This window comes from Myotis daubentonii, chromosome 18 (genome assembly GCF_963259705.1).
Source record: "Myotis daubentonii chromosome 18, mMyoDau2.1, whole genome shotgun sequence".
Taxonomy (NCBI): Eukaryota; Metazoa; Chordata; class Mammalia; order Chiroptera; family Vespertilionidae; genus Myotis; species Myotis daubentonii.
Genome location: NC_081857.1, coordinates 11,775,868 through 12,032,920, shown reverse-complemented (window position 1 = coordinate 12,032,920; position 257,053 = coordinate 11,775,868). Strand labels below are relative to the sequence as shown.

At 47.7% G+C, this 257,053-nt stretch overlaps 5 protein-coding genes and 1 non-coding gene across 21 annotated transcripts; 3 read left to right on the top strand and 3 right to left on the bottom strand.

Moving 5' to 3' along the window:
* The first annotated feature begins 72,699 nt into the window (after positions 1-72,699).
* On the top strand, positions 72,700-96,403 carry CD34 (CD34 molecule). Of its 2 annotated transcripts, none has more exons than XM_059675498.1 (8): positions 72,700-72,948; positions 83,005-83,187; positions 83,854-84,107; positions 85,637-85,717; positions 93,200-93,350; positions 93,601-93,653; positions 93,970-94,134; positions 94,839-94,980. In XM_059675498.1, exons 1-8 carry the CDS (start codon positions 72,870-72,872, stop codon positions 94,851-94,853), a joined length of 981 nt encoding a protein of 326 aa, XP_059531481.1. In that variant the 5' UTR covers positions 72,700-72,869; the 3' UTR covers positions 94,854-94,980. The 2 variants fall into 2 exon arrangements, with proteins under 2 accessions (XP_059531481.1, XP_059531480.1); XM_059675497.1 differs by having other exon boundaries at positions 72,702-72,948; positions 94,965-96,403.
* On the bottom strand, positions 82,519-82,624 carry LOC132221504 (U6 spliceosomal RNA). The gene has a single exon (XR_009450033.1). It is a non-coding gene; the product is annotated as a U6 spliceosomal RNA (small nuclear RNA).
* Positions 96,404-97,806: 1,403 nt separating the features above from the next.
* On the bottom strand, positions 97,807-243,465 carry CD46 (CD46 molecule). Of its 15 annotated transcripts, XM_059675400.1 has the most exons (13): positions 243,258-243,464; positions 233,100-233,294; positions 232,687-232,780; positions 217,394-217,485; positions 216,408-216,605; positions 210,134-210,316; positions 209,740-209,787; positions 209,586-209,630; positions 206,621-206,668; positions 202,906-202,944; positions 201,474-201,509; positions 200,787-200,841; positions 190,247-190,455 (listed from the first exon to the last, which is right to left on the bottom strand). In XM_059675400.1, the coding sequence occupies exons 1-13, from the start codon at positions 243,367-243,369 to the stop codon at positions 190,392-190,394; spliced, it is 1,209 nt and encodes a 402-aa protein (XP_059531383.1). In that variant the 5' UTR covers positions 243,370-243,464; the 3' UTR covers positions 190,247-190,391. The 15 variants fall into 15 exon arrangements, with proteins under 15 accessions (XP_059531387.1, XP_059531375.1, XP_059531377.1 ...); XM_059675392.1 differs by lacking the exons at positions 200,787-200,841; positions 201,474-201,509 and having other exon boundaries at positions 187,976-190,455; positions 243,258-243,461; XM_059675403.1 differs by lacking the exons at positions 206,621-206,668; positions 209,740-209,787 and having other exon boundaries at positions 200,787-200,844.
* LOC132221048 (uncharacterized) lies at positions 98,563-135,938 on the top strand. Its single transcript, XM_059674977.1, has 5 exons — positions 98,563-98,642; positions 98,975-99,131; positions 111,748-112,019; positions 113,097-113,362; positions 135,099-135,938. Exons 1-5 carry the CDS (start codon positions 98,563-98,565, stop codon positions 135,152-135,154), a joined length of 831 nt encoding a protein of 276 aa, XP_059530960.1. The 3' UTR covers positions 135,155-135,938.
* On the top strand, positions 155,282-163,904 carry LOC132221047 (uncharacterized). Its single transcript, XM_059674976.1, has 5 exons — positions 155,282-155,432; positions 159,691-159,911; positions 161,217-161,319; positions 162,053-162,105; positions 162,613-163,904. The coding sequence occupies exons 1-5, from the start codon at positions 155,282-155,284 to the stop codon at positions 162,814-162,816; spliced, it is 732 nt and encodes a 243-aa protein (XP_059530959.1). The 3' UTR covers positions 162,817-163,904.
* On the bottom strand, positions 167,057-173,548 carry LOC132221046 (uncharacterized). The gene is made up of 4 exons (XM_059674975.1): positions 173,452-173,548; positions 172,757-172,881; positions 169,649-170,064; positions 167,057-167,448 (listed from the first exon to the last, which is right to left on the bottom strand). Exons 1-4 carry the CDS (start codon positions 173,546-173,548, stop codon positions 167,274-167,276), a joined length of 813 nt encoding a protein of 270 aa, XP_059530958.1. The 3' UTR covers positions 167,057-167,273.
* Positions 243,466-257,053: the final 13,588 nt, after the last annotated feature.

Here is a 257,053-nt window from a genome sequence, read left to right as displayed (position 1 = left end):
AGAGAGGAATAAACTGGAATGACCTCCTCTGCTTTTCCTCCTGAGCTCACGAATGTCCGTACAATCCTAGTCCACCAAGAGTCCCAGCTAAGGAGCACACACCAGAAGCTGGTGAAACAAACACACAAAACCATGTTTAGTTGTCTCATCTCCGAGACTCCTTCAGAACTCTGGCCTCCCCACTCTCATCTTCCCTTGCTCCTCCCACCTGCAGGTGGCTTGATGCCCCAGCTCCTGGATGTCACTTCAAGTGCCCCTAACGCTGGGCTCCCTTAAGAGAGCACATAATCTTGCTAGCCATCCCGTCGTCTTATCCCCACCTTGCTTTGTCCCACCTGCAGGTAATCGCCCTTAAATTCCCTCCTTACTTTCAAATGCCTAAAAGAAGCATCAAAATGTCACTTTCAGGAGCGTTTCAGATCTTGCAGCCTAGCATAGGTTGTCAGTTTGGCTCTAGTAAACTCTTAGAAAAATTCTCTACCTGTTGGGGTGTTTCTTAGCTCGGCAAATGTCACGAACTCTGGGGGTACTTGTTTTTTCACCTAGAGAGGACCAACCAGAGTCTCTCCGTGGCTGAGCATGGCGAGGATGCTCAGGTGCGCCCACTAGCCTAAGGGTGGGGGGGAGGTGAGCACCAAGCCCTGGCTCAGGTGACCAGCTTCAAACACCTGGGCCTCATATCACCAGATTCTGTTAGCCAGGAGAGCTGGAGCTAGAGGCCTCTCAAAGCTCAAGGAACCTCAAACATTTCTCCGGATGATAAATTCCCAGTCAGAAGAGTCCCTGGTGGAGGGGCCACTGGATCAGCCACCGCACAGCAGTGAGAATCATAGAATTTGGGCGATATGAGGTATTTCTCACCCCCTCCGAGCCTGTCTTCTAGTGTGTCAAATGTCGTGTGGGCTCAGGGCTTTGGTGAAAATTAGACTAATATATGCAATGGCCTTCGCACAGGCCTGGCACAGAGCAGGCCTTGAGAAACGAGGAGGTTTCCAGTACAGCGGTATTACTACCTTGCACCACCTCCCTGGAATGTTCAGGCCACTCATTCTCCCTCGTTCTTCCCTGGGGGAGTCTGGAGATTGGAGGCCCCAGGGCCAGCATCTGAACTAAAAATAAAGGGGGGAGGGGTGGGTAAGGATCAGTCTTCAGTCTCCATCAGCCTTAGTGTTTGTGCAACTAAAAACCAAAACGTGCCCAGCTGGTGTGGTTCAGTTGGTTGAGTGTCATTCCATGCACCAGGAGGTCACCGGTTCAATTCCAGTCAGGGCACCTGCCTGGGTTGCAGGCTGGATTCCCAGAAGGGGACGTGCAGAAGGCAGCTGATGGATGTTTCTCTGTCATCGAGGTTTCTATCTCTCTGCCTCTCTTCCTTCCCCTCTCATATTAAAAAACAAACACAAAACAAACAAAACCTGGCATCAAACTGCTCTGTCCCTCGGGCCACTGAAAAGCTTCCGACCAGAAGCTCTGGTCAAGGGCTGGCTCTGTATTCAGGACATGAATCCTGGTTTGGGAAAAGCAGGCAGCGACTCCAAGAGCCATCTGGAGGGGGTGTCGTTTCCAAGGGAAAGACCAGACAATAACCCAAATAGCGTGGCATTAGCACAAGAAAAGGCAGATCTGTGGGATTAGACAGCCTGGAAACAGACTCTAATACAGACATAAGGACTTAATAAATTTTCTAGATCGTGGGGAAGGTGTGAGTTATGCAAAAACCGGGATCTGGGGAAATTGGCTATTTGAAAAGGAATCCATTTTGATCCTTGTCTCACAGTATGCACTAAGATTTCATTTAGACTAGAGTTAAACCTGGAAAAAACAAAGGAAAGGGAGGGAAAGCCAGAAGGTGTCATTTTCCTGAATGGTGAGACTGCACAGGATAAAGATGCAAACGGTTCATGAATTAAGATATATGTTGAATCCAATCCTTTTCAAAGTCCCAAGTGAGATTTTTTTTTTTTTCCTGAAGCTAGACAGCATGATTCTAAAATTCATCTGGAAAATGAGCAGAAGTTGCCAATTTTTTTAAACCAAGTAATTGTAGAAGATTTGTTCTACCAGATAATAAAATGCTACATTTCATATACAACAATGTCTGAATCTATAAAGATACAATAATTATAACAGTGTGATTATAATACAAGAACCAACTGAACAGAATAACAGCTCAAATAGTCTGTATTTATGAAAAAGTTAGCATGTGATAAAGGTGGCATCAGAGCCAGTGAGGAAACAAAACATTCTCTAATACATGATGCTGGGTTAAATGATTGCCTATTTAAAGGCTTATCCCTCAACATAGAACAAAATACACCTCGGATGAATTAAAGAGTTAAGTGTAAAAAAATGCAATCATAAAATACTTAGACTAAAATATAGATTATTATTTCTATCTCAGTGTGGAGATAAAATTTCTAAGCATAAAAGCAATTGGGGAAATCACAAAGAAAAATACATATATTTGGCTGCATAAAAATTCAAACCGTCTCCATAAAAAACATCAAAGGGAATAAAATAAACAGCAAAATCAACCCGAGAAAAATGCCTGCAACAAAAACATCAAAAATTAATGTTCTTGAAATATAAAATAGTCTTTATACATAACAAAACCCACTAAACCCAAAAGAAGAATGTGTAAGGAACAACAACAGAATAGCAGAAGAAATACAAATAATGGGTTTAAACGTACAAAGAAATGTTGAACCTCACTAGCAATCAATATATGTGAAACAAACACAATAATGAAATACATCTGTTGCCCTAACGAATTAGCAAATACTTGGGGAAGTCAATGCAGAATATTGATGAAAGCACGGTGTACTGATGAGCCCACTCTCACGCTGCTCACACCATAGAAATCTGAACCATATTTCCCGAGTGCAATAGGGCAATAAACCTCAAGAGTCTTTAAAATATTCATTCTCTCTGTTGCAATAATTCCACTTCAATTTTAAGCAAGTACAAATAAGGACAAACATACATGTTTGTATCGCTTATCTTTAGTAAGTCGACACGAATTAAGTCTCCACTATGGGGTTGGAGATCCCCCACGATTTGCAAAGTTAAGTAGATTATAGTATAGCCACAAGATGGGGTGTTATATTATCATTTAAAATTATGCTCAGAAAGAATTGTTAATGTTTGAGAAAATGTTCCACAAGATGTTACAGTGTGATCTGAGCAGGGCAGTGGGATCGTGGGTGAATTTTACTTTATCTCTTACTTATTCTGTTTCCCACCTTCCCACACCCCGAATTTCTTACAAGTGTAATGATGACTGTATTTTTTCTTTTTAAGAAAGTAACTTTCTTTTTAGGCTTGTAACCCTGAGCTCCTCATCTTCCACAATCACTTGTGGAAGTGACTGCTTGTGTAGCAAAAATCACTTGCTTGTGTAGCAAAAATCCTCTCCCCTGAGTTCATCTCAGCAGACCCTCCTCTTCCAGGTCCTAAACTACACCGTGCTGTGCTGGGGAGGTAGATGGGCCCTCACATATATGCTTTGTAGGGGGCCATGCCACCCACAGAACCCGACACCCTACATTTTGCTGTTTCCTTTTATTCTCTCTGATGTTTTTTAAGTAAAGAATGCTGTAGGTAGCATATACTGGTATTGTCCGTTTGGCTCCAGTAAACTCTTAGAGAAATTCTCTACCTGTTGGGGAGTTTCTTACCTCGACAAATGCAGTTAGAGGCTCCTCAAAGCTCAAGGAACCTCAAACATTTCTCCGGATGATAAATTCCCCAGTCAGAAGAGTCCCTGGTGGAGTGGCCACTGGGTCCACTACCGCACAGCAGTGAGAGTCATAGAATTTGGGTGATATTAAGTATTTAATATCGCAGGTTTGAATTTTTATGACACCCAATATCTGGAGAAGGAAGGCAGAGCGGTTCGCCAGACTTTGGCCTTGGCAGAACCTACCAGTGTTCATAGCTTCGTCTTGCCAAGTATGAGTGCTGGCTGATGACCTTGGGCAAGTGTCTCCATCTGAGTCAGAAGGTATGCCCCTGGTGGGTAGTCTCTTTCTAGTCCATTATTGTCTCTCCAAGGGGGATTCAACAAATTGAATGGATGGATGAATGAATGAATGATGTCTCTTCTAGGAAGTGGGTGAAATAAGCCCATTTGACAGGGGTTGTATGAACCAAATGCAATAATGTGTACAAATAGGCCCACGGTAGATGGTCAGTAGATGCTCGAAGCACTTGGCTGACCGTGAACGGGGCCTTTGACTCCTTGCTCCCCACGGTGGGACAGCTTTGATGAAGGTATAAATGGTTTAGCCTCGTCTCTTTGAGTTTTCCCAGGTGGTCAGAACATGTGGGGTTTTTTCTCCTTCTTCCTCTTTTTTTCCTTCTGGCTTCCTCCGAATCGATTCTGCCACTGGTGAAGGGCAGTAAATTAATAACTAGATTCCCCCCCACGACAACAAGCCCAACAACTAATTGGCTCGATATCTCCCCGTTGCTGTCTCACTTTGGGATTTTCTGGGTGAGATATAAATAAGCCAATTCTATTAATAAGCCATTTGGCCGAGGGAAGAAAATACACTCCTGAGATTCCCGGGGAAGACACTCAGTGGCCCAGGGAGCGACAGACTTGATTACAGCAACGGAGTGAGCAGCCCACCTCTGCCTTCCTCCCCGCAAATCGGTCCTCCCGGCAGTCCTCTCGGTCCTGGGGGCCAGGAAGGCGAGCTTTGGGAAGTTTAAAAATTACAATTTAGATAAATCTGCGCCCTCGTTGGCCTGAGTGTGTCTCTGGAAAATAAGAGCCAGCAGGGTAGGACCTGCCGCATTTCAGGGGCTTTATTGTCTCCTTATAATTAAGTCCCGCACAGAATCCAATTACAAACGTTCCCCATCGCCCTCCAGCTAAGTGCGAGCCGAGGAGGGGAGGAAGGCCCTCCGACTTAAATAACTCTGGATGAAAATTAATATCGTGGCTGTGTGGGCTAATTAAAAGTGCCGCCTCTATTAGAGGGCCTTTATATTAATAAATGAGACTATTATTATCATATCCGACAACCTGGCCCTTATCGAGTGTGCTCTGTCAACCTTGCTCCTGACAGCCCAAGTTCATTGTCCTGGGCACAGGCTCCCGTGGGCGTAGAGGGGACGGCTCTCTCCCAGCCACGATTTCCTGAGATGGGCACCTTAGCTGCCCTGTGTGCTCCTCACACCAAGTCTGTCTGGTATGTGCTGTGGTTCCTGCTTTGCAGCTGAGCCAGCAGAGGCTGAGATGTTCAGTAACTTCTCCCAATAAGAGGCAGAGTCAGGATTCAGACCTGCAGCCTCAGGACCCCGGGTCTAGCACTCATCGCGTTATAGCACCAGCCAGTGTTCCTTGCTGGATCGATGGGGCAGGGCAGGCTTTTACTATGTCCTGGTACCTAGAAGGTGGAAAACCTCCTGCCGTAGCTTTGGCACCTTCCTCTGTTGCCCAGTGATTTGCTTGCTCATCTGCTCCTGGGGACCAGGCTCTGTCCCTGCTCTCGAAGGGGCAAGCAGGTATTTGCAATGGCAGAGCAAACCCTGGCTGCTGTGGGAGCAACCCGGGAACTAGCCACCCAGACTTGGAAGGCAGGAAAGATTCCTCAGAGGAGGTGGAGCCTCGCTGAGTTTGGAAGGACAAAGAGGAGAACCCCAGGCCACGTGGAGAGCCACAGGGGAGGGGATCCCCATGCTATTCCCCCAGGAAAGCCTGTGTACAAAGGCATGAGAGTCGCCAAAAGGTGTTTCCCCTGCCTGACACCTAGCATTTGAGGTGTGCTATGGAAATGCTAAGGCCACAGAAGGAAGCGGGGCCAGATCAGACCAGCTAGGAGGGCCTTACCACCCGTGCTCACAGATCGGGCAGGTAACCCAAGGGCAATAAAAAGTCTGAGTAGTTTTAAACAGGAAATGATATAAATCAAACTATATTTTGTGCTCACCTCTCTGCTAGGAATGTGGAGAGGGACTGGCCACAGGCCACCCAGGAAGCGAAAGGCCAGCGAGGAGACATGGGGGTGACCGTGGAGATGGAGAGATGTGGTCTCACTCGAGAGAGAGAATGAACCGAACTCAGTGACTGACCCCAAGAACAGTGTGAGGGAGAAGGAGCCACACCTGACCCCAGTTGTCTGCCTTGAGCAAAGTGCAGGGATTCCAGGAGATGGGAAAGACAGGACTGGAGCAGCTTTGGGTGAAAGCAAATCAATGTTGGACATGAGGAGCTTTTGTGTCTTAGGGACACTCAAGGGCAGTCATCTAGTGAGCTGCTAGAGACATGGGTCTGGAGCTAAAGAGAGATAACGGCCTGGCGCTGATGCTTTGGGAGTTGTCGGGTCACTGGTGATGACTGCAGGATGGTCACAGATAAAGTCATCCAGGAAGAGCAGGTGGAGTGGCCACACGGGTCCTCAGTGGGCCTTCATCTTTGTTCATCATTTCAGCAAACATTGACATGCATCTAGGCAAGGCAGTCATGGCTTCTACCAAGCATTTCCATCTACTGGTATATCATTTCTCTGGTGACAGAGACGAGGAATATCATGTCCTATTTCTAACGTAGTCTAGATGCCCCCAACCCACCCAGGAACTTTGAACTTAACGTGAGAGTATCTGCTGGCAATCCAGTGAGCAAGAATCGAATTCCAGTTCTATGACCACCCTTAGGTTTGCCTCTGATTTTACTCTGAGGCCCAAACTAGCATGAGACCTGAATGACTGAGAAAAAGTAGCCATATACTCTCCCAGACTCAGAGATTGTTTACCCTAAGTCACCAGGCCATGTAACGGAACCCAGGCCCGATCATTTCAATCTAAATTCCAAAAACAATCATTATAATGAATGAAATACTGACTAGACTTAAAGAATGAAAGCTTTTAAGTGAGGCAGGGTGGGAGGGAGAAGGAGGAAAGAAAAACATCCAAAAAACAACATCTTGTTTTTACAAAGTCATGAGCCAACCAGTTGCCATCCATCAGCTAACAAATGCAGGAAAGTTCAGATTGATAGGAACACTAAGAATGGGGGGAAGGGCTACAATGCGAGGGATTTTCTCATGATAAGGAGGTGGTTTCAGCTTTCATTAAAAATCTTCCCAGAGCTGCTGGTTACGCTTTCCTGCTGGAGTCAGTCAGCTGCTTTTCTGATCCTTTTCCTGGGTCAGACCTGGAGCAGGTGAAAGGCAGGTCTGGCCAGGGTGGAGTTCAGGAAGTTGTTTCTTACATAAGATTATGACATGTGAAGTCAGAAGGCAGACTCTAACATTTGTGTCTGGAGAGATACCAAGGTCACAGCCACATGTTAAGATCCAAGACATGATCATCAAACCAAGCAGCTAGAGAAGGAGCTAATGATATGATGGAATAGCGGGGATAGAGTCAGGACGCTAAAGAATAGTAAGTAGGGACAGTGGTAAACAGAGGGAGTCTGAAGGAATCCCAGAGATCAAGAACTCGTGATAAATGGGTATATTAGTTATCTGTGGCTGTGTAACACATCACCCCGAAATTTAGTGGCTGATAACAACTGATGTTTACTATCTCGCCACCATGCCCAGCTCTGGGCCCAGTGGGTAAATTCATTGATCCAACTCTGTTGAATCCCTACTAAGTTCTAGACCCGGAGGATACCACAGTGAAGAAAATAGGCATCATTGCTGTTCAGTCAGAGTTCCCTACAGATGGGGAACAGAAGTGGAGCCAGTGCAATGAGGCTTCCAGAGAGATGTCAGGTTGTTAAGATGAAAGTGTAGGGGACAACGATGTTGAGGTCCCCTGTTGGCAGAGTCCTTCTGGCTTTCAGCTCATCCACGGGAGCCCCTCCAAATCTTCCTCACCCCAAAATGTAGCCACAGCCCAAAGGCCTAGTGTTCAACCCTAAACCCACTTCTCTCTTGGTCTCTCGCCGCATTGGCCATCTCTTAGGATCTGGGTGTCTTATCCTTTCCCTGCCTCTTCCTCTGTCCATTCAGACCCTTTGGGAATGGCAAGGGAAGGAGAAAAATCCAAAGGCTGCCATTTACCAAGGCACACACTCTAGGCTTGCTCAGGAGAAGGAAGGAAGGGTGTCCCATGGAACTCTACCTGGGAGAGGCGGGGGTCATTTGCCTAAAGCAGGCCGAGGCCAGTATCCGCTCCCACCTCGTCTCCCAGTGGCTCTGTGCTCCCTGTGGCACTGAGAGGGCTGACCCTCTGGCCACACAACAAGGAGACCACACAGCCACGGAAGAAAACGGGAGTTGGTGCGTCTCAGCTCCCAGGTGTGCATCTGGCCTTAAGTCTGCGCACAGAACCCTCCGTGTCTCTGGTCGGTGGGCTCTGCCCCAGCCTCCAGAGAGATCGGCTATCAGCAGGACCCCTTTGCCTGTCTAGACTGTTGAGACAACCCGCAGGCATGATTTTCTGGTCCTCGCCTATTTTTATGAGTACGAGTATCTTCCTGATGTCTGCCCTAAACCCTTCCTGCGATTATTCCCTCCTGCAATTAAAGGCAAAGAACTAAAGTCAGCAAGCGTCAGATTCTGGACACTCTTGAGCACACAGAGGTCACCCAGCATTCACACTGGGGAGCTGAGAAGGGGCATCTCAGGCAGGACCTGAGAGGGACAGGGGAGAGCCAGGGTGGCCCCAGAGCGCCCGGGGAGGCTGTGGGATGGCCACCGTGTACGTCATAGATCCCACAGCCGTGGCACCATGACAGGCCTGGAATGTGCTTCAGATCAAAGTGCTGTGCTCCCCATGGCAATAGGCCCCCAGCCCCATCCTGCCTGCGGGTGACACGGAGCCCCTCCCAGTAGGCCCAAGGCCCCCCACTTTTCTGACTCTTGCCTCCCCTTTTCCCACTCAGAGCTCCTTTGTGAATTTCTCGTTGTCTTGGCCAGTGGCAGATGCGGGCCCCGCACAGCTCCATTGCCACGTGGCTGCAATGCTCCCTTCTCCCTGCTGTCCCTGCTCAGCGAGCCCCACACCCAGCCTCTCCCATGAGCCTCCAAGCCACTCAGAGGCTGTGCCACCCCTTCTCCTCTGCCCTCCTCATCCCCGGCCGCCCTCCCTTCCCAGCTCCCACCCAGACTCAGAAAATGGGGGAGCGTTCCACAGACCAAAACAGATGGGAGGAAAGGCTGGGCGCTCAGAGCCCCGTCCCTCCACATCCGCTGCTACAATCTTGCCCCAACCCCCCAGCTGACAAAGGCCCATGTCAGAGCCAGTGGAAGTGGTGCTGGCCCAGGCCCTTGGAGCAACGACAGCGTGTGCTGCGTGTGCCCAACTCTGCAGCTGTGCTAATTACTGTGGTTTCCGAGCTTGGGGTCCAGCCCCAAACCAAACAAATTAGGACAAAACCCACAAGCTTCCTCATTCCTCTTATTCCCAGCCAGCAACTGCTGAAGGACCCCTATAATTGATAACAACGCAATAAAATCCCACCACCTGTCCCTCATCCTAAGGGCTTGGGAGCCCAGCCAACAGCTCAGCCCACCCCTCCCTGGCCACGGCAGCATGGAGTTGAGCAACACTACCTCTCCAAGTGCCAGCATTGCCCCAGGAACAACCTGGGACCTGTCTATGCCAGTACCTGGCCCAGCCTGCAGGAAAGGCTGCAGCTGGTGGGCTCCTGGAGGGAGGACTTGGAGCCAGGACTGCCACCGGGTGGGCCAGCCCCTCGAGGACCGGGGCTGGGGCTGCTGCAGACACATGGTGTGGAAGGAAGGGCAGCAGGGGTGGCCTGGCCCTCAGGATGCACTGAGGGTGGAACTCACAGGTGCATGGCTCAGGGGCGAGGCATTGCTCAGAGCCGTGGTCGGCAAACTGCAGCTCGCGAGCCACATGCGGCTCTTTGGCCCCTTGAGTGTGGCTCTTCCTAAGCCTTAGGAGTACCCTAATTAAGTTAATAACAATGTACCTACCTATATAGTTTAAGTTTAAAAAATTTGGCTCTCAAAAGAAATTTCAATCGCTTTACTGTTGATATTTTGCTCTGTTGACTAAGGAGTTTGCCGCCCACTGGCTCAGAGCATACCACAGTCAGAAAACCAGGGAAGCAGTGAAAGGGGTCAATAAAGTCTGGTCTTGGTAGCAGGGCCCTGGCTACAGCATCCAGGGTCCGAGCAGAAACGAAAACAAGGATCCAATCATATAGCAGACGTGGAGCTGGGGGAAGAGCAAGGCGCGGTGAAAACGAGGCCTCGCCAGAGGCAGGGGCCAGGCTGAGAGCAGCTGCCAGTCCCCCCGACAGAGGCCTGGCCAGGGCAGAACCAGCTGTGACACTCGCCTACGGGGCCTCTTCCCCACCTCCAGTGAGAGCCTGAAATGAGAGGCAGCAGGTGCGTGGACAGAGATCGGGCCTGGGCGCGGCAGGCACCAGCTGCCAATGGGGGCTGAGCAACAGCCCAAGGCAGTGTAACCTGGGGGAGTTGGGGTTGGCCACGTCAGGAGTGAAGGAGACAGAACACTTGGAACTGGGGCCACAGGGAAGGGCCTCCCGCGGCCAGAAGAGCAGCTTCCTGAGAAAGGGCTCAGAAAGGGCAGCAGCGGCACCTGGGAACTGGTGGGAAATGCAGTTCTCCAGTTTCATCCGCGGACCCTGCGCCCCAAACTCTGCCGGTGGGCCAGACTGTTTTTCTACGCACCGGTGATCCTGACACGAAAGCTTGAGAATCTCAAAACCACGGTTCCCAGGGGAGACACTCTGTCTTCACAGTCATTGTTCTCCAACGCCAGGAGCCCCAGGGGTCAGCCGGGCAGAGGAGGACCAGGCCAGCCAGTGAGCTGGTGCGGAGACGGCAGCCCCAGGGCAGGCAGGCCCGAGGAAGATTTACTGGCCACTGAACTTGACCTCCCCATGTGGGTAGGAAGGCAGAGGCAGAGCTTCATCAAAGGGATGCTTTATGCCGCTCCATCTCAGGCAAATAATCGCTCCACTGGACCATCATTACATGGCCATTTGTCTGCTCCTGTGCCACTTACAAGGAAATAGAAACTCACTTTCTTCTTCATAATAAGCTGCAATTTCAATAACTCAGAAGGCTTCACCTGAGATGAAGCCATTCCCCTAATGACGTGGGGGGAGAGGGGCCTCTCCTCCAGACTCTCAGCTCGCCCCTGAGGACACAGGGCCTTCCTGATGCCCTTCTAGGCTGTCACTTGGGTGACCAGCAGTCCCCACTGGCCGGAAACTCGGGGATTTCCCAAGATGCTGGACTTTCAGTGCTAAAGCCAGGTCGGTCTGAGCAAACCAGGACAGCTGGTCACCCTACCTGTCACCAACTGGGGACAAGGACCAGCACTGTGTATTTAACAAGTATTGGCTAAGTACCTCTAATGCGCCAGGCACTCTTCCAGATTCCTGGGAAGCCGGCAGTGTCCAGAGCAGATGCAAACTTGCCCTCAGGGGCTTACATTCTAGTGGGGGAGACAACAAACCTACTAAAGAAGTATGTTGTATAACATACCAGGAAGTGATACGTGCTGTGGTGAAAAGCAAAACAGGGAAGGAAGATTGACAATGAGGGGAGTGGGTTGTAATTTTAAATAGGTGGTCAGGGCAGGCCTCACTGAGAAGGTGGCATTCTAGAAGTTCCAAGGAGGTGAGGGAGTAGATTATGAGAATATCTGGAGGAAGGGCATTCCAGACAGAGGGATCAGCCAGTGCAAAGGCTCAGAGGCAGAGCTTGACTTGCCTATTCAAAGAATTCCAAGCAGGTGGAACAGAGTGAGCAAATAGTGAGAAAATGAGAGAGAAGTGTAGGCAGAGTGGCCAGGTGTAGGCAGAGTGGCCAAATTTTATAATGTCCTATAGATCAGTGTAAGACCACTTGGCTTTTCCCCAGAATGAGACGGAAGAAGAGACACAATTCAGTATACGTTCTCATAGACTCTCTCTGACCACGGTGTTTAGAACAGACAGCACAGGGACAGAAGGAGAGTGTAGAAGCAGGAAGGCCAGGAAGAGGAGACTAGAGCAATATCACAAATACACAGGGACAGCGCCTCAGACCAAGATGGTCATAGTGGAGATGGCACAAAGAAGCCAGATTCTGGGTATATTCTGAAGGTACAGCTGACAGATCTCCCTGATGGGGCTTGGGTATGAGGAGAGAGAGTACAAGAGAAATCAGCAAGACTTCCAGTATTTGCGTACCAGATCTCAGAATAAAGAATATTATGTCAAAGACCCATTTGAGATATTGCTGAATTTAAGGTGGAGGCTAAGACGCACTTCCAATAGGGTTACTAAGACTCTCGATTATGGCCTACAACTGCAGCCTAGATTTGCATCCATCTGTGGGCCTGGAGCTAGATAACAGGGCTAGCTACTAAGGTCAGCTCTCTCGCCGGCTGACTCAGTATAGTCCAACAGTTCAGAGGTTGGACCTGCACTTCAAACTCTCTGAGGCTCAGTTTTCTCATCCAATCACTTCTGTGAGAATGGAACAAGATCACGTTTATAAAACACTAGGCCGCGGAAAGCACTTCGTTCCTGGTGGACCTTAACACCCTGGAAGGAGTGATGCTGAAATTCTGACAGTGACCAGCAGAGGGCACCACCAGCAGAAGACTGAAGCTGAACTGCCAGGGAGATGGGCTGATTTGCTTTGGATCCACTAACCTGTCTAAAAAAAAAGAAACTAAACTAACCAGCTTCTCACAAACAACAGACTGGGATTTATGTTTTTCCTTTCTCCCTACCCTTGTTTCCCAATTTTCACATTTCTCCTGGATTCTCCCCCTTATTGCAGAGACCTGTGCGAAATGGATCTTCTATTTTGGCGTGTCCTTGGCTCAAGGCAGCCCCAAAGCCAGGGCATTAGAGGGGGAAAACATAACAGTCTCCACCATCCGTCAGTTCTGAACCCCTCCTCCAGCCCTGCAGGAGATCTCCCAGATCAGCTGAGTCAGGGGAACCTGGGCATGGGAAGGTGGAGACCAGGAAGATAAGGTTTGTCCAATTTGTTCTGGTCCCTGGAGATTCTGCTTCTTATCTGCTCTCCCATTGCTTCGTCACATTGCCAAAATGACCTCGATAATATATATTTTAATGTAAGCGTTCATTTTCACTTCAAGAAAGAGGAACAACGCTGCCGCCAGATAAGAAACTGCATCTGTCTTCGAGAGAAAGGGTCGTGGCTGCGGGTGTCACGAAGCCCGTAATGTCTTAAATTAAGGTGCCACTTCTGAATGCTTTCTTCATATTTATGAAATGATTATTCTTCGGAGGTGCATTTAATATTGTTGAAATAATGGCTGCGCATGTTTAATACATCAATTTAAGTTATTACCGCCATGCTATAAAATGCAGGATAATTTCATAAATAATTATAAAGCATTTACAAATGATGCCCTAATGCAAAGCATTCTTGCTTATCCTTTATCTTTCACAAACACAGAAGTAACAATTAGATTCCGGGAATGAAAAAGGGAGGTGATGTTCTAGAATGTGTCACCTCCTCGCCGAATGCAAATAATGCAGTAAGGGGAAAAAAATAAAAGGCCTGGGTAGAACCAGCCTGTCCATGGTATCAATCATACTCCAGGTACCAGGCCCTTTCTCCACAGGGCTGGCGGCCAGGGGAACCTCAGTGTAGAGAGCCTTTGAATCTCTTGGCATAAGTCTCATTCTGCTGCCTGCTCATTTCTTTGGGGAAATGGGGAACCTACAGTACAGAGGCCTGGCCGTAGGCTTAGAATAAGAGGCACTTTCCCCACCCACCCCCACTCCCGCACCCATCTACACGGTAGGATAATAAACAGGATAACCCCAGATTCCTGGAAGGTTGATCCAGTCTTCAACCATTCCAGAGGATGAATTGAGTCGCAAGTCACTGGGGACCAGACCTTCCGTTTTTATGCTGTAGTGCGCATGGCACTATACAGACGTAAGGAGGTAAGAGTAGCTAATTGCTGCTACTTGCACACCAGCAGAGCTCAAGTGAGTCCCCTATGTTCACGATCCCCCAAATCTGGGGAGGAGATGGCGGTGGAGGGGAGGTTGACCAGGAACAGACCACAGTCAGTGGGCCAGCATCTGTGCTGTCAGGTTGCAGCCCTAACCAGGAGGCCGCCGACAGCTCCCGAGTGCACGGGGAGCAGGCTCCTGCCACAGCTGAGAAGTAAGGCTTTCAAAGAAGCATCTTCCCCATTTGGCCCGTCCCAGGGCCAGGCAGGGAAGCCAGGGGACAAGGCAGAATCCTTTACAGCCGAATGACTGATGAGCTCTCCGCTGGAAAAGATGGCCACGAATTGCGAGCTAGGAACCCATGTTAATTGTGCTTCTCCTCCAGCTCCTCCACCTCCTCCACTTCTCTCAGCACCACAACCACGTCCGCAGAGGCCCTGGCCAGGTTCTCAACACTCGGTCAGTCCCAGCCCTGGCACAAGTCACTGGGTGACTGGCCACAGGCAAAGAAAGAACTTCTCCGGCTGTTACCAATCTCTAATCCTGGGGACCCCAGAGCCATCACCCTGTGTCTCAATCTCCCACATGTGTCCTCTGTCCCAAGGTTAAAGCAAAATCCACTTACCCAACAATGAACTCATCAAAATAGGATTTTTGTGTAGCTTCAAAGCATTTCCACCCAAATATGACTTATTTCTTGGTGGTTTTAATGTTTCTCCATAAATGCTGTCCTCCATCCCCTTAAGTGTGGGCAGGACTAAGTGACTGGCCTCTAACACAGAGAATATGAAAAGGGAAAAGTCGTGACTTTTCTTTTTTAATATATTGGTTTCAGAGAGTAAGGGAGAGGGAGAAAGAGACAGAAACATCAATGATGAGAGAGAATCATTGGTTGGCTGCCTCCTGCACGCCCCACACTGGGGATCAAGCCCACAATCAGGTATGTGCCCTGACCAGGAATCAAACCGATGGAACCGTGACCTCTGGTTCATAGGTTGACACTCAACCACTGAGCCACACCGGTCAGGCATAACAGTGACTTTTCCATGTGGAATCCTGAAGAGCAAGCGCTTCTCCAGAGCAGGAGACCTCCCCTAGTTTGTCTGGGCAGTAAGGGACCTGGAGGCAGGAATGCTGGGTATTCGGGGAACCTTGGCTGAATGGCCGGTAGAGAGGGCCTTGAAATGCTTACTTCCCAGGAATGAGTCATGTTGAGGTCATGTGATTCCTGAGATAATTCAATGAGAAGGGTACCTCACCTCTGTGTCCTAAAAACCCCAAACCTCACTCAAACCGTGAGAAAGTATCAACCAAACCCAACTGAGGGACAATCTACAAAATGCCTGACAAAAATACTCGGAACTGTCGAGATCATGAAAAACAAGGGAAGGCTGAGAAACTGCCTCAGATTAGAGGGGATGAAGGCTGACTGAGTGTAACGTTTGTCCTGAGTGGGATCCCGGACGAGAAAAAATGCACATCAATTGGACAATGGGTGAAACCAGAGTGAAGTCTACAGTTTACTTACTAGCACTGTACTGATGTTAATTTCCTCGTATTAGTCAAAGTACTGTGATTACATGGGATGTTAACATTAGGGGAAGCTGGGTGAAGAGTACATGAAACTCTGGACTCTCTGCAACTCTTCTGTAAACCTTAAATCATTTCAAAATAGAACGCTTTTATTTACTCCTTTTAAAAAGACCTCATTGTCTTGCTCCCCCCCCCCCGCCCCCAACCCTGAGAAACACTCCCCAATCAAACGTCCCATTTATGTTGCATTACTTCACAGTGTCAATACCTCGGACTCATCTCCCCTCCCGGAACTCCCCAGGCTCCTCTGGCCGCAGGAACTTGCTCACACTGGCCCTTTGGTCATGGAGCCCGCCCCCTGCCTTCCTGGGGCCCCACTCGGCTGGCCTTCCAAGGCGGGTCCCAGGCTCACCTTATCTGTGGTTCACTCACTGTCCACACTCCCGCCTTTGGCTCTTAGGGCAGCAGTTCTCAACCTGTGGGTCGCGACCCCTTTGGGGGTCGAACGACCCTTTCACAGGGGCCGCCTAAGACCATCGGAAAACACATATATAATTACATATTGTTTTTGTGATTAATCACTATGCTTTAATTATGTTCAATTTGTAACAATGAAAATACATCCTGCATATCAGATATTTACATTATGATTCATGACAGTAGCAAAATTACAGTTATGAAGTAGCAACGAAAATAATTTTATGATTGGGGGTCACCACAACATGAGGAACTGTATGAAAGGGTCGCGGCCTTAGGAAGGTTGAGGACCACTGTCTTAGGGTATTTATAGTCCACAACACATTCTTTGGATCTCTATAACCTCAGAGTGGCTTTGCAGGAGTAACTCCCAGCTTGGAAATGTCCTTCACACCCCCTCCCTCCCGCTTATCCCAACAACTCCTCAAAGGCTGCCCACCCCAGGATGAGACAACAGCGCCTCCTGGTGATTGGTGGGGGAACTGATGGCGGGCAGCTCTCCACTTCCCCTCCATGCCCCTGGGAGTCTGGGTATCTGCTCCAGCCTGCCTTCCTTCCAGTGCATCATGCCTCCTGGCCCGCGGACTTCATCTCTGACACTCTCATGCCCACACAGCCATTCCCCGTCATCAGTTCTGTGCTGTTTTCTCTAACTCTCGCCCAAGCACCGGAGGATTACGTATCTCCCATGTTGTTACATTTGTGAACAAAATAATGACTTTAATTTAGACCAATAACTGGCCTCCTTATAAAACAATTTTAATAATGCCATATAATGAGGGGGAGGACCAGCTTCGAGTTTTGCAGAAAAATGAAATCAAATAGAGACTTGGTCTCATTGACTTCTAAAACCCTGGAAAAGATTTAGAAATTCCATTCAGACTTTCCGTGAGTCCTCTCTACTGCTCATGCACGTTCCTCAAACTCGAATATGCAAAATAAAAAATTACCCATTTTATTCAATACTATCACATTTCTCTCTTAATTACTAGCCTTGCAAGAGTATTGTTTTCTACCATTTTTCATGGCAAATGCGCAGTACTTAATCTATACTGTGGGTTAAATAGGTTTTTGGCAGCCAGCCCGGGAGCCTTGCCAGCGCTGATATCCTTGTTGTTATGGGAAAAGGCTTTAGACAACTGACTCAAATGAATTTTTGGAACTCAATCCATTTGTAAGGCAGGAACGGCCTGTGCTGCGTTGGATGGTGATTTGATTGGTTTCAGGGATGTAGGTCTTTCTTGTTTCCCAAATAACTCATTCCATGGGCAATAAATACATATTAAGGCCTATTACAGTCGGATCCTCTGCTGGAGCCAGGGGGTGTTACACGACCCCGTTTAGCTTCTGCTCTCACAGACTAAGGCTGGAGACGACCAGGTTGCAGGTAAGGGTTGAAATGGTATGAATTAGTCACCAGAGAAACAGAGCAAATGATAGGTATCTATTTATATCTATATACCTATAGATAGATTTATTTTAAGGAACTGGCTCATGTAGTTGGGGGAACTGGCGAATCTGAAATTTGTCGGTGGGTGAGCAGGAACATAAGGTAAAAGTTGACCCAGTCTTTTTTTTTTTTTTTTTTTAATGTTATTGATTTCAGAGAGGAAGGGAGAGATAGAAACATCAATGATGAGAGAGAATTACTGATCGGCTGCCTCTTGTACTAGTATGACCCACACTGGGGATTGAGCTGGCCACCCGGGCATGTGCCCTGACTGGGAATCGAACCATGACCTCCTGGTTCATAGGTCGACTCTCAACCACTGAGCCACACTAGCGGGGCCAAGTTGACAGAGTCTTGGGTCTGAAACCTGTGGGGCAGCTGGAAGGCGACAGGCCCAGGGAAGATCTAGGTGGCAGCTGGAGGGAGAAGCGCGGCTTGCTCAGGAAGCCTGGGTCTTTGCTCTGAAGTCCGTCAGCGATTGCATGAGGCTCCCCCACACTGGGGTGGGCAGTCTGCCTCCCTCCGAGTGCCTGCTTGTAAATATTACTCACACCTAAAAATAGGTTTGTAGCAACATCTAGGCTGGTGTTTGAGCAAACAACTGGGCACTGTAGCCTAGCCAAATTGACACGCAATTCATCATCTCGAAGCTCGGGGAGGCGGGGCTCCTACTGGGTCTAAGGCTATGAAGTAGAACCGAGACCCAGGAGCGACCTGAGCCAGGTGAGCGGAGTTAGAGAGAGCTAGGGCGACCTTCCACAGCCCCTGGTGGTCCATTCGATGACGAGCTCGTGGAGTATGCCACCGTATATGCTCACCACCCCCTCTCCAGATGCACATGCCCCCCTACTTCCTCAAGACCTTAGGAGGCACCGCACACCGCCTGTCCGCTCTGATTGCTGACAGCAACTTCAGCCTCCATCCGCTGGGCATTAGCCGAAGGCCACCAACCCAGACTGGACAGCGCAGGAGCGTCTCCCCCTCCCAGCCCAGGCAGACCCCACACCCACATCTGCCCTGTCACCCCTGCAGGCCCCCTGGTCCCATGAACCCCTCCCCGCCTCTCAAGGACCAGGAGGAGGTGTGAGCAGCTGGTGCTGCCACCGGAGCCGTCCATCAGCCTTCCACCGCTGTCACCGCTGTCACCGCGAGACGTGGTGGAACGAAAACAAAAGACGTGACAAATTTGTCCTTTTCTCTTTCATAATTAACCAAAATATCTCAGCATGTGGCAAAGCTCAGCTCCTCATTAAGAGACAGGCGAGAGGCGATTAAGAAAAAAGCCACAGCCCCCACTCCACCCCCCTCCCACGCACTCTCCCTCCCCCTCCCTCCCTTGCAGCCCCCTTCCCTCTCCCATCCACCCTCCCTCCCCGCCCCGCTACGTAATTATATTTGCAGGAGAGAATGGTATTCTGGTCAGACACGACAGACAGAAAGAGCCCAGTCCCCAGTGAGGCAATTAATATTTCACACCTGCCAAGGCAAAGTGGCCAGGGGAGGGGGAGGTGCCAGGAAGGCGACCGCATTGTCACCAGGCCAGAGCCTGCAAAAGCCACGCGGGGACGGTCCTTCTGCTGGGCTGCGGGAAGGGGAGGCCAGGCTGGCACAGAAAGCAACTCTGTAGGGTGTGTACGGAGTGGGGGTAGGGGAATGGTTCCACAGAACAAAGGATCTGCAATGGCAAGTGCTCCGTGGGCGCCCTGCCACTCTGCTCCCCAGCTCCCAGCTCACTTACGCGCCGCGCCACACACTCCCACCCTCCCGAGAGAGAAGCGTGGAGAGCCGGGAGGGCGGGGCAAGCACGTGCAGAATAAGTGGGCACAGCGCCTTCACCTGCACTGCCCCCCGGGCCCACAGATGTATATGCTGTCAGCAGGGGCAATATTTCTATGCCAACCCTGCCTACCACAAGCACACACCCTCACCCAGTGTGCTGCTCCTGAGGGAGCCTGTGTGCTCGCACACACATGTATGCCCACACGCACTCACACTCACACTCGTGCTTTTACGTAGTCACACACACACAGCCCTCCCCAAGTCAAACAATCAACAAAGAGTCAGTGACTGTTTATTATGTTCAAGTTCATGCCCCCTGAGATTTCTAGCATGAGATATGGGGATAGAGCGACTGCAGATTAACGAAGACAGGGAACTGACTACAGAGCAGCACTGGCAAGTGACACTGTGTGATTCAAGTAGCTTCCTAGCGTGCACGACGCACTTCCTAGTTGTCAGGCGTGCTCGCCACCAACCACTGCACGTCCCTTCTCTCCTTCATGGCCTGCACACATCCTACAAGGTGCACAAAACCATTGCATTGTTCATATAAGACGTCCGAGACTCCTGAAAGTTAAACATCTGATCCAAGTTAGAAAGTTAACAAAGCTAAGATTTAAACTCTTCTGTCTCACGGAAAACTCAGTTGCCTATTTGTAATAGTTGAAAGGTAGTAAGAACCCAAGTGTACTGATGAATGGAAAAACATAATGGGATATATAAATATATATGGAAATATTATTTAGCCTTAACAAGGAAGGAAATTCTGACACATGCTACAATATAGATGAACTTTGAGGATGTTATACTCAATGAAATAAACCAGTCACAAAAGAACAAATACTATATGATTCTTATATGAGTGACTTAGAGCAAATTCACAGAGACAAAAAATGGAATGGTTGCCAGGACTAGGGGGGATTGGGGAGTTAGTGTGTAATCAGGACAGAGTTTCAGATGAGTGGAAAGTTCTGGAGAGGGATGGGGTGATGGTTGCATAACAATGCAAATGTACTAATGCTACTGAATTGTGCACTTAAAACGATTAAAATGGTAAATTTTATGCCATGTGTATTTTACCACAATTACGAAAACAAAAAAACTTATGTTGTTAACAACCACATCAAGGAAGAGGAGAAGGAAGAAAGATGGCTGTGGGCTTGGTGGGCAGGACAAGCTGCCTGGAGCAGTGGGACCTGAATGGGGCCTGGAGGAAGCTAGGACCTGAGGGGAGGAGCTAGGGTGCAGGAAGGGACAAAACACCAAATAAAATTTACTGGACAAAGTGGTGCCTCCTGGGAGGAGCGGACATGTAGAGGCCATTCCAATCCAGGGAAACCCTTTAATGGAGATGATTCTAGAAGGGACACCTGAACTGAGTGAGATGTTAGATTCGCTGTCACCCAGGTCCCTTCCGGAGTGAAGAGTGTAAGATGTGCAAGGACAACAAAGGCCCTTTGGGAGGTGTGAGTGTCGGGGTCAGCGTAGGGGCCTGAGGAGGAAAGGCCACTCAGGCCGGACCGGAGACGAGGAGGAGGGAGGCGGAGGCGGAGGCCAGGCTGAGGCGCTTGCATATCCGCAGGCCATGGGGGGGGCCTTGTCCTCTGAGCAGAGGGAGGCGTGGGGACCCTGGGGCTTGCAGGGACCTATCCCACAGAGATGGAGGCCCATTCATTAGGGAGCTGAGAGAACAAGGAGGCGGTGGCTCACACAGGAAGAAGCCATAGCTCTTGTGGAATTCACTGGGTGAGAGGAAGGGCCTTCTCTACTCAGGACAAAAGGTGACTTCAAGGCCTTGCTGATGGAAAGGCAGGCGAGTGGCCGCATCAAGGGACATGCAACCTTGAAATGGGACAGAGTATGGGAAGGGAAAGGAGTGTGGAAAGGGCATTTCATCCTGGCCTGGGTGCGAATGAGAACCGCCACCCTTTATGCTGGAGAGCCTTGTTGGTTCAGCCCCTGGAACACATCTAGGTTCCACTGGCTTCCCTCCAAGTCCATTGCCGCCGCCCCCGCCCAAGGCATAGTCCCCGGCCTTCCCGTGGCTTCCCGAGTGATACATAAGTACATTATCATCCCCAATATACTGATTTAGGAAACGAAGTCCGTGAGGTGGAGTTCCTTGTTTAAAGATGAGCTGATACTGATAGGCCCTATTTAGGAACCTGGGTCTCCTAACTCAAAGTCAGGCCAATTCTAGGGTATAGGGACCTGGGAGAACATGTGCCCTCATTCTCTTCCCTGGGGATTTTACAATCAATGTCAATGTCAGCTGTTTGAAAATGCACGCAAGTGAGATGGATAGTCCATATCTGACTCCAGTGTGAAATGGGTTTGGACCAAGACAGGTGGGGGAGTAGAGAAGGCACAAGCTTGAGTGACCCCCACACACGTGGCTGCCATCTCATGGTGGTGAGGCCATGAGATCACAGGCACATCTATATATATAACGCAGAAGCTGCCCCCTAGTGGTCAGTGCGCTCCCACAGCCAACCTCCCAAAGTCCCTCCCCCTCCCACCATCACCCCCCTCCCCCCTCCATCGCTGTCCAGGCCTAGGGACCACACCTGTGCACAAATTCATGTACTGGGCCTCTAGTTATTTAATAAGCCTCAATATTGTCATCTGAAAAATGTCTTTCATTTCTTCATTTATTTACTCCTTCCATTCATCCATCCATTCATTCATTCAAAAGTTAATATTGAGCAGAGAATATTTCGTGTCCCCTAGATGGTCTGTGTGGGCAGCAAAGGCCTAGAGCCTCTGAAGAGAGTGGGGCAGGGGCTGGGCAGTTCCTCGGGCAGATGGGGCCACGCCAGCCAGTCCTCATGACCATCTATACCTGATTCTCCAGCTCAGCACTACTCAAGGGGTGTCCACAGACCCCTAGGCTCCCCGAGACACTCTCTGGGGTCCACAAGGTCAAAATATGTTTGTAATACTATGATGGCATTTTTTGTCTTTTTCACTGTGTTGTTATTTGTACAAATGAGCTCTCACCCTGGTGGACAAACTGCTGACACCACAGGAACCAAAGTAATGGCACCAGATTGAACTATTTTTATGTTTTCCTCACCACACACTCACGGTTGTTGTTTTTAAAACCGCTTTTGCTTCTGAATATCCTTTATGACGCAGTAGAAATAATCAACTTTATTAAAGCTCAACCCTGAGCACATGTCTCTTTAACATTCTGTGAGACTGAGAAACACACACAATGCCGTTCTGCTGCCTGTGAGACCACGATCCTCCTCTCAAGTAGAAGCACGTGTGAGTCTGAGCTGTGAGCTGAACTAGTTACCCCTTCAGGGGGCGCCACTATTATTTGAAAGAACAACGAGCAAGCTATGGTCATTCAGACTTACGTTTTGGGTACAAATTTTCTCAAAAATGAACAAAGCCTGTCACTTTAAGGAAAACAATGAGCAGAGTTGTGGCCAATGATAAAAGTTGACTTTCTTTTTGAGAATTAGAGTTATGGAAAATTTGTACTCACCGCCATGAACTTGATAGCTTCCCAGGACTTAAAATCTTTCCTGATGAGGTCAGTAACAAAGCTGGGATAGTTTCATCTTGTGTAATGAAATGTGTCAGCATTTGGAAGATCTACATAACTCAGTGAAATCATGTTTTTTTTCAAATGTCCAATGCATGATTCTACAAGGTCATGCATGAATGAAAGAGCCATTGGAAGTAGAAGAATCACCCATGTATTTTCATACACATATGCAATAGAGTATGAAATAGAGGTTTGTTGATTTTAAATTTCATATTGCAAATAACCTTTAAGAAACTACCATTTAGCCCTGGCTGGAGTGACTCAGTTGGTTGGGTGTCCTCGCATGCACTGAAAGTTTACCGGTTCGATTCCTGGTCAGGACACATGCCTGGATTGCTGGCTCAACCCCTAGTAGCCAGTCAATGTTTTGCTCTCACATTGATGTTTTTCTCTCATTCGCTCCCTCTCCCATCCTCTCTCTAAAAAATCAATTAAAAATCTTTAGAAAAAAAACAGAAAAGAAAAAGAAACTACCATTTATTGAGTTTTCGTGTGGCATCAAAGATGAATATTCACAATTATCAGAAGAGAGTATTAAAAATCCCCACCTTTTCCAACTACATATTCGAATGAGGCCAAATTATCTTCACATATTTCAACCAAAACAACATATCCCAACAGATTGTTTGCAGAAGCAGATGGGATCCACTCAGGCTTAAAGAGATTTGCAACAATGTAAAACAACGCCACTTTTCTCAGAAGTCTTTTTGTTTTGGAAAACATTTTTTATAAAAATATGTTATTGATATTAACATGAAGTACCTCTATTGCTGTTATTTTTAAATAAATTGAAAATAAATATTTTTAAATTCTAATTTTAATTTCCAATACAGAAAATATTGTATTCGAAATACAACCCACAAAAACAATGCTCTTCGGAGTCCTCAAAAAAAATTTCTTAAGAATAGTTTATTGATTTTTAGAGAGACAGGGATTTTTTTAGAAGTTTAGTTTTAATTTTTAAATTGCAATTTACTTACAATATTATTTTGTATTAGTTTGAGGTGTACAGCATAGTGGTCAGATAATCATATCCTTTTACATAGCACCCTCTCCCTCATAGATCCAGTACCCAATAGCACCATACATAGTCACTGCATTATTATTGACTATATTCCCTACGCTGTACTTCACATCCCCATGACTTATTCTGTAATTCCGGTATGTACTTCTTTTTGTTAAAATATATTTTTATTGATTTCAGAGAGGAACAGACAGGGAGAGAGAGATAGAAACATCAATAATGAGAGAGAATCACTGATCAGCTGCCTCCTGCACGCCCCACACTGGGGATTGAGCCTGCAACCCGGGCATGTGCCCTGAGAGGGAATTGAACCATAACGTCCTGGTTCATAGGTCAACACACAACCATTGAGCCACTCTGGCCAGGCCCGATATGTACTTCTTTATCCCTTCCCCTGTTCTCTCGGTCCCTCAACCCTCCTCCTTTCTGGCAACTCCAGTCCTCTCTCTGTCTATGAGTCTGTTTCCATTTGCTTGTTCATTTGTTTCGTTCATTAGATTCCACATGTAAGTGAAATCATATGGTGCTCGTCTTTCTCTGACTGACTTATTTCACTGAGCATAATACCCTCTAGGTCAGCCGTGGGCCCGTTTGAAATGAATAAAACTATTGAAAAAAAAAGACCGTACCCTTTTATGTAATGATGTTTACTTTGAACTTATATTAGTTCACACAAACACTCCATCCATGCTTTTGTTCCGGCCCTCCGGTCCAGTTTAAGAACCCATTGTGGCCCTCGAGTCAAAAAGTTTGCCCACCCCTGCTCTAGGTCCATCCATGCTGTGGCAAATGGTAAGATTTCATTCTCTTTTTTTTTTTATGGCCAAGTAATATTCATTATATAATAAAAGCGTAATATGCTAATTAGACCGGACAGCCAAACAACCTTCCGGACAAAGCCCGGGCTGCGAGGGCTGAGCCCCTTACACAGATTTCGTGCACTGGGCCTCTAGTTTTCATTATATATATTTCCAGTTTTTTACTCACTTGTGTATTTATGGGCACTTGGGCTGCTTCCATATTCCACTCAATGCAGTTTAGTCTCAACACCCCTTATGTCCAAAGCGCAAGGGGCTTGCAAAGAAGCTCCGGAGAAGAAACAAACGCCCTGCCCTTGCCCATCTTGTATGCCTTTGTCCTGCTGCTGCCTCTGGATCTGAGGGCTCTTCCCTTCCCATCACTCAGAACCCTCAGATGGTGGCTTCTTACGAAAACTCTCCACACCCCCAACCGTAAATAATGTCCTTCTCCCCCAAACACCTCTTTTAAAGCACTTATCTCCTTTTGACTTGTATTATTCCATTTGATTCAACACACATTTATCCAGTATTTATTTCCTGCCAACCTCCCACCGAGCCAGACACCGAGCAGTGCGAGGAGAACTATCAGACTGTGCCTGCCCTCGGGGAGCTCAGCTCCATCTGGGGAGACAGAAACATACATCCTTATGATGCAAAGGGAAAGAGGTTGCAACAGAAGTTTACAGGAAATGCTCTAAGTTCTGGTCAAGGGAAACATCCAGATCAGCGGCTCTCAACCTGTGCGTCACGCCCCCTTTGGCCGTCGAACGACCCTTTCACAGGGGTCGCCTAAGACCATCCTGCATATCAGATATTTACATGACGGTTCATAACAGTAGCAACATGACAGTGATGAAGTAGCAATGAAAATAATTTTATGGTTGGGTCACAACATGAGGAACTGTATTTAAAGGGCCAGAAGGTTGAGAACCACTGATTCTAGATGGAAAGGCGGCAGGCAGTACCCCCTCTGGGTTAGGGAACCTCAGAGTAAGAAAAGCCCAGCACTCAGGCAGCCAACATGGCACAGAATCAGAGCGGGTATGTGGAGGGTGCTTGCTACATCAATGAGCCTGAGGCCATGCCTTTGGCTCCCTGCTCTGTCTGTTGATGGCCTATGAGGATGAAACATCTCCAGTTATTAAAACTTTGGTTCCCCTGTATATGTAGTTTTTTCTCTAGATGCTTTCAAAGGTTAATAGTTGTTTAAATAAATATTATTTAAATGATAATTTAAAAACTAAATTTAAATAATCCCAAAGAAGGCTGGAATGGAGGACTAGAGGTGCAAAAGAAAAGGGGGTGGGGGAGGGAATAGAAAACAAATAGTAAAATGACAGAACTAAGTTCAACAATATCAATAATTACATTAAATGCTATGGTTTAAACGCTTCCATTCAAAGGTGGAGATTGGCAGAGTGGATTTAAAAAAAATCTCACTCTGTATTATCTTTTTAAGGGGAGGAATAGCATTTATGCCTTTCTCTCAATCTTCTGAGGATGTCCAGCACAGGGCAATATATATATATATATTTTAAAGTCCCTCCTCTTAACAGCATGTGGGGGACTGATTCTGGTTTGTCACTTTATGAAGACACAAAGAAACTCAGTTTTCCTAATTAAAAAGATGCCTCTTTAGACAGTAACAAGTTAATTGGTTGGGGAAGTTTGAGACTGTTAGAAGCAGAATAAGAACAAAAATTTATTTTGTCACCCAAACTTACATCTATTAAAACTAACCCTTCAAACCTTAGATGTGCATCCAGCATTAATTACTACAGTTAAGGGGCTAAAATTGCGTCATCTGTTGGTTTCTCTAGATCAGTAGTTCTCAACCTTCCTAATGCCACGACCCTTTAATACAGTTCCTCATGTTGTGGTGACCCCCAATTTCATTGTTACAAATTGAACGTAATTAAAGCATAGTGATTAATCACAAAAACAATATGGAATTATATGTGTGTTTTCCGATGGTCTTAGGCGACCCCTGTGAAAGGGTCGTTTGACCCCCCAAAGGGGTAGCAACCCACAGGTTGAGAACCGCTGCTCTTGCTCATTTACATGTCATTACTTTACAATTCATGTTGCAACTATGTTTATTAAAGTTGGTAAAGGAAAATGATGTTACCTCTAAGCTTTCAGGGCCATCGGGTTACAGTCACTATTTCTTTCTCCTTTAAAATTATAATTGTCAGTTTAAAAAACAGAACTTAATGATTTCTTTTAAAAGGGAAATCATGAAACCCCAATGAGTTAGTAGGCACAGTTTCACTGGGATTGTGTCAAACCCACCATCATACTTTAAAATATAGAAGGAAAATATTTCCTTTGTTTATAGACGAAAACAAAGGAAGAAGAGGACACAAGTCAGCCAGAGGAGAGGAGAAGGAAAGCAAAAAATACCCAGAGGAAAAGAGAGGAAACGACATTGTTTAACTTTGTGAACCCAGTATTTCATCATGGCGCCCAAAGAACAGCTCAAGCACCATTAGTGCCCCAGGGACTCAGCCTGGGAAACGCTGGCTGCAGCCATCCAAAGCCCAGCCAGGAGCAGGAGGTGCCTTTCGTGCAAAGAGCTTGGGGTCCAAAGCAAAGACTGGAACACTTTTCTGGAAGCACTACTGTGTCCTCCAATCCCCTGCATAGAAAAATGGCCCTGGGCGACCTCAATTGGCACTCGCTCCCATAGTCCACTCTCAAAGCTGGTATACCGTCTGGGGGAGGAGGTGAAGTGTTTGTGAAGCACAGGACACCTGTGAAACCTCTCTGATTCATTCAGACTCGGGGGACCCTATGCATCTCCGCACAGAGTCAGGGGGTGTCACTGGGAACGTGCCCACTTGTCTGGTGGCCAGCAACCTCGCCGTGCTCTGTGGGAGGCAGCGTGGGAACAGAGATTCCCAGATCCTAAGGGATGCCCAGCATCCTGAAGGCAGGAAGGACTCTCTTGCCCTGGACTCTCTGTTTCTCCTTCATCCCCTCTCCATCTTCCCTGTCTCCGGGTCCCTCCGTGTTTTCTGTTTGTCTTCTCTGCCTCTCTCCCTCCCCATCCCCATTTTTATCTCCTCCTTCTCTCATTCGAGGTCCTGCTGGCCAACAGGTTCCTTCTGGTCAAATTGGCATCTGCCAGGATTTCCTCTGGACCCTGTCTCCACTCTAATACATCTATTCGCCCCACAGGCTCCCTCATCCCCACCTCAAGCCATTCCAGGCTCAGAGACAGAAGGGGCCCAGCCCTAAATTCCTCACATGGAATGGGGGGAGGGTGGTGGTGGGGTGTGTGTGTGTGGGGGGGGGTGTTTGTTGTCCATTGTGTCTGAGTTGGGAGGGGGATGGTTGTTCCAAAGCAGAGTCTCCTCAGAAATCCGCCCCCCACCCCACCACCACCACCACCACCATGCCTCCTCCCGAGAGAGGACTGGGCGAGCGTGACATCTGACGGTTCTGACAGGCCTCAAGCAGACAATTCATGCCTCCAGCTGCCTCTTCCGGAAGGTGCCTCCAGAGAGGAAGGGAGGGGGAGTGTGCACGTTGGCAAAAAGTTTTAAAGCAATAGTCAAGAGTCAGGGGGACACGGGAGCAACCCCTGATTATACACATTTCTCTTGGGATCCCCTCAAGGCCAAGTCAGCGGGCACCTGCGGGGAACTTACGGAATCACATCTCAACCGTGGGAGCCCCTGGAGAGAAGGCAGAGCCTGGGCCGCTGGCCTCTGATGCTGAAATGTGGGACCTTGAACCCGCCTGCCTCGTGGACAGGGATGGGGCTGCTCAGGGTGCAGGTGCCCAGCGCCTAGGGCCAGGGAGACGAAGGGAAGCCCCTGGGAAAGAGGTTTCTGATAAGAACGCAGACAGACAGACAGACAGGAAGATGGACGGGTCTCCTTCCCTCTCAGACACCCCCACGTCTGCCTGGGCAGACAGATGGGCCTTTCCTTGGGCTTTCTAGATTAATGCCTCCTTCTTATCAATTATGGAGACAAGAAAGTGTAATTTTCTCCCCGTGTTTATACTGTTCAGGATTAATCTGCCTATAAACGGATAATCTGTCAGCTTTGGGAGACGCGGAGTTGGGGGGTGGGGGGAAGGCAGAAAGCGGGGAAGAGATTTACCAGTGGGTAATGCCATCTGCTTTATTAGGTTGTTTTATAAACCTGACATTCGATTTGTTCAGGAGGACTTGGTGACAGATTATTCTTTAAATTCCCAAATAATTACGATAACCAGAGAAAGAGGCAAGGAGCAGTGAGGGAGGTGGGCTGGGCTGGGCGGGGGGTGGGGGGGAGAAGGGGGTGCCAGCAGTTGTTCCAGGGGACAGCATCCACCCTCGGCCCCCTCTGAGGGCGACTTAGAGGTGAGGACTGACAAAAAGGGCTCAACAGCCTTTCAGCCCCGGGTCTCGTCCATCATCCCCCCCATTTTCAAACCTTCGACTCCGCCTTCCAGATGGAGAATTCACGTGATCGGAGGTTGTGTTACCAATTCCCAATCACATGAATATATCAGATTGCATTCTTTCTCCCGTCACCTGGGTCTGAATCCTGTCCTCCCCTTATGATCCACGTGAATGTGGGGAAGTTACTTGGACTCTCTGTGCCTCAGTCTCTTCCCCTGTAGATGTGGACAGCAGAGGACTTGCCTCCTATGGTTGCTGCCAGAATCGAGTATATTTTTATTGATTTCAGAGAGGGAGGGAGAGATAGAAACATCAATGATGAGAGAGAATCATTGATCGGTTGCCTCCTGCACACCCCGCACTGGGGATCGAGCAGGCAACCCGGACACGTGTCCTGGCTGGGAATCGAGTTGTGACCTCCTGGTTCTTAGGTTGACATTCAACCCCAAAGTCACACCAGCCGGGCAGATCCCATCAGCACATCCCTGAAAGCACTTGGAATCCTGTTTGGTGCATAGGAAGTGCCATCTAAACTGGTTTGCTGCCTTTTTGTAATGTATGTGTTTTTATCCCGAAGCACTGAGCCCAGAGCTGAGGATACAGAACGCTCTCGATAGATACCTGATGGCTGAGCCTGAAGAATCAGAATGTTAGAATCAGAATCTGGGAGCTGACAGGCCCCTTTAGTAATCATGGGGTGCGCCCTCGCCCCACCCCTGCCTGAACACTGCGGGGGACAAGGAGCTCACTGCCTACCACCTGGCAGCTCACTCCAGCATTGGACGGGCCCAAGGAGCCCTCGTGGCAAGCCAAAGCCTGCATCCCCCTGCGGAGCCTCCGAGGGTTAGAGCTGCGGGGCAGGTAGCGCCCCTCCCTCCGGTAAAGCATCGTCTTGATGATGAACTCTGAGCGCTCGTTTTTCAGCAGAAGGCTATTCAATTACCCCAGGCACGTTTATCATTTACGTTTCCCGACGCTGCCTTCCCAGCCGCTGTAATCTTATTTGCAGCTTGTGCTGGGGTGGGAGAGGGTGGGGGAAGGAAGGCCACACAGTGTGCGTCCTCAAGGCCCACCTACGCTGTCCTTGTGTTCCTGGGGCCCCACGCAGGGAGAAAGGAGGGGTGCCATTGCAGTCCTTCTCCCCCGCTCTATCTGGCCAGCTCCGGGCCTTTGTTTTCTAAGGACAGCTCTCTGCTACCTCAGTTGGTTACCAAGATAATGAGGCTCAGGGAGTGGAGTAACTCCTCTGTGGTTTCCCACAAAGACAACGTCCATAGCGTGGGTGACCGCTGAATCGCACACTCCTCAGAGCTCTGAGTGCATTGTATTTAAAAAATATATATATATATATATATACATATATATATTTTTTATTTTATATATATATATATATATATATATATATATATATATATATATATATATATGCACCCCAGAGGCCCAATGCACGAAATTCATGCAAGGGGCTCAGCCCTCACAGTTGAGGCTTTGTCCGGAAGGACATCTGTTCTAATTAGCATGTTACACTTGTATTATTATAGATCTATTTCAGAGAAGAAGGGATTAGAGATAGATAGAAACATCAAAGATGAGAGAGGATCATTGATCGACTGCCTCCTGCATGGCCCCCACTGGGGATCAAGCCGCAATCCGGACATGTGCCCTGACTGGGAATCAAACCATCACCTCTTGGCTCATAGGTCGGTGCTCAAGACTGATATACAAATGTTCACAGCAACTTTATTTGTAAGAGTCCCAAACTGTAAACAACTTACCTGTCTATCAACAGGTGACTGGATGAACAAACTATAGGGCCTGCATACAATGAACGCTACTCAGTGATAAAGAAAAGAGAAAACTACTGGCATATACAAAGGCATGCATCAATCTCAAAGACATATGTGGGGTAAATGGAGCTAGATATGTTTAAAAGAAGTACATGTTACATATTTCCATGCATATGGAGGTAGACAACGGGCAAAATTAATCTTTGGTGCTAGAAATTGGACCAAGGCTCACCTCGGGTAGGGATCGGGGGGATGGGGGGCGTTGACTCTAAAGGAGCCTAGGGAAATTTCTGTGTGATAGAAATTGTCATTTTGTAGAGTCATGGTTTGTGTCTAGATATGCTTGTCACACCTCATCAAACTGTACACTTCAGATGTGTGCATATGATGGTAGGTAAACTATTCCTCAATGAGTGAAATGTTCCTCCATCAAAACAAGGAATCAGGGAGGACGGGGATGAAAGCTCTGAGCCCAGGCTGCCCCCTTCTCTTCCTTCTTCAAGCAGGTCCAACAGACCCAGGTGGAGAGGAGGCCTGTAGGTCAGAGTCTAGCTTTGGACCTCACAGCCCAGGGCCCACAAAGCAAGGGACACAGTCCAGGCTTTACTTAGGACACAGTCCCTGATAGAACCCCAAGAACAGAGTCACTTCCCAGGGACGGGAGACACAAGCAGACGCTCACCAGTCGGAATTTCTACAAGCCTCCTTGAGGAAGAAAACAATGAGCGTAGAAATGACAGACGTAACGATACAAAGACAATACCAAGAAGCAGGTCTTGTCCACCAGGCTGAGTGGCAAGCTTTGGAAGGCAGGTCCTGCTCTTGTATGTGTGTATCCCCTGTAGCACCCCCCCCCACACACACACACACGGAGGCACCAGGGATATTTATTTAATGACTGAGGTGCAAGTTAGCACCTCCTCCCAACCCCTCACACCTTTCCCTCCCAGGACAGGGGAACCGGAGCCCAGAGGTTCATAGCACATCTGGCCACATGGTATGGTGGGATACCTGTGCTCATTTGCTTACCCACAATCTCCCCAAATACACCAGAGGATATAAGCCCCAGGCAGACACTTCATTTTATTCACAGCTGTGTTCCCAGCACCTAGCATTGCACCTCCCACATAGTAGGTCCTCAACAGATGTGTGCAACAAATGAATGAATTGGGCGCCAGGAGATCTGGGGTCTAATTCCAGCTCGGCCACCAGTTTGCTGAGCTACCTGGGCCTATCACTCCCCCTCTCTGGGTCTCAAGTTGCCCCCGGTGTGACCGGGGCTTTGTGCCAGTTCTCCTATGAGGTCACCCAGTCTGCACCTTTCTAGAAGAACACAGAACATGGGTGTCACCATACGAAGTCCGCCCTGTGAACCATCTGGAACCATGTTCAGACGTCTTCCTCCACAGGAAATCCTTATGGTAACCTCCACCATGAAGCGCTCCCATAGCCTGTGCAGGGCACGTGGGGTGGGGTGATACCCCCCGGATCTGCAGCCAGGGGGAAGGGTCGGAGGCCAGAGAAAGGAACTAGCCCCCGAATGGAAGGTGTGACCTCTGCAAAAGTGGGAAGACCTTTACCAGTTCATCCCATTTGTCCCTGAAATCGCTCTCTTCCCACCAAAAACCCAGGCACAGGCTCAAAAGGCAACTCTGGTGTCATCGGATGATGCGCACCAGTGGGCTGGAGTGGGAGCTGGGGTAGCATGAAACATCATTGATGTTTCTCTCTCTCTCTCCCTCTCCCTTCCTCTCTGAAATCAATAATAATTATTAATAATAATAATAAATAGAAGCCATTCCCCAGCAGCAGTTCTAGCAACAGGGCGGAATTACGCGGGGAAGAGGGGGTGACGACTTTCATGACTCATCTTGCTATCCCAGGAGAGGAAACATTCCAAAGTGACTTCTTGAGATAAGAACAGGGTGGGACCCAGGGAGACCAAAGCTACTGGGAGCCAGGACTTGGGGAGGACTCCGCAGGCCCAGCTGGCGAGGAGGAACTGTTCCTGGTGTGGTCCCTTAATCGGCCGAGGCCACGTCATTTGAATTCCATGGTGGGGTCCACTCTCCTTTCCTAAATCTATCCTTGTTGGGGTTGCCCTTCAGACACTGTTACGACTGGGAGGGTCCCCCACGACCCTTCCACCCTCACCCCTGCCCTGCAGAGAGCTCTCCTCCCTGGAAGTGATATTCTGCCTCCTGTGGGCACAAGGGTAGGTGGTACCCCGTTTAGAGAGCCTGGGGGTGGGATTTGTGGGCCGGGCAGGCCAGCTTTTACTTCAAAGTCTTGACTCCCCCGCCGCCGCCTCCTCCCCTCCCCAGAGCAGCTAGGTTGTTTGGCCTGCAATGCCTTCCTCGCTCAAGGTCAGGGAACAGCCAAGGCCAGGAGGAGGGGGCAGGGGTTCCCGGCACCGCTATCACCGGACATTTACTTGAACCCTCTGTTGACTCCTAAACAATACAGTACATGCCGATGTGCAGGGCACCTTCCGTGTAGTTTTCCAGGAATCCATTCCCATCAAACAAACACGCCGGGTTTCCCTGGCCCTGCGCGGACCTGGAAAAACACAGCGCTTGGCCGGGCTCCGGGCTGGGGGTTGCCAGTCCGCTCCCGCCCTTCACCGGCCGGCTGCTGGGTGGAAGCGGCCGTGCCGTGGCGCCCACCGTCCACCAGAGGGCAGCAGCGGGACGCGGATCCCCGGCCGCGCCCGGCTTCCCCCGCCGGCTCGGCCTGCGCCTGCGCAGACGCCAGGCGACTCCTGGCCCCGAGCCCGGCCCCCGCTTCCGGTGGCCGGAGCGGCTGGGGGCTGCTGTCGGCCTCCTCCGAGCGGCGGTGCAGCGTCCCCGGAGGAAACAATGGGCGGATTTCAGCCGCCCGGGCCAGGCAGCCTTCCTCTGAGGTCCCCAAGACGCGATAAGAAGCAGGAGCTGCGGTTTGGCCGGGGTTTGGGGAAGGATTCCCGGCCGCTGGGAGGCCGCGCGCCCCTCTCCTTGAATCCCGGGCCACCCGCGTCCTGGTGGCGCCCCTTTGGTCAGGGTCGCCCCGACCTCTTACTTTCAGAAATCGCGTGGGCCTGAGGCTGGGGCCTGGGGAGCCCCGGAAGGTGCAGTTTGCAGAGCCCCACTCGGGGCCGGGCCACGGGCGCTCCCTGGCCACGCGGTGTCCAGGTCGCAGCAGGAAACGACCTGCGGGATCAGCCAGGCGCTCGGGAGAAAACAAGGGAAGCGCATTGTCCAAGGTCACAGTCTGCCCGCCAGGAGCACGTGGTCACGCCGGGTCACGTCTGCTCGGGACCCTGCATGGCTTCCTTCCCTGCCCGGGAGAGAAAGCCCGGTCCGTGATGGGCTCAGGGGCCCCGCCAGCATCCTCTGCCCCTGCGGACCCATCCAGCGCGCCCACCTCTCCGCGCTGGCTCTTCTCCATCGCTTGGCTTTGCACGTTTGGCTCCATGATCCCAGCCAGCTCCAGTCTCAACCTCTGCCAGTAACTCCTGCAGTCTTTTAGGCCTTGGCTCACACACCATTTCCCCCTGGAAAGCTTGCCAGGCCCTCCTCCCCGAGCCCCTGACATAGGGCCCTACCCAACCCGGAGTTCCAGGTAGTCCACGCAGAACCTCCCTGCTTGTGCACTGCCTGGCCCTCCCTTTCCCCCAGACTGTGAAAGGGCACGCGGGGTCCCGGTTAATATGTCCCCAGCACCTAAGCCAGTCCTGGGCCCACAGAAGGACTCCATAAATATATGATGAATGAATGAACGAATGAGGCAGAGCTAATCCATCTAGGCTCCAATTTCTGGCACTTTTCACCATATTGCCCACGAACCCCTTTCTAATTAAAATACGCAGATTTGTGGCATAGATGAGCCTAAGCTATATGGGCAGAGGTGGGGAGACCGAGTCTCAGAATGAAAGCTAGTTCTTGGAGAATATGATGATCCTTGTTTCTGCAGCAGGAGGATAATTTACAACATGGCAGCCTCCCTATTTCTGTTCTCTGCATGTTAATTTCTAACTTTATTCTTATTATTTTTACTCGGAGAAAGAACCTCACAAAACAGATTTCAAATTATGTTCCTAGAACTTAACCGGAGAGCTTGAGGGGCTCCACATGCCCACTTCAATCAGCAGCACCGTTTTTATTTTTATTTAGGTGATTTCTTGTGGAACAGGAGCCAAGGCTCTACTAATGCTTGAAGAATGTTTAGAAGTCTATAGCGCCAAAGGATTGCAGAGCAGAGCGGCTGAAGAGCTGTGAACAATGGTTAGCAGCTAATCATTCCACAGGGCCACAGCCTCCTTCCCACTGAAGCACATATTGCAACCTGCCAATATACCCAGCCTTTCTCCCTTCCTTTTATGTGATTCTGCTGTTACCCATCGTTTCTTTTTCCCTGATAGTAGGGAGTTTCATGTTTAATGGGTATAGTAAGAAACTCAGAGGTACTTTTCAGAATGTGTTACATTTCTAGAAAAAGCTGCTATGTTACTTCTTAACCCTTTGAGTGCCAACCAATATCCTAGGAACTGTGCTAAAATTGCCAAGGCATTTTGAGTTAAGGTTTTTAAAATTTTTCCCCCACATAAAGAGTGAACTACTAGCATCGAATAGTGACACTGCAGGAGGAGCACGATAGCGCTCCTGGCACTCTAGGGGTTAACCGAAGGAGAGGGAGAGTTGAACTTTTATATTTCTTCTTAAAAACTTATTTTTGATTGAGGCTCTAGATTTTAATTTCCTTAAGTACACGCCCCCCCCCCCCCCCCGCCCCAGATCTGTTTAGGTTCCTATTTCCTGGAACCTATAAATATGTCACCTTACCTGGCAAGAGGAACTTGACGGATGTGATCATGTTAAGAATTCTAAGATGAAGAAATTATCCTGGATTATCCATGGGGGCCCCATGTAACCAGGAAGGTCCCTAGAAGTGGGAGGTATGAGGGTCAGAGTCGGAGAAGGAGATGTGTCCCTGGAAGCAGGTTGGGATGATGCAGGATGAGACACATTCAGCAGAACACTGACAGCTCTGACAAGGGAAGGGGCCACAAGCCAAGGAATGCAGATGTCCTCCTAAAGCGGTGGTTCTCCACCTTCTGGCCCTTTAAATACAGCTCCTCATGTTGTGACCCAACCATAGAATTATTTTCGTGGCTACTTCATAACTGTAATGCTGCTACTGTAATGAATCGTCATGTAAATATCTGATATGCAGGATGGTCTTAGGCGACCCCTGTGAAAGGGTCGTTCGACCGCCAAAGGGGTCGCAACCCACAGGTTGAGAACCACTGTCCTAAAGGAAACATTCACCCCTAGAGCCTCCGGGAGGAATACAGTCCTGCTGCTTCCTTGATATTAGGCCAAAGAGACACATTTTGGACTTCTGGCCTCCAGAACTGTGAGATAATAAATGTGTGTTATATTAAAACACTGAGTTTGTGGTATTCCCAATTACTATGTACAGATGTAAAAGTTGAACTGTGAAGAAGACTGAAGGGGGGCGGGCAGGGGGGTGATTCATTTGAAAAACAGTGCTGAAGGGGTGCTCTCTGGATTCCCCGGACCCCTGGAGAGACCACCAAGTGGGTGCTGGAGCAAATTAAGCCTGAAACACCCCTGGAGGCAAAAACGACAAAACCAACGTGTCCCATTTCATCCGGGCACGCCATGAGAATGCCTGCCTTCTTGGAAAGAGAGGGTAATGCTGAGAACAACAGGGCAGTAGGAAAAGCAGAAGGCCGACTATGACCGTGGTCGGCAAACTGCGGCTCGCGAGCCACATGTGGCTCTCTGGCCCCTTGGGTGTGGCTCTTCCTAAGCCTCAGGAGTACCCTAATTAAGTTAATGACAATGTACCTACCTATATAGTTTAAGTTTAAAAAATTTGGCTCTCAAAAGAAATTTCAATCGTTGTACTGTTGAGATTTGGCTCTGTTGACTAATGAGTTTGCCGACCACTGGACTATGAGATGAGTGACTCCGCAAAAGAAGCTATAGGCAGGAGTCCACAGAAACCGTGCAGAGCTACTGACAGGACACTGGGGAGAACACTCATTCACAAGGTCTCCAGGAGTCGGAACTGACTCAACAGCATACAACACACACACACACACACACACACACACACACACACACACACACACACACATTTGTGGTCATTCCTTGCAGCGGTACTAGGAAACTAATATACCACTACCAACCCCGGGGGGGAAAAATCCTGCTACAGATGCACATTAATGGGAAGAAGGGGAGACACTGGAGAGGGGAGACAATTAGGCTAGAGCTATTATGAATGGAAGGATTTCCTGCAGTAGGCGTAGGAATGTTAGAGGCTGCCCAGACAGATAGATATATTCAGGTTCTTCGTTATTCCAAAGAGCATAATTGGCACCTCAGGGATATAGCTGCGTGGCACCTGCATGCACTGTTGTCTTGTACTTTCACTATTTGTATAGTCATTTTATCTCCCCTGCTAGCCTGACGGGTCCCATGCTGGCATTCATCTGTATATCCCTGTTCTTCCCAGTGGTCTGTGTGAATAACACCACCTTGCATTTCTAGGGCGTGCATACTTCCCATTATCCATTCTGAGCCTTAGCACAACCCTTGTGGGGTCAGGCAAGACCAGTCGTAGTAGTAGCAGTATGAACATATTTCATTTCACAAAGACTAGCACTCAAAGTCCTCTGACACCCAGGCCCTTCTCTTCTCTCTCTCGGATTCCAATGATGTTACCTGCAGAGTGAATGTCAGGCCACAGATGAGGACCTCGAGACACTGCCAGCCTCCCAGAGGTCCCTTGCCTGGGCTATGGTGGTCCAGAGTTACTGCGTGGACCTCCCAGCTGCTTCTCCCGCTCTGGACACGAGAGCAAATTCTTTTGCCCAACTGGTGGGAGAGGGAAAACGCCACACCCGGGAAAGCCATTCTGCTTCTCAAGGCCATTGAGCCACAGGCACCGGAAGAATAAAAGTCCCTGCTGGTTCTGGGTGAGGGAGGGAGGCCAGGCCGACTGTCAGAAGTGCCCAGTCCTGAGCCCCTTCCTCGGAACCTTGACTGTCCGTGGAAAGAGTTGCCATGGAGATCGGGAGGCAGGATGGCCATGCTCTCGCCTGGACTGACCTGAGGGCTGGTCAGAAGAGAACGGCATCTATCACTGTTTTACATTTTTAAAACCCTGTCTGTCCATGTCCACGCTCCCTGAGGCAGCCCAGTCTTGGCGTTAGAGGCAGTTTCAAGTCAGAGGTTCCCACTTACACGTGGTGTCACCTTAGCAGGTCACGCTGCGGGATGAGCCCCCACTCCATCTGCAGAATGTGGGTCACACCTACCCAGCGACCCGTGGGGAAGATAAAAACAATATAGGTCAGCGGCGTGGGAAACCCACACTCACATGAGAGCAGCGTTTACAGTCAGGAAAACAGCTGGAGTGGATTTCCCAGGACTGGACAGCTGGCCAACGGCGGGACCAAGACCCCATCCCCAACCCGAGTCCTCCGCTTCTCACCCAGAGGCCCCCACCCAGAACCCGCTGGAAGCCGCGTGCAGCACAGCTCCACGCCTCTGGATCCCGCCCGGCTGGGGAGCCCTGAGGGGCGCGCCCCGACCCAAAACCTCTGCCCGGGGGACTTCCCGGCGGCTCCGAGCGGCTCCTCCCTGCAGCAGCTGCGCCCACCCCGCCCGGCGCGGAGCGGCGCTCAGCCGGCGGCCAGGGCGGACGCTGGCGGCGCCAGGCACCGGGGCGCTGGGCAGCTCCCTGCGCGCATCCGCGTGGGGCGCGGGCATGTCCAGCGGGGAGCCCGGGGCACACACGTCTGCAGAGCCTCCAGCAGAGCCCTCGCTCCGCCAGCGCTAACGACGGGCGCGAGGGCCGGGCAGGAGGAGCCGGTGCCGACCCGGAGGCTTGGAGAGGGGCCTGGCGCGCGGCCCGCAGGGTTCAGACGGGGCCGAGGCAGCCAAACCCGGAGGCTGGTGCCAGGGGCCAGAGCCAAGGCTGACGCGGGGCGCTGAATAATGCGGGGCCGAGTCGGCGGGGGATGGGGGGGTGGCGGGAGGGGCCAGGGTCCCGGGATGACGCGCGGGAGGGGCGAGCGGGCTTCCCTGGGCCATTGTGCCCAGCGGCCTGCACAGGGTCTGGGGGCCTGGCCACCGCGGAGCAGCTTGAGGGCGGGAATCACGGGCTTCCTCCCCGACGTACACCTCGGGTTCCGCGCCCCAGAGCAGATGGTGGAAGAAAATCCTGTCCTTCTCCAGAGCTGTCCGCACGCGGGCGCAGGCCTGCGCCTAAGTCAGGATGGAGGAGCGGGACTCCCGGAGAGTGGGCACCTGCTTTGAGAAGATCAGGAGCACAGGGAACCCAGACACGCCCCTGTGCAGAACCCCCAAAGGGGCCTTTACACCGCCCGGACTCCTTCCCCTCATGGTGATCAGTAAGACCGCCAATCACAAACAGCTGTGCATTTGCCCCGCTCTCACCCCACCTCTCCTTATCCCGGCTGCAACCCTGCGGCCCTGGACGGGGCTGGTACCCGCTCACTTTTCAGGCGAGAAAGAAAGCACAGGGTCAGGAAAGGCCCGAGGCTCCGTGCCCATCTGCCTCCCTAAACCCTGCCACCTGGGGAATCCATCCCTTCTGCTTTCTCCGGCTCCACAGGAGGCCACATTCCACCTCCAGCCTTCCTCTATTCTTTTAAAGCTTGGCCAGCCAGCCACTGCTACCTAGCGGGGTGGTGATAGCAACCAGGACGCAAGTCCTCCTTGTTGCAGAAGAAACTGTGGCCTCAGGTGCTGCCCTTCTGGATGCCCCAGAGCCCTGATTCTCAAAGTCCTGTCCGGGGCTGAGAAACGCACATGACCCACCCGCCCCAGGCCTTCTGAGTCAGACCCCCCCGGGAGTGGAGCCCAGCCAGTTTTATTCCAGGAGCCCTCCAGCTGGTTCTGTGCAGCACGCTGGCGTTCTGAGAGCCACTGCAATAAATGGAAAAGCCTCTATGGGGGCCAGAGCGGGCCTGCCTCCCAAAGGCGGATGGCCACACTCCTTAGGAGGCCCAAGAAGGCGAGATCTAATCTGGGAGCCCAGTGGTTAGCGGCAGGGTGATAGGGCCATTCTCAGTCTGTGTTCAGTGTGGGTGCCTGTGGGTGTGGGTGTGTAAACCTGTGGGACCCCATGAAATACTGGAAAGTAAAGGAGGCTTTTAGGGCCCCGTGTGATACGGCATTTACTTACCCACTTGGACTCTCAAACACTCTCTACGCGTGTACCTGCTATGGACCAGTCCCTCCACTTGCTAAGGAGGATCTCGATGGTAGCTGACTCTTTGAGTTAAAGAAACAAATGCAACCAGGTCATCTCATGAACTAGAACTTAATTGTCAGGTCTGAGGCAATAAGTGGAACAGATACCACTGTGAGCTTCTTCCTGGCTAACAGGAAGCTGTCACGGACTGGGTTAAAGTATAGAGACAGGCTGTGCATGGGGGTGGGGGTGGGGGGCTGCTTCCTCCATGCTGGCCCCAGTGATTGATTTAGGAATGGGCATCAGGTGTGAGTCTAACCAATGAGATATGGGGAGTTGATGGAGAACGTTCCTCCCTCTTTAAAAGGGACACAAGAAAAGAATTTCCCCTTCTTTGTCTCTGGATGTAATTTCCTGGAATTGCACCAGTTTTCTGGACAATGAAAGAAATGGGGCTAAAAGAACAAGTGGCATATTGAGGGTGACAGGGAAGGAAGTCAGGAAACTCGTGACGTTACTGAGCCACTAAATTAATCAACCTGGGTGGGGTGGGACCTCAGGTTTTTGTTAAATGAGATGGGTTGTTTTTCTTATTTAAACCACTTTAAGTTGGGTTTTCTATTGCATCCCAAACCCTCCTAATATAATGAATGCAACTAGAATCTCTCTGAACCACAAGCAGAAACAGTCCAAGCAGAGGGAGTCATCGGGAGGAACTCCGGGACCCCCGGCAACTCTGAGCGAACTCTGAGCGTTGGATCAATTTGACGGCCACCTCTGTCTCAGGAGTTCCCAGTTCCACCACTAATGGGCTCTGTCTGTCCCTCTTGCCGTTGGCCCCTTTTTTTGTGTCCACTGTTCTCTCTTTCTGTCACCTGGCTGGTATTCTCAATCATTTCCAGTTGATATTTTCAAGAGTGAGAACCTGGCCAGGCCGGCGTGGCTCAGTGGTTGAGTGTCGACCTATGAACCAGAGGGCACTCTTCAATTCCCAGTCAATTTACTGCCCAGTGGGACATGCAGGAGGCAGTCGATCAATGATTCTCTCTCATCATTGATGTTTCTATCTCTCCCTCTCCCTTCTTCTCTGAAATCAATAAAAAATATATATATATTTTTTAAAAAGAGTGAGAACCTGATTGACCACATCTGAGAGGGAAGAAGTGCCTCCTGTCAGGCCACCTCATGGTGGCTGGTCAGCCTATAGTTTGGCTGTCCTTGAACCGGGGTCCGGTTCTGTCTAATCAGGCGCGGTCCTGAGGGTGCGGTACAGAGCGTGCAATATGGAGGGTGCGGTACGGAGGAGGGTGGATACAGAGCGTGGACACAGAGCCTGGCCAGCCCCGCTCAGCCTGAGGCACAGGATATGAGCTGGGAAAGTTCCCTTGGGAGACAATGCTCTTGGCAGGTACTGGCCCTGCCTGGCCAGCGCAGCCTTTGTGGGGAACGCTGAAATGGCCGTGCTGAGCCAACCAGGGTCAGAGCAAAGGAATCCACTCTCACCACATCCCCTGTCTGCCCGGAGTCAGGGGCGCCTGGCCACAGGGTTTGCCTGCCGCCTAGACATGCCCCAAACACACAATCTCTACTGCTCAGAACTACCCCACCCCAGGCACAGCCCCCCATGCAGGAAGCAGACCCCCGCTGCTGCCCACACTGCACACTCTACACAGGATTTATCCATCTGGCACTTGACCGCGACTGTGCTAGAATGGCTTGCTGTTCTGGTGGTTGTGAAACCCCTCACGGCGGAGCACGGTGTTGGGATCTGAGCGCTGCAGCAGATGGAACCAGGAGCAGAAGTGACAGCACCGACGGCTGCAGAACGTTTCCTAAATCAAAGCCTGAGAAAGCGGATGGGATGCAAGCAGCCAGGAGCCGCCGAGTGAGGAAGCGCCAGGCTCCCACTGCTTAAGGCGCTCTGGGATATGTGTTTTATTCTTTCCTGAGGAGCACGGATCACAGGGGTGGAAGAGGCGCAATCAGGTGTTTCTGTCACTTTGCAGTTCTGTGCCTTTAGGCACATTGTTTGAACTTTCTGAGCCTCCCTGTCTCCATTGGTAAAATGTGTCTTCATTGGCAAAAGCCTTCTCTTGTAGGAAGGCCGTTATCTTAAACAGCGAGGCACCTGGGAAAATGTTACAATACTACAACATTTTACAGCTGTAATTCTAAACACCCCTCCCTAGGGACAAAAAGGGCATCAAATGACTTTGAGAGGATCATAGTCTGAAGCTCCAGACTGTGGTATTGATTGGGCCCTGGGAGGTCTGTCACCAGCTCAACAAATGAGCTTGCAATTCAGTGTGGTCACCAGATCAGAAATGAGAAATGACTAGAAGGTGCCAAGTGGGTGGTGGGATATTGGGAAGGAGACATTCATTAATGTTTATCTGACCCGGTAACGCAGAGGAGGCAAAAGCGGTGTCCAGAGCTGAGCCCAGGTGTAATCCGTCATTGGCTGTTAAATGGGAGTGGAAGGACCAGACCTGATACCCGCTAACCCTTAAGGGAAGAAGGTCAGGTTCACCACAGGGCAGGGGCCACTGTTATCAGTCAGTGAGCGAAGCTGAGGCAAGCCGTCCCGGGCACTAAGAGATGGGTCAGGAATGAGAGGGGGATGTTCAGGATTTGGGAGCCAAAGGACCTTTAGGGGAGTGGTGAAGATATTTAGGAATTCTTGGGACTAACATCAGGAAAGGTCTATCAGACATCTGAGAGCACTCAGAAGTCTAGTATGGCTGCCTGAGGAAATCAATAATTAGTGCTGGAGAGGTTTTGGGGATCCCTCACAGGCCTCACCAAGGACTCTGATGTTATTTAGGTGGTGGGGAGAAACCGGTCTTGTGTGCCTGAAAAACAGTATTTTCTCCAGAAGGCAGGATGCTCCTGGTCTACAGATTCTGCAAAACCCTTAGAACTGTGAAGAGGATAGATTTTAGTCGTGTCATTAGGTTATGGTAAATGGCACAATTGGCCTTAGGATAGGAAGATTATCCAGGTGAGCCAGACCTAACCAATCGAGCCCTTTGAAAGCAGAGAGTTTCCTGTAGCTGGTGGCAGAAGAGGAGGCCAGTGATCTGAAGTAGAGGGATTCGAGGCCCCATTGCTGGATTAAAGATGAAGGGGGCCACCTGTCAAGGAATGTGGATGGCCTACATGGGCCAAGACCAGCCTAGACAGATGACCAGCAAGGAAACAGGGATCTCAGTCCTCCACCCACAAGGAACTGAATTCTGCCAACAACAAGAATGTGTTTAGAAACAAAATCCTCCCTAATGCCGATCGAGCCCGCAACCCAGGCATGTGCCCTTACTGGGAATCAAACCGTGACCTCCTGGTTCATAGATCAATGCTAAACCACTGAACCACACTGGCCAGGCTCCTCTTTGTTTTCCATTAGCTTCTTGGTAATTACTTTGAAAATTCACAATCTGATTACTAGAAGCCAGAAAGAATTGGACTATACTTGAGTGCTGATAAAATATAAGAAAAATATAATGCCTGCATTCTGTTTTTGCCATTTAATTTGTGTGGCTTTGGGAAAATTCCTTAACCTCCTGACATCCTAGCTTCTCATCTATAAATTAGGATTACAGTGCTTGCTTACTTACTGCATTTAAGTCAGGCCCAAGTCACACAACGTGTTCCAATGGGCTTTATAAACCATAAAGCTGTATACAACTGTGAATTACTTTTGTTACGAAGCCAGAACAACCAGCAGGATGCATGGGGCAGCCAGCTGAACCAGAGGCAGTGGAAGTCTCTGAAAATCTAGAAAGCTACTAGAGAGGAGGAGATTAATAAAGAGAGCCCCTTGGACAAGGCACTGGGGAATAGCAGCAAGGGCTACTTCTCCTCTGTAGTGTGCTTTCATTCTGCCTGTCAACAGAGCAGATTGGGGAACATGCTAGAAGAATTCTCAGTATCACCGAAAACAGAGTTTGAAATCCTAGGTGGAAAAAAAAAAGTAATATGACCCCCCCAAATGGCCAATTACATTGCTGAGAGGGCTGAAGAAGAAGAGGAAGCCACACTACAATACATTGTGTAATGAGGATATTAAACAGAACCAATGAGTGAAATCAAACACCCACCAAGCAGAGAAGCAGAAGGAAATTTCTTGGAGGAAATGTTATCATTGGCTAAAGACAGAACCCGCCTGTGTTTAACAATGGTGTGTGAACCAACCGTCTTAGACAGGAAAGAGGGGCTTGGGAAGAAAGGCTGCAGGCACTGCATATGGAAATGCGATCAATAACAAAGAAAGTCCCGCAAGAGGTGGGTGATAATCACACCCACCAAGGACAGAAAGACAGATGTGAAAATCGGATGAGCCCTCCAACTGCTCACAGCGTCCACATGAGCAGAATGTTTATTCAGGATCAGAATATGGTCGCTATACAGACAAATACATTGGAGAAGATTCAGGAAAGAAAAAACCCCAGCACCGTTGCTATATTTACCCAACAATAGCAACGAAGTGTTTGGTTTCCTGCCTGTGCCATTGTTCATTGACAACGAAACCCCGTTTTAAAAACTGTACCCAGGTAATATTAAAAAACACAGAGAGATAAAAGTAAGTTCAGAGACTAGAAACAGGCTTGGGTTCACAGCTCAGCTCTAACACTTACCTTTTGTGAGATGCTCAGCATGTTAATTAGCCTCTCTGTGCACTCGTTTCTTGACCTGTAAACTGAGATGATAAACACTTTATAGAGTTTTGGAGAGGACTGAGTGGAATAATGTATATACAATGGCTGGCATATAGGCAATGATAAAAAAAATGGTAATGAATTTTTAAACTACTAATGTTTCCCAGCTGTAACGTAGGGGCGCTAAGTACACTCTGGGATCCTTTCTGCCTTGAAAGTCTTTTGGTTCTACCCTTGTACATTGTTGGTGGGGTGCAAAATGGTGCAGTCATTGTGGAAAATAGTTGGGCAATTCCTCAAAAGGCCGAACACAGAATCATCATACAACCCCGCCATTCCACTCCTACCATTGCATACTCATTCTGATGTTGCTGCCTGTTTTCTTATCATCTCTCCAATAAGACAAAAGCTCCTTGTGCTATGAACCATTTCATCCCCAGTACCTAGCATAGTGCCTGCAGTGCCAGACTCATAGAAACACATGCTAGTTGACTAGATGAATAAACTTGAATGGGTGGAAGAATCGATGGCCTGGCATTGGCTTTATAAATCACATCCGGTTGCAAGATGGCAACACCAGCTCCTATAAATCTTTCGCCTCTTTCAGACCTTTATCAGCCTGTTATGGAATAACCCCTTGACATTGTGCCAATATGAATGGGGTTCAGTAAGTGATAGCACAGGTCCCAAACAAGGGAGGTAAGATGACCATTAATTTTTAGAATGTTCACTGGCCCCAACCATCCATCTTCAAATAGATTTCTACACATGGTCCCTGATCCTCTACCATTGAAATGTATCTCGTTCATAACTTTTCTACTTCTGAGCCATGAAAATGTAAAACCCCTGTCATCTTTCACTCATCCCTCAAATCTCTATGGCCCCTCAGTCCACTGAGCTGGCTTCCCATTTACACTCACTTTTCTATTTCTAGTATCACTGGTTAAAAGTGCTTTGTGTAAGAACAAAGCGCTATTAAAGAATACATTTTCCTTCGCCTTGTGACGTCATTAAGGACACCTGGGCACCTCGAAGTCATTTCGTGCATAACTCACACTTCAGGCTCACCTCTGTTTCTTTCTTGCCTCAGGAAAACAGCACCAGAGAAACACTTGGACTCTCATGGCGGATACAGTACCAACTTTAAAGGGCGCCCAATGGGGCAGTGACCTGGTACTGCTCCTTTTGGAATCTTTATAATACCAGGAAAATTAGGGGCATGTCCCTCTGCCCATGCAACAGGAAAGCTAGCCTTACTCCCTGGAACCAGCGGCATTGTTTTATTGTCTTTGACTGGGAGAGGTCTTAAGAAGCAATTGAATTTGCAGCTTAGCTATTGCCAGAAGGAACATTAATTAATATTAATGACACCACAATTAAATCATAGACCTGAGTAAGCATTCATCAAAATTTAAAAGGGCACTTTTATACAGTCTTCTCCAGCTGGTCGACATGAATCACGCTGCTATTTAAGTTGCTTTTTCTCGCTGTTACTTCTATGTGGCACCACACAGACACCTTCTTCAGAAGAAAGTACCGAGCAATACGGACTTTTGTTTTGACAAGGTGCAGGCTGGTGGTAAGCCCAGCCCAATCACTTGTCAAGCGAAAGTGTTCTTTCCCCAAGCAGTACGGACTCGGGTTCTGAAGTCTTTGGGATCAGTTTTCACTCTAGTCAGAGCAGGGCCCCTGCAGTCCACTCTTCTATGTGACTTTTGAGTTCTCTGAGCTTCCATTTCCGCACCTGAAGAATGTAGATCACAGCAGTAGATCCCTCGAATTCAAAACAATTGCTAAATGAAGGCGTAGTCCTTTGTTTCCTCCAATCTTGCCCTTGTGTAAGGTCCTCTCCAGCTTTCCCTGTACATGGGGTTAAAGGGGGGTTGGGGCTAGCAAGAAGATGCCAGCTTGCTCATGTGGTGAGCAAGCTCCATCTCATGGCAGTCAGGGATGGGGTCAGGGGTTGGGGAGAGGGACGGCAATGAGCACAACCGCTGCCTTAGAAGTCCAGCCTCAGATCTCAGCCACCACCCTCGGCTGTGCCCCCCTCCCCATCCTCACCCCCCACCCCCAGCAGCAGCAGCAAATGGACTACAGCACCAAACTCTTTTAGCTCCTAATTATCAGCAATTAAATGACAGAGGGGGGAAACAAACAATTGTGTGGCTTATTATACTCCAGGCATTGTGTGTTAAATGGTTCGCATGCAATATCTATTTACAATAATATGTAATAAAGAAAATGTGGAATTTGTGAAATCTAGATTTCTGAAGGTTGAACTTTTTTTATTCTTAATTTATATTATTTTATTCCATCCTTATTTAGATGAGTCACAATGCATTATAGCATGAGCATATTTTTAAAATATCTGTTCATGTGCATTTTAAAATATTCATGTAGGGAAATGGAATAAAAATCCCTTACAGAGGGCTTTCAGAGTTAGCTAGGAGTCTACGTGGTCCGGTTACTACACTATCAGAGGCTGCACTGTCCAATAGGAGAGCCACTAGCCACATGTGGCCACTGAGCACTGGAAATGTGGCTAGTGCTACTGAGGTACTATATTTTTTATTTAACTTAACAACAATGTAAAATATCTTTCCAACAACCTGATCATTTAGTTAAGACTACATTTCATTTTCACTGTTTCTTACAAAAGATATTATATTATGGTGCGCATGTCCAGTGCATGCATTGTACCTCATACATGTGAACATTTCACTGATCTAGTTCATGCCCACAGAGTGGTTCAGTTCGAATAGGTTTTTTTTTGTTTTGCTTATTTGTGTTTCTTTTTAAATCTTTATTGTTGAGGGTACTACAGATGTCCTCCCCCCCCTTTTTTTTCCTATACACAATGCAACATGTGTTTATTTGAATATTTTAAGCAGACAGCACAAGTTACAGTGATACTTATATAAATCATAATTAACAACTAAATAAAAATATTGTAGCTGTAACACAATTAAATTATCTGTCTGGTTTAAAAAATAAGTATGGACAAATTTTAAAGTTCAAAATGAATTTCACATTCTACTGTGGCAGAATTGCATAGAGGTGCAAAAACTAGTATTATGATGGAAACACCAAATAAATAAATAAATAAGAGAAAAGGAGACATTGGAAAAAATTTGTCATAAATTTCACAATAAATGGCAATTGCAATTTGCTGAAGTAAAGCATTATTTCAGTTACAAAAATTTTGTTATAAAATTATAAGGAAAAATACTAAAAACAGATACTTCACAAAAAGAGAAATTCAATTAAGCCACCAAACAATTGCTTAAAGAACACAAGACCTTTTAAACATTTTCAAAGGTTAATTGACTCAAACTGTAAAAAATTGCAAGGTTTTTTGTTTTGTTTTGTTTTTTGCTTTTAGCTTTAAATGAGTCACAAGATATAAAAGACACTGCCCAATTAGTCCTTTGGATTTGTTTTGTCTCCAAGGACATTTTAAATTACAAAGAAATATTATCCATTCATGCCCTAAAATACCTAACTCATGGCATAGATATTTTTCAATACTTTACATCTGTCAAAGAACATTTTTGGCTAAATATTTTAAAAATTAATTTCTAACAACATAGCTATGCTAGTTCAAAAATCCAGATTTATTGGAATTTTTAAAAAGAAACTAATGTTTCCTTTATGTCTTTGTCTCACTGTGTGATACATCTTACAAATATTTATGCTCAGTTTCCTGCAGCAGACTCCATGAAATTTGTCCTGGATTCAGATGTTAAAATCACGCAGTGTACACATGCAAATGTAATGAATCATTACAAGTATTGAAAGAAATCGAAGGCAGTTGAATGTAATGGCTTCATGACTTCTTCACCAATTGTAAGCTCTTTGGTTGAATCATGGAAAAGTTTTACAAAGGTTTACTATACTGTTAACTCCAATTCAAGATTTTCTTGAAAATAAAGGAATATTTGCCAAATATCCAGTAATCGAAGAAAAAAATCACTGTGTGATTTCCTTTTACATCACTATCACCCTGCATATCAATAAGCTAAATTTGAAGGTCCAAGGAAAGGAAAAACGTATCTGTGACTTAGCTGCAGAGGCAAGATGGTTACGTTGAAATTGAAACTTTTCGTAACATAATCAGTAATAATGATTTTTACACTTTTCTTACATGAGTCAATAGGTAGAAGATTTTAATTGTAATTGACTGCATCATGTAAACTGGCTGGAAAACTACAAGAGAAATGTGAAGAACTCGATGCTGATAAAGTGGTATTTCCTGATTGAAAAGCAACTCTCAGTTTGATGTCCATACTACTGAGCTAACACAAGACTTAATAAATTTACCTAGACAGACATCAAGTTGAAACTGGTATCTTTTGCTTTAAAGCAGTGATGGTGAACCTTTTGAGCTCGGCGTGTCAGCATTTTGAAAAACCCTAACTTAACTCTGGTGCCATGTCACATATAGAAATTTTTTGATATTTGCAACCATAGTAAAACAAAGATTTATATTTTTGATATTTATTTTATATATTTCAATGCCATTTAACAAAGAAAAATCAACCAAAAAAATGAGTTCGTGTGTCACCTCTGACACGCGTGTCATAGGTTCGCCATCACTGCTTTAAAGTCAAAGCAATTATTTAAAAAGATGAACCAGTTTTATCCATGTGGATGCAAACATGAAAGGAGAATGATTTTTCAGTGATGAGAACTTTTAAGGATGTTTGGAACACCTTAGGTATGCACATAAACTGTTCCAACGGGAAACTATAAAAATCATACAATTTAACGACTCCCCTTAAAACCGAGAATCTAAATTTGATGTGTTGTAAATGTAAAATACACTTAGTAAGAAGAAAAGAATCTAAAGTAGCTCATTAATATTTTTATATTGATTATATGTTGAAAGATAATCTTGTGAGTGTATTGTATTTTATAAAGTACTAGAGGCCCAGTGCACGAATTCGTGCACAGGTGGGATACAGCCAGCCCAGCCCCAATTGGCAGATCAGGGCAGGGCCTGTTGGGAGGAGGAGATGGCAGAAGGTTGGTCGGCTGGCCTGCCCCAGTTGGAGCCTGATCAGAGCCAGGCCGGCTGGGGGTAAAGGCTGTGGGATATTGGCCGGTGACCCCGCCCTCTATTAGGGTGGAGGGGTGATCAGGGATGGGGCTGGCCAGGGGGAGGGGCTGCGGGCCGATCAGGGAGGGGCATGCCGATCGAGGGCGGGGCTGGTGGGGGGGAATGGCCGCAGGGGGGTTGGCCGGCTGGCCCCACCCCCTGATCGACTGATTTGCTGGCCGCAGTGGGCATCATAATGACCGGTCGTCATTTTGATTGCACGGCGGCATTCGTATCTCTGGCTCTTTATATATATAGATAGTATTAAAATGAATTTACTTGTTGATTTTTACTTTTTTAATGTGGCTACAAGAAGGTTTTACATAACATATGTGGCTTACACTATATTTCTATCAGATAGTGCTGGCCTGGGGAAGTGTGTCCAAGCTGCCTCCCCAATGAATACTGCCCTGGGGTGCTCTAAGGGGTAGGGAGGGGAGGAAGTCAGCCTGGGTGAGTGACAGGTGCCCTGGGTCCTGGGAGAACCTTTTGTTCTGTTGGGTACACAGTGCTTGTCAGGGCTTGCCATTGTCTTCTTGCTCTTTCCTCTTCTAAGCACAAGAAGAAAAGAAAGGGAAGGTCACTTCTGGAAGCATACAGCCAGATTTCCTCTGGAAGTCTGCTGGCCAGTTGAAATACGTCAGAGTCTATTCAGAGAACCAAGGAATGAAATAGAATAATTGCCTTTTTTCTAGGAAGCATAAGTAAACAGTTACAGGCTGTGACCCCTGAACTATCAGAAGCCCTGAGGCAGAGAAAGGGACTGGAAACTTCATCGAAGAGAGTAAAGGTAGCTTTCCCAAAACAAGAAAAGAAGGGTTAAGTGAAGAAGTAATTCGGGCCAAACGTTGAAGTTTCACGGGAGAAGCTTATTTAATCCACCCTGTGTACTTTTCATATCTTTCTGTTTTTCTCTAAAACACGCGTAAATCACACACAACCTTGAATGACCTAATCACTGGTGCTCTTTTTTCATAATCACAGTTCAGAGGAATATCAGTATAAATATGATCAGACTGTTTTCTACATTGGCTGGCCATGGCTGGGGAAAGATTTGGTTTGTTTAAGGAGGTGGGGCTATGGGGAAATAACCATTTTCCTACATGGAATACATGGAATCCTGACAAGGAAACTGGGAGAAAACAAATACTTCTTGGAGCAAGGTTACCAACTTATCTGTGTCATAAACAGCTCTTTGCCCGGCACAGTGCCTGCCACCATTGAGGCAACCGGCATCATTTGTGAGATTGAGTTGTACAATCAGGTCGTTCCCACTAAAAAGTTTGTTGTCTAATCAGAAGACAGGATAACTGGTTTTATTTTTTAGTATTTTATTTGTATTTATTTTATTAATTATAAAAATCTCTCCTCGTTGGTTGGTTTGTTTTAGAAAAGACAGTGGGTACAGGACACATTACAGACATTGAATTTACTACCTGTATCTCACTCTCCAAACGTTCCCTGTAATGACTTGAAACCATGTTTGCCCCACATGCATCACCCTAATTGAAATCCTGGTATAAAGTATCTGCATGCCAGGGCCAGTGGAGACTCATCACTTGACCACAAGTCTGGGCAAGCGCACGTGGGGGCCCTGCTGCCTGTTTTAGCTGTTTCCCCTGCAAGATGGGTCCTCTCTTGCTTGCGTTGTTGAAACTTGTGCATTATCGCTGTCATCTTCCCCACATTGTTAAGAGAAAATGCCTTCTAAGAAAGTGGAAAACGTCTATGAAAAAAACTACATGAACCAAGGAGGCCTGGAAAAACTCAATCACTTAAAAGAGAGTCAAGAGTGAAAAGCAGCCCTAACCAGTTTGGCTCAGTGGATAGAGCATCAGCCTGCGGACTGAAGGGTCCCAGGTTCGATTCCAGTCAAGGGCATGTACCTTGGTTGCAGGCACATCCCCAGTAGGGAGTGTGCAGGAGGCAGCTGATCCATGTTTCTAACTCTCTATCTCTCTCCCTTCCTATCTGTAAAAATCAATAATATATATATATATATATATATATATATATATATATATATATATATATATATTTTAAAAAAAGAGTGAAAAGCATTTTGTGAGAGGAGAATGAATAAAAAAACTTCAGAAGTTAGAGTGGACAATATAATTTGTATTGGATGTTGAACAACATGGTTGCACAGAGCATTTAGCTATACTCACTGAGTTCATTAAATGTAACTGGTGTTTTAAATTCTTTATACCTTTTATTACAGAGGTTTCTAAGAGTGTTTTAGTACTATATGGGGGAGATTGGCTGGGATTTTAAGAAATAATTTTTTTATTTTTCTCACTTAAAATAAGAAAATATGGGCTCAGGCTATTTGAAATTTTAAAATAAAAAAATATTTTCAGAAATATATTGGATTTGTACAATGCAGGCTACCTGAAGTCACAGAGTGAAAGCAGAATTAGATGGTGTTACAAGCAAATCTGTTTTAGAATTGCCATATCTAGAAAACCCCTTCAAACAACAAAGAACTAAATATTTTTATGTTACCTAGAGATATTTGGCAGAGAAATGACTCTAGATAATGTTCAATAACAGAACTTCAAAGCAGTCCTGTGATGTTGAAATAAAGTTGGAATCCTAGATCACATTTTAAAAAAATACATTTGAAAACTTTGACATCTTTATAAACTCCTCTTTCCCCCCAAAAGAAAAATATATTGAGTGGAAGTCACTGGACTGTTATAGTTGTTCTCAGCCAGTTTCTCTATCTCTGGTCATCCCGATCTTTCCTTGTCCCAGTGGTCAGCTCAGAGTCCTCAGAAATTTCTGGTGAAACATGAATCATAATAGCTTCTGGCTGAGAAAGCATCAACTTCCCATTTCTTTGTGTGTCATATTGAAATATCTTTTCCCAAAGAGCCAAGTACCATTATATTAGCAAGTCTCCTTTTATGATCGCCATCACTCTAGTTAGTTGCCCTCTCGTGTATGTTACTTTGCGGTTCTTTCAACCTCCAGGTTGGCAGACCCTCTTAAGCTCAGTTAAGGACACTGCTCAAAACTGCTCTGTTCTGTTCAGTTCTCTAGGCCTCTTGAGCACATGCATAACAGGGACGCATCTCCACGCAGCACGGGATCATGTTTGTTGAATGAATGAATACATGAATGAATGAATACATGAATGAATGAATACATGAATGAATGAATATGACATTATCTGCCTAACTAACCTCGAGAGACGAAGACTCTAAAGGAGACTCCCATCTTTAATCACAGGGTGAATGACATGCCCCGAAATGTCCTTCTGTAAAACAACATAAAATATAATTCACATTCTTTTTTAAATTTTATTTTTATTTCAGAGAGGAAGGGAGAGGGAAAGAGAGACAGAAACATCAATGATGAGAAAGAACCACTGATCAGCCACTTCCTGCACACTCCCCCCCACCAGGGATCAAGCCTGCAACCCGGGCATGTGCCCTGACTGGGAATCGAACCGTGACCTCCTGGTTCATAGGTCAACGCTCAACCACTGAGCCATCCTGCTGAGCTTGGCATCCTTTTTAATGCAAAGCTGAGTTCACAAGAAAGTAGGAGAAATTCCTGAAAGAACAAGAAAACAGAGTCATAAACCAGTGTTCACGACAAGCTGTCTGCAGGGATTTTTACAATGGCTCAAGTAGAGGTTTTGGTTTAAAGGACCATAAAAAGGAGAAGAAACAAGGCCCAGCCAACGTGGGATTTGAAACCAGACCTCTGAAGAGCACTATTAGTGGAAACACAAAGCAATGTGCTTGGTGAAGGAGGATGAGAAGAAATGTACCCTACTCCTGGGTATAGATGGAGGCAAACTATACCAGTTACTTCTACCGTTTCTGAAGTCCCACTAACATTGGCGCAAAGAAAAAACAATATTTTAAAACTAAAAGAAAGAAAACAAGAAAAACAAACAAACTATAACTCATAGACACAGACAACTGTATGGTAGTTATCAGAGGGAAGGGGGTGAGGGGTGGGAGAAAGGAGAAAAAGGTCAAATACATGGTGATGGAAGATTTGACTTTGAGTGGTGGGTACACCATGCGGGTTACAGGTGATGTCTCATAGAATTGTACACTTGAAACCTATATGATCTTACTAACCAATGTTGCCCCAATACATTATTTTAAAAACTTAAAAAATAAAATAGCATGCATCTAAGGAGAGAATTAATGAAACTAGTTGAATGATAAAAATAAAAATGAAGAAATGATCAGATATTCAGAGAGGTAGAAAATATGAAAGAGAAATAGGTTAATAAGTTCTGATAAGATCCATTCAGAGCTTTAGAAAGAAAGGACTGAGCATATGGGGCAGAGGAACTATTTAAAGAGATAATAGCTGAAACTTTCCCCAAACTGTGACGTAGATAAGAACAATTACATTGGAGAACAATTTGCTAATATTTACCAAAGTGGAGCATGTTCATGTCTCAATAATCCAGCAATCTTACCCCTAGGTATGTATTTACCATAAATAATTTCTCGCACATGTGTACAAGGTAATATGTAAGAATGTTCATTATGTCAGGGTTTGTGATTGGAAAATCCTAGAAATATTCAGTAGGAGAAAAGATAAATAAATTATGATATAATCATGTAACGGAATACTATACATTTAATAAACTAGAACTACATGTATCAACACAAATAAGTGTCACAAAAATATTGAGGGATAAAACCAAGTTACAGAATACATATAGTACAATGCCATCCATTTAAAATATACAAACTGAAGGTTGCCAGATTTGTGGGGGAGGGGTGTTGCTGTGTTTAAAAGGTGAAGGGATTAAGAAGTTCAAATTGGTGGTTACAAAATAGTCATGGGGATGTAAAGGACAGCATAGGGAATATAGTAAAAACTGTAGTAATAGCCCTAACCAGGTTGGCTCAGTGGATAGAGCGTCAGCCTGCGGACTGAAGGATCCCAGGTTCGATTCTGATCAAGGGCATGTACCTTGGTTGCGGCCACATTCCCAGTAGGGAGTGTGCAGGAGGCAGCTAATCGATGTCTCTCTCTGATCGATGTTTCTAACTCTCTATTCCTCTCCCTCTCTGTAAAAAAATCAATAAAATATATAAAAAATATAGTAATTACTATGTATGGTTTCAGATTGGTACTGGATTATTGGGGGGAATCATCTTGTAAATTATATAATTGTCTAACCACTATGCTATACTCCTGAAACTATTATAAATAATATTAAATGTCAACTGTAATTGAAAAAATATTTTAAAAATAAATTAAATATACAAATGTGTAAAACAATATCTGTCAATATGAATGCATTAATACAAAGAAATGCTCAGGAATTATAAACACCAAACTCAGGGCAGTGATTTCCTTGGGAGGAAGTGGGGAGAGGAGGAGTTATGATCAGAAATGGGGTCCAAAGGAGTCTTCAATTGTTCTATTTCTTAAGGTGAGTAGAAGGCTCACAAGTCCCTTACATTACTTTTTATAGTCCATTTAGGCCTGAAAAAAATGTATTTTAAGCAGATAAAAGGCCTTTGAGATATAACTGAGGAGATCTAATAATTGGGGTATTTTAACTGAAATGTTAATAGTTTCTGGAGACATTTAAAGATTCATAAAATACAGTTTAACCTCATGTTATTCTTGACACTTCATCTTCCTTTCTCCCCTGGAATCCAAAGAATTTCCTCTGGACTCGCAATATAATACACCTTCATGGCAAGTGTGTTCTCCTTTTTCCTGTCAACTTTCACGGTGTCCTCGGCTTTCAGACATGCACGAGACTCTGCTATCATTAATAGCTAAATAGGGAATACCTGCTGTGAATTCTTGCCTTCCCTCCCACCCAGAGTTCTCAGAGGAGCAGCCTAATACTTCCTATCTCTAATCCATCATTTCCACTTGCTCTGTAAACCACTACAATCTGGTTCATGTCCACATGGCCGGAAGAGCTCACACTTGAACTGCGACAATCACTTGAAAGTCAAGTTCAAAGTCACTTTTCAGTTTAATGGACTGCAACTTTTCAGTTTAATCTGCTGTACTTGACACTGTCTATTTCCTCCCCCTCCCCCTTCCCCTCCCCGAAGCTTTCCTGTCCCTTGGTTCTATGACACTCCTTTCACGTTCTCCTCACACCTCTCAATGCCTCCTCTGTATTCTTCATAATATCCAAGTTGTCACCTTTGTTACATATCGGGTGACCAAATGCGTGTGGGTGCATTTCTGAACTCTCTCTTCTGTTTCCTTCATTACTTTGCCTCTCCTTGTTCCAAAACCCACAGGATCTTAAATACTCTTTATAATTGATTTTGATATAAAAGCCTATATAATAAAAGCCTAATATGCTAAGTGTCCAGTCATCCAGTCGGCCATTCAACCAATCAAAGCATAATATGTTAATGATATGCTAAGGCTGCTCAACCACTCGCTATGATGTGCACTGACCACCAGGGGGCAGATGCTCTGACCGGTAGGTGAGCTTGCTGCTGGGGTCCAGACAATCCGGACTAAGTGAGATGGGCTTGACATGCCCTGGAGCTCTCCCTCGGTCCCTCCCCGGCTGGCCAACCTCCCATGTCCCTCCCCAGCCTTGATTGTGCACCAGTGGGGTCCCTTGGCCTGGCCTGCACCGTCTCCCAATCCAGGACCTCTCAGGGGATGTCAGAGAACCAGTTTCAGCCCGATCCTACACGCCAGGCTAAGGGACCCCACTGGTGCACAATCAAGGACCCCACTCAAATTTGTGCACCAGGCCTCTAGTAATATATAAAATAAGATCTCCAGCTCCCTTTTTCTTTAAGATTGTCTTCCCTATTATTGACTCTTTGAACTTACATATACGTTTTAGAAAATTCCTTTTCTTTTGAAGTTTTTTTGAAAATTTTTGAAATTCAGAAGTTTGAGAAAATCTAACCTAGTTATTATACTCATTTTAGGGATTAACTGAGGGGGCAGCTTGTTCAGAAACCTTCCTATTTCTCCCACCGCAAGTTGCTTAGGTTCCCATTCCCAGGGCACATTTCTCTCCAGAGGTCTCTTTGGGGATAATGACTGTTATTTATGTGCTACAATTATTGTAATTCAGCATCTCCCACAACTCCTCATCAGTAGATATTATTATCCCGTTTAATAGAGTAGACAAATGAGATATAGAAAAGTAAGCCACCTGACTTTCACACAACTGGTAAGTTTCAAGTTTACAGTTCAAATCCAGGTCTGTCTGATTCCAAAACCTGATATTTTTTCAATATTCACTCCTCTTCTAATGACAGAATACTTAATCACAGAATTTAAATACAGTGTGTTGGAGAGTTGATGTTTACTTTAAAAAAAAACCTAATCGATTCTTAACTTTACAGCAAATAACATTTAACATCTGTAAATAAGGGCGCGAGATAAACTTTAATTTGTAAATACCACATCTATACTTTCTTATTCTAAATAAAAAACGTGGCATATGTTTGAGTTCTTTATGGCTGAGTAACAAATCAGCCCAGAACGAATTAGCTTAAAACAACGGGCATTTTATGATTTTCGTGAACTCTGTGGGTCAGGGCACAGCAGGAAGGCCCTGTCTCTGCTCCACCCACCGTGTCTGGGGCCTCCGCTGGGGACAGGAATGGCTGGAGGCCTTCATCTGGAGGCCTGGTGCCTGATCGGAATGACTGAAAGGCCGGGCTCAGCTGAGGCTGCCACCACACAGTCTAAAAGGGGCCTCCATGTGGGAAGAGCAAGTCAGAAGAGCAGACATCCCAAGGAAAAGGACAATGTTAGGGCGTGTCCAGAGCCGGTCTCAGGGGTCAGACAAAGGCACTGCCGTCATCTCCTGGCCTAGGCCAGCAGTTCTCAACCTGTGGGTCGCGGCCCCTTTGGGGGCCTAAGACCATCGGAAAACACGTATATAATTACATATTGTTTTTGTGATTCATCACTATGCTTTCATTATGTTCAATTTGTAACAATGAAATTGGGGGTCACCACAACATGAGGAACTGCATTCAAGGGTCGCGGCATTAGGAAGGTTGAGAACCACTGATCTAGGCAGTCACAAGCCAGCTCAGATTTACGGGGAGGGACATGGAGCCAATGATAGGGGTGTCAGTGAATTTGGGGCCATACCCGAAAGCCACCAAAGATAACAAAAAACATCTAGACTTGAACTGTGTTTGAAGTCTTCACCCTTGCTTCTCTCTTTCCGGTTAGCACAGAGCGACGCCTTCACAGTATCCCTGCTCTGCAGTAGAGATGTCACATCTCAACAAGAGTCCCCATCCCCCCTCACCTCAGGAGAATTTGGGGGTTCTCTAGACACAAATTCTAAACCTTCCATTTCTGCACGTTTGCATTGTCACGTGACTTTCTCTCATCGCTGTGAAGAGGACTGGCCTGCCCGGGGCGGGGGGGGGGGGGGGGGGGGTTGCCAAGAGATGTAACAGGGAGCGAGTGCCTCCCCAAGGGATGGATGTTAGGTTATGGAAATGAGTAATTTACAGGGAGATATTTAAATGAGGATAAGGGAACATTTTAACGTTTCCTTTGAATAGGAACAGTGCATTTATTGAGCACTTGGCTTAATGTTTGTCAGCATTGTGCTCGGCCCTTATATTGGGTTTTCTCTGCCTTTGCTGTGCAGACTGTGGTCCTGAGATCCGCAGCATGGACACCACCTGGGAGCCGGTTAAAAATGCAGAACTTTGGGCCCCAGCCCAGACCTCTTGAATCAGAATCTGCATTTTAACCAGGTCCCCAGAGGACTTGTGCGCATATTAAAGTTTAGGTATCCTGTGCTGTGCAGTGGGCGCTTTTAGTGTGTGTGTTAGCAGAACCAGAATCTGAACCCAGGTCTGACCGACTCCAAAACCTACTCTCCTAACGAAGGCTCCAAAATGCCTTAGCGAATTTCACCATCATATCGGCAAGGCTTTTGCTATATGGACAACTGTCATCTGCTTAAAGGGAGGTTGTGCAAGTGTTCAGTGATTCTGAAATGGAAGTATGGAACAGACTGATGAATCTCAGAGGAAGGCGGGGGAGGGAGAGGGAAGGAGGGGGAGATTATATGCGTAACCCGTGGACACAGACAATGGTGCAGGTGAAGGCCTGAGGCAGGTGCAGGGGGGAGAGGGTCAGTGGGGGAGGGGGTGGAGAGAAGTATTACATCTGTAATACTTTCAACAAAAAAGATAAATTTTTTTTAAAAAAGAGGCTCCGGAACAGGTTTCTCCAGCGCAGCAGCATTGGGCATCGCTCTGCACATGACTTAGCCCTGTTTCCCCTGCCACCCTGAGCGTCCCTTAAGAGGTGAGATGATTGCCTGTGTGTTTTGCCCCTCCACAATTAACACAGAGCTGGCACATAACATGGGATCTGTTCCTGACATGCTCGTTAATGCATCAACAACGACTTGTCTGTTCCGATGGGCAGTGGACAGTTCTCTGGGAGCTGACGTTATGTTGGAACAGAAGAAAGTGCAGGAATTCTTTCTAAGGTTTGCTACAAGCTCAGGATTTTAGCTGCAAAAAACCAGCCAACAAGGCTGCTCTCAGCTTGTCAGTGCTGCTTATCTCTCCATCCGGGCAGCCCGCACCCAGGGCAGCCCCCACCCAGGGCAGCCCGCACCCAGGGCAGCCCGCACCCAGGGTAGCCCGCACCCAGCCAGCAGTGGAACCTCCTGAGCAAGGGCAGCCTTGCTCTCCCAGCTCTGGAGCGCAGCTCCTTGGAGGTTATTACCCTCCCCTCGGTGTATGAAAAGTGGGAGGCTGGATCCCCTGATTTCTGTGGTCCCTCAATGTCTAAAGCTCCTTTTTTATTTGTTACATCTCATCTCTTCCTGCGGAGAAGTCTAGGGAGAGGGAAATATGGGCGTCCAAGCAGTTGGAGCAAGCAGACATCCTGATCTTCCCAGACAGTCTGTTTATGCTCGCTGCCCCGGCGTAACTATTAACAATGTCCTCTTTCGCTGCTGGGGTGATAAATTATATGCTCACTCGGTCACTGGGGCCTAGTAATGGTCCTAAAGTCACCTGAGGAGCCAGGCCGTGGCCAGGCCCTCACACAGCCATCTGCTCTCTGGACTGGTGGCCAGCGTGGTGGGTAGTTTCTCAGGCTGTGGAGCTGGGTGTCCTGCGTGTCCAGGTGTCACCTTGGTCCACTCTGTCCGAACCAGAAGCTTCTGTCCCCTCGGGGCCTTAGTTGGACACACTCTGCTGTTACTTAGCTCACCTGGAAGACCCCTGATGACCCTCTCTTCCCCCAAACACACATCCTCCCAACTCCTGGCACTGAGAATGGGTCGTTTGCAGTTTCAAGGCCCCCAGCTTCCCACCATCCGAGTACACAGCCCACACTTACTAGGTGGCAGCATCAGAAACTAGCACAGCAGTCCCCGGCGGCCCTTTGATCCCTGAGCGGAGGAGAGAATGGCCGGAAGGGACAGCCCAGCCTGAGGTTACAGTCCAGCTCGCTTTCCTCCGCTCTGGGGGGCCAGCAGGCCAGCAGGAAGGAGCTGAGCTATTCTTAGCCAAGGTGTGGGAGCCTGGCAGGAGCCACAGGCGCTGCCCCAAGGGTCAGAGACAGGAATTGGCCACCCACTCTGGCTGCTTCCCCTGTCTCCCTGGGCTGCCACTCACACAAGGAAATGAGCACCACACACCCCTCACCCAGCCACAGCTCAGGGCTCAGACACTGACCACCCCTTCCATCCCTTCAGCGGCAGACAGAGCACAGCCTCCCTCTCAGAGTCCAGTTTGTGGGTACAGTTAGGGCTGGGAGGCGCCTTAGCAACCATCTCAGCTCCTTCATAGAACTCATTCTCCAGATGCCAGGACTGAGCCCCAGAGAGGGGCAGTGACTGGCGCAGGTCACCTGGATGCTCATGGTCAGGCTCAGAACTCTAACCACTGCCACGTGGAGATAAAGGTTGTAGGAGCCACAAGATTGGCCTCAGAGCACATGGGCTCCCTGTGACAACGTTTTCATATGCTCTCGGTAAAATGAGAAAAATTAGGAGAAGTTTACCAATTTGCTTTTGTGGAAAGGACTTTATTTTGAGTTTCTGCTCTTCTTCCCCCGAGGTAGTAAAGATGACCTGGTTTTTATTAAGTGACTCTAATGGAATGTGATAACCCTATGTAAGTCGCTAATATTAAAACACTTTCTTTTACTGATGTGTGAAAAAAAATGGAACCAATAGCGTGGAGAATACTCCAAAGGAAATAAAGACATGGTTCATTCAGTCATTCTGTAACTATGCAGTGTCTGTCATCACGGGGCACAGAATACACATGACTTCTGCTGTGGTCTTGCTCACAGTCACATGGGAATGACAAGTAACAAACAAGTAAACATATGACTGTGAAATGTGAGTGACCCCGTGAGTGAGCTTTTACGGGGGGGAAGGGAGGGCTGTGAGACAGAGGACTGGTGTGGGGACTTACTTTTTTAAAATATATTTTTATTGAATTCAGAGAGGAAGGGAGAAGGAGAGAGAGACAGAAACATCAATGATGAGAGAGAATCACTGATTGGCTGCCTCCTGCATGCCCCCTACTGGGCATTGAGACCGCAACCCAGGCATGTGCCCTTGACTGGAATCGAACCTGGGACCCTTTAGTCTGCAGGCCAATGCTCTATCCACTGAGCCAAACCAGCTAGGGCCGGGGACTTACTTTCAATCAAGGGTCATGGAAGACCACAAGATGAGGATGCTAGTTTACAGAAAGTGAACAGGGAAGAGGAGGAGTCATGCGAAGGGGCAGCTTGGTAAAGAGCTGAGATTGGCAAAGATTTGGGCAAATCTGCGGAACCGAAAACCACCAGCCTCGTAGAAAGACTGGGTAAGGATGTGAGTCTAGAAGAGGGAGCTGAGAGTCAAGCTGGAGTCCAGTGCCTTCAGGTCTTATTGGCCATGGTGAAGAGTCTGGATTTTATTTTAAAGCTAACAGAAGTCATTGAAGGGTTTTCAGCAAGAGAATGAAATGGCCCAGTTTTACTTTTGAACACATCATCATCTCTGCCTGCTGCGTGAAGAATGAAAAAGAGAAACTCAATATTATGTTCACAGGGGCCACTGATATTTCAGGTGAGAAATGCAGAAGCAATGGAGATATAGAGAATGTTAGACTCAAGACTTCCCCAAAGAAGATGGTGTTCTACTTGTCAAGCAAACACACACATACACACAGGACACACATACACATACATGCACACACATGTGTGCACACATACATGCACGTGCGTGCTCACACACATATATACCCATACACAGATGCGCACACACTGAATGAATCAGGTTATCTGGAAAATGTTGTAAAGTCAGATGTTTGGACGCAGATTTTTGGAGAGAAGAGCTGAGAACACTCCAGGGCCCTCCCGTTCCCTCTCCAGTTCTAACCCTCTGGCTCTCCTATGGGGTCTTCAGCGGGCTCCTGTGCTTGCTCCCCTAGGTCAATACATGCTCCAAGGAGTCTCCCGGGTCCTGTCCCCACTGTCCCCAGCCAATCCTACCAAAGTTCCTCGGTTTGGATATGACCATCCTGGAGAAAACACACATCTGGGAAGCAGCTGCCTGGCCACTCTCACAAAATCATCTCCGTCTAATCCAGTTGAAGCTGGAATGGAGAGGAGGCGTGGAAAACTAAGGGGAAACATGAAGCCTGTCCAAGATGGATCTGGGTAGAGTGTCAGGGCACCACCCAAATCTTTGGAGACATGCCTCCAGGGTGGCCATTGGGATTTCAGCTGGCCTCTGTGCCTTCTTCTGATCCCTGCAGATGTGCCCACAGCTGTGTGCCATCTGCTACCCTCCACCCCAGGGGAAACTATAGTTTGGGGGTTAAAGACATGAGCAAGGGGAGACCCTTCCTTGGCTCTGGAGGGCGAGGTGTGGGTATAAGGAGTCTAGGCTTCCTAAGAAGTAGCCCAGTGGCCTGGCATCTATCTGCACAGTGAGTGGCTCCCCCCAGACTCTCCTGGCATGGAAAGAATTTTCAAAGAAAACTCAATATTCTGAAGCCTCCCAAGTCCTTCCCTACTAAATGTTTCGCAGACTCTAGCTTAGAAATGTCATCTTTGTATTTACTCCACACCCTGCTCCTCTCCCTGCCTCCACACCCCACACACTTGCACCCTGAGCTCCCAACCTGGGTCATCGTGAGTCTGACAGCATCTAGTCAAGCTGACATCTAATCTTCCCCAAAGGAACAGAGCTGCACTCCCATCCAACAGATGATGTTATCGGCCACCTCCCTGAGCTCAGAAGTTTGGTGCAGCCCAGACATATGGATCTTTTTAGAGACGCATGCAATTTGGCAGCCCTGTTTCACACCCTCCAAAGCCTGCTGCTCTGACACTGCTTTGCTGGGAGTGCACCAGGAGCGGGAAGGAGTGGGGAGTGGGTCCGAGCGGGCTCTTTTCTTCTTCTCTTCCCTTGTCATTTCTCCTGGCAACTCTCACTCAATCTGGCCAAAAAATAAGAATAAGAATAATAATTTCTCTTCCTGGCTCAGTCTTTGGCTAAAAACAGGCAGAGAGAGAGAGAGTGAGAGAGAGAGAGAGAGAGAGAGAGAGAGAGAGAGAGAGAGAGAGAAATGAGAGTAAGAAAGAACAGAAATATTCTGATCAGTTTTCCAAGACAAAGGCAGGAGTCCCTCAACCAACTACACACTCCATCTTGCTCCTCCTCCTCCTCTTCTCCACCTCCAGCCACTGGAGCGAGAGCCAGTCACAAGCGCAAGGTCTGTGTGATCTGTGATCTGCTGCTGGATCTGAGCACCGTCTGCTGCAACCCTGCTCCTCCTTCAGGTCATCCATCCCGAGCCTCGATGGGCAAAGTGAGCCTTGCTCTGTGTGCTCAGAAATGATGGGAGAGGCTTCTGCTGAGGCCAAAACATGTCTCAGAAACACTGCAGGCTCCCACATGCCCCTTTCCTCCCTGCCAGACACACAGGAGGCTGGCATGTCTTGGAGGAAAGGACACTTTCTTCTGCCCCTGAAGAAGGAGCCACTGCTCAGAGACCAGCAGCCAGCACTGCCAAGGGAAGCATCTGGAGCTCAGAGATTCCTTTTGTCCCCCGCACGAGGCCTCTGGTGACCTGCCACTGGGGAGTCTGCAGAATGTAAACCCTAAAGGGAGGTGCCATCTTGGATGAAGACGCTAAACTAGGAGGGGTTCAAACACTTCCCTGGAATTGGCTGTCCTTGAGCCATGCCCCACCCTGGGCCTCCTAGGTGGTCTCTCCCAGGCTGCAGGCCCAACTCAGAAGATAAGAAATGGGAGGAACAAAAATCAAGGAACACTGTGCCTTTTTCTTTCAGAACCAGGCCCGGACCAGCCTCCTTATTTTAGTTTTGATGGTTTCAAGACAGAGAAAAACCTCTCCATCAAGCACAAGAGTCAATAGTTGGGGACAGATGTTTCCTTTCCAGACACGTTTTCCTGACTCAAGTTAAAAATAGCCACCCTCTTCGCTTTGACTTCCATAAAATATATGTCACAGAGCTCTGCACTTGGGTTTCCAGAGACAAAGACTGATAGGTCCCTGGATTTTACAGCCTCTTGGCCCATGAGTTAGAAGCAAGATCAGGTACAAGATGATCCAGCCCCTTGGGGTGGATTCCTGGACCCTCTAGTGAGGGAAATTGCTTCCCTGCCCCTTCCTTCCTTCAGGTAGCACCAGAAAGAGAGCTTTGAAGTGAGGAAGGACCGTTTGCCAAGTAGATCCACTTTTGCTTCTCTGAAGAAATCCTTCATCTTGGCATTTTCTTGAATGAATTACTCCTCCCACCCCTGGGCGGCCTAGACCCCCTTTGATACTCTGGCTCTAATGGCAATAGAAATGCTGTCTGGTAGCATCATGAGCAGTGGTGAGAAAGGCCTGCACCATCAGGAGGACGTACTGAAAGCCTAGAACGGACACGAGGGAAACAAGCAGGGACAAACCCAGAAGTACAGACACCCTCACGTTCACAAGCAATGAACTGCTGACCCATTCTCAGAGCCGCTTCCCGAGGCCTAAGGGGTCTGTACCCAAGGGGCCCTCAGGGCTGACTGCCTCACCCGTTAGCCAAGTGGTTTCAGCTATCACTGCTCCCACAGACAACTCAGGTCCTGACAAATCTAAAGAGAAGAGCTACAATAACTAACCATCACCACACCTCTTTCCAAAATGAAAATAGCATTTTTTTACTTTTTTTTGTTTGTAAAAGTAATACACAGATATTGTGTAAAAAAAAAAAAAAAAAAAGAAAAGAAAAGAAAAAAGAAAAGAAAGGACATGATGATTACAGAAGTGAAGGAAAGGAAATCTGCCCATAACTCCACCACCCGGATGATCATTGTGAGCGTATGTGATGCTTAGATGCTTATGATCACATCACTCACTGCCCTTTCCCCCTTCCCACAGCAAACAGCATCATGCTGTGATTCGCTTTTTCTCATTCACGTGCCAACCAGTTCTAAAGAGCTGTGGCAATGCACAGAGAAGCTGTGGGTGATGTGCCAGTCTAGCTGGAAGGCCACATCTCTCTCTCCTACTCACAAGCCTGCCCCTAGGAGGCAAAGCCGGGATGGTAGACCTGGGCCAATGCTTGAGGGGAGGGGAAGTGAGGCGTTGAGTACTCTGCCTCTTTTCTGAACATGATGACGCTTTTGTCTTTAATGACATCCCAAGGGGCCTGTGAAACATGCCAGCAGACTCCCTCAGACGCTGCCCTGAGGATCAGCCCAAGCTCACTCCCTTCTAAGAAATAGCCCCACCTGCCCCAGGGCAAGAGAGGAATGTTACCCCAACATCAAAATAATCTCAACCCACTTGAAGTTATATACACGCATATTTTAATATATACATATGTGTACATCTGTACCTTGAAAACTTTTGTAACTTAAATATTTGTAACAAATTAAGACAAATTTTTCACAAACTAGTAATGATATGGATGAAAAAGGGAACAGATTAGAGAAAGTATAGATAAATGAGATCAAAGGAATTTTATCAACAATTTTATAAACATATCACTTTCTAGGAAAATAACAAAATTTACTCGAGGGAATTTTTAAAAACTGAGATATCTTAGCCTTAGTAGGTTTGACTCAGTGGATACAGCATCAGCCCTCAGACTGAAGGGTTCAGGGTTCGATCCCAGTAAAGGACATGTACCTTGGTTGCAGAGGCTATCTATCCCTGGCCGTGGTCGGGGTGTGTGCAGGAGCAACAATCAATGTACCTCTCTCACATTGCTATTTCTCTTTCTCTTTGTCTCCCTCCCTCCCATCTACTCTCTCTAAAAATCAATCAGAAAATATCGTTGGGTGAGGATTAAAAAAACACACACCAAAAAAAAACTTTAAGGAAGTAACCATCTCAATCTTATAAAAACTCTTCTTAAGAATAGAAACAAAAAGGAAATACTCTCCAAGTCATTTTACAAAAACTTTATAACCCAATAACCAAATCAGGCAATGGCACAATGATGAAGGAAAAAATACAGACCCATTTCTTTTATGAATATAAAAGCAATGATCATAGGTAGATGATTGTATTAGCAAATTAAATTCTACAGTGTATAACAGTGATAATAAATCATGACAGAGTTGGGTTTAATGCAAAGTTGATTTAATGTTAGCAAAACTATAAATGCAATTCACTACACTACCATATTAAAAGAGAAAAGCTGTATGTCATTTCAACAGATATTAAAAAGACCTTTAAAATCATGTTTATTACTAAAGAAAGAAATATTTCAGTAAATTAGGGGTAGATGTGAATTTCTTTAGGATGATAAAAAGCACATATAAAAATTAAGCAAATGTAGTCCTAAGTAAACAAACATTAGAATATTAACTTTTAAAATCTGGAATGCGGCAAGGACATATAGGGTCATCACATTTTTATCCTTGTAGTGGATGTTCTTGCCAGTACATTAACTTAAAAAAAAACTCAGAGGGAGAAGGATTGGAAAGAAAAACTAAAATTATCCCTATTTGCAGTTGCTATGATCATTTTCATAGAAAACCCCAAAGAATCTACAAATACTTAAAAATAATAGACTTTAACAAGATAGCTCAATAAGATTAAATAAATCAATAAACTGCATTTTCATACGCCAGCAACAAAAATCATTATAAAGAAGGTATTATTTACAATAGCATTAGAGGACATCAATTACCTAGAAATGAAGCTAACAAAAAATGAATTAAAACCACTCCAGGGAAAATCATAAGACCCCAGTAGTGGAGACCTATGCTAAGTTGACTGAATGAAAGAGCCAGTTATCTCCAAATTAATCTACAGAGGAAACTTTATCGAAATCTGAAAGGATATTTTTGGGAAGAAGCTGATAAGCAGATTCTAACATGTGGATGAGTAGAGCCAAGAATAGCCAAGCCACTTTCCTAAAGGAAATGAGAGTCCTCATGTGCCCTACCCCTATCAGGATTATTTGAAGCTGCAGGAAATAAGGCAATGACAAAGGCACAGGGGCACACATGGTGAGCAATGGGTAGAGAGCCCGGAAATGGTCACACATAGGTACGAAAGGTTGGCATATGACAAAAACAGCATTTCAGATCAGTAACTGGGTAAACAGAGCTGGGGAAGTGGTTATATCTGTACGAAAAAGATATGAAACTGGATCAGGTCTAGTTATAAGTAACTAGTGTCTCTCAGTTCCTGCCCCACACTTCTATACTCTTCACTAAATGCTGAGTATAATGTGTGTTTGCTTTGTTGTGTGAGAATATTCAATTCTGCTACACGGGAGAAGAAAAGCAAACAGGGTGGATGAAATTCACCAGGTGTACTAACTGTGGATAGTAAATAAGCAAGTCGTTTGTGAGACACAGGCAGAAGTTAGATGTGCTGAAAATAGGTAGTAAGTTTGTAATCTGTGAGACATGTCAGAATAGAGTAAGTGGAATCCTGTATAATAAAAGCGTCATATGCAAATAGACTCAATGGCCGAACAGCGGAACGACCATCCGGGACCACGCTATGACACCCACAGGCACCAGGCCAGCCAAGGTGGGTGTGATGTGATTGGTTGGGAGCTGGCTATTGCCCCATGATTGCCTCGCAGAGGGAGGCCCACGCCACTGACAGGTGGGTGGCACCTCCCTCCTACGAGGGAGGCCCTGGGTCCAGGGTGCCGGCAGCCCAGGGAAGGAAAGCCTACTCCTGCAGAATTGCATGCGTTGGGCCTCTAGTATATTATAAAAAGAATGGAGCAAACAAGAGTGTTCCTTACAGGTAGAAAAGAATGGGAAAATCAAGTCATAAGGAACAGTGCATGCCACCTCAAGGCTGACAGCCAGATCATTTCTAAGTTTTCTATGTAGCGGTGACACTGTTCTGGCCTTTGTATGCTCTGTCCCAGAAATGCTGATCAAAAGGATGGCTGCCCAGAACACTCATGAGCTGTATGAGCAGACCTGTGGCCAGGCCACTTGCCCTCATGTCTCCCAATAGAGCAGCGGTTGCCAATCTTTCGGACCTCAGGGACCATCAGTGGTCCTCGGACCACCGGTTGGCAACCGCTGCAATAGAGCAAGTATATGTTGGTTCCAAGCATCTTCCATCTACTGATCCTTATTTAACCTCAGTTCTGTCCTCATGACTACACTGTCAGAGCATAACATGATTCAGATATTGCAGTCCTTTCACCTTGCTTGCACCTTTCCCAAATAGGTTAACCTACTGCAACTCTTTCCTCTTGGTTCTGACTGTGTGTTTTAAAAAGACGCAATAGCCCAGCTGGCGTGGCTCAGTGGTTGAGCTGGGACCTATGAACCAGGAGGTCACAGTTCGATTCCTGGTCAGGGCACATGCCCAGGTTGTGAGCTTAATCCCCCAGGGCCGGGTGTGCAGGAGGCAGCCAATCAATGATTATCTTTCATCACTGATGTTTCTCTCTTTCCCACTCCCTTCCTTTCCGAAATCAATAAAAATATTTTTTTAAAAAAAATAAAAAGAAGCAATAACCTTTGTGATCTGATCAGCATGTTTTCGTCAGCGCCTTCTTGGTCTGTGGCCTCTATAGCCTGCCTATAGTGTGCTTGGAGACTATCACTGCATGGAGCTAATTTCCCACAGGACACTGGTACTGGGAACCTGCCTGCCGTATTTCCCAGACTCTTTTGTCAGCTGGTTCTGGCAAGAGGAGGCACTGGAGAGAAATTGGAAGGCAGGAAGAGAAAAGAAGGGACTCACTTCTAACTTAAGTTCTCCTTGCCTCCCTCTAGCATCTGAACGTCTCTGCCGCCAAAGACCCCGCCCTGCCAAATTGGGATCCAAATCCTGAGAGCTTTCAAAGACCTCAAACAAGTTTGCAAGGTGGGAAAAAGGTGTTGGTTCCAAAACATGAACTTGAAAAATCAGAATGAACAAAAGTTTTATTAAATGCTTACAAAAGGTAAACTTAGCCAACTTGTAAACTGCAATTCAACTCTTCAACGGTTTTATATAAATGCAATAAAGTCTGAATTATAAGAACAAAATGAAAAAACATATTTTAAAGCTCAAAAAATTTTTAAATCATTTCCCTTAATGTGTTTTACATCAAAGAAGTTGTATTTCACATGGGGTGAGGGTCTATTTAAAATTGATCCATATGACGTGTGTGTATGTTGGAGTTGGGGTGGAGAGATGTTCTATGGTAAGGGTGGTCATGACCTGGAGGTCTCTAAGAGCCTGAAAGAACCTCTTACTCTATATATTCCTGTTGTACCATCCACTATGTGCAGTGTTGTTAACATCTTATTCTGGCAACAGCTTATGTAATGAAGTAGGAAAGCAGAGACTTTGAGGATCAGCCAAGAAAGACTAGCGCTTTGAAGAGGCTTGCTAATTCAACTCTATATGGCCTATGAGGAAACATAAGGCTGGAGTCCCAGGGTGGACTTATGTCCAGTGGCCAAAACCTGAGTTCGTGGGTGGTTGTGTTACCAGCAATGTTGGCTCTCAGTTCTTGAGTTCAGTAAGGAAAGAATTCAGAGCCAGGAATTCTAGCACTAGAGGAAGTTTATTTAGCATGCAAAACAAAGTACACTCAAAAGAGAAGAGTGGAGTGGGCTGCTCAGAGAGCTGCCTTGGCCTTTTAGAGAGAGTCACAGAGGCAGAAGAAGTGAGCCAGCTGGGCTGCGTGGCCGCAGGAAACAATTTACAGAGTCAAAAGAAGGACCATTAGAGATTAGGAGAAAGAAAGCAAAGATACACAACTGAGGAAGAAAGGTGTGGGCATGCTCTAGAGAGAGTATCCACTGGTCCTTTGTCTAAAGAGTTTTTAACCTGTTTTTTAAAGGCAGGAATTTTAGGAGGTCTGGGGAGGAGGGTGGTTCTCAATAGAATATTCACTGGCTTTCCAGACATGTCCTTTTATGGTCATGGTCTCTACTAATTGGTTGGTCCTAGGGTAGGGGGTCATTGGTCATTGCATCTGGTCCTGATGTCAGCCAGGGCATCACCTTTGTCTGATTTTGCTGCTTTTCTGGACCTGGAGCTGAAACACAACTGAGGACTAGATGTTACCTCTAGTTTGACCAAAACTCTGTCTCTGTGGTCAACAGAATCAAGGCTTAGTTCCTCAGATTATTTGATGCTGGTAAGAACCTCATTGTCCTGAGGGCTTAATGCTTAAGGGAGGAGTGGCTGTGCAAGGGAGAAGGAGGCAGGTGAGTGAGGGTGCTGGATAAGGTCAGTTTGACTCAGCCATCTGTCTCAGTTTCCCCATTCCACTGGCCAAGGGATTTTCCTGGCTTCTTACTATCTTGACTCAGTTGCTGGTAGGTTGAATGTGCTTAGAGTGAGGAGTCTCAGGCACCCTAGAAAATGGACAGAGTAGCCAGCTATCACCCAGTGTCATCGTTCTGGTGTCACCCATAGCCTTGCAGGCCAGCGAAGAACAGCTCTAGTTCTTAGAGGAAGGGATTTGTCAGCCTCCCATCCCCCACTGCTATTTTCCCTCCCTGAAGTCTGATCTCCACTTCGTACCTAGCATGTCTTCTTTCTGGGCCAGAGCTTCTGAAACGCCCGTGTGCATAGGAATCACAGAGCGTGCCTATTAAAAGTGCAAATTCTGGAATGTCCCCTTGGTTCTGTGCTTGCCATGCTCCGAGAAGTTCCGCTCTGTAGGATCATTCTCTCTGCCCTTTGCTCCCAAAGCTAGTTCAGAAATTCGGGAGCTAGAGACAAGTTCATTCCTGCTTCCCTTGGTCCAGCCAGGGAGACATACGGCATTTGAAGTAAGCATAAGAAATGACTGAGAATGAAGGAAGAGCCAAGTGGGCCGAACTGGTTTTCTTTTTTTTTCTTTTTTTAAATATTTTATTGATTTTTTTACAGAGAGGAAGGGAGAGGGAGAGGGATAGCGAGTTAGAAACATCGATGAGAGAGAAACATCTATTCAGCTGCCTCCTGCAGGCCCCCTACTGGGGATGTGCCTGCAACCCAGGCACACGCCCCCGACCAGAATCGAACCTGGGACCCTTGAGTCCGCAGGCTGACGCTCTATCCGCTGAGCCAAACCAGCCAGGGCCGAACTGGTTTTCATTGTGAAGCAGGCCCAGCTCCTGGAGCTGAGGGGTGTGTGTGTGTTGGGGGGGGGGGGGGGGGCAGGGGAGGGGCTAAATTGGGAGTCCCCAATTACAAAGGCCTGTTTTAAAAATGTATTTTGCAGCTCGTTCGGCCCCCCAGCTGCAGGCCCTTGAGATCACAATGTGGTCAGATTGGAATCACCATTGAAACACATTCAGACCATACCATTGTGTTTTCTCAAATGTGCATCGTGAGCCTTTGGCTTTATCGTGTGATTAAAGTCTTTGTTTCCTAGTTAAAGGAAAATTGAGGAATCGGATCAGAAGAGGGAGCCTGGGGTTTGTTTGTGGACCCGGACACCCTTCTCCTGTGCAAACACCGAACTGATCGTAGGCCAGAGGAGGACCATAAAGATAAACCCACTTTCCTACTGCGCGGGGGTCTGCAGACAAGTGAATCAGGAAGGATCAGAGGGTGCTGGCCTGGCTTCCTTCTCCCCCTCCGGGCTCTGTGGTGCAGACAACATGAAAGAGACTAGACTGGGTGTTGCTAATCCTACGATTCCACTCAGGACCTCAGAGCATGTTCTCCCAGACTGCGCCTTATCTTGTCCCCTCCCTGCTGGCGTCATCTGCTCCTCCTGGCTCCTCTCTCCTCCAGCCTCACCTCCCAGCCCAATCTGTGACTAGGCTGCCTGCCCAGCTCAGTGTCTGCAGTTCAGTTTACCAACATCCTGGACGACTGGGGAGGAATAGGGGCTCCAGGATCAACCAGATAATAGAGGAGGGAGGCAGGGAAAGTCCTATTTCTGACGGGAGATCAGGATGAAGCCCCTGAGGCTGGGACCCTGGGCCCGACAGGGGATCCTGGAGGAGGCATCCATGTCCCTAAGGGAGTCCTTTGTCTTCGTGATGATGGTGACAGGACCTGACCAGGTGGGAAAACATGGTAGGTCTGGTCCCAGGAGAAAACCTTTACATGAACACAAATAGACAGATCTCGCAGGGGGAAAAAAATGAAAAGAAAAAGAAAAACGGACAAGGATGGTTTGGACGGGCAAAATGCATAATGGCAGCCACTTATGTGTCCCTCTCACCCATTATGCTTCATTAACATGCAGCACAGTCTCCAGCCGCCTATCATTAAATGCTCCCGCTTACACGTGGTAAGTTTTCCCTGATTAGCAAAACGCTCACACTTGGAAACTCAGGTCCTCACAGAAGAGTCCTTCTGCAAGATTGTTCTCGGCTTAAAACTTTAAAATAAAGAAAAGCAAAAAAGGAATAGAACACCAAAAAAGAAAAAAAAAGTAAGAAAAAAGGAAATTTGCTCCTGCCCGGGCCACCGGCACGGCTGACACAAAGGGGTTAAAAGTTAAGTGGAAGTGAGCTTGAAGATGAGGCCTCTACATAAACTTGAACAAGGCATCTGGGGCCCACACAAACCTCCACCTTTTTTGGCCTCGAAGGCGGCAACCCCAGCCTCCCTCCCCACGTCCTCCGCCTTTGGGACCGCGCAGGGAAGCTCACGTTAGTGGCAGCCAAGGAGAGGGGCCGGCCTTGCCAGGACCAAAGAGGGAGGGGAAGGGAAAAGCAAGAATCGCCCACCCCGCTCCCGGGAGGAGGGGCGGGCGTCCGAGCGAGCGAGCAGAGTCTCGGGCGCTGTGCATCTCCCGGGAGCCGCGCGGGAAGGATGCTGGGCCGCAGGGGCGCGCGCGCGGGGCGCGGGATGCCGCGGGGCTGGACCGCGCTCTGCCTGCTGACTCTGCTGCGTGAGTACCCGCCGCGCGCGGCCGCCGGGCTGGACGGGGAGGGCCGAGCGCTCAGCCCGCTGCGCGGAGGGCAGGGACCCTTGCCTCCATCCAAGCCCCCACGCCCAGGGCCGCTCCAGGCTTCGGGGAGCGAGCCCCTCACCTGTGACTCGGCGGGGCTGGGACGGGCAGGGGAGGCGACCACGCCGCGAGTGTGCACTAGCCCAGGTGTTACCCCGCGGCGAGCCCCAGGCGTCCCGCAGTGGGACAGCGCGACTCGCTGGGGTTGCCTCTGATAGGCAGCCCTTCGAAGGTGCTGGTGCCCCTTCCCGTTACCAAAGGTGCGGAGCGCAAAGTTGCAGAGAAGGGAGGAGAGAGGGGAGGAGAGGAGCAGCCGAGTTTTGCGGCTGATGAGTGAGAAGCAGCCGAGTTTGGGGGCCTGAGCGTGTCGCGGGGAAGGGGGCCAGGCGCCCACCCAGCCCTGGGACAGGGGGGGCCCGAATTAGACGTTGAAGGAAAGGGAGCAAAGCCACCTGGGACGAGGCCGGGGGCGCAGCGCAGGAGGCCCAGGAGGCAGGCTGAGTTAGGTGAGGAGGGGAGTATGGAATGGAGAACAACCCGCGCGAAAATCCTCGCATCAGATCGCAAAGTGAAGTTACAACTCGCTCTTCCGACACCCACACCCATTCCACTGCAAGGAAGGTGGTGGTGGAAGGAGTTTGTTCTCCCCGCTGCCTCCCTCTCCCACCACAACTCCTCCCTCAGGCACCAGCTCAGGATTGTTAGGTTTGGGGATTTTCCTTCCCTGCCCGCCTCCTCCAACTTCTAAAACTAGTGGACAGGTCAGAAGACTAGTGGACACTTCTCCTCGTCCATAATGCTCTGATTTCTTAAGTTCTTGCTCTCAGTTTCCTTAAAAACACACAAACAAACCCACACACAATAGGGCGCTCCGTAAATATTCCTTTCATTTGGAGATAGCATTCTCTATCTCATTTCATTGCACTTAGAAGGTTTTAAACATTGTAACTTGTTCTCCCTTTTGCTCAAGATTCGGCTCCCAGGGCTCCCAATTCTCTACTCTTCCCAAAGGCCAGCCAGCAGGGCCCCACAGAGTGGTCTGGGCCAGCCAGCTGGGCCCCGCTCTCAGCCTCCTTTGTGGTCCCTTTCTGGGTCCACCCAGTTGGAAAGCGACTCATTCTGGGCTGGAGGAAGCTCTAAGTTAGGCTCTGGGTTGACCTGTTTGGCAGCCCCAGACTTGCCCTTTGGGGCAGGGAAAACGCTGTCCCTGAGGTGTGCAAACCCTAGCGAGGGGATCCCCCTGGGTGAGCTGATCAGAGGCTCTGATTCACATCAGATGCTCCTCTGCTTTGACTCCACAGCTTGTGATGATGACCTGGTCCTGGGCCCACCCTTTGCTTATTTCCTCAGCTGGCCGGGCTCAGCCTCGCCTGCAGCAGTAGAGGTGCGGGGAGCAACTTAACCTCTTCAAAACCGCAGGCTGACCTGTCGAGAATTTCAGTCTGGGGGTGAGGGATGGGGCATGCGTCCCGATCCTCAGTCTTGCCAGATTGCGCCGGCCGGTTTGGCACCTCTATGCCTTTCTTGAGAACTTTCTAGGGTGTGTTGTTGTTTTAAGACTCGGAGTCGTTTTCTGTCCTGGGGATATATTGTGGAGTCCATGAAATGAGTGACTGTACCTCGAAATGCTAACAAAGGGGCGTTGCAGAAATTCTGGGCTATTATTACTGTGAAATTTAGAGCAGCAAGGGGTGCTGTGGCTTTCTCATCACCCGGACACAGAGCTTTGTTCTGAGAAGTTCTTTTTCCCGTCCCTGGAAGGAGTTGGCATGGGGATGGGCATAGCAGCCAACCTAAAGTAGACTTTCTTAGTTGGAAATGGAGCGGCTCTGGGTGGCGGTGAGAGGCATTGCCACACCAGCTGGGGAGAGGAACCCCATTTGTCAGACTCAGGGTTTCCCTCCAGCCCTCCGTGGCCAGTCCCACCCCTTCACATTCCTCTTCTTCCTTTGAGTCCTTCTGTGCCTGCAGACCCCACACCCATATCCTGTCTGGGGCCACATGTAAGAGGGGGGAGAAAAAAAGAAAGAAAAGGGAAAAGAATTTTATCAGATATTTTCCAGAGGAGAGAGGACTCCACCCTTTGAGTCTCTGCCACATGGCGACTGAGGAGGAGCAGCCTGGGGACCTCTGACTAATTCAGTGGCCCCCAGTCCTCTTCCTTGTAGGGCCAACCCTGCTGGCACAACCTGTGCAAACGCAAGCCTTCTGCAGCATTCCTGCTTGACAGATAAAAACAGGCCACCGGGGCCTTCTTTTCTTATCCCTTTGGCTCCACCTCCTGGGAGCCTCGTTCACTTATCCTCAACTCCTTCATTCTCTGACGGTCTTCAAAAGCTCAGGGCAAAGGGTGCCAAACTGCAGCTGATAAACTCCTGCCAGTCTTACAAAAACAAATAAAAAGGAGGAATAAATTCCACTCCTTATGGTCTCACGGCCTGATTTCCTTTAGACCCTGGGCAGGCAAGCCCGGGCTGACTTTCAGGGCTGGATGGTTACCCAGCTCCACCCTGAGGGTGCCTGGGCCTCCCTCTCTCATTGACTTGACTTGATCTAATGGCCCGAGTGTGGAGAACTGGGCATGTGAAGGTATGGGAACAGAACAAAAAACCACCCTCCAGAAGAAAATGCTCAGAGTCACTAGAGCAGAATTTCCATATTTTTCTGGGCTTTGACTTCGCTGACTTCGCTAATGGGAACATTTTCTTGCCTCCTCATCAAAGAAATAAAAGCACATTATCTATGACTTTTAGTCCCCAAAGCCCCCAACTCTGCTAAAGGGAAAGATGTGTGCATCTTGGGGGATGCATCCTGGGACCTACAGACCAGAGCCCACCTGGGAATGAGTCACTTCCCTTCAGGTGTAAATAAAGGAAAAGGCCTTTTGGCTTCATTGGAAAGTCTGCTATTTGTTGATTGGGGAGAGTTGGGCGTGGACAGAGAACCTATCACTGACACCCACAGGGGAGCAGCCTCTCTAGGTAGCCAGTTCCATTGTTCAAGAAAATTCCTTAAATAGTCTTTGGATGAGACAACCTAGACCCCCTGGACAAAGTTAGGATGTGCAATTCCGCAAGAGGTTGACTCGCTGAGCATGATTAAAGAAAGTTGAACTTTGTATTTGATGAGCCTGAGACAAAAGGCTGAAGTACTCCAGAGTCCAAGGAGAGAGAGAGAGAGAGAGAGAGAGAGAGAGAGAGAGAGAGAGGAGGGGAGTGCCTGGAACAGTGTAGGGACAGTGGAGGGTGGAAAAACCTGGCTAAGAGACCTTATGATACGATGTGGATGTTTAGCACCATCGTGTCTAGAATTTCAGTTTTGTCACCTTCTCTTTTAGGCTGTGCTATAATCTCGCCCCAGGCTCTCAGACCTTCAGTGAGCACAGGGTAGCCTATGTTAGCAGTCTTCTGGGGAGAATAAAGGAGTGGGTGCTTGGCTAGCCCACTCTGAAGTAGTGCAGACCAAGAATTGCTGCGGCCTGAAGATGGGGAGGCATAGCTCTTCCATCCAGGGGTCAGTGGCAACCAGAAAAATGCAGAAAGAGGTGACTGGGAGAAATGTAGGCCCAGAGGAAGCTCAGGATATTGGGGTTCCACAGTAAGTGGATGGGGTCCAAGACACATCATTTAAATTGTAAAGGGAAGTCTCAGTACACGGGGCACACTCAGGCCACAGACACTTGGTTTAAATTCAAACGTTAGCTTGGCCTCTGATGTATAGGAAGGATCAGCCCAGCTCTTTGTTCTAAGCCAACGAGGCCCAAACTCCTGGAATCGATAACAAGGATGCTTCCCGAATGCTTCCAGGAAAGATGGGCGGCTCACCATCTTGCAGTTCATTCCATCTTTTAAAAACTTACCTCATTATTTTAAGTTTTTCTTTGTCTTGCAGTGAAATTAGCCTTCCTGCAACGTCTAGTCATTCATTCCAATTCTATTTTTTCTATTAATTCACAGAATCATTCTGATCTTTCTTCATGACAACCATTTTCGACCTTTCTAATCACCCCACTAGATTATAAACTCCTTGAGGACAAGGATGTATTTAAATTCTAATGACGCTCACCCCTAATAGTGGAAAGGAATCTTCTCTTGTTTAGTGCTTCCCACAGCACTGCACATGGTCCCTTATACGTCACTGGTGCTTATGAAAAATAAGAATGAATAAATAAGTGAAATGTACCTTGAAGAAAGTTATTTACTCTCCCTCCCAAATTCTTCTTTTCTACATCAGAGGTTATAGGAAAGGGCCAGATAGCAAATATTTTAGACTCTCAAGGCATGGTCCTCTCCGCTGCATATTGTATTTATTTTATTTTACAACACTTTAAACACATGAAAGCCATTTTTAGTTTACTGGCCACGGTATAAACAGCCCATGGGCGGGATTTGGTCCACCATCTGCAGCTGCCAACCACTGATGGAGATGAAATAACAGTAGGCCCTCAACCATAGGACTTGGTTTCTAGAACTCTCCTTATTCTGGTTAACTTCCCATGGACACTCCCTAAATTAATAAACTTCCCCTTAAAATATAGTCTGAAATGAGACCCCTCTACCTAGTGGTGGTCGGTGTGACCGTACCTGACACAGTCTCCATTCAGTCCAAGTGTTTATTTTGAACTCAGGACTGTGCTAAGCGCTCTGAGTAAAACAAATGAGTAGAAGAGACAGTCTGGCACTAGAGAAATGTATAGTGGACCTGAAGTGGCAAGACCTCTACTCAGGAAACAGCATATATGATTTGTGCTCCATAAGTGATGGAGATACACGTCCTAAGGTCTTGGAGAAGCAGAAGGAAAGGGGCCTGCACTGAAGATAACCACTATTTCTTGATGTTTACCAGATAGACTAGCTGCTTTACACCCCTTTCCTCCTTTGTTCCACAAAACAACTAGGAAGTAGGGACTATTTTTATCCTCACTTTACAGGTGAGGTTTAAAGAGGGGAAGAGGCCAGGCTGGTGTGGTTCAATGGTTGGGTATTGACCCAGGAACTAGTAGGTCACAGTTCAATTCCCAGTCAGGGCACATGCCCGGGTTGTGGGCTCAATCCCCAGTGGGGGCATGGAGGAGGCAGCCGATTTATGATTCTTTTTCATCATTGATGTTTCTACCTTTCCCTCTCTCTTCCTCTCTCTGAAATCAATAAAAACATATTAAAAAATAAAAACATAAAGAGGGCAAGAGGCTTCCCAAGGCCCCACTGCCGAGCATGGTGCAGAAGCCTGCCTGCTTCCATCAGGGTTTGAGAGCGGAGCCTGAGCTCTTTGCTTCCAGGCTCTGCCGTCTTCTCGTCAGCTCAGGAGTGGGCTCCCAGGGACGGCCCTGTGCTCCTTCTCCCTAGGACTGCATCTCTATGAGCTGAGACACCCAGGAACTCCTCCAGGAAACTCCTGGTGGGCTGGCTGCTAGAATTTGAAAGAATGGGCCGAATGGGGCTGACTGGCTAGGAGGTCAGAAAACAACACCAGCAAAAAAAAATAAAAATAAAAAATAAAACTAAGCGTCTAAGAAAAGTAAGATCAAGGACAGGAAAACCAGTCTCCTAAGGTGTGGAAATTGAGTTATTTAGGTAGCCTTTCTGAACTGCTGAGGATTTTAACCCCACATCTACCCCCCTTTAAAGAGTAACAATAGCTTCAATTTACTAGTTATAGGTAGAAATCGTATGAAAATGTATTTCAGACTCCTCTGCTTCCTTAAGTGTACCAAAACAATAGGACTTTAACCTTCATGCTTCAAATATATCATGAAAATAATTTGCTCAAGGCACAACTCAGTGACATTCTAATGCTTATGAAGGTGTACATATTTATTTACTCCTCCCGTAAATGATTCCAGGCTAGCGTGTGGGTTTTTGATACTTATGTCTGTTTTTCATTTATTTCTGTTTCTTCACTTTTAGCTGCTGCTTCTCCTTATTTATTGTTTGTTTCCAGGGGTCTCTTTTTAATTTTTAGCTTTAGCTAATATATCAAATAAGCAACTTGAGAGTATTGTGTGTAAAACAAGAATAATTGCCTCTGAATAAGTGCCTGTAAGTTAAATGGGTGACTTTTGCTACATCAATTTTGTGACATCTAACGTGGCTTCTGAGAATCCTCGTATTGCCAACTCCCTGAGGCCTCGTCTTCTTCTCTTGCTCCATGTGGAGAGTTGAGACCACACAGCACACCGCGGGTCTTCAGTGCAGGCCCCTTTCCTTCTGCTTCTCCAAGGCCTTAGGACTTGCATCGCCATCACTTGCAGAGGACAAATCATGTAAGCTGTTTCCTGAGTAGAGGTCTTGCCATGTTAGTTCCATTATAAATTTCTTGAGTGCCAGTTAATAAAGATGGACTGAGAAGTAAACAAAGCATTTCCTTCTATTTTAAGTTGTACTCTCATACGGTCTGGTGGAGGCCTATGCCTCCAGTCTAGAGTGGAGTGGATGGAGTGCCGGTCTTACCCATCGATTTTAAGAATCTGACTGGTAGGCTGCTGTCCCTCCCCGCGGAATAAGGGAACAGAAGTTCAGATAAAGAAAGGTCAGAGTCGAAGGCTTAATGCCATGGGTGTGTGGGGGAAGTAGGACGCAAAGAGGTCTGTGGCCCGTCTTGATTCTTATAAATGTCATTTCTTCAAGACCCCAGTCTCTTCAAGGGAACGAACTCTATAAAAGGGTCCCTAGAGACTGTGAAACCACGAGACTCCCTCACTGATGGTCCCTGGATTGCAGCACCAGGCCAGGATCGTCTCCCATGGCCCTGCCGAGGTGCCTCCTGGCCCTATACCAGCTTATGCGTCGCCTTTCTGTTATCCATCTCTATTCAGCTTCCCTACCATCTCCGAGGCTTCCCTGCTCACCCTAGACTCAGAGACACGTATGTGAGGTTGGGGTCCCATTGCCGTTTGCAGATGGATCCTCAGTGCTCAGCTGAGGGGTGGGTGGGAGGAGGCTGCGGCAGCCGGGAGCCCGACCCTAGTGGATTGGTAGCTGGCCTGGGCCTAGGGTTGCTTCACTCATCTGGCACAGGCACCTCTGTCCTCAGAACTAGCAGCGGGTCTCTGGACACATCTGGAAAAGTTCAAAACTGTTTGTCTGGGTGAAGGAGGCCCTGGGGGAGGGGGTTCAACAGCATGACATCACCGCAGCCAGGCCCAGCTTCCTTCGGGAAGAGAAAAGGGCAGGGCCAGGCTGGGCCAGATGGGATTCCCAGGAATGGATGTATTGGAGGGGAGGAAGAGGAAAGGGCGGGCAGGAAGAGTGACGTCAAGGGGGATTCCTGCGGTCCCTTGCAATGTACCTGGAGAGGATGGCTTCGGTTCTTACCACCTGCCCCCTACAGTGAATCCAACCCTTAGGGGCAGATTGCTGAGAGGGTCCTACTGAACAGATGGAATCTGCTTCCCCATCTATTTCATTTTGTTAAACTCACTCCCTGCCTAAGCCAGACAGGAGCCCCCACTTTTCTTTCCAGAGAACGGAGGATGCCTGCTGGTCCTGGGAAGTTTGGCCCCCTGAGTCAGCTACACCTCCACGGCCCCACTGCTCCTCGCCGCGCATGAACTATGCCTTTCTCTGCCCAAACCCTGGCGATGCGGGTTCTCACCTCTAAAACGGAGAGAACAGTATTATTCTGTCCTCCTGCTCACCAGCCACGTAGCATTCAGATGACTGTTGTCCTTGCCCTTCATAGCAGTCTTCCTGCGGCAGGTTGGGGAGGGAGGCAGATATGGGGCAAGAGAGACTTGTCGCCATTTCTAGGGACACATTCTTGGCCCCAGGTTAATTGCCTTAAAATTGAAGACGAACTTCCCTCCTGTTGCTGGGGGAAGGGAAAGGTGTCATTCAACGTTGCTTTTCCCTGGAAACCTCGGAAAAAGGCGCACCTGGCTCTCAATCAGGAACATTTAGAGACAAGCTTTGGGGATCCTCAGGAGACTCTCCTTGAGGATGGCACTGCTGGGTGTGAGCCCGGGATCTCCAGTCCACCCCGGACATGTACAGGGCCCAAGCCAGGAGTACAGTGGAGGCCCACACACTGCATGTCTAAAGACGTCCAAGTTATAAACCAAGCCAACTGACTGATAAATAAAATACCGTCTGTTCTCCTACCTGGGGAAACATATCTTCATGGCCACCGCAAGGCCAGGTTGGAATGTGCGACTCACAGACCTAGAACTCAGTCCCACAATGTGGCTGAGCAAGAAGAGGTGGCCCTTGGTCCTAGCCCACCCCCCTTTTCTCTTCTTAACCATGACGCTGGCCCACACCATAAGGGATCTTCCACGCATGCAAGGGTCCCTCCACCCGCACGCTTATGTTCTAAGCCTTTGCCCTGCAAAGAGCCACCCCTCGGCCGCCTCTGGGCCTGGCGGGCGCACACTCTGGTGCTGCAGCTCACCCTCCGCAGGATGGGCTGGGAGAAAAGGCCCGTGCGGGTCCCCCGGTGAGTAACACGTTCTAGGTCTTCTGGCCCCCAGTGCAGATTCTGGAAGGGAGGCTCCGTCTCTGTGGGCACCGTGGTTGGAGGGCAGCGCAGGGCGGGAGGAGGGACAGAGTGTGGGCTCTAAAGCTCAGGGTCCAGGCAGGAAGCGGCTCCTCCCTGGATCTAAAGATGGCACTGCTGGCTGGGAACTAGGAAGCACGGAAGGGCAGGCACCCTCGGGAGGATCTTCAGAGAATAACTAGATCCAGGAACATTATACTGTAGCAAGTTAGCATTCATCTCACTGATTCCCCCAAGAACCCACGTAAGGAAAGAACCCTCACTTTAGAGATTTGTAAACTGAGACGCACGCACACACACATGAAATTGCAGAGTTACTGGCAGAGCCAAAACTAAACTCTCCGTCTGCATCTGATGAGAAATCAGGCCTGATGTTCTCCAGATCATCAGCTAGATTTCTAGGGCAGAGATTCCTGAAAGAAACCTTAGGGTTGCCGGCTGCTGTTCTTCAACCAAAGGAAAGCAGAATCAGTTTAAAGGCCATGAGGGAAAGAATGCGGGGAGTTTGGGGATGGGAAAGTCTGGGAAGAAGAGAAGAAATGTAAAGGGACTGCATAGAGAATGGTATGAACGTAGTGATTGTTCCAAGAATTAAAATGGTGGTGGATGGAGAGTGAGAAAAAGAGAGGATACGTTAAGAAAGGAATAGAGATATATCCTCTCCACATTTTAGATCTCTGTAATATTTATTCAAGTATACTTTGATATTTTAATATTTTACTTAACATGTTATGAACATAGCCTCACATACTCATATTGCTATAGTTTTCCCATATCTCTTTATGTATAATGATTATGTATCTTTGGTGCATATGACATTTATCCTATTGTAATTCATTTTAGTTGCTTGCAACTTTTCCCTCCTGTCGATAATCCTCCTATAGATAATACTCTCCAAGCCACTCGTTGCATACAAGCTTTTCTTTCCCTATTTCCTTAGGAAAAATCTAGTCGTGGGAAATTAGTTTCCTGTCCAGGAGGAGGTTCTTGTTGCTGCTGCCTTGCCATGGGTGGCAGGAGATGTTGTAACGCTTCACGAATTCGCATATCATCCTGCGCAGGGCCCAGGCTAATCTTCTTGGTATCATTCCAATTTGAGTATATGTGCTGCTGAAGCGAGCACAGGATATTCTGGATGGAAATTGAATCACACCCTGGCCAGTTCTCTCAGTGGTTAGAGCATTAGTTGAAGGACCAAAGGGTTGCTGATCTGATCCCCGGGTTGGGGCATGTGTGGGAAGCAACCAATCAATGTGTCTCTGTCACATCAATGTTTCTCACTCCCTGTCCTACTCCCTCCCCTTTCTCTCCCCCCACCCCTAACTCTCTCTAAAAATCAATGAGAAAAATATCCTTGAGTGAGGATTAACAAAAAATATATATATAGAAGAAGAAGGAAGGGGGGGGCAGAGGAGAAGAAGGAGAAATAGAAATTGAATCAGGTGATATCATGAGGCTCCAAGACAATTTAGGTTCTGACTTTTCCTCCTTGTTTCCCTACAGCCTCTGCATTCACAGATACAGATAACTTGACTACTGTTGCCACAGAGCCATCTACTCCAGGAATGCTTTCAGCTCTTCCTACAAATGCATCCAACCAGGAACCCGTAACACAAAGGACTCATGAAAGTACCACCCTCTACCCTGTCTCTCAGAACAGCAGTGGGACCACAGCAGCCATCTCAGGTGAAAAGTGTCTGTCTTGGGTCCCAGAGGGATGGTGCTGGTGCTTGGGTAAAGCATTAGGACATTTGCAGACGGCCCTTCCTGCCCCTGCTGACCCCCATAGAGGGAAATACAAGCTCCTATAATAATGGCTTGGGCATCTTGTTTAGGGTACCCTGTAGTAAGTTCTAGATCATTCTTCCTCCAGTGACAGCGTCCTCAGGCCAATGCCTTGGCAGCTGATCCTGATCAGTCATGCTCCTTGTACCTCTGCTCTCATGCTGAGTCGGGTTTAGTGATGAAACAGGACTAGATGAGAACTCCCTAGAGATCTCTGACCTCTCCTGAGTGAAGGAAGGTGTGTACAGCTTCAAATTGGGGGTCTTTGACTTCACTGGAGTGGACCAGCATCCAGTTAAGTTTCAGAATCCTGAGGGAATTCTAATACACCTAGATTACAGCTATGGTTCCAACAGCTGGCTTGAAATGAGTTCCGTAAGGGTTAGGCCATAAAGTAACTCTTAAATCCCCAAATTCCCTCTTCTGAGTTGAAGACCATGCCAATGTCATTATCTATAAGGTCTTCACTCATGACAATGAACTGAGATGTGTGTGTGTGTGTGTGTGTGTGTGTTTATGTTTATGCAAATGTGCTCAAATGCACATTTGTGTTTTGGTCTTTTCCAGAGTCTACAGACAATTTTACTTCTACCTCTGGGATCACCCCAGTTCCTGGAACCGTGAACTCTTCTGCCCAGACACAGACCTCTTTAGCCACCATAGTATCTTCCACCCTAACCAACTTTTCAACTTCAGAGATGACCTTGGAGCCCAGCATGTCACCTGGAAATATTTCAGACCCAACATTCAATAGCACCAGTCCTGTGGCATTTACCATTGAACCCAATACATCCTTTTCTTCTACCCCAAGTACCATCAAGGTGTGTGAATTAGGCCAAAAATGGCGGATTTCCCCCTCATTTCATATACATATGCAAGCTCTATACTCCCCTTAACAACTTCTCATCCCAACCAATAAGATTTGGGTCATTAAGAATTAGCATGGGCCCTGGCCAGTGTTGCTTAGTGGTTGAGTCCCAAACACTGAAAGGTTAACAGTGCGATTTCCAGTCAGCGCACATACCCAGGTTGTGGGTTCGATCCCTGATCAGGGTGTGTATGGGAGGCAACTGATGTTTCTCACATCGATGTTTCTCTCTCTCTTTCCCACCCTCCTTCCCTCTACTTTAAAATCAATAAAAAGAATTAACATGGAAAATATGCAGCCTAAATATTACTGGAAGGGGTAGAAAGAGGGAGAGGGGTGGAGTCAGGTGGCAAGGCTGATCTGTGCCATGGGAATTGCATTTCTAAGGAGTAGAGATTAAAGGGGATTCTCTTCGATCCGTCCAATCCTCACTGTGTTTTTCTAGTACCTCTTGGTCTGGGCTTTGATTAGGGCCCCATTCCCTTTTGTACACATTTAGAAACCATCTTTCATTTAATGGGGCTGTTTTTCCCCAAATGCTTAGGGCAAATACCATTTCCTCTGTGTGAGAGGGTTTGGCGGAAATGCCAGGCATAGAGAGGCAGTGAGGAATGGAACAACCAGGGATGGTGAGATCACCGGCCCTTCTCAGCCCTGCGACTAGTGACTGGCAACAGCTTTCAGCACGGAGGGTAGAACATATGAGGCCGGGGGACCTGGGAGCGGGAGCTGGGGGACCTGCCTGGCTTCCTTTTTAAAGGATCTAGAAAAGGAAGGCGGACAGTCCTCGGGGCCAGGAGGACACTGAGCCTTGCCAAGATCTGCCCAGCCCCCATTATCTGTTTGCCTATACAAGGGGAGGCAAAAGTAGGTTTACACGTGTGAGTACGCAAAACATATAATTTATTCTTGTATTATGATTCATTGCATTATTTTTGATATAACACCTGTAAACCTATTTTTGCCCACCCTGTGTGGCCTGACTGCGAGTAAATCATTCACCGGAGGAAAAACAGCCTGCCCCGCCCGCACATATCTCTGCACAGTGCGTGCCAGTGTTTACCAAGGTTGCCAATAGCTGGTATCTGCTGGGACCGGCGGTGAGATGGAGGAAGAGAGTAAGACTGTCATAAAGCTCTAGTCCTCTAAAATTTTTATGCATTTATTTTATTTTATTTTATTTATGAAATTTATTGGGGTGACATTGGTCAACATAAACATACAGGTTTCAGGTGTGGGTTTCTGTGTTAGAAGATCTGTATATGGCACCATGTGCCCACCACCCAGAGTCAAATATTCTCCCGTCATCTTATATTAGGACCCTCTTCTCCCCCCCGCACCTCTCCCCTTCCCAGACGGCTTTTTAAAATTCTTTTCTCTGAAAGTCTCTAAAGAGTGTACTTCACAGAAGTCCAACTGGAAAAGAGGTGGGGCAGAAATGAGAGGCAAAGATGCTGGCTTATTTACTTTGTTTTAATGCAGGGAGACATCAGATGTTCCGGAGTCAAAGAAGTGAAATTGACCCTAGCTATCTGCCTGCAGCTAAATGAGACCTCCACCTGTGTAAGTCAAATCCCCACCCCCATGCCTTGCCTTCCCTCTCCTCTCCTCCCACAGTTCCTTCTCAACCCCCGAAACCATTTGTACTAGATGGACTGTGGTGGGGTCTTAGCAAGGTCAGGCTACTAACAAAATGAGCTTTGTGTTTAGGGAGTAAGAGGCCCCATCTGGTGGACAAAAAAGATAAAGATGATTCTATTTAAATGCAGTTTTTACCTCCTCTGGTATAGTCTCTATGGTACATTTAATATATATAGTCAGATTTAAGTTTGATTTTATATTAAGAAAGTCCTTCATGAAATATAAAATAGTCACCTAAAATATTAATTTCTTTATTATCTTTATTTACATATAACTTTAGTCCATATAGAATTTCTTTTTCTGTAATGCTGTGTTTTTCATATAACAATTTCCCAAACATTATTTCTTTCTTTGTTGATCAGAATGCTTCTTTTTGCTTATATTAAATTTTTATATGTCACAGGGCATATTTTGATAGATATTTTATTTGTTCAGTTTGCCTGTTATAACATTTTTTTAATTATTATACTTTTACATTACAGGACTTTTAATATTTAGCCAGGCAGGTCCTTGTTCTATCAAAAATGAAAAGTACTTTTTATTCTTTTAGAAAAAATTTAGGAACATCTTGTCAAGATTTTTTTTGATTAAAATTTTAATTGAAACTAAAATTCATATTTTTTCTGGTCTTCTCTTATACTATTCAGCATCTTGGTTTTTTAGTTTCTTAATTTTTTTCTATAGGTTTTATAGATTTCTTAAATTTATCTATAATATGGACTTATTATGTATTACAATTAGTTATTGTTGGGATATCAGAGTTAATTGAGTTTGGAATATTTATCTTGAGGTTAGCCATTTTGGTTAACTTGCTTACTAATTCCAGGAGCTTTTTAGTTTATTCTTTTCTATTTTTAAGGTAAGTTATTATGTTACCTTCCACAATCTGTTGTTTTTCTCCTCATTTTTAGTAGTTATGCCTCTTGTTTGAGTTTCATGTCTTAGTGCATTGGTAAGAATGTACAGTGTCGTGTTCATTTTTAATGATATAGTAGACCTCCTTACTTTGTTTCAATAAACCTAGTTTCCTGACAGTAACAAGGCTCTGGGTGAAGGATGGGATGACAGGAAGAGTGGTATTTACTTACAGGAAAAAAAACACCCACAAAAATAGTTTCCTTATAAATTAAGAATTCATTTAAAGGAACCATACATGTGATGTGAGGCATACACCGACCCGGAAAGGGCTAGGAATTGACTGCTGTAGAGCGCATGAAATTACTTATTTTGTCTATTCTAACTACTGACATCTACCTGTGATTATTAGGTGGGTGGTTCTGACTCACAGAACTTTTAAAATTATACCTTAGAGAATTAACTTAGGACTTTTAAAAACAAAATAAATTGTGAAGACGTAAGTTCACACAATGGAATAACTAAGTCCAATTTGCAAAAGAGCTAACTTAGACACGAATATAAATTCTCTGTGTGTTCCTGATGCTGACTTCCAACTCAACTCATTAAAAAAAAATAAAAATGCCAAATCCTTTGCTAATTCTAGCTCAGGAAAATAATCATCTCCCCCGCCCCCCGCCCCCTCTTTCCCCCTATCATCTTGGTTGAACGCTTATTTTCCTGTGCATCACGGGCCTGTGCCAGAATGCTCATTCTTTGTACCAACAATTTAGAGCTGATTGCATAACCTTCTACATGTCTGTCCATTTCTCTTCAAAGTTCACATTTAGGGAGGATCATCACATAAAGCAAGTGCCAGGAACTTCCTGCTACTCCAGAAATAATTCCTCTTACGTTGCTATGACCTCTTTCACCCTGTGGTCTTGACTGTCTAGTCTGTGTTGTGGCACAGCTGAGAAGATCTGCACTCTCCTCTGAGATGTGGGGAGGGTCCGTGAGTATCAGTGTGGAAAGAGAGCAGCTCCCCCGGGATTCTAAAGAAGGCTTCTGCTCCGCTTGCCGTGAATCAAGTCTACGGTAGCAACAGTGGAGTGCTGTCGTTTCCCTGGTGGGTCTACGACTATCGATCCCCCTTCCTTCCTGAGGTCCCCTCTTCCCCAGACCCTAAGCAGCAATGCCTCCTATGATTCCCCAAGGTCATTTTCCTCAGACAGCCATCCTTGTTCTGAATTTTTAGCCACCTCTCTTCTTGTGTCCCAGATTCCTTTTCCTTGAGTCCCACATGATGGATCATCGGTCGGTTCCCAATGCTGATGGTGCGGTGTTAACTGTCCTTAGGTTGCTTTGTACTTTTGATGTCAGAAGGCCTGATGGTACTGGTTCTGACCATGGGAAACTTAGGCCCTACTCACAGCCTAATGAGAAGCATGAGAGTTTGGATTCCCCTAACATCACGTCCTTGAATACGTAGGTAATGTTGGCATGCTCCTGCATCTGTATTCCCAGGAGAGAAATGCACAAGCATCGCTCTCAGCCATTCAGACTCTTGTTCTGTGCCAGTACCTACTGAGTATCCAGCGTGTTAGCTCTCGCTGTGTGGATTCTTTCGGCTTGCCTTCCACACATGCATTCTGTAGACATTTGTATCCCAACCACCCTTCTTTTACTCCCCATCCTTCACCTCTAGGCACACATCCCCTGTATGATCCAGGGAGAGGGAGGGCGAGCCCACGCTCTTCTCAAGCACCTCGTACCACATCTCAGAACCCTCATTAGCAGAACGTGTCACTCCAAGTCTGACTTTCATTGTCTCTGCTGCAACCTCAGGTTAATTAAGTTTTTGTGGTTGTGGTTTCTCAAATTGTTTCCAAAATGTGAGGTTACTTTATTCTCTTATGCCATACCCATTCTTTTCCAGGAGAATCCACCAAAAAATACTTTTAATGGCAGTAAAATACACATGACATTACCATATTTAAGTGTACAGTTCAGTAGTGTTAAGTAGAGTCACCTTGTTGGGAAGCCAATCTTCAGAACTCTTTTCATCTTCCAGAACTAAAACTCCACACCCATTAAACAATGTCCCATGCTCCCCTCCTCCTAGCCTCTGGCAACCACTATTCTACTTTCTATTGCTCTGAATTTGATTACTCTAGGTATGTCATATGAGTGGAATTATACAGTATTTATCTTTTTATGACTGGCTTATATCACAGCATAATGTCCTCAAGTTTCATCCATACTAGAGCCCATGTCAGAATTTCCTTACTTTTTAAGACTGGATATCTTTTCCTATTGCATGTATATACTACATTTTGTTTATCCATTCATCTACTGACGGACACTTGGGTTGCTTTCATATTTTGGCTATTGTGAATAATGCTGCTATGAGCATGGGTATACAAATATCTCTTCAATGCCCTGATTTCATTTCTTTTGGTTATATAACCAGAGTGAAATGGCGGATCATATGGTAATTCTACTTTTAAATAGAGTTTATGTTTTCCATAACAGCTACACCATATTACATCCCCATCAACAGGTCAAAAGGGTTCCAATTTCTCCACATCATTGCCAACACATGCCATTTTCTGGTTTGGTTTGATTTGGTTTTGTTTTTGAGTAGCCATACTAATGGGCGTTGCTACTATCTCATTGTGGTTTGGGCTGGCATTTCTTAACAATCAATGACATTGATCATCTTTTAATGTGTTTATTGGCCATTTGTACATCTTATTGGAGAAATCTCTATTTGAGTCCTTTACCTGCCAATTTGGTTTTTAGAACGACCTTTCTTTATAATCAGATCTGTTTGTGCGGAGGTTTTATTTACTCAGCTAGCTCACCTCACCCTTATTCTGTCCCACTGACTTCATCGGAGGCAGATTGCACATCATATCCCCAGCCCACGCCTTCCTTGCCCTATGCCCAAACATGAAAGGTCAGTTTCCATGCAGAAAAACAGCTTACAGATGGAGGACTGATGAAGACAGTGTGTTTCTTGGAAAGAGCCTGGAATCTGGAGACAGCCTAACTTCGTGCCCTTGGTCAGCTGTGCACTTGTTGTGTGACTTGTGGCAGGTCCTTTAATTCGTACAGAACCCATATGAACATAGAGGTTTTGCCTGCATTTTCAAGCTCACACCAAAGTAGATAAAATTATTGAGGGAGAGGCAGCACTGGGAAATATCTAAATGTCATTTAGAAAAATTCCTGTCCTCCTCTCCCTACGGTAATGCTTAGCATGCTTCCTTGACAAGCTAAGAGTCCTTGCAAAGTTTGAGGGTGCTACTCTAGAACGGTTGGGTGGTTTTATGATTGTGGTTATTATTTTTGCAAAGAAACTTGTGCAAGCAGATGCCGTCGGGGGCTCACAAATCGGGTTCTCATGAGCGAACTGGCGAGGCTGTGGCCTCCTCCTGCCCCCTCTCCCATGATGCCTGCCCACAGCCTCTCTTGGGGAAGGATGTTTATTTGAAGCATCCGGAGAAGCATTGTGCTTTGTTCAGGATCCACCTGCTCGTCTCCAGGCTCAAGCACAATGCTCTGATGCCGAGTGGGAGGCTGGCCGCCGTTATTCCCTTGAATTTAGTCCAAGAAACCAAGCAAGGGGCGGAGGGCCTCTGTGTGAAGGCCAAGCCAGTTGGGATGCTAGGTTGAACAACAATGCACTTTTTGTTTATTTGGTGCTATGCTTAGTTCAGTCTGGGTTCCACGTTATGTAACATACACCTGCTCCCACACTAAGGAGTCTTACAGTCTGGTCAGAGAGAAATGACAAAAACAATAAGGCAGAATATGATTAAACATCAAAATGTGGATTCTGGATGGCAGAGTACATAAGGTATTGCTATTATTGATAGTAATAGTAATGGCTGCCATTTTCCCAGTGCCCCTGGGGGTTTCAAAAGCCTGCTGGGCACTCTTCATACAACACCTCCTTACTCACCTCAACAACTCAGACTTCAGCTAAGGACCCTGACACTCGGGCAAACTGCATGACATGAACGAATCTAGTCACTAGCAGAGCAAACGTTGATGTGCATTCTGATAGGAGGTAGGACCGGCTTCAGGGAGGAAGTGGGATTTGGAAGGATGGGGAATCCAAGGGAGAAAGTAGTGTTCTTCATTCTCCTGCAACTAGGCTTGTGCCAGTCACAGGCTCTCATGCCCCTGAGCTTCCTCATGGGGGTTCCCCCAATCAAAGGCCTCTGCCCACTGGCTCCTCCTCTACACTTTCTGCCTATTCTTCAAGGCCTACATTGAGACGCTCTGATAGCCCCACGCCAGATGTGTGCTCACCCTCCTCTGAACGCCCATAGCATCTTAATTGTACCTTTCTTTGGTAAACTACGTCTGTGACCTCTTGGTCTCTTTTTGCTTCCGTTTCTTCATCTATAAAATGAGGAGAATGACAGTACCCATTTCATGGAGTGAGGCTAAATGTGAGGCTAAATGAATCAATATGTGTAAAACACTTGAAACAGTGCCTGGGACATAGTAAACTTCATTTGTGTTCATTGCCATGCACACAAACCCGGAGCTTGGACATGTAGAATTCATGCTACTCTCCCCCAGCCCACACACATACCCACCACGTGACACACGCACCACGTAACACACGCACCACGTGACACAGGTTTTCACACAGCATCGTATATTCAGGGCTTGATAAATGTCAAGATCTGATTGAGGTGCAGCTTCTTGGACTCAGCTGCTTGAAGATGGTGCCGCCTCGCTTGGCTTGTCTTAATTGTGCCAGAGCCGGTCCCTCTGCCCTCTCAGGAAGGAGACATATTCCAACCGGAGACACACCAGAAGTCCCGCCATCCAGCAGCACTTCCCTGCTTTTCATTCCGAAGGCATGGCGCTAGGGAGGGTGCAGTGCTCAGGGAAGCCAGGTGCGGCTCTCAGAAGGGACATGGGTCTCAAGAGGAAGGAGGCTACTGAGTGTGTCCAGTGTGGTGTCCAGGCTACCTATAGCAAGGAGCCAGATTTTTCCAGAAGCAGAGCCTCTACCCAGGACTTCACAAGGGAGACCTGCAGAATTCAGCCTTTTCCTGAGGGCTGAAGCAGCCCTGGCCTGAGAGTCCATTTCTCTGAGACCTCAGCTCCCAGAGGGCTTCCAAGGCCGCCGGTGGACTCATCTCTCTGTGGCTTGGAGGTCAGCGAGGCCTGCTCTCCCGGCCTCATCCAAGCCCAGTGAGTTTCACTCAGCTCCCTAAAACTCCAGCTGATGGAAGCAAGCTGGGGCCCGAGGCCAATCTTGACCTTGCCTTGTGCGAGAGCAAAGGAGCCTGGGTTTTCCTGCCTTGGGCCAGGGCAGTCGGAAAATACCCAGGCCGCCGTCCAAGCTGGGAGGGCCCTCTGGCCTTGCCACAGAAGCAGTCCTGCCTGCGAACAGGAAGCTTTCTCCTCCACGTAGGCTCAGTTCTGATGGCCCTCACACGCCCCCGCAGTTTTCCCCGAACAGGAAGGCGGTCAGAGCTGTGCAGGCATTTCCTCCTCCGCCATCTGCCATCCGGACAGAGGAGAGTCTTGGTTTCCACTCCTTTCCTGTGCAGGGGAGGCCACTCTGATTGCAGGCTGCCGGCACAACCCTGGGGCACTCGAGAACGGGGTGTTGGAAGGCACAGCCAGGGCCCGGGCCTGGCTCGCTGTTGAAGAATTATCAGAGTTTATCTGCTGAGCATGAGTTCCTGAGTAGGACCCAGTTCCTCAGTATGGACCAGTCAAGAGCCTGGAGGAAGACCTCTGAACCTCAAAAGCACGGGCTCCAAACTTATGTTTTAATAGATATTTGTATTGATTTCAGAGAGGAAGGGAGAAGGAGAGAATCATTGATCGGCTGCCTCCTGCATGGGGATTGAGCCCCAAAAGCAGGCATGTGCCCTGACTGGGTATCGAATCATGACCTCCGGGTTCATAGGTTGATGCTCAACTACTGAGCCACACTGACTGGGCAAGGGTTTCACACTTTTAATGGGAAAGAGGGATAGAGGCTTGACAGAAAGACCATTTCCCTTTGCACCGTGACCTTTGTGAGACCCCCTTGGAGAGTAAGAGGGGAGGGACCCAGGATCCTGCCGAGTCTATAGTCATAGATTTTGTCTCCACTCCTCACCCCTCTTGGCTTTTTCCTAACATTTGGAGCTACTCTAGCCTTGACACAAAAGATTTTCTCCTCAGTATTGCGCTATTAATATTTTTTATTATTGGCAAGTTCTTTTGAATTTACTTTGAATAGTATATGTGGGCAGGGCAGTCCTTATATAAATTTGTTCTCTGGCATCTTACACCTAAGACACTCATAGATACATGTTTTGGTTCTGAGAAGTTTGTTTCGTGTTTTTTCTCATTGTGTTCTTACACACACACAGTTCGAGGTGTGTTGTTTTTGTGTGGTTGTTTTTCCCCCAGTTGAAATTTTAGAAAAAAGGGATCCTTCCTGTGGAGGATTTAACCAGAATTATTGTCAAGACTCTGGATGCAGTTCAGGGCATAAGAGTAATTTCATCTCTTGCTCGCCCTTTTCCTTGGTCTTCCCAGGAGAACTTTAAGAAGGACAAGGGAGAGGAGCTGACCCAAGTCCTGTGTAAGAAGGATCCGGCTGAGGCTGCGGCCAGTGTGTGCTCCTTGCTCCTTGCCCAGTCCGAGGTGAACCCTCACTGCCTGCTCCTCGTCTTGCCCACCCAAACAGGTAAGGGCCACGTCTGTCTCGGAGGTGAGGAAGGGAGTGGGGCTGAGGTTAGAGGATGCTGGGGAGAAATCAGGCATTGTAACTCAGAGAGTGCAGGGGCTGGGGGGCAGGGCTGGGCTGACTTTGGGAGAGGCCATCCTGAGATGAACCACCCTGGTCATCAGAGCATCTTCTAAAACAGCTTAGGAGGACAGAGCAGGATGGGCTGGCTCAGCTTCTAGATTCAACGACCCCCTGTTTCTAATTCTAGAACGGAGCAGCAAGTTACAACTTCTGCAAGATCACCAATCTGACCTGAGAAAGGTGAGTTCTCAAAGATGATGGGTTTGGGGTGTTCGCTGGAGTAGGGAGAGAATAACGATCTCTCTGGACTTCCCATTCCTCCCTCTCCATCCTTCTCCAACAATCTTGACCTTCCCTATGCTGAACCAAAATCTCGCAGTGCAGCTTGATAAAGAGATATCAGTCTGAAATCCTATTTAGGAAATTCCTGAGGTCCATGTCTTCCTGTGTTCACCCGCTGTTGGGTCACACACACGGTCTAGTGTGGGCTGGACTCCTTTCTACAACCCACCTCCCACAAGTGACGAGGCTGTATGCTCTGTGCCTTCTCTTCCAGCTCGGGATCCAAGACTTCACAGACCAAAGTGTGGAAAGCCACCAGCGCCATACCCCCAAGACCCTGATCGCACTCGTCACCTCGGGGATCCTGCTGGCTGTCTTGGGCATCACTGGCTACTTCCTGATGAACCGCCGCAGCTGGAGCCCCACGGGAGAACGGCTGGTTAGTTCTGGGGTCCAGGCCACAGGAAATGAGGAAGATGGTGGGCTTCCGGGGCAGCCCATGAATGTCATGTCAGGGGAGGAGGGATACCGGAAAAGGCACTATTTGTGCCCTTCCACAGGGATAGGCCAAGCCTACACATACTGTGGCCTTGGATGAGTCAAAACAAGACGCAGGGTGGGCCAAAAGTAGGCTTACAGTTGTTTGTATATTCCATAATGCAATCGTTAAGAAATAATCATCATACAAGAATGAACTCTGTGCTTCGTGTACTCACAACTGTAAACCGACTTCTGCCGATTGGGGAGGGGGACTGACTGGGACCAGCCCACCTCACTGTGGTCGCCGGTGGTCCCTGCCATCGACTTATTCTTTTCACTGAGATAGTTCATCCAGGCACGACCGGAGCAGCCTGCTGAGTCAGCCACTTGCAAACATATTACGTGGCCACGGGTGCCACTTGGCTCACAAGGGGGCATGTGGTGGGAAAACATACTTTAAAAAAATTTATTTTGGGGGGAAAAACCTATTTTTGACATATTCTGAATGAGGAAGGAATGGCTGGGGTTTGACTGGTGGCCTCTGGCGGGGGGGTGGGGAGGCTGGGGAGGGGTTGTTGTTACATGTCAGGGAGCCGGGTGTCTGGGGAGCTGGCTGCCGGCTGGGTGGCGGTGTGGTGCTCTCCTCTGTCCTTTCTCCTCTAGGAGCTGGAACCCTGATGGCTCTTCCGGAAGAAAGGAGTCTGCACAGGCAGCCGCCCCCCTCCCTTCCCCCACCCGGTCTCACACCCCTGCTTACAGATAATGCTCCTTTATTTATGCACTGTCTAGGGGGAAGACCCTTATTACACGGAGAACGGTGGCGGCCAGGGCTATAGCTCAGGCCCGGGGGCCTCCCCTGAGGCTCAGGGAAAGGCCAGTGTGAACCGAGGGGCTCAGGAGAACGGGACCGGCCAGGCCACGTCCAGAAACGGCCATTCGTCGAGACAACACACGGTGGCTGATACCGAATTGTGACTCGGCGGGTGGGGCGAGGCGGGGCGATGTCTGCGGGGAGGGGGCCCGCCCTGCTGGAGGTGCCATCCCTCGCCTTGCACCCTTTGCCACTGCACACACCTTCCATGGCCATTCCTGGGGCCCTGCCCTGCACCATAGAGGGGTTCTCTCCACCTTGGGGAGCGGCAGGTAACCCTTTATGCATTCAGCTCCCTGAACCCAGACGCTGGGCTCCCTTGAGGAAGGATGTGACGGGGAAAAGCCAAAGCTCAGAGAAGCTTCCAGTCGGGGTGGATGATCCTACAACCTTCACACTTGGCCCCTTTCCTCTCCCGCATCTCTGCCTCGTTCTGGGAACTCCCGGGAGAAAGCATGGGCTTTTCTGGGCTACAGTTTCCTCCCAGGAGGCCTTGCCTTTTACTGTTTCTTCCTTATATTTTCTTTCTTTGCTTTAAGGAAACCAAAGCAGCTCACTACACCTGCTCTTTGTTATGATATAGCCAGACACCTTGTCGTCTTACACCATGTACCTTACGCCCTCTCCAAGTCACTGTGGACCCGTCACCTGCTTCCCTCTTGCTCTCCAAGGCTCCCCCGAGCTCCGTGGTCCCCCCACCCCTGTGTGCAGAGGCCCGCACAGCTTCATGGCTGAGCCTGGACCGGGGCTCCGAGTTATAGAACAATGTCTCTGTTTGGGAGACGGGATGGAGGTGCATGGACACATGTGTTCCCACCCATGGGGTCAAGTGGAGGAGAGCAAACAGCTCAGTACTGGTCGTCCCGGAACCTCCCAGAGCCTCTGTGCGGGCCCCTTCCTCCCAATGGTCAGAGTGGACAGGAACACGGGACCACATCGCTGAGCCAAACCCCCTGACCTGTGCGCATCTCAGGAAGCCTCTTGCTCTTAGGCGAGGTCCTGGCCTTACCCTCTGATCTCGATGGCTTCCTCCTTCCCCACCCCCTGATTCCTGGGGTGAGCTGTGTCCTCAGGCCCCCAGCAGACTCCCTCTGTCCCTGTCTCCCCCACCCTGACCCCCTTCACTGCTCTGCATCCCCTGGTGGTCAGGGCCCCAGGACAGCCACCAGAGGACCCCTGTGGGTGACCCAGGTCCTCATTTTTGTGGGGGTTTTTTTTCCAGAGGGGTGAGCAGGGATCCTGATTTCAATGACGGTTGGAAATAGAACTTTCCAGAGATAGGATGATTGGATAGATTTTTTTCTTCTGAATAAAGAATGGTGTGTAAATACTGTAATTAAAGTAATAGTGAAACACATTTTTCTGTGGCTCTGACCCAGCTGGGTGTGTCTGAGTGCCAGAGCGGCCCGTCTCTCCGTCCGCTCCGCTGGACTGTGCGGTGATGTGTAGGGAGGACCTTCTCGGGACACAGGTACCCACCAGGATGCGGCCCCTTGGGATAAGCCTACCAACTACTCCCCTGTCTCGGGGGAAGACGGGGAAGGCTCCCGGGGACGCTGGACATCTCTAGTCATGGAGAGAAAGACTGGAATGCAGAGCCTTCTGGATGGGGGCTGGTGTGCTGACATCTGGGGGGCCCTACCCTTCATGAACACCTTTCTGAGAAGAGGCGCATTTTGGTGGCTGTATGCAAAATATGCAAAACACAGGGAAGGAGCCATGTCCTGTGCACCCTCTGTGAACACGCCACCCCCGCCCCTGGCTGGGAGCAGAACAGGGAGATCTGGCTGCCAGGTCCGGGAGGGGTGGTCTCCACCCTCAGCGTTAGGACAGCAGCCTAACTGTAACACCTTCTGTAAGCACACCACCACCTCCTGCCCAGACCCCCCCTCCCCCCCGCTCCTCAGACCATAGGAAGTGGGGGTGGGGGGGGACCGGACACCACTGAGGAGCTTTAGGAAATGCTCCCCAAGTGTGTCAACAGTGGCGGAGGCAGTTGGGCCCAAACAAAGGATCCTTCCATTCTTATCTGACCAAAGCCAGTCCTTTCCCTTCAGCAGGGCCCCACCCCACTTCCTCCTTGTTTTCTCCAACTGCTCTAACCAGAGGTTCCTCCCCAGGAGACGGAGCGGGAGATCTAGAGCAGAAGGTGACAGCTGGCTGTGGGGGGTTGGAGAAAGGAGAGGTGGTTGGTCATTTGAAAAAAAAGTCAGGTCCTCCCATGAGAGTGACCAGATGAGGGGCTGGCCAGTTAGGGTGGCAGGAGCAGGGGTGCAGGGGTGGGTACAGGGTACAAGCTCCTAGGGAACATGGGAGGAGAGGGAAAGGCAACTGAGCCTTCGAAAGGCCTCCAGCCTCAGGCCCAGCAACCTAAGTAGTATTTTACCTCGAGTGTGTCCGGGTGTGCAGCTTTGGGAGGAAGGGGCGTGTGTGTGTGTGTGTGTGTGTGTGTGTGTATTTAAGGGGTGGCGACTAGTTCTGATGGCTGGACTACTTGCGCTGAAGGGTCTCAGCTTTCTAGACCAGCGGTTCTCAACCTGTGGGTCGCCAACCTGTGGGTCACGACCCCTTTGGGGGTCGAACGACCCTTTCACAGGGGTCGCCTAAGACCATCGGAAAACACATATATAATTACATACTGTTTTTGTGATTAATCACTATGCTTTAATTATGTTCAATCTGTAACAATGAAAATACATCCTGCATATCAGATATTTACATGACGATTCATAACAGCAGCAAAATTACAGTTACGAAGTAGCAACGAAAATAATTTTATGGTTGGGGGCCACCACCACATGAGGAACTGTATGAAAGGGTCGCGGCATTAGGAAGGTTGAGAACCACTGTTCTAGACCAACTTTCCCCTTTGCCTAAGCCTCCTGGTGCAGCAATGGCTCCACCTGCTGGCCATGCTGGGATCCTACCGCTCAGCCTCAGCCCCATCGCCTCCACGTTGGGTTTCTTTCCCCTCTGCCTCACCCTTGCACCCGCTGGTCCAATTCATCTCCTACGTGAAGCTCGTATACCTACAGAAAGTCACTGCTGGTGAGGCCTTCAAAGATACATTCAGCTCCGCTCCCTTGTGGCAAAGGCAAAGTAAGGCCCAGAGAGGGCACGTGGCTTCCCCAGCTCACCTGGAGTCCAGGTGTCCCGAATCCAGAGCTCTCCCCTCATCCTTTACCCCACCCTTCAGCCGGGGCCTCGGGGCTCCTCCAGGTGGATGTCATGAAGCCGGTAAGGGCCATGTCAAGGAACGCTGGGGGTTTCGCCCCTGGAACACGTCGTCAACGAGCTCTCGCAGGCCTGGCCAGCCTAGCAGGGCCGAGGCCCTGGGACAAGGGAGAACCTGAAGATGCTGGGAGGCTGGGCGGCTGGGCTGCTTCTGCTGCACCTGTAGCCAGCCCCGGACACTTAGCACTGGGAGGGCGACACCCTTCATTATGGAATGCAGACCTGGAAGCATCTCCTGCCAGATTTTCATCTAAGCGGATAAAGGGGAATGTCCTCTAAGTCATGATCAGTGAGTCTTCCCCATCTCCCATCCCCTTCAGGGAGATCAACCCACTCTTCTTCTTCACGGAGGCCCAGAGCAGGTAAGCCACTGTGTGCGGCAGGATGCGGCTTCTGGTCCCCAAGTCCCCCTGCGAGGAGTTCACCGCCAGCATTCAGACAGTCTTAGAGAACACCTACTATGTGCCAGACACTGTTCTAGATGCTGGGGGCAGAGCCTCCTGGCGCTTACAATTCCAGTGAAGAGAAAGACAGTAAACCAACCCATTTCTCTAAGTTAATAGACACCTATGTTTTCAGGTCGGATTAAGAGCTTTGAAAAATATGAAACAGATTGAGAGTAACGGCTGGTCTGTTACACATGTGGTTATTCTCAAGGAGGTAGGAACCGAGGGCATAGCTCACTTGAATGAAGTGGGGAAGAGATTCTGCGACGCAAAGAGCATTGCGAGTTCAAAGCCCTGCGATGCAAAGCCTGGCAGGTGCAAGAAGCACAGCTGATGAAAGTGGGCAAGAAGCGTGCCGAGGGCGACAGTGACGCGGGCCAGGACCATGAGGCCTTCCAGGCCTCGGCAAGGAGTTGGGTTTTCTTCGTAGATCGGGAACCCATTGGAGGGTTTTGGTCGGGGAAGTAATATGATCTGCTTTATTGTTTTAAAAGATCATGCTGGCTGCCCAGTGGAGAATAGAAGTTGGGAGGCAAGAGCGTGAACGGAAGCAAGCAGGCGGACTGCAGTGATAATATCGAGAGCCATGTTCATGGCTGGGGGCAGAGTGATGATAATGGCAGTGGTGAGATGAGGCAGGATTTAAAAGATGTTTTGAAGGTAGAGCTTAAGGGGACTTGCTCTGCCCATTTATTTCTTCAGATAACCATCATCATCATAACAATAGAAATAGCTCATAGTTATTGAGTGCTTACTGTATCCAAATGCAGATGCTATACCAAGATTTAAATAGTGGTTTTTAGTTAATATTCATTGAAACCTTCCGAAGTAGTTACTGTCATCTCAGAATAAGAAACAAACTCAGAGAGAAACACTGGGCGGTGCTAGAGGCTCAGTAGCAGAGGCAAAGGTGAGTAAGAGATAAGTTTATTTGGACCCAGAATACTATAAGTGCATTAATACAAACAAACAAAACCAACCACACAAACGTGAGGCAGAAAATAAGAAATAACACAGGAAAAGACTAACTGTGCTGTGTATCCAGAGGTGGGCAGGACTCCTTCTACTAGTAGCTGGGAAGATCGGGGCTGGGTCATGGTAAGTATCTGAGTGGAGCTGTCAAAATGGGTAAGGTTTGGATGATGAAAATGGGTGAGAGCCCGATCACGGTGGCTCGGTGGTTGAGAATCAACCTATGAACCTGGAGGTCACGGTTCAATTCCAGGTCAGGGCACATGCTGGGGTGGCAGGCTCAATCTCCAGTAGGGGACATGCAGGAGGCAGCCCATCAATGATTCCCTCTCATCATTGATATTTCTATCTTTCTCTCCCTCTCCCTTCCTCTCCGAAATCAAAATGTATACTTATACATTTTTAAAAATGGGTGAGGACATTTAGGCTGAGAGAAGAGCATACATGGTATATGTTGAGATGGGCAGTACAAGGTACTTGATAAAAACAATGTGTTTCCCATATGGCGGAGGAGACTGTGTGAAGGAAAGCTGAGTACCAAAAATATGTGTGTCAGTTTGTGCAGGACATTTAATGGCAGACCACAGAGTTTAATTTTATTCAACAGGAAAGAGCCACTGAAGAGTTTCCACTCATTCATTGGTTTATTCATGCATTCAACAAATATTCTTTTGAGTGCTTATTATAAGTCAGGTGCCTGGGATAAGACACAGTCCTCTCTGTCAAGTCTTCACACTGGTGGTGGGAGGGACTGATGACAGAACAATTAGCATTGAGTGTAAGTGCTATGGTTTCAGGAACTTTAAGTGGGAGGGGCATGGAAACCATGGAAGTCTTCCTGGAAGAGGTGACAATTTGGCTGACCCGAAGGGTCAAGCAGGATTTAAAAGGGAGAAGAGGACGGAGATGGGTATTCCAGGGAGAGAAAGGAGCCTTGGCCCAGGTGCAAAGTGAGGGTGGTCATTCCAGACATGTGAGTGATTCTTTTAAGGCCCAAGCAAAGAACATGATTTTTCTTCATATCTTCTATTTTTGTGCTGAGTGTTTCTGTTTGTTCTATAATTGCGCACGGAAGCATTTTTATGGTCGCTGTTTTAAAGTCCGTGTCAGGTGGTATCAATATATATGTCATCTCAGTTAATTATCTTTTCTCGTCCAAATTAAGATTTCGTGGGTCTTGGTATTGTGGGTGATTTCAAATTGTATCTTGGTCATCTGGGGTATGACGTTAAGAGACTCTGGTATGATGTCAGTCTCCTGTTCTAGCAGTCCCTCTTTGAGACTGCACTGGAGGGGGCCTTCTGGGCACCACCAGGTTGGGGTAGAAGTCCAGGCTCCCATTCAGCTGTTATACCTGTTGCGAGGGGGGTGGGGGGCGGCGGGCGGCCTCATAATTTCCAGGCTCGAGTAGGAGTTCAGGCTCCCACCAGGTCTCTGATGATGCCTCCCTGGTGACATGAGTCCTGAGGTCTTGAACCCCCTTCTCTTTACCTTTTAGTGTCTACTTACCCTAGTATATTTGTTTTATGTGTAATATTCAGGGGTTTTAGAGGTATTTAGGCAGACAGACAGGGAGAAATGCATCTGCTTCGTCTTGTCTGAAACTGGGAGTTCATGCAAAAAATATGAGGTTGGAGCCCTGGCTGGTTTGGCTCAGTGGATAGAGTGTTGGCCTGCAGACTGAAGTGTCCCAGGTTCGATTCCAGTCAAGGGGACATGCCCGGGTTGTGGGCTTGATCCCCAGTGGGGAGCGTGCAGGAGGCAGCTGATCGGTGACTCTCCCTCATCATTGATGTTTCTATCTCTTTCTTCCTTTCCCTTCCTCTCTGAAATCAATAAAAATATATTTTTAAAAATATGAGGTCGGGGAGGAATTACTAGCTATGAGGCTAGAGAGTTAGGCAGCTGTTCTCCAAGCCCTCTCACACCGTTAAAAGTACTGAAGACTTCAGAGAGCTTTCGGTTTTGAGAGTTCTATCTATTAATAATTACTCTCAGAAATTAAAACGAAGAAAAATGTAAATGATTCATGAAAACTAATATTCATGAAAAAGGATATCTCATTCTGTGAGTGTATAAGTAACGCGTATTTTAATTCGAGACGGTCTTTTCCAAAGCAAAATCCATTAGGGAGAAGAGCGGCATTGTTGTACATTTTGGCACCTCTCTAAAATATCTGGCTCAGTAGTAGACTGCTGCTTCTCTTACATGTTTCTATGTTCGATTGTTGTCATATTGCATGTCATGTAGAGTATGACAGTGAAAAAAGCAAATAGCATTTTAGTATTATTATGGAGATCATTTTGACCTTATTGGCCCCTTGGAAACATCTCGGGGAACCCCGGGTGACCCCTGACCACACTTTGAGAAGTGCTGCTCTGGAGTTGGCCTCTTTCAGGAGCCATGAGTCACCTGTGGCCACTGACCACGTGGAACGTGGCTGGTGAGCATGAGAAACAGAACTTTCCATTTGGTTTCATTTTAATTCATTCAAAATTTAAGATTGGAACAGGATAAAACATTTTTGTTGTTAAATACAACCTTGTTGTTTTGGTAAACATACATTTCACTGGAGCCCTTGAAAATGTAGCATCTGCATTCATATGTGCTGTACATGTTGACTACAGATCAGATTTTGAGGACTTAGAAAAGAGAATGTAATTAATAATTTTTTTACATTTGGTTTATGTTGCTATGATACTGCTTAAAATATATTGGGTTAAATAAGATGTATTTTTAAAATTAATGTCACCTATTTTTTTTCTACTTTTTAAAATGTGGCTACTATCAATTTAAAGTTACACGTATAGCTCATAACATAGTTTTACTGGGCAGTGCTGTTCTAGATGGATCTAGATGAGGCCAGCGTTATAGACCACGTGAAGTATGGGATTTATTTGTTTGCTTTTGTTTTATTTCAAATATATTTTTATTGCTTTCAGAAAGGAAGGGAGAGGGAGAGGGAGAGAGAGAGAAACGTCAATGATGAGAGAGAATCATCAACCAGCTGCCTCCCACATGACCCCAACTGGGGATCGAGCCCACAACTGGGGCATGTGCCCTGACCGGGAATTGAACTGTGACCCCCTGGTTCATGGGTCGATGCTCAACCACTGAGCCACACTGGCTGGGCTGAATTATGTTTTTTATTTTGAAGGTAATAAATTCTAATGTGAAGCCATGGAACAGTCTGAAGTAGGGAGTAACATAGTCAGACGTGCAGAATGTTCGCTGTGGCAGGGTGTGGAGCAGGGATTGCAGGAGCAGCCAGTTATGAGGTGACTGCACGATGGAAGGAAAGGGAAACTTGTGTTTGGAAGAAAAGTGGCTAATTGGAGGCACAGTGGGAAGGTATAACCAACTGGCTTTGTAATCAGGTAGGTGTGATAATGGCAGTGTGGTTCTATGAGGATGTCATTCTCAGGAGATGCATGTGGAAATATTCAGGGATGAAGTGCCATAAAATCCACAACTTCCATTTATTATTATTATTTTTTTAAATCTTCACTGAGGATACTTTTCCATTGATTTTTAGAGAGAGTGGGAAAGACAGAGAGAAATATCGATGCGAGAAAAACACATCGAGTGGTTGTCTCCTGCATGCGCCCTGGCTAGAGCCTAGGCTGGGGAGGTGCCTGCCATTGAAGTACATGCCCTTGACTAGAATCGAACCCGGGACCCTTTGGTCCGCAGGCCAACACTCTATCCACTGAGCCAAAGTGGCTAGGGCCACAACTTCCTTTTAAATACAGCATGTTCACATAGATACTTTATACACACCCACTGCACATCCGTGAGAAAGTGAGAGTACAAAGGCAGGCAGCATCTTAGTATTAGCGTGAAAAAAATATGTATTTAGAGAGAGGAGGAGGGGAGAGAAAGCAAATGTGACACAAAACATCAGCACCTGTGGATGGATGAAGTGATCCTGTAAACGGGACCATTTCACTCTTCTTTTGCCTTTTCTGTAGGTTTGACATTTTTCAAAAGAAAAAGATGGGGAAAATAATGACCAAAGAACCTTAGCACGCTGAGTGGGTCTGAGAGAAAGCAGAAAGGGCAGCGAGGGTGGTCTCCCGTCCCTTGCTTGGCAACAGAGCGGACAGTGTTGTTTTTTGTGAGATGGAAACACAGGAGGAGAAACGGGATCGTGGGGAGGAGGATACGTTCAGTATGAAACGAGTGGGCTTTGGGGGGCCTTTGGGATACATTAGGCAGTGTGCAAGCTGAAGTTTCCAGAAGGCAACTGTGCCTGAGATGCACACTGGGTGTCTTTAGAATCTAGTAATAGTCATTGAAGGTCTTTTACTATTACTGTGGCATCAAGGGTGTGTGTGGCAAATGAGGAGGGAGGCGGTGTGAGGACGGAGCCCCGGGGAGCAGCAGGGGAGGATGCTGTGGTAGGCAGCCTCCAGGGTGGCCCCAGTACTGCCCCCCCTTGTATTCGCACCCGGGTGCAACCCTCTCCCACATTGTACCAGCGTTGGTCTGAGTGACCAGGGCAGAAGTGATATTATGTCACTGCACAGACTAGGTTATAAAAGACACGGAGGCTTTCATCACGGCCACACACACTCACTTTTCCTGCATCACTCTTTTGGGGGAAACCACCTGTCATGTCCTGAGCAGCCCTGTGGAGAGGCCCACGTGGGGATGAACTGAAATCTCCTGCCAACAGCCGTGTGAAGGAGCTCGAATGAGCTTGGACAGAGCCCTTTGTGAATGAATGAATGAATGAATGAATGAATGAATGAGAGAGAGAGACTGCAGTCTCGTGAGAGATTCAGAGCAGAACAACCCAGCTCAAATGCTCCACCCAGCTACACTGCTCCCAAATTCCTGACCCTAAGAAACTAGGCGAGGTAGCCAATACTGGTTCAACTGCTGAATTTGGGGGTAACTTGTGACGCAGCAGCAGATAACTAATAAAGATGGCTCAGTGGAGATTAGAATGGGGATCAAGGAGACCTGAAAACATTGAGACTGGGATCATGAGAAACCCGGGAAGAGAATGTGTCACGGAGGAAGGCCTGGTGCACAGTGTGAAAAGCTACCAAACGGTAGAGGAAAGGAATTTTCAAAAAAGGGGTGGCTGGTAACCTCGGTGAAAACAACCAGTGAGTGTGAGAGGGCAGAAACCAGATAGATCGTAGTGGACTGAAGAGTAAGTGATAACAAAAGCTGTAGTGTTTCCATTACCACCCTCCATTGGAGGGAAAAAGTCATGTGATAAGTATCGTAATCCCCATTTTAGAGAGGAGAAAACCAAGGTCACACGGCTCCTTTATTATAAAATGCCTCCCACCCTCTATTCTGGTGCCTCCGCCAGCTGCCCAGCTGGGATGGATTCGCCATCATCCCGTTCTGCCCAACTCACTCCTCCCGCTTTAGGGTCTGGGAAGAAAACCGACAAAGAGAGTGAAGAGCCATTCTTTCATTCATCCCACAGCTATTTACTGAGCCTCAGCTGCCAGGCCAGCCTTTTTAATGAAACATGGAGGGGCTACCAATGTGATGTTTCACATATGAAGTCAGCCCTCTATAAGCACAAAAAATTAGCCTTATCCTTCTGCGGAGGGGACCCCTCCCCAGGGTTGAATAAAGGACAGCAAACATCAGCAACTGCAGCACCAACAGAGGAGGCCATCGGAGCAGTCCTTCAGTGGTGATTAATAGCAACAACTCCTCTGGAGTCTCATTCGTGAAGCTATAGATACACACCTATTTCTAGCTCTAACTCCACCTGAATGTCTTTGGCCTTCGGTCCATCCACTCACCTTCCCATGGCCCACACCACCGCCCCCACAGGAAGGTTTCCTGGGAAACGTTTGCCCTGTGAGTGGCACCTGCCTCAGAGCGGCTTGAGCTGCATGGAGTGACCACGTGGTGTCGTGGTCAAGTTCTCTGGCTTTGGGTCGGAGGCCTGTACTGAGACTCCAGCTCTGAGATGAGCTATGTGATTCTGAGCAGCTTATTTTTAAAAAAAAAAAATAATATCTTTTATTGGTTTTTTACAGAGAGGAAGGGAGAGGGATAGAGAGTAAGAAACATCCATGAGAGAGAAACATCGATCAGATGCCTCCTGCACATCTCCTACTGGGGATGTGCCTGCAACCAAGGTACATGCCCTTGACTGGAATTGAACCTGGGACCTTTCAGTCCACAGGCCGATCGATGCTCTATCCACTGAGCCAAACCGGTTAGGCGAGCAGCTTATTTTTTTAAAATCCTTTTCAATTCTTAGTTTCCTCATCTGGAAAAAAAAAAGGGGGGGATAATAATATAAACCTCATAGTGTTACCACAAGTCTAACAGGATGAAAAAAAAATTGTGTAAACATATGCCTGCCACATTCCCTCATTCTAGGGTGGGACAGGCCCCATCTCGGAGGTGAGTGGCTCCTTCGTGGAGGAAAATATGTGGATAAACTTTTGTGACTGAGAAAAGCAGCGAGCCCCCCCCCCCCCACACACACACACTCATCCATCTCCGTAGCTCCCTTTCTGCCCCTAGATTGAGAAGAGCCCAGAAGGGAGATGTTTGCTCCAAAGAGCTCAGTTTATTTGTGCTATCGAGTAAGAGCAACCTGATGTTTTCAGGGAGAGGTGGGGGTCAGGAGAGAGATGGGGGAGCAGAATGTTGGCGGGGAAATAGTTGTAGGCAGGGCTCTAAGTAGCAGCACAGCCAGGAGAGAGGACCCGGGCGAGGGAGGTGGGGAGCTACAGTTGGTGACGCCTACGTGGTGCCATGACCGTTCTTTATAGCCTCAGGCCTTCGGTAAGCCTTCCACACAACACAGCCCTGTGTTCTGGGGACTTTAGGGTTGGAAGGAAAGGCACAGGAGGGGGGGGACTCAGCTCGCTGTGTGTGACGGTGATGGGGCGGGAAGGCGGCCTTGTTAGGAGGCAGGTGGAAGAGCTGGAACTCAGCCAGAGCAGGAATTCGTAAGGGAAAGCGATCATGTCAATGTCAGCCCTGCCCCCAGAGTCCTTGGAAGTCTTGGGGAGGGGGGTAACGACATCCCTCAAAACTTGGTGTGGGGACTGGTGCTATTTAAGGGAAACATGATCCAAGAAGGCTGGTAAAAATCAGGTTATATAAGGATTAAATGAGCGAATAAAGCAATTAGCTCAGAGCCTCGCCCAGGATAAGCACTTAGCTAACAGTAGCTTCTTATTATGATTTAGGGAGCAATTTCCTCTCTTCTTCTTCTATTTGAAGTTTAAGGGCACACCATCTACCTGAAAATTATGATATAGTCATTCATGTAGTCTACTAACATTTACCAAGTTCCTTCCATGCATTTGATGAGTTAAATAGTTTTAGACAGTAGTGATTATCATAGCTAACATGATTGAGGGTTTAGTATATGCTAGGCGCTGTGCTAAGTACTTTGCCTGGCTTGTTTTATTGAGCCCTCACAGCAATCCTAGGAAGGAACAATTCTATTCCCACATTACCAATGAGGAAACTGAGACGCGGTGAGGTTAAGTGACTTGCTCAGACCACACAGCTGGCCAGTGGACGAGCCAAGGTTTGAACCTAGGTAGTCCATTTCAGTGCTGGCTTTTAAGCTCCACACCAGGCTGTCTTTGAATGTAACTGACACGCATGTGAGTTGTGGCACACCAAGAGGGAGGAATCGAGAGAGGAGGGTCACGGGGAGGTAAGCCAATGCAATGGGTAGGATTTTCGTGCCTTCTTTTCTCCAATACCTCCCATCCCCTTTCTAGCTCTGAGCTGTCAAGATGGGGTGGCATCAGAATCTCAGCACTTGCCCTGGCTGGTTTGGCTCAGTGGATAGAGCATCGGCCTGCAGACAGAAGGGTTCGATTCTGGTCAAGGGCACATGCCTGGGCTGTGGGCTCGATCCCCTGTGGGGGGCATGCAGGAGGCAGCCGATCAATGATTCTCTCTCATCATTAATGTTTCTCTCTCTCTCTCTCTCCCTCACCCTTCCTCTCTGAAATCAATTAAAAATATATTTAAGAAAAAAGAATCCCAGCACATGTCTGTGCAGAGCTGCTTGTCAGCTGGTTGAATTCTCCCATCCTGCCTGTGCTGACCATTAGCAAAGGGAAGGAGGAGAAGGAAGAGAGGAAAAGTCCCACCGAACCAACCAATAGATCATTACAAGCTGCCTCTGTGCCATACTGCAGCACAACAGCAATAAATAAATAAGTCACTTGGGGTGGGGGGTGGGGAATGACTTTCCTATAATCAGCTATTAAAGGCTTGTACCACTAATTAGTCTATTAATTAGAACTGTTCTCATCCTTCCACATGTTATCAGCCTGCCAAGGCAGGGAAGACTCAGCCCCCAGGGCAGAAGATAAGAGAAAGGAGAAGGAGCAGATTCGAACAGCCGGGCATGTGTGTGTTTTAAAAGCACAGCTCTTAGCGCCTGGGGCATATCCACCTGCTAGTAGGAAAGGGACATTTTATCAAAAACCAAAGGGCTGTTGTCTTTGTTGAGCAGAAAAGGGAAAACGTGATTTAATCTTTAAAGAGTAAAACCACCATAACCACACACGGGGGATCTCTGAAGGGCACTTCCACTCGTGTTCCCTGGGGCACTGGCCACAGTGAGAAACAAACATGCTTTGTGTAAAGGCTGCGTTACCACTAGACCCAGGGGCACAGGGACTCTGCTCCCTGATGCTCAAGAGTGCACATCTTAGAGAATTCGCACACATTGAGTTCCTACTATGTGCCAGGCACCACCTTCTTTCTTAAAAAATAAAATAAAAAAATTTTAAATTTATTTCAGAGAGGAAGGGAGGAGAGAGAGACAGAAACATCAATGATGAGAGAGAATCATTGATCAGCTGCCTCTTGCACACCCCACACTGGGGACCGAGTCCACACCCGAGCATGTGCCCTGACTATGAATCGAACCGTGACCAGTGGTTGATGTTCAACCACTGAGCCATGCTGGCCAGGCTCCACCTTCTTTCTTTAACTTACTAACATCTTGTTTGATGATTTCATCAACATTCCTAGAATGTTCTAGAGTTATTGCTGGGAGACCCCCCCCCCCCCCCCCCCCGGCAAAGGAGCCTCATATGAGCCCTCACAGCTGGAGTCCGCAAAAGATGGCTCTTTCCCTCCTTCCTGGCTCTCAGTGGTCCAAACCCCCTGGCCACCAAGGGCTTGGAAAAGCTGCTCATCACTGGGGCTGACTGCGACATACAAACGCAAAGGGCTCAGCAATTCACAAGTCATTCTTGAATGGTGCAAACACGCTCTGAGCCCCACAGCTCCCCATGTCCCTGGGAGGGGCGAGGTGGGAAGGACAGCGGCCTTCTTAGTCCTTTCCTCTCTTTTCTGGCCCCTCAGCTCCTCTCCATCCTCCCCCGGTTACTAAACAGACAATCCCATGCACTCGGGAATGAAAACCAGAAGACACGGGGCTGGGGGGGTGGGGTTTGGAGGCAGGAGTGTCCACTAGCAAGGGCCCAGCTGTTAGGTTATCTCGTTTAAGCCTTGTGAGATTGGTGATTATCGATCCCATTTCGCAGAAGGGGAAACTGAGGCTCAGAGGGGTTAAGTCATTTGGCCAGGTTTCCACAGGCAGTGACAAAGCACTTAGCAAGAGCTCAGGAAATACCTGCTGACAGGCGGCATTGGAAATATGGAGGCAGGAAAAGATCTCCAGCTTCGGGGCACCTCAGAGCCTGCAAAGGCCCAACTGTGTGGTGAAAGGGGGCTGTCAATCAAGGTAACCACCCCCCAGGGTGGGAGAAGGGGCAGAGGTGGGGAATATGGAGTCAGCTCAAAGGTCAATTGCTCCTGACCCTCCTCCTTTCTGCCCTGATTCCTGTTGTTATATACTTTACTTTATACCAACAACCCATCACACACACCCCCGCCCTCCTCAAAAAAAAAACCACCCTTTCAGAAATGGTAAGCAGTGACATTTGCAAGTTGCATGATCCCCAAATGTCAACATGCATGTGTCCCAACATTGCTTCCTACTTTGGGCATGAAGGGAGGGGCAGTGGTGAAGTGTGGAGAGCGCCTGGGCTTGGGACCCAGGGACAAGCCTCTGTTCCCTGGCAACCAGCGAGGTGACCTTATGCAAATTGATTTCCATTGTCCTCCTTCAGTTTCCTCATATGCAAAATGGGAAATGACAGTTGCCCACCTCAAAATGTTATTGTGAAGATCGAGTGAAGTAATGCAACACGACTCCTAGCACTTCAAAATGACAAGTGCTTCCGCATATGTCTCTGGCAGCCTTCTGAGAAACCCTGGGTCTTATTATCCCCATTTTTCAGTTGGGGATAAGGGAAGACTCAGACAGACTGAAATTCACTTGAAAACAGTGGGTGGTACCTCATTCAAAAGAGGTCTCGCTGGCCCCACCCTGGCTGGCCCTGGGATCCTGCATTTGTCCCAGAGTCTCTCCTCTGAGTCTGTGTCATGTTCAAAGCTTTCATTCATTCAATAAGTATTTGTTGTGTTCCTACCTGGCACCTGGCCTTGTGCTAGGGATTAAGGACACTATTGCAGAGCCCCTGGTCTGACAGGGAAAGCAGACATTACGTGAGGCAACACTGTGCAATGGGTGTCACACAGCAGGGATGGGCGGGGGTGGGGGTGGGGGGGTATAAGAGGAGACAGTGGGGGAACCTGGAGAATGAATAGGACGTAGCCTCACAAAAATTCGGGCAAGAGGGGTCCCATCTCAAGATGGGAAAGGTCAAATATGGGAGCAAGGTCAGAGGAAGCAGGTGGGGGATTCCTATGGGCCTCCTGTTTTCTCAACTTCCTCTGATTACTTAAGAGCTATTTGCCAAGGGCGTACCATGTAAGGCACCTTCGTAGTTGCGGAGGGGGAAACTGGCCTTAAAAGTGTTTATAATCTAGAACAGCAGTTCTCAACCCATGGGTCGCAACCCCTTTGGGGGTCGAACGACCCTTTCACAGGGGTCGCCTAAGACCATCGGAAAACACATATATAATCACATATCGTTTTTGTGATTCATCACTATGCTTTAATTATGTTCAATTTGTAACAATGAAATTGGGGGTCACCACAACATGAGGAACTGTATTAAAGGGTCGCGGCATTAGGAAGGTTGAGAACCACTGATCTAGAAGAAGCCGTAAGACAATCAACCACAGGAACAACTAGAGGCTCTCATGTAGAGCATTAATAGGCATAAATGGCATAAAGAACATGCGCCCAGCAAACACCGGCGATGGACAGCACTTCTGAATGTAAAACCTGGGGAAAACAGGGCTGAGAGCTGGTCTGAAAAGAGAGTTGGGGTCGTTTTAGGCAGAAATGCAGGACTGAGGCGTGGAGGAGACACCCCCGAGGAGGAAACAGCGTAAGCAAAGATGGCAGCAGATTCAGGTCACCACCAGCTCCGTCTCCTGCTATACTTCAGGGCGTCTGCCCAGAAGGAGGGCTTAAGCTGGGCTCCGTGGAGTGTGGAGTGTGGCGATGTCTGAGCATTCCGGCCATGCACAATTGTCCTTACGTATGGGTGTGCACTTGCCTGCAGACAGGGCCCACAGCGCGTTTCCAAAACTCCAAAGGGTCTACATGTGAGAAAAGGTTAAAAGCCAGTCCTCCAAATCTCCCAAATTAGAAGTACAGGCGGACTGGGGCCTCTTATTTATTATTTATTGTGTGTGTGTGTGTGTGTGTGTGTGTGTGTGTGTGTGTGTGTGTGTGTGTGTGTGTTTTAAACAACAAGATTGCTCTGGAAGAGACCTGTGCACACCTCGTAGTTGTAGGCAGGGCCAAGGAGGCCTTGGAGTGGCAGCCTGCAGAGTTTCCTGCCCTTTGCTCACCCCTGATCCCCTACCCCCCCCCGTTTTAAAGACTAGTCGGCACCCTCGCCACAGTCTCCATTTGCCCCAGAGAAATATGGAAGCAAGGTCAGACGAAGGGGGGGCCGGGGGGGGTGGGGACTCAGGGCGTCCCGCAAAGGCTTGGCATCTCCTTCGAGCCGGGGTGGGCGGCAGACGTCCTGCCCTCAGGCCGGGGGTGGTCAGCGTGACCTGTCAGCCTCCCGCCGCGCAGCAAACCTAGGTCAGATTCTGGGAATTTCCAACGCGGCTGGCAGCGCTGCGTCAGATTTTCCCGGACGCCGGCGTGCGGTGCCCGGCGCGGCCGCTGGGGGGCGCGGCGCGGGGCGCGGAGCGTGGGAAGCGCGGGCGCGCGGGCAGGCTGAGCTCACACGCCCGGGCAGCGGCGGCGGGGCCGGCGTCCGCAGCGGCTGCGCATCTCGCACCTCCCGCGGGGCGCTCCCGGGGCGGCCGGGCGGGTGGCGCAGTCCCCCCGGAGGAAAGCCGCCGCGGGAGGTAAGAGCCGAGCTCCGGCCAGGTGGGGGGAGGGGGGCGCACCGTGGGCCGGGCCTGCGGGCGATCGCGGAGAGCCCGGGGCAGGGGTGGGCCCCTGGGGGCGATGCACCGGCCCCCGCGGCCCCACCCCCGCTGCGGTGCGGCCTCCGGGCGCAGCTGCCTTCGCGGCGTGGGTGGCGGCGGTGCCGGCCCGGAGCAGCCCCGGGCGGTCCCCGGGCTCTGGGGCCGGGGCCAGCAGGGCGGGGGAGGGGGAGGAGCAGCCCCCCCGGGGCGTCCCGGGGGCTCCTGCCCACTCCCCACCTGGCATTTCTCCGCTCCGCAGTGGGCGTGGTGCCCGTTTGCTGCAGAGCGGGCGCCCGGAGTTGTGGAAGGCTGTGGGGGATGGAGAGCGCCGAGACAGGTGGTTGAGGGGGCGAGAGATGGTGCGCAAAGGCTCCTGATATTAATGCGTATTTCTCTCCCCCGCCTTCTTCAGGGGGCTCGGGGGTGCATGTGGAGGAGGTGGGGGAAGGCCAGTGGCATGGCTCAGGAGAGGGCAGGCGCTGTGGGGGGGGATGCTATTGGGCTCTGTCTCTGTTCAGTTGCCCCCACCCCACCCCCAAATAATAAAGTGGGTGTGATGGTGAGGATGGAGGAGTTTGATGAAGACCTGGCCCAGAACTGTGCTAAACTGCCCAGGCTAGCCGCCTGGCTCCTGCGTGCGCATCTGGGAGCCCCAGACTCAGAGCACTCTGCAGAGACTTGGGGAGAGTGTCGGGCGGGAGGCGGGGGGGGGGGGGGGCAGGAATGTCAGAGATCAAGCTGAGGCAGCCCCAGAAATAGGGGTTGGGGAGAGGGAGGTGGGACTGGAGGCAAGGGCGTCTCCAGGCCTACAGCCCAAGTCCATAGGTGGTAGGTTGTCAGGATGTGGTGGGAGGTGGGGGACTTAGGGAAATTGGGTAATGTCCTGAGCGCCCCCCCCCCCCCCCCACCTTTTAGCTTTATTTGCAGCCATAGACCAAAATCAGGGATTCATCATTCAATCATCAGTGCACAATTTTCTTGTTTCTTTTCCTTTTGGTTTGTTTTGTTTTTTAGAGGACTGGAGAATGGCAGAACAGAGGGACAGAGGGACACCGGCCCAGCCAATCCTGAGCTGTGCAGCACTTTCCCCCAACAGACCCAGAGGAGGGGGCTGCTGGCTCCCCGCCCCTCCCCTGCCTGTGGCCCCCTTGCTGCTCCCCTGTGGGAAGGGCAGCCTGGCCACCTGAGGCTGCAGGGGCAGAGGCTGGCATGGGCCAGGGTGGTGATGGTGCCGCAGCCCCTCCCGGTGGCCCAGCGTGGGAAGAAGAACGAAGAGCCAGGCAAGTCTCTCTCTGTGTCCTCTGGGGTGGAAGGAGCAGGTATAGACAGGGCTGGGGCCGCCAGGGCCTGGTGATCCTTTGGCATTGGCGGCGAGAGGGCTGTTCCTTCCAGCCCCTTGGGTTTGGTTCCACCCCTGCGTGCTTATTGGTGCTACCATGTTATATAACGCTTATATAACCTCCCAGGGCAAGCGCTCTGTCTCCACTCCCAGGTCACGCAGACACTGTGTCCATGGGGGAGGCAGGATCCGTGGAGGCTTGTGGGTAGAACTACTCCCCCCATTCTCAACCTGGCTCTTTCATTCTCCTGATCCCGGACATAGGAGGGGGCACGGAAAACAGGGGCCCACTCCACACCAGCTGTCTGGGGCTGAGGAGGGGGGGGGGGTTGGGCAGTCTTCCTCACCTTCTTGCCCTCTAGTCCCTGTTGCCCAAGAGGCTCTGGTGGAGTGGTGCCAGGCTTGTGCTTTGAGATCAGCTTTTTGTTCCTGGGGCCCCCTGGCATGGCAGATGGGTGTGGTGAGACGATCCCCAGCATGTTGCAGTGGAAGAATATATGGTACATCGTGTTGGATAAAGAGAGGCAGAAATGAGCTCCACCTTTGAGATTTTGAGCAAGAGCGACTAGAAAGATGGTGGTGGCGTTATAAAAAAAAATTGGTGCAGGCCTAGGGGCTAGGGGATGGTCAGGGAAGGGTGTACAGGGAAGTGGATCAGAAAGCAAAGATAAACATGGTGTTCTTTTACTGTACTCTCCACTGGGCTGTCCCTGGTTACCAGGGCAACAGAAGCAGTGATGAAAATCATGCCTTTCCTTCAGTGGAAAAATTTGGCTCCTCCTCCCACCTCTTCCTTCTCTAATCGCCTGCGACCCATGGGGAGGGTGATGTCTCCAGGGATCAGAGACCTCAGCCTATCTTCGTCATGCCCCCTATGCCCAATTTTTAAAAATGATCTCCCCCCCTTCCTGCATCCCCCGTCTCCCCCAGAGCTTGGCAGTTACGTAGGAGTTGGAGTGGATGGAGGGGGAAGGGCATGGACGTCATTGCAGAACCGGGCGAGCAGAGCGTGGGCAGAGATGTGGATGCAGGAATGACTGGCACATGACGAGGGTTCGGCATCGATCAGCGGGATGGAGCCTGTTTCTGAGATGGTGGGTGAGAAGGGTGGGTGGGAGGATGGAGGCCTGCAGAGCCTGGCCTTCTGGGCTCACGGTGGTAGGGATAGGAAGGCCCTGAGGTTTCCAGTGTGGTCATGGCTCCTGATGAAAGCTAGGATTCATTCATTCAGCACTGATTGCGCACCTGCCATGTTAGGTCAGGTTCTGGGAACTGGGAAGGCAGGTCAAGGACTGGGCCTTGACCTTGAAGAGATTGTGGTGGACAGCAGGAGGATGGGGAGATGGGGGAAGATCAGCCTGGCCTTTTTACAAGCTTAGAGTCTGGGCCCCAGGCGGAAGACTGGCAGTATTCCAGACTGGAGGTGATGGATGAGGGTGGAGCCGATGGGAGTGCAGAGGAAGAAGTAATTCAGAGAGCCATTTTGGCTTGGGGACAGGACAGGGGAAGAGACGGTACAGACATTCCGAGCCTTAGTGATTGACAGAAATAGAAAAACCAGGGTTCAAACTTCTTTGGGGGGGAGCCATGTTTGTTTTGGTTTTAGACATGTTGCGTTCCAGACGATGGCAGGGTGCCCATCCGGATAGATATGTTGATGTCAGGCAAATAGAGTTTGCAAGGGAAATCTGTTCTGGAAAGAGATTTGGAGGAAATAGTTGTAAAGTTTTGAAGGTGCGAGGTGGCTGAGAAAGTGTGTAGAGAGAGATCCCAGGGCCTGGGGCTTCAGCCCAGCATTGGGTGAGGCTGTATGTCTTGTTCTTGTTTATTATCCCAAGGGCCCGCCCAGACTGCTGGACCAGTTTCTGCTGATGAACACCCACGCCTTCTACCAAACCACACCCTTTTTTGAAGTTCGGGTTTCTATTTAAGTTTTCTTTTCTCTAATAACTATGACCAGGAGGATATGTCCTGGAAGGATTTTATATATATATATATTCAGAGGCCCAATGCACAACATTCATGCAAGGGGCTCGGCCTTCACAGCTGTGGCAGCTGCCTCGGTCCTCACAGCCCCAGCTTCATCTGGAAGGTCATCCGGAAGGACGTCCAGTCTAATTAGCATATTATGCTTTTATTATTATTATTATTATTATTATATATCTTATATAATAAACACATAACATGCAAATCGACTGAATGGCGGAACAGCAGAACAACCGTCCAGATGACCATCCGGACGACCATCTGGGACCACCCTATGACACCCACTGGCACCAGCCAAGGCAGGTGTGATGTGATTGGTTGGGGCCTGGCCATCGCCCCACAGAAGGAGGCCCAGGCCACTGACCTGGTGAACTGCGGCAGGTGGGCGGAGCCTCCCTCTGCGAGGGAAGCCTGGGTCCCGGGTGCCAGTAGCCAGAGGGCAGTCAGAGGGAAGCCGGTGGCAGCAGCCAGGGGAAGGAAGGCCTACTCTTGCATGAATTTCGTGCATCGGGTCTCTGGTGTGTATGTATGTGTGTGTGTGTGTGTATATATTAGAGGCCTGTTGCACAAAAAGATTCGTGCAATAGGCCTTTCCTTCCCCTGGCTGCCAGCACCGGTTTTCCTCTGGCACCTGGGACCCAGGCCTTTGCTCCGGCCGGAGCCACCTTCAGCCTTCGCTTCGTGCCTACGTATGCAAATTAACCGCCAACAAATATGGCGGTTAATTTGCATATCTCGCCGATTAGCCGAAGGGGGCATAGCGAAGGTACGGTCAATTACCATGTTTGTCTATTATTAGATAGGATATATATCTATATCTATTTATCTATCTATTTATTGGTTGATTTACTTTTACCCTCTCCAAGCTCTCTCATTGACCTATGCTCTTAGAGCAGGGGTCTCAAACTATGGCCCGTGGGCCACATGCGGCCCGCCGAAAACCTTTGTTTTTTTACTTCAAAATAAGATATGTGCAGTGTGCATAGGAATTTGTTCATAGTTTTTTTTTTTAAACTATAGTCCAGCCCTCCAACGGTCTGAGGGACAGTGAACTGGCCCCCTGTTTAAAAAGTTTGAGGACCCCTGTCTTAGAGGTTACTGAAAGTTCCCAGGATGTGGTATAGAGATGTGTCATAGGCCCTTAGTCTCCACCATCAAGACTATTGATTCTGGTTCCTTTTCAGTAATCACTCTAGAGCAGCAATTTTCAACTGGTGTGCTGCAAGAAATTTTAAAACATATAGTATCCGACTGTTTAGTCAGGGTCACTGACCTCTTTTACCTTACATTGTCAAATTAAAAAATGACAACAGCCAACACAACAATAGCCGTCTGGTGTGAATGCCCTGTCTTGAACCATAATATGGAGTTGTATCTTATTGGTCACATTGCAGAGTAAGGTTGCTTCCGACTCGTTCATTCTTGGTACCAGAAATCCTTATATACAACTATAGGCACCTGGTTTGTTTTAAAAGTCACTTTGGAGCAAAAAAGGGTAGGTAATTACTTTTTTAAAAATAAATCAATCAAAATTATACCTATTTTTTTTTTTTTGGTCAGGTCAGCAAAACATATAATTTTTGGTGCTTCGCAGAACTTCAGTAATTAGTTTATGTGTGCTGTGAGATAGAAAAGGTTGAAAATCACTGCTCTAGAGGATTAAGAGCACTGGACAGAGTCAGGAAGCCTTTGCCAGTTACATGATCTTGGGCAAGTCACTTCCTTTCCCAGACCCTAGCTCTTTTCATCTCTAAAGCCTTTTGCCCAGGTTTCTGATGCAAGCCTGACTTTTCTTCTCGAACTAGCAACCCAGACTTCTTTAGTGTCTTGTGGGAGGGAGGAGCAGGCATGAAGGCCTGGTTTCCAGAATAGGGCCCTGTCTCCAGTGTGGGTGGGAGTCCTCCTGGTGGAGGGAAGGTGGCCTCTACTCCTCTTGGGATTTGGAAATGCAGGAAGAGCAGGAAGAGCAGGAGTTGGCAAACGACAGCCCATGGGCCAGATGCCTGCTTTTGTAAATAAAGTTTTATTGGAACACAGACGTGCCCATTGTTTATTTGTCTATGGCCACTTTCATGCTAATTGGTGTAGTTGAGGGCAGCAGGTCTTCTAATAATGTTGTTTTGTTCAATGTCGTTTTATCGTAATACTGATGGGGAAGGGGGGAATTGATTACTGGCTGTGTGGAGTTTCCCAGTGCTCCCCATGTCTGTGTGGGTTTTCTGGGGTGCTCTGGTTTCCTCTCACATCCCAAAGATGTGACTCTTAGATGAACTGATGTGTCTATATTGTCCCCTCTGAGGGGGTGTGGGTGTGAGTGTGAGTGGCCCTGCAATGGAAGGGCGCCCTATCCTTGGTGGGTGCCTGCCTTGTGCCCTGGGCTGCTGGGGCGAGTTCTTGTCAGCCATGACCCTGAACTAGAATAAGCGGGTTGGAAAATAATGATCTTAATTGTTCTTATTCATCTTTCTTAAATGTATATATAGCTCACATTTATTTCCATGTTTAATATTAGAAGTGTTTTGGGTCTTTATTTAGAAGTTTGGTGATGATTTTGTGACCAGAAATATGCCCTAGGAATTAACTCTTCTTTTATATCAATTCGCCTGTGGTGAAATTGGTTTTGTTATATGCCATGTTGGTTCAAGTCACAGTTTCCAAGAACCTATCCATGACCTTTAGTGAGAACTTACTGTAGTTGCAACAGAGACCCTATGACCCATAAGCCTAAAATATGTACTCTTGCCTTTTAAGAAAGAGTTTGCCAACCCTGCCCTCCACCCCCAGAAAAGTGCTTGGATCTCCGCTGGGGATGCTTCCCTGGCTGGCTCAGATGCCTGGGGCTCTTGAAGAGTCTGCCTGGGGCCTGCTTTTGTGGTCCCAAGACAGGATGGTGTGGCCATTGAGACAGTAGACCACTGGATCCGCCTAAGCCAGTATCCTGAACCTGGAAAACCCCTGTCCTTTTCAGTCCTACCTCTGGAACCTGGAGGTGTCTCACCCCCACTCCCACACACACTTCTTTTTTTTTTAAATATATTTTATTGCTCTTTTACAGAGAGGAAAGGAGAGGGATAGAGAGTTAGAAACATCGATGAGAGAGAAACATCGATCAGCGGCCTCCTGCACACCCCCCACTGAGAATGTGCCCACAACCCAGGCACATGCCCTTGACCGGAATTGAACCTGGGACCCTTCAGTCCGCAGGCCGACGCTCTATCCACTGAGCCAAACCGGTCAGGGCCCACACACACTTCTTGGAGCCGGGAGGCCTGAATTCCTCAGCAGGGGTGGGTGTGGCCTTGGTGTGACAAGGTATTTCCCAGGACCCTATGGAGCACGGCCCAACCCCCAGCCAGTGTCTGGCAAAGAGGGTCATGGGTCCCTCCGAGCCCCACAGCACGTTTCTCTTGCTACCTTTGCTTTGTCACTTCCGGCCTCACTGTCCCTTTAGCGCCAAGGCCCTGGAGGTGCAGCTGCGGCGAGAGCTTGCCACCCAGCCTGGTTCACCGGCCCGAACCTGGCGCGCGTCCACTCTGGGAACCAGGCCTGCGCTTGGCGTTGGTGGGGTGTGTGTCCCTGTGGGCTTGGGGCCAGATCACGACTGGGTATCCTCGCAGCCAACCTTTACGGAGTCCCCTTGTGTCCTGGTTTCCACCTCTTTTGACTTGGTCTTGGTGAAACTCCTGGCAGGAACAGGGCTCATATAAAGTTCCTGCTTTTGCAAAACAGCAGCACGACCATCTGGTCACTGGCTGCTCAGGGCTGGACTGGGAAGTGAGACCCTTTGGTGGCAAAGGGGAACTGCGTGCTGGGAGCAGCGGGTGCCAGAGGGTGCCGGGGGTTTATTACCCTTGCAGCTGGGAGGGAGGAGGCTGGCAGTGGGAGGAGGGAGCAGGCGACCAGAATAGCAGAGAAGAGAGCAGCTATGCACCCTCCGAGCTGCTGTTAGCTGGCCATGGAGTTTTACTTCACGTGAACCTCCCCTACACACACTTTCCCCCGAGGCCATACAATAAAAAAGTCCTTATCAAAGCTCCTCTCTAAATACCTTTTCTCTGTAGTTTCCGGTGACCTCCTACTACATGGGCTTACACTGATGGGGCGCTGACTTGGGGCATCTGTCATCTACCTGATATTGACTATGGATCTGGGACTGTGAAGCTGGGAGGATACAGAGTAAAAATAAAGGACTCACAGTCTGGTCTGGAGGCGCAGGGACAGTTGCTCCGGTTTGAATGCGCTCTGCACTCGATCACAAGCTTCCAGCACCCACGCCTCTGTCTGTCCTGTGCACTTCTGTCGCCCAGCGTGGCACACAGATGTTCAAGGACGGCCCATCCTTGTTAGGTCTGTCCTGGAAACATGCAAGAGGGATCGGAGAGGGTGGGTGGAGGAAGAGAGGAGCTCACGGCAGCAGGTGGCACATTTGGGGGAGGATGGGGTGCACGTGGACATGCTGGGGATGCGAGTAAGGAGAAAGGGACATAGGAAGATGGACGCCAAGTGGGAATGAGAGGCTCCTTTGTCATTAGGGCGATGAGAAAGGAGGAGAATGACCTGGTACAAAGAGGTGGGTTGGGTGCCCTCACGTCCTTGGAGAAAGCAGAGGGCTGGGGGAGAAAGGAAAGCCAGCCAATGTCAGGGAAGGTAGCATTGGGGCGTGCGAGTGGAAACCAGTGAGAGAGGAAGCAGAGGCCGAGTCTGGTGGTTACATGGTAAACATCTTGCCCCAACCATGTTTGCCGGTAACTAATAGGCCTTAAGGCAATTTCATTATAAAAATATAAAAGAACGAAAAAGAAAAGAGGGACATTTAAAAGGATATAATGAAACATGAACAAAGCAATAACAAAATTAAAAGGCTTTATTGTGAAAAATGAAAATATATCGTCTTTGAAGCCTTCCATTCATAGTATTTTACACTTTCTTTTTTGCTTGTGGATTCGTCTCATTCAGAGTTTCACTTTTTCACTAAAATTTCTTCTTCCTTCATTAAGGGAGGTGTCAGTTTCCAACTAAAGAATCAATAATTAATGCTCTCAAAGACTGTGAAGAATTAGCAGCTGCCTCTTTTGTATTTTGAACAGCCTGGTAAACTTTTGGTTTTGATGGATGGGAGGACTCACTGGGCTCACCAAAGGATTTGCAAACTGACCTGCGATCATTTTCTAGTAGAGTATGCAGTCTGGCCATATATGGAGCTTTGTAATCCACTGTATATGTAGCTGTTATCATCCACAATTTTAAGACCACCATGTCTACTTGTCACTGTATATATAGATCATTATGAGGCTGAGATTTATATAATGTAAAAATGGGAGTAATTGTGAGAACTTGGTCCATGGAGAACTGAAACCAAAGTGACAACTAGGTTAAATGCATGAAGTCTGCCAAATGTAAACCAAACTGTCAGCCAGCTAAGATACTTATGGTGGAACAACCTTGAACCCGTAAAGGCATCTCCAGGCCCGGAGTGAAGGCGGAGCTGAAGCAGGTGAGTCCCAGGTGATGATCACGGCAGTGACGAAGAAAAGACAGGACCCCAGCTCTGTCTGCAGGTCACCTTGGAAATGACCGAGTCCAGGTATGACCCTGACTACCACATTTCCCTGTAGGGGGGCAGGTGCAAGGAAATGAACTGCAGTTTGAGATTATGGTTATTTTTCTTTTTAACAGTCTTACTATGGGAAATTTCACACACAGGCCACTCCCCAAAATGTATACACACTAAGAGCTAATAGCTCAGTTTTGAAAATGACATGTATTTTAATAAATGCTGACTCTATAATTATTCAAAGTGTATGTAAACCTTTTTGGGGACACACTATCTTTATGAAAGTAGAGAGAGTTAGTATAAGAAACTTCAGTGTTCCTGTCACTCACTTTCAACATATCAACACATGGCCCCTGTCGCTTCATTGATAGCCCTGCCTACTTTATTCCTTATTCCCTTCTTAGATTCTTTTACAGCAAATCCCAAACATCATATGACACCATAAGTACTCCACTGTGTATCTCTAAAACACAATACCTTTGAATAACATACCTCCAGTAGTGGTATCACCCCTTGCAAAAGCACAGTTTCCCAAATATCACCAGTATTTTCATTTTCCTGTTTGTCTCAATTTTTTTTAATAGTTGATTTTGCTTGAATCAGGCTCCAAATAAGATTCACACGCTTCCTTTAGTTGATGATTAATCTCAAAATCTCTGTTAATGAAAATTATGGTCATTCTTCAAAGAATTTATGTTTAACAATTCTGCCTTTTAGATTTATTCTGCTGTGTCCCTCTATCTCCAATCAGCTGCCACCACCAGTTTCCCTGAGTTTTATTGAACCATTTTGTGATTTCTGAGCATTCATTTTTCCTCATCTTTGTGGTTTAATATAACTAGTCTTTTTTTTAACATATTTTTATTGATTTCAGAGAGGAAGGAAGTGGGAGAGAGAGATAGAAACATCCATGATGAGAAAGAATCATGGATCGGCTGCCTCCTGCAAGTCCCCCACTGAGGATCGAGCCCACAACCCGGGCATGTGCCCTTGACCGGAATCGAACCCGGGACCTTTCAGTTAGCAGGCCAATGCTCTATCCACGGAACCAAACCAGCTAGGGCATAACTAGTCATTTTTTTCTTCCTTCAATAAATATTTTTTTGAGAGACTGCTCTGTGCCAGGCACTGGGCATACAGCTGTGAAAAGACAGGCAGGGCCCTGCTCTCACGGAGCTGACAGCCTGATCACATCAGAGCTGTTGCGGGACTGCTTGTCATCTGTCTCCTCCACAGTGCGGGGCCAGGACCCTCACTTCTGTGCTGAATGATCTGCCATGTTCTAGGACTTAGTATTCACATTCTCTTGCTGTCATTTTATTTATTTGTTTAATATTTTTATTGATTTCAAAGAGGAAGGGAGAGGGAGAGAGAGCTAGAGACATCAATGATGAGAGAGAATCATTGATCGGCTGCCCTCCTGCATGCCCCATACTGGGGATGGAGCCTGCAACCCAGGCATGTGCCCTGACCAGGAATTGAACTGTGACCTCCTGGTTCATAGGTCGACTCTCAGCCACTGAGCCATGCCAGCCGGGCATTGCTGTCATTTTATGTGGGGTGGCCCGAGGATTGTTCAAGGTGGCTTCTGTGGCAAGCCTCTGTTTCATCACCATGTGACTGGGACCCTAGCAGTGTTGCTGACCGCCTTTGTGTCTGTCCATTTATTCAAGCCACTGTTGGGTTGAGTCTTTATAGCCAAGCAGGTTAAAATGGAATGCTTACTTCCCTGGCGGAGTGTAGGGAGGCTGAATGAAAACCTCTGCAAGGTGCTCTGAATGGTGAAAGGGCTCAGCCAAGCGGTGCTGCTGTGCTATTTGAGCAGCTGGATGCTCTGTGGCTCTGTGGACACTCCAGGTTGGTTTGGGGCCCTGCCTGTTCTGACCAGGCGACCTGCCTAATTAGGCCCATTTTCTCCATTTGTTGTTCTTTGCTGAGCCGTATGGTATCGGGTAACCATCCCTCCTCAGGAGCAGAATCTGATAGTGCAGTTCAGGCCCGCCTTGCTAATAAAACTATAAACTGGTTTGCATTTCTCTGTGTAAATAAACAATCAGACTTATATTTGGTCCCTGTGACACTCTGATTTTGATAACAGTTCGTGATTCTTGTTATATTTTTCTAACTTGCAGTTCCGATGCAGCTCTATTGCAGTGTCTGGATTGTAGTGTTTGAGCCTTTATAAAAAAAAAATCTTAGTTAATAAAAACATCTATTCTCAGATACAAAGACTAGTATTCTTTTACCTCTTCTAGATATTTTATTGTATACTTCACATAATAATACAGAACATGCTAGTATAAATTATACCGTGATATGCATGCCGGTCACTGAAGGCTACCTAGTTTATAATTTGATAGTATGCTTTATTTTCTTCCAATTAAGTGGCCTTTAATTATTTTGATTATGCACCCATATTGGTTAAAACTTTTGAGAACTCCTCGTATGTGTGTGTATTTATCATTTACATATAGCATTGCTGTACTGATAGGTTATCTACATTATGAAACACAAAGTTTTAAAAACAGGTTGTGATATGGTGTGTTCTCAGGTGTTTCCCAGGTAAACATTGAGGTCCGGTCTGAGGATAAACCCCTATCCTTCGCACTGAATTCCATCCCTCTTCTATATCCAGGAATTGCTCCAGGATTTCCCTTGCCTCCTTTTTTTTTTTTTAAAAAAAATATTTTTATTGATTTCAGGAAGGAAGAGGGAGAGAGAAACATCAATGATAAGAGAGAATCATAATTGATCAGCTGCCTCCTGCACACCCCACACTGGGGATTGAGCCTGCAACCCGGGTGTGTGGCCTGACCAGGAATCGAACCCTGCCCTCCTGGTTCATAGGTCAACACTCTACCACTGAGCTACGCTGGCTGGGCTCCCTGGCCTTCTTGCATCACCAGTTTTCCCTTCTCTACTGGATCGTTTCCATATGCTATTGTTTTCTCATCTTAAAAAGTTCTCATTGACTCTAGCTACTGCTCATGTCTCTGTCCCTTACAGAGTTTTCATTCCTTGCTCTCTTCCTCTCTCGAATCCCTCCAGTCAGTCTTATCACTACCACTCGAATGAACGTGCTATTGTCAGGGCTGGTGGTGACCTCCGTGTTACTACCATGAAGGTCACCTCTTAAGTCTTCATCATAGGAGCTTCAGCAGTACTTGACCCAGCTGGTCATACCCTTTTCTTTGAAGCTCTTCCTATCAGTGGCTTCAGGACACATATTTCTGGTTTTCTGCCCGTCCTATGGCTCTCCCTTCTCAGTATCTCATCTCCCTGATCTCTAAACATTAAAAGGCCCAGGGCACCTCCTCTTCATCTTCTCTCTTTCTCTTTGTGATCCTCTCTCCACTCGTGGCTTTAAATGCCATCATGAACAATGTCTAGAATTTGCTTCAAAGTCATCCTGGGAGATAAACAAGCTTGACCATGAGTACATAATGGTTGGAGCTAAGTGATGGGTACCTGGGGCTTTCCTATACTGTCTCAAATTCTATTTATATCTGAAATTTCCCAGAATGAAAAGTTAGAAAAGAAATCTACATGCTGATGACCCTCAGTTATTTGTCCCAAGTCCAGCCTCTCCCCTGAACGACAGACCTGACCTATGTCTCCATCTGCCTGCGTAACATTTCAATTGGGATGTTAATAGACATTTCACACTTCACACACCCCAAACGGAACTCCTGATTTTCCCACACAAATAAGTTCTTCCCGCAATCTCCCATCCCGGTTATGGGAATGCCATCATCCAAAACACCTGTGCTCATGACTTCTCTCTCTTATGTCCATCCAATCCAGCAGCAAATCTTGGGGGATCTATCTGCAATATACCTGGAGTGTGACCAGTCAGAACTACTCTCCCTGCCATCGCTCTGGTCCAAGCCAGCATCACCTCTCACCTGCTTCTCCTTTGCCCCTGACAGGCTGCCGTCCTCACAGCAGCCATGCAACGTGTCCCATCGTGCCCTGCCATGCTCAGAACTCTGCATGGGCGTCTTTCCTCTCTCAGTGAGAGCCCTGGTCCTTAGAGTGGTCCACGAGACCCTGTAGCTCATCAACATTATCCCATAGAAATATAACGCGTGTGACACACGAGAGCCACATATGTAATTCAACATTTTCTGGAAGCCAAATTAAAAAAGGGAAAAGAAACATAGTAATTTATTTAACCCAGTATGTATAAAATATGTGAAATATACAGGGGTGGCAAAAGTAGGCTTACAGTTGCTCGTGTGGAAAAAGACATGCAGGTTCTGATAATTACAATAGCTTTATTATCTCAAAAGAATGGCACAGTGCACTTATCATAAATGCTCAAATTGCTGGCCTTCATGATTTCCACATTCTTGTAGTCTACTTGCTGTACACTTTGGCACAGAGTTCTCACCTACTTTTGCCCACCCCTGGGTTTTCATTTCTGATCTAGATGACGTGGTTTTTGCCATACTAATTCACACCGAAATTTGGACGAGGTATATTTCCTATGCTCGGTAGCCTTGTGGGACTCATGGCTGCCATATTGGAAATGCAGGCTTACATGGTCTGGCCCTGTTGTACTTCTCTGTTTTTACCTCCTCTACTCTTCCCTTTTTTCATTGTGCTCCAGCCAGACTGGCCTCCTGGCTGTTCCTCATACAAACTAGGTGTTTCCTGTTTTAGGGCCTTCACACCCCTTGTTCTCTCAGTTGGGAGCACTTTGCCCCAGATAGCCCACAGCTGACTCTTACTTCCTTTGGGTCTGTGCTCAGATATTACCTTCTCAGCCAACTCCACACTTTTGCTGGCAGCATTTCCTGCATCCCTTCCCTACAGTGTTCTTTCTCCATAGCACAGTCACCGTTTAACATGCTATATATTCCCCCCCACCACACACACACACACACACACACACACACACACACACACACACACTGGAATGTGAGTTCTTTGAGAGCAGGGATTTTTGTCACTTTTGTTCCCTGCTGTATTTTCAGAGCAAAGAACAGTGCCTGGCATATATAAGATAGATGGGTGTTGTTGAAGAATGAAATGAAATGAATTGTTAAGAATTATTATTTATAGTAAGAACCGAATCAAATTGAATGCACTTCATTATTTCACAGTATCTTGCTGTCATATTTTGCAATATAGCAGATTGATGGTCTGGCTCAAGTCAGGGTATTTTAGAAGACACCTGTTTATGAAGAGGTTATTATGGGTTCAGTTTATAGGATAAAGGAGTCAGGACCCCTGCATTTTATTCATTTCATGGAGACTTTTTTTTAAGTGTAGACATTCTGTTTTAAACTTGTGCATACATACAGGATTGTACCGATGACGTCCTTACATTGAATTTGGAACCATGATCACATGATGGTGGAAATGACTCCCAAATACCTGTTTCTTACATGCTCCTTCTGTGACATGTCTCCGGCAAAATACAAAAGGTTTTCTTACCCATTTTTGAAATGTCACCTTTATCTTAACAGGACAGATAAAATACTTATTTGATTAAAATGTCCATTGAGTAGCTTTCTCCTGACAAGTGCTCATCGCAGAAGAGGTCAGCGGATTTGGGGACCTTGTTTTCTGGTTTAATAAACACAGCCTTTGAGTTGAGCAGCTTGGGTAGTTCACCATGAGATCATCAGTGACGGCGTGGTCACATGATTTGCTGGCCTCACCCTCTCCTAATGACGACTGTTATTTATTGTATTGGAGATGACATCCTTAAGTTAGCTTAACTGGCCACGTGCAAACCAGATTAAAGTCCACAGACCACGGGGGTGCCACTCCACTGTCGTTCTCTGTGTTTTGGATCTCCTACTCAGATACAAGTTGCCTCCTGTACCTTAAATGACAGAGACCACCCGACACAAATTGAAGGAGTGCACCAGTGTCAAGTCATATATTAATAGTAAAGCTTAGTTCCTTAATTTCAAATAAAAGCAATTCTAAATAGACATTCTAGTTCAGTGATGGCGAACCTATGACACGCGCGTCAGAGGTGACACGCGAACTCATTTTTTTGGTTGATTTTTCTTTGTTAAATGGCATTTAAATATATAAAATAAATACCAAAAATATAAGTCTTTGTTTTACTATGGTTGCAAATATCAAAAAATTTCTATATGTGACACGGCACCAGAGTTAAGTTAGGGTTTTTCAAAATGCTGACACGCCTAGCTCAAAAGGTTCACCTTCACTGTTCTGGTTCTTCACCCTCATGGATCTTGTACATGCCACATCAAGGGTGGTTGCTCCCATCGATTCTTCTATATTAGTCTTCCCTTCCAACCACCTTTCACTAATATTTGTTGACTGACTAGTGATGGGGAGCAGCTCCATTTTCTGACCTTGCCACCCTAAGATTCTATTGGTTAGACAACAAAGTCCAGTCGCTAGATTTCTGTGGTGGCTTCTAGAGCCATTGCTTTAGCAATGTCGAAAGTACTGATACCATTAGGGAAAATAGCATTGCAAGCTCGATGCCTCATTCTGGATCTGACAGGTAGCAAAGGTGGTGGCTCCTTGAGGCCCCGCCATGCTGTGATTCAGGCGGTAGGTGATGAGTGTGCTGGCAGAGGTTGCTGGGAGAGACGGCCCAGGCCGCTAGAGGAGCCAGCTCTGTTCTAAAAAGAGAGAGGTGATACGTCTTTGAAGCATTGTGACACGTCTTCCATCAGCTCGCCAGTCTGCTGAAAGTGCGTGTGCAAGTACGCTTCTCATCCACCTTGGCAGTCCAGGACATGTGCCACTGGATATGTACCCTCGGAGTTATTTTCCAGCTGCCTTGGCCAGAAGCACAGTTTAAGGCAGGGGTGGGGAACGCCCAGCCCGCGGGCCATTATACTAGTAAGGCCCACAAAATCATTTCTTCTGGCCCTGCCAAGGCATTAGGGGTGAGTTGATTAAATGTTTGAGCACATATAGCAGGCTCATTTTTAAGTGGATAATTTTGTGTAGCCCGTGAATGATGTTATATTATCCAAATGGCCCTTGTTAATAGTTGGGTGTTGAGAGTGGGACTTCTTCCCTCAGAAGTGTAGTGCAGTGGCCCAGGGATGAAGGAGGAAATGGCTTGTTGGAGAGGGTGGTCCACATTCTCCGAGGGGTGCACGTGGTGGAAAGGGGCTGTGTATTGCAACGGGAGGGGTGTTCTCAGGAGGGCCTTGACCAGCTTTCTAAGAAGTTGATTTTGGTGTGTGTTCTTTTATAAATATATATTTTATTGAGTTTTTACAGAGAGGAAGGGAGAGGGATAGAGAGTTAGAAACAGCGATGAGAGAGAAACATCGATCAGCTGCCTCCTGCACACCCCCTACTGAGGATGTGCCCTCCACCAAGGTACATGCCCTTGACCGGAATCGAACCTGGGACCCTTCAGTCCGCAGGCCGACGCTCTATCCACTGAGCCAAACCAGTTAGGGCATGATTTTGGTGTTTCTTAACCTCTTTTGACGCTAGTTATCATTAGGGATTGCAAGGAAACTATAGTCTCTGTCTCCAGGAAAAAAAAAAAAAAATCACAGCAGCACGATCTGGCATCTGCCATCAGAGGACTCCCAGGTCCACCATAGGCTGGGCAGCCGGCAGCGCTCCAGGGCCCTGAACACGGGACCAGACACTTGTTCGCCCTGGAGTCTTTGGAATGGACTCAGGTGAGCGTGCAGCGCGCAGGCTTTCTGGGTTTCTAGGGCACTGATGGCGGGCGGGCAGGCACTCTCGCGGCCCCGATGAGCTCGGGGAAGCGATGGAGCATGGGAGTGTCTGTGCACTGGCGTGAATGGAGTGGTCCAGTGCCTGCTCTGTTTATTAGCAGACAGAAACGTTTACCTGGGAAAGGAATAAGAAAAAGGAATCTTTACAACTCGCTAATTCAGAATATGGAATGCTAACTTTTTATTTTTTTAAAAATATATTTTATTGATTTTTTACAGAGAGGAAGGGAGAGAGATAGAGAGTTAGAAACATCGATGAGAGAGAAACATCGATCAGCTGCCCCCCGCACATCTCCCACTGGGGATGTGCCTGCAACCAAGGTACATGCCCTTGACTGGAATCGAACCTGGGACCCTCCAGTCCGCAGGCTGATGCTCTATCCACTGAGCCAAACCGGTTTCGGCAACTTTTTAAATATATATATATTTATTTACATTTATATATGCATATATTTATTTATTGATATATTTATATTATATATAAATATATATTATTTATATATTTATTGATTTCAGAGAGGAAGCGAGAGGGAGAAGGAGAGGGAAAGGGAGAGGGAGAAGGAGATAGAAGCATCAATGATGAGAGCGAATCATTGATCAACTACTTCCTGCCTGCCCCACACTGGAGATCAAGCCCACAACCCCGGGCATGTGCCCTGACCTGGAATCGAACCGTGACCTCCTGGTTCATAGGACAATGCTCGACCACTGGGCCAGGCCAGCCGGGCTGGAATGCTAGCTTTTTGCTGTGACATGGTTTCCAGCTCAGATAGATCCTCAGCCAAGCAGTTACTGCGGATGTAGAGAAGCAGCGTGTTTCCCGTCTGGGAACAGGGATTGTTGCAAGGGCTCCTTAGGGTTTCCCATCACCATGGCACAGGGTTCAGAGGACTCCTTCGCTGTCCTGGCCCAGGAGGGAGGGCCGCCTGCAGGAGGAGGTGGCGAGATTTCACGGGCTGCTTGGAAAAGCACAATGACTAGGTTGAGGACAGTTTAAAATTGGGTTGTTTTTGTTCCTGTTCTCATAAAAATTTCTATAAAGGGTTCTGTGTACCTTCAGTTAAAAAACAAAGAAAGAAACCAAACTTCCCGTCCTTGAGGAGTTTGTGGAGTGTCTGATATACAGATGGGCTGTTGGGAGATTTAGAAAACCCAGTGTGGGCCGCGCCGTGTTGACATTTCTGCGTTGTTTGTGTGTCATAGGCGAGTTCCTTCGGTGGAGGGACGAGGTTGCGGGCGGTGAGGCAATGCTTTTTCCCAATGAAGGACGTGGTTGGAAGTCCGCCCTGCGCCCCGCGGTGCTCCATGCTGCCCAGCACCAGCAGGCACCCCTGGAGGTAGAAGGCAGAGCTCCTGAGCTCCTGTCCCCCCAGCACAGTAGGGCGGCAGCCACAGGGCAGGGGGACTCCTGGTGGCAGGCATTGCTTGCTGCAGTGACACCAACTCTTCCTCTCTTTACTGTGGCTCCCAACTGGGGTGCTTAGTGAGGTTTGCTTTGTGAGGAGGTCAGTCTGTGAGTGAGTTTGTAAGTTCCTTCAAGAAAGAGAGCGCCTCCTGTTTTCCCCAGACTGGGGTTTAGACGGCCAGTCCAGACCCCTTAATGAGCGGTGAAATCAATTTAGTGGGTTGAGGCCAACATTCAAAAAAATAATAAAAATACTAGATTGCATAGTAAAGATGAATACGATCTCAGGAAACTTCATTTCAGCTATATATACACTACATAGACGTAAGTGCTTGTTGTGTGTGTGTACCGGGTTACCTTGTAAACTTCCTTTTTTTCTTTTTAGTATATTTTTATTGATTTTGGAGAGGAAGGGAGAGGGAGAGAGAGAGAGAGAAACATCAGTGATGAGAGAGAATCATCGATCGGCTGCCTCCTGTACTCCCCACACTGGGGAGCAAGCCTGCAACCCGGGCATGTGCCCTGACCGGGAATCGAACTGTGACCTCCTGGTTCATAGGTCGACACTCAACCACCGAGCCACCGCAGCTGGGCTAAACTTTATTTCTTACTGTGGGTCGGGGTCCAGACCCTGGGCTGCAGCATACGCAGCCCCTCACCACTTCTCTCTCTCTCTCTCTCTTACTCTCTCTCTCTCTCTCTCTCTCTCTCTCTCTCTCTCTCTCTCTCTCATTTCCTGACTTTTTTTTTAGCTATTTCCACCCCAGGTCAGGACAGGGAGAGGAAGACCATCCCGACTGTTGTTCTCATCCTGTTGTTCTATTTCTCGGGTTCATTGGGAGGGAGGTTAGCGTTCAGACACTGGGGGAGGTTCCTGGTGGGTTGGCATGAGCTTTGTCCCCTTCAGTGATCCCACGTGGATCTCTCGTCCCCTGGCTCGTCCTCCCCGCAAAAGGGAGGAGTCTTTCTGGGATCTCAGCTGCTTCTCCTTCCACCGACTGTGCCGGCCAGCCTGCGGGCACTGACCCACTTGTCCTACCTCAAATAGAGGTTTAAATTGGGACCTTTAATCTGTAAGAGGCTTACAGCCTGTCAGTGCCCAGCTGCTCTGGACATCCATGTGGGCAACCTCAGCTTTGCCTGGCTGGCTGCTGTGGTTGGGTTTAGGGGATCCTGGGGGTCGGAGGTTTCATGGCAGAAGCCACTGGACACATGGCCTCCCTCATTGAGGCCTGGGAATAGCAGGTTCCGGGGAGCAGAGTTATTTGGCCAACATTTATTTTGCTGCCGGCACTTACACACGGGTCCTGGGAGTGGATGGGTGGGGTCTGTCTCTTGGGATGGAAAGAGGTGGGGTCTGTCCTGGGAATGAGGGGATGGAGAGTCCAGACACCCATGACCTTCAGTGCTGGTCCTGCTGCTCCCGGGCACTGAGCCTGGCTCCTCGCTGATGTGCAGCTAGCTCTGCTGGCTCCACATGGGTTTTCATTCCACAGATAATCGCTATTAATCCAGGGCTGTGTGTCCGGCACAGTGCTGGGGGCCATCGGGGACAAATGGAAACATGAGAATGAGGGCCTCCCCCATACGGCTCATTGTCTCTTTGAGGAGACATGGCAAAGCGTTCATCTATCCCACAGGCAGAGACTTATTTGGCTAGTAGCTGTTTGGGGTAGCAAATGACACAATTCCGAAGTTCCAGGCACGGGGGAAGTGTTATTGGAGACCTGAGAAGGAGGCGGGCCCTGCGTTCCCAGAGCTGGGCCCTGAATGGTGGGGTTTGGAAGGATGGGGAGAGAGGAGGACATGGAACGGGGAGGCACAGTGCGAACAGAGGAAGGGAGAGTGGGTGGAGCCTTGTCCCCTCCCACTTCTTGGAATCCTCCCACTTTCAGTCCTGGAGACCCTTCGTCCTGGGACAACCCAGAGAGAGCTCTTGGGTGCCCTCTCTCTTCTCCTCTTTATCTTACAACAACAGCGATCATGGTTCCTGACTTTTATGGAGCACTTACTGCTATCACTGTTCTGTGGGCCTTGTTGTCTGGTGAAGTCCTTGCTCTCACACAGGTGTTCTCTGTCGTCACGTGCATTGTCCAGTTGACGCCACCGAGGCAGAGAGGGTTAAATAACTTGCCTGAGGTCACATAGCAAGGACCTGTTTGGGCCAGGAGTCCGCGCCCTGCCCCACCCCCACCCCTGGCAGCCTGAAGGCAGCCGCCCATGGTCTTCACCTACTGCTCCCCTAACTTGTCTCAACATTGGAATACCAGAGGAGCTTTTAAAATTTTCCAAAGCCTGGGCCAACTACTTTACACCCCAGTCCAGTTTCATCACAGTTTCTAGGGGGATGGGACCTGGGCATGAGTTGTGTGTGTGTGTGTGTGTGTGTGTGTGTGTGTGTAATTTTCATTACAGTTGACTTCCAGTATTATTTTGTATTGGTTTTAGGTGTACAGCATCGTGGTTAGACAGTCATATACTTTACAAAGTGTATTCCCAGCACCCAGCTGGCACCATACATGGTTATTGCCATACAGCAGTGTTTTTGAAGTTTCCGGGGTGGTTTCAGTGTGCAACCAGCTTTAGAAACCACCCTCTTCACCTCTGAATTTGAGCGCCTGTGAATATTTGATCGAATACATTTTTATCTCCAAGGCAGAGGGGCCCCCCTGAGGGCATCTTCGGGTCAGCCACCATTCCTCAGGGAGTAACTCCAGCCTCTCTTTGAGGGAGCAGGCAAGCCCACCCCCACAGACAGCGTCTGGGACTCTGCAAGAGTGGGGCCTGGGTCGGGTGGAGGGGGCAGAGGGAGGGTGTGCTTCTGGGATCTGTGCCCCCTTTCCTCTCTGAGTGCTGCCTCGGGGCAGAGCCTGCTGGCCAAGCCTGGAGACCTCCGACTGGTTTCTCACGTCTTCTGCTCCCCTGGGCCCCTGACTTCAGCGGGGAAGGGAGAGGTCACAGGAGGGCAGATCTCTTCTGGACAAGTCGTGCTCCTCTCCGCCTGTCCCTGGCTGAACCTGAAATGGACACGAAGAGCAGTGTCATTTTGGTGACTTGGGAACAGCACTAAATTTAGCAAAACTGTAGCTGGTGGGGGGCCGGCCTGTAGGGAGCCAAACCCAGCCCCCAGTGGACGAGATTTATAGTCAGCAACGCAGCCAGCGTCGTCGACTCTGCTGGGGCAAGTCTGTGGTTACACAGGTTCTAAAGCCCAGGAGCTTGTCAGCCTGGCCCTGGGGATCGCCCTGGCTCTGCCCCTTCCAGACTTGGCTCCGCCCACTGCCCATTGGGTTTGGTCTTCCGCCTGTGCCTCCTTCATGTGTCTGGAATTGTCTTCAGTTCCCTCACCTTGGCCTACACATTCTTCCCTGCCTCTTGACCAAGGCCCCGTGGAGCAAGACGTAAGCTTTGGTAGATTTTTCTCAGGGCATCTGGTATCCTAGGAAACCTCTGGTCAAGGTTGATGAGTGGAGCAAAGGGAAGAGTTGGGATAGTCAGTTGAACAAGGTTTTGAGGGTCTGAGATGTCTGTTGCCTCCTCCCAGAAATGTAGCCACGTACACGGTGTTTGTATACCCAACAGTCGACATGAATTGAGATGTGGTGGGGCTGTGGTGGGGCTGTGAGACGGACTTTTGATAGTTGGGAGTTTCTCCGGTCAGCTGTCTTTTGATGTGGGCGTATCTGGGAGGAGGTGGGTTTTGCAGAATTAGAGGCAGAACGTCTTTCCCTCCTGGACCGCCTCCTCCCACTTCCCAGAGCTGATGGTGACGGTTTGCTTGGGGAGCTCTGTTGCTTTAATGCCCGAGGACATAATGACCAGGCTCTGCTTTCTTAGCCCTTTCCAAAGCGGACGATTACACTTTGGCCAGGGCTGGGGTCTTGCCTCTGTGAGACATGGTTTGTTCGTCTAAGGCAGTGGTTCTCAACCAGGGGCAGTTTTGCGCCAGGGGACGTTTGGTAACATGTTTGGTTGTCACATGGGGGAGTGTTACTGGTGTCTAGTGATAGAGGCCATGGATACTGCTGCATATCAGACAATGCACAGGGCGGCTCTCCCCACAACAAAGAACTGTCCCATTCAAAATGGCAGTAGTGCCGAGGTTGAGAAACGCAGCTACAGGGAGACCGTCTTGTAGGAAAGGCCCGGAGAGGTCACTTCATCCAGATCCCTGCTTCTGATGGAAATGACTTAAGAGCTGTCTGGCCACTGCTCTGTCCCTTCGTCCCCCTGCTTCCCCTGTCCTCACCATTTACAATGTCTTATCAAATTGCGTTTCGGTGGTTTTTTCCTACCCTCGTATGGTACAGCTTCCCCTATCATCCCAGTCCAGTCATGCTCCATGCGGTGGGTCCCTGGAGCACCTGAATATGCCATGAGGTTGGCATATTTAGAAGTTGATGCATCTGATACAGACTTTAAGGGCAACAGAAAGGCCATCCAAGCAAAAGTGGAAATGATAGGAGGCTAGCCTGTAGCGGTTTCCTTCATTCTCCCTGTCGCTGAGGCGTTTGCTCTGCCTTGCAGAGCCAGGTTCCACTTGCTAAGTTCTCGGAAATGTAGGAAACACATACTCATTGCCCTGGAGAACATGATGTTGCTTCCCAGACAAAACTTCCAACCTGTTGCCAGATACCTCAGCAGCCCAGGGCATCTCATCTGCCAACACCATCCACCTGCGGGTGGTGAGGCTCTTTAAGGCCAGAAATGAGACGTCTTCCAAAGTGCAGGGCTTAGCTTGCTCTAGATCAGGGGTGGGGAACGTCCGGCCCGCGGGCCATGTAAGAACTGCGAAATCATTCTGTCTGGCCCTGCCAAGGCATTCGGGGTGAGTTCATTAAATGTTTCACCACATATAGCGGGCTAATTTTTAAGTTGATAATTTTGTATGGAGCACGAATGATGCTACAAATATGCAAATGGCCCTTGCCAGAACAAAGGCTCCCCACCCCTGCCCTAGATAGGGGTGAGGAGGTGGGAATACCTATGTATGGATTCTAGAACACACTGGCTTTTTATATTTCAGAACCAGCTTCAAGGTTCTTCCTTTGTGACCTCACTACCTGGACTCTTCAGGCGTGAGCAGACCTGTGTGATGTGGGAAAGAAGAGGTGGCGGCCATGGCATCAGAGGAGCTGGCAGGGCAGAAGCCAAGGTAAGGCCAGGCTGCCGGGAGGTGTACCGGACCCTCCTGGGCATTTGGCATCCTCACCCCCTGCCCCTGACAGTCACTCCATTTCCAGGAGTGACACCAGTACGTTTTTTTTTTGATGAGTCCAAGGATAAATACAAATGATGTTGGGGTTACCTATTTTGTTTTTTAACATTTTATTTAAAATTTTGAGTTTTCCGTCTTTGTTGGTGGCCATCACGGGGGTGGGGGCTGATTAGATTGGCAAATCCTGATGTTCACTACTTCCTTTATTCTGATGGAAAGGACTAAGATGATGGTTGTGGGGGCTCAGGAGCCAGGTTCTAGGTTACTGCTGTCTGAGTTGGCTACGAGGGCAGTCGAAACCAGACGCCTCCGAAGTCCCGTTCAGTGATGGTAAACATCTGAATGGATTGGATTGTACAGATGAACGTGTGTATATTTAGAAAGTCACACCCAATAGAGAAAGAACCAGCTTGCTCATCCCGCCTGCAGGTCTGAGCCCACCCGGGGTCACATCCTCTTACTCCGTGATCGGCTGAAGTCACTTCCTTCTGTACCGAGGGCTGCCCACGCCCAGCCACTGTTTCCTGCACAGGGCCAGGAAGTCAGGTCACGCCCCTCCTAACCTCTTGGTAGCGTATAGTTATCTCCGAGTGTTCTGGCTTCTTTTGCCTTGGTCCCTGAGCCTCCTTAACTTAGCTACCACCTTGCTTCCAGGTCCTGACTTTGTCTCTGAGTCCCTGGCTTCTGCTTGGACTTCCTGGCTTCCAGGCCTAGAGTCACTTCAATGCTCTGGCAGCTACTGGAAACATAAGCCCTGGGCTGCCGGTTTGGAGCTGTGTTTTCTCCTCCATCTTCTTGATTTTTATTCCCTTCCCTCCTGGCCCCACCATATTTTTCTCATTAAAATATGTTGTTTCTCAAAATTACTCCTTATTGCAACATGTATCTATAAAACCCAAAGACTTTTTCAGACTCAGCCTCCTAGAACATAGAGCTTGGTAAATTAATTTGGAGTGTTGAAAATGTATTTATTTTATATGGTTTTGAAGTTTTAGAGAGTAATATCTCTGCCATTTATGGAAAGGCAGTAGGAAAGTGATCAGAAATGTGTCTTAGGTTTCATGGAGGCCCTAAATTTAAATCTATTGGCAACAACCCATTTGGATGAACCCATTTTTCCTAGTTTAAAAAAAATATCTCATATTACTCCCCTCCACCCCCTCTCCCCCGAATATTTTTACTTAACATATAATACATACAGAAAAAAAGTGAACAAATCCTAAGCATTTAGCACAAAATGTGCACAACCTGTAAGCAGCTTCCAGGTCAAGCAAAGAAATATAACATCACCAGGCCCCTCCTCCCCCGAAGTGGCCTGGCACTTCTTTCTAGTTACGAACCACCCTTCCCAGGGTAACAACTATTTCAACTGCTAAAGTCACAGCTGTTTTGCCAGCTTCTCAACTTTGTATACTACGGATCACACAGTGTGTCCTCTCTCGTGTCTGACTTCTTTCACTTATTATTTCGTGACATTCATCCACGATGTGTGTCATTGTCGTTTCCCATCCCTGTGGCTGTTTAGTATTCCACTTTATTAATAGGCTACAGTTTATTATCCATTATATGATTGGTGAATGTTGGAGCTGCGTACAGATTTTGACTATTACAAACAGTGCTACTATGAATGTGTTTGAATATATCTTTTACTTGTATTTTTGTGCATCCACACATCTGGATAGGTGTAGATGTGCTTGGCGCAGGTAGGTAGTGCCAAAGCAGTGGTACTAATTATACGACTACTAGCAAAGTAGACAAGTTCTGGTTGCTCCGTGTCCTTGCTAATGTTTGGTATTATCGTTTGTTTTCATTGTTCTCATTCCGGTGGGCATGAAGTAATATCGGACTTGGTCTGAACTTGCATTTTCATGGTATTGGCTATTTGGGTGACCTCTTTTGTGAAGTGCCTCTTCAGATGTTTTGCTCATTTTTCTATCAGGCTACCTGTCTTTTTCTTATTGGTTGGTAGGAAGCTCTTTATATAGTGTTGAATATATGTATTGCAAATATTTTATCCTCTCAAAAGCTTTTGGGATCCATATCTTTAATGACATCCCCAAGGTTAACCCATGTGGAAGCATTAGGATTCTATGTAACCTTGCACAGATATCTTTATTCTTTATTATTGATGTTGACATTGTGGCTTCATTCTGTCGGCACTATCTACAAAGGCACTATTGAGATATTGGTTGTGTAGGGTGGGACAAGGACTCTTGAAGTTCTTGGCATAGTTAGGTCACATAAAAATGAAAATTATTGATATGCAAGAGCTTGCTATGTGCCATACACTGTTCTAAGCATCTTACATGGACTGTCTCATTTATTCCTCGGACAATCTTATCACTTAGTTACTGTTATTCCCCATTTTCAAGTGAGGAGACGGAGGCTCAGACAGGTTTTGTAAGTACTGAAGGCTGCGTAACTGAGATTCTTGCCGCAGAGCTCATGCTCTGCAACCATTGTGCTACATGGAAAATTGGTATCTTATCAGAACGCCTGACAGAGTGCCTGGCACATAATAAGTGCTCAGTAAACACTTGTTGAGTGAAAGACTTTGACTTGGATGAAGTCTTCCTGGAGTAGGGAAGCTTGTTCTGGCGGCAGAGGGCCGCTGATGAGAAGCAGCTGCGTTCCATCCCGCCGAATGTCTTGCCTAGACAGTGCCTGCCATGGACTAGACATCAGAGTGGACATTTGCGGAGTGAATGACTCAATCACAGACAGATTGGAAACCCAGCTTGCAGCAGGGGGGGACTCAGAGGGCCCTGCGAGGACCAGGGCCAGGACTGGCACGTCAGTAGGGGCCATCGAGACAGCCCAGGGAGAGGCCAGAGTCCAGCCAGCAGCATCCTTGTTGCACAGCCACCAGGAAGCCCAGTTGGTGGTAGCAGAGCAGGGTCCACTGTCAGCAGACGAGGCTGTCCCAGTTACGGGCAGTCAGGTCAGAAGAGGTCCCAGCAGCGGTGCTGGGCTGGCAGAATCCAAGGGCAGGTAACGCAAAGTCACAAGGTTGCAAGCAGGAGAGGTTCAGGCCGGCAGGAAGGAGAGCCAAGGAGCACTTGGCCCTGGCTGGTTCTGCTCCTGAGAGAGGCCTTGCTTCTCGGGCTGCCGAGTACCTGCGAGGAGCACGCCAGCCGCAGGCCGGGCCGGGGAGGGCGAACCAGAGTCTCACCCTGCGCTAGAGGCAGAAGGAGCCTTCATGAGGGTTCCGTCCAACGCTTCCCACAGCAGGTGGGCGAGGGGATTAAAGCTCGTGTGCGAGGTCACCCAGAGCCAGTGGTGAAGCCGGCACTGGAAGCCGGCACTGCTGAGTGTCTGCCCACCTCCTCGCGTTTGTCTATCCAACATTAAGAGGTGGTGGAAATTGTGATTCTGGGAAGGAGGAAGGACGGAGACAAACGCTTTCCAGAGGGAGATGGAGAGGACGTGGATATGGGGGAGAAGAGGATGAGGTGTCCACAGGACCAGCTGGAGAATGGCAATGCAAGTGATGGGCCTTTGGGACGGAGCTTCTGGGATAGCAGTCCCAGTCCCGCTTCCAGAATGTAAGCTCCGTGAGGACAGTGTCTTTTCCATTGTAATTGAAGCAATCAAATATGCAGAAAAGTGCAGAGGCCAAGGACTCCCTTACTGTGGTTAAATACACGAAACATAGAATTTACTCTCTTAACCCTTTTTAAGTGGGCAGGTCAGTGGTATTCCTGTTGTTTTACAACCATCATCACCATCCAACTCCAGAAGTCTTTAGATCTTGTAAAATGTAAGCTCTGTACCCATTACACAATAGCGCCCCACTCCCTCCACCCCCCAGCCCTGGTAACCACCATTCTACTTTCTGTCTTCACGAATTTGACTACTATAGGTACCTCATAAAGGTGGAATGACATTGTATTTGCCTTTTTCTGAGGGGCTTATTTCACTTAGCACGTGTTTAGGTTTGTCCATGTTGTAGGATGTGTCAGAATTCCCTTCCATTTAAAGGCTGAATAATGCTCTGTTACTTGGCTGTCTCCCATTTTATTTACCCATGCATCCATCGATGGCACTTGGAGTGAGAACTTTTACATGGTTTGCTGACCAAGGACTAGAACAGATCCTGGCTTTGTAGGTTCTCAACAAGTAATTGCTGAATGAATTTTAGTCATGTGGAGCATGAGGTGACAGTAGGATACCAAAGCGGGCTGCCCAACAGCTGTTCCAAGATGCCTGAGAACTAAAGGAGAGGTGAGGGATGAAGTTAGAGGTGTCGAAGTATCCCAGGACACAAGGCGCCTGGAGATAGGAGCAGGGGCCTAGGCTTGGCACAGGTGGGAGCAGCCATGAAAGATGTAGGAGAGGTGGTTTGGGGGTAGTGCCCTGGACTTAAAAACAGAACGGGATTTAAGAAGGGGGTGCTGGGCATCCAAGTGAGTAAGGATGAGGACTGAGGAAGGAACCACTGGCAAATAGTAATGGAGCCAAGACTTGAACTCGGCTGAGTCTGACGTCATTGTTGACCTTGGAAAGACATTTCTGTAAAGTGGTGGTGGAAGTATGGGCCAGAACATGGGGTCAGTGAAAACATGCCTGAAACAGCGGGCTGTGAAATGCTAGGTACTGCGGGAGGCACCAGGAGTAGCAACAGGAGAAGCAGCTACAGAGAAAGACCATGGAGCACAGATCCTTCTAAGGCTTTGTGGAAGTCATGACCTTGAGTGTGGCCTTGACATATGGTTGGGCTCTGTGCTAATGAAGAGGAGAGAGAAGGGCACCTCAGACAGAGGAAACAGTGAGATAATGGGCTTGGTGAAAGAATGGGGGTGTCCATGGGGACAGTAAGGAGACCAGATCACTGAGGCAGAGGCTAGGTGGGGGGAGTGGGGAATATGGTCGACACTCCTACCTATTATTTCTTCTCTAATGTTGGTGAGGAGAGGGTGATTGGGTCACTTGAGTAATCTGCATATAAACACGACATCTAACATAACTCAGTAGTCGTATTTATAATTACTGGACACCAAAGAATCCACAGGGCTCCCCGTTGTCCTGTAAGTGTCGTAGAATATGACCTGGTTGCATGTGACAGGCGCAGCTGGCTCTAAGATGCCTGGCTGTTTCTGAGTTGTGATTCTAGAGAACGAGAGCCTCCATTCAGTGTAACTGGCATTCCCTGAACTCCCACTGAGAGCCCTGCCAGGTGCTGGATGCCGGGATATGAAGATGAAAAGGTTGAGATCTACAAAGTGAGCGTTGAGCCTGATGGGTCCCTCTACTTACCTGAGTCTTAAAGACTTTCTGCAGAACCTGGGGAGCGGTTGGGGAGAAGACTGAGCATGGATGCCACGGCTCCATCCATGGATGCCACAGCTGCCATCTCACTCTTGGCAGCTTCTACATCAACACCAAGCTGCCGACACTGTGCCCTGGGGCCAGGCAAACATGTACTCTCAGACATACCCCCTTCCGAAGAAGCAGTCGGGTGAATTCTTGTGTACACCCACCAGGTGGACCCCAGATCTCAAGGAAATATTCAGCAATGGCTTTGAAAGATAATATCCAGCCAACTCCCCCAAATCCTGGGGCTGGGTTTATCTCAAGGAATAAATGTCTGGAATTACTTATTTCAAGGAAAATGCCTGGAGCATTCCCACAGGACGTCGACGAAGCATCCAAGCGTGTGGAACGTGAATCCTCTGTACAGGGAACCAGTCGGATGCCGCCGCCCAGGGCAGCAACCATGGCAGAGAGCGTGAGGCAGGAGAGGCCTTACCTGTGTCTCAGTCCCAGGGCTTCCCTGGCAGCGCGAAGCAGGTAGCATCACCGACCTGCCTCCAGCTCCCGGAGATGCTGAAAGGGAAGCCCAGACGCCGAAGGAGGCTTTGGATCTCGATAGGCTTGAGCCTGTATCATCTTGTGTACCACTGTTTGCTCCAGCCCCACAGCATTCAGCCTGGTCTGGCCCAGCATCTCAGAGACCAGGTTTCAGGGCGCCTTAGGTACAAACAAAAACATCATAGTGATAGCCGCATTCATCGAGTGTTCTAGGTGCTGTTCTGACCAGTTTCTATGTATTAACTCATGTAAGCCTCATAGTAACACTGGGGTTTTGTTTGACAGACGAGGAAACTGAGCCACAGAGAGGTATAGTGCAGTGGTTCTCAACCTTCTGGCCCTTTAAATACAGGTCCTCATGTTGTGACCCAACCATTAGATTATTTTCGTTGCTACTGCATAACTGTAATGTTGCTACTGTGATGAATCGTCATGTCAATATCTGATATGCAGGATGGTCTGAGGCGACCCCTGTGAAAGGGTCGTTTGACCGCCAAAGGGGTCGCGACCCACAGGTTGAGAACCGCCGGTACAGTGTCTTTCCTGAGGTCACTCGGCTCGTAGCAGGTGGAAGTCGCAGTTGGACCCATCTGCCTCCAGAGCCCGTGCTCTGCGGGGAAGGCAGCCCCAGCGGGATGTGTGGGAGCCACCAGGGGCCAGCAGAGAGGTCAGCTGCTGACCAGGCAGCGTCCTGGATCCGGTTTCTCCCTGCTGGCGCTGGCTGCCTCCGCGGCTTCAGGGAGGGGACTGCTGCCCTTCGGTATTGCCCAAGCCTGCCAGAAGGATTAGCCTCTTCCTCATGTCAAAACAAGCCAAGCAGGAAGAAAACCAACAAACAACTCATGACTTCCAGCACAGAGAGCGCTGCAGCCTCTGCAGCAGGAGGGACACGGACGCTGCGAAGGCCCGGACGTCCCCGGTTGTGTGCTGGTCGTAGGCCCTGAGAGCTTCACCCACCGGGACACAGAGGCCCGGCCCTCATCGAACCCGGGACCCTTCAGAGGCGCCCAGTCCCTGCAGCGGCCCGCCTCCTCCGCGCCCTGCGATGCGCCCCGTGAGATGTGATAGGCCCGGCCGGCTCCCCAGTTCTGCCACGAGCCAGCTCCGGGACCAGGGGCCATTCCAGTTTCCCATCTGTAGGATAATGAGATTGAACTGGAGCCCTGGTTTTCAAAAAATAGAGCCTTTTGCTGCTGTGAAACATGTGTTATCCAAAGAAGACCTGGCTGGTAGGTGCCGAAGAGGAAACAGTTAAAAGCAGAGGTGTAAATGTTCAAAAAATAAACAAGGAGGAAAAACCTTCGGCCAGCCAGACTTCTCCGTGAATTGTTCCCTGAGCCTACACAGCTCTGCTTTCATGCTTTTCCGCACATCACTCCTTCCCCCCGCGTGGCCTTAGCTCCTTCCGTTTTTATCGAAGGTTCTGGATTCCTCAGGGCCCCCACGGCTTCTGTCTCCTTCGAGGAGCCTCTTTGCCTCCAGTGAATCTTGCACCCTCCCGGCTTCTATTGCATCTGTTAACTGTTGCAATCATCGGGCCCTCCCAGACTGTCCAGTGGTGGCTTAAATTAATTTATATGTATAAATATTTGCATATATGCATGATATTTACATATATTCAAATGGCGCCTATTTGTATGTGTATGGACAGTGTTGTTGGTTTTTTTTTGTTTTTTGTTTTTTTAATATATTTTATTGCTTTTTTACAGAGAGGAAGGGAGAGAGATAGAGAGCTGGAAACATCGATGAGAGAGAAACATCGATCAGCTGCCTCCTGCACACCCCCCACTGGGGATGTGCCCGCAACCCAGGTACATGCCCTTGACCGGAATCGAACCTGGGACCCTTCAGTCCGCAGGCCGACGCTCTATCCATTGAGCCAAACCGGTTTCGGCCTGTTGTTGTTTTTTAAAGGCCATGTCTTTGTGTCCCCCAGCACCTGGGACATAATAGGCCCCCAGTAACGTTTTCATAGTGAGGACTCTCTCCCGAGCATCTTGTCCATGTCAGGTACTCAGTAAATCCTAGGGTCAGAAAGGCATGCGAAGGTGTGTTTGTGCCTGGCAAGTGCCAGATCTGAACCTTAGTTCTGCCATACCAGTTGTATAACTTTGGGAAACGTCCATGTTCTCCTATCTGTAAGGCGGATGTAGAACGCGTGCCTTCTACAAGTATTTACTTACTTATTATTATTTTTTGTTAATCCTCACCCGAGGATATGTTCCCATGGATATTTAGAGAATGGACGAGGGGGGGGGGGGGGAGACAGAGAGAAACACCCATGAGAGAGAGAGGACACATCGATTGGTTGCCTCCCACACACACCCCGACCGGGGCTGGGGATTGAGCCTGCAACCGAGGTACATGCCCTTGACCAGCATCGAACCCGGGACCCTTCAGTCCGCAGGCCGATGCTCTATCCACTGAGCCAAACCATCTAGGGCACAAGTATTTCTGAGTGCCTGCTGTATTCCAGGCATTGCTCTAGGCCAGTGATGGCGAACCTTTTGAGCTCGGCATGTCAGCATTTTGAAAAAACCCTAACTTAACTCTGGTGCCGTGTCACATATAGAAATTTTTTGATATTTGCAACCGTAGTAAAACAAAGACTTATATTTTTAATATTTATTTTTTATATTTAAATGCCATTTAACAGAGAAAAATCAACCAAAAAAATGAGTTCGCATGTCACCTCTGACATGCGTGTCATAGCTTCGCCATCACTGTTCTAGGCCCTGGGGACTCAGCAGTTTACAAAGCAGACAGAAGTCCCTGTCCTCCTGGAGCCTACATTCCAGCCAATTTCAGGAAGATGCTGGAGGAGAAGGAGGAGGAGGAGGAGGAGGAGGAGGAGGAGGAGGGGAAGGAGGAGGAGGACAAAGAGGAGGAGGAGGAGGAGGGGAAAGGCCACCTGGGTTGGACTGAAGGGGCAGCAAGTCCCCATCCCTCCTCCCCACCCCAGCCATACCTCAGTTCCCTCATCCATAAAATGGAACTGGCTGGTAGTAATTGCACTTATGTCATAGGGGTTGTGAGAGGATTAAATGAGCCTATAAAGGGTTAAGTTAGTAAGTGCCCTGTCGCTGTTAAGCCTGGATTACCTGCCACACTAGTGTTGTGTTGATGGGCCTGTTTGATTGGCCCTGTGGCCAGGAGCTCACAGTGGGCAGGAGATGTCTTACTGTTCCTGTGGTCTGAGTGCCCAGCAGTGCCTGGTGCATGGTAGGCATGTGGCAAATATGTGTTAAGACAGTGGTTCCCAATGTGGGGCGCACGTCCCACAGGGGGGCAATTAGATTCGAGAATTAACAATAAATTTTTTTGCATTTCTTATGGTTCTAGGGGCCTCATATACAGTATATAAATACATATTGTGACATATTTATACATTTCATTTCTCTATTATATGTTTTGAAACTTTAGTTGCTATTTTTTTCATATCACTTTATATTATTATTTTTTTAACAATTTCTTAGGGATTTCTTCCTCATTACTTCAACTGAACTTTCGTTCTTTTATTTTTCTCTTTCATGGATGCCGTGTTCTTTGGAAGCTTGTTTAGACCAAGTGAATGTCCTTTTAGGCTTCCTCCATGTGAATAGGAGTTCGCTTTTTGAATAATTAGAATTACATGTCATAGGGAGGCATCAGGACTTTTGAGATGCTTGTGTGTGGGGGTGGGGTGGGGTGGGGTGGGGAATGGCCAAAAAAAGGTTGGGAACCACTGTGTGAGGAGAATGGTGACCTCCAGGTTTGGGCCAAGATGAGGGGAAGACTCGCCATATGTGGAGGCCTATGGGAGGGATGTACACGCAGGATCAGAGGGTTCAGTGAGGGAGAAGAGGAAAGTGAGGTTGGAGGGGTAGGTTGGGACCAGGTGCTGGGGGGCCTTGAACGCTAGGAGAATGCCTCCGCAAGGCATTGTGGGAGCCATGAGAGGCTTCAGAGCAGGGGAAGGTCATGCATGTCCAGGATTTCTGGGAAGATACCTGCACAGGCATCTGGACGGGATTGGAGAAGAGCGAGCCTGGAGCTAGCCGGGTGACCAGGGAGGTGGCCTCGGGGACACAGGGCCGTGTGGCAGGCAGCATGCTATCTGCTCTCCCCTCCCTCCTCGGCACACGAGGAGCCAGGCCAGGCTGTGCGACCCTGCCCGGCTAGCCCTGGCTGCTCCGGGCCCGGCCCTGGTCTGTCTGCATCCTACTCGCTCTGACACACCTTCTCAGGTTGCCAGGCTACCGCAGCCCCTGCTGCAGGAGCCCTTGTGCTCCGGTGCCACTTCATTCCCCCGCCCTCTCCAGCCTCTGTGTGTCTGCGCGTTATTATTTTAATCTGAGAGTGAGAAACCGGGAGGCAGCTGGAAGTAGGCCATGCGCTTTTATTTGCTCTTCTCACCGAGGACAGGCACGCTCCCAAGCCCTGGGAGCAGAGGCCGGAGCCCCGGGGGAGGGAGGTGACAGGCAGGCGGTGGAGGAAAGGCCGCCGCCCCGGAAGGCAGGCGAGGGTGCGCCGGCTGGCACAGGCCCGCCCGGCCATTTTGCTGGTGGCCACGCCTGCAGCTCGGCCATCAGGACAGCGTGCGGCTTCAGAGGCGCCGGGGTTGGGAGCCCTCCCGGCAGGAGGGACAGGCCCCAGCCCTGTGCCCTTTGAGCCATGGAGCAGTTCATTCCCGCCCGGGGCACTGAGCTCCTCACCGCCTGCGGCCTGTGCATCCGTCCGGGCAGCTGGTTGGGAGCCACGGGGGCAGGAGAAAGGACGTGGCTTCTCGCTGGTCTCCACTCTACAGAGGCAGACAGAGCCCCGGAGGCACCGTGCTTCCTGCCTGGGCACCGGAGCTTCATAAAAATAGCTGCCATTGACCGAGCGTTTATTATGTGTTGGCCAGTGTGCTAAGCGCTGTGCATACATCATCGCATTTCATCCTCATGGTCACCACATGTCACAGTGTTATTAGCACTGTTTTATGGATGAAGAACGGAGACGAGAAGAGGTGGGTGACCTTGCCCGGGTCACACGGCCAGTCCCTGTGAGTGCTCCTGAGTCCCAGGCCACGGCCGTCAGTCCCCGGGCTCTGCCGCCTGGCACCCCGTGGGCACCCAGAGCACAGGACTCAGCGGTTGGAAGTCCTGGGGTCCGTTTGTTGCTCTGCTGATGACTGGCTGGGCCATCTTCGCCAGCTCCCCCCTCTTCTCATTTGCTCATCTGTGAAACAGGAATCATTGTGTCTATTTCAGAGGACTTCAAGGGGGAGGACATAGGCTAATTTGTCATAAAACTACTTTGCACACTAGAAGTTATACATACCTCACAGCTCATTTATTTTATTTTTTTCTTTTATTTTTTTCCATCACCATTTATTTCCTTGATGCCCTCTGCCAACACCATCCATTAAACCTCATTTAAATGCGTCAATAGTAAAATCTCATTTTAAAAATATTTATTTACAACAACAGCACATGTATGATTGTCTTTTTTTTTTTTTTAAGGAAACATGCTTGGTCCCACCGTTACACCAGGGATTGTCAAGTGTGAAATGGGGACAGGAGTTGGGGGACGTCTCCTAAAGGCATGATGTTGCTAAGTTGCCTCTCACAGTGGTTAAAAGTCTAGTTACTGGATGTGTATTGTTTCGCACGCTGCTCAGTTCCTGGCCTGTAGCGTGGAGATGGAGATAGCCCGGGCCTCATAGCACACCGTGAAGGTGGTGTGAGCTGTGTCCATGTAGGGCCCTGAGCACCAGGCCCGATGAGTGTTTAGCGTTTGATGGATGTTGAGATCCATATTCATGATGATGAGGATGCTGTGTGGGCAGATAGAAGGCAAGGGGTGCTGTAGTTTGGGGGCTTGGCCGCATCTGAAGGCTGTTTCAGAAGAGGGACAGGGGGACATCCATGTCTAGTGGAAATGAGGGCTGAGGTCACAGGGCAACCTTGGGAGAAATCTAGACAGACCCCTGTTGGGGCTTTAAGCCAAATGAAGGCTCTATTTCTATCATTCCTCATCTCCCAAAGCTGGGAGTCTTGGGGGTGGGCGTCAGGGCTGCAGGGGAGCGGGGTAGCCTCTGTCTGAAATCCCCCTATAATCCCCAAGGAGGCAGCCGGGTGCGAGAGGTCCCCTGGCCAGAGTCCAGCTTGGGCCTGAGCAGGTGGCAGACCTGCTGGCGGAGGGTGCGTTCCGCCGTGTCGCTCGGCGTCCACATCCTGGCCAAGGAGCAAAGTTTACTCACCAAGGGTTCCGGCCACTTTTTAACTCGTTACTTGTTCTGTGTGTGAGAGAGAAACATGAGCCGGGGAGCCGGAGTGGGGGCCGCTTGCAGGGACACATGGGTCTCTTTCCTGCGCGGAGGTGACACGATACCTCCGGGGACAGATAGCCTCACGGTCGGCAGTGGTCAGTCGGTATCTGGGAACTTTGTGATTCAAACCTTGAGATTCCAGATATCTAGCAGCAGGCCCCACAGAAGTTGCCCCGTGTCTCCGTTCCTGTGCCCCTCTGTCCTCTCAGCCACAGCCGATCGCTGGGAAGGGAAGGGCCATCGGGGTGGCACGAGGGGCCGTGCGACGCAGCCCCGGCTCACACGCGGCTTCCTTGCGGCCGGGCTGTTTTGTAACTGTTCCCAAATCATGTTAGCTCCGGCAGCTATTTTAGGAACTGCTTTGGTTCTGAACCATATCTTATATTTAATTTTGATTCTCTTTCTCGTCCTGTCCTGGATTCAGGAGCCGTATCAACAAACACTGTGTGCCGGCCGTTGTCCTAGGGGTGGGACGTACTTGGGCAAATCGGACATATACTTAGGAAGAGCTTGTTAAGGAACGAGAGCCGGTACCTAGACCAGCCTCCCGGGACGAAGGGCCTTCTCCGCGTGGTCACCACTCCTCCTGTCTCAGAGCGCCTGTGGGGAGCCCATCGGTCTCGGTGAAATGCCTAGAGCCAGGCACGGGGCCTTTCCTTGGTTGGGGCGCGTTCATAACAACAGTGAGAATTCCAGCCCAGCCCCGGAGGCACCTGAAGGCGGGCAGGCCTCCGGCTTCCCACCTGCCTCCCGTGGGCTCGGGATGGCGCCCCTTTGCTCCCTTCTCCCCTTCGTCCGCTAGGTATCAGGTGAGGAAGGGCTCCGTGCTTTCCTTAGCCCAGACCTAGTAGCCACCAGGAGCCAGGAGAGGGCCTGGTCCTTGATTCTCCGGTGGGAGTGGGTTTGGCAGTGCCTTCCCAGCTAGGAGACGAGGACAGGTGAGGTCTGTCTCCTCCATTCTCAGCCTCAGCGGGGCCACACGGGAAGGGAGTCTGCACCACCGATCCCTAGGGTTCAGAGTTGACATTGTGCTGTTTTCATGCCACAGGCAGCAACCCTTGGCTTCCCCCAACCAGAGGGGGAGGGGATCGCTGGTGTGTGTGTGAAAGCACAGGTCACATGGCCCTTGGATATTTGCTTGGGGACCCTTTCCAGAAGCTGGAGTAAGAGGAGGAAATGTCAAAGTCGAGGACAAGTTCAGAGTAGGACTGCTGGCTTGTGAAGAGTGGTTAACGCACGGGAATATCTACCCCCAAGAAGGGAGGATCTCGGTGGAGGGCGTTTGATGGGCACCGTTTTGTGTATTTAAAGAACTGTCACGTGATGTGGGTGTTATTCTTCCTCTGTGGCACTCCACAGGGCAGCCCCCGGGCCAGCAGGTCACAGTGACCGGGAGACCAGTGGAACCGGCTAATGTTCCCACCATTTGAGCCTGGGAGGCTGTGAGGGAGGGAGGATGGGTGACCCTGTGAGGCAGGGAGCTCCTTCCCTGGGGCCATGGTGCTCACAGGAAGCTGAGTGGCCACCACCCAGGGGCGCTAATGATAAAAACAAGAGTAATAGCTGCCGCTCACTGAACACTGTGTTCTAGGCAGTGCTTTACTCGTGTGCACACATTTAATCCTTACAACACAAGGGGTACAGATGGCGGATTCGCCCTACTTTATAGACGAGGAAATTTAGGCTGAAAGATGAAGTCACCCACCCAAGGTCCCACACCTTGGCCGTGACCCCAAGGCCGGCCTTATATTGAGGAAGATGAGGCCAGCTGACCTCCACAGGGGCTCGAAAGGCTTCGCCTGGCAGGTCACCCTGGCCCATTTGGATGGGGTTGAGCGGCGCTGTTGGGTTTGGGGAGAGTTCCTGCTCTCGGGTGACTTCCCTGTGGGTGCTTCTACCTGGCCTCCCGGTCAGTGGGAGGGGCTCTGCCTGCCGCAAAGGTGCTCTGCTGGCTGCTCCTGAAAGGCCTCTCTGGGGAAGTGGCTGGGGAATCCCAGGCTTATCTCAGCATCTCAGCTCCTCCTCTCCTGTGTCCTCCGATCCCCTGGTGGCTTGGGGCTCTCGAAGCACCAGTGGTGCTTCTTTCATGTCAGCCTTCCCAGAGGCATCGTTTTAAAAATATATATTTTTTATTGAATTTTTACAGGCAGGAAGGGAGAGGGATAGAGAGTTAGAAACAGCGATGAGCGAGAAACATCGATCAGCTGCCTCCTGCACACCCCCCACTGGGGATGTGCCCGCAACCAAGGTACATGCCCTTGGCCGGAATCGAACCCGGGACCCTTCAGTCCGCAGGCCGACGCTCTAGCCACTGAGCCAAACCGGTCAGGGCCCAGAGGCTTCTTGACCGGCAGCACACTCAGCCTGCAGGTGACCCCACCCAGCTCTGCCTCTCCAGAAGGGCACAGAGTGGCGTCTGGGTGCCGTGACCTGGGCAGGTGGCAGGACTCGAGCTGCCTTGTTTGGGGGGCCAGACTGGGATTAAGGAGCCCCCTGTCCTCCTTGTGGATCCCCAGGTCACCAGCCTCTGGTGACAGGGAAAGCCCTGCTGGCCAAGGTCAGGTTCTAAGAAGACCACGGACACACGCTGGTCCCCAAATACTTTTTTTTTTTTAGTCCTCACCCAAAGATATTTTTTCCATTGATTTCTTAGAGTGGAGGAGAGAGGGAAAGACAGGGAGAAATATCAATGTGAGAGAAACACATCAGTTCGTTTCCTCCTGCCCGCGCCCTGACCAGGGCCCGGGTCGGGGTGGATCCTGCAACCGAGGTATGAGCCACTGAGCCAAACCAGCCAGGGCCCCAAACCCATGTTTTTGGAGTAAATAAATACCCATTCTTGTAAGGATTCACCTGCTTTCTCAGTGCTGACCTTGACCCCTGAAGATTTTGAAGTTTTCAGAGGGAGAGTGTTGGAGAGAGGTGGGGTGCTCCTTTCACCCCAAACTACATGGCATTGGGGGGAAATCTTCTTTCTGGTTTTTTAAGGCAGAGCTGTTACTGCTGCTCTGGTTTTGGGGAAAGAACAGTGACCCCAGAGGCCCATGCCAGACCCTAACTTAAGAATAACGGCTGCCCGCTGGTCCCAAAAGGCTTCAAAGGGCTGAACCTTCTAGAATGTTTGTCCGACACCTTCCCTCTGTAAGTCAATCAGGGACTGACTGCCTCTCACCCCCACGATCTTGGTCACCAGCCCCTCCCCACGCTCCAGCTTTCTGTGGGCACAGGATGTCTTCATGTCATCACAGATCTTGTGGCCCTTACTTTCGTCAGGGTTTCAATGTGAAGTGCATCACAAATATTGCCCCCAAGTCTGACATTAAGTACGATGTTTTAGACTCCCAGCCCCTCCCACCCCACAGGTGGCAGTCTCATCCCTCGAGGCCTGGTCCCTGCTCCAGGTTCTGACGAGGCTGCCCTTGCCGGGAGCCCAGATTTGCACCCCTGTGTCTTGCGTCTTCCCTTTTCGGCTGTGGGACTGGCCAGGGGCATGCCCCTGTGTCGGGGAGAGGGCAGTATGGAAATTACAGCTCAAGTCAGAGTTGTTTGGGGAACCCCCTGCCCTGCTTGTGTTGGAGACTCTTGCCGTCTAGATGTGACTCAGCTAAGCAAAGCAAGGGTTTGTTCCGGAGCAGGAAAGAAACTCCATTTTTGAGTCACATGGTGCAAGCTCGTGTGGTCACGCAGAGGTCAGTGCAGCGCATGAGTCATCAGTTGCCCAGGTTCTCTACCCTGGAGACCGCTCCTCCTGCCCAGAGCTTCGATCCTTGACCAAGAACCCCAAGAGCAGCCAGCGTAACATCTAAGGGTTCCAGCCTGTGGTTGGGGGGTGAATGACAGGACCCTCACCCCCCCACCCCCACCCCCCAGCTGGTCTGGCCTTTGGCACAAGGCCACAGCTTTCCCCGCGCAGGGATGGTGTAGAGCTCTCTCCAGTCCGGCTCACATGGCCCAGCCACACTCCATCTCTGGAAATTATTTCCACCCATTGACAAGGCCAGGATTTCAAGAGCAGCCGGCCAAGAGGCACGTTGGCTTACTCCCCGAGTTCCAAGAAGACTTTGCCCCCCTGCGCTGTGGGCAGCACTGGAAGCTGCTGGTCCAGGGGCTTTGGCCAGGGGAGTGGCCATGTCCACTCGGCCCCAGCCCAGCGTCAGAAGAGCAGGTGCCAGTCCCCTTGCAGCCTGCATTTTGCTCCAGGGTAACATCCGCTGGGGCAGGAACTTGGATTCAATGACCAGTGACCTAGGGCAAGATAGACATGTTGGCCTCTTTCACTTTCCCAGGAGGTGACAGGACCTAGCTTGGGCAGGACATTTTGGAGCCTGGCTATTTATTGTTGTTGTTAATCCTCACGCGAGGATATTTCTTCCATTGCTTTTTTTTTTTTTTTAGAGACAGTGGGAGGGAGGCGGGGGGGAGAGAGAGGAACATCGATGTGAGACACATTGATTGGTTGTCTCCCCCATGCACCCTGACTGGGGCCAGGGATCGAGCCTGCACCCGAGGTATGGGCCCTTGAATGGAATCGAACCTGGGATCCTTCAGTCCAAGGGCCATCGCTCTAACCACTGAGCTGCTGGCTAGGGCTGGAGCCTGGCTTTTTGGCCTCAGTGGCTGACTGACTCAGCCTACCCAAGAGAAAGCTTCTGCTTACAAATATCCCACCCCAGGCCTGACCTTACCCCCAAACAAACATGCCCCATCACTCTCCCGTCTCTACACTGCCCGTATTCCATGCGGGGTCTCTGTGGGTGCTGGGGTTCCCTTCCACCTGTGCTGAGAAGTCAGGACTTGAGGGCCATCCCCCCTCTACCTCCCCCTGCAGCCATGGGAGGCCCGTGTGCTCAGGGCCAGCGTCTGCCAGGCCACTTACTGTCTGCTGCCTGGCTCCAGCTCCCGGTCTGAGCAGCGTTTCGCGTCAGCATCTGCATCTCACCTCTGCCAGGACCTCGCCGAGCACAGGCTGTCCCGGCCCTTGTCTCTCGGGTTCTCACTTGGCACGTGGCGCTGTATTGTGTCCTTGGAGTGTTTGCTGTCCCTGCTGGGCCGCGTTTCACTTCAGCGCAGCCGCCGGGTGTGCGTGCGGTGGTCCCTCGGGTTGGGGACTTGCCTCGAGCAACTCGGTGGCTCTGGGGTCGTTGCTCCAGGAGACGGCCGAGCTGCGGCCTTTCAGGCTGACCATAGCATGGTCATTAGTGCTGATTGGAGCTGTTGACGGCTTGTTCTTCAGGAACCTTCTCCCCGTGGAGACCATCAGACTTTTAATCTATGAGTGACATTTCTGACTCCCTCGACCCAGTGCATTTTCACAATTTTTCTGATTATATATATTTGTGCGATTCTGTGTTTTTGTTTCTTCTTTCTTACCAAGCGTTTAACTGACCCAGCCATTCGGCTTTTACTTGATGTCTCTAACCCTTTTTTTTTTTCTCCAAGCTCTTGCTTCGTCTTGGGCCTGCCACCTTAGTCTTGTCAATACGAAGCCAGGTGTGGTCGGGCCTGGTTAGTCCTTGGATGGAAGACAGAGAATGCCAGGTACTGTAGGTTTTTCCAGGGGTTAGTGGGCCTTGCCTTCCAGTGCCTGACAGGATACCAAGTACAGAATCGTCATTGCCCCTGGTTGCTGTCATCATAGTGATAGCTGGCATCACTATCTATCACTATCACTATTTTGTATGGGGCATTGTGCGAAAGGCTTCTGTATTTTTTTTTTAAAGGCTTCTGTATTGCATAACATCGTCACCAAGAAAACTAGGAAGTTTGGAGGAAGCTGAAACTAGAAACTTAGATCAAATAAGTCATTCGAGTCTGTATAACTAGTAAAGAGGCTGAATTAGAATTCAGGCTCAAGCCTGTCTCATGGTAGAGTCTGAGTTTTTAAGCAATTATATATATATATATATATCGTGTCTGTGTGTGTGCGTGTGTGTGCAATAGCATATACTCACTTAATGTTTGTTGAACAGCAAGATTGCTCCAATAGTCTGCCTGGTCTCCATGGCAGCACTAATTCTGATGCGGATGACACCAGCACTTTCTGAATACTTACAGTGCTAGGCTCTGTGCGAGGTGGCAGACACCAAAGAACCTATTTAATCTGCACAGCTCAGTGAGGAAGAGTTTCCCCATTCTGCAGCTTAGGAAACTGAGGCTCAGGAAGGCTGGTTAACTTGTCCAAGGCCTCACAGCTAAACAGTATATATTCAGGACTTGGGTGCAGTATCAGTCTATCCTCTTGATCACTGTGTTAACTACCTACAAAAACGAGACTCATTTTGACCTCTGCCCCGTTCGTCTTGCTACCCATTCCTCGGCTGGGTTGCTGCTGCTTTGCTTATCCCTGCTCATTGTATTCTTTCTGAGAGACCGTGGCTGGAGCCCTCCTCTCCGACTATTTCTGTCCACATTGAACTCCTTTTGCAAAACTGGCTCTTTGATTTATATTTTCTTAAACTTTACTTGTCAAATCACCTGATTGACGATTAGTGCTCTTATTTCTTTTTCTTGATTTTTTAATCTTATTCCTTTTTTAATTTTTTAAATTTTTTAAATTGATTTTTAGAGAGGAAGGGAGAGGGAAAGATAGAAATATCAATGATGAGAGAGAATCATTGATTGACTGCCTCCTGCATACCCCCAGATGGCGCCTGAAACGCAGACATGTGCCCTTACCGGGAATCAAACCATGACCTCATGGTTCATAGATGGATGCTCAACCACTGAGCCACACCAGCCAGGCATTATCTTATTTCTGACCAAAGAAACAGAACAGGGAGCCCAGAAACAGACCCATACACATCTGGACACCTGAGCAGGGGCCACTGCTGAGCAGTTTGGAATGGACAGTCACTCTAACAAACAGTGCTGCTGGGATAGTGGATATCTACAAGGAAAGAAATGACTCTTGACCACTCCCTCGCATCACACACAAAAATACATTCCAGGGAGCTCCTCAGTCTAAGTGCCCAAGTGAATACAAAGTGAACTTCATCTACCAGATAACATGGAATATCCTCATGACTTTGAGTGGCCGTACATTTCTTAACGAAGACACCGAAAGCACTAGCCATCAAGGGAAAGACCGATCAGTTGACTGACATTAAAATGAGGAACTTCTGATCATCAGAAGACCTGAATAAAAGAGAGAAACAAAGCAGAATGGAGGTCCAGGCTGCCCCGATAACTGGCAAGTGGATCTGTATTCAGAACATATAAAGAATCCATAAAATCCATAAGAAAAAGAACCCCTTCCCTCAACATGGCCAAAGGAATGCCCCCTCCTTATAATGGTGGGTTGTATGTGGGTTTCTTCTCCCGATGTCAGGTTTTAAGCTGGCCTGAGCATGGCACGGCCTGGTGGCTGGTCTTGGGAACTGCCTGGTCCCGTGGTTCTTGTTCTCTTCCGGTGTGTGGCCCTGGGCCCTTCCTTTCACAGTCCTGCGTCACCCAGCTGTTTGTTTGGCGAAGGTGCCTCTTTCTCATGAATGCATAATATATGTGCTTGTGTGTGTGTGTGTGTGTGTGTGTGTGTGTGTGTGTCTTCCTCTTTTCCTTGGGCTTGTTAATTTTTGATCAGCTGTTTTAAGAAGATTTCTCCCCGGCTTTCCCCCAAACCCACCCCCACCTCCTTTTTCATTTCCCTTTTTGTACCTCCTTGTTTAGCCTAAAAAACTTGTGGTCGTAAAAGTTATCCTAAAATATTTGAAAGCCTTTTGGGGGAGTAGGCTTGTTCTGTGGGCCCCAGAGGCAGAGCGAAGACCTGAGGCTGGTAGATAGGATCCAGAAAGGCAGTTCCCTTCAGTTTGTCCCAGTAGTGGGACCTCCAAAGGTGGGATGGGAGTCACTGGGTCAGGCAGAGGCTAGACCGCACCACGTCTAGGTCATGGCGCTGTTTGTGGAGGGCCCGGTGCCGTGGACGGGCAGCTGGATTATGATAATCCCTTCCGATTTTATCAACAAAGCTCTGGACGGATCCTTTGGGGGTGCTCAGAGCAGCACCTCTCAATTGGGAGACTCTTTTGTGCTCCTGCCGGGTTAGGCTGGGCACAAATACCAGCCCTTTAATGGTGTCATGAATATTTAAATGATTCTGAGGCAGGCTCTACCAGCAGCCCTCAAATTAGAACCGGCTGACAAGCCTTGAGCCGAAGGTCAAGGGTCCCCTGGTTTTTGTCTGTGTCATTCTTTCCTCCAGTAGCAGCCTCTGTGAGGCAGTTTCCTATTCCGTGACTCTTCTTTGTTTCTTTATTTAAATCCTCACTCAGGCAGTGACTGCTCTTATTTTTCATTGCAAACATACTGTATTTTGAACCCATTACCACAGAGCAGACAGACTGGAAGGTGTGCAGGTATGTTTTGGCTTTTAAAACTTTGAACGGTGTTTAAAAATCAAGAGTTTAGCCCAGCCAGCGTGGCTCAGTGGTTGAGCATTGATCTATGAACAGGGAGGTCACGGTTGGATTCCCGGTCAGGGCACATGCCCGGGTTGCAGGCTCGATCCCCAGTGTGGGGCGTGCAGGAGGCCGTTGATCAGTGATTCTCTCTCATCATTGATGATTCTATCTCCCTCTCCCTCTCCCTTCCTCTCTGTAATCAGTAAAATATATATATATATATATATTTTTTTAAATCAAAAGTTTAATATAATAAATCTGGATTTCCTCCTTCTCCTGAAAAACAGGGTGATCTGGGCTCCTGAGGGCTCCATCCCCAGCTGGTCCCCCGCAGGCAGGCTGGGGAGGGGCTGCCTGTGAGGAGAGGATCCTCCTTCCACTTGGCATATCCCCCCAGCGGCTTCGCCTTTCTTACCTGCCGGCCAGCCCACAGGCATTTGAGTTTGCGACTTTCTGACGAGACTGAAATAGGCTTTTGCGGGCTATCCTGGGAACCCAAACAATATTTTTTTAGTATATTTCAATGGGAAAATGAATATCAGCTTTTAAAGAGCAGATATATCAACAACGCGAATTTGGGAATGCTGACAGGGTCCTCAACTAGAATGGTATGTCTTGAGATGATGGCCTGTGTCTTACATTGTTCGCCGTGTGTGGCTTAGCACCTCGTAGGAACTTAAGAAATGATTTTCTGAGTGCTCGTTGTCTGCCCTCCCAGGCGGAGCACAGAAACACCTCGTCACTGTGGGCCTGGGCCTGATCTCTCTCTGCAACACCCACTCGGGCCCTGATACTGGTGTGGAGTTTGGGATCAGCCCCGGCCCAGCTCCCCTGTCTGGAGAGAAACAGTTTCTCTCTGCATTAGAGCTCCTGTCCCTATAGAGTGGGTCCTAATGAGGACATGAGAGGACGTAGAGGCTGCCCCAAGCCTGCTGTCCTGGCTGATGCCAAATGGGAGTCTGTGGCAGTGACAGGGTGCTTGCATTCCAAACCCTGGACAAGGGCTGGGTAAAAGTTCAGCTCATTCCCTTTAAAGAAAAAAAAAAAATTCGTCTTTGGCATTGCAAAGTTTTGACCCAGATCCGTCAGAGGCCATGGGGAGCTCGCGATGTTTGGAGAGCCAGGCTAGTTTCCGAGGCCTGTAGCTGCAGAGGACCAGTGGCCTGCTGGCTTGGAGGGGAAGCCCTGCCTTTGCAAGTTTGCCCCGGCCCAGCCTCCGCAGGCCCCCGAGTGTGCCCGGGAGGAGCCAGCCCCTTCTCCTCACTCACAAGTTATCTCTACCCCCGAAGTCAAACACGGCACGCAGCACCCTGTAAAGTCGCTTCCTGGTAGGCTCGAGCGTGCTTGCTAAGTAAACATCCTCCCCTGGTTTTTTTGGAACCAAATTCGTTTCTGCTTCCTGGTCATCCCATTGGGGTGTTTCTGTTCTCGGTGCCGCGCAGAATCAAGTTAACAGAAGAAAGAGCTAGAATTGGGCAGAGGCACCTAAAATGACCGTTTCAATCCTAGCGACATGGTAAGAACGGTGATGGGGCTGTGGGAAGAAGAAGAAGAGAAGACTTAGGTGAAGAGTGAAACCTAACAAAAGCTTCCCAAACAGAGAGCTTGTCATACTGCTTTGCAAGTCAGAGTCGGTTCCGGCTGAGCCCCTGAGACGGGGACCTTTCTTTGCATTTACCCAAGCTCAGAGGCTGGCCACAATCGGCCTCTACCTGCAACCCCTGCGGCTGTGAACGGCCCTCCTCTCACCCGAACTTGCTCTTGCTCCGTCTCTCATGACTGACTTGCCTCTTCTTTCTCACCGCCACCCACCCGTGACATCCCCAGCACCATGGCAGTGAGCAGCCACGTCATTCACCAGGTTCACCGGGTGATGGGCCAACTGTGCGCGGAGCCCTACTTCCCTCTGGTCCTCTGTCCCGGAGAAGGAGGCTCCCTGGCAGAGCTCAAAGCCCTTTGTTTATTTGATCCTGGGCTCTTGGATAAATCAGGAATGTCCTGACATGAACTTAGGCATGTTTTTCTTCCATGGAAAAGGAAACTCCGGCAAATGGTATTTAAGTAGGCAGAGGACCATTCCGGGGGGCTGGCTCTAGTGCCATCAAGGCCGCCTTCCTTTGGTCATCAGACCAGTAGGTAACTCCTTCATTGGCATGCTCTACCCTGGAGCCCAGAAGGTGTGAATTTGAAGCACTTTGCCCCCTGCGGGGAGCCTGGCACCGATGATGCCCTGGGCTTCTTTGAAAACCGTGGAGTGCCGTGGTTGTCTTCCAAGTGGTCTTCTTGTTGCGTGAAACCGGGGCCCAGGGTAGTTGCTTGAAGAAGGCAGCTGGGGAGGCAGGGCACGGGATAACGTGGCTGCCTGGCCTCTCTTTCTCAAGCCATCTTCTTGGGAGTGGCAGGGTTCTTGATGTGATGTACTTTATGAGTCACCTGCCCCAGGACCCGAGTATCTCTCTCACTTCCAGTCAGGTCTAGCCTCCTATGGTGCAACTGGTTGTCAGAAACCTTTATGGGACTGGATTCTTTGGATGTATGGTGTGGGACCCAAGACCCCTTGGGTCTGCCTAGGTATACAGGGTCCAGGGATAGCATCAGAATTGTTCTGGAAACATATCTGGGTCCGTGCTTTGCTGTAGTGGAGACGTGTCAGTCTCCTAAGAAAGTCTCAGGCCTTCTCCGGAGCATTGGTTCCCCCCCTTCCCCCGTCCCCAAAAGAGTGTCCAGGTATGTGAATGCCCAGGCATTACCATCACAGGGGCAGTGGGGGTGGGCTGGTGGCGCCTTATCTCACTTGGCTGCCCACCCCCAGAGAGAAGAACCCAGTCCTTGGCCACTCCAGGTCCAGGCGTGGCTGCCGCTCTGTTTTGCTGCTTTTCATGTTGTCGGAGGATCTTCTTGGGAACAAATGACTCAGCAACCTGGATCTCCGGGACTGAGTGTGGCATAAGTGCCTTTTGAGGAGCGATTTGGACGGATCCACCCCGCCTCTAAAATTCTGAGCTCAGGAAGAATGGAGACCCAGACGCTTTTGCTCTGGATTCTTCAGGCTGCCATTCAATTTGGGCTCTCCGGTTCCTGCCCCGCTACAAGGATCTCACTCGTGGGATAAGCCAGGCAATGTTTTAATTACACTTCTTGTCTTTAGGAAATTCCAGGGAGAAAAAGGTCCTGGTTGGGGGCCAAAAAAGCAAAACACAGCACAGACCAGCTGCGCTGTGAATCTGGACTTGTCTGTGGCAGAAAGAGTTAACAGGACAGTGGTCTCAGGGTGAGGACCATTTTCTTCTTATGGCCAGCCGGGAGAAGCTCACAGGGCCTTCTCCCAGGGCTCAAGAAAAGATGACGCAACATTTGGTGTGGGACAGCCCTGTCTGCCTTGTGGGCGCTGTCCCTCAAAGAGTTAAGCTGGTCCTGTGGCTGGGAAGCCCTCAGGGAAGGTGTGAGCCTGCAGGCACCAGGCTCTCGATGCCCCAGAGCAGTGAGGTGTGGGGTAAAAATGGGACGGGGGAAAGTGTGGCCAGGGAGCCGAGTGCAGGCCCAACTTTTTTTTTTTTTTTTTTTTTTTTTTGCCTTGTTTGACCAGCCTTGGCACTGCCCTCAGGCTCTCCAGGGGAAAAGCTGCAGTTCTGCTCTTGCAACACAAGGAGCAGACTGGAGAATTTAGATCTGCGTCACAGAGCTCAGAGAGAGAGAGGGGGAGAGGGAGAGAGAGAGAGCGCTCCGTCGATAGGTCTGCTAGCAACAGCCGTGCTGCAGCAGAGAGAGAGAAATCAAGAAACAAGTCATAGCAACACCGGGCACCAGGTTCTGCCAGCTCACTTGCCAAGCCGTTCAGAAATCTGCTGGGGGCCGGAGGCCTCTGGGTAGCCTAGGCTATAAGAGGATGATACGCAAGGTGGCACGGGCGGTTCCCGTGGGGAGGAGGTGGTGGTGGGGGGAGGTAGGGGTGGGAGCAAGAGGTGGTGGGGCCACAGTGGAAGACTTAACCGGACCGATTTCTGGAACATTCGAGACTGCGGCATCTTACAGCCGGACCAAGATTTGGGTCTGCGCAGCTGGCGATGGGCGGTCCGATGGGCTTCAGGACTTGATGGCGTAACCCTCTTCTTCCCCCACGTACGTATTTGCTGGGATCGGGGGCGATGTCTTTGCGTATGTGGGCGCTCTGTGTTTCTCACCCCCTTTCTCACTTTTTTCCTATTTTTTTCTTGGAGAGAGAGAGCTTTTTTTTTTTTTTTTCCCCACTTCAGTTTCTTTTCCCTTCGTGTCAGCTGCTCAAACCTGTTCAGGGGCGAGGAGAGAGGAGCAAGCTGTCCCAGGCGTCCCACCTGACCTCCTACTCTTTATCCTCCTTTTCTCCTGTTGGGCAGACATACGGACTGGTTTTCCAGGTTAAGTGTCAGCACTGTCTGTCTGTCTGAGCAGGTCTCAGGTGGAAGGGGGTGGGGGGAGTGAGAAGGAGAGGTGCTGAGAGGGAGGCCAGGCCACAGTTGCCCAGGGGCTGCCTTATTGAAACGCTCAGCCCTGGGAATCTGGCTGGTGAGGAGCAGGTGGGCAGGGTGGGGTGTGGGCTGGGAGACGTGGGGTGAAGCTGGTTGGTTTGTCACTGCGTAGTTGGGGAAAGTGGGGAATGGTGACGCAGTCACTGTTGCATCTTGTTAGGATCTCTGGGGGGACAGGTAGTGAGGTTCCCGGGGTGTGGGGGGCCAGCCGAGAGGGTTTAAAGACGAGCTGAGCAGGGAAGCCAGCATTTAGAGATTAAATGTCATCCCTTTGGCGTTGGGAAGTTGTTTACCTTGCGCGCTCTGTGTCTCCATGTTGGCACCCTTCCAGTTCACATGTGCTGGCCTTCCTTGTACTGCTGCATCATTAACTAAGTGACTGAGCTGGCCTTCCATTGGCCAGGGGAGGGCTCTCACTCCAGACACTTCCTCTGATTGGTGGGTTGGCCCGTGGCAGGTGAAAACCTCTCTCTCATTGGCTGAGGGCAAGGTATCAAATCTGAATTTGCATTTCACTTGCTTAAAGGGGAGGGGGGAGAAGCCCAGCAGCTTTCTAAAATCTGTTTAGGGGTGTGCGTATGTGCTCCTGGGTGCCTGCTTTTGACTGACCAGCAGAAGCCTCTTCCTGGCCCTTTTTATTTCATGCACTCGAAGGAAGAGGAGCTCAGGGCACCCCAAACTTCGTACAGGGGCAAGGGCTGGGGAGGTAGACAGGTGCACAGAGGGTTGGCCCAACTGGAAGAAAATATCTGTCCTTTAGTTTGGTGTCAGAAAAGGGAATTTTCCAACCAGCCACACCTCAGTGTTGCGGCAAAATAATTCTTGGCTCCCCTGGAAACGCCCGGGCAAGGTAGGGCAGAGCTGCTGCCGCTGCTATTGCCACCCCCCGGGCTTCCTGCTGACTCTGGGCTACTCCCAGGGGGGACCAGAGATTTGCATTGACGTCTGGGGCTGCCCAGAGCTGAGCCCAGTGTGGGAAGGACCTGCCTTCTGGAAGCTGCTGCTCCCTGGCGCTTGCAAAGGTGAGGATGGGACCGACCCCCCGGACGTTGCTCAGAAGCTGCGTATCAGGTGGGGTTTCAGGGAGAGCCCCTGGGGCCTGAGAGGTGAGCCAGGCTTGTCCTTCTGGGGAGAGACGAGAGTGAGAGCAAAACTAGGGCAGCAGGCTGTTCCTCTGGTTGGGGGGCAGGGGACGGGGGAAATTCAGGGTTCCAGCTCCCCATCCCGTCTGTGGTGCAGGTCTCACATTGGTGGGGAGGGGGTCCCCGAGCCCTGCCCTGCCCTGCGCAGTGGCCCCCGCCCATGACTGCGCATCTGGGAGTGCAATGCGCCCTGGGTCTCTGGCCTAGGGCAGCACCGCCCTCCTTCTTACATAACGGAGGGCACGGCTGCGCCTGCTCGGCCCTTCCTCGCCAGCCTACCTCCTGGCTCCCGGGGCCCACGAAGCTGGGGAGGGTCTCACAGGGGAGCCATGAAAGGTTCCGCTCTCGTCCGGTCAGAGGTAGGAGCTAGGTTTGCAGACAGCTGTTCCTCGTATTGGGGTGTAGAACGCAAGCTGTCCTTCTGAGTGCCCGGGGCCACCTCTGGCCCCCAGGACCCCCGGGGGCATGGGCTGATGCCCTTCCTTCCCCCTTATGCTTCTGGCGTTTGAGAGGCAGTTTCTGAGGGGGACGATGTGCCAGTTGGGAGAGTGAGGAAAGGTTGGGAGGCCCCGGTGGGAGGTGGTTGGCCGTCGACTGGCCCTCCGTTCCCTAGGTGGGCTGATAATGTGCTTGGACTCCTTTTCTTGCAAGGCTGCCATTTTGGAGGTATGTGTGCTGGTCTCTGACATGGTGGGGTTGGTTTTTCTGGTCCTGCTGTGCCGGTTCTGCAGTGGGCGGGGAGGGGGGGTGCAGGGGCTGTGACGGGGGGGGGGTGGCGGGGGGGCATGAGGGGGGGCAGAGGCGGGCATCGGTGGCTGCCGCAGTGAAGATGGCCCAGTCCCAACCCCAAGCACAGCCCTGGTGGGGGTTCACCACTGGGGCCTGGGTGTTGCCAGAGCGTGGGCCCTGCTGAACCAAGGCCTGGGTCATCATGCCTCAGCCTGAGGCTTAGGGCTGTCTGGCGAACGGCTGGATCTTGGGGGTGGGGGGGCGTGGAGAGGAGGCAGAGCCATGGCAGCTCATCTCAGACGTGTGGGATCTGTGCTTGGGGTTCCCCAAATAGGTCTGCCTGGGGCAGGCAGCCTCCCACAGGCAGGGGTTGGGGGGTCCCTGGCAGTGCGAGGATCTGTTCGGATGACCCTGCCTGTTTGCCATTTTCCCATTTGTGCTCAGTCCCCTGCCAGAGCCGATCCCCCGAGCCCAGCAGGCACCCTGCCGTCCCCGTCCCCGTCCCCGTCCCCATGCCATTCCCGACCGGCTGCGTGCAGCAGCCATCTTGTCTTCCTGCCCAGAAACGTGAAATGGTTTCTCCTCGATCCAGAGGAGAGCCTTGCCCTCGCAGGCTGCCTGCCGGGGGCTGTCTGCAGCCAGCCTTAGATCCTGTCCCTAGGTAGTCACAGATTCTCGCAAAACCAGGTGACTTCCTTTTGCTTGCTTTTCCCGTCTCTGCTTTCACCGGTGGCATTTTCCGTGGCACCCACCCACCTGCCGCAGTGCCCGCCGTCCCCCGCGGACCTGTCCTCCCCTTCACCAGCGGGGTCCTCAGAGCCACCCCTGCCCCCTTGGGCCCAGCTCCCATGGGCTTCATCCCCCCCTTTATGCTCCTTTAGTTGTTGTTTTCTGTCTGTAAATCTCACGTCACCTATTAGATTGTGAGCTCACACGTAGCCAGTGGGTGCCGCCTGCCTGCTGGGTCCCCCATCCAGCTCTCTCACAGCGGTCATTTCATTTATTCCTCACCCCAACCCTGCGGGGAGCACCCGTGGCTGGTAAGTGTTCTGATCATGGTTCGAACCCCGGTCTCTCAAAGCCTTTGTGTTTTTTTTTCCTCTCTCCATCCTCTGTGTCTGCAAAATGCCTTTGAACGACGAGGTAGGTCCCCCCCACGTGACTATTTAAGGAATTTTGTAAGCTCCTCATGCGTGGTGGGACTTTGGGTAGCCGGTCCTTTTGCACCTACGGCCTGGGTCCCTTAGCTGGCCCATGCCACCCTCATTGACTTCATCCTCTTCAGTTGTGGCCAGTTTCATTCATGAGGCCGGCTTCTTGCTTTGTAGCTGACATGGATGGATTGACAAACCTCAATGATCCTGGAAGAGGATGAGGAGGTTGGGTGGGGTATGGTGTCTTCTGAGCAGAAATCAGCTCCAGAACCCAGAAGGGAGTGGAGAGCGTGGGAGGCAGGGAGCAGGGACATGGATTGCTCTTGCACAGACGGAGGTTTGCGTCTGGACCCTGCCTCGTCTTTACCGGGTGGTTTTAGACAAATTACTTGATCTTCCTAAGTCTCCGTGTCCTCAGTCAGAGAGATGGAGCCACTGTGACTACACAGAATTGCCTGATACCTTGCCAAGCAAATAGGTTCCCGACCGAAAGTGTGGCTCCCTTGCCCCTACCCAGTAGGTTCGCAGGGACGTGAGGAAGGAACACAGCAGTTGGCTGGGCTCGAGAAGAAATGGGGGCGAGGGGACAGCAGAAGCAGAGCCGGGGGAGGGGGGAAGAGAAGGTCCCCAGACAGCAGGCCCCTGAAGCCTGCCAGGCCGTGCCCTTCCCCACCCAGAGTAAATGCCCCTCCACCGTCTGCCTCCGAGCGAGGCCACGGGAACGGAGCCGGAGGACCGGTGGTGGCAGAGGGAGGGTTAACCGGGGCGCCTTCCTGGGAGCCTCTGGATGCCAGGTTAGTTTCCCTCCCCTCCTCGCAGCAGTGGCTGCCTGCTTCCTGCCACGCATCCGTGGGAGGGGAGCCGGGCACCCCGAGGCCCCTCGTCACCAATTCTGGGGCTGCAGAGCGGAGAGTGACGACAGCCATGAGTCGCCAGCCGACGGCAGTGGGGACCCTGGTGACGGCTGCTCTGTTGTTTTTTTCCTCTCTGGATGATGACTCAGTGCGTTGGGAGCAGGAAGATGGAGCGCTCAGCTGAATGGCCAGGACATTGTGTCAGCGTGAAAGCAGACGCAGCTTGTCAGGGCTGGGAGCTGACCCCGCGGCGGCCACCAGGGTCGTTTCAACACGGGCTGGGCAACAAGAAGCCCACCGCTGGGTATCGGGGCCGGGGGGAGCCCCAGGGACTCACCAGGGTGCTGTGGGCCCTTGCTTCTTAGAATCGGAAAAGAACATGCAGCTGTTTGTATTTTTAGATGAACTTGACAAACAGGGTCGCTTCTTGAGCTCCTCTCATGAGTCCCAAATGGGAGACATCTTACCAGGGCCCCTTGGCGATGCCTCCCTGTGGCTCGTTGCCTTGGACAGAAGGTGGGGGTCTCTTCTTGGGATGGGGGCCCGGCTAGCAGGAGCGCTCCGGGACCCCACGAACAAATGCCCATCGTGGGGATGTGGCATCTTAGGTTTCCTCAGCTGGCATCGTGTGAAGATGGTGGAGACGCATCCCTGGCCTTAAGCTGAAGCTCAGCTCTTGAGTAGCCTGCTTGGGCCTCCCCTTTCCTGCCTTCCCAAATCAAAGCTTATCCCCCCCCCCACCCCCACCCCTTCATCTGCCTCCCTCCCTTCTCAGGGAAAATTATAGACCTTGAGTTCCTGACCTGGGGGGGTGTGTGTCATGGCGGCTCGGGGTTCTAGGCTTTTCCTGAATCTGCCGCATTGCGCTGAGTGCATGTGACCTGCCCCCAAGCCCCGCCCGCCCGCCGGCCCCGCCCCACCATCCCTGCTTGGGAGGAAGGGAGAACACGGAGCTCCATTGCCGCTGAATGGTGGCCAAACCATTATCCCCAGCATCTGGCTTCGCTCGCTCTCCTCCCCCTTCCGTGTCGCAGGGCAGGGGAGCCGACAACCTGTGGGTGGGGACGGAGGGGCAGCCTGGCCCGGAGCTCCCGGCCTCCTGTCCCTGTGTCCCCTTGCTCAGCCTCACGCTCCCCCACAGGCGATGCTGGCACCTCCTCCCGTCCCCAGAGACCTCGGGGGGGGGGGGGGGACCTCTGGAAGGAGTGGCTTGGGGGCCTTGGGAGGCTGAGGGAGCAGGGAGACCTGACCGAGGTCACAGCGGACAGTTGGTCAGAGCGATGCGTGAGCCGGCCGTCCCCACCCAGAGCTCACAGGCAGCACCAGCCCCTTTGCGTCATGTCTCTTTGAGCCTGAGTACAGAGCAACTTGACCTAAAAAAAATCATCTATAGGTGGGTGTTGGATGCTTTGAGTCTCCTGTTTCGTTGTCCAGAAGCTGTGTGTATGAAGAGAGCCCCAATGCTGTATGTAGTTCAGAGAGGTCCGTCCCTCAGGTTTTGTTGTTGTTGTTTAATAATGTTATTGATTTCAGAGAGGAAGGGAGAGGGAGAGAAGGGTAGAAACATCAAAGATGAGAGAGACTCATTGATTCATTGATCAGCTGCCTCCTGCGCGGCCCCCACTGGGGATCGAACCCACAACCTGGGCATGTGAATCCAACCATGACCCCCAGGCCAGCCTCAGGATTGTCTTTGAAAGAGCTGGTGGACAGGCCTTCCGTGACAAGACCTGTGCCCGGTGGCACTGGTCTTTCCCCAGGACGATGGCCCCAGCAAAGTGTTGCTTCTGTCATTGGGTGATGAGCCGCAGCGGAGGGCCACGGTCCCAGGGCCACATCGTAACCCTAGTGGGGCCTGGCTGGAGCCTGCACAACGAATTGCTTGTGGTTGGCCCCGTAGCTGAGCCCACCTGTCTTCCTTTTGCTTCTTCCCCACAGAGAACTCAAGGGGAGTTGAGCTCCGTGAGTGACAACTTCGTGGAGACACGGCCCAGCTGAGGAGGGTGCTGGTTGCAGAAGACAGCGGCCATCCTGTGGGGTCCTGTGCACTCGTTTGCATTTGTAACCCCCCAAAAAGAGACAGATGCGTGGCAGCCTGGCTCCGTGCAGTAAGTATTTGTCTGCATTCTTTTATTCCTTCAGACATTGGGAGCGGATAGATGTTTTTTGACCCCAGCCAGCTGCTGTGGCGTCTCCATTCTGTTCCGGCACGCCCCACCCTTGGTGCTCCGGAAGAGAGGACTGGATTGCTTTTCTCCTGCTGTGCGGAGAGCTGTAGAGACGCTAGAACTCGGGGTTCAGCCCCCCCCCCACACACCCCTCTCATTTCGGAGACGTCGGTTTTCCCTAAAATGGAGCCAAAAGCCCGTGTCCCTCAGTGCAGAGTGTTAATGGGCCAAATGGAAGGACCCTGTTTGCCCTCCCTGCCCCCGGCAGGGAGGTGAGGCTCTCCGTTGGCTGGCTGAGGGAGGCTGGTCCTTGCCAGCATCTAGCATGGTTCTCTGCCAAGTTCTAGCTCCAAATCTCTAGGCCGGTTGGAACCTAGACTATATATAGCCTTCGCTAAGCAATTCTTATCGGACGTGTCTGCCCTCCCCTGTGGGAGAGGAGTAGTTCTACCAGAGGATCCGAACCTAGAGAGTGAGGCATCTCTCAGGGGCCTTTCGTTCTGGGAGGGGCGTGTCTGTGTGTGCGCGCGCCCGATTCAGGGCTGCCAACCTCTCTTCCCCTCATTCAGATTCGGATGGACACAAAGGTCACATGGATGAGGGTACTGATGTAGGAGGGGCTGACAGCCCTGATGGATTTGGACTTTGGACAAGGAGAGACCAGGCCCTGGCTGTGGCCCTGGATGAGACCAGCCTCTGGTATGTCTTCTGGGTTTCCTGTTTGCCTTGCCTTGACCTCCCCCTTCCTTCTGTTGGACCTCTTGTCTTCCCTGCCTTTCCCCACCCCTTCCTCCTCCTTCCCTTGATTTTCTTTAGGATACATGAGGGCAAGCTCAGCTCCGGCATCCGGGAACTGCGCCTGCTCCCTGCCCTCACCCCCCCCCCCCTCCTTGGAGTTTCCGGAAATCTGCCTTCGCCAGGCAGAGGTGTCAGCCGACCTCGGGAGAGTTGGTGGTGACTGAGGGTGTCATGCTGGGTGGTACAGGCAGAGTGGGCTGGATTCTCTGCCTTCTCCCTCTCGTAGGTGCTGGTGAGCCACCGCTGCGGTTCCGGGACCCAAAGTGCTGATGGATGTGGCGCTCCACCAGGCTGCTCCGTGGAAACCTGATGCAGCCTGGAAAATATGACTTAACCCCTTCCCGGCCGCCCGGGTAAGTCAGGTGTGGCCTGTCCCCTTCTCGTTTTTTCCCCCAACCCCTTCTCTTCCCATGGAGGCCATTTTCCTTATTCGGTGAGGAATCCTTCAGCGTCTTCATTCAGAGTCTCCCAAACGACTTTTCTCTCCTTCCCATTCTCTTCCTCCCAGCTCTTCTGTGAACGGGGTTAGTCGCCAGCAGATACCAGGGGCAGGTGGCCGGCGAAGCGACCCGGCTGCTAGGGTGTGTGGGAGATGGCTGGGAGGTTGCTGGGTGTGGCTGCCGGCAGAGCAGGTGCGTCTCCCGCGTCACTGACGGGCTACTCTCCTCAGCCCCCAGTATATCATGTAGCCTGAGCTTCTGGCTATAACCCCTCAAGGTCCTGGGAACCCGCCTGGCACTGGGGTGTCCTCTTCCCGGAGTCATCTCTGGGGATGTCCTTTCTTACTCTAGCACTTTTAGTCATGTGGCCTCAGTCTAGAGCTCAGTCTGGAGTGTAGACTGTGGCCTGGGCAGTAGATTTAGGGGCTCTTTCCCTACCTTTTTTAAAAAATATATTTTTATTGATTTCAGAGAGGAAGGGAGAGGGAGAGAGAGATAGAAACATCAATGATGAGAGAAAAATCATTGATCGGCTACCTCCTGCACGCCCCACACTGGGGATTGAGCCCACAACCTGGGCATGTGCCGTGATCGGGAATTGAACCATGACCTCCTGGTTCATAGGTTGATGCTCAACCACTGAGCCACACTGCCCGGGTTGCCTACCTTTGTGTGTGTGTGTGTGTGTGTGTGTGTGTGTGTGTGTGTGTGTCACTTTCTTCCTCTAAGCTATTATTGCCTTGGCCTTAAAAAAAAAATTCCACGCCCAGTAAGCCATGGCAGAGCATCTGTAGGCAGTGGATGTAGAAATGTTTTTCGCTGCCTCGCTTGAGGATAATAGCATCGGTGATTAAAAACGATGACGGCTGCAGAACTGGGGAGGCCTGTCGCCTTGTAGAGACAATTCAGAGAGCCGACTCCTGGCGCTGGCCTCGTCGCCGGGAAACCTCACCCCTACCAAGTAGATTCCGGCAACGCTCTGGGCCAGTAGCGCTGGTTGGAATTAGCCAGGGCAGCTTTGTCTGGTGTCTGAAGAGAAAAGGAGGGTTGCTGCGTAATTTGATGACACCCTCGCTAACACCTGGAGGCCCTGTGGGGTCCCACCTCTCCGCTCTCTTTTCCCCATCCCACTCCCTTCCCTGGGAAGGCAGGCCAGTGCTTCCACCATGTTTCATTTCTTTCATTTCTCTTCCCATCTGAGATGCATCTGTGAATCGGCTCTGAGCAGCCTGAGATCCTCCAGACCAGTGGTTCTCACCCTTGGCTGCACATTAGAATCACCTGGGAATCTTTTTAAAATCCTGATTTCTGGGCCTCAGCCTCCGGAAATTCTGTTTCTTTGTTACTCATGTTGTGGCCCCACCCCATCACAAAGAAACAGAGTTTCCGGAGGATGAGGCCCAGAAATCAGGATTTTTAAAAGATTCCCGGGTGATTCTAATGTGCAGCCAAGGTTGAGAACCACTGCTCCAGACGGAGGCACCCAGGGCTGTGGGGATGAGTCGGGTTTCTCTTCCTTCAAGGAACTTGACCAGTCTCAGCCCCTCCAGCAGCCATGGAGCAAGCGATGGCTAAGGGTGTTGGGTCTGGAACATGAATAAAGAGGAGGGATCGACTTTGGTGCCGCTGGGGAGACGAAGAGGCGCGGGCCAAGTCCCTCAAGATGTGCCGGCGAGAGTCCGGCCAGCGCTGGCTGTGGGGCTGGAGCCAGACGGAGCTGTTGGCCATGCTCAAGGGGCCTCTGCTCTCCTGTGTGCGGTGCATCCCTGGCCGGGCTCTGGGTGACCACCACTCCCACTCACAGCCCTGCCTGTCCAGATTGGGAGAGCCAGGGTGGGAAGCTAAGGGGCAGTTGCCTGTCACCTCTGGCCTTTCCAGACCCGGGTGGAGCTTCCCTGTTGATTTTCCTATGTGTGTTCCTCACCTCATTCTTTTGTCCCTGCTCACCAGCTGGGAGCACTATGTTTGCAAGTCAGGCCAGCAGAGCAGTTGACACCTCCTGGGGAGGGCAGGGGGGGCGGGGGTGGTGCGGGTAGGACAGGCATATCTGGCACTTTTTCCTTGACCTTTGGATCCTTGTGGTCTGGAAGCCAGGAGGCAGGGTGAGGCCTTTCCATCTGAGTCCAGCAGAGGTTAACTGAGCTGGTGGCACCCGAGCTGTGGTGGCGTGGCTTGGGCAGCGGGCATTGGAGGCGGGGCCCTGCCAGGGGACCTGATTGGTCAGCACCTTCTCGGTCCCATTGAATCCTGGTCTGGTCGGGGCTGTGAACGGTTTAATGCATGCCTTGGCTCTGTCCCCTGGCACCGGTGCCCCCGAGGCTGCAGCCACAGCTTCAGAGAGGATCTGTACCTTGTGCCGGTCACTTCTGTGGGCACGTTGCCTTCCTGGGAGATATGCGAGAGATACCGCCTGCCCTTTCCAACCAGCTGGCTGTGCCAGGGAGGCCCTCGCTTCGCTTTGCTCTTCTGGGACTTGCAGTGCCTGTGAGGAAAGCAGAGGCTGGGGTTGGGTTCCCGCTGGCTCCCTCCACGGGAGCTGCCTGTGGGCCGATAGAGCCGGGAACACCTGCAGGCCCCACGGCCCATGCAGAACCTGATGCAATCATGTTGAGCCTGGGCAGGGGAGGAACGGGCGGATGAGGATGGAGAACGGCACGTAGGGAGATGGCTGTGCATTGATTGCAGGTTGAAGGCCAGGAGGGCGTGGGAGGGTGTATCCCGTGTCCAGCCAGGGCTGCCTGCTGGGGCCTGGAATGGACGTGTGTGCGCTTGGAGCCCAGCTCAGGGCCCGTGCTGAGCCTGGGAGGTGTGGGATGGGCAGCAGAGCTCTTGGTCTCAGCAGGCAGTCCCGGGAAAGGGAAACTGACCTGTGTGCAGAGCCCGCCTCTGCTTATCTGATTTCAGCGTCAGAACCACCGTATAAAGCAGGTGTTACTTCCCTCTCACGGTGAAAGAAACTGTGACTGTGAAGTGACTTCACCAAGGTCACCCACTTGGTAAGTGGGGTTGCTGAGATTTCAGCGCAGGCACGTCCAAAGCCTGTGCTTTTCGTTCTCGCCCGCTGGGGCTGGTGCAGACATTTTGGGGAGCTGAGGCCCTCTGTGGGGAGGCGGCCAGGAGAACGGATGTGAACAGAGTGGAAGGCCAGGCGCCCGTTTCGGGGGGAGGCTGGGCCCAGGAAGGCCCTCTGGGATATCCGTGGACGGGCAGGACGGAGCAGGCAAATCCATCCCCTCCCCAAATCTGGATTTGGCCTCTGCCATGTGCCAGGGCCTGGACGGGGTGCTGGGGAGGCAGCATGCTGGTGTGGCGGAGGTAGAAAACGGGAATAAACAGAATGAAAAGGAACATAAAGTAGACGTTACGGAAAAGGAGGACCCCACGCATAAGGAGTGGGGGTCCAGATGTTGGTCGGGAGGGAATGTAGGGGCCCGAAGGACCTCAGCCACATGGGGAAGCCATAGTCTTCAGGCCTCCAGAGAGTTAGGATGGAGATGGATGCCAAGCCCTCTCGTTCTGTCACCTAGGAAAGGCATCCAAGGTCCCCACAGCTCAGAGGAACTGGCACGGACCTCGGAGGCCGTAGCCATCAGGCCGTGGGTCTCCCGCAGACCAGGGTGTGTCCATTGGCCGTGGCGGCCCTCGGGGCTCCGTCTCCCACCCTCAGCGGCGCCTGCCGGTGTCCCTGCCTCAGCCCGGTCACCTCGCCCCTTACCCCACAGCACGGGCACCTCGGGATACGGCTTTGCCGAGTCACCGGTAAAATATGTGCCCGGGGGAGGCAGAGCTCTGTGCCCAGCCTCTCCTGGCACAGCACGTGCTTCTGAGATGGTGGCGATAGGGAAGGGACAGGCGGAGGGGAAGGGACGAGAAGGCACCCTGTGTTACCGAGGCCTGGGTGAGCCTGATGTCTTGAGGCGGAGGCAGTGGGCGGCTGGGGACGTGGGAGGGAGATTTCCGTGGGGCCGGCTCCAGGGCCCAGGGCTTGTTTACGTGGCGCCAGCGGAACAGCGGCCGGGCCACGTGACTCAGGCCACGTGCTGCTCCTTTCCTCCTGGCCCCGGGTCACACCTGCCGCCCTCCAACCACGGACACTGCCCCCTGCTGCCAGGGGCCTGGGGTGGCACGGGGTGCGGTGGGGGCTCAGGGAACGCGGGCTTCCGTGACTTGGTGGAGACGGGTCGGCAGGCCTTGGCTCCCTTGGTGAGAGCGCGCTCGCTTTGCCTCTTTGGGACTCGCTCGCATTCTCAAGAAAATGAGGGGGTTGGCAAAGAAGCCTTTGGGAGGTTCCTGCCAACTCCGGCAGGGGCTCCCTGGATGTGGGTGGAGGTAGATCTTAGCCAGAAACTCCGGACAAGGGCAGCTGGACCCCAGCTAGGGAGAGGGGAGGGGTCTGAGGACCCGCCTCCAGCGGCATCCTGTGCTCTGATAGGCACTGATGCTGTCAATCAGGGCAGGCAGGCCGGTGGGGACAACTTTCAAAGGCCCCCTCCCCCAGCAGCAAGTGGGAAGGTGGCTGATGGGGGCCCTCCGGTGACAGAGGACGGGGACGCTGCTCCCACCAAGAGGCTGGTCTAGATGGGCCAGTGTGTGGGAGCTGCCGGGGCAAGCTGTGCCTGTGGGTTGGGGTGAGTTGAGGTGCCGTGTTCTAGAAAGATGCGCACACTGCTCTGTCTGGCCCCGAGTCTGGAGAGAACATGGGGGTGCAGGCAGGTCCTGCGTGTTCTGGCCCTTCCCCGAGACACCTGCTCGGGGTCTGTGCCCTTTGCTGTCAGGAAGTTTTCCTTTATATTTAGCCTCTTTTCTCATGAGGTTGTTTGCGCCCTTCTATTTAGAAAGAGAGAGAAGAGAAAAAAAAAACACACACACACAAAAACAAAAATATCCCAGAGCCGCCAGTTCCATTTTGGCTTTTGAGTCTTGAGTCACTAGTTCAAAGGTAGCTAAAATAACACGCGTGCGGGAGAGCCCAGGTCCAGGTCCTGCGGGCTGTTGTGCAAGACCAGCCCGAGGCCAGCAGGGCTGGGAGCCGGGCCCTGGGCAGCCTCCATCCCCCTGGTCCACTCCTTCTCCCCCGGGGCTGAGGGCTCACATCGTGCAGCCCGCTAACCAGAAGGCAGGCTTTAAAAATGGCTCCATCTCTCCAAGATACCATCTGCTTACTAGAGACTTACCTGGGCTTCAGCACTGTGAGCCCACCGCCCTCGCCCCAGGATGGGGATTTGGGCTGGGACTCTGGCAGGAGAGGAATTGATCGGCAACCGCCCTCTCTCACGCACACCATGTGATGCTCGCAGCTCTTTTCACATTTTCCAGCTCATTTGGTCCCCACGCAGCCCTGCGAGGGTAGATGGTGTTATCCCTATAGTTGAGGAAGCTCGGCCAGAGAGCCCTGCCAAGATCTCATCCCTGGTACCGGCTGAATTTGGGTCCGACCCAGGTCCCGACTCCAGTTGTCATTTCCTTGGGTTCCAGCCGTGTTCCGTCACTGGTCTCACTGGTCGGTGGGGTGGGGCGGGGCAGGGGTGGGGAGCGGGTCTCGGCAGTTGCCTTGATCTCTGTGGGCTGCAGGTCTCTTCTCAGAACACCGGGGTCTCGTGTTCTCCGATGCTCTCAGCTCCTTGGAGCTCCTGTGAGAACCGACTGGTGCTTCTCGGCTGGGAAGCAGCCATTCCCCGGCGTCTGCGAGGTCTCACGCTCCGCACCACTGACCGGGCTGCGCGGCACCTGGCGTGTGCACCCAGGCCCGTCTCCTCCAAGCGGCAATCAGAAACGAGGCCTGGTCGCGGGGCCTTGGAGCGTCTCTCTGGCAGGTGTGGGAGGCCTGCCCGGCGCCTTGCCCGGCGGGCACCTGCGCTGTGTGTGTTACCTGTCTGCTGGCGAAAGCGCAGCGCCTGCCGGGAGGATTGGCTCATGTCCAGTGGGGAGGAAGATGCCGTCCTGGAAACGGGGAACGTTGGCTTCATGGCTGACTCGAAGAGGCAGACCTCCCCCGTGGAGAGGAAGGCGGGTCAGAGAGTTCCTGGGCACCTGTGCTCCCTGAATAGTGAGCCTGACCCCCGCTCTTTCTAGGGGTGCTGAGGCAGAGCAGGGAACAGCCTGTCTTCTTGGCGGGGTGGCCCTCTGAGGGATCTTCAGTTGGACAGCCAGGGCTTGTAGGAAGGGGGCGAGGAGTGTTGTGTGTTTATTTGCTTGACCCGTAGCCCGGATGGTTCAGGCTGGATCTGCAGGTGTTCCCTGCGGAAGGCTTAGGGTTGGACGGGGCCGCAGGCCTGTGTTTGCTCAGGTCGGTCCCTCTGTGCCCCCCGAATCCAGCCTCAGCTTGTGGAGGAGCCCTGTGATGGGGAACCCACAGCGGATAGCTTTGGTGGACGAAGCCTTCTGTAAGGTCACCTGCAGTGGAGGGAGGTTTGTCCTCTTGATCCCAGCTTTTTCCTGATCACATGGAGGACGGGAGGATGGCTGAGCCTGCACAGGGAGGGTGACAGGCTAGACTCCAGGGAGAACTGGCATCCCCTTTGCTGAGGGCTCCCTAACAATGCCGAGTCCTCTTTCTCTGGGGGGCAGCGGGGCGGGGGGCGGGGCGGAGGACTGATGTTCTCCCAGCCCCAGGCCCGTGGACTCTGAGGCTGCCTGGAACAGCATGAGGTGTGGGTCCCAGGGGCTAGAACGCACTCGGACTGCACGGTCCATGTTTCCTTCCTGCCTTTGAGGCAAGCCTAGGCTGGGGGCCGGGGGAGCTCTCGCCTGGTTCCCCGTGGCAGAGACAACTTCTGGAACTGACCCTGCAGGACTGATACGATTTGCAAGTAAAAAAAAGGGCAAAGACATGGTGCCCTCCATCCCTATCAGGAAAGAACCCTGAGCTGCTCTAAGCCTGTCTTTGTACCGCCCGCCCTGAGCTCCCCACAGCCCTAGGGACCTTCGCTGGGCACTGGAGATGTGGGGGGTAGGAGGAGGTGGGACAGGAGGCAGGACCGGGCCTGGTTTCCTGGGAAGAAGGCAGGAGGTAGAAGAGGACTATCTCAGGCAGATGCACAGCTCGGGGGGCACTGGCAGTACCTGCTCTGCTGGAGGCACAGGTGTGTGTGCACATGGGCATACTATTTAGAGGAAACCCAACGCCGGAAATAAGCCCGTTAATGGCTGCATGAGGGCTGTATTAAATATGGAGAGCCGGGTAGCCTTTCTTGTTATGACTCCCGCAGCTTTAGCTTCGAACGGCCTGACAGGTGGGGGCCATTTCAGTGGGCCCTCCTTCCTGTAAGATCACGCTGGTTTTGGGCTGCCTGTTTCTCTTCTTTCTTTGCTGTCTTCACTCTCACCCGTTCCTTCAGCGAGTGAACATTTGCCCATGCTCTTGGGTGGGTGTGGGTGTGGTGCTTTCCGTGTCTCTGGCATCCTTGAACGTATCACTTTTATTTCGGATGCGAACAAGCCACACGCTCACTGCAGAGATGAGCCATCTCTGAGCGGGGCAGGAGCCTGTAGGCAGACCCTCCCCGCCCCTCCTAGTCCCCAGACCCCTAAGGAGGTGAGCATCGGGGGTCTTTGCTGGGACCAGCTCAAGCCATGGCAGGGCAGGCCACCTCTTTTTTTTTTTTTTTTTTTTTTACAGACAGGAAGGGAGAGGGATAGAGAGTGAGAAACATTGATGAGAGAGAAACATCGATCAGCTGCCTCCTGCACACCTCCCACTGGGGATGCGCCTGCAACCCAGGTACATGCCCTTGACTGGAATCAAACCTGGGACCCTTCAGTCCGCAGGCTGATGCTCTATCCACTGAGCCAAACCGGTTAGGGCCAGGCCACCTCTTTGGGGTGGGGGTTGCTCACGCGTGAATCCCCCAGACACTAGCTGGTTCTTCTTTTCAGCGTGGCCCCAGAGTAAGAGCCTTGGATTTTCGGAGACCACCTGTCTCCCAGCTTGGGGAGGAGGGGACAGGCCAAGAGGCGGGGAACACAGGCTCCTGGCCCCTGGCCTCTCGCGACAGGTGGACTGGGTTCAAAAAGGAGCTCATTTCACCTCTTGGCCCTAATGGAAGTTATTTGTATTTTTTTCTCCCTCTCTCTTTTCCCTCCTCTCTCTCCTTCAACCACCCCCCCGCCACCCCAGCCTCCAAAAGAATTTAATCTGCTGGACAACAAACAATACTGTTATAAAACTTTGAAAACAAGAGGGCGAGGCCTCCCTGACAAGGAGAAGGGCATGCCGGGTAACAGCGAGGGAGCCTGCCAGGCCACGGTGGAGCCGGGCAGGAGCCCAGTTGGCTGCGTACCTGGGTGCCTGCCCCCGTCTAGCCCACCAGCCGTGCCATCGCCGGTCCAGAGGGGAAGGAACTGAAAGGAAACGGGGGGCAGAGACGCGCTTGAAAAGGGGAAGTTGTATGTGTTCCCCGTTCTCTGATCTGATGGGAATGCACTAGACTGTGAAACTTCCTCCTCCCCACCTCCCTCCCTCCCTCCCTCCCTCCCCTCCCTCCCCCCCTCCCTCTCCTCCTGCCTCCTCCCACCACTCACTGTTCCAGGTTCTGAGACTGGCAAACAGAGGCCCTGAGAGCAGAATGAGGCTGGCCCAGCAATGTAGGCACAGCCACCAGCCCCACCAGCGTCAGGGGAAGCAGGAGCAGAAGGTGCTCGGGTTGGCTTTGGACTCTGGACCTACCCCCCCCCCCCCCTGTCTGCCCAGCCTCCCTCCCTCCCTCCCGCTAGGGAAGTGGAACCATGTCCCAGGGTGTGCCCCGTCCATGTGCTCAGCCAGGTGTGTGCCCAGGTACCGGGTAGAACGGCCACTCGGAGGTTAGTGGATATGCCCGGGCTTCCAGGAGGTGCTCCGGGAGGTGCGTGGCCTGGGGAGAAGCTCTGCTCTCCCTCCGAGAGCAGCGGGGCCTGGGCACGCGGAGGGAGGGCCTCTCCCAGCAGCAGGCCTGCGGGGCTGCGAGTGGGGCGCCCACAGACTCCGTGTCTGCTGCTGCCTCTGCCTGGGGAGGTGGGAGGCTGGGCCTGGCCTCTCTCCCTGGACCTCCCGAGTTAGGTCTCACCTGCGGTGTCCCCTCTGAGTCCACCTGGACGGAGTCAAGGACAGAAGTTGGTGGTTTTCCTCTGGCTCCACATTGGCCTGGACCCGGCCACTGGGTGGTGGGCATTGTGTTTGTGTGACAGGCCGTGGGCACGCTCCCTTTTCCTCCCGTGGGAAGCTCCGGCTCAAGGCTGTGCCCATCCTCCAAGGTCCTGGGCTGAGCCGTTCCCACTCCATCCCGCCTCCTTCCCTTGGCTCCCCACTGCCTCCTGCTGCCTCCCACGCCCACTGTACCCAGGGGCTGGGGAGCCATGGGACCTCCTCCCCTCCTGCCTGCCCGAGGGTCCCCTGCCCTGAACTGAGTGGGTTTCCAGCCCCAGGTTCTTGCTGGCGGAGTCAGGAAGGGACAGAGAGCATCACCTGGGAGCATAGGATTCCATACCCCGGGCCCGGGGAGGCCAGAATTGCCGACGCTGGGCCCCCACAAGTGAGGAGGCTGTGGCTTCTTGCCCTGAGGTCTCCGGGGGCATTTAGGGGCTCTGCGTGGGGATCTGGGGCCTGGGAAGTGTGGTGGTCCCTGGCTGCTGAGCCCCCTTTTGGGGGACAAACAGCCCCGAACAGAGAGCCATCTCCATGGTCCCCTCCACGCCAGGCCTCCGGACCCCTGCCCTTCCTTTCACTACCCTTTCCTCTGATTCATTAACCACAGCGAGTTGGCACAGGCCGCACCCTGACAGCTCAAGACAAAGTGTCCAGGACACTGGGCCTGGGCGAGAGCAGGGAGTGACAGGAAGCGGGGCCGGGCCCCTGGGTCCGTACAGACAATGGACTGGGGCTGTCTGGAGGGCAGAACGTTCCGCTTTTTCCGAAGGGCCTTCCCCGGGCCCCTCTCTCAGCACGATGACCCGGCCCGGCCACCGGGAGCCCTGAAACCAGCATTCCCAGGGGCAGGAAGAAGCCTGATCGGGCTCTGCTTCCGGCACCCCTCCCCCGCCCGGGCTGGAACTTGCGTCAGTCAGTCACGTAAGTGGCTGTGACTCAGCACCCAGCCCTGCGGGGAGGGAGAGCTGCTGCCTCCACGGAGCCTCAGCCTCGGGGCTCTGGCTGTGAGCGCGGCCTGGCTGCGCAGAGCACATCAGCTGCACTGGTTCCTGGGGCGGATATGTGGGTCCCCCGGGCTTGGTCTCATCCACCAGCGTGCCTCTCCTGCCCACTCTTCTCCGGGCTATCTCCTGGGCACCTGGCTGGGCCTGCGATCGGTGGGTCGTTAGGGCTTTGAAAGACACAGCGTCCTTTAGAGAATGGAGCGGGAGCTCTCTCTGCCGTCTCCAGACGGTTCTGTCACCGACAGCCAGGCACTGAAGTTAACCCTCGATGTGTTCGTGGGGCTGGCACTGTTGCTGTTGCTGCTGGACGTGTCTGGCTGGCATGCCTTCAGACACCACGTGGCCGCCCCGGGCACGCGGCTCCTGGCGCTGCGGCCGCTTCTCTGTCTTGTTTCCTGCAGGGTCCGGCGCCGGACGTGCGGTGACCAGTCTGCACCAGCCTCCGCCGAGGAACACTCCGGGGCCGTGCCAGGGAGGCGCTCAGAGTCGCGAGCAGGAAGTAAAGGCCTGGGTTCTCATTCACTGTGTGGTGACCTATCCTCCGAGCTCAGGTCCCTGCCCAGGCCGGGGAGGGTCCCGGGCATTGGGGGGTGGCGGGTGGGGGGTAGACAAACCTGCAAACAGAATGTGGGCACAGAAATGCACTGGGGCTGCGCTTGGCTCCCAGAGCCCCGTTTCTGTACGGGGGCACCTCCCAGGGTGACAAACCCCCTCCTTGGGGTGGGCACTTCCCCTCCCAGGCTGCCCACCCAGCCCTTCTCCACTGGCCCCCGGTGTGTATGGGGCCCTTAGGCCAATGGGAGGATCCTGCCCCCTGCAGGCGATGGCAGAGCTCTCCTGGGCTGCACAGACCTAGGTGCCAGGGAGAGCAGGCCCTGCAGCCCTCAGCAGCCTCCCCAGACCCCACCAGGGAGCCCAGCAGCTGGTTGCAGGTGCGTCGGTGCTCAGGCTCAGCAGCTGAGAGAGAAGCCTGGTTCTGAGAGAGAAGCCTGGTTCTGGCGGGAAAGCTGGCACCTCCGCAGACGGTTTCATCCCATAGGATGGGAAGGGCGGACCGTTTGGTGCTGAGATGACCTCCTCTCCCCTCTTCTTCTTGAAGAGAGTTCCCTGTGATGCTTCGCTAATGATTTTGTATCTCTTCTTCCAGAGGACTCGGAGTATTTTAGAACCGGGAGGCTGGGAGCCCACACCCTGGCTGGTGCCCCCTAGTTCCCTGTGACAGCGACAGGGCCCTGGGCTGGCCAGCCGGCCTCTGAACTCCTGGCTGGTGTTCCCTGGGCAGCGGGAGAGGCATGAATTAATCACCCAGATGATCAAATGACGAGTGTGCTCTAAGGAACAGAACTAGACGCTGAGCTGGTGACTTCGCCGGAAGCTGGGCTGAGGGGGTGGGGGCGAGGGGGTAGTTTTCCTGAGGGGGGAAACCTGAAGGGGGACCCCTTCATTGCTGGGATGGGGGGGGGGTATTGCCAGGTAGTAGCAGTGGGAGAGTGGATGGAGAAGGTCCCAGAAAGAGGAGCGGCATATGCAGAGGCGGGGTGCTGCCCGGATCCGTGCAGGGTGTCGGTGTGACGGCATCAAGGGGAAGGTGGTAAGGATACTGGCGTTGGAAGTTGCTAAGGAAGGAGCGCTTGGCCGGAGAAAAGCGGAGAATGACCCAGTGTAGATCTCTTCGTGGTACACGATTCAGACCCCATGGTAATGGCTGCCATTTAGCACTGGCTCCTGACCTCCCACCCCAGCAGGAACCTGGTTAACAGGCCCCGCTGCTGGCTGGAGGGTCCTCACTCGGCACAGCCTGCCCAGCTGAGGCCTGGCAGAGCCCCGGCTGCAGAGCCTGGTGCTGGGCTGCCCAGCGTAGGGGGAGGCTCCTCTCCAGGGGTGCCCACTCCCCACAACCCAATCCCGCAGGCCGGCTGTGAGCCACTGCAAAGCGCCAGAGGTGCAGAGCATAGGACCCGCTGCCCAGCCACGGCCCCTGGCGGGACCAGGCATGCCCCTTCCCAACGACTATGGTGAGGATTAAAGAGTGCAATCGGCGTTCAGACGCTACCGCCGCCTCTTCCCCAGAGCAGGACGTAGCATTACCTCCAGGAGCCATAGAAAACAGAAGCCTGTAGCTAGAGGCCTAAAGGGTGGTAAGGAACCTGAAAGATACAGACACTCCTGCCTCCTCTTCCTCACGGTCATGGCCTCAGAGGAAATAGAGACGTGTTTTCTGAGCTTCAAACAACCCGAGGAGACGGGGCTCGCTAGGAGATGGGAAACCTAACTTAAACACACTTTGAAAAATCCTATTTTCAGGCAGGTGTCCAAAGCAACACGAAACAAAACTCGGTGCTTGCGTTAGAGGGTCATCTACTTGCTACAGTTTTCGGACGCTGGTGTTCTTGGGTCGCACCAGAGGTTAAGTAAGACGGTGGGGTGGTGACACCTACGTGTGGCACGGTGGGCCCGCGTCCTTCCTGAATAGGGCACAAGGAGGGGGTGCCCCGGCCCAGGTGGCAGTCACCTTTGTGTGGTGCTAGCGCCTCCCAGGCAGAGCACGCGAGATCATGCCAGAAAACATCCCGTGTCCTGTGTAGATCTGACGTGGGGCGACCCCGACGTAGAAATGCATGGTGACAGCAGCCACGGCTGCTCGAGCTCAGCACGTGCACGCTGATTTGGAGGGACTAGTGGGGTTAGACAGGTTAGCGGAGAGTTGATGGATTTGTGCCACGGCGCCGGCGTGAAGCGTCAGCCGTGACTTTCACGCCCGAGCTTCCTTGTGGACCCTCCTGTCTGCCTTCCCAACGGCTCTGGTGACGCCACGCCTGGAACCGCAAGATGTCCTCTCCGGGCCAGAGGCCGGGCCCTCCGATCGCACCTCCCTCTTTTCTCCAGCGAGACCCTCTTCTTCTGGAAGCTGGTTTCACATGGTGGCTTAGATTTTTCCATCTTTGTATCTAGCACCATTTGAAATCAGTGTTTTAGGAGTAAGAATTGCAGCACAGCCGAGGGCCGGCGACGGGAGCTGCGGCTCTGGGGACGGGCTCCTCCGAGGGCCGCCTGAGCCGGGTCAAGACAGAAGCAACTGGAAAAAGCAAAGCACCCCCCGGAGTCTGTTGGGTTTGGGGTAACAGTGTGTGTGTCAGGGGGTTTGAGCAGGGGCCGGGTCGGGATACCGCCGACAGGTAGCCACAGCCACCTGCTGGCAGGGCCTCTGAGCGCGGTGAGGGGCACTGCTGGGCGGGTGCTTGCTTGTCGGGGGAGGGGAGAGGGCTGTGCACCTGGAGGACAGATTCGTCGGTCAGCGCTGTCCGCCTGCTCCCGGGCCCTGGGACACTCCGCTGCGTTGGCAGCGCGGCAGACGCAGACCTGCCACCTGCACGGCAGAGGGCAGGACCCCGGACCGCCACTGGAGCCATCTCTTACACAGGCTGACCGATTTCTCCTGGTGTTCAGAGTCTGTTTTTGTCTAGCACCATTTGAAATCGGTTATGATGTAGGGGGAAAAGCAGCAGCCTCCAAGCCTCGTGCCAAGTCTGCTCAGCCACGGCCTGTGCTTGCCTGGAAGATGGATGGGCAGGGGGCAGGGGGCAGGGGAGGGCGGGCATGCTGTTTCCTACTAACGTCTGTGCCTGCATTTGTGATACTGTACTGCAGAGGCAGGAGATGATGTGATGGATTTTTAAAAACAGATCGCTAACTTCTCTGAGGCCCTCGGTTGCCTCTTGCTGGAATGTAGTCCTGCTGTAAGTCCTACAGATTGGTTGCTTGTTGACTGACCTTTCTGTTAAGAAATAAACTGTCCGTGCATCTGAACGTAATAAATATTTTACTGTCTTCGATGTATCATGTCCTTGTTTTTCATTGTTATTTCCCACTCAGAGTTCTGGGATGATGAGAAGCTGGGGGCCTGAAAAGTTAATTTCCTATGCAGATCTTACCTGCCTTATGAAGCATTCTCGTGGGTTGCAGCAGACACACAGTGAAAACGAAGCCCAGCCCTGGCCGGTTTGGCTCAGTGGATAGAACGTCGACCTGTGGACGGAAAGGTCGCAGGTTCAATTCCGGTCAAGGGCACATGCCCGGGCTGCGGGCTTGATCCCCAGTAGGGGGCGTGCAGGAGGCAGCTGATCAATGATTCTCTCTCATCATTGATGATTCTATCTCACTTTCCCTTTCCCTTCCTCTCTGAGGTCAATAAAAAAAATAAAATTTTTTTTAAAAGCCTGTTAAGCCAAAATGGAATTCTGGGAGCCAGGAAACAAGATGAGAGAGGATGACAGAAATGTGGGTCACCTGGGGCTAGGGAAGCTACACCTGATGGGGAAACCCACCTGGGCCCCGGGGCCCGCCCTGATCCCGGCAGGCAGCGCTCCTGCACGTGGCCGTAAAGGAGCCGCCTGCTGAGTTCCAGTGTGAATGTGAGCCAAGCAGGAGAGCTCCGCTTGGTGCTCAGTTTCTCGCAAGGACAGGGCGCCGAGCTCCGGAGAGGGGCTCAGACGTTAGCCAGAGCGGACAGTACAGGGGCCAAGGCCTGTGGGGTCTTCAGGGTGCAGGGCCGTGGGCCCTTGCTGGAGCTTTTGGCACGGAACTGTGAAGGGCCTGCGGTGGTTTCACTTCGACCCCGTGGTTCTCGGTGAGTGGTGGCAACTCAGCCACCCCGGCAGCTTCTCCTCCCAGCTGGCCCTGCCGGCCGGGTGAGGGGGTGAAGCGCCTGCTGGGAAAACTCCCCGATGGATGCGATTCCCGCGGGACCGCAGCTCCAGGCCCGTGCACGCTGCTGATGGAAGATTCCATGTTCTGATCCCCAGGATGCGGTGGGGGGAATAGGTAAGACCCTCAGTTGTTTTGTTCACTTCTCTGGGAGGTAGCTGCTGAGCGCGTTGGGTCAGTTGTAACTAATTGAACAACGTTTGCTCCATGCACTGTGTCCCAAGCTCCAACCTAGGTATGGGGGGACAAAAAATCCCAAAAAACCAACAATAAAGACATGGATTCTGCCGACAGGTTGCTCTCATTCTGGTCGCCAGATGACTGAGTACCAGAAGTTAAAATTAGCAGGATGCTGCTTTGGGGCACATCTCGGATCTGATTTTCAAGGCCGTGCACTTGAAAACGCTTCGTTGGCTGGGAGTCCCGCTTAGCTAAGATGTACCACCTGGTTGGCTGTAGGTGTGTAAGTGGGAAGGCGTATTGGATGGAAGGCTCACTCGGGCCCCGTGCCGGCTGTACTGGCAATAGCTCCCACCTGTGGAAATAAAGGCTGAGGCGTTCTTCATAAGCCCGAGACAGCAGAGCTGAACACAATTGAGGTGAAATAATGTGTTAAGTCTCGAACCTGGTAATTCTTCACATGAGGCGTTGGCCCAGGCCTCACTGAGAAGCCGGCATATAGTTCAGCGGGGCAGGCGGGGTGGCGGGAGAGAGACTAGTGTGTCCATATATTGGGGAGCTTAAGAGTTTTCCTTGAACACAAGGAAAGTTGTATTTTGGGTTTATTCTCATGAGACAGCTCCTCCCCACCTTCTGATCAGATTCACCCAAGGAGCCTTTAGAGCAGTGGTTCTCAACCTTCCTAATGCCGCGACCCTTTCATACAGTTCCTCATGTTGTGGTGACCCCCAACCGTAAAATTATTTTCGTTGCTACTTCATAACTGTAATTTTGCTACTGCTACGAATCATAATGTAAATATCTGATATGCAGGATCTATTTTCATTGTTACAAATTGAACATAAAGCATAGTGATTAATCACAAAAACGATATGTAATTATATATGTGTTTTCCGATGATCTTAGGCGACCCCTGTGAAAGGGTCGTTCGACCCCCAAAGGGGTCACAACTCACAGGTTGAGAACCGCGGCTTTAGAGTGATGCTTAGCCGCCACCCTTACAGGTTCTGCCTTCGCTCTTCCAGCAGTGGGACCTGGGCATTGCTTTTTGCTGTTTGTTTCAAACTCATCCCAGGTGATGCTATGCGTAGCCAGGGTTGACAACCACCTGTCTGTGGCTTGGCTTCTACAAGGCTTTGCTCCTCAGCGTGTTCTGAGGACCCATAGCATTGGGGGCTCATTTCCTGTGGCCGCGGTAACAAATCACAGCAGATTGGGCGTCGCAGTGTCTTCGGGCCTCTAGAAAAAATACTGCAGACTGGGTAACTGGTAAATAACAGAAATGCGTTCCTCACAGTTCTGGAGGCCGGGAGGCCCAAGATGGAGGCCCTGGCAGTGTCGGCATCCAGTGAGAGCCAGCTTTGTGGTTCATGGGCAGGGCCTTCTAGCTGTACATTCACATGGCAGAGGGCTGAGGGACTTTCTTGGGATTCTTTATAGGGACACGAATCCCATTCATGAAGCCTGAGCCCCCATGACCTAGTAACTTCCCAGTGGCCCCTAATGCCATCCCGTTGGAGGTTAGGATTTAACACAGGAATGTTGGAGGAACACAAACATTCACACAGTGTCTCAAGACAACACACATTTATTCTTCTTGTTCTGGAGGTCATAAGTCTGAAATCAGTTTCACTCGGTGGAAAGCAAGGTATTGGTAGGGACTGGGAGAGAATCGGTTCCTTGCCTTTTCCAGCTTCTGGAGCTGCATTCTTTGTTTTTTGGCTCCTGCCTCCATCCTCCATCCAGCAGCATTGTGCTTGAGTGGTCACATCGCCTTGTGCTGTTGTCACATCTCCCCCTGCCTTCCTCTTAGAAGAGTGCGTTTAGGGCCCCACCTGGATAAGCCAGGGTAACCGCCCCATCCCAGGTCTCATCAGAGAAAACCCTTTCCCATGCAGGTAACATCACAGGTCCCAGGGATAGCGTGGCCTCAACCCGATATCTGTGAGGCCATCATTCAAACTGCCACAAACAGCAGACCTGCTGAATCGGAATCTGCATTTTACCAAGATCACCTTGTGATTCACCCGCACATAAAATGTGAGCAGCAGGGCTCTGTGGGACCTTATCCAAAGAGCCTCTCATAATGGAGTCCCGTGTCAATGGCAACTTGAAGGAGTGTTTTCCTAGGAGCCTTTTCATTGGCGGTAGGTGGTCAGAGACCAATCCTTTTCTCAAACACCATAAACAAGTGCTCATCTAAATGGCAGTGGTCTCCGAAGGAAGCAACAAGCCCAGAGTCCCAGGAGAGCGGAGCTGTTGCTTGTTTCCGGTATTTGGCACAAGGCTTGCCACTGCAGCATACAATAATTCAATTTTTTAAAAAGCTACAGAAAAGTAACATAACCACAAGCGGCTCCTCTGCGAACGTGGGTGTGACTACCCCACTGCAGGTTTTCTTGGGCAAGTCGGGAATCGGGATGGGTAACTTTCTCAGTGTGATCTATGCTATGGTAATTCGTTCCCTTTCTGCTGGTATGTAAACGAGGGGGAAGGGAAAATGGTTTACTGACCCCAAACCCCAGTCTGGTACTTCCCCCATATTAAGCAATAAAGGACAGACTATAGACATTAAAAACTGTTAATTTCACAGAAGGAAACCAGAAAAGAGGTAGTTAATACTAGACCCAAAAGGAAATAATGAAGGGCTTCTGCTAATTAGTGACTCAAACATCTGAATAAAGAGTGTGCAGGGCACCCAGCTGGTGTGGCTCAGTGGTTGAGTGTGGACCCATTCACCAGGAGATCACGGTTCCATTCTTGGTCAGGGCACATGCCTGGGTTGCGGTTTGATTCCCAGTGGATATATGTATGTTCAGGAGGCAGCTTATCAATGTTTCTCCCTCTGAAATCAATAAAAACATTTTAAAAACAAAAGAATTTGAAGGGCTAAGGAAGAGATTGTCCAATACTCCAACTGTCCACATGGGGGCAGCAGTGCTACGATTTACAAAAATAGCGTGTGTGTGTGTGTGTGTGTGTGTGTGTGTAACTTTTCATGGACAAGACTGGAAATGAAAGTAATGTAGGTTGGGGGCGGGGAGGGGAAAGAGTACCCTCAATTTTGCATGATTTCAGGAAGTCACTAGGTTAAATCCTGTTCAAATACGCAAATTCTTAAAATATGTAAAAAAGTTCGTTCTGAGTTACCATATTAGCTGTCAGGCATTGGGCATTACTAAATTTTAGAATACCAGTTCCTTAAACCTAACATCTCCTTTAACAAAATTCAAATTCCTCCTCTCCCACTTTTTAGCATTTTCATAGAAGACTTTTATTGTTAGTCACCTTGAATGTTCTCCTGTATATTTTATACCAATATACAAGTATAAAAAATTACCTCAAGATAAAGCCAAATAAAATTTAAGCCCTAGCCGGTTTGGCTTAGTGAGTAGAGCGTCCGACTGAAGGGTCCCAGGTTCGATTCTGGCCAAGGGCACATGCCTGGGTTGCAGTCTTGATCCCCAGTGCAGGGCATGCAGGAGGCAGCCAATCAATGATTCTCTCATCACTGATGTTTCTATCTCTCTCTCCCTCTCCCTTCCTCTCTGAAATCAATAAAAATACATATTTAAAAATATTTTTTGCTAGGGGACTGTCTAGGGCGGGGGGATAAAATGGACACATATGTAATACCCTTTGTAATACTTTAAGCAATAAAAAAAAATATTTTTTAACAAAATGCTTTGTTTATAATCAAGTTAATTTTCCTCCAGTGTTGGTATTAGAAAGATTGCTTCTTGTATTTTTTTTAAAATATATTTTATTGATTTTTTACAGAGAAAAAGGGAAAAGGATAGAGTGTTAGTAACATCGATGAGAGAGAAACTGATCAGCTGCCTCCTGCACACCTCCTATTGGGGATGTGCCCGCAACCAAGGTACATGCCCTTGACCGGAATCGAACCTGGGACCTTTCAGTCCACAGGCTGACGCTCTAGCTACTGAACCAAACCAGCTAGGGCACTTCTTGTATTTTGAAACCACAGATAACCTTGTTTGGTTAGCCAGGCAACAAGACCTTGATTCAAGTCTAAGGCATTTCTGATTTCTTTCAGAGGTTGATTTAATAAAACTCAAATTTCTCAAATATAAGCCTTTCCCTCCTGTGTTTATAAGTTTCCATGTAGAAACGGACTGTGGATGAGAGTCACTAATGCAGAGGTTTCAACCTTAGCTGCATATTAGAAGCACGTGGGGAGCTTTAAAAACATCCCTCTGCCCAAGGCCCAGAGCAGACCCATTATGTTGGGAAATGCTGAGTGGAAGCTCTGCCAGTGATTGCAGCCATGGCTGAGTCCCCCAGAGTCTGATCTCAGAGGTTCAGCAACCTGATTTAATGTCAAGAGTAAGGGTTTTTTGTTTTTACCCAAGTTAAAAAAAAAAAATCCTTTTACACAAATAAAATCTTATAATTTCACTAAAGGCCCATTGCACAAAACTCATGCACTGGGGATGGGGGGGTTCCTCAGCACGATCTGCACCCTCTCCAATCTGGGAGCCCTCAGGGGATGTCCTACTGACAGCCTACTCAGAGCAGACACCAGGGCCCACGCCCTCTGGTTCTCTGCGGGCCTGCCTGCCTGTCTGCTCTCTGGCTCATAGCCGCGGCCAGGGGCAAGCAGGGCCCTGTTGCCTGCTCTCTTCGGGGGCCTGCTTGCCCCTCACTGCGGCGAGGGCTAAAAGGACTACTCCGGCGGGGCTGAGGGGACTGGGTGCCACCATCTTGTGGCTATGGGTGCCGCCTACTTTGTGATGGAGGGATGGTCAATTTGCATATTCCATCTTTATTAGCTAGGATTGTTGCACTTGGGATTGTAAGTACTTAGCCGTACCAATGCATTAAACTGCTGTGGAAGGATGTCTCCTAGCAGACAGTGTCTACAGATACTCAGATGTGGTTGCCTCAAGCTGGTGATAGGACACCTGGGCAGAAATCGGGAAAAGCTTCACCCAATGGGCATGAGGCGCTGGCCCTGGAAGGTGCCCAGGATCTGACAGGACCACAGGCCTCTCAGGCACCGGGGAAGCAGGAAGGCAGTACAGGGCAGATGGTACAGCTTGACTAACAGTGTGTTACTTAGAGAAATGCAGCAGAAAGTGGAGCCTTGGGGAGAAAATTTGGGGTTTAATTGTAGAACGTCTTCAAGCATCATGCTGAGGAACTTGGACTTCTGCTGTAGGTGTCACTGAACACCTGTGAGCAGGAGAGGCAGGTGATGGGCTGGGAGTAGAGAAGCATGGTTGTTTGTCAGGCTCTGAGATGTGAGGAGCAGGAGTCATGACTGTGAGAGTGGAAAGGTTAGAGAGGGTGGGACCCCATTAGAAACATACTCTGATTTGAAATCAAGCACACTGGAAATGAGCACATTGACAGAAAGCAAATTTAACCCACCCTACATTTTATTTTATCAGATTTTAAGAACACATTTTTCAAAAAGCAATAAAGACCTCCATTCGTGGGGCTTCCCACTTCAATGCAAATACATTCTTCTCGTTTTAAGAAACACTTAATTCAAATATACTTCCTCCTCTGTCATTTAAACAAATTTTTCTACATAAAAGTGGTTTCCCCACATAGTTCAGTAACAGAATTTCACAACGTAATAGTTATATGCATATATCTCATATAAAATTAAAAAAGAGTAAACTTGAAGCACTATTATAAAAGTTAATTTTGGGACGCATAACAATCTTTGGTTGAAAAAATGCCCCTCCCCAGAGATTACAAAGGGAAGGGACACTTTATAGAGTAAAATAGTATTTACTCTGGGCCACTCAGATTTTCCAAACATGTCCCTCTCAGGGCAACATTTCTTCAGACCAATTTGAGTCACTAAAAATAAAAATATAATTAAAAACAACCCCTTCAAGAATAAATGAGAGTGGCAGTTCCTCCCCTTTGCCCATGGCTCATCTGAAAGAGACCCTGCTAGGTGTGAGGACTCAGAGAGGGAGGGATCTGGTCCACCTGAGCATAAAGTGATACCTGAGCTACGTGATTTTTCTCCTCTGCATAGGACCAACCACCAACACACAAAGTTTAGGTTTTTGTTTTTCTGAAATATGTGGCTTAATGTTTACTCTGCCTTTTAGCAGGTGAGGTGAGACCCACACAAAGACTAATTCTGATGCAACTTGGGACATCTGTTGAATTTACTCCCTACAAACTACTGTCAGGTTTCTTACTGAAGTGAGAGAGCTTTTTATTCAAGTTGGGAGAGAAAACCCCCTAGGCCAGAATTCAGAGCGCATTCTATGTTCTCTCTTAAAGAGGGGAATTCTCCCCCAAAAAACAACAAGGCCACAGTGTTCACTTTGTGCCAAGCGGGCATTCGTGTTAGGAATGTTAGCGCCCTCTAACTTTTCACAGAAGCAAGCAACTGAGCCTAAATTGTTATTCTCAGGCTGGTTTGTTGATGTTAGAAAAGGTGAACAACAAATGCCACACATTAACTTCATGGCTTCTCTAAATCACCAAGAAGTTAAAATATATTTTGCAAAATAGAAACTTATCCCATCCCCTGTAAAATTACTTTCCCATAATATTCTTAGTTAAGGAGGTCACACTTACTCAAATTCCCAGTTTTCAGTGACAATTGTTTTTAATTTTTAAGGGCTGAAGCAATATACACATATTTGTACAGACTTTTTACAATAAACTATCTACAATACACATAATAGAGTTGTTCAAAGTCTTGAAAGTTGGTATTAACTTTGGAAATGAACATTGCAAAATCACGTTCTTTATAGATGAAATGTCTCATTTTAAACTATACTTTACTTCTCTAAATATTCAGAGTTTATAAAAAAACATCATTTCCCTACCATAATCCAAGGGCACTGTGTTGAATTGCTCTATAAATGCCAATGTTTTTTTAAGGGATACCAGGCTAGATGTTCATTCCCAAGTTCACACCCATTTCAGAGGGGTCAAAGGATAGTGACTACATCCAAGCGGCGTTGAGAGGTTAGCATTATGCCTTCACAGTGAAATAAACCAGAGAACGCCTCTGTAGATCTTTTCCCCCTTCTAGTTCATTGAGATGTAATTGATATGTAACATTATCTAAGTTTAAGGTGTACAGCGTAAGGATTTGATAAGTTTATTATGAAATGATGAGCAAATTTTAGTTACCATCTATCAACTCACATAATTACAAAAAAAAAAAATCTTTTTCCTTGTGACCAGAATTTTTAAGATCTATTCTTTAAGGAACTTGCCAATATGCAATAAAGTATTACTAGTTATAGTCACCATGCTGTACGTTACATTCCAATACGTGCTTATAACTAAATTTGAATCTTTTGACCACTACCTTCATCCAATTCTCTCACCCCACCACCCACAAATCTGATTTCTTCTTTGATGAGTTTAAAATAGACTCTACATATAAAGATCATACAGTAGTTATCTCTTTATATATATGACTTATTTCACTTAGCAAAATGTCCTGAGGGCCAATGCACGTTTTCCTTTTTAATGACTGAATAGTATTTCACTGTATGTGCATACATCTCCCTTATCCACTGATTGGTTGACGGACACTTCAGACTGCTTCCATGTCTTTGTTATTGTAAATAGTGCTGCAACAAACAGGGAGGGGCAGAAGATTCTCTCTTCCACAGGGATTTCCCTTCACTCAGGTATATTCCCGTAAGATCACAGGGTGGCTCCGGTTTTAATTTTGAGGGCCCTCCATGCTGTTTTGCATAGTAGCCATCGAATTTAATGTGGGTCTTTCTTGACATTTTAAAAAAGATGAAGTGGTAGAGTGTTCTGGAAAGTCCGTCAGAGAGTCTACTGTGCTGGAGTGCTTGATTTATTCTGGTATGTGCTGTAGGCAGCAGTGCCTTCTGTTTTCCTAAAGGCAAGATAAAGAGGTAGCATCAGAGACAAACACAACTTAAGTACAGAAGTTACATTCAGAAGCCTACTTAGAAAATGGACAATTCAACTGTAGAACCCCTTCTTCTATCCCTATACTGTATTACTTACTCCATGCAAACAAGAATTTTTAGAGCAGTTGTATATAAAGTACTTGGTAAATATCTCATAAATTATATTTAGGGCCAATGGGAAAGACTGGGGAGAAACGTGTTCTCCTAATATAGCAGTTTTAGATCTACCTCTGAGATGAAACTTTTAAAAAGGTGATGATTCCAACAGCGTTCCTGTTCAATGATGCCTTTCTCCCATACTGTCAAGGAAACCACAGGTTCCCGTAAGGGATGCTCCTACCTAACTGACGTGGCCATCACACTATTATTGTAGCAACAGACATCTGCCTAAAACCTGCTATTCTAGCCCAGTGCTGTCCAAAAAAATGTGAGTCATAGGGGTAATTTTAAATTTTCTAGAAGCCACATTAAAAAAGTAAAACTGGAAAATTAATTTTAATATATATTTACTTGACCCAATTCAGTGAAAATATTAACATTTGCTACGATTTTACATTTTGTGTGCTAACGCTATTTCACACTTCCATCACATCTTGCATTGGACTAGCTACTTTTGAAGTCCTCAATGGGATTATTAACTACTAAATTGGAATATTAACAATCACTAAGTATTAAATTGGAAAATGCAGCCGTAGTCCCTGCCTCAGTGAATGCACCATCGCAGACAGACTAAAGCTAAAATAGCCCAGCCAGTGATTCACAGTTTGCTCCTCACAGCAGGCACTTCAGGGACGCCTCCCAGTGCAAGGGCTCCAGGTTGGTTTGCATATTAGAATATTTCTCTTGGTGGGAGGCCAGCTCTGTGAACCACCACTGTCACAGGACTGCCCTTGGGACAGAGCCAGGTCCCGAGGACTGCGGTGGGGAGGGAGGCAAAGGGTAGGCCTGTCACTGAGTTCTCCAACACCACTTCCTTTTTCTGTGTTTCACAGTCGATTCATTTTATTTTCTGAAACTTCTTTAAAAAGAATTTGAAATATAATAGCAATATGTGATAAAGATAAAAAGAATTCACAAATGTCTAAAAACACTTGATAAAGTAACAGCGAAGCTACTTGATGATAAAAATCTAGTTATTTTGTATTAACCTTGCCTTTCATTCAATTAATTTCAACTGTTTACAGACACCGTGAAGCTCACGGCAGTCTGAAAACGACAGTCCTGGTTGGCTTTAGCCTCGAGAGAACCCTGAGAGACCAGGAAGACAGGGGGGCTGGGAGGCCCAGCTGCCCGTCTAACTGGGATGTCACTAGCCTTTGCCCGGGGATCAGACACCACTTTGCTTTTACTAAGTTGCCCTCCCCAGTGGGCTTTGTACAATCGGCCCTAAGCTTCTGATTGTGACCTAGGTAGGGCCTCACATTACAGCTGCTGGATACAGATCTCCCCCTCTCCCTGCTATGTAGACACAGTCCGCCACAAACAGGGGGGCACTTGCAGCTCCTGTCATTCAGACAGAAGGTGGAGGGGGTCATAGGGCTTAAGACAGTGCAATTCAAAATGTTTCAAAATCTGGTTTTTTAAATTGCCTTCTCTTTCATATACTAAAACTATTCTGGTCAAGGGACAGACAAATGCCTTCAGGGAGTCAATATTTGTAAGTTAAAATTGAACACATTCGCAAAATTAAGTAAAGCGTCTTCTGATTTCTGTAAAAGGAAACTTTCCCTCCCTGTACTTATGATTATTTCCCATTGGGCTAAAAAAGTCCTCATTTATGGATGTACAGCTGCTATATAAAAAGACAAGGGAACGTCACTCTAATGAGCCCACCTCAAACCGAACCCTGCCAGTCCACACTACTTTCCATTAAAACTGGAATGGTATTAAGTCGGTAATTTAGCAACGGAGACTGGAGTCTAAGTGTCCTTGTTAATGTTTACTGTCATCATATCTTAGCTGAGGTGACTGACATCTACATATTCACTCAACATTTTTCAAAAGAAAGGACATCTGAAAAGAAACACACAGGAAGCAGATACCTTATGATGATAAAAGCAAACCTTTCTCTCATCTCTTCTTCTCATAGAGAAATAAATTTTACTTCTTTGTGGCTCTCACCAGTTAGGTAGGTGCTGAACAGAGGAAGGGAAAAGGGCTGAATAAAATAGCGGTAACAAATCATAAGGAAGAGTGGCATAACAACAGGGATAAAATCAATGACAGGGCCGGACAGAAGGAAAGCTGACAATTAGCTCCAGACATCATGACGTTTCTGACTCTTAGGAACTGGCACGAGGAGCGTGGTGCCAGTAGCTACTTTAAGTCAGAATCTTATAGATCCTGAAGTGAACAAACTCTTTCACAGGATAGCACGGTGGGGAGGAGAAACAGCCTGGGCTCTAGCACCTGGGCTCCGAGGGAGCACACGGCATAATATTAAATGCACGTAGTACTGTCTTAGAAATCTGCTTTGTGACAAGCTGCACATCTGCAGATGCATCCTGACTTCTGCACTGAGGGAAGATCTCTGTAAACTCGCTATCAGACCTCTCCCATTTTCCTGGGATGGGTCTAAATCTCATAAATGTGCTCTCTCCACTAACTACAAAATCTTTGTTTCTTCTTAGCCTTCTGTTTAAAATATTTGAAGAGTTTGTTGAATGCTCCAGAATTTGAGACCCAACTAGAAAAATGTGCACGTTCATTTGATCCTTCTGTTGTTGTGTCCCAGGTCACTATTCTGCCAGCCACCTGCCCTGGCCACTATATACAGTTAATCCCCCAAACCTGGTGACATTCATTTAAGCAGGCGGCTTAAAAATCACAGTTACTGCATCAGGCATGATTAACCTAATATTAAAAACAGGTTTATGCTATAACAAGTCATTAAATATCTTTAATGTAAGAAAGCAAAACGATTTAGTCACATTATTAAAATACATAAATTATGCAGAGAATTCTAATGAACATGGCAAACTCATACTTATCCTGGAATGATATAACTAGAATAAAGAAAACCATGCATCAGTGAGGAAAGTATTCACTACAAATGAGGGAAAATATTAATGTAAACAAAAGGCAGCTGGCAGCGCACAGTCAAGACACGCAAAACGTGACGGCAGTGGTAGTGAAGGACAGGTCAAGGGCTGTGCACACCCAGACTGGAAAGTGCGGGGCAGCAGCTCGGAACGGAAACCGGACGGACGAGGAAGGAACGTGTAGATGGGGCCCATTTCTGACCAATCTGGGACCCTATTGTTAGTATTCTTAGCTGAGAGCTACGAAATAGAAAAACGTACCAGAGTACTTAAATTTTGTGGCCATTTTCATCACGATAAAAAAAAAACACATTTAAAAAAATATATTTTTATTGGTTTCACAGAGAGGAAGGGAGAGGGAAAGAAACATCAATGATGAGAGAGAATCATTGATTGCTTGTCTCCTGCATGTCCCCTAGTGGGTACTGAGCCGGCAACTGGGGCACATGCCCTGACTGGGCATGCAACCATGACCTCCTGATTCATAGGTTGACACTCAACTACTGAGCCACACTGGCTGGGCTTCACTATAATTTAAATGATACTTAATAATCTTAAAAGGACTACTTACTCTATTCTGTACTTTGGTTTTTGTTTTGTTTGTCCTCTTTCTTTAGCCAATGGATGAGGGACAGTTTCCTTTTGATAGCAGTTTCCTCGTATGTAATCATTTTTGGTGACATTATCCCATACAGACTCCCAATCATGTGCTTTTTAGAAAATGATACAAGGGCCTCTAATCATTAGAGTCTAATGTATTCTCCTGCCCTCACAGACCCTCTACCAAATGTTGCCTTGTACATTCTGGCAGTAACGTCTCCAAAGAAGTCTAAGGTATAATCAAGTCTTACATGTATATGGATATTTTGTTTGTTTTGCTATACTATGTCTCATTCTTTACAATTTCGTGTTTCATTTCATTTCTTCATTTCAATGCACGGATCATCCCAAATCCCTCTCCTTTTGGCAACCCTCAGCTTATTCCCTGTATCTACGGGTTTGTGTCTGTTTTGTTTTCTTTATTCATTTGTTTTGTATTTTTCAGATTCCACATATAAATGAAATCACATGGTATTTTGACTTTGACATATTTCACTTAGCATAATACCCTGTAGACTCACACACATTGTTGCAAATGACAAAATCGTTCTGTTTTTCGTTATTGCCAAGTAACATTCCATTGTATATATTAACCATATCTTCTTTACACATCTACCTATCAATGGACACCTAGGTTGCTTCCATATCTTGGCCACTATAAATAATACTGCAATGAACGTAAGGCTGTATATATCTTTAAAAATTAGTAATTTTGTTTTCTCTGGACAAACATCCAGAAGTGGAATTGCTGGGTCATATAGTAAGTCTATTTCGAATTTTTTGAGGAATGTCCATACTGTTTTCCATAGTGGTTGTGCCAGTCTACAATTCCACCAACACTGCCAGCATCCACATCCTTGTCAGCACGGACTTGATAGCCACTGTAACAGGTGTGAGGTGGTATCTCATTGTGATTCTAACCTGCATTTCCCGGATGACTAGTGATGTTGAGCATCTTTTCATATGCCTGTTGGCCATCGGTATGTTCTCCTTGGAGAAATGTCTGCTCAAGTCCCCTGCTCATTTTTAAATTGGGTTGTTTGGATGTTAAGTTGTATGAGTTCCCTATGTATTTGGATATTAACCTCTTATTGAATATTGGAAAATATTTTCTCCCATTCAATAGGCTGGCTATTTTCTTGACGATTTCCTTACTCTGCAAAAACTTTTTACTTAAATGTAGTCCCATTTGTTTATTTTTGCTATTGTTTCCCTTTCCTGAGACATATCAAACAGATATTTGCTAAGGCTGATGTCAAAGAGTTGACTACTTATGTTTCCTTCTAGGAATTTCAGGGAATCAGATCTTATATTTAAGTCTTTAATCCATTTTGAGCTTATTTTTGTATCTGGTATAAGAAATTGGTCCAATTTTACTTTTTTTTGCAAGCAACTCTCAATTTTTCCAACACCTCCTTTTTAAAAAAAAAAAAAAATGTGATTTTTTACAGAGAGGAAGGGAGAGGGATAGAGAGTTAGAAACATCAATGAGAGAGAAACGTCGATCAGCCGCCTCCTGCACACCCCCAAATGAGGATGTGCCTGCAACCAAGGTACGTGCCCTTGACCGGAATCGAACCCGGGACCCTTTAGTCCGATGCTCTATCCACTGAGCCAAACCGGTCAGGGCCCAACACCTCCTTTTAAAGAGACCTGTCTTTACACCCATTGTATTGGCTCCTTTATCATAAATTAACTGACCATTTAAGTGAGAATTTCTGGGCTATTTTATTCTATTGTTTAGGTGTATTTATTCCAGTACCATATTGTTTTATTATTATTGCTTTGTAGTCTAGTTTGAAATAAGGAAGTTTGATACCACCCACTTAATTCTTAAAGTTTCATTTGCTTTCAAGGTCTTTTTTTTTTTTTTTTTTTACAATTACTAAGCATATATCTATCTATTTATTTGTATCCTCTTTAGTTTCTTTCAGGATACAGGTTTTTGACCTCTTTGATTCAACTTACTCCAAGGTATTTTATGCTGTTTGATCTTTCTGATAGTTCATTACTGGTGTGTAGGAATGCCATGAATCTCTGTATATTTGGTATCCTGCTACTTTACTCAATTCTTTTCTATTTATTTTTGGTGGATGACAGAATCATTGATCAGCTGTCTCTTGCATACCCCCTACTAAGGATCAAGCCCACAACCCAGGCATGTGCCATTAGCTGGAATCGAACCCAGAACTCTTCAGTCCACAAGCCGATGCTCTATCCACTGAGCAAAACTGGCTAGGGCGCAGGTATTACGTCTTTAAAAATTTAGAATCCACCTGTAAGCCCTCTGATCCTGCAGTTTTATTTTACCCCCCAACCCATTTCAATTTCATTGCTAGTAACTTATCTGTTTAGACTTTCTATATCTTCCTGGTTTTGTCTTGGAAGATTGTATGTGTGCTTTTAGAAATGCATCCATTTCTTCCAGACTGTGGCATTTTTTTGGCATACTTTCATGATATTCCTTAATTATTCTGTGTATTTCTTTGGTGTCATTTGTAACTTCTTTTTCGTTTATGCATTTCATTGGGTTCTCTTTTTTGCTTGATGAATTTAGCTAAAGGTTCGTCGATTTTGTTTCGTTTTCAAAGAACCAGCTCTTACATTCTTTTCTTTTTTCCTATTTTGTTTATTTCTGCTCTGATTTTAATGATTTCTTTCCTTTGCTTACTTTAGGTTTTGTTTGTTCTTTCTAGTTCCCACAGGTGTAAAGTTAGATTATTTGGGATTTTTCTTGTTTCATGATGTAGGCCTGTATAGCCATGAACTTCCCACCCAGAACTGCTTTGCTGCATTCCATAAATTTTAGTTGTGTCTTCAATTTCATTTGACTCAAGACAGCTTTTCATTTCCTGTTTATTTTTCTCTTTAATCCATTGATTGTATAGAAGCTAGTATTTAGTCTCCACATATTTGTATTTTTCCAGTTTTCTTCCTGTGGGTGATTTCTAGTTTTATGCCACTGTGTTTCAAAATTTTGCTTGACATGATTTCAATCTTTTTGAATTTGGGGGGCATACAATATGAACTATCTTGGAGAGTAGTATTCTATCTGCACTTGAAAAAATGTGTACTTTGCAGTTTCGGATGAAATGTTCTATTAACTCGATTGGGTTGATGTGAGACTTAAGGGCATTATTTTCTTATTAATTTTCTGTCTGGATGGTCTGTTCATTGATGTGAATGCGGGTGTTAAAATCCCTTACTATTATTGTATTGCTGTGAATTTCTCCCTCTCAAGACAGCATTTGCTTTATATGTTTAGGCGCTCCTAGATCGGGGCTCTCTGTGCATCCTAGACCTGGATGTCCGTTTCCTTTCCCATGTTAGGAAAGTTTTCAGCTATTTATTACTTGTTCAAATAGTTTCTGTACCATTCCCTTTTTTTCCTTCTGAGATTCTTACAATGCAAATCTTAGTGCACTTGATGTTGTCCTAGAGATCCCTTAAGCTAGCCTCATTTTTAAAAATCCTTTTCTTTTTGCTGTTCTTATTGGTTCATGTCCACTAGCCTGTCTTACAGGTCACTGATTCTTCTGTTTCAGCTAAACTGCTGTTGATCCCTGTGTTTATTGTTCGTCTCAGTGGTTGCATTCTTCAGCATACTTACTCTTTGCTGAAGTTCTCCCTAAGTTCCTCTACTCCACTCTCAAGTTGGATAAGCATCCTTATGACTGTCTCTTTAAATTTTTTATCAGGCAGAATACTTCTCTCCATTCATTAGGATTTTTTCTGAGACTTTTTGTCTCTTCATTTGAGAGATATTCTTTTATGTTTTCATTGTGTCATTTTCTATGTTCGTTAATATCAATTAGACCAAATAGCTCTCTCTCCGTCTTCACAAAGTGGCCTCTGTGTAGGATGTGTCAGGTGGTGGTTGGTGGGGTACTTGGACCCATGCAGGTGCCTATAGTGCCTGAGGCATGGGGCTACGGAGATGGAGAGGCTCCAGGTGGGGAGGTCAGGTGTGTGCCCTAGTGATCCTGTTTCCCCGCTTTGGTTCAGATAATTCTGAAAATGAGATGCAGCAAACTTGCAGGTAGGCCCGAGCACCTAGTTAGAGCTCCGCCCACTCTTTCAAGGTGTAGAGGATATACAATGGTGCTCACTGGCAACTCCAACCTCAGAGATTTCCATACTGCTCTTGCAGCTCATCTTCTCTACCAGGTCTCTCTCCCTTTTGTTGTGTAAAAAGTGAGTAGTTGTGAGTACTGGGTGGTGTTGGCAGGCCAGTTGGAGCCAGGCAGGCGCATAGCACTCTAGACTGTCAGGATGGAAGAGCTCCGGTCAGGGACACCTTGTTTATACTGCTTACTCCTTTTATTCAGACCCAAAATGGGCTACAGGGAGTGTGGTTGAGAACATACTGCAGCCATCTTGCAGGTGGACCAAAGCACCCAGAGAGAGCTCCCATTCACCTTATCCAGGTGGAGGGCGATGTATACAATGGAGTTTACCTGCACCTCCTCTCACAGATTTCCTGCAGGTTCGGGAGAGCCGCTGTGGTTTCCCATTTCTCTGTTTGGTCTCCTCCTCTTGTTTGTTCTTCAGAAGCTATTCAATGAGCCCTCAGTTGCCTATCAGGAGTTACTGCTCTCTATATAGGTGCAAATTTTGATGTGCTCGTGGGAAGAGGGGAGTTCAGTGTTCACCTATGCCATGACATCCTGTACCCCCCCTCACTATTTTGTACTTTGGCATGAAGTCCATAGAAGGGCTATTGTGTTCCCAAATCATCATAAATACAAGTTTACATCAAATCCAATTTGTGCCTAGTTTAAACAGCAATTTGGAATTATCTGTGCCTGGTGTCCTGCTTCCAGAGTTACCCCTACAAGTGGGGAAGAAACTGCATGCATCTTATAGTTCTGAAAAGGAGTTTCTAAGGCAACCACAACCAGTTTGCAGGAAGGGAGGAACACAGACTATGAACACTAAACAGTGCAAAGAATATAAATATTTAGTTTTTAAAAAAGCAAGGTAAAACTTAGTTTTATCCCAAACACTCTTAAGGAGTCTTTAAAAAATCTATCTTAAGCAAGAGAAAAAATTTGCCTATAAACTTCATTGTATTTCCTCAAATTGAAAGTATACTGGCACATCACTAATAGTCTTCACCCTGGTTACTCGAACTGTAGTCCAGGCCCAGCACCATCACCACGTAGGGCTCATCAGAAATGGAATCTCAGATCAGTTATGGTACTGAACACTGAATCCGGGGCTACAGTGCTCAGATACTTCTTCAGCTTTAAAATAACCTTTAGTTGATAGCTAGAGTGTGTGATTCAAACGTGTTTAAGAATCTTTATGATGCAGTGACGTTTTAAACAAAGAAGGAAAGTGAGGGATACAATGCTATATTACTTTGCTTTCTTTAGAAATTATTTCTACATGAACCTTTTGGAATTGTAAAAGTACTTCCTACTCAGGCTGATGTGTATGGATAATTTAAAAAATACTACTAAGAGGGAAATAGCATGTGTTCTACAAATATAAGATTAAAGACTCAAATGAAGGCACTGCGAGTACTTAAACCCAGTAACATAATGAAGTTTGAGCTCTTTATGAGTGTAGAACATACTTTTATTACATAGTCTAAACACAATGATTAATATAAGAAAAAATATATCATAAAATCATGAATACCAAGATTCTTAAAATTATTGGTTTGAACATCATTCTGTACACCAAAAAATTGTGGGTTCGATTCCCGGTTAGGGCACATACGAGAGGCAAATGATAGGGATGTTTCTCTCTAAAAATCAATAAACATACCCTCAGGTGAGGATTAAAAAAAAGTATTGGTTTGATTTCAAAGCTATTTCCAAAATAATTGGGAAGAATGAATAATTAAAAATCAAATTTCAAAGTACCTAATCTTGTCTGTGCTCCAGGATTTATTCTCTTTCATTAAATTATAAATTATTTCATTTGAAATTAAGATTAATGTTTACAAACCCTGTGACCTTAGGATTTATACATTATTATTTTCTAAGTTTCCCATCTTTTTTCATTTTTTATAAATAAAAAGACAAAGTTAATGAGGTGCCTTATAAATCTTACCCCTCTCAGCAAGTTTAACCCCCATCAGTTTTTCTGCAACCTAGTAAATTAAGAGAACATAAGAGGGAAATCAAATAGTGTTGCTTTTAATTCCCAAGTTTAACTAGTATAAATAATAACTCTAAATGAAAAAAAAATTTGATGACATCTACATAGCTTCTTACAACTACTTAATAAAAACAAATGGAACGTTCTCATAAAAAAGTTCCAGTGAATATACCTGTCAAAATTTCCACAGTGAACAATTTTAAATTTAATTCTGGCCACCAGCCTAATTTGGAATGTAGGGTTTACCTACAGTAGGGAAGGTCCCATCATGGTCCATGATTTGTTGCAGAACTGAAACCCCAAATCACACAGAAATTTTTCTTACAGACATATAGCTGAAGCAACTCTACACAGATTTCTCTTGTTACAATGATAGTATAATTCACTATAAATATTTTTAGTAAAGAAATGCAATTCTGAATGCACAGTCATGTAGGCACATTGAAAAAAAAGCATGCAATACAGAGTGTAAACACAAGCTGCACAAAAGTACGTCAAGAGGGAGAGGCACCAATATGTTCAAGAAACGTGCTGTACGTTACCCTTTCCTCCTCTTCTTACAGTACACCAATAAGGCGATGAGTCCCAAGACACCACCTACTATAAACCAGAAAACAAATGAAATGTAACTGAAAACTAATCACCAAGATTCAAAACCTAGCAGAAGAAATTTATGTTCAGTGGGCAGAAAATGCTATTTTATTTAAGCACATTGCCCTGGCCATTCATTTGTTCCATCTGGACTCTTCACTGTCTAAGTGCAAGTCTCTGGAATCAATTCCTTAGTCCACAGTAAGCCAGAGAAGAGTCTTTTCCCAATTTAAAAAAATACCCAAAGCATATTTGGCATGCAAACTCATATGACTAATCATCTTGAAAAAACATGTATTTTTTAGGATTTGTTACTAAGTGGACATATAGAATATAAATGAATATATAATCAGCAACACAAGGCAGTATCTATATTATAAAAAGCCAGTGATCGTAACGCCATCAACCACACTACCCATCACCAGGAGGTGCATTGATGGGTCTCACAACATGGTGGGTCTCAGTCTCGTGCGATTTCACGCACTGGGCCTCTAGTCTCATATAAAAGGTGAGGTGTTTCTAGACTGGTTTACTTAATTTCAAGCTATAGAAACTGTAGAAATTGAAAAACTGTTGCACAAATAATGCTCTTCACATTAATATTTTGATTTAAGTGGGATCCAAGTTGGGACACTTACCAACAGCTAACGTAATCCCAATAATGGCTCCTGCACCTGAGAAAAATAAAACCAGTTTGAAGATAACTGAGCACATGTGGGTCTCCAGGTGGCAATTACATTTTAGTTAACCAAATCCTCTATAAACTACAGCAAAAAAAAAAAAAAAATGTTTATCAGTCTAGTTTAGTATGACAGTGCATCCAGCTCATTTGATCACAGAGCCCTTCTCATACAATTCCAGGCTTAGGGCCCAATACTGTTTTGTGCTGTAGCTATCACACTAGGTTATTAGTAAATATTATAACAATTAGAATTCACGAGATTTGTGGGAAAATCATTTTAAAAATGTATTATTCCATCTTAGTTGATATAGTTCAGTATTCAGTCTATCATTTCTTATGACTTCATTACGAAATATTTTTTCACCAACAGGGGTGGGTCTGTGCAATAAGTCATAATAAAGTTCTATTAATTTATTACAGAAATGTAATATGTTGAATCTTCACAAATAATACATGATCTTATCATCAATCCTTCCTCATGCATGCCCACCTTCAAATTAAGAGATACCAAGGAGATTCTAAGAATGCAAAAGAAACACCAGGGCACATGGATAAAATTATGCTTAGAAACTTAAACAAGTATTTTTGTCTATCAAGAGAGCAATAAATAATTCTACAAAATCTTAGTTATAGCTTAAATTTCTATGAGTCAAAGAATACAATGTCTTGTTTACCTCTACGCTTTTTTACTTCATTAAAAAAATTGTCAAGTGTTTAATGAATGAATGTGCTTTGCATTTACTGGCACAGTGACAGTTGGTCCACAGCGTTCAGAGGAAAAACTTAACGAGCATAAGGTGCATTTTATAAAAAGACAAACCTTACTAAACTAGTCTAATGTAAAGAAAAGTAATACACATTTTTCTTTATCTATTCATCAAAAATCCTTATACTTCATTTAAATGACACAACTATAATGATCAGTTTCTTGAATATATATTGTGTGTACTATGTGAGTCTACATAAAGTGTGATACATCAGCTTTGTTATGAAAAAAAAATTAACCCAACTTATAGTACGTTAAGGCGTGTGTATACAAGGTATGAATAGAAAGAAAACTTACCTACCAGTTGCCATCACAAAATGACACTATCACATGGAAAGAAAGTTATAGCCTACAAATTTTAACCTATAAATAAATACAGCATTTGAGAAAGTTACCTCAGCTTACAAGGAACCCTCTTAAAAACTGTATTAATTACATGTGTCTACACATACTACTGTATATTTGTCATGGTATCTACACTATTACTAGTAAAATTACCAAATGTTAATTCTCACACTTTAGTGATAGATTATACCCTTCTCAAACTACAGGTAATCAAAATATATTTCCATGTAAAACTTTAAGATCTCATACTGCAGAGCATTACAAACTAAAATAATACCTAATGATTGAGATGGTGTTTCATCAGGAGGGGGATGTCCTAGAAAAAAAGAAAAAAAAGTAAGTAAAAAGAGAAAGAAGACAATAACAAAGATTGAGACCTCTAAATTATAAGTTTAGAATTTTTACCTTTGAATAAAAACTCTCATAATTTTATTTTCTTCACATAAATTATATTAGTTTCTTTTCCAAATATCATAAAATATTGTAAATTTATATTCAATGTCATCAGAATTCTTCCTGTCCAGTAACATTTCCTATGACAATATTCTATGGTACAGTAATTAAATTTACCATTAGATTAACATCAAAATTAGCCTATGGATTGATGTGATTCTACATAAAATTAAAAGACATAGGGCCTGGCTGGCGTGGCTCAGTGATTGAGCTTCGACCTATGCACCAAGAGATCATGGTTCCATTCCCAGTTGGGGAACATGCCCAGGTTGTGGGCTCGATCCCCAGTGTGGGGCATGCAGGAGGGAACCAATCAAGGATTCTCTCTCATCATTGATGTTTCTATCGATCTCTCCCTCTCCAATCCTTTCTAAAAAAAAAAAAAAGACCCACACAAACAAACAGGAAGGCTTAATAGGATTTATAAGTTAATCTATAGTAGAAGGAAACTTACACATAAGGCCATTTATGAAAAACCAATAGCTAATATCATACTCAATGGTAAAGGAATGAAAGTTTTCCCCTTAAGATCAGGAACAAGACAGGATGCCTGCATTTCCTACTTCTACTGAACATCATATTGGAAGTTTTAGTCACAGAAATAAGACAAAAAAGTATAAATAATCAGCACCCCCAAATTGGGAAGGAAGCACTAAAATTATCTGTTGCAGATGACATGATCTTTTACATAGAAAACTCTAAAGATTACACAAACATAAACCTGTTGAAACTAAAATATAAATTCAGCAAAGTTGCAGGCTACATAATGTACACCCCAAAATCAGTTGCATTTCTAGAACTAAAAATGAACAATCCAAAAGGGAAATTATGAAAACAATTCCATTTACAATAGCATAAAAAAATAAAATACTTAGGAAAAAACAATCAAGTAGGTGAAAGACTCCTACACTGGAAAGTACAAAACAGCTGAAAGAAATAGAAGATTACATGAATAGAAAGATATCCTGTGCTAATATTACAAAAACCTACAGATTACATGCATCCTATCACCATCTTGAATATGCTTTCTTTAGAAATAGAAAAATCCAACTTATAATCGAACCCAGGACCATTCAGTCCTCAGGTTCATGCCTATCCACTGGGCCAACCAGGTAGGGCCCAATTTATAAATCTTAAAATCCAAGGATCTAAAAATTGCCTAGACAATCCTGAAACAACTACACAACAGCATAGTTGAGGGGACTCAAACTACCTGATTTTAAAACTGACTAAAAAGCTGTAAGAATCAAAACACAGTGATACAGGCAAAAAGACAAACCAAATGAACAGAAGCCCAGAGATGAACCCTCACATAATATGGTCAGATGTGCACAAGGATGCTAAGAATATCTAAAGGGAAAAAACAGTCTTTCAACATGTGGTTCTTAGAAAACTGGGTATCTACACACAAAAGAATGGAGTTGGTCTCCTGCCTTTTACCATACACAAAAATTTATTCAAAATGGATCAAAGAACTGAGCGTAAGAGCTAAAACTATAAAACTCTTGAGAACAAAACAGAGGACAGGCTTCATAATGTTGGACCTGGCAATGTGACACCAAAAACACAGGCAACAAAAGAAAACTGATAGATACATGGGACTTCATCAAAATTAAAAACGTTTGTTTATCAAACGACGCTATCAATAGAGTAAAAAGGCAATCCAAGAATGGGAGGAAACATCTGCAGATCATTCAACTGACAAGGGATGAATGTCTAAAATACATAATGAACATCTAGAACTCAGTAGCAACAACAAAAACACACCAAATCAAAAAATGAGCAAAGGACTTGCATAGACATTTCCCCAAAGAAGCTATACAAAACATCAATAAGCATATAAAAATATGATCACTGCTGGACCAGTGTGGCTCAGTGGCTGAGCGCCGACCTATGAACCAGAAGGTCGGGGTTCAATTCCCATCAGAGCACATGCCCAGGTTGCAGGCTCATCCCCAGGGGGGGTACAGGAGGCAGCCGATGATTCCCTCGCATCACTGATGTTTCTCTCCCTCTCTCCTCCTTTCTCTGAAATCCATAAAAATATATTTTAAAAACATGAACACTAATCATTAGGAAATGCTACAAAAACGACAATGAGATTCCACTTCATATACATTAAAATGGCTAGTTCAAACAAACAAACAGAAAATGACAAGGTTGGTAAAGGGCGGAAAAATTGGAACCTTTGTGTACTGGCAGTGGGAATATAAAATGTATGATAAAAATTGTCATTTCAAACAGTTGGAGAGAAGACAACTTATCAACAAATAGGGTGGGTGCAGTGTAAAGGCACTGTATGTCATTCCATATAACGTAAGTATTTCAGATGTACCAACTATTTAAATGCAAAAGAATGCAACCAGAACACATGATTGAAATGTTTATGTAATTTGAGTATTGAGAAGATCTAAAGCTTTTATAAGACAGACAATGGTAACACCCATAGCCATTAGGGAAGTGATCAATATAGCTAGCTACCTATTAATGTGAAGCTTCTGCACATATCCATGACCACCGATAGAGTAAAATATGGCATATATTAAAGTCATCATTAAAATGATGGGACCAAGTCTAAATACAAACCCCAATCTTTTTTAAAAATATATTTTAATCTTTAAATATTTTTATTGACTTTAGAGAGGAAGGGAAAAGGAGAGAGAGAGAGAGAAACATCAATGATGAGAGAGAACCGTTGATCGGCCGTCCCCTGCATGCCCTACAGTGGGGATGGAGCCTGCAACCAAGGCATATGTCCCGCTCGACATGGAATCGAACCGTGACCTCCATGTTCATAGGTCAATGCTCAACCGCTAACCCTAACCCTAACCCAATCTAAGATGGTAAGTGTAAAAAGTGTTAGAAAAATATCAACAGCATGATGCCATTTCTGTGTAAAATAAAAGAAAAACTGCCAAAATATGTAGATCTACACATACAAGATATTGATGTATAGAAACAGATACAATGGACTAAGAGAAGATTCTTTTACTCTATAATGTTTGAAATTTATATTCATATACACTACTTATGTAATTGAAAGTAGTTATATAAAGTAATCTATATCCAATAGTGTAAAAATCTTAAAAGGAAACTGGGAAAAATAATGGGGGGAGGGGGGGAAAATAGAAAAAAAATGTTCCTTCCAGGCAGCGGTTCTCAACCTGTGGGTCACAACCCCTGAAAACACATCCTGCAGATCAGATATTTACATGACGATTCATACCAGGAGCAACATTACAGTTATGAAGTAGCAACGAAAATAATTTTATGGTTGGGTCACAACATGAGGAACTGTATTAAAGGGTCGCGGCATTAGGAAGGTTGAGAACCACTGCAAGAGCCTTTAATTTATATAAAGTTCTGATAAATCAACACAAGTAATTCAGAAACCCAACAAAATAAAGGACATGAATAAGTAATTTAGACAAAAAGCTTATCTGATCATTAAAAGAATGCAAATTAATACATAACATGAAAATGTTCCACCCGTCATATTATAAGCTTAACAGTAGAAGTAGAACAAAGAGTTTTTTAACCTGGACTACTTGAAACTGGAGGCTTGGTTGATGGACTAGGCGTGACACCTGGAAAAGTAAATTTGATTCCATTCACCGGCCTTATCAATATATTATGGGTTGAATTTTTTTTTATAAAAATGTTAGTCATTAACATAAAAAATACATATACTTTCTGAACTTCGCCATTCCACTTCTTGGCATTTAACCTAAATATATATTTTAAAAATACATAACAATGTATGTATGCATAACAGTCTTCACTACAGTTTTGTATTTTGCAATGGGAATCACAAGTTATTTAATAATAGTAAAAAAAAGTATTCAGAATTAACATTTGTATCTTATTATTTTTTGAAATGTGTTTTTATTGATTTTTAGAGAGAGAGGAAGAAAGAAGGACAGAAAGAAACATCGATATGAGAGAAACATTGATCAGCTGCCTCCTGAACACATCCCGACAGTGGATTGAGCTTGCAACCTGGGCACGTGCCCTGACCAGGAATCGAACTAGCAACCCTTTAGGTGCTTGGGAGGATGCTCAACCAACCCAGCCATACCAGCCAGGGCTAAATATATGTATCTTTTTAAAAATACCATTCAAGCAGCATTATGTTACAGTACATCATTTCTATCCTTTTCTTTTCCCTCAGCACTTCTTGGGTATTTTTTAATATGAGCAGAATTAGATATACCTTATCACTATTACATGTTACTACTGATTCTTTCTTTAATAACAAAATATATTTTACAGGCACATGAAGAATTTTGATTTTTGATATTTAAACTGATGAACTGAGTGGATCCAGAGACATGGAAGCATGGAACAGAATCTCAGAAGGAAGGCCGGAGAGGGTGGGTGAATGGGAGGTAATCAACCAAAGACTTTGCATGCATATAGGCATAACCCATGGACACAGACAATAGGGTGCTGAAGGCCTGAGGTGGAGGCGACTGGAGGGGGTAAGTAGGGGGGAAAAGTGGACATATGTAATACTTTCAACAATAAAGAATAAAAATAATTAAAAACCCTATAGTTTAGAAACATCTCACAATCAATTTGCTCCTCTTCTTTCAAATGTTAAATTATAAAGGTGTTTTATAAACCCTTTATGAATTCTCATGGTTAACTCGTTCAAAAGAGCATATCAACAAACAGTATCCCACAGTGCATATACCCACTAGGACATGTGCGTAAACAGGATGGGCCAATGAGTATAAACTTCACATGCAAAAACCATCTCTTCTCACCCACTCCCCAGACCTCACAGCGCTCAACTGAGATATTCAAGGAGGCTACCAGGGGCCAGATACACAGGGATTATAAAAAGGTGTTCTAATTACCATGTTAACATGCGTAACTTCCCTCAATTTTTAAGGTCTCAGGGAAACAGAAAATATACAAGCAAACTGAAAGCCACTGATTGAGATTTGAGTTCAACACCCTCATTAACCAACAGGAAATTAAAGCCCACAGAAATGATGTTCCATGAGAAAGCAGAACCAATCGAGGGCCCTTAGTGAGGTCAGCCCAGGCGAATGCTCTTCCCACTACTGCTCCTGTCTCTTGTTTCTGCTGAAACCAAGAAGCCAAAGAAAGCAGCACTGAAATCAGGAAGACAACTCCTTCCACCACATGAAAATAATCTCTCAAGTCTTAGGCTGAGCCATGGATGAGTAGTCCATGCAACAAGTCCTCCATTTCATTTCAATAAGTAAGTTTTTTCCCTGTATTTCAGTTGCTATAAAATTTAGTTTCTATTCCCAAATGAAAATGCTAGTGAACACCTGGCCAGGTGGTTCAGTTGGTTACAACATGTTCCCATATACCAAAAGGTTGAGGTTCAATTCCCAGGCAGGGCACATACCTAGGTTGTGGGTTTGATCCACAGTTGGGTTGCATATGGGAGGGAATCAATTGATAATTCTCTCTCTCTCTCTCTCTCTCTCTCTCAAATCAATAAAAGCATCCTCAGGTGAGGATTGAAAAACAAAGGGAGGGGCCCAGTAAAGGCAAAAAGAATAACTGTATGAGATGGGAGTGGAGGGTAGTAGCAATACGGGCCTTGTTCTAGAGCAGGGGTGGGCAAACTTTTTGACTCGAGGGCCACAATGGGTTCTTAAACTGGACCGGAGGGCCGGAACAAAAGCATGGATGGAATGTTTGTGTGAACTAATATAAATTCAAAGTAAACATCATTACATAAAAGGGTACGGTCTTTTTTTTTTTTTAGTTTTATTCATTTCAAACGGCCGGATCCGGCCCACGGGCCGTAGTTTGCCCACGGCTGCTCTAGAGACACCACCCGAAAGTACCAGTTGAAACTGCACTACAGAAAAAGAATGGAACTGTTTGCAGTCCAGGAAATGAACTTTGTCCTGGATCAGGAAGATACCCTATAAAGGTGTCACCAGATAGATCACTTTTAAAATGGATAAAATAGCAATGATGATGACAGAAAACAAACATTAAAAAACAGAAGCCATGGATCTTCTTGTTCACTGACGTACTGGAGCGATGCTGTTAAGGCATGTAGCTTCCTTTAACAACTTCCTACTAGGAAACGCCAGATACTGTGCTAAATGTTTCAATGGATCCCACTTAGAGGTTCCTGCCATCCAGTGAGGAAGTCAGTGAACAATTTTACATGTAAATAAACACATTTAAGGTTTACATAACTTGCCAAGTTGTGGCAAATCAGTTTAGAATCATTACGTAAAACAAGTAGGATGGCTGTAAAGACATGCTTCCTCCTTTTATTACTAAAAAATGATGAATGAGTGCAAATCACCAGATAGTTAAAGGATTATGAAAAAAAGTAGGATGGCTGTAAAGATGTGCTTTCATTACTAAAAATGATGAATGAGTGCAAATCACCAGATAGTTAAAGGATTATGAAAAAATATCTAGGAATTAAAATGATTTCTAAAAATCACCAGGGATTTAAAAGGTTTTGAAAAAAATATAAGTAGGAAGTTACTAAACCTGTGACACTGGAAATTGGAGGTTTTGTGCTGGGAGGAGTTGACACTGGAAAACAAAATAATGTAGAGTGGATCAAATTACTTGGGAGTTATCGCTGGCATTAGCACCAAGAATTCAAAAGAGTTTTGAAAATGTAAGCAGGATGTTACTAAACCTGAAGGACTCAAAATCGGAGGTGTGGTACTGGGAGGAGAAGTCACCACTAGAAAAGAAAATAATTTCAACTGAATTAACCACTTAGGAATTATGGTCTTTTCATTCCTAACTTATTCAGATGAAAATAGCCATGCTTCAATTTTCTTAAAGATGGCTGCTATACAGTTTTCCACATAAAGTCAACGAAGAAAAATTTATAACTTGTGTGATATACATAAAGTGCCAACCCTATGAAAATACACAAGTAACAAAAGCAGAATTCTTTCTGACTTTGACATGTGTCATGATAAGACATAAATACTAAAAGTGCTTCACTTCAATTACTGGGTCATTTATATTTCAAAGATATCAAATCTAAACAACAACAAAAAAGTAAAAGACACTCTTTGTACCTTTAAGACAGCGAGGAATCTCGGGTACCCAGGTATTGTTAGCTTCACAGATAATTTTGCGGCTGCCTTGAAGGGAATAACCCTGGTTGCATTCAAACTCAACTTCTGCTTTGTAGTAATATTTTTTCCCAAGTCCTGACACAATATTTCCATTAGGGAGTGATGGATATGGACATTTGACCACTGAAAAGTGAAGAAATTTCAGAATTAATGAAAAGCTGTTTTAGCTGAGGAGAGAAAACCGAGTGCGAACTAGTCATTTCCACTGTGAACGAAGAGGCAAGGAATGGAAGGCAGGATGTTCATCTTCTTTTAAAAACTTTACTCCTGCATTTTAATTCCAGGAAAATAGATTTCATGCCATCCAACCATCTTTCCCACCTAGAAGAGATGTCATTAGGTTTATTGGCTTTCCTACATTTCCCCCCAGTACTGACAAGTTTTGAGAAAGGTCTGCCTCCCAGGGACAGTTTCCTAGTAAGTTCAAACACAGCCTTTGGACGCTCTTTGGCCCTAGGGCTCTGTTACAATTTCACGCTGACACTGAGCCCAGTGCCCTGCTTCTGTACCAAGGCAGGAGAGGCTCTTGTGATGAGAAAATGCTTCCGCTCAAATGTGAAAGCTGGAAAGCAGCTGGCTCTGCAGAGATGCAGAGAGAAGGTTCTCAGGGACTGACAAAGTACAAGAACTGGGATGTTCAAGACACAGAAAGGCCAAGGAGTCAGGGCAGTGTTTCCATACGTTTTGGATTCCAACCCAGGAATCAAAAACGACATTTTCCTTTGTAAACCAGTATGTAATCCTACAGGCCTGACATAAAGTAAAAAGTTAATACTTAGACGCTGGTATTTCCCATTGTACTCTACTTCTCAAGAACAAAAACCCTGGTCCTGACCTTCTAGATTGATTTCAGGATCCAGAAATGGGTTTGGCAGAATTTGGGAAAAAATCAAACACTGACTGGCAGTGAGTACAGAGAGCATCTTATGAGAATAAACTGGAAGTGAGCTCTTCCTCTTTGCATGTGGACCTGAATGTCCATCAGGTATCTTTTCCCCTCAGCCAAGAGAACGTCCTTTAGCAATTCTTGTAGTGCGGGTAGGGTGGTGACAATTCCCTCAGCTTTAGTTTATCTTAAAAAGTTTTCATTTCACCTTCAGTTTTAAAAGACTTCTCCTTAAAAGATGAAGGGATTAAGAAGTACCGATTGGCAGTTACAAAATAGTCACGGGGATGTAAAGTACGGCATAGGGAACACGGCCAGTAACCCTATCCCATCTAATAAAAGTGTAATAAGCTAAGTGTCCGACCGCTAGGTCCATCATTCTGTCTACCGCTCCACCAGCTGCTAAGACGTGCACTGACCACCAGGGGGCAGACGCTCACACCTGTAGGTTAGCAATATTTTCCCTTGACAGAGATTTCTAGGTGTCCTGTTTTATTTTCTGTCAGCAGTTTAGTAGATGTTATTGTCTTCTAGTTACAAGTTCCTTAAGAGAAGTCAGCTGTCTTCTGGGTGGGGCGAATGTAATATGTTGGTGTTGCTTTCCCCCTCACACTGGCTGCTTTTTGTTTTCAGAAGTTTTACCATGATTGGTTACTTCAGCAGGGGGGTTCTTGGTAAAATTTCAAATGTATTTATCCTGCTAGGCTCACTGAATTTCCTGGACATGGTTGTTTTGGATCAAATGTGGATAATTATTCAAATAATCACCTATACTGCTGTTTCTCCTCTCTCTCTGAACTCCAATGACATGCATACTTGACTCCTTGCTATTCTCCATGCACATCTGACTGCCAGTTGTTCCCCAGGTTAAGTCTTTCTGGATGTAATAAAAAATAATTCTTTCAATTCATCTGGTTGGTTTCTATTGTCCTCACGTCAGGTACACTGATCTATTCTCTGTTGTGCTAAACTGATATTAATCACAGAAATTATTTCTGTAAGTTAGAATTACTGGATATAACCTACATATGTTAAAACTCATCCTTATAAGTGCACAGCTGAATGAGGTTTGATCAATACAAATACTAACCATGTAATTATCACCACAGTAAAGACATAGAAAAGTTCCATTACCTCCAACATTCCTTCATGCCACTTTGTAATCAACTCTCCCTGTCCCCATCCCTCAACCACCTTCCACCAGCTAACCATTGATCTGTTTTCTATCCCTATAATGCTTTCCTCCCCAGAATGTGATAATGGGATCACAGCCTCTGAGTACAGCTTATTTCACCTAGCATAATGCATTTGAGATTCACTTCTGTACTTGTAAGATTAGATGCGCAATCCTTTATATTACAAAGCATTATCCCATTATATGGATGCACCATGGTTGTTTGGCCATTCACCAACTGAAAAAGATGGGTTGTTTCCAATATGAGACGATTATGAGTAAGGCTGCTATAAATATTCTCATAATAGGGCTCTATGTGATCATCTTTTAATTTACTTGAATTGCTGAGTTGTATGGTGAGTTTTTTTTTTTAATATTTTATTGATTTTTTACAGAGAAGAAGGAAGAGGGAATAGAGAGTTAGAAACATTGATGAGAGAGAAACATTGATCAGCTGCCTACTGGGGATGTGCCTGCAACCCAGGTACATGCCCTTGACCGGAATCGAACCTGGGACCCTCCAGTCCGCAGGCCGACACTCTATCCACTGAGCCAAACTGGTTAGGGCGTGAGTGCATGTTTTAACTTTATAACAAATCATCAAATGCTTTCTTAAATACACATACCGCTTTGCATTCTTAACTTTCCATCTATGAGAGTTCTAATTACTCCATATCTTTGTAATGGTATGGTTAACTTGTTACTTTTAGTTTTACTATACTAATAGGTGTTTAGTTGTATATCATTGTGCTTTTAAATTATATTTCTGTAACTAATGTTATTGAGCAATTTTCATTACTTTTTTGCCACCCATATATCTTCTTTGATGGAAAAGGTCTATTCAAACATATTGCCCATTTTTAAAATATTGGATGTTTTCTTAGTTTTCAGAGACCTATATACATGTGCTTTGCAAAATTATCTTCTTCAAGTCTATGGCTCATATTTTTATTCTTATAACTGTTTTATGAGAGCAGAATTTTTGAGTTTTTAAGAATTTTTTTCTTTTAAAAGATTCCTTTTAGGGTTGTATTTAAGAAATCTTCGTTTAGGTCATAAATACTTTCTATATTTTCTAGTAAAAGTCTTATTTTTTTATATTTAAGTCTATGATGATTTAAGTAAATGTATATGGTGTAAAACTGGGTTGAGATCTCTTTTTTTTGCATATGGGTATCAAATTGTGCCTGTGCTTTTACCATTTTCCACTGAATTATTTGTGCACCTGTGGTAGATCAACTGGAGGCAGGCGAAAGGGTCTATTCTGGACTCTATTCCATTCCATACTATCTTGATCATATATTCCATAGTATCCTATATAATAAAAGGCTAATATGCAAATTGACCAAATGGTGGAGCAACCAGTCGCTATGACCTGCACTGACCACCAGGGGGCAGATGCTCAGTCCAGGAGCTTCCCCCTGGTGCTCAGTGCGCTCCCATGGGGGAGCGCTGCTCAGCCAGAAGCCCTGAGCCGGGCTCACTGCTGGCAAGCACAGTGGCAGTGGCGAGAGCCTCTCCCGCCTCCGCGGCAGCACTAAGGATGTCCGACTGAGCACTAAGGATGCCTGGGGGGAGCGGGCTTAAGCTAGCAGTCAGACATCTCCCGAGGGCTCCTGGACTGAGGGAACTCCCCAAGTGCATGAATTTCATGCACTAGGCCTCTAGTGTTTTATAATAAGCTTTCACAACAGGTAGAATGAGTCCTCTAACTTTTAAAAAATCTTTACGATTATACCTCTGTTGTCTTTTCATATAAATTTTAGAATCAGTTTGTCTATTTATACAAAAAGTTCTATTGAAATTTTTAATGGGACTGTGCCAAAATTATAGATTAATTATGGAAAAATTAATATCTTTATTATGGTTTACCCTTCTAATCCACCTTATTTCTATTAAGGTCTATTAATTTATTCTATAAAAGTGTTTAGTTGTTTTTACCATTCAATTCTTGCACATGTGTTATACATTTTCAAATATATGTAGTTTGAAACTGTTGTAAATATTATGTAACAATTTCAATTTCTTACTGATTTATTACAAGTATATAGACATACAATTGATTTCTGTACATTGATCTTATTATGCTTGCCACCTGGCGAAAACTTCAAGCTTTCGAATTTTCTACACAATGATGTACAATAACTCTACTTTCTTTCTTTCTCCTCAACATGTACGTCTATTTACTTCTTGCCTTACTGTACTGGGCAGGACCATCGTAGTCTTGTTCCTACCTAAGGGGGAAATAAATCATTCACGTACCAGTAAGTAAAATGTTAGCTATGGGATTTTAGAGCCATTTTTCAGGGACTGATAGTTCTATTCTTACTAGTACTTCACTGAGAAGTTGTATAATGAAAAGATGATGATTTCTGTCAAATGCTTTTTTTTACATTAAGGTAATCATGTATTTTTTTCTTCTTTATATGTCCTGATATGGTAAATTTAATGTTTACATTTATTTTTATTATTATTTTTTTTGATAATGTTTACATTTAAATTAACCTTCCATACATGGAATAAATTGTATTTGATTATGATGTATTACTTTTAGTATTTATTATAGGATTTGATCTGTTAATATTTTGTTGAGGACTTTTGGTTCTATGATCACTATGGATATTGTTTTTAATGTTCCTGAAATGTTTGTCTGGTTTTAATATGGGAGCAATGCAATCCTCATGAAATGAGGTGAGATGTATTCCCCCTCACACACACTTTTGGATTTTCCTGAAGAGTTTGTGTAGAGCTACTATTATTTACTCCTGAAATGTCTGATAGATTCCCTAAGGAGAACAGTTCTCTTCATGAGAAGGTTTATGTTGTCAAATCTATAGGCATAAAGTCGTTTGTGTTATTCTCTTATCATCCTTTAAGTACCTGTTGGATATGTTTAGTGATGTCTTCTTTTTCATTCTTAATATTAATTTGTACTTTTTTTTTCTTTTTGTCAGAATGGTTATATGTTAAAACATTTGACTGATCTTCTCTAATAACTACGTGATTTCATGAATTCTACTTTTTTCTCTTTTCAATTTCATTGATTTCTATCTTTATTCTTTTGTTTCCTTATTTGGAGTACAATTTGCTATTCTTTTTTTAGGTTCAAAGAGAAGTGTATATTATTGATTTGAGATGTTTCTGCTTTTCTAATAGAAGAATTTCATGTGATTAGTAGCCCCCTAATGCTTTTTGCTGTATCTCGCAAATGTTGATGTGTGGTATTTTCATTTTTATTCAATTCACAATACTTCCGAATTTTCCTTGAGAAGTCTTCTTTGTATCATGAGTTAGAAGTGCCTTGCATAACTTTCATATATTTGGGGATTTGATATCTTTATTTTGATATCTATGTTCACTCCACTGTCATCAGATAATGTATAGTAAATGATTTCAATACTTTGAAATGCCTAGAATATGTAATTAGAGAATGGGATGTCCCATTTGCCCTGGACAAGGGTAATTATTTGGTATTACTCAGCGGTTCCATTCTTTCAGGAGTCAAACGCCACCCACTGCCTCCCTGTTTCAAGCCATGCTCCACGGCCTTCACCACTGTTTGTAAAGTGCAGGCGTGTGTCAGACATACCAGGTCTGGAATCAAACCACAGCAACAAAATGAGTGTCATAAGAAAGCAAGGTATAATCTATTTGCTGTTGAGGGTCTTGCCTTCAATTTTTAAAAACAAAATATCTGTGCAGTGCAATAAAGCAAAGTGCTATTAAACAAGGTAAGCTTGATGTTTTGTCCAGAGTTTATCAATTGTACTAGTGAAAAGGTGAGTCTTTTATAATTTACCATTTTTTCCTAGTCAGTACTCTTAGACTTCTTGCAATGCAAAATAAATCTGTTATTTTTACACCAATGTGTGTTGAGTTTTTTGATGTTTGGAAGAAAAAAAATCCCAACTCATGCATCTACAGAGTAATTCACAATGTATAAGTTGGAATGCCAAGAATATATATAGTGAAGAGTGGGGAACAATACAAGTAAAATTAGTTTTCATTCAATTTTACCTTTCTAAAATTAAATTAGAAAACAATTTAACAGGGTGAGGGAGCATATATAGCTATTCTGTTTACTTGTTAGTCAAGTATTTACAAAGTATTTCCATACTATTTACAAATGAAAAAATAAATAAAAATGTCATTACCTTTACACTCAGGAGGGTCACTACTCCATTTGTTTGGCCCAGAACAAATCAGTCTGCTCTCTCCCACAAGTGAAAATTCATCTGGCCCATTCGAAGGATTACAACGGTAAATGACTACTTCATTATATTCAAATGTATCCTTGTGGCTATTGCTGAATGTTCCATTGCCTATTTGTGGAGGTGGCTGACACAAAATCTCTTAAAAAGATAAAAAAAGAGAACAGGAAACGCAAAAAAAAAAGATAAAAATTAAGACAGCATTAGTAATGCCTTATGAACTAATTTCCATAAATTCATTAACATAAGATTTCTACAATCTATTTGAATATCCAATATCTATTTGAAACAAAGTTTCTATGAAAAAAAAGTATGATCTTTTTCATCCATACAGTATGTAGTGTAGTTTGCCAAATGTGCAAATGGTGTGTTAATGCAACAGCCCAAATCGAGGTCTATATTGAAGCCAAATATTGATGAGTTTGCAAACATGTAAAACAATGCCAATATTCTCACTTTTTTGAAAATTTTGGTTTTCTTTTAAAAATATGTTGTATATATTAATATGTATTGTGCTTACTGTTCTTAATAATTATTTTTAAAACTTTTCAAGGTGCCAAAACTGGTTTGGCTCAGTGGATAGAGCCTGCAGACTGGAGGATCCCAGGTTCGATTCCGGTCAGGGGCATGTACCTGGATTATGGGCACATCCCCAGTAGGAGATGTGCAGGAGGCAGCTGATCGATGTTTCTCTCTCATCGATGTTTCTAACTCTCTGTCTCTCTCCCTTCCTCTCTGTGAAAAATCAATAAAATATATATATAAAAAAAAAACTTCTCAAGGTTAATTCCAATATAATGGAATAGCAATAGCCATAACTCAACTGAAGAAAAGCTATGTGGGGGTCTTTTTAAATTTAAAAGCATAAAGTCAAATCAAGATCAAAAGTTTGAGAACTGCTCTAAATTCTAAAGACAGAATATACTTACTTTCACACTGTGGGGGGTCACCACTCCAAGCCACATTATTCCCATCTCCAGCAAGTTCACAACGTAGAACTGGTGTTCCAACTAAGTAATATCTAAATAAGAAGAAAAACAGATTACTGTTGTGCTGTTTTTTTAACCAGTTAACACGATGCATATAGTATCGAAGAAAAATTTTATATGGTTGTTTTTCTGCACTATAGTAGTCTGAGGGAAAAGTTTTGTAAATAGCCTATCATGAAAGTACTAACTAAATCTGTAATTTAATGGAAGAGAGAGTTGCTGCATTTGAGCACACACTGACCTAGAGCAAACTATCTACACATGTGCTTGTCGGTCTGGCCTCTCTGCTATCTGCAGCAGGCACATCAACATTCCCATGTGCCCGAGTTCATGCCATTCTGCCCAGGCCGGACAATGACTGCGTAGAGAGGTCAGGCCCGAGAGCTTCCCTGCCTGCATTGGAGTCCAGCCCACAACTGACTTGCTCTTTGAGCTGGGCAAGTCCCTTTCTCTTTCTCAGGTTCCTCATCTATGAAAAGAGGATAATAGTATATACCTCGTGGGATTGCTGTGAGTAGATGAATTAGCATGTGGAACGTGCTGCCTCAGTTTCAAGTCTTATGAATACTCCTCAGGCCCTGGCTAGAGTGGCTCCGTTGGTTGGAGTGTCCTCCTGTACACCAAAAGGTGTGGTTTGATTCCTGGTCAGGGCACACCCAGGTTTCGGGCCCAATCCAGTCCGGATGTGTAGAGGAGGCAACGAATTAAGGCTTCTCTCACAATTGATCTCTCTTTCTCTCTGGCACCTGGGACCTGGCCTTCTCTAGCAGCCCTGGCTTCATCCAGAAGGTCATCAGAAAAAACGTCTGGTCTAATTAGCATATTACCCTTTTATTATTACAGATTAGGAGAGGAGTCGGGGATGATGGTAAGGTAGGAAGCACCAAGAATCTCTCTTCCCTCCCAAACAACAGTTACAATGCTAGAAAGTGCATGATGTAACTATTTTGCAACTCTGGTGTCCCTGAAAGGTTTGTAGTTTCTAAGGCAGGACTTGGACATGGAAATTGGTTTAATATCAGTCACTTTCAGCTCGGAGCACAATGGCAGCTACCCATTCCACTCCCACAGCAGGCAGCTATACACGTGCTCCTGGGGCAGCTTATCAACAGCCTGTAGGAACCAGGGAGTGAAAAAAGAACCCTGTCCTCACAGATACCAGGGATTTATGCACTTATTACTGACTGCTACTACTGATCACAAAGAAACACTAACTCAAAGACACCAAGTGGGCAGTCATTATTGTCACATGTCCCCCACTCTTGCAAGCCCATTTATTGCCTACTGAAGTGACTTCCAGATATTTAAGGATCCAGTGTCCTTTGCTCCCCTTTCAATTTTTGCTTTTTCCCCTTTCAGGAGACAGACATCAAATCGAGGACATGCACAGGTGGGGGAAATTAGGTGACTGTGCCTGCCCAGGGAAAGACTCAGAAAAGACCTGAGAAGACCTTCAGTTTACGTATCTGGCTGATCCTCAGACCCTACAACAATCAAACCACTAAAACGAGCTAAGAAAATAACAAGCCCTGGGAAGGAGAACTTGACTTCCAGAGTTACCTCATTACTAGCATTCAAGTGTCCAATTCAAGAAAAGAATCACAAGGCATACAAAGAAATAGGAAAGTATGGTGCCTTTAAAAAAAAAAAAGATTAATAGAAATTATTGCTGAAAAAAAGACCTCATTCCAGATCAAATACACAAAGACTTTAAAATAACTGCTACCTGGATGCTCAAAGAACTAATGGAAGAAATGTTGAAAATCAAGAAAAACAATGAATGTATTAGTACAAGAAAAAGGCCTCTTTTCCCTCACGGTAACCTTGCATATGCCATGAGAAGCATGTGCAGATTGCAGACTTCCCTATTCTAAGTGCCTCTCTATTCAAGCAGGCTTGAAAAGCAGGCTGTACTTCCCACATTACCCCCTTCGCTGCCGTTTTAATGATTCCAGCGAAATTACAACAGAGTTTCTAGTTAGTAGAACTCTACTCCCTCCCAACCCTTTGTAACTTTCCCTGTAAGAAGGTTTTACAGGCTTGTGAAGATGCTAATAGACACCTTTGTAGGACATCTGTGGCTAAAGGACAAACAAGCCATAGCTCCCAGGACAGCCTCCAGGATCTGGAAAACGTCAAGGTGAAGTCCCCGATCCCCCTCCCTTCTTCATCCATTTGCCACAGCTGCCATTTACTCTCTAATACGCTTACAGAAGAACAACCCCCCACCTTGGGCCCCTTGTGCTGCCAAAAGGCACCTGGCCCTTTCCTCCCTTGGAAAAGAAAATAAACTCCCTCTCTCTGCATCTATTCCTTCTCAGTTGTGAATTCTTTCACAGCCCATGTCCCTGGCCAAACTCTAACAGAATGAATACAATGTGAATATCAATTCAGAGACGGAAAACCTAAAAAGAAACCAAAAGGCAATTTTGGAATTGAAAAGTACACTAACCTAAATGAAAAAGGCGAAGAGATCAACCAAAGGTTATCTCTTCATGCATATAAGCCTAACTAATGGACACAGGCACCAGGGGGTGAGGGCATGAAAGGGGGGAGGGGGTGGGGGTGGGCGCAATGGCGGAATAAGGACACATATGTAGTACCTTAATCAATAAAGGGGGAAAAAATGAAAAATTCACTACAGGAATTAAAGGTAGTTTTTAGCAGACAGAAAAATGATTCAGTGAACCTGAACAAAGGCCAATGGAAAGTATTGAGTCTGAAGAACGGAAAGAAAAAGGAATGAAGCCAAGTGAAGAGAGCCTATGGGACCTGTGGGAAATCGATAAGCAGATCACATACGCATTGTGGGACTCTCAGAAAGAGAAGACAGGAGGGGCAAAGAAAATATCTGAAGAAACAATGGCTGAAAGTTTCCCAAATTTGATGGAAGACAGATAAAAATATTCAAAAATCTCAACATTCTCTAAGTAAAATGAACTTAAGAGATCCACACTGAGAAACATGATTGAACTTTCAAAAGCCAGTGACAGAATTTGAAAAGCTGTGAGAAGTGAATCCTCAGGTACAAGGGATTCTAAATAAGAATATCAGCAGATTTCTCATCAGAGTCTTGGAGGCCAGAGGACAGTGAACTGATAGACTCAAAGTGATTTAAAAAACAGAAAAAAGCCAACCCAAAATCCTCAATCCAGCAAAACTATGCTGAAAGATGAGGGAGATATTAAGGTTTATTCAAAAATAAAAGCTGAGGGAGTTGTTACCACCAGACCTTGCCTTCAAAAAATACTAAAGGGAGTCCTGAAAGGTGAAATTAAAAAAAGTAACCCAAAGGCATCTGAATAAATAAGCATTTTACTGCCGGCACATACACAGGCAATTATTAAAGCCAGTATTATTGTAACAATGTTTTGTGCCTATAATTTTTGTTTTCTGTGCGGTCTAAGAGAATAATCCTTCAAAGGAAGATAAATACATTACTGTGGAGGCTAGTATTACAATTATTAGTGTAGAGATTAGTATCACATTAACAACCAAAGGTGGCGGGGATAGAGTTGTAAAGGTGCAGTTTTTACAATTTATTGAAATTAAGTTGGTATAAATTCAAATTAGAATACTCTAACTATAGGATTTTAAATATAAAATCTGCATCATAACCACAAACAAAAACCCTATAAAATGGACAATATCAACACTAATAAAAGAGAAAAATGGTAATTGGCGTACGAGCTACCCTTTTCATTGGCTAATCAGGGCTATATGCAAATTAACTGCCAACTAAGATTGGCAGTTAACTGCCAACTAAGATTGACAGTTAACTGCCAACTAAGATTGGCAGTTAACTGACAACAAGATGGTGGTTAATTTGCATATGTAGGCACAATGCAGGGAGGTGAAAGGGAAAGCAGGAAGAAGCCCCCTGCCACTGACAGTGATCAGAAACCCAGGGGGGAGCTAAGAGCTGGGGGGCAGGGCAAAGGCAGCCCTGGGGCCGCCTTTGCCCTGCCCCACAGCCATGATCAGAGAATCAGGTGCCTTTTCCACCCTGGCCAGTGATAGCAGGAAGTAGGGGTGGAGCCAGCGATGGGAGCTGGGCACGGTCAAAGCTGGCAGTCCCAGGAGCTAGGGGCCCCTTGCCTGGGCCAAAAGCGAAGCCCACGATCGCGGGGCACTGCAGCTGTGGGTCCCCGCTGCCCGGGCCGGACGCCTCAGTCAGTGGCGTCAGGCCTGGGCAAGGGGCCGATCCTGCGATTGGAGGGTGATGGGGGTCAACGCCTGAGGGCTCCCAGTATGTGAGAGGGGGCAGGCTGGGCTGAGGGACACTCCCCCCCCAACACACCCAGTGCACGAATTTCGTGCACCGGGCCGCTAGTGTAATAATAAAGATATATTGGCATTTCATTATAAAAATCAACTAAACAGGAAAGGGGGGGTAAAAAAAGCTCTGAGGCCTGTAGAAAACCAGTAGCATAATCATGGAAAACCATCCTTCTTGTCAATAATCCTTTTATATTTAAAATTATTATATTCTCCAATCTGAAGACAGACATTGGACAGACAGGTAAACACAAAGGATCCAACTGTATGCTGTCTACAAGACTCACTTGAGATATAAAAACACAGACAAGTTGAAAGTAAAAGAATGGAGAAATATATTCCATGCACATAGTGATCCTGAGAGCAGAGGTGCTACACTAATTCAAACAAAATACTTTTTATTTTGCACCTAATGATAGGCCTTCAAAATATATGAATCGAAAACTAACAGAACTGAAGGGTGTAATATACATCCTATCTAATAAAAGAGAAAAATGGTAATTGGCGTACGACGATACCCTTTTCATTGGCTAATCAGGGCTATATGCAAATTAACTGCCAACTATGATTGGCAGTTAACTGCCAACAATATGGCGGTTAATTTGCATATGTAGGCACAATGCAGGGAGGCGAAAGGGAAAGCAGGAAGAAGACCCCTGCCACTGACAGTGATCGGAAACCCAGGGGGGAGCTAAGAGCTGGGGGGCAGGGCAAAGGCGGCCCTGGGGCCGCCTTTGCCCTGCCCCCCCAGCCATGATCAGAGAATCAGGCGCCATTGCCGCCCTGGCCAGTGATAGCAGGAAGTAGGGGTGGAGCCAGCGATGGGAGCTGGACACGGTCGAAGCTGGCAGTCCCGGGAGCTAGGGGTCCCTTGCCTGGGCCTAAAGCGGAGCCCACGATCGCGGGGCCGCTGCAGCTGCGGGTCCCCGCTGCCCGGGCCGGACGCCTAGGCCAAAGGCGTTAGGCCTGGGCAGGGGCGGAGCCTGCAACCGCGGGGAGCTGGGGGTCCCCTGCCCAGGCCTGACACCTCTGCCGGAGGCCTCAGGCCTGGTCAAGGGGCCGATCCGGTGATTGGTGATCGGAGGGTGATGAGGATCAACTCCTCTGGCCGAGGCATCAGGCCTGGGCGGGCTGCTGAGCCTGGGATTGGGGGGATATGATGGTCCCCTTGCCCAGGCCTGAAGCCTGGGTCAGAGGCGTCAGGCTTGGGCGGGGGGTGGAGCAAGCGATCAGAGGGAGATGGGGGTCCCCTGCCCAGGCATGATTCCTGGGCCAGAGGCCTCAGGCTTGAGCAGGGGCCAGAGCCAGTGATCAGGGGGAGATGGGGGTCCCCTGTCCAAGCCTGACACCTCTGGCGGAGGCGTCAGGCCTGGGCAAGGGGCCGATCAGGCGATCGGAGGGTGATGGGGGTCTACGCCTCTGGCCGAGGCATCAGGCCTGGACGAGGGGCCAATCCTGCGATTGGAGGGTGATGGGGGTCAACGCCTGAGGGCTCCCAGTATGTGAGAGGGGGCAGGCTGGGCTGAGGGACACTCCCCTCCCCACACACACCCAGTGCACGAATTTCGTGCACCGGGCCCCTAGTTTCTACATAATAGGCATTTCTCAATAACATTGGGAGTCTTCAATACCCCACTTATAATAATGAACCAACCAACCAGACAGAAAGTAAATATGAAAACAGAGGATTCTACCCTGGCCGGGTGGCTCAGTTGGTTAAGCTGTCCCATACACCAAAAGGTGCCGGGTTCCATTCCCGCTTAGGGCACATACCCAGGTTGCAGGTTCAATCCCCGGTTTGGGAGTGTATGGGAGGCAACCGATTAATGTTTCTCTCTCACTTTGATGTCCCTGTCTCTATTACTCTCTCTAGAATAAATATTAAACAACAAGAAAAAAGAGAATAGAAGACTTCAACAATATAATAAACAAACTAGACCTCACAGACACAGACAGAGCACTCTACCCAACAACAAAACACATAAGGTCAGGTTCAAATGAGACATTTTCCAGGACAGACCATATTTTAGTTTAGTAATAGAAATAAACTTGTGAATAAATTAACTACAAATAAAGACATCATTAATAATATAACTATATTTGGCCACAAATTAGTATTAAATAATCAATGGTTTTAAAAAATAGATATCAAAGTGTCTTGTGACCATACGGGATAAAGTTAGAAATCAATTCTCACAAGGTAGATTAGAAAATTCACAAAATTGTGAAACTTGAACAGCACACTTTTAAACCACCACTGGATCAAAGAAGAAATCACAGGAGAAATTATAAATTACTTTCAGATGAATGGAAATGAAAACATCCCCAAACTTGTGAGACAGCAAAAACAGTGCCAAGGGGAAAATTTATAGATATCCTATCTAATAAAAGAGAAACATGATAATTGGCGCACGACCGCTACCCTTCCCATTGGCTAATCAGCAAGATATGCAAATTAACTGCCAGCCAAGATGGCGGCCGGCAGCCAGGCAGCTTGAAACTAACATGAGGCTTGGTTGCTTCAGTGACGGAGGAAACCAACGTTCCCGGCCTGCCTTGCCGGCCTCTGAGCCTGAAGTTTAAAAAATATTGTAACAAATATAGAAGCTAAACAAAACCCCAGAAACCTGCTTTTAGTGAGCCTGGGATCTCAGAGCTGGAATTGATACAGAGTTTCGATTATAGAACCGAAACAAACCAGATATCTTCTTTCAGCAGCAGAGGCCTCAGAGCTGGAGCCTCAGAGCTAAAGCTGGCCCAGAATAAAAAAGAAAAAAAGGAGCAGTTGGGAGCTTCAGTCCCAGCCTGAAAACAGCCCTCAGCCCCTCACCCAGACTGGCCAGGCACCCCAGTGGGGACCCCCACCCTGAAGGGTGTGTGACCAGCTGCAAACAGCCATCATCCCCTCACCCAGGCTGGCCAGGCACCCCAGTGGGGACCCCCACCCTGATCCAGGACACCCTTCAGGGCAAACCAGCCGGCCCCCACACGTGCACCAGGCCTCTATCCTATATAGTAAAAGGGTAATATGCCTCCTGGCACCGGGATCTGCGTGACAGGGGGCAGTGCCCAAACCCCCTGATCGCCCTGCAGCTCTGTGTGTGACAGGGGGCGGGGCCACAACCTTCCTATCTGCCCTGCTCTGCTCCTGACAGGGGAAGGCGCCCCAACCCCCTGATCGCCCTAAGGCTCTGTGTGTGACAGGGTGTGGCGCGCCAACCCCCCACCCCACGGGCCCTGCTCTGTGTGTGACGGGGTAGAGCCATAACCTCCCCATTGGCCCTGCCCTGAGTGTGAGAGTGGCGGCACCCCAACCCACTGATCGGCCTTGCTCTGTGGGTGATAGAGGGCGGCGCCCCAACCCCCCCGCCCCCCCCACAGACCCTGCTCTGTGTGTGACGGGGAGAGCTCCCCAACCCTCTGGTCGGCCCTGCTCTGTGCGTGACAGGGGGTGGCGCCGCAACCTCCCCATCGACACTGCCTTGAGTGTGACAGGGGGTGGTGCCCCAACCCCCTCATCGGCCCTACCCTGAGCGTGACTGAGGGTGGCATCGCAACCTCCCAATCCGCCCTGCTCTGTGCATGACAAGGGGCGGTGCCCCAACTCCCCAATGGGCCCTGCTCTGAGCCCGACCAAGGGCTGCACCTAGGGATTAGGCCTGCCCTCTGCCACCCGGGAGCAGGCCTAAGCCAGCAGGTCGTTATCTCCCGAGGGGTCCCAGACTGTGAGAGGGCACAGGCCGGGCTGAGGGATCCCCCCCTCCCCCGCCCCCGAGCGCACAAATTTTTGTGCACCGGGCCTCTAGTAAAAGTTTATAATAAGAAATGAGATCTGAGCCTTGACAGGTTTGGCTCTGTGGACAGCCCATCGGCCTGTGGACTGGGGGGTCCCAAGTTTGATTCCAGTCAAGGGCATGTACCTTGGTTGCGGGCACATCTCCGGTGGGGTGTGCAGGAGGCAGCTGATCGATGTTTCTCTCTCATCAATGTTCCTAATCCTAACTCTCTGTCCCTCTCCCTTCCTCTCTGTAAAAAATCAATAAAATATTAAAAAAAAGAAATGAGATCTGAGCCCTTGCAGTTTGGTTCAGATTGGTTGAGTCGCCCTGGCCACTGCAAGGTTGTCACTTCGATTCCTGATCAGGACACAAACCCATGTTGCGGGTTCAATCCCCAAAGGCGATGGATCAATGTTTCTCTCTCACACATATGCCTCCTCCTCCCCCTCCTCCTCCTTTCCCCCTTCCCTCTTCCTCTCCCTCTCCAAAATCAATGAAAACATATATTTAAAAAATGAGATCTGACATCAACAACCTAACTTCACAACTTCAAGAACTAGAAAAAGAACTAAACCCAAAGCTAGCATAAGGAAGAAAATAATAAAGATCAGAGCAGAAATAAATAAAACAATAGTGAAAATGAATGAAACCAAAAGTTGGTTCTTTGAATTGATAAACCTTTAGTTAGATAGACTAATAAAAGAAGAGAAGACCGAAATTCAGAAATGAAACTGGGGACATTAATATCAATTATATAGAAATATAAAATACTATAAGAATACTATGAATAATTTTTATGCCAACAAATTAAGTAACTTAGGCAAAATGAAGAAATTCCTAGAAACACAAAACCTACCAAGACTAAATCACACAGATAAAGAAAATCTAAGAAGATCTATAACTAGTAAGGAGATCGAATCACTAATCAAAAATCTCCAAATCAAAGAAACTCCCTAGACCTGATGGTTTCATGGTGAATTCTACCAATATTTAAAAAAACACAAACTTAAATTCTTCTCAAAAGTTTTTTGTTCAATTAAGGAGGATGGAAGTCTCTAAACTCATTCTATGAAACCAACATTGTCGTGATACCAAAGCTAGTCAAAGACACCATAAAAAAACGACAGGCACATATACCTTATGAACCTACATGTAAAACTTCTCAATGAAAGACTAGCAAACAGAATTGAACAGCATATTAAAAATATTATTCACTATGACCAACTTATTCCTGGGATGCAAGGATGGCTCAACATATAACAATTAATATCATATGGCACATAAATAGAATAAAGGAGGAAAAACTCATGATTATCTCTGTTGATGCAGTAAAAAAACACTTAACAAAATTTAACACTCTTTCATGTTAAACATAATCTATAAACTAGGAAAAGAAGGAAACTACCTCAAGGTAATAAACACCACACATGGAAAACCCATAACAAACATCATGCTCAATGGTAAAAAGCTGAAAGATTTCCTAAGATAAGAAATAGTACAAGGATACCTGCTTTTACTACTTCTATTAAACCCAGTACTGGAAGTTTTTCCAGAGCAATTAGACAAGAAAAACAAACAAAGGAACAAAAGGCACCAAAATTGGCTAGAAAGAAGCAAAATTACTAGTGTTTCCAGATAGTATGATCTTATAGGTATAAAATCTAAAGATTACAAACACACACACACAAATCCTGTTAGAACTAATAAATGAACTCAGGCCCTAACCGGTTTGGCTCGGTGGATAGAGCATCGGCCTGTGGACTCAAGAGTCCCCGGTTCGATTCCAGTCAAGGGCATGTACCTTGGTTGCGGGCACATACCCAGTGGGGAGTTTGCAGGAGGCAGCTGATTGATGTTTCTCTCTCATCGATGTTTCTAACCCTCTATCCCTCTCCCTTCCTCTCTGTAAAAAATCAGTGAAATATATATTTTTTTAAAATAAATGAACTCAGACCCCAAGTTAATATAAAAAATCAATTACATTTTACAGTGTACTAGAGGCCTGGTGCACAAAAATGTGCACTTGGGGGGTCCCTCAGCCCAGCCTGTGCCCTCTCGCAGTCTGGGACACCTTGGGGGATGAACACCTGCTGGCTTAGTCCCGCTCCCCTGGGGATTGGGCCTAAGCTGGCAGTTAGACATCCCTCTGGCAGCCGGGCAGCCCTCGGGGGATGTCCACTTGCCAGCAGGGAGCAGGCCTAAACTGCAGTCGGACATCCTTAGCGCTGCTGAGGAGGCAGGAGAGGCTCCCACCACCCTGCTGTACTGGCAGCCGTCAGCCTGACTTGTGGCTGAGCAGAGCTCCCCATGTGAGAGCGCTCTGACCAGCAGGGAGCAGCTCCTGCATTGAGCGTCTGCCCCCTGGTGGTCAGTGTGTGTCATAGTGACCAGTCATTCCCAGTCTTTCTGCTGTTAGGGTTACTTTGCATATTACCCTTTTACTATATAGGATAGAGGCCTGGTGCACAGGTGGGAGCTGGCTGGTTTGCCCTGAAGGGTGTCCCGGATCAGGGTGGGGGTCCCGCTTGGGTGCCTGGCCAGCCTGGATGAGGGGCTGATGGCTGTTTGCATCTGGTCGCACCCCCTTTACGGTGGGGTTCCCCACTGGGGTGACTGGCCAGTCTAGGTGAGGGGCTGAGGGCCATTTTCAGGCTGGTGGGTGACTGAAGCTCCCAACCTCTCCTTTTTTTCTTTTTTATTCTGGTATTTATTTACCTTCTATGGCTGTCACTAGAGCTGAGAACCGGCTCCAGCTCTGAGGCCCGGCTCTAGCTTGAGGCCTCAGCTGCTGAAAGCAGGTATCTGGGGTTTGTTTGGATTCTATAATTGAAACACTGTTGCAGCTCCAGCACTGAGACCTCGGCTGGCTGACAGCAGGTATCTGGGGTTTGTTTAGCTTCTATAATTGAAACACAGTTGCTTTCGGAGCTGTTGCTTTCAGGCTCAGAAGCCCGCCGCAGCAGGCGGGGAACCTTGGCTTCCTCCATCGCCGGGGCAACCAAGCCTCATGTTTGCTTCAGCTGCGTGGCTACCGGCCGCCATCTTGGTTGGCAGTTAATTTGCATATCGCCCTGATTAGCCAATGGGAAGAGTATCAGAGGTATGGTTAATTACCCTATTGGTCTTTTATTAGATAGGATGATAGAAGCCTTGTGCATGGGTGGGGGCTGGCTGGTTTGCCCTTAAGGGTGTCCCGGATCAGGGTGGGGGTCCCGCTGGGGTGCTTGGCCAGCCTGGGTGACGGGCTGAGGACTGTTTGCAGGCTGGACAAGCCCCCCAGCAGGGACCCTCACCCCATGAAGGTGTGGCCAGCCTGGGTGAGGGGCTGATGGCTGTCTGCAGGCTGGCCACAGCCCCCAGCCACCCAAGCTCCCAGTGGAGGCTGGCTGGAAGCAAGTATCTGGGATTTATTTATCTTCTATAATTGAAACTTTGTTGCCTTTAGTGGAAGCCACAGCCAGCCAGGGCAGGCAGGAAGCTTGGCTTCCTCCATCGCTTGGGCAACCAAGCCTTCTGCTTGCTCCAGCTCCATGGCTGCCGGCCGCCATCTTGGTTGGGTTAATTTGCATACAGTCACTCTGATTGGCTGGTGGGTGTGGCTTGGGGGTGTAGTGAAGTTATGGTCAATTTGCATGTTTTTCTTTTATTGGATTAGATTCTACTTACATGTAATGCACATTTTTCATAAATTTCCAATATCCCAAATATATACTATTATATGAGCCCCATGGAACAAAGGCTACTATTAAATGCTCACTACCTCTTTTTGACATTTTCACTCCTTTGAAGCAGTCTCAAAAATAAGGCTTTCCCCTAAGATCTCTTATTTTTTTAAAAAATATTTTTATTGATTTCAGAGAGGAAGGGAGAGGGAGAGATAGAAACATCAATGTTGAGAGACAATCATTGATCGACTGCCTCCTGCACATCCCACACTGGGGATTGAGCCTGCAACCTGAGCATGTGCCTTGACTGGGAATCAAACAGTGACTTCCTGGTCCATAGGTTGATGCTCAACCACTGAGCCATGCTGGCTGGGCTCCCCTAAGAGATCTTGAGCAACATTATGGTCCAGGCTAACCAGGTCAACTTTTGTCTGGTTAACACCTGACAGAGTTAGCCTATATGATAAAAGCCTATATGATAAAAGCCTAATATGCTATGTGTCCAGTAGACCTGTCAGCTGTTCAACCGAAGTGTAATATGCTAATGATATGCTAAGGCTGCTCAACCACTCTCTATGACATGCACTGATCACTAAGGGGCATACAGTCAACTGGTCGACCAGTCTCTATGATGTGCACTGACCACTAGGGGGCAGACACTCCAACCACAGGTTAGCTTGCTACTGGGGTCCGGCTGATTGGGACTGAGCAAGATGGGCCGGACACATCCTAGAGCATCCCACAGTACCTCCCCGCTGGCCAACATCCTGCCTCCCTCCCCAGCCCTAATCGTGCACTGGTGGGGTCCCTCGGCCTGGCCTGCACCCTCTCGCAATCTGGTACCCCTTGGGGTATGTCAGACAGCCAGTTTTGGCCCGATCACACAGGCCAGCCTGAGGAACCCCAATGGTGCACAAATTCGTGCACTGGACCTCTAGTCTCAATATTAAGATTATTTTTGGCTGACAATTCTAACTCCCATTTCTATAAGCCCTCCATCAACTCTGAAAGGTGGCCATTTTAAGTAGGGTGCAACTTGTTGTCAAGGATAAAGTCACCATGATTACTACATTTTTAACGCTAATAGTTGGCTTATTATTATATACTAGAGGCCCAGTGCATAATATTTGTGCACTGGGGGGAAGGGGTGTCCGTCAGCTCAGCCTGCGCCCTTTCATAGTCCAGGAGCCCTTGAGGGATGTCCCACTGATGGCCAGCATTAGGACAACCTTGGCGCTGCCATGGAGGCGGGAGAGATTCCTGCCACTGCCACTGTACTCGCCAGCCATCAGCCCGGTTTCTGGCTGAGCGGCGCTCCCCTGGCTTCCTGTGTTGAGCATCTGTCCACTGATGGTCAGTGCGCATCATAGCAATCAGTCATTCCACTGTTTGGTCAATTTGCATATTACCATTTTATTATATAGAACTAGAGGCCCGGTGCATGCATTTGTGTACCAATGGGGTCCTTCAGCCTGGACTGCAGGGGCTGATAGGGGCTGGCTGGCCAGGGAGAAACTGTGGGAGGGGGCTCCAGGGCGTGTCCGGCCTGTCTCTCCCAGTCCCATTGGCCGGACCCCAGCAGGAAGCTAACCTGCCGGTCAGAGCGCCTGCCCCCTAGTGGTCAGTGGGCATCATAGCAACTTATTAAACGAAGAGTCGGACACTTAGCATTTTAGGCTTTTATTATATAGGACTAGAGGCCCGGTGCACAAAATTCGTGTCCTGGGGGGTGGGGGTTCCCTCAGCCCGGCCTGCCCGTCTCACAGTCCGGGAGCCCTCAGTGGATGTCCTACTGATGGCCACAGTCTGGCAGCAGAGGCTTGGAACAGGCGTCCCGTGTGTGTGTGTGTGTGTGTGTGTGTGTGTGTGTGTGTGTGTCTGCTAGGGCCTGCCCCCAGCCGCGCCACGTAGGCTTGAAGTAGTTGCTGTGTGTGTGTGTCCCCACTGGTGGTCTGTCCCCAGCCACACTGGAGGCTCAAAGCAGGCAGTGTGTGTGTGTGTGTGTGTGTGTGTGTCTGTCTGCTGGGGGCCTGCCCCCAGCCACACCATGGAGGCTTGGAGCAGGAGCCCCTCTGTGTTGATCTCTCAGGCTCCTGGCCTCCACTGCATGTTGTACTTTCCCTTGAGCTATGGCCAGGACGGGGGTGCTGCTTGCAAGCCAGGCTTTCCTGCTCCCGGATTGCCATGGCGACCGGGGAGCAGGCCCAGCTGGGGGCTGTCCACAGGCCGGGCTTTCCCACTCCCAGGTCTCCATGGCAACCAGGGAGCAGGCCCAGCTTGGAGCTGCCCGCAGGCTAGGCTTGCTTTCCTGCTCCCGGATCAGGCGCAGCTGGGGGCTGCCTACAGGCCGCACTTTTCTACTTACCGATGGCCGGATCACCACAGTGACCCAGGGCCCAGTGGCACTTTCCTGCTCTCTAATAGTCATAGGGTCCCGGCTGGAGGCGGGGCTTAGCAGTGCAGGGCTTAGGTGGCACGGGGGTCCCGTCTGGGGGCTCAGGTGGTACACAGGGGTCCCGGCTGGGGGCGGGGCTTATGCCCCGCTGCCCAAGGCTGCACATGGGGCCCGGATGGCAGCTCACGCTGTCCCACCCTGCCTGTAGTATAGGATAGAGGCCTGGTGCACGGGTGGGGGCCGGCTGGTTTGCCCTAAAAGTGTCCTGGATCAGGGTGGGGTTCCTGCTTGGGTGCCTGGCCAGCCTGGATGACGGGCTGAAGGCTGTTTGCAGCTGGTCACACACCCTTTAGGGTGGGGGTCCCCACTGGGGTGCCTGGCCAGTCTGGGTGAGGGGCTGAGGGCCGTTTTCAGGCTGGCGGGTGACTGAAGCTCCCAGCCTCTCCTTTTTTTCTTTTCTTTTTTTTTTTTATTCTGGGATTTATTTACTTTCTATGGCTGTCACTGGAACTGGGAACCAGCTTTAGCTCTGAGGCTGGCTCCAGCTTGAGGCCTTGGCTTCTAAAAGGGATCTGGGCTTTGTTTAACTTCTATAATTGAAACACTGTTGCCATCACTGCCGCTCTAAGCTCTGAGGCCGAAGTTGGCTAAAAGCAGCTATCTGGGGCTGGTTTAGCTTCTATAATTGCAACATTGTTTCTTAGACTGCAGCTCAGAGGCCGGCAGCGGCAGGCGGGGAACCTTGGCTTCCTCCATCACTGGAGCAAGCAAGCCTCCTGTTCGCTTCAGCTGCCTGGCTGCCAGCCGCCATCTTGGTTGGCAGTTAATTTGCATATCACCCTGATTAGCCAATGGGAAGCGTTCAGGGGTATGGTCAATTTGCATGTTTCTCTTTTATTAGATAGGATAGTATTATACAGTTCTGCTTTACTTCAATGGACATTCCTTTCTGTTCATTACACATCTTTTCCATCTCTATAAGAAGCCCAAGAGTTGATTGGCTGTAAGTACAACTTCTCACACACAAAGCAAAATTAAATCAACATTATGGGAATATTTAGAAAAGAAGCAAAACAAAAATAAAAGTAGTAACATTTACCTATTTCCTCTACTTACCCCTCATTACAAGAGTAGCTAGCCTGTGAACCAAACTGAAAATTTCCTTCTAGGCGGCCATTTAGGGGCTCTGCTAGCTGTGGACATGATTTTCCTGAAAGAAATTTTTTAAATTTGTTGATTTACACAAACTCCAAAACAGATCTGAATCAAAACCAAAATTTTACGTTGCTCTACTGTGGGAATACTATTTTTCTTTCTTTAACTATTAAAAGGCCAAACTTAAGATTCACATTTACCCAGACAACTAACAAGAAAAAGATTACCTGGAAATTTTTCAAAGCTTGAAAAAATACATGACTGTCTAAAACCTACCTCCATGTGAGAAAACCATCATTGTAGTAGCAGAATATGCCATCTAAAATGTATGAAAATCTTTAGAGCAATAAAAATAAAAAGTTTTGTGTACTTACTTTTACAGGCCTCCTGGAGACGAGGTGCCCATGTGCCATCAAGCTGACAAACAGTAGTGGTGGGTCGAACAAGAGGAACAATAAGCCTGTATCCTGGGCGACACTCATATTCTACTGCGAACCCAGCACTTACAGGGGGCACAGGATTACCCTTGGCTTTCATAGAGTCATATCTTGGTATCTCATCACAGGCATCTGGGCATGAGAGAATAAGACATGAAAGTCAAGTATTTTCTCTTTTCCACCAGCCACAGATTCTGGCCTGGCAGCCGGCAGGTCCTTGGTGAGCTTATCGTTTCTTAAGGAATAAGGCGAATATTCATTCAGCAGTAAATTAAAGAGACAGCAGCAATAGGTTTGCTGTGCATCCTTTCCCAGTTTTTCTCAGTTCATTTCACACTCACCTGTCCCCTAGGACATCATCTACAGTATGCAGCCCTAAATCAGGGTCCTCGTACACAGTTTGAAATGCAAACTGATGGTGACTTGTCACCTCAGGCTCAGCCTCCTCTCAGGAGGCAAGTTCCTAGAGGTCAGGGTCATCTGCCTTCTTTTCCTGCTACACTCTGCACCCAGTGGGTACTCAAGAAATGCTATGTGTAGAGGTAATTATGTAAGTATTGGGATTTCATAGCTAGAAATAGTATGGACTAAATTATTTCAAAATATAAGACTTCATATTAGCGAAGTGAGCATTTTTACAAGTGAGTAAACGCCATTTAAAATAAAACTGTATTATTTTGAATAGCCTCACCTGAAAAAAAATTCTGCTTTCTTAACATTACTTTAACTACACAATTGACCCTTGAACAATGCAGCAGTTCAGTCAGGGGTCCCCACACAGTTGAAAATCCACAGATGACTTTTGAATTCCCCAAAACTTAAATAGAGTGTTTCCTTCGTATCAGTGAGGGATGGGTTCCAGGACACCCCATGAATACAAAAACCCCTGCATGCTGGTCACTTATATGAAGTGGTGAACAATGCCTACAGTGTGTCCTCTGCATTGTCGGATTCCCAACTGCAGATGGAAAATACTGTTGGTTGTTTCCACAGACGTGAAACCTAGATACCAGCAGTTTCTATATATTTACTAGAGGCCCGATGCACGAAATTTGTGCAAGAGTAGGCTTCCTTCCCCTGGATGCCGGCACAGGCTTCCCTCCTGCACCAGCACCGGGGACCCGGGCTTCCCTCCAGCCGCTGGCAGGAACCCGGGACCCACCCTGGCAGCCCCAGCTTCATCCAGAAGGTCATCCGGGAGGACATCCAGCCTAATTAACGTACTATGCTTTTATTATTATAGATAGAAACAAATGCAGGCATAAAGAAATTCGAGTAGTTCAAACCAATGTTGTTCAAGGGTCAACAGCAATGTAATCTTCCTTCACAGATCAATGGATCATACAAGACCTCAGAAGCTCCCTGAGGTAGCTGTGTATCCGATATATATCCCTACAGTAAAGCTACTTCATTGCTACGCTTTTAGAACTTTTTACCCCTGTTATTTTTGGAGGGGGGTAGTTTTCACTCTCTTGACATTTCTACTTAAGCAATTTGCCTTCCTTTTCAGCGGTTCTTAACCTTCTGGCCCTTTAAATACAGTTCCTCATTTTGTGACCCAACCATAAAATTATTTTCGTTGCTACTTCATAACTGTCATGTTGCTACTGTTATGAATCGTAATGTAAATATCTGATGTGCAGGATGGTCTTAGGCAACCCCAGTGAAAGGGTCGTTCGACAGCCAAAGGGGTCGCGACCCACAGGTTGAGAACCGCTGCTTAAAATTATCTGTGGGCTTGAAAACCTAACCAATCTCTTAGAACAGTTACATACAATAATGTGATGGAGACACATCAAGTAAAGCCCTAGAAGACTAAAAGAATGCAGAGGTCTCGCCTATAAAGTTTAAGGCCTAAGGTAGATCTATTTTGCTCCCTAAGGAATCTTTCCTCTTTTACTTCCTTAATCTTGGTCTTAATTCAGATTGAGAGACCAGTAAAGAGAATTCTAAACACGTGAAATTTTACTCTTTTGTCTTATCATATTCTAAATTCTAAAACTCTATACCCAGTCCAACATTTCATTTCCATCATCCACCTACTGGCAAATGTTTTCAATATTTACACTATGCTGCCCTTGATATCCGAATGTTCCTCAATCAACTGCTCAAAACAAAACAAATGCAAAAAGCAAACCAAAGCCCCTAGTAATTAAAAGCATTGTTTAAAATAACATTGATGAATGTTATTTTATTGATGAATAACATTACATTTACTTGAATACCCTGAGCTAGATATTGTCATTTTCAATAGGAAAACAAACATGGGCTAGAAATTCTATACAATTGTGTTCAGATACAAATGCACAACAACATTCTAGAATTTCCTAGAGCCGCCACGAAGAAATCATGTAACAGCATGCCCACAATTAAATTATACAAGTATCCTTTGTTTTATGCATTCAATCTCAGTAACTATCTTGAAAGCAGATAAAGGAGAGAGGATTCCTAATATGACTTTCACATGTAGTGTCTATATGGAAAAGGAAAAGTCAGTAAGATTGTTTAATCCATTCAACTAATTCGAAGTATTTCTTCCCACTAACATACACCATGAAAGACATGCTTCCACCAATGTGCATGTCAGTGTTCGGCAACCAGCTGATCACAAGCTATATACACTGTAATAATTGAATGCAATACCACATCTTTTAATAAGCAAATTTCTTCCCTTGCTCAGAACACTGAATTTTTTTCCTATGTGAATGTTTATAAACTAAACATTCCAGGACCCAGAAAAATAGCACCTTAACTTAGTTTTTTCTAGGTAGTTTAAATATAATTATTATTTGGCTGCAATGCTACACTTTAACATAGATGACATTAAGTAAGATGATGGGCTGCATTCAGAAAACTCGCCAACGTTCTAGATGGGTTTCGGGAAAATGAAATCGTTTTCTGCTATGGATCAAGAGAACTGCTCACCTTGTCTACACTTGCCAAAACTGGGTAAGCACTCTCTCCCTGCTTGCAAAAATTAAAATCACTTTTTGTTCCTCTTATTGTTCCTCTTATTCAAACTGCTTAAGTAGACACCTTCAGCAAATCATGATGCCTCACCAAACCGGAACCCCAGTGAAACCTGACAATCATGCTCCTCCTCTCACTGTCTACACAACACCCTCTTTTTAAACTTTCTTTGCTTCCCAAAATGCAGACACTGACATCTACACCTGCCAATTATTTCTCACTGCCTCATTTGTAGGCCTACAAAAATCACTAAATTACTTTCAAAGTCATTAAGTGGCCTCCTTGTTCTTCAATGACTCCTAACCTTTTCTTCCTTGGTAGTTTTAGCTGCTGTCCAGAACACCTGGAGCTATCGGTCACTCTGTCTTGGCTCCTTTTGCCTGAAAAGCTCTCTTTGGTTCCCAGGACAGCATGACCACCTGGTTTTCAGCTTGTCCTGACTGCTCTCCCTTCTCTGCCTGATTGGATAATGTGACGTTTCTAATAGGCAGTTCTCTTGATATTTCACTCTGCAGACTCCCCTGGGCAGGTAGATATACTCCCATGACTTCATTACCCCTAAAAAGAGCTACCTCTCAAATACCTTTCCATCCTAGATCTCCGGCTGGGGTGCCAAACCTATGTATTAAATTGACACTCCACACAGGTCCACTTGGAAAGTGTCATGCTGTCTCAAATAACATAACGAATGTGCTCTATTGATTCTTCACGGGCATACCAAGCAAACTAGTTCAATTGGTTTCCAGAACTGAATGTCTGCTCAGCCTCTAGTTCAATGGTTCTCAACCTGTGGGTCGCGACCCCTTTGGCGGTCGAACAAGCCTTTCACAGGGGTCACCTAAGACCATCCTGCATATCAGATATTTCCATGACGATTCATAACAGTAGCAACATGACAGTGATGAAGTAGCAACGAAAATAATTTTATGGTTGGGTCACAACATGAGGAACTGTATTTAAAGGGCCAGAAGGTTGAGAACCACTGCTCTAGTTCTATCCTTACTTCTACAGCCACTATCATTTATCTGGATTGTGACCAGAGTTTCTGGATAGGTCTCCTTACCCACACCTTGGCACTATTCACTCAATTCATTTTTCATATTGTTACCCGAATAATATTGATATGACACAGTGACCAAGGACTTACCAAGTCAGGTACTTTGCAATGGATCCCCAGTGCCCTCAGTATCATGTCTAAGGCTCCTTGGCATGGCTAACAGACTTACAATCTGCCACTATCTCAATCTCTTGCACACTACTGTCAAGCTATACTCAATCCCTTGGGGCCCATTAAATTACTTTAGCATTGTAGGCCTCCATGCATTATTTTACTTCAGTTTTGACCAGAAACCCTGACATTCTTCCCACCCACTCATCTTTCAGTTATATCTTAGATGCCAGTTCTTCCTTGAGGCTCGACATCTGTCACTCAAAATACTGGGATGTCATCATGATACCCCAATATACTTTTCATATTGTAATTCTTTATTATTCTCATTCCCCTCAAGACTATCTCATTCATCACTGCATTTCTGGTACCTAGAACCAGAGCTGAATGAGCACAGTTGTCAGTTCTATACACTCTTAGACCAAATTTAAATTCTTTATGGTTCAGCCAGCTTGTTCCAGAGATATCTGCAAAGCATAATTTTTTCTTCAGGTTTTGCCTGTATTCAAAGTTTTTTTTTTTCATTGGTTTAGTTATAGATATTTATTTCCCTTTACTAGAGTTTTAAATTTCTTTCATGTCAAAATACTTATGCTTAGATGAACGAATTTCCCATTACTGCTATTATTAGCAATAGTATTTTAACATTATCAAAGATGGATTGTAGGCCAGCAAGTTTCAGTAGCAGCAGCCTGGCTCCAAAAGGAAGAACATCATCACAGTTGCAGTGAAACAGCCTGATTTTAAAAGTCAGGCAAGTGCCAACTGAAGCCACTCAGCTAAAACAAGGCCTTGACCAGAAAAGGATGAAACCTTAAATTAGATCTGGAGGACACTCCTTCCGGTAAGGCTGACTTCTCATGTCTCAGTAATAATTCTTATTTAAATGGCAAATATTTAACTGTATATGCAATATCATCACTTTTTGATGTAACTGAAGTGGAATCTTTGCCTTTGGCTACGACAGTCCCCTAAGCTCATTCTGACCTGCACTTTAGCCGAGGGCCTAACTGCTGATATTTCTACTGATAGGAGAGATGCCTTTGGAATAGGTCATGATTTGGAATGTTGTCGAAGCAACATGCCTTTCTTACTTCCAGCTGAAATTTAAAAATGGCCTGTATGTTCAGAAATTACTGGATGCTATACTTTTAGCTATTATTAAGATCCCAGGGCATTCTAAACCTGACTCCACAAGGAATGCAGTCCTTAAAAGGAACCAACAACAGTCAAACCTCTGGTATGGCCAAAAGGATATTTCCTCAAATGATAACATCAAAAAACTGGCTAGCGACGTCCAACAATTGGCCTCAGGAAAAGAAAAACAAAATTGGAAATCTGACAAGTGTTGGTTTGATATCAAGAAGCTCTGGTTCAGGCCAAATAACACCCCAGACCAACCAGCGGCTCTAAAATTCCCACTCCGAACTACTGCACACGCATTAAACCACTGGCCCACTGACAAAATGATAGCATCTATGCATCAATATTAGTGGGCACCTATTAATAAGGCCCCAAAAAGTACCTATTTGTCCCACTTGTCTAAAGTACGAGCCAGGAAAGCCTGATCCAACTGCTGCCAGATATTTTAAGTTGCCTAACGGACCATTCTCAGTCCGGCAAATGAATTTCGTACAGCTTTCCCATCTCGTGGATATGAATATATTTCAGTCGTGGTCTGTATGTTTTCTCACTAGACTGAAGCTTTCCCAGCAGACAGGCTACTGCTTCTGCTGTGGCTAAAGTTCCTGTGAGAAGATCGCCCTCACCTAGAGAAGCCCTCCAGAACCCACAGGGGTCAGGGAACCCATTTTACCAGTCAGGTGCTTTCACAGTTTTGTACTGTATGGCCAGTTTGACAACATTTTCACTGTACTGAGCATGCTCAATCCTCAGGTTTAGTTCACATGCACTAACAGCATTAAGACTCGTTGACAAAATTTGCAGAAACCCTCCACGTACCTTGGCCAAAAGCACTGCAGTTGGTCCTTCTAAATCTCAGATCCTCCTCCTTTAGAACTCAAACTCTCACAGAGCCCCTGCCTCTTTTGATGGACAACAGGTCAAAGGAGATATACTTCAATATTATAATGGCCTAAGTTCTTCTATCAAAATTAACTACTTTCTGCCCTGGCTGGGTAGCTCAGTTAGTTAGAGCACTGTCCTGATACGCCAAGGTTGCAGGTTCGATCTCTACTCAAGGCTCGTACAAGAATCAACCAGTGAATGCATAAATAAGTGGAACAACATATAGATGTTTTTCTCTTCCTTCCTCTCTCTCACTCATATCAATAAATTTTTTTAAAAAAGAAATCTTTAAGAAAATTAATGTTTTCGTAACGCAATCTTTTCACAGTGAACTCCAGGGAGATGGACCTGGACACTTCATCTGTTGGAAAAGACTCTGCAACCTCGCTACAAAGGCCTCTAACAGGTCCTGCTAACCAACTCTCCTGGGGCCAAACTTCAGGCGATACATTCCTGGATTCAGGTGACACATCTAAAAAAAAAGCACCTAATCCTGACTGAACCTGCACCCCATCTAGTGACCTGAGGGCAAAAATGTCCCAAAACTGATGCAGAGTACACCTGATGAGACAGCTACCCCAGGATGTTCAGACCAAGCCAATTAGAAGGTTTCAAACTCACGAAAGTCTCTCTTTCATAGACTATTAACTGATCATGGATTCTTATCCAATTCAGTCTCTGAATTTGCAACCTACAGGCTTACTGATAAGACATTTTGTTCCAGTTTCTTTTGAGAGAGCAGTATTGCTTAATTGCTTCGTGTTTTATACCGGCAGTATGTCTTCCCAAAGCTCTTAATTCTTTCTGTGCTGAGTATGCCTTTGGGGATTCAATAATTCTACAAGGCAAACTGGAGAAGGGTTAATTCCTGGGAGATCTCACTGCCCCTCCCGATTCCTCACTACTCAATGATAGGTTTACAACCTGTACATTTTCCTCTGACATGGAACATGACACTCAGAAACGGTCCTTCCTGGCATCAACGAACAAAAGGCCACTGAATCCAGAAAGACCTGACTCTTGATCAGCAATAATTTTGGAGAAAAATCATTCAAAAGGGGTCATGTGAAAATTAAAAAATAGAAATCTCATTTAAAATGGAGTCAGGAGGCTAGATGAGAAAACTCACACACACATTAAGCAACACTTATGGATGATCCCAAATGTGAGAGACCTTACCATGCATTTCCCACAGAAAGTGATACTATTTTGCTGCCTCGACAGGAGGAAGAGAAAGATTCCTCCTTGCCTATTCAGCTGATGAGACTGCCAGAACTCGGCCAATGAGAAGTCACTATACTTCAAACTTTCAGTTCCTCTCCTTTCTTTCTCTGGGCTTGTTGTTGGTTCACCTTCAGACCATTGTCCTGAAATACAATTCTTTGTTGTTTCTGAATAAACTCTTTCTGCTGGACAAGTATGTGGCTATCCATTTGTTTAAGGAAAACATGATTACAGAAGCTTCCTCCTAGAGGCCGGAGGAGTTTTGTTCCCGAGCTTTTCAAACTCAGCTGAATGTTATATTTAACTTCCTGCTACTTAATAGTTATACAACAGTGTTGATACTGAGGCAAAACAGTGAGCCTTTGTAATCACAAGTGTGACAAGACACACAAGATCTCTGTATTCTAGCGGGAAGGGAACCAAAAACATCGTTTTGGAAGGGTAATTACAAGTTAGGATGAGTGTAAGTGTGAGTGTGTGAGTGTGTGTGTGTGTGTGTGTATGTGTGTGTTTACCTGAGATAGGATGGTCACAGAAGGTCCCTCTGATGGGGTAACAACACCAATGAGTTGGAAAGATAAGAAGGAGCCAATTATGCAAGAGGCAGGAGGACAATGCTCCTAGACTGAGGAACAGCAAATGCACAAGCCCCAAAGCGGCAGAGTTTGTTCTGTCTCAGAGCAGAAAAGCCTTCCCTTCCACCTGGCGTTTGTTAAATGCTGTCAGAGAACCATGCTCCGTCCCTCCAGAGCACCTGTCTGGGGTTATAACACTAGCATCAAGCCCAGCTGGAGTGGCTGGGTGGTTGAGCATCGACCTATGAATCAGGAGGTCAAGGTTCGATTGCCTGGTCAGGGCATATGCTCTGTTTGTGGGCTCCATCCCTGGTGGGGGAGGGGGGCGTGCAGGACGCAGCAGATCAGTGATTCTCCCTCATCATTGATGTTTCTATCTCTCTCTCCCCCTCCCTTCCTCTCTGAAATCAATTCACATATATATATATATATATATATATATATATATATATATATATATATATATAATGTATGTATTTTATTTTATTTTATTTTTTTAAAGACAAGTATTTTGGCCCTGGCCAATATGTTTCAGTAGGTTGAGTGTTGTCAAAGCATGGAAAGGTTACCAGTTCGATTCCCGGTCAGGGCACATGCCCAGGTTGTGGGTTCAATCCCCAGTCAAGGTGGGTTCAAGAGGCAACCAAATCAATGTCTCTCTCTCTCTCTCTCTCTCTCTCTCTCTCTCTCTCTCTCCCCCTTCCTCTCTCTTTAAAGTCAATTAAAACGTTTTGTGTTTTTTTTTTTTTTAAAAAAAACAAACACTTGTATTATGGTTTGGTTAGTCAGTCCCAATAAATTTTAGCAAATATTTTATTTACTGATTGCCTACTACGTGACTGGCATTGGGGATCTAACAGTGAGAAAAACACCGTTCCTGTTTATGTTCATGTATGTGAGTGTGCAAACGGACAAAGAGTGAAATAAAGATCATGAAAGTAGGAATGGTCACCAGTGTATCCCCCGAACCAGCACAGGACCTGGCACATACAAGGCAAATAATTCACTGAATGAATTCTCCTAAAGAGAGCATGCAGCATACAAACTGTATACTGTGTAGTACGATACTAAAAATCACTTGGGTATATGAACACACATGCATTAACGACAGCTGGAAATACATTGAAGTATTCAATGGTTGTCCTTTGTGTATATTTTATACAATAAGCATGTTGTTGTTTTTTAGCATATTAAGTACTTAATCCAGTCAACGAAAAACGAAACTTATTTCGTAAATAAGCCCCAGCTTTCGTTTATGACCTGTAGGGGAAAACCCTATTAACATTATTTATTGTCCATTTCTTGGGATACTAATTTCTCACTGGGTTTGCCTACCAACGTTTTTAGGTTACTTTGGATAGCCCCTCAAATATGACTCTACCTAAAACAACAACAACAAAACACACGCCAAAAATACATTTAGTAATTGAATAGGTTATTGCGTATGTTACATGGGAACAAGACCACACCGGGCGCAACAGTCAGCAAATCAATGCCAATACGAATCCAGGCAACAAGAAGCCCGTTAACTTAATTACAAAAGCACTGAGCGCCCTTCCAAAACCACACCTCTCACTCAAGGGCTCCGCATGCGCTCCCCAGCCCCCACACTCCGCACCCTGGCCCAGGCCACTTCCCGTAAGCACACACCCGATAACACCCGCCCGGGCTTCCCCAGCCTACCCCTGGGGCACCAACACATCACACCGCCCAGGAAACACAGCGCCAACACCCACGGCGGGGGGCGCGGGTCCTGGCGACACCCTCACGCGCTGGGGCACTGCAGGGCAAGCCCTCACCTGGAGCGCCGGGTCTGCGCTGCCCATCCTGCTGGGCTCCGTCCCGAAGCACCTGCCCGCTTTCGCCGAGGACAAGCTTTTGCAAACCCCGGCCGCGCCCAGCGCCCTGCGAGGCTCCGTACAAACCACAGAGCAAACGCTACCGCCCGCACTTCGGGGTCCTCCCTCCCCTGGAGCCGCGCACAGCACCACCCGGGGCAGCTCCGCCCAAGCCCCGTCCCCCTTAACCCAGCCCACCACCCCAACCTCTCCCCGCCCTCGGCTGCGGGCGGCCGGCTCCCCAACCCGTTCCAGCTCGCTCCGGGAGCGCACCCCCTCCCCAGGCCCCTACCGGTGGATGCGGGTAACCAGAGCGCGAGCGTCACCAAAAGATTCCCAACGGAGCTCCAAGAAGAGAAGGGACGGCGACGAGGTGCCCTCCGAGGCCCGCGAGAAGCCGTCATTTTCCGGGAGGTGAGCGGGAAGCCGCTGACCAGCACCCGACCCAGCAACCCGGACACTCAAAAAGCCTTGAAGGCGGAACCCCGAGTGGCCTGGACCACGCCCGAGCGTAAGCGGGCCGCAAGGCGGGGCCTCGGGCCAGGGCGGAGCCTTCGCCCAGGAAGGAAAGGCGCGTGGCCTGGCCGCGCTCTAACCCGGCGGGTCTTGGCAGTTCAGGCTCCGCCCGCGCCCAACAGGGTTTGCAGGAAATGGTGGTTCACCACCGCGTCCTTAAACGGGCAGTTACCACTCCACTCAGAAAGGGTGGAAAGGAAACAAGAGCTGGCCCAGTCATCACTGCGCCCTTTCCGGAACTCGGGATGGAAACATAAAGCTCATGGACCTGAAAATAGAAACCCAGAGCCCAGACCGGGGTCGCCTAGGGACCAGCACCCCTAAGGGGCTCCACTTTGGTCCTGGGGCCACCAGACTGCCAGTAGTACCAGGGCCCTTGCTCAACATTTGGCATTAACTCGGCATCATTAGGGACGACGCCTGAGATCTCCGTGGTTGAAGGCCTGTTATTGGATCCTCTCGATGCCTGCTAGATTTCAAAATCACCAAGATGGTGTGGCCACTGCATTCCCAGCCCCTCATGTAAATGCTCTGCCCCTTACTCCCTTGAGAGGACCCCTGGGAAGGTAAATTAATACCTGGCCATAAACATATGGGCCCTTGCTCTTCATCAATTAACTGTTTTGTTGAAGAGGAAATGCACATGAATGAAAAAGTTAAGGACAAGGATGTATTAATGGCAAATTCTTGGAAGTGATGAATACCATTATTGTTCGGATATATAGGAATTAATAATACGGAGAATTTTTCTGATGAAACAGTCTCTCAATGCTAAAAATATAAGAATGAGCAAGATTTATTTGTAGAATTGTGAGTAAGCCTGTATTAATAAAACAAAAGCCGGTAATATGACCAGTATTAACAGAACAAACAAAAAGAATTGACATTTTCTTCCTATTAGTTGCAAAGGATAAAAATGTCAAACACTGAGAGTAAACATTGGGGGGGGACCAGGACCCACAAAACTTTGGTTTGTAACATAATTTTTGTGTTTCTGAAGTTTTTAAATAGATCTGACTTTTAAAGCAAATAGTTACATTTAGAGTTCATCCCACAGAGACCATCAGTCCTGTGAGCCAAAATGTGTAATTTTGGGGGAAAAAATAAGCTCTTAAGTGTCTATTAAAAGTACAAGGAATTTTTGCCAGATGGCTAATGGGATGGAATTCTGTGCAGTAAGCAGTGTTATATATATATATATATATATATTTTAGAGGCCCGGTGCACGAAATTTGTGCACTGGGTGTATGTGTGTGGGGGGGAGTGTCCCTCAGCCCAGCCTGCCCCCTCTCACATACTGGGAGCCCTCAGGCATTGACCCCCATCACCCTCCAATCGCAGGATCGGCCCCTTGCCCAGGCCTGATGCCTCAGCCAGAGGCATAGACCCCCATCACCCTGCGATCGCCTGATCGGCCCCTTGCCCAGGCCTGACGCCTCCGCCAGAGGTGTCAGGCTTGGACAGGGGACCCCCATCTCCCCCCGATCACTGGCTCTGGCCCCCGCCCAGGCCTGAGGCCTCTGGCCCAGGAATCATGCCTGGGCAGGGGACCCCCATCTCCCTCTGATCGCTTGCTCCACCCCCCGCCCAAGCCTGACGCCTCTGACCCAGGCTTCAGGCCTGGGCAAGGGGACCATCATATCCCCCCAATCCCCGGCTCCGTCCCCCACCCAGGCCTGATGCCTCTGGCCAGAGGACCCTCATCGCCCTCCGATCACCAATCACCGGATCGGCCCCTTGACCAGGCCTGAGGCCTCCGGCAGAGGAGTCGGGCCTGGGCAGGGGACCCCCAGCTCCTCGCAGTTGCAGGCTCCGCCCCTGCCCAGGCCTAACGCCTCTGGCTGAGGCGTCTGGCTCGGGCAGCGGGGACCCGCAGCTGCAGCGGCCCCGCGATCGTGGGCTTTGCTTTAGGCCCAGGCAAGGGACCCCTAGCTCCTGGGACTGCCAGCTTCGACCGTGCCCAGCTCCCATCGCTGGATCCACCCCTACTTCCTGCTATCACTGGCCAGGGCGGAAAAGGCGCCTGATTCTCCTATCATGGCTGGGGGGCAGGGCAAAGGCGGCCCCAGGGCCGCCTCTGCCCTGCCCCCCAGCTCTTAGCTCCCCCTTGGGTTTCCAATCACTGTCAGTGGCAGGGGGCTTCTTCCTGCTTTCCCTTTCGCCTCCCTGCATTGTGCCTACATATGCAAATTAACCACCACCTTGTTGGCAGTTAACTGCTAATCTTAGTTGGCAGTTAATTTGCATATAGCCCTGATTAGCCAATGAAAAGGGTAGCTCGTACACCAATTACCATTTTTCTCTTTTATTAGTGTTGATGATTCAATGTGAGAAACTATTCTTTAGTGGAAAAAGCAGACTCCAAATCAGTATGTGCCTTTTGGTATTCCTTTTATAAGACAAAAGTAGTTTATTGATACATGTAAAGAAAGATTAGATGGAAATATACCAAAAAAAAAAAAAACACAAAACCTAACAGTTGATAGGATTGTGCATATTTCATTTTTTGTGCTTTTCAGTTTTTTATATTGACTCAGGGATACGTTTGGAATCAGGTAAAGAAATTTTGTTTTAATAACCCAACTTATATATCAACATCTACTTTGTTCATAGAATGGTGATAGAAACTATCACAGAAGGTTAAGAAATGAGAGGATGATGAGGAAATGGAAGCTCTCAATACAAACCTCAAACACATCTCCTGGAATTAGAAAACTGTACATATATTTAAACAGTTTAGCATCTGAGATGTACTAACGACTTTCAGGGCTCAACAAATCATGGAATTTCCTCTTCCTCTCAGACCAACACAATGTTTGGATTGTTAGCTGAGCTGTAAAACAGTACCAGTGTGTGTGGAGGTGATGTATAAAATAAAGGCCTTAGAATCTTGGATTAATAAGTGCAGACACTCCATGATGACACTTACTTGCAGGAGGTATAAGTAAGGCACAAATAGGAAACTCAATGAGGGGGATTTAGACTCTGTCTTCATTATTATAGTTGTAAAGGTATAACAGAAATGTTCTGTGGCTCAATGTTGGCACTTATTTGTGCAAACAGAATCTATTCTTTACAATCATCTATCTGTACACTATGTTATATGTCAATTATATCTCAGTAAAGCTGGGGGGAAACTTTCCCATCTATTTCTAGGCTTGGAAGTAAGGTGTATGTTTTGTTTTGTTTTATTTTCATGAGAAGATTTAACAGGGAAAAAAATATAGCTAGTGTTCAGTTTCCTAGTTATAGGTACAGTGGGGCCTTGACTTACCAGTGTCCCGACTAACAAGTTTTTTGAGATACCAGCTGTCTCTCGGCTGACTTTTTGAATTGAGTTGACAGAGTAATTTGAGTTAACGAACTCCTTAACGAGCTCCTTAACAAGCTCGGTCTCCGATGAATTAAACTCATAAGTCAAGGCCCCACTGTACTAGATTAGATTCAACCACTGGAATTTACTTGAACTTTCTTCCTACCAGTGAAATTTCTATACCTCGGAATCATCAAACCATTTTTTAAATTCTCACCCAAGGATACAATTTCTAGAGAAAGTGGGAAGACGAGAGGGAGGAAAGAGGGGGAAAGACAGAAAAACATTGACCTGAGAGAGACACATCAATTGGTTGCCTCCTGCACGTTCCCCTACAGGGGCTGCGGAACCTGCAACCAAGGTACCTGCCATTGGATCCAACCCACAAACCTTCGGTCCAAAGGCCCACACTCTTAACCACTGAGAAAAACCGGCCAAGGCATCAAACCATTCTTAGCATCATAAATGGTATCCTTGTTGGTTTCTTTAACTCATTTGGAGTTGACTCACCTGAGGCTCCAACTGATATGTTCTGAACCTTGTTCCTTGTTTTTCTGGACAAGCTCCATGAAGGAGGGATAGAGTTTTCTTGCTTTTTCTCAAGTGCTCAGATAGTTCCAGGCCTGTAGTAGGTACATAATAAATACATATTAATTACTAAATAAACATGTATTGCTAGCAAATGATTTAACATCTTCCTGCCCATTCTTCGTGCGCATGGGAGATATCTGAGAGATTTTAATTGTAATAATAATTAGACACAGAGAACAAAGCTGGATTTGCCTCTAAAAGGAATGAACTACAACTGTCTGCACAGAAAACCCTCCTAAATCAGGCAAGGAAGCTAACTAATCCTTGAGGTGGAGCTAATGTCCGCCCCTTAGTCTTGAGATGACTTGTGATGGAATTCACAGCAGAGTATTGACTCAAGCGAGTCAATGCCTTGAGGAAAGTAGGGGAGTAAACACTAGAGCAGTGGTTCTCAACCTTCCTAATGCCGCGACCCTTTAATACAGTTCCTCATGTTGTGGTGACCCCCAATCATAAAATTATTTTCGTTGCTACTCCATAACTAATTTTGCTACTGTTATGAATCGTAATATAAATATCTGATATGCAGGATGTATTTTCATTGTTACAGATTGAACATAATTAAAGCATAGTGACTAATCACAAAAACAATATGTAATTATATATGTGTTTTCCGATGGTCTTAGGCGACCCCTGTGAAAGGGTCATTTGACCCCCAAAGGGGTCGTGACCCACAGGTTGAGAACCCTGCACTATTGGTTCCTCCAGTTTCCCCTCAAGGTGTTGTCAAACTGCCGAAATAAAATGAGAGAATGGAAAATATGCATGTCTGTAGACCAGGTTTTGAGCTGTGTTAGATCTTCTTTAAGGCTTTATGAATGGAGGTAAGGATGTGTGTGGATGTCATTAAACAGAGGCCAACTTCTTTAAAATAAAACAATGTTAGATGATTCTTTGCCGCTTACATTAGTATATTTGCATGAGGCTTTTCAGAGGTGGGGTGGCAGCATGAATGCACCTGTGAATGACCTCGGACAAGGCCTCCTACTGTCCTGGTGAATTACACAGCAGGTGTTTGTGGAAACCTGAAAGAGAGTGGCTACAGGGAAGAAAACCATCTTTTTTGATGTTGGCCCTGGGAGCCATACCACCTCTATTTGCACCTGGTAAAACCTGCCAGTCAATAGCGGTTATCAGAAGAGCATTACTGTGTATGCCACACCCACAACAGCTCTTCTGAAGCCAGTCAAATACAGAAAGGGCATTTCTCAGAAGGGATGTATTTTCATTTTGTTTCCTGTTGGCTTTGGATAGCTTGAAACAGTAAACATATTACAAAGCATATTCCGTAAGTAGATTTGCAAAGATAAAACCTTTTATTCCTTTCTCATTATAATGGTGCAGATCATTTAAGCTTCACAGTCTTAAATGAACGTCCACCTCACAAGTGTACAAAAAGGCAAACAAAACAGAGTTAGAATACTAGCTCTAGAAAGAGCTTTTGCCGGCAATTGGCCCATCCCCTGTGGTTCCTATCTTACTCTTGCATTTTCCAAATTCTCCTTAATGAGCCCAATTCCATATTACACACATTTGAAAATAAGGAAAACGACAAACTTGTAAACAGAAATCTTAGGCAACACTTTCTTCCTTTGAGTAACTGAGACTAGTTATATGTCCTAAGTGCAGTCTTTCCCCAGACTAGACAGTGTGTTCATTTCAGCACAAAAGAAGGAAGAGGAGTGACAGCATCCACACCCCAAAGAGGGAGCTTCCTTAGGAACTGGGAGAGCTCCAGCGTCTTCCTGTGTACATGTTGGCAGCTCTGAGAAGTCACTTCAAGGATTTTGAGTCTCAGATCTTATTCTGTTGAAATGAATCGGCTCCTTTCCGACGAGCATTTTAATTCGAGGTGTTCTCCTGCTTTATAGTTTTTGTCAAGGAAGGACACTGAAGTAGCCGGAATTTTCATGTGGATGGCAGCATGGTCGACAACTGAACCACCCAGAATGTATATGTTGGTCATCAGTGCTAGCATTACACATAAGTTATAAGTTCAGAATAATGTGGAGGTTCTTTTGTCCTCTGCTGTGGTAGGGCACAAGACAGTATGGCATACACTACGTAGATAAGAGAGATTAATTATTAACTGACCTTTCCTCGTGGCTTCTTTTGTCAAAAGTGTTCTCAGAGGTGAGCAAATGAATCAAGAGTCTTATTCCAGAAAACCTACAGGTCCATTATAACACATGAATTATTTCCTTCAGTCTTGTCTTTTCTGAACCGTGGCTGTGGCAGGGGAGGTAAACAGGATCCAGTAGTTTGGAGGAGGCTTGTCGTCCTGCACTGAACACAGTCAAGACTGAAAGGAGTATTGCAAAGTCTAAGGGGTCCAAATGCTTCCTTGGTCAGGATGAAGCCTCTCCTCTTTCTTACAGCCGGGAACACTGTCCTTCCACCAAGGCACAGACCCCTGATGGGGCTATCAGTTCACCTGACACCCCAAGCAATTACTGCCGCCTGATCCCTCTTTCTAGCTCATAAATGATCCCAACATCATCTGTGACATACATCATCCTTGAGCATTCTCACGTCCTTCCACACCTGTCTTTGGAGTGTGCCTTTTTACCAGTATCACCCCCACTACTCCTATCCTTGTCCCGAGCGCACAGGTTTTCAGCCGAGTACAAACTCTAAGTCACACCTTGTCTCTGAGATATTGCCACAAATGATTAACCGTCTCCTGTAGAACACCTGTGGTCAAAACTCCACTAGAAAAAGAGCACTTTGATGCCGAAACCGGTTTGGCTCAGTAGATAGAGCGTCAGCCTGCGGACTGAAAGGTCCCAGGTTCGATTCCGGTCAAGGGCATGTACCTGGGTTGCGGGCACATCCCCGGTGGGAGATGTGCAGGAGGCAGCTGATCGATGTTTCTCTCTCGTCGATGTTTCTAACTCTCTATCCCTCTCCCTTCCTCTCTGTAAAAAATCAATAAAATATATTAAAAAAAGAAAAAAAAGAAAAAGAGCACTTTGAGATAAATTCATTAAGGAATTCCTACCTTTTTATTAAAAGGTGGCCAACCATCGATGTATGAAATTTGAGATTCACCTTGATGTAAAAGAATGTGTTCAAAAAGTTGAGAATAAAATTAAATTTTGAAAATTCATTCTCAAATATTTCCCAAATACTCCTCATTTGATTAAGTCTATACTCAGAAATTTTATTAACGTTAAAAAGTGGTCTTGAGTTAATTTAGCATGGGAAAGAAAACACATAAGCACAACTTATGGTATTTTATAAGTGACTAATCATTGCTTAAAGAATGAACGGATGATCAAGTAAATGAATGCTGTAGAGTTAACAGGCAAAAAACAACAAATGAAAGGTCAAATACAATGGGATGTGTTTATATACAGTTTTTAATGAGGAGGAAATGATTGTCATTTGGCGAGGGAAACAAACACAGATTCAATATTATACAGTGAACATAACTTCAAGGTGAGATCCTGTAAATGTAAAATATAAAGAAGCTTAAAAAATACTAATCAGTGGGTGAAAGCTATTCTAGGTAATTTTATATTCTTTTTTTTTTTTTTTTTTTTTTTTTTTTTTTTTTATTGCTTAAAGTATTACAAAGGGTATTACATATGTATCCATTTTATCCCCCCGCCCTAGACAGTCCCCTAGCCTCCCCTATATTCTTTATGTTGTTGTTTTTTGCGTTTTTCATGTTTTCAATAAGAAGCACAGATTACTTTAAAAGAAAATCGTTTACTTAAAAATTGGAATAGACAGGGAGTTCTGTGCTCCAAAAAGAGACATCACTTTGAACTGGAGTTATTTGGGAATTTGGGAGAGCTGCTTGGGTCAGTGAATCCCAAGCTGGGTTCATGTAACTTAGGTCAGAAGGAAGATGGCAATGTGTTTTAGGCAGGTAACCTGGCAGGAATAGGGTAAGTCAAATGACATTTTAAGCAGTCTTCTATAATATTTTAAAATAGAATCTTTTAAAGACAAACATTGCCCTCACAGTCTGGTTATACAGTCTTTTATATTTGGTGGCAGCATAGCTGGCTATGAATCAGTTTTGCACAACTTTTCCATCAAAGTACCCTGATAAGAGAGGAAAACAAATGCGTCACCCCAAGAGTGTTGGAGGCTAACTTAAAGCATCTGGAAAACACGACATTTTGTGCCTTATTTTATCTTAAAATCTCCCACGTTATTTGCCTTCTTCTCCCTTATAATGCATTTGTGTTAATACAGAAGTAATGTTATTTCTCCTTCAAACTACTGTAATAACATTAGGAAAAAATATTTCCCTAGATGACTATGCCATTTTCCCTCATGACTTCCATGTCTCCTTGGTATACTAGCCACACATTCCCCAGGCATATGTAAATGCCTTGGTCCCATTTGAGAAGGATCAAGGTCCATGATTATTAAATCTTCAAAAAGTTAGTTACCAATTTTGAATTTTAAAAACTCAACAAACATTTTGTTTGCTTCCATAAACAGTCATGAAAAACATGCTCTTGGACAAAAGCAAAGTGAGTGTAAACCAAATAATAAACATAGGGCTTTGCAAATTCACTTCTACTTTTTTGTTGGTTTGCTTAGAAAAAAAAAATGGATTTGGCTATATCTTAGTTAACTAGAAAGGCCTCTCCCATCCCCTTCCCTTTTTTAAAAAAAAATATTTTATTTATTTTTTACAGAGAGGAAGGGAGAGGGATAGAGAGCTAGAAACATCAATGAGAGAGAAACATCGATCAGCTGCCTCCTGCACACCCCCCACTGGGGATGTGCCCACAACCAAGGTACATGCCCTTGACTGGAATCGAACCTGAGACCCTTCAGTCCGCAGGCCGACGCTGTATCCACTGAGCCAAACCGGTCAGGGTTCCCCTTCCCTTTTCAAGTGGCCACTTGCACTGTCCTCTGCTCAATGTAAATATCACATGCCAGGTGCCCATTGATATGGAAAGAGGTAGAACAGAAAGATTGAAAATTTACTAAAAAAGGTGGCGTTTTTAAAAATTTTGCTCTCTACAGGAGGGGCTGAATCCCTCCCTTTATAAGGTTTCTGGTGGTGCTGTTTCTGAAAATGGCCTAAGGATCCTATGGATAGGAAACATTAGAGGACTCCACGGCACAGCCAGAGTAAGGAAGGACCAAGTGAACTGCTCTGTGTGATTAAGAAAGATGAGAACATTTCGGTTGTGTGTGCCACGAAGCCTCTGGATCTCGGTGTCTTCTATTTAAGTGTGCTGTTGTGGTGTGAACGCAGCCATAGGCAACAGGTGAATGAAGGGGTGTGGCTCCTCTGTTCCAGTAAAACTTTATTTACAAAAACAGTTACTTTTTAGCTCAGTGATTTTCAATATTCCCTTCTCTATTGTGTGCCACTTTGGGTTGTAGTGTATTTTTCCTCTTTACTCCAAACCTCGAGCAAACAGCTGAACATTTACCACACAAGTGGCTTGGGGTCGGGCCGTTTGAGTAGGAGGAATGAAGGGATAAGATATAGCAACAAGCCCCCAATGGAAGAGGACAGAAAGGAGAGAGCAGTCACGGGCGTTCAGGTGAGGGGCAGAATTCAGATAAAGTGGGAAAGCAGGGGAAAGTGAAAAGTGAACGTCTCCACTGGATCCTTAAAAGAGCTGGAGGGCCCTAACCAGCTTGGCTCAGTGGATACAGCGTCGGCCTGCGGACTCAAGGGTCCCGGGTTCGATTCCGGTCAAGGGAATGTACCTTGGTTGAGGGCACATACCCAGTGGGGAGTTTGCAGGAGGCAGCTGATCGATGTTTCTCTCCCATCAATGTTTCTAGCTCTCTATCCCTCTCCCTTCCTCTCTGTAAAAAAATCAATAAAATATATTTTTTTAAAAAAGTAGCTGGAGGACTTGGAGGCCCACCCAAGTGGCAAATGCTTGGGTTCCACAAGGAAAAGAAAAGCTTGCTACTTCTCAACGGTTCTTAGCATAAACGCACAAAAATATAGGAATGCTACGAAAAACAGTGCCTGTGCACAGCACTGACGGAGTCCTCAGCCCAAATCACTGGAAACAATTATCCAAGAAAAGCCACCACCAGCAACGGCGTTTTCAGCTCCTGAAGTACTTCCTAACGTCTTTGGAGTCAGTGATCTGCCTGGTGCAATAGCATATTTAAATCCTGCTTCCATTTTCCATACTTGAATTGTTGAAAAGATTTTGAATTCAATTTGTGTGTTAGGTACCTGCTATGTTCCTGATTTGTTTGCAGACTTTGCCCATGATCACAGCGGCCTTCTTGGGATGTAAATGGACATTCACTTCTTTAAGGTTTTGCATCTGTATCACTGCTAATTGGCAGGGGAGAAAAACATGGGAAAAATAATTATATACGTTTTAGTTTTGAAAGAAATGAATCAGTGTTCATTTTGAAATTCAGGGCATAATTTGCTTTATGTTTCTTAAATATTAGTAAAGCTATCTAAAAAAAGTCAAATTCTACTTTTCAAGATTAAGTGAAGGCTTGGATTAGGAAATAATACTAAAACCATCCTATATGTCAGTGATGGCGAACCTTTTGAGCTCGGCGTGTCGGCATTTTGAAAAACCCTGACTTAACTCTGGTGCCGTGTCACACATAGAAATTTTTTGATCTTTGCAACCATAGTAAAACAAAGACTTATATTTTTGATATTTATTTTATATATTTAAATGCCATTTAACAGAGAAAAATCAACCAAAAAAATGAGTTCGTGTGTCACCTCTGACACGCGTGTCATAGGTTCGCCATCACTGCTATATGTTGTGTTGGAACTCTAAACTGCTCATGCCTTAGAACAACACATTTCCCTGTTTTCGAACTAATTTAGTAAATCTTGTTACAATGTAGGGAGGGGCTATAGGGTCAAGCCTTGGATTGACCTGTTACAGAGCCACAAACATGTCCCAGCTTGGAGGGCAGAGCCCTCTTAGCTTAATTAAGCTTAACCTTAGAGTCCTCCCTAGTTCCTTCCCAGGTAGCTAATGGGCTATGGGAGGTGCAGCAAGGGCTGCCAAAACAAGGTGAAACTCACAAGAACATTGTGAACATGTTGACCACCACCCTTGTTTTGACCTGCCTATAAAATAAAGCCTCAGCTTTAAGGCTGGGTCTTTCCGTGTCTTCATCCAGGCCTGGGAGATCCACTGAGCCTCACCTCTATTCTCTTGTCTGTCTTTTCTTTAATCCCTCACTGCCCTTCCTCAGGCTCACCGAACCTGAACCTGCCCGTGCTGGATGGGGCACATTACAAGACTGTGACATTTGAGCTTCACAATGTAAATGACTTTGTTCTGCAATCTTACACAAGGCTTCCTTCCCCCTTATAATGAAGACATAAATTCTGTTTTCTGTACAATTAGTACCCACAGTTAAGAGAGCATCAGTAGTTTTCATAAAGGTATATGAGAATGGACAGTTAAAAGAAGTATTTAATCTCTTTTAAATGTCAATAATAACAGTCATGTATAAAAAAACAATAGCTAACATTTTTTTTTTTTAACTTTCATCACAAGTGAGACACTCTGTTAGGTGAGGTTGAAGCTATTATTATCCCTATTTTTCAGGCAAGGAAAATTAACTTTAGAGAGATTAAGCATCTTAACCAAGGTACTAAAGCTAGTGAGTATGAACACAGGTCTTAGTGACTGCAAAGCCCACAGTTTCATGTGATATGCTACACTGCCCCTTTGGGGGTTAATGAGCACTTCATTTTACACAAATGAAATGATAAATAATACCAGTACCTTTAGATTTTTATGCATTGGTATTAGGGATTTAAGAACGGAAACCCAAAATGTAAATCTCTCTACCACGTTCTACTGCTTCCTCATTACCCAGTCTTTGCCCTCTCATGGAAAATAAATGAGGGCAATCCTTGAGACAAAGAAGACTGTGATTCAGGAGTCAAAGTTGTCACAGGATGAGGAAGGGCAAACTTGAGATCCGTGTATGAAGGAGTCGAGAGTTGTACAGCTCTGTGGGATGGGCCTCCTAGGAACAATGACCAAGTGGTTATATGAGTAATGGCCTAAAGGTCATCTTGGATGATGCGGGTTACATGGGGTGTGAGAGAATACAACCTCAGGGGGTATGTGTTGAATGAATGGCTGCCCAGTTAGTTAATAATGGTGGTTAATGTGAATAGAGGGTAAAGCAAGGAGGTTTTACAGATTTGGCCTGGTTAGATTTGTCACTCCAAGCTTCACACCAAGGAAAAGTTTAAAGCTTTATCTGACTATGAACAAGACGGCTGTTTTGAAGATAAATGGGAACGCATAAGAGGCAGAAATAAGAGGCAAGGACAAATAGGCTCTGAATGGAACAGTCTAACAGCATTATTCCTCAAATATTGGTGCATGACTAATCTTGTTTAACATTTACCACAAATTATTGATACAGTAAATACCAGTGAAGATCAAATGTGCACATAGAAGCTTTTTTTTCATCAGTGAAATGTCAAGCCAGTGATGTTAAACCACAGAAAGAACTTGCAAGTCTGTGTAAACAGAGAGGGACGTTTTCATTAAGCCTTAATATGAACAGAGGCCCTTACAGAAATATTATAATTTCCCAACAGGGTAATAACTCAGAATAGTGAATAAAAGGAGACATCACATACTCTTCTACAGAAGGATATTGGCTCAAGATGCCCAAGTAGCCAAAAGAAATTCAACAAAATAGAGGTCGGGGGTGGGGGATATGAGGGGAAAAAGGAAATACTTCAGTTTTGTGCTATACACAGTTCTGGACACTGAATTTCAATGATATAGAATCAGCTTCAGAAATGGGCAACTAAAATTATCAATGGAATAGCTGAATGGTTTCAAGATTTCGAGTCAGTTAATTGGGAGTAAAACCCTAACTCTTAACAACTTCCTCCTGGTATGACTTTAAGTCAGTCGCTGAATTTGTCTGAACCTGAGTGTTCTGTGCTTTGGGATAACAACATTATTGGGCCTTCCTACCGCTCAGAGTTGTTTTGAGAACCAAAGAAGACAATAAATAGTAAAGCATTTTGTAAACAAATCTATTAGCTGTTGCTATTCTTATTATTTATTTTGACTACTGTACAACTGGAGGTCAACAATCATTAAATAAAAATTATTTTTGTGTGCCTATACGTGGTCTCTGCTCACAAGGACCTGACAGGGTGGATGGTGAGGAGTGTAATGGGAACCAAGAAGACAGAGATAAATTAAGAGAATGTGGGAAAGCCCAATGCTGGGGCAAGGGAGGAAATACACAGAGTAATTAGATGTGTGAATCTGGGAAGGCTGACAATGGAGGAGACATACAAAGTCATCAAAAATGTGGTATGAGATTACAACAGATTTGCTCGCCAAGTTCCGTGTTAGTCTATTAAAACAATGAGCATCCTGAGGTAAGTTTAGAACAGGTGAAAGAGGTACTAGTTCGCTTGGTAGAGAGTTATAGCAGAGTTCCCTGACGGAGAAGAGTGGCAGTTGTGTGGACCATCGCACAACTCTTGGAAGATACCACTAATTGTCACAACGCTGCTTTGTGCTGTAGACTCTCTCTGTACTACTTCAGCCCATTTACTCATATTTTTTCTGGCCACTTCATTCTCACTCCCTTCTCCAAACACAGCATACAAAACTTATCTCTATTTAAAAAAACAAAACATAAGCGGTTTGAGGATTTACTAACAAATTAAAATGAGACAAAAG

Excerpts from the sequence above, each read along its gene's own strand:
- LOC132221047 (XM_059674976.1), top strand. The coding sequence starts at position 155,282 with ATGGCGCTGTTTGTGGAGGGCCCGGTGCCGTGGACGGGCAGCTGGATT. Across the intron at positions 155,433-159,690 it reads CTCTTTTGTGCTCCTGCCGG|GTGGCACGGGCGGTTCCCGT; the intron begins GTTAGGCTGGGC and ends ATGATACGCAAG. Across the intron at positions 161,320-162,052 it reads GCTCCCTGGCGCTTGCAAAG|GTGGGCTGATAATGTGCTTG; the intron begins GTGAGGATGGGA and ends TCCGTTCCCTAG.
- CD34 (XM_059675497.1), top strand. The coding sequence starts at position 72,870 with ATGCTGGGCCGCAGGGGCGCGCGCGCGGGGCGCGGGATGCCGCGGGGC. Across the intron at positions 72,949-83,004 it reads CTGCCTGCTGACTCTGCTGC|CCTCTGCATTCACAGATACA; the intron begins GTGAGTACCCGC and ends GTTTCCCTACAG. Across the intron at positions 94,135-94,964 it reads GCCCCACGGGAGAACGGCTG|GGGGAAGACCCTTATTACAC; the intron begins GTTAGTTCTGGG and ends TGCACTGTCTAG.
- CD46 (XM_059675392.1), bottom strand. The coding sequence starts at position 243,369 with ATGACGGCTTCTCGCGGGCCTCGGAGGGCACCTCGTCGCCGTCCCTTC. Across the intron at positions 232,781-233,099 it reads TCTCCAGGAGGCCTGTAAAA|GAAAATCATGTCCACAGCTA; the intron begins GTAAGTACACAA and ends AATTTCTTTCAG. Across the intron at positions 209,788-210,133 it reads GATTCCTCGCTGTCTTAAAG|TGGTGACTTCTCCTCCCAGT; the intron begins GTACAAAGAGTG and ends TTTCTTTTCTAG.
- LOC132221046 (XM_059674975.1), bottom strand. The coding sequence starts at position 173,548 with ATGAAGCCAACGTTCCCCGTTTCCAGGACGGCATCTTCCTCCCCACTG. Across the intron at positions 172,882-173,451 it reads GCGCTTTCGCCAGCAGACAG|AGCTGCGAGCATCACATGGT; the intron begins GTAACACACACA and ends AAATGTGAAAAG. Across the intron at positions 167,449-169,648 it reads CAGACCACAAGGATCCAAAG|GTTTCCACGGAGCAGCCTGG; the intron begins GTCAAGGAAAAA and ends AGGCTGCATCAG.
- LOC132221048 (XM_059674977.1), top strand. The coding sequence starts at position 98,563 with ATGATCAGTGAGTCTTCCCCATCTCCCATCCCCTTCAGGGAGATCAAC. Across the intron at positions 98,643-98,974 it reads TTCACGGAGGCCCAGAGCAG|TGGGGAAGAGATTCTGCGAC; the intron begins GTAAGCCACTGT and ends ACTTGAATGAAG. Across the intron at positions 112,020-113,096 it reads GAGGAAAGCCGCCGCGGGAG|AGGACTGGAGAATGGCAGAA; the intron begins GTAAGAGCCGAG and ends TTTGTTTTTTAG.